Below are 288358 nucleotides of genomic sequence, written 5' to 3' on the forward strand. Positions count from 1 at the left end.
TGGGATTATTCTCTTTTTTTGGGGGGGGGGGAATGCTTCACAAGGCTCTCGTTTTAGTTAAATTGTAAAGCCCTCTGGCTTTTGTCTGCATTGGCTACATTTTAGCCCTCTGTGTTGGTACATGCAGCCTTGGCCTGTTCCAACAGTTGGTAGAGCTGAGCACCCTGAACCAGGGCAGATCTTTTTTCTCACGACGTACAAGCCCTTTGATGGCGACTGACCAGGAATGAGACCTTGAGGTCACAGTGGCTTGCTCAGTGCATGGCAGCTGCGAAAAAGGCAAATTATATGCCGAGGATCATTAGAGAACGAAATAAAACTGGCAGTGTGCCACTGAGCAGGAATTGCAATCGGAGACAGTTGTGCTCAGGTCTTTGCAGGTTTCACGACCGGAAGAGTCACTGCCCTGCTCCAGCACAGCTCTTCTTACATTCTTATGGAAAACGTTCATTGCGCCTACAATCCTGGCTCCAATTCAATGTTTTCCTAGACCCCATGAAAGCACGCTTCCCACTGAATTAGAAAAAGGAGTATATTTACACACCCAGCAAACGTTGTGTAAGAATGCACCCATTTTCTGAATGGGTGGCACCTCTAGCTTTATTTATTTATCTATACCACTTTTAAGGTGGGCCTCACCTGCTATTGATCTCCCTGCCTTCTTCCAGTGCCAACTATCACTGGTTCATTGCAATCCCACCTTGAAAAGTCATCTCTGGTTTGGCCCTCTGTTGGTGAAACGGCTGAATGCTTGAATTGTACCCAATGCATGGCAGAGACAGTGACCTGGTCCCAGTGTAGGCTGAAAGGAAGAAGAGTAATAAATCACACAGAGGCGCAGATGAGATAGGCAGCCCCTTCTGTGAGCTGTTAGTTTGAACTAGAACTTATCAAACCTATTTGACAACTTATGCCAACTTATTTGTGCTGAGTGCCAATAAGTCATCAGAAGTTACTAGCATAGCTGCCAAGTTCTCCCCTTTTTTAAGGGAAATTCCCTTATGCTGAATAGGCTTCCTCGCGAGAAAAGTGAAAACTTGGCAGCTATGGTTACTAGCCCTCAAATATGTACAAGCCCACGCATACCAATATAAGGACCCAGCTCATAATATAATGAACCTTCTAGATTTCAGGAGTGCATATTCTGGACTTGTCCAATTTCCAATACCTGCTGCTCTGTCGTGTGAAAAGGAGTTCCTGTTTTCATAGCAGGTGAAGCGTTGTGGAATCAGACATTTGACTATTTTCCTGTATCAAAATCTCCTTGCCAATAGAAAACTAGCATGTCAAGGAGAGGTGGTTTCTTCACATGCTAGGGATTTTTTTGTAACACATGCAGGGGGAGTTTTGTCGTTTTGCATTTCAGCAAGTCCCACCCCCACTCCCTGCAGTCTGAAATGGCACAGGTCCATAAAAATGATCTGCACATGTAAAGCACTTCCGAGAGGCAGTTCTAAACTGGGAAAAGCTGGGGGTTAGGGAGAAAGAATTGCGGGATGGGGCTTTATAACCCAGTGCCAGAAGAATCTCACAAGGGAACAGCCGGGAGATGGAAATTGTTGCTGTTTTGCCACACACAAACGCGGGGAGGTCTGTCAACTGTGCATTGAGTGCAATTTATTTACAGACACTTTGGGAGTAAATGGTACTCCTGGGGGTCTCCTCAGAGGTGTAGTTACCAGGCTACCTCAATTTCAACCCATCAATCTCTGAGCTCCATCATAGATCCAAATGCAGAAATCGAAGGCTTTTAGTACATCATGTGGCTGTGTGAAATTGCCTACAGTACGGTCCTTGAGGAACCCCAAATCCCCAGAATGGATTAGGCACACTCTCCTACTGTAAACAGTTCCTTCATCGGCAGCAGCTTCTGAATTCTAAAAAGGGTTTTTTTTCTTGGAGCCAGTATTAATTGCGAGCCCCGGGAAAGGAGATGGCGGGCAGGCGGATGGCGGAAGTGTGTTTTATTTGCAACCGCTAAACTGAGCCTACATTTCAGGGGGAGGCCTTTGAATACCAGTTGTGGGGGGAGGGATCGCAGGTGGGGAGAGGGCTCTCGTGCTCAGGTATGGCTTGTGGGCTTCACGTCATGGGCATCTGGTTGTCCACTGTGAGAACAGGATGCTGGACTGGATGGCCTGATCCAGCAGCAGCTTAATGTTTCAAAAGTTCTTAATGTTAATTTCTGTCCCTTTGCGTGTGGCAGAAAGTGTACTTTTTGCTCTCCACCTTCTAATGCCAGAGGTTGGGTAATCTACCAAAAGACAGCACACACACCCCTCTCTCTTTCCCACTGCCACCCTTCCATCATTTCCCTTTCTCCTTGCAGGACTTCAGGATCCGCATCCCTGCCCTACATTACATTTTCATTTCTTTCATATTTATTTGTTCACTTTCTGTGACCCATCCATTTCGTTCCTGCTCATTTGGCAACCCTGTCTTTCATGAACCAAGTGGACCCTGGACAATTATTTTACATGGATTGCTCCTATTTTTTTTTAATGTTTCAAAGATTCCTGTATGGCAAATAATCAGGGCTGACGGGCGTTGCAGTCCAGCAACTGCCAGAGGGCCACGGGTTTCCCTTCCCTCCCGAAATAAATGCCACGGGTGACGATTTAGAGGCTTAAAAAAGCACTGTTGAGGACGTGTCAGTATTTCCATTTTCTTTTTGGCTTTCCTTTATGCCTTACAGATTACAGTTATTAAATTATAGCTGCTTCGCTGCCTTTTAATTAATAATTTTGTTTCCACTTTTTAATTTTCAACTGGAAGGGATTAGACAATGGGATTAGCTCCAGTTCGTGATTGTAGGCATAATACACTAAGCAGGTGTACCAAGCTGGCAGGGGCTCTCACTTTCCGTTCTCAGGAAGTGTACAGTCATCCTCAGGTCCTGCATTCGGAATCAGCATCTGTATCTGGGAAGAAAGGCAAACATGGCATTTCTGGACATGTTAGAGGAGGGGGGGGATGCTGATTATATATAGCCCGACCCCAGGGCCGTCTCTAGGCCCGAGTCCGGTGGCGCGGGGCGGCAGGCCACCAGGGGCGCCGCTGCACCTGCTGCGCCCGCTGAGAGGCATGGCGGAGGCCGCCCCAGGCGTGCCTCTCAGCTGTTCAGTGGCTTCAGGCCGCTCTCCGGAGGTGCGTGGCCCTGGGGCTGCCTCCACCATGTGCAGGAGCATCGCAGGGCAGCGGCAGTGCCCCCTGGCCCAGGGCCGGCCCTACGGCCAGGCTGGGTTGCGCAGGGCTCTGGCCCTTCAGGCGGCAGCCGCGCTGCGCCCTGTGCCTGCCTGCCGCGCTGCGCCCTGCGCCCGCCTGCCGCGCTGGGAAACGGGGCGGGGGCGCCGGAGGGATCCGTCACGCCAGGGCACCAGGTATGCTTAATAAAAAAATTCCTTCAGTAGCACCTTAAAGACCAACTAAGTTTATATTTTGGTATGAGCTTTCGTGTGCATGCACACTTCTTCAGATACATGCACACGAAAGCTCATACCAAAATATAAACTTAGTTGGTCTTTAAGGTGCTACTGAAGGAATTTTTTTATTTTGCTTCGACTCAGACCAACACGGCTACCTACCTGTAACTAGGTATGCTTAAGACGGCCCTGCCCGACCCTATACCGAGATACATTTCTAACTCGGAAGTAAGCACCACTTAGTTCAATACATTGACTCTCAGCAAAGTGGTTAGATCAAGTTTCTTGCAGAATGATAGAATGCAAGTTTCTCGCAGAATGTTGGAAGTGACACTAGGGTCACCTAGTCCAACTCTTGGCAATGCAGGAATCACAGCTGAAGAATCATTGACAGATGGCCATACAACCTCAGCTGTTTCCTTCTGCTTTGCTGCTTGCTGGGACATTTCTCCCAGCTCTTTTGAACAGTTGCTGCAACTTAACAGTGTTGTTTTAAGCATTTTTTTAAAAAGCGCTATGGATTTCTCTCCATGCTCAGGCTCAGTTCAAAAATAAAAAAATTGCAAACCAAGATTTAGAAGATTGACAAAAAGAGGTTAACTGCCACCATAGTTGCAGGCAGTTTGCTTCTTAAATGCCAGCTTCTGGAAGCTACAGGAGTGGGGGGATGGCTCTTGTGCTCATGTTCTGCTTGTGGCATCTGGGTGGGCATTGTGGGAACAGGATTGTGGACTTGATGGGTCACTGGCCTGATCCAGCAGGCTCTTCTTACGTTCTTAACAAAATTCAGGAGTTTTCCCTGGTCACATTTCTGAATTAATTTGCTCCTCGCCCTCCTTGGGGACTTTTGTCAGGCTGGCAGGTATCAATGAACTGTGATGATACCAGCTGCCTGGGTGGGGGAACAGGTGGGGGAATGGGTGCAGATACTTGTCTTTGCAGGGCTGCAGTGCAGAGATCAGAGTCACATCTAAACTGGATCCATCCAGTTTTGCCTGTGACCCCACCCACATTTGCTTCTAACCCCGCCTACCACTGTCATATGGCCCCCGGAAGGTTCCCCAGATGAGAATGTGGCCCTGAGGCTGAGAAATACTTTCCTTGTCTTCCCTACAGAAAGAGACAGAGAGGCCTGGAGGGCCATATCTGCCCCCCTGGGTCTGAGGTTTCAGGCATCCATGTGGTAGACAACCCTTTTTTTTCTTCTTGTGCACTTGCAATATGGCATTGCAGCTGGGACTTCGACAAGAGCAGCAGTTTGTCACAGCTTAGAGGGGAAAATGCACCATCTGTAAATCCTTAAGGTCTTGTCGTATTAGAAAGAATTTCAGTTGTATGATACGGTCAGAAAATATGCAGAATCAATGATGAAAAAATATAAATAAATAAGAACCAGCGGGTGGCCAGAATTGATATTGACAGCCTGACAATCCCATCTCGCTCTCCCCTGCAGGGACCTTGATGCATACCAATGTTTGAGCCTGTATTTTGATTGTTTTGATGCTTATAGTTTCTGAATATCTCATGGATCAAGTTTCTTTTCAGCAGGAGAGATGTGCAGGTCTCCAAAGCTACAAGTCATGTTTTAGCTACAGGCCCCTTTAAAACAAACACACACACACACACTTGAGTTACTCCATTGTTTTGAAAAATAAATGCCAATAACAGAAACCCAAATAATAATAGAATCATAGAATGGTAGAGTTGAAAGGAACCCTAAGGTTCATCTAGTCCAACCCCCTGCAATGCAGGAATCACAGCAAAAGAATTCCTGACAGATGTCCATCCAACCTTTGTTTAGATTCTCCAATGAAGGAGAGCTCACCACCTTCCAAGGGAGTGCATCACTGTTGAACAACTCTTAGCATCAGAAAGTTCTTTCCAAGGTTTAGTCAGAATCTCTTTTCTTATAATTTGAATCTATTGGTTGGGATCCTACTGATGGAGAAAATAATAATTTCATGAACTGAATCGTTTTGATGATTACATTTTCTTTTGAGCCTATGGTTCCGCTGAAAGGCTTGTGCCTGTCTACCTTTTACAGTACAGAACTAGTTGCTTTTAGGTACTGTTTTCAGTGAATATTCATTCCAGAACATTGAAAAGAATAAATAGTTAGAATCTAGGGTGGCTGTTGTATGCATGAAAAGACAATCATCTAAGCATGGCAATTGTGATTAACCTGGAATTGTTTTGTAGATAGATGGAAGAGGATATTGGGAAGCATTTAATGAACAGGAAAATTTGTCAGAGTCTTAATAAAGAAAGACATCGATAAAAGATGATTATATGTAATCACGTGAAATTATTATAAGGGCTGAAGAGCTAAATGATTTTGATTGGTTCAGGGTGATGGCATTGGGGTGCAACTGCTAAGGCTTCAGTAATCCTTTGAGTGGGTAAATAGAAATCACACGTGTAAACTGAAAGTGTAGAAGAATCATTGCTTTGGATGCGGCTCTTTGCAGCCTTCTTATTTTTGAGGCTGTCCCTATGCACCTTTGCATTTCTCACTTGGAGCCTGCATCCTTTTCTCTGGGGTTTCTCGATGGGATACCTCCAGTCTAAGAGTCCCTTTCAAATTTCTCTAACACTTCCCTCTGGACCAGCAGAAAACAAGCTTGCTCTACCTTCCATGTGACGGCCCTTCAGATATTTGAAGATGGCTCTCATGTCACCTCTCTTCTCCAGGCTAAACATGTCCAACTTCCTCAGCCTTTCTACATAAGATTGAGTTTCCAGACCTTCAAGGACTGTGGTTGTACGAAGAGATGGTGAAGTGCTGGAGTGGCAAAAGGTGGCTGGCTAGAGGATGAAACGGTTAAGGTGACATACATTTCCTAGATATCAGAAGTGCTCTCAAAGACTCTTTTGGACTCTGTACTGAAATGCATTACTGACTAAAACTGGGAATTTGTCGCGAGCCTCTGTGTTGAAATCCCAGAGGGAATCCTCTCCCATAGATGTCAGAGGATCCAAAACCAATACAACGAGCCCATTCCTAAGAAACCAGACAGTCATCACCACCTGTAACTGTGTTTACAATAAGGCGTCAGTGCCTTGAACTTCTCAAAGCACTTGTGAAAATCTGCCAGTGCAGTTCCATCAAGCCCAATTATTGTCGGTATAACTTTCTGATCCTTACTTTGTCTCTGCACTGGTACGAACAAGATTAATCCAACGGGGACAGGATTTTGCTAATAAGCAGGTTCTCGAGCTTTGCATGTTTAATTGGGAACTCACCTGCAAGAGAAGCCAAGGGGAGATGCATTATTCATGGGCAACTCTAGGAAGTGTGTTGAGATGATGATTGCCTCCCTCCCTGCCCCACTTTGATTATTTGATTCTAATTGACAAAATTGCTTCTCTTTGGCCTTACCTATCACCACAGCTGATAGCTAAAGGGAGCCTTTGCCAACCTGACATCCAGCAGATATTTTGGGACTACAGCTCCCATCAGCCCCAGCTACCACATGCTGTTTGAGGACCAATGGGCCTTGTTGTCCAAAACATTTGGAGGGTACCAAGATTTGTGAAGGTTAAAGCACACAATGCAAAGGAATAGAAGTGGCTCAAAGATTGAGGGGTGTGTCCCTGGGTGATGTGTCCTAAGTCACCTCCTGTGCAGGGGCGTAGCGAGGTGCCGCAACACCCGGGGCAGCAAATTGCCATGCACCAGGGGGGGCGCGGCATCGCTATGTAACGACACATGCGTGTTACGCATGTATTGCTGCCCCCCGTGCCTCCAGCTACAGACTCCAGGTAAAAAGCCCACTCAGCGTGGCGGGCTTTCTACCCGGAGTTTGTAGCTGGAGACGTGCGGCTTTGGAGGCGTGGGGACGGCGGCGATACCCTGCCATGTAACGATGCATGCGCAGCATCCCGCTGCGCATGCATGTTATGTAGCAGGGAATCGCTGCCCCCGGCGACTCCAATCCATGCGGTGTGGCGGTGTGTGTGTGTGTGCCACTTGGTGCCCCCACCCCCGCGACTCCCAAGCCGAGCTTCCAGCCTCCCGGTAAAAAGTCCGCACCAAGCGGTGTGCACCGTGTCAGGTGATCAATTATGTCGGGTGGGGCTTACCTGACCCTCAATATTTTATTCAAGTTGGCACCCCTGACTATAGCCAAGAACCAAGTGTTGGAACCAAGTGGGGTGGGGTGGGGGTGACCCTAATATTGAGTGGCACCCAGGAACTGGTGTGAAATGTAAGTGTTGCTGAGCCAACCAGGAGCAGTGGACCATAGTGCTATTAAATTAAATTTATATGTAAATTAAATATACCCCCAATTAATAAGGGGGTGATGGCCAAAAGAAATTGTTCCCCAAATGTGTGTATAGGGCAGGGGGATTTTTGGCCTGCCTTGAATCCTAACATGCTGCCAAAATAGATTTTGACAGTAGCCTGCAGCCATTGTGGTGTAGTGGTTACGAGCGGTAGACTTGTAATCTGGGGAACCGGGTTCCTGTCTCTGCTCCTCCACATGCAGCTGCTGGGTGACCTTGGACTAGTCACACTTCTTTGAAGTCTCTCAGCCCCACTCACCTCACAGAGTGTTTGTTGTGGGGGAGGAAGGGAAAGGAGAATGTTAGCCACTTTGAGACTCCTTCGGGTAGTGATAAAGCGGGATATCAAATCCAAACTCTTCTTCTTTCTCCACCTTGTCATCTGGGAAGCCTAAGGAGAAAATGGAGGCTGACTGGCGGGAAACACACCAAGACAATGCAAAATATGTTTGCCTTTTGCTTTATTCAAGTCCTTGCCCACTCTGTAAGGGAGATAGCATTTTATTCATTTTAAGATCCCCCGCCCCCTTGCTGTGATCAGGAGACATTCATCAAAGCAAGACGTTCTTAATTACCTCCAGACAGATGGCAACAACCGTTTGTAGTTCCGTATGCAACCATGAAATACCTGTGTGTGTGTGTGTGTGTGTGTGTTTTCCCCTAGGGCTTGGAAAACTGATTGCTGCAACAATAACATGACAATGTCTGGGGTGCGAGAGCTGCTAGTCCTCAACATTTGGCCTGGGGTACCTGGAAAGACTTTCCTTTCTTGAAAAGGGCGGTCATTTTCTTCCCAACTAATTAATTAGTGTTTAATGATGTGCGTGGTTCTCCCCTTCCTTCAATTTCAATGAGCATAGATGTATAGACCCAAAAGTTAGGGCGTGTGTGTAGGGAGAGTTTAAGCTCCTGGGTAAAAATGCAAAGTAAGAAGTGATGGCTGGCTCAAGGAAAGAAGCAAAGCTGTATTGAAAAGGGTAGCATGTCCTAACCAAAAAGAGGAAAAGTTGACACACAGACCCCCCCAAAAGAACACAAGTTTGCATAACATTTGCATATTTTTTCATGCTTGAAATGTAAATCAACTCACCTAGTTGGGAGAACCATGCCTCTTCTGTGTGCTGCCTAAGGCCACATCCACAAAATGCACTTAAAGGAGGAGGAGGAGTTTGGATTTGATATCCCGTTTTATCACTACCCTAAGGAGTCTCAAAGCGGCTAACATTCTCCTTTCCCTTCCTCCCCCACAACAAACACTCTGTGAGGTGAGTGAGGCTGAGAGACTTCAGAAGAAGTGTGACTAGCCCAAGGTCACCCAGCAGCTGCATGTGGAGGAGCGGAGACGCGAACCTGGTCCCCCAGATTACAAGTCTATCGCTCTTAACCACTACACCACACTGGCTCTATGATACCATTTTAAACAATCATGGCTTCCTCTAAAGAACCCTGAGAACTGTAGTTTATTAACGGTTCTGAGAGTTGTTAGGAGATTCTTTGGAGCTCCACTTTCCTTCAGCAGCATTTTTTTTCTTTTATCCTCATGCAAACTCAGCAGCATTTTGCTGAGAATTTCTCCTAATGAAGACATTTTGGTACAGTGTTCTGACTAATATACACAACTTTTCAAGCAATTTCTGCATATTTTATGCATTTAGGTGTACAATTCCATGTAAGATATGCATTTTTGGGACACTTTGGTTGGAGAACTGCATCAGAAAACCTGGAGAAGTGTGCTTTCCAAAGAATAGTTGTGGGTTTGTTTGTTTTTTGCCAAATGTTTTTTAAAAAATGATTTTCAATATTTCAGTGACCAGTTGGTAAGAACAGCTGTGTTTTGATTTGTGCATTGGCTTTTGGAAAGTGTGAACGATGCGGTCTTCAATTTTTGTGTGCAACCGGTTTGTAAGAATAGCTGTGCTTTGATTTGTGCGTTGGTTTTGGAGACGTGTGAATGAAGCAGTTTCTCATTAAAATGCAAACACATTTGTCCCTGTACCCCTCTCCTCCCCATTCGTAGCCGAGGGTGGCATTGCAGTAATGATCATAGGTCAAGGGCAATGGATATGATAGGGAAGCATAGGGAAGAGGCTAGGTTGGAAACTGCCCTAGAGAGTTTCGAAGACATTGCTACCATCGCTCCATACTTCTTTCGGTAAACAAATGATCAAATATTTATAGGCTTCATGTTGTGTGTGCGAAATAGGAGGGCTCTCCCTCCCTCCCTCTCTCCCTCCGCCCTGCTGCATGATATAATTGCAATTTGCAGATTCCAAAGCTTGAGAATTGGAATAAACATTGACCTGATTGCTTGTAAACAGCCAAAACAATTTTGTTGCCAGAGAAAGCTGCAATTTAAAATGCAGACAATAGGTTGGCGGTGGGGTGGGGTTGTTGGATTGGTGCAGGAAATCTATACTTGTTACGCACATCACACAGCCCCGGTAACATGCCTCTTCCTTTTAAATTCAGCCTCACTTTACAGGTCTCTAGAAGATTAATAGCTGTTGCATCTGGATTCAGGCTGCGCTAGGTGGCAGGGGCTGGCTCGCCCAGCAACAGATGGAATGAATCACAGAGGCTAGTCAAATTCACTTCATAAGCCTAATAATGGAGTGGGCTTTATAAAGATCTCCAGCGGCAGAGAGAACCTGTACTTCCACAGAGTCAATATCTGTCCCACATCTGCTTCACATGGGTCTCTATGCTCTGTTTATGCATTGCTATTAATTTACAGATTTGCACTGCCATTCATTATAATTATTCATCCCTTTTTGCATAAAAGTGTCTCAAAGCAACTTGCAATCTCTGGGTAGAAATAGCAGGAGCCAGTGTGGCGTGGTGCTTAGAGTGTCAGGCTATGAACTGGGAGGCACCAGGGTTCAAATCTCCACTCAGCCATGTAGGTCACTGGGAGATCTTGGGCTAGTTGCCACCTCTCAGGCACCTCACAGGGGATTAAATGAAGGGGGGGTGGTGGAGAACCATGTACACCACCTTGAGCTCATTGGAGAAAAAGGTGGAATATGGATGCAATGAATAAATAAATAAATATGAAACATGAAAATGTAAGACCAAGAATAAAGCAAGAGCCAGTGTGGTGTAGTGGTTAGGAGCGGTGGACTCGTAATCTGGGGAACCGGGTTCGCATCTCCGCTCCTCCACATGCAGCTGCTGGGTAATCTTGGGCTAGTCACACTTCTTTGAAGTCTCTCAGCCCCACTCACCTCACAGAGTGTTTGTTGTGGGGGAGGAAGGGAAAGGAGAATGTTAGCCACTTTGAGACTCCTTCGGGTAGTGATAAACTGGGATATCAAATCCAAACTCTTCTTCTTGAAAGTCTGATCCATAAATATTTATAAAAAGACAGATCCACCCCAAATCGCTAAAAGGATGAGCACAAAAAGAGGCCACAGACACCTTTGAGCTCACACTCAAAATTAAGAGCCAAAGGCCAAATCAAATAAAAAATGATTGGTCCGGTGCCTGAAAATATACAAATATGATGGTCCCAGGCATGCCTCCCTAGGGAAAGCATTCCCAAAGCTACAGTTCCCCTTAGAAAACTGCAGTTCCTTGTATTCTTATGAAGAAGAAGCTGTGAGTGTTTAAAGTTGTATCAGAGCGCTTTAAATAGGGTGTGGATGTGGCTTAAGTGATGTGTTTACAAATTAGGAGGGAATGCAGTGCTCACCCTACCATGTGGGGGTGGGAATGATATGGTTGCTTCGGGCAGCAGACTTGGGAGGCAGGCAGTGGCAGTAAAGTGTTGGGAGGACAGAGGGGCCCTTAACCCTTAAGCTACAGAGCTGCTCTCAAGAGCTATGGAGGCCACTGTCCAGTACTGAACTAAATTCCATTGCCAACCTGCCCACCATGTGGAGTGAGAGTCAGGTGGGGCACCATCTCAGGCAGCAGAACATCTTAGGTTGGCCACTCCATCAGGTCTGCATGAGGACTTCTTCGTTCTGGTTGGCCCACATACACGCAAGCCAGCTCCATGGAGCCATGTGCTTTGCAATCACGCTCCTTTATTCCACGTTTACGTACAAGAGAACGACTCTCTAAAAATATCTCCAAACCAGGCTTCTGCTTTCTCCTTTCTCTCACCGCGCTAGTTAGACTCTTCTCTACCTCTGATGCCCTCTTACTGGCCTCTTTGTGTGAACTGAAATCTGGACTGTAATTATTCTATAACTCTTTCCATCTCTTTTCATAGTGAGCTAAATCCCCCCCAGGTCTAAAGCTGCTTGGCTATTAGGATAGAAAGTCTCTCTCTCTCTCTCTCTCTCTCTCTCTCTCACACACACACACACACACACAGAATCCAAAACACATTTTGCACTGAGCACCGCAAGCAACCCCCAAAGCAGATTAACATTGATGTCTACGTGCGCAGGCGCGCCAATGGTCTAGACAGCTATTACTTCAATGCATGGAATCTTAAGAGACCGGCCTCAGTAAGGACTCCATCAAGTTGAAGAATTATTTTTCCCAGCCAGGGTTTTGCTTTTGCTTAATGGCATGCACCATACCGATGGAAGATGAGTTCTGTATTCTAATAGGAAGGAGCACAACAGGGAAGGGATTTCCTGAAAATGCTGGCATCGAACTTATCCACACAGAATTCTGGCCCCCTCCCAATTCCTATCTTGTGCCTTGAACTTGAATAGAAGTGAGCTTTTTTAAAAAACAACAACAACAACACGCTTTTCCGAAAAATAAGAACAATTATTGAATATTATTTGTGTCATTATACACATGATCTGGTATGCCTGTTGTGAGCATACATTCTTATTTTATTTATTTATCAAATTTATACCCCACCTCAGAATGGCTTACATACCTCTCCTCCACCCTACTTTGTCCTCACAACAACCCTGTGAGGTAGGTTTGGCTGAGAGAATTTGACTGATTCATTGGTGACCCAATGAATTCCATGGCTGAGTGGGGAAGTGATCTCTGGCCTCCCAGATGTCCTAGTCTGACACTATAACCACTGCACAGCACTGCCATATACATACAGCATGCACACTATGTTTCCTAAAGCAACAATGCACATAGCTATATAAAAATATTTGCATATTATTGCTTTCAAAATGCAAAGGACTTGATTCTTTTATATGTATTGTTTTATACTGCTTCTGAAACCCACAGTGAACCCACAATGTCTGATCCTGGCAATGTAGAGTTGGGCCACCTTCATACCATACATTCAAATCACTCTGATACCACTTTAAACATGGCTTCTCCCAAAGAATTCTGGGAGCTGTAGTTGCTGGGAGTTGTTAGGAGGCCACATATCCCTCAGCAACAATTCTCAGAGTGGATTAACAACCAATTCTTCGCTCTGGGAGGGGAAGAGGAGTCTCCTAACAACTTTCAACACCCTTAACAAACTACAGCTCCCAGGATTCTTTCAGAGGAAGCCATGCCTGTTTAAAGCGGTATTGTACCGCTTTAGATGTCTCGTATGAATGTGGCCCCAGTCATGCCCTTGTGGATTCAGAAATCTCTTTTTGCTTTAATGCTGCCAAGGTCATTGCCCTTTGCCTGAGAGGGAAAGGAAGACCTGGACTCTGAGAATTGTTGCTGTACTCTTTGCCTCCTGCTTCTGGGGTGGGATGTAACCAAAAACAAAAGTGGGGGATCAAATATTGATGTGTTGTGCCTTTTCTCCCACTTTGCACCAAGGTAGCTCTGTGTGGCGTAGCCTCTTTTCTCTTCACAACAACCCTGCGAAGTAGGTTTTAGGCAGAAGAAGAGAGGGGGTGGGAAGAGAGGGGTGGGTGCGTCTCAAATCCCTGCTTGACCATGAATCTTTTGTCTCTCCAGCCCTCATCCAGCGTGCTGACTGCTACAGGACACTGCCTCTCATGAACACACACTTGCAAATGATAATGATAATACCATGAGCTCGTACTATTAAGGAGCAGCAATTTAGGCCCCTGGAGTGGGCAATTGCTCCTTCTCTTGACATGGGCATTTTCAAAATCTGCCTAGTAGATTCTCAGTTGTGATCGGAGATAATCCAGCTATAGGCCATAAACCATGGCCAGCACTTCTGTGCAATTATTTTCCATCTATAGTGCCGTGACGGCGGGGAGAAAAGGCTATAGAGACACTCTGAATGGACTTTTAATTGCAAGAATCCTTTACAGCTATTTCTCTTCTCTGATATACATCTGACATTTAAACAGTGACTTATTTCTCGCGGGTGACCATGCAGAAAGGTCATTGTCAATATCCGTAGGAGACGTGGTATCGGTAGGTATGCTAATATTAGTGCGGTGGGAAACAGACTCTGCTGAAAGATGGCCAGGCTTGGCAACAGGACCCGACATGACTGGGCAATTGCTGGGGCACTTAGGCTCCGGGGGGGGGGGGGGCGGGGCGCACTGGAGCAAATTCCTTTGGGGTTCTCATGATTTAAAAACATTTACTGGCTGCCTTTAAAAGGGATGCAGGTGGCACTGTGGGTTAAACCACAGAGCCTAGGGCTTGCCGATCAGAAGGTCGGCGGTTCGAATCGCCACGATGGGGTGAGCTCCCGTTCCTCGGTCCCTGCTCCTGCCATCCTAGCAGTTCGAAAGCACGTCAAAGTGCAAGTAGATAAATAGGTACCGCTCCAAGCGGGAAGGTAAACAGCGTTTCCGTGCGCTGCTCTGGTTCGCCACATGACCTGGAAGCTGTACGCTGGCTCCCTCTGCCAGTAACGCGAAATGAGTGCCGCAACCCCAGAGTCAGTCACATCTGGACTTAATGGTCAGGGGTCCCTTTACCTTTTATCTTTACTGGCTGCCTTCATGACTCAAGTTCACTTGGTGTGGCTTGCAGAGCAATACATGCAGTACAAACGTAAGAACAATGCAACAACGCACCATAAAAACAGACAATATGCCACAGCATTAATAAAATCAGTCATAAAATATATATCCAGCCCCAAAGAGTGTTTTCAGGTCCACCAGCCACAAAGGGGCTTATGCTAAGAGCATACAATATCAATAATGGGCAAGTTACTGAAAAAAGTGGATCTTCAGAAGAACTAGAGCTGTGGGGGAGGGGGAGGAGCCTGTGGTATTCCATATGTTGCTTGGCTGTTTGTTTGACCCAAAACAGTGTTGGCCACCAAGAGGATTTTGCCAACATACCAAAAGAAGGCACGGAATTACAGAGAGAAAAAGGTTATGTGTATTAAACAGAAGAAGAAGAAGAGTTTGGATTTGATATCCCGCTTTATCACTACCCAAAGGAGTCTCAAAGCGGCTAACATTCTCCTTTCCCTTCCTACCCCACAACAAACACTCTGTGAGGTGGGTAGGGAATGGTAGAATTTTAACCATTTGCAGTTCTGAAAAATGATAGGTTTTGACTGGGTTGTTTGGTTTTTTGTGATTTGTAATGTAGTTGCTATTAACTACAAACAAAATCTGACTGACTTTACAAAATAAATAAGCTGGAATCTGATACAGAACTATGTCATGCTGAATTTCTGCCTTCAAAGAAAAGAGGATATGAGAAAACCCAAAAATGACAGTCAACCATCACAATGAGGACAATGAGGAAATGTCACTCAAGGGGGGAAAAGAAGCGTTCGACGAACGTAAAGGGCACCAAACTACCTTGCAACAATGCAGAGAGCAGGCAAGGTAATCATCTTTTGTTAGCAATTCCTTCAGCTGCACAGAGGCCACACTCTTATTCCCTGTTATCTGGTATACATGAACCCGCTGAAGCTTTCTTCTGAAAAGACACATCTGCAATCTATATCTATATTTTGCAATGGGTTTTGTCTGTGTGCCTGTCTGTTACTGAAGCCGTTTTGCAGGTGCCTTAAGAATTATTGAGAAGTACACTGGCGCCTTTGGGCACTCTGTTGGTAACCCAGGCTTCCGGCTCTTTGCCTCGGGGTTGCAGAGACTGTGCTTCTTGCTGAGGTTGGATTTTGCCAAGCCTCTCTGCGCTGAAAGTCAAACTCAACAGGAGGACTGGCATAAGAACATAAGAGGGACCTGCTGGGTGAGGCCAATGGCCCATCTAGTTCAGCATCCTGTTCTCACAGTGGCCAACCAGATGCCTGTGGCAAACTTGCAAGCTGGATCTGAGCACACCAGTAACCTTCCCTCCATTGGCTTCCATCAACTGGTATTCAGGAGCATTGCCGAGCACAGCCATCATGGCAGGTAACCGCCGAAAGCCTTCTCCTCCATGAATTTGACCAATCCACCAGTCAAGGAGGTATCAGGTGAGGAATAGGATGGATGCCTTTCCATCTAGCCCGTTTTTGTGTGAAAAGGCAGAGAGAGAGAGAGAGAAAGATGACTCCCAATGCCGACATTTATTAAATGCTGTTCACGTCAAAGCCTGCCCAGAATGAGCACGACTCAAGAGCCATTGGCATCCAAAGACAGAGAAAGAGAGAGAGAAAAGAGGAGCAGAGAGAAAGAAATATTGATTGAAATAAAGTGCACTGTGAGTTCCAGCATCCGTGTTCAATACTTATTATATGGCTCCGTAGTCTGCAGCTAAGCCTCAGAGGCTTGGCGAATTCGGCAAAGCAGTTACAGAAATGTCAAAGCACGATCTTTCCTTGATGAACACTTGTCTGTCTGATTCCCCCATTTAGAGTTTGACTAAAGGGAAATAATAGCTGCAAATGGAAATGATATTGAAATCTCGCTTGCCTCATGTGTACACTTGAAGGCACGGGAGTGGATTTTCTCGATGCGTTTCCAAATGACGTTGACAGTTAATCTTTATAATTATTATAATGATGATTCCAACACACACACACACACACACACACACACACACACACACACACAACCTGCATAGCAGCAGCAGCAGCACATGGATGCTTTGCTGAATAGCGTAAGCAAAAAGCAAAACAAAACTGCAGAACAAAAAAAGGAACAGGTCTCTGCTCCAAGGAACTTACAATCAAAGGTTCAACACCGGGAGAAGCAAGAAGGGACAAGAAGGAAACAGAAGTGTAACAGGGAAGGGACAGTAGCTCAGCTGTAGAGCACATGCTGTGTTGGCAGGAGGTCCTAAGGTCGATTCCTGTTAAAAGGATCCAGTTGCCAGTGTTGCCAAAGATCCATCTTGGCTTAAGGCCCAGAAAACTGCTGCCTGCCAAAGCACACAACACTGGGATATATGCAGGCAAGCAAACTATATTTATTTGAAAGGTTTATATCCCACCCTCCCAGTGTATTTGCATTGTTCAATCACCCAGTGAGCTTCATGGCTGAGTGAGAATTTGAACCTAGACCTGGGGGGGGGGAAGTGTCTTTAGCTTATTTCTAAGGCATTTGCTTTAAAAACAACAGGGTGTGTGTGTGTGTGTGTGTGTGTGTGTGTGTGTGTGTGTGTGTGTGTAGTAATTTGACCTGCATCAATATTATTGTTATGGAGATCATCCATGGTAGGTCTGGCGCCCACTGGGACTGGTGGGTGGAAGTCAGGGAGACCAGAACCGGAACCAATGGCAGCCACAGCCACCGGTTGCAACTTGGTATGCTGGCTAAGGATGAACTGAGGTGCCCCATTTCATGGTTGCAATGAAGTGCAGTCATGCTTGAACTGTGAGGAGGATGTTGTAATTGACCATGAGTCTATGCAAGTGCACAGAACCCTATGGAAGGCTTTTTGCTTCGGAGGCCCTGGTGAAATCCAAAATCGCTCCCTCGTAACCGCCTCTGAATAAAAAAGCACTTTGCTTGGTTTTGTTTTCCCTCCCTTTGCAGACATTCTCTCTGAAACAAAAGGCTTCTTAAAGGCAAAATGGCAAAATATTCAAATGAGTTCTAAATTTGTCTTTGTTAATATGTATGACATACCGGGTAGGTGATGAATTTCAAGTTGTTATTCCTAGGAAAACGTTCAAATAATTAATATCCCCACTGGTGTACATAAATACATATTCATAACTATCAAGTCCTGTTGGACTGATTTTGTTGTTGTTGCCCTCGCTATTGAATACTTATTATTATTTTATTCTTCTTCTTTTTCACAGCTTGCTTCTCGGTGTCTTCCTCTTTGCAGCCTCCGGTTTCTGAAGTGCTGGTCGGAAGACAGCTAGGTCATTCCCAAGGTCAAATGGTAAACGCACCCGGGCTAAAAATATTTCCTAAATGGCATCTAAATGCAAATAGGTTCTGAAACAAAAATATCATCCTAGTCACCTTCGGCTGGGTTATAGCAAGATATATCACATGGGGTTACCATCTGCGGGAAGAGAACAGAACGGGTGACGTGGAGGCCGAGGGCAAGCCTGACCTCTGAGCCCTGTGACTCAGACAATGGCACACAAATCCTCTCTGTTTCAAAGGAATTCAGGGACTGGAAATAACTTCAGTGCTTTTGACTTTGAGAATAAGCGTCTGCGTTCCCGGAAAAAAATCAAGTCAGACCGGCGTGAAGACAAAACTCATCTTCTAATTCTCGGGTTAAGTTGCCACCTGCTTATCACTTGTACAGTGGTACCTCTGGTTAAGAACTTAATTCGTTCTGGAGATCCGTTCTTAACCTGAAACTGTTCTTAATCTGAAGCACCACTTTAGCTAATGGGGCCTTCTGCTGCCACCGCGCCACCACAGCACGGTTTCTGTTCTCATCCTGAAGCAAAGTTATTAACCCCAGGTACTATTTCTGGGTTAGCGGAGTCTGTAACCAGAAGCGTTTGTAACCTGAAGCATTTGTAACCCGAGGTACCACTGTATGGGGTTTTAGGGATGCTTCTGCAACTGGTCACAGGTCGCTGTGGGCTCTTGGGCAGAGGACAAGACCAAGGGAACAATTTTTTCCAGCACAAGGGATGCATTTTCTTCTGGGCAGCTTCCGGGAGGTCTGTATGTCAGTGGTGGACAGGTCACAAGGCATCCTTGCTGAAGATGTGCTGCTTTGGCAGAGTTCTTTCAGTGTAACTTTGTCATCTTCTATAAGGCCAGTGTGAGGCTCTGGGTGTTCTGCAGCAACACAACCCATGGCATTGCACTGGAACTGATGTCAGTATGTTTCATTAAAGGTAAAGGTAAAGGGACCCCTGACCGCTAGGTCCAGTCGCAGACGACTCCTGGGTTGCGGCGCTCATCTTGCATTATTGGCCAAGGGAGCCGGCGTACAGCTTCCGGGTCATGTGGCCAGGATGACTAAGCCGCTTCTGGTGAACCAGAGCAGCACACGGAAACGCCATTTACCTTCCCGCTGGAGCGGTACCTATTTATCTACTTGCACTTTGACGTGCTTTTGAACTGCTAGGTGGGCAGGAGCTGGGACCGAGCAACAGGAGCTCACGCCGTCCTGGGGATTCGAACCGCCGACCTTCCGATCGGCAAGCCCGAGGCTCAATGGTTTAACCCACAGCGCCACCCGCGTCCCTGTTTCATTAAGAGACTTTTATTTTAAATTCCAGATTCACTGAAGGATTGGGGGTGGGGGGCATGCACACAACCCAATGATTAAGTAGCTGGATCATTTGTCTCCCTTGCATTTTTTGCTTTAAAATCTGTGACTTCATCTATGCCTAGACTAGAGAGATATTGCTGAGCCTTTTTTCCGTTATTCTTGGGAGACCAGCAGTTGAAAACCATTTCGTCAGGTAACACAGTACAAACACACACGGATTGTTTTGATAGTGTTGCAGATAATATGAGAGGAGGGGGGGGAATTAAGAAGAGATGAAGCCATAACATTTAAAAGACTGGATGAAGTTTGAGTGATTGCCTACAGAAATACTCTTCAGATGTGCATCTCCCAATTTATTAAAACTGGAGGAAAGTTCTTCTTCTTTTTTCCGCCTAAACAGCCTGACAAAACAGTTTGAAATGGGAAGAAAATAAAAGCTTGAGTTATCTTCAGACAGGTGGGAAACTTCATTATGCACAGACTCTTACATTTGCATACATTTGTATACGGCATACCTACCACTGAGCTCCTTATAACGTTTGCCATTACCTTAAGGAAGGGAAGCAAAAGGGAGATGAACGGGGGAGGCGCGCGCGGGGGGGGGAGGCGATTAGTTTTACATGCTGCAACATATTTTGCCTGTCGCGCCAATACTTACATTCCCGTCTCTTCTTGACACTTTGTCTTATTAACGGATCCATTTCTCTTGTTAATTCCCCCTTGGATTGGCAGATGATCGGCAGATGGATATGTTCTGCAGAAAGGTTGCCTTTGTCCCACTTTGGTATTCTCTGCAATATCTGGATGTTAAGAACACTTCCCAAGGGAGGAAAAAAAATGTCTTACTTTATGGTCTTTGTACACTGAGACTCTTGCGTAGATCTTGCTTCTCAGGGAGTAGGCCCTTGGGATGCTTTCATCTTCCCAGTGGAGGCTGGTTCATTGGGGGGCAAACAGGGCAAAAACAACCTCAGGCTGCCCTCGAACAGCTCCCAAGCATCTGCCTGCCTTTCGTGTGCAGGCACTTGAGGGCACAGCTCTGTAGAGCGTTGACTCTAGCGCCACCTACTGTTGGTCTCCCTGCCTCCCACCTTATCACTCCTAACGGGGACCAGCCACCACTGCATGTTTTGTGGGAAGTGACTTAGCAAATGAACTCTCTGGGCTGATTTTATGCAACCTACCTGATGTTGGTGGACTCCAACTCCCAACACCCATTACCATTGGCTATGCTGAATGGGGTGGATGGGAGTTGCAGTCCAACATCTGAGGGTTCTTAAGAGCTGTTTAGATGATGGCGTTTATGGCCATCCATGGTGTGTTTGTGTGTGTATGAAAAGCAATCACCCCTCAAAAAAGAGAGCCAGTGTGGTGTAGTGGTTAAGAGCGGTAGACTTGTAATCTGGGGAACTGGGTTCGCGTCTCCACTCCTCCACTTGCAGCTGCTGGGTGACCTTGGGCTAGTCACACTTCTTTGAAGTCTCTCAGCCCCACTCACCTCACAGAGTGTTTGTTGTGGGGGAGGAAGGGAAAGGAGAATGTTAGCCGCTTTGAGACTCCTTTCCGGTAGTAATAAAGTGGGATATCAAATCCAAACTCTTCTTCTTCTCCTCAAAGAATGAGCAGAACAGGGTGGATTTGGGTGAAATTTTTGAGGTCAGGATGGGGCTGCGGCTTAGATTTTAGAAACTAGAAAAAGAAAAAGTCAACATAGGCCAGATGTCCTGTGCAGCTTACTAATTTAATGCTGTGAAGTGCCTGAGGGGTGTAGGTATTCTTCCTTTTATCTCCCTACCCCAGATATATAAAGCTTCATCCTACTCTCTAGTACTTTGCAGAGTCTCAAAATGCTGCATTTCCTGAAATGTGATTTTCTGGGTTAACAGAGTTGCAAACAGGTTTTTTTTCTTTTTGCCCCCTAGAAGCAATTAACATGGAAATAAGTGCTAGATTTCCAGCCGTGTGAAAGAGCGAACATAATGCAGACGTTATCAGGTACATCAGGGAAACAGAATGAACAGCTGTGGAAATGCTGCCTTAATTCAACGTGTGTTAAGTCAACCCCGCTGCATTTGGGGACCCTCCTGTTCTCCCGGTTGAGTCTGGCCCTTGACTTCTGCCCAAAAGTCTGCCTGACATTGTTGCTTGGCCTTAGGCTAACCGAGACCATTCTGCTTCTGCACCACTTGATTTTCTTTCTTTCTATTGATTTATCCCGAAGAAGCTTTATAACTTTTAAAGGGTTTAGAAAAAAAAAGAATTTGTGGAAATAAGAGATGTTTAAATTATATGCATTTGAAAGTTTCAGTCTATCAGCAAGGCAGTAAGAAGCGATAGCGAAAGCAATAGCCAGCGAATCTGACAGCTCCCGAAACGGTGGGGTAATGACATATAACTAGGGGAGGGAATCAGTTTTTAAGAGTGCAGTAAAGCAGCAAATTTGAAAACCACTGAATTGCAATGAGTCTAATCCACGCTGTGCAATCTTAAATATATCTGTAACACTCAGTTCTGACACCCCCTGCTCCAAGTTCTATATTAGGGACTCTATCCTGGCTCAGAAATATTGGAACTCAAAACTCACAGTTTGAGGTATAACATCCCCCAACACACACACACACACACACACACACACACGGGGAAACACAGCAGAACAATGGATTGTTGAGCAAAGTATTCATTCCTGGGCCTGTCGCTCTGATTTTGGTTCAGCAGTACCAAGGCATGTGGCAACGCTCTCAGTAGCTAAAGGAATAGAATAATCATGGCCGCTTAGCAATTTTTGAAGGAAATGGAAGTTCATATATTTGGACTGAATGTGTCGCTGGAAGCTAATTTGAAAGGGAAGTGTTTCGGGAGAAAGGGTATGAACTTAACTGTGGTTAGAAATAATAACGAGAAAGTTCATGTTTCACAGCAAATTGATGTAGCAGTAATATAAGGGCGTATGTGCAACCTAATTCAGACAGGAAAGCAACAACAAAACTTTCAGTTAAAACAGTCAAAGACAGGCATCTCCAAACTTTGGCCCTCCAGATGTTTTGGACTACAATTCCCATCATCCCTGACCACTGGTCCTGTTAGCTAGGGATCATGGGAGTTGTAGGCCAAAACATCTGGAGGGCCGTAGTTTGGGGATGCCTGGTCAAAGAGATCTGCTGGTGACTGCCCCCTTAGTCATTGTGCCAGGGTGGCAGAACCCCTTATATTCAAAGATGAACTGGCTGTGGGTCTGTGAGGGGAACCACTGGACTTTGCTAAAGGAGTGGCGGATCTCTGTAAGCCATTTGTCATCGGAAACACTGGATCAGCAGATCCCTTTGAAATATTATTTTGTTTGTAAATGTTTATGACTCAGGGTGGACAGGTCCTCCCTCCCTGCTTTGTATTTTCACATTACAGTGGTACCTCTGATTACGAACGCTTCTGGTTATGAACTACGCTAAGCCGGAAGTAGGTGCTCCTGGTTGCGAACTTTGCCCCAGAATGTGAACGGAAATCGTGTGCCAGAGGCCCTATTAGTGAAAGTGCACCTCAGGATAAGAACCGTTTCAGCTTAAGAACGGACCTCTGGAATGAATGAAGTTCGTAACGTGAGGTACCACTGTATTCATATTGTATCTTAAGTTGTTGATCTTTGTATTTTACGTTATTGATTTATGTGCGACTCTCTCTCAGTGGTTAAAGCTCATTAACCCCTTAGGGAATAATGAGTGTTGCGGAAGGGCCTAGCAGAAAAAGCCTGTGTGTGTGTTAAAGGGTGGGTCTAAAAGTAAGGGAGATAAGGTAATTGGAGGGCTGAGTGTTGCTGGGGTAAAATGCATGTATCAGTTCTTTGATTGACAGGGTGAGTGCTTAAGACTCAGCGTTTTAGCTTCCAGTTTCACTTTTGCTAGCTGATTGAATCTCCCTCCTGCCCACCTCCTTTCCTTGGCAGGTTTAGAGTGACCTTGCTTTGCCTTTGGGGCCGCCTGTATTCAGGGGCCAGTAGGAATTTTGCCATTTGGCTGATTGGCTGTGGCCATTTGGTTTTTGCCTACTGCTCAGCAAATAGTCACAACTTGTTAGGTTGGCGGTTAGGCTTTGGTTGATAAATTTGGGAGGGGTATCGCATGGAGGTGCATGCCCCTCAGTGATGCTCTTATAGAAGTATTCCGTTAAAGGAATCCTGGGGCTCCGGGGCTCTCGTCCTTACACCCCCGCAATGGTGCGGGGCTGGGGCCAATACAGAGCATGAGCCTTGGGGTACATTTCTGGTGGAGGGGAGATGGCCTGGACTCAGCTGTCTCCTCCCCCATGGGGTGTTTACTTGACTTTCCTATCGTAGGAAAGCCAGAGCTGGTCCTGTCCCACCGTGGGGCAGAAGATTAACCAAAGCCTATGGCCAACACTCAATTTAAAATTTAAAATTATGTCAAAAACAAAACCTAAAATGATGTGTCTGTCTGAGTTATTGGGGAGAATTTTCTGGGGGGCCTCGGCACGCAACACCAACGTTTATTTATTTATTTTCTTGCTCATCTTAATTCTTAGGTTTATATGATGACCATAAGATTCGTCATTTTTTAAATTCGGGGTGGGTTGGGGAAACAGTTAAAGACGACGATTTTAAAACATGCGGAAAAGAATTGAGATCAGCAATAAACTAAAAACACGTTTAAAACTCACACCAGCATTCTACATATCTGGGTGTTGAAACAGGAGACTCAGGCCAAGAGACCACGAAAATGCCTAGCTCCTCCCCTCATACCTAGAAGAATGACTCTGAGAGCTTTATCACCAGCGAAATGCGGGTTTCCTGGCCGTTTAGTACAGCAGCCGTCTCTGCTGTTGGGGGTGGGGGTGGGGGAGAAAAAAAGAAAACCACTGACAAGCTTGCGAAAGGACAGTTTCCCCATTGTGCCAGTTTTACTTGAAACCTTTTGGGATTTATATTCCGTCTTTGAGACTGTCGATCAAAAGCAGTCTTCTTTGTGGAGGCATCGTCCCATCCAATCATTAACAAGCACTTTGACTGACAGAAGAAGTTTGTTGGGTATGGATTAGGCATCATATCTGCACATGACAAAGTTTGCCCATTGGCAGGTCATAAATGAAAGAATTCATCCATCAATAGACAACACAGGTTTGGTTTTTTTTATAAAAAAAGGATCACTTGGCATTTTCATGTGGAGTTTGGAATTGATTTCCTCCTTCTGTGTTTGATTTACTCATCCAAAGGAGCAGGGAGGGAACCCTGGGGAAACATAACATTGTAAAGATAAGAAAGATCTGAAGGTCATTTAGTCCAATCCCTATGAATGAGCCGGGGCTGTTGATCACTAGCTTGCCATTTTGACAGGTGGAGTGTGAATGGGAGGGGGAAGTTCTGTATATAACAGAGATGATGATGATGATGATGATGATGATGATGATGATGATGATGATGAATTACCTGCCTTTCATCCTAAGGTCCCAGTTTGGGTTACAGCATTAAAACACAATATTAAAATCAGTTACAACTTGCAATCTCAGAATTAGGTGTCAAAAGCCATGATAATTGTGTCTTCAGCATCCTCTGGAAACTGTGTAATGAAGGTGCCAGGCACACCTTTGTGAGAAGGAAGTTCCATAGCTTAGGGGCTACCACAGAGAAGACCCTCTCCTGGGCTGCCACTCCCTGAGTCTCTGAGGGTAGAGGGACCACCAACCTTAGCATTCAACTGGGTCTTTAGGGTATTTGGTATTTGGGACCCGAGTCATTTAGGGCTTTAAATACCTTGAATTGGGCTTGGAAATGAACTGGCAACCAGTGCAGCTGTTTCAAAACAGTGGTTATCTAAAAAGAATCTCAGCCAGTAATTTGGCTGCTGCGTTTTGGCACCAACTGAAGTTTCCTAGTTGTCTTCAAGGGCAGCCCTATGCGGAGCACATTGCAATAATCCAGTCTGGAAGAGTTCACGGAGATGCAGTGAGGTCCCAGTCAATGGGGAGTGGGATTGTTGCATCACCCACTGTTAGGTTCTTGGTGAGTCTTGCACCCATTATAAACTGCAGTGAATGGGAGAAAGGTATGGAGAAAGTAAAAGTGTGTGTGCTTAATGGAGACACTTGGTAATGGTTGACAAGTTCAGCCTTCTCTGGAATGAACTTCTCCTTTCCTCTGTAGTGTGGAGAAGGCTTTGCATTCTCATCCTGGCTGTGTCTGCCACAGCAGCCTATAGTGTTGACCCAGGGGTAGGACTCCCCCTATTTATGCAAATATATTTATATTACTATTTGTTTTTTTTTAAAATCAGAATGCTTTACAACCGTTAAACATAATACAGTAGAAACTACATGAAAAATTTAAAATCAGAAATCAGCTAGCTATTATGGACAGATGTATTCTTAATTGCCTGCATAAGTCTGACGGAAGAGAAGAGGTTTGAAAAAGCATTTAAAAGTTGAAGCAGAAGGTGCCTGCAGAACCTGTTTTGGCAGAGTATCCTACAAGACTGGGCCTATGCTATCCATAATGCGCAGCTTAGGCTCGGGCAGTGAAACAGAGAGCTAAAAATGCATCACCATCAAAATTTTATTGGTCAGCCAAATGCAAGTCAGAGCCCAAAACAAAACAAAAACCCTACAAACATTTTTTTTAAAGCAGCCAAACCAAGATAATAAACACAGCATGACGAGGCACATATTATACCTAAAACATACATAGAAATGTGGCACATATCTCAGATTGTAAGGCTAGTCTCATAAACCTTCTGGGTTGGGGACATTTTTACAGCAAGCCTAGCTGTGTTGAACGTAATAGATTTAGCCGTGCTAGACTTTAGGTGCTTAATTTTGTTGCTGTCACCAAGAGTGGCAATCGGCTCTAAGAACGTCTTCAAATATTTTGCCCTTGGAATTTCATATAGCTTGCAAGACAGCATGTAGTGTGTAATGCCCTCTGTCTGGCATCCACAGATGTAAAAGTGCTGTTCCCCGGGAGTTCGCTTTGTTCAAAATGCATAGAGAGACTATGGGTTGTGAGCAAGAGAAATCAGAACCAGGTACCATGAACCTTAATCATTTTTATTTATTTTTTTGTAGTTGGCTGTGCTGTCGGTGGTGGCTTCCCTTCCATGCTTTCTCCCTCCACTTGGCTGTAAAATACCTTCTTATAGACAAATATCAACAGTTTATCTCCCCACTCCCACTGTTTGATGAAAACCACGATCAGACAAGTAGAGACACCCTCCACTGTGCACGCTGCTGGTGGTTGCCATATAGAGAAGGCTTAGGGGATTTTTATTGGAATGAAAGCCTGCTCCGGGGAGCTGAATTGCATAATATTTTGTTTCTACTTAATTCAGTTGTATTTTAGAATCTAAGCCTCAGTCCTCACAGATCAAGCCTGCACTATGTTATTTCCCCAACAAATCCTTCCAGCAAATTGCAACAGCCCCACCTGCCTCTCAGTTTACATATTTCATATATGAAGTCAGTTAATACAATCTCACACAGAGCCCAAACCTTGCTATTGTCACCTTCCGATGCAGCTCATTAACCACTTTTGAAATTTGGCCCTTGTTACCTAATGTGTCCACTCGCTCAGCTTGTTAAAGGGAATTCTCCTTTGTCTATGCAGGCAACTCCCAATTTACATGGGGGTTGCATTCCGTGCCTCCGTGCATGTAACTGAAATCACGTATATTGGGAGCACCCTGCAGAGTCCCTCCCCAGAGAACAAAGAGGATGACCTCTGGAGGCTCTGGGGAGGGTTTCCTTGAGCTGGAGGCACAGCTGGACTTTGCCGGCTGGGGCCACCCTGGCCAACAGCTGACAGGTGGAGTAGTGCAGCAGCAGCAGCGGCCATTTCCTCACAGGTCGGTGGTGCAAGCCCCCCCTGCTCCACCAGCTCATGCAAACCGAAGGGACAGCACCATTCTATTGGCTGCTCAGCTGACAAGCTGGAGGGGCAGCGGGGCCAGCACAGCTGATGCATGGAGAAGCTTCTTCCCTGCATGCCAGCTGTTAGGCAGGAAGGCCTCGCCTGTGAGGAGACTCTCCACATCCTCTTTGGGCTCTGGGGAGGGTCAATTCAAGACTCTCCAGGGTTCTCCCCAATTCCGTGTTCCACTGTGTGTGTGTGCATGATCATGAGCACATGTAAATGAGGATTTGCCTATTTTCACTTGAGGAAGGTGGTAGTTCCATAGTAAAGTATCTACTTTGCATGTAGAAAGTCCCAGGTTCACTCATCGGTATTTCCAGGTAGGACTGAGAGAGAACCCTGCCTGAAAACATGGAAAACAATACTGAGCTAGGTAGTCTGATTCAGTATTAGGCAGCTTCCTATGTACTTTTATTATATTGCTTTATTTATTCATTACATTTTTATCCTGTTCTCCGTCCAAGGAGATCAGGTAGCAAAACTGGCTCTCCATTAGTTCTTCTATCCAGTATTCTCCACTCAGGCTGTCAGGGGATCAGGAGGAAATCCCCCTCTCCATCATTTACCTCCTGATCTTTTTAATTTAAATTATCCAGGATTGAAGCTGGGACCTTCGGGTTGCCATTTTTTAGGAAGATCCCAAAATTATTGACTTTTTTAAAAAAGCAAAGCCCAACTGTTATTGAGGCTTTTTTTCTTTTTACAAAAACTCCAAAAAAGCGATTTTTTTGATTAAGATCCAGGACAAAGCACCACCTTTCGGAAATTTTCCTTGGGTGTGAATTCCACCTTTGAAATCCCAGTCATGTCCGGGAAAATCTGGACGTATGGCAGCCCTAGGCATTCAAAACATGTCCTTTGACACTGAGTTGTTCCTTCCCTTTTTAGAGGCTTCCTCACCACAATTTTTCTCCGAAACACTTTAAGTAATGAGATTCCAACAGCGGTGACTGGACTGGACAGAGGGACCAGTGGGGCAGAGTGCATGGAGCTCAAAAATAGGTGGTGTGGGAGCCAATGGTAGGTGGAACCTAGGAATTCTTTCATTGTCTCCATTCTCCTCCATCCTGAGTTCTATCAAGGGGAAACATTGAGACTAGAGAGGAAGCTGACAGGTAGTGGTTGCAAGTAAAAAGGCATGCTGAGGTTGGTGGGGCAGAGCTCCATTCACTCTGATGGACCAGACTCCTGGGGGGGGGTCAGGTACATGGAAAGGCTCTGCCAGTTTCAGCCGGGCCTTCCTTGTAAGTTTCTGCTGGGCCCTTGAGTGGCCCAGGAGACCATCTCAGATGCCAAAACAGCACACTCGCGAAAGCAGGGATGTGATGTGCTCAGACTCACCGCATTGTTAAGCAGGCCGGCATTTAGTGGCCAGAGGATAGATGTCAGCCATATTAAATGGATGTCAAGGAAGAAAGGGGGGATTTCTGACAGGTGCATTTTCCATTGCAAGACTGATTTCTTGATCCTTTATAACTTGAGAGATTGGAATCCAAATAGCGGCTTGGCTGTCTCTACTCAACCGTGGCTATTGCAGTGCTTTTGTTTCGTTGCAAAGAAATGGGTAAATAGATTTCTTATGGTCTTCCTCTGTACTGTCGTACATCTGCAGGTGGAGCAGTGGGTCTGCTGGACCATCGTCTTGCCTTGGTAAGGAACTGGAGGAGAGCCGGTAAACGAAAGCTCAGTCCAGATGAGATTGAGGCACTGTTAGTTCCATAGGCCATATGGATGAGAGGTGGCCTGCTCTTGATGGGATTATACTGTTCTGAAGGAGCAGATACAAAGCTTGGGAGTACTCCTGGATCCATTGCTGTCACTTGAGGCTCAGGTGGCCTTAGAGGTGCAGAGTGCCTTCCATCAGCTTGGGCTGGTGGCCCAGCTGTGCCCTTATATGGTCAGGGAAAGTGTCTCTGCTCTGGTAACCTTCTAGTTTCTTCTCCTGTTCAGCTGAACATGCTTAGAATGCTCCCCATGATTAGAAACCTGGACTGTGCAGGGTCCTAAGTGCATTCAAATGAATGCATGAATAATTCCCCTTTAAGCTTAATGTGGGAAGGTCAGGAGAGGGCCAGCAATGGCAGGAGTGTAGGGGTGCGCACTCTTGTCCCCCCATGACCCATTTAACGTGTCTCCATCCTCTCTGCTGATAGCAGAGGGCTCACTTAGACAGGAGCAATAAATCAGATGGGTGCTGGGGAGGATCTGATGGGACCCAAACCAGTATGAATTATTTGAATGGTACCCTTGCTAGCCCTGCTCAGAATCATTTGATCTGCAAGTCTGCTGGGGTGGTGGTGGCGGAATCAATGCGGAGTACAGTCTGAAATTCTCGGCAAACAAATAAGGAAAATCTGGTCTGTGGAGTAAGGGGAATAGCATAAATAGATTATTCATCAATACTTGCAATGCCAGAAGCTTTATTTAGCGGCTAAATATGTGTCTCTTTGCTCTGGCAGCCCAAGGAAATCTCTAGGGAACCCAGCTGGGAGCTGACACTTAGAAGCAGCTTTTATAGCTTGCAAAATTTAAGTTGCTAAGAATTAAATACGTCCATCGGTTGGGATAATAGGAAGAAAACTTGAAAACTTTATTAAGGGATCTCAAAGGCTGACAAAAGAATTGCTTTGGAATATATTTTTTTAAAAAAGGTAATGGAAAGTTGGAAGGTGACTATTGCAACTGAGTAAGGGATGCTTGTGAGAGAGAAGGATGTGGCACAGGTCTCTATGCATATGTGAACAAAGGGGGAGTATTAACAGTGCTAAGAATGTACCATTTAAAACCAAAGTAGGTTTATAAGCAACTTACAAATATCAAACCAATTATACAAGCATTGCATTACAAATATTCATAATTAAAATACAAAAATACATAGTAAAACAATCCCATTAAAATATAAACATCCATACTTAAAACATGCAATAGAGCAATTCCATTAAAGCAACCCAGGAATTAAAAGAAGACAGTCTGGTCTAGAGAGCAAGAGAATGGCTGGGTAAATGGGGGGGGATACCAAGAGATGGGGCCTCTCGCATTTCAGCAGACATGGGCACCATCCCATAGCCTCGCTCTGTGTCACCATAAGCCAATAATCCTCATGCTGTGGTTCCATTTGTTGATTTTCATGCCCCTCCTAGGCAATGGAGGGGAGGCTGACTGTTCCAGAGCTGTTTAGACCTTTATATACAGGTAGCAAGGTCTTATAGGCATCCGTATGCCCACCAACACATCGCAACAAAAAACCAGGATGCCATCTTCTGGGGCTGCACTCCTGTGTGAGTCACTTGACCCACATGAGATCACAGCCCCAAAGAAGTGCTTTATAGGGTGCAGCAAGGGCGTAGCCAGGATCAAAACTAGGGGGGGGGCAAGCCATGATCATTCAGGGGCGGGGCCACAAAGTGGGAACGTGGGCGGGGCTACAGGGCCAGCTGGCCTGACGACATCATGGTGGCGGCAGCGGCCACCTTGTGCTTCTGGGGCTGGCAACGGCGGCGGCTACCCTGCTTGGCTGGAGAGGACGGGAGGGTCGGGCAGGCAAGAGGGGGTGACAGGGTGGGCGAGGGCAAGGCAAGGCACGGCCGCAGTCACGACGGCTCCGAGGCGTTGCTGCATATCAGCATAATATTTCAACCACTACAATTCTATGATTCCATTGATATATTACCATAGCATATGCATCATTCTGCTTTCTTGAATTGTCCTACTCCTAGGCATAGCAGCCAAATCCTAGAGGCCTAGGTGCCTCTCCCCCCCCAATTACTGGTAAATACCGTATTTGAAAGAGTCACACCCCCCCCCCCATTTTGATGGGCTTTCTATGTGGGGCTTATCTGCCCCCCCCAGTATTTTATTAAGGATGGAGGAGGGAGGGAAGGAAGGAATAATAGAGAGAGGGATACCTCATATTTGTGGGTGCCTCTGGGTGATGCTGTGAAGCTGGAACTCTGCAGCAAGAGGACGGGAGGGTCGGGCAGGGGAGAGGGGGTGGCAGGGCGGGCGAGGGCGAGGCAAGACAGGGCCGCAGTCTCAATGGCTCCGAGGCGTTGCTGCATATCAGCATAATATTTCAACCATGTTGTGGGTTCAAGCCCCACATTGGGGAAAAATTCCTGCATTGCAGGGGGTTAGACTAGATGACCCTTGTGGTCCCTTCCGACTACAATTCCATGATTCTATTGATATATTACCATAGCATATGCATGATTCTGCTTTCTTGAATTGTCCTAGGCATAGCAGCCAACTCCTAGAGGCCTAGGTGCCCCCCCCAAAAAAAATTACTGGTAAATACTGTATTTTAAAGAGTCATTCCCCCCCCCATGTTGATGGGCTTTCTATGTGGGGCTTATCTGCCCCCCCCAGTATTTTATTGAGGATGGAAGAGGGAGGAAAGGAAGGAAGAAATAGAGAGAGGGATAACTCACATTTGTGGGTGCCTCTGGGTGACGCTGTGATGCTAGAACTCTGCAGCAAGAGGAAGATACCGGTACACCTGTACAGGAGCCTTGTAAGCAGCTTTCTCTCTGCTTGATTTACAGCAGGCACGTCCAACAGGTAGATTGTGATCTACCAGTAGATCACTGGATGTCTGTGGTAGATCACTGCTAGATCACTGGCACCCCTAAAAAAGCTCACCCAAAATTTTCCTCCTCCCTAAAATAGCTGAACTATGACCTGAAGCCCTAAACAAAAATGGGCCTCCCTCCCTCCTAAAAGAAGCTCAACAAGTTTGACCTAAACCCCCCAAAACAGGGCTTCCCTTCCTTAAAAAAACTCAACAGCTTTGACCTGAACCCCCCAAAAGGGGGTAGATCACTCCCAGTTTTTAACTCTGTGAGTAGATCAGAGTCTCTTGGGAGGTGGCCACCCCTGATTTACAGTATACAGATGCAGGAGGAGGGGCAGACTGGAACACCACTGCTTTTTATAAACATCACTGTGTCTATCAAAGCTACAGCCCCCCCCTTCTTATTCACTTCCTTTTAGCCTTGCAGGGCCACCTTAGTCAAATTGAATCCTCTGCACCCTCATTAAATCGCCAATAGAACTGTTAATGCGATCCCTGAATGCCCATTAACAACTCCCACTGAATAACAATAGGGTGAATAGGGTGAACCTTGCCTGAAGGGATATTCTGCTCCATTGTCTTAACTGCTTAAGTACCGGTAGCCACTTTGCTTTATTTATTTGATGTGTTTTTGTTACAGCTGTGTTCCCGCCCCCAGCAAGTGGAGAGCTGCTCTTGCTAAAGCAAAGCCCTTTCCACTTCAGTTTTTGGAGGGGCAAAGTATTGGTTATGGTCTGTAAAATACAATAATTTTTTGCTTCTAGGGGGGGCAGCTGCCCCCTCCTGCCCCCCCTGTCTACACCCATGGGGTGCAGTGCAAGATCACAGCCCTGAAAAAGTGCTTTTTCAGGGTAAGACAGCAGTGCAAAATTGTGGTGCCCGAAATGGCTGCCATGCTCTCATGGGAAAATAGAGACATTTCACAAACTACGAGTGCATTTTCTTTTCGGCTTCAGGAACGATGTGCTGGCTTCTCTTTTGACCTGAAGTACACCCCACTCTTTCTGTTTTGCCAGATTAAAATCCTTCAAGCAGATCTCTCTCCCCCCACCCTGCTCTGAGCCCCCTCCATCTTGGTGGCAATCTACTTTAGTTAATGAAGTGTTGCTCTGAGTTTAATGAAGCCTTTCTGACAGCTGCTTCTCAGTCTTTCAGTCCTCAAGTTCTACCACTGATCTCTTTAACAAGCTGAATTAATAGAAGGGGATTATGCCTGTAGGGATAGTTCAAGGAGGAGTCGGGGCAGGGAGGGAATGCCCACTCCTTCCTTCGATATTCTTGGCAGGTATCTCTGGTAGATGCTTGACACCACCTTGTTAGGTGTTCCAGGTAATCCTGTCTCTGTTTATATTCGATTTGCCTAAAGCAAAAGCCTGCCACTTCAAAGGCTGCTTGCATAGGGTTGTTCTAGAGGATGACTGGCAATCATCAGATCATTAGAATTGGAGGCCTAAATGTGAAATTCTTGATAGCCTGATTCTAACTTAGGGATTAAAAAAAAAAGTTTTTATAAATTATGTGTCTTTGTTTCTCAATTTGATCCTTTTACGTGGTTTTGTATGTACTGTGGTATTTTATTGAGTGTGACTTGCAGTTATTTTTATTGATCATAGTTTAGCAATTATTTATTGTAATTGCTAAGAGTGAATTTCTGTTTATAATTATTATTTGCTGAGGTTTTGAGATTTAATTTTATTGTGTACTATTCTATTCCAATAGGTTATTGAATATTACTTTACTTGAAATGCTCCAATTTAAAGTTATGTTTCATTATGACTTTTTATATTGGATCAGGTTATTATAAGGTGTGCATTCTTTGTTGTATATTTTGTTGCTGTAAACCGTCTTGTGAATAGTAATATAGAAAGACGGTATACAAATTAAAAGTGAAATGAAATGAAAACTTAGAGCGTTGGACTAGGACCCGGGAGACCAGGGTTCAAACTCCCCTCTCAACCACTAGGTCACTTTGGGGGCCAGGCACTGGCCTTTCAACCTGACCTACCTCCCGGGGTTGCTGTGGGGATTAAAAGAGGAGAGGGAGAGCACATTTGCCACATTGAGCTCCTTGGGCGATCCCAACCAGTCAGGTATCAAGCTGTGAACAAAAGGGTGTCACGCTGGCAGATGGTGGAACAGTTTTGACTGTGATGACACTGTTGCTACTGTGATGAGGTGAAATAAATCGAGAGTAATGTGCATCAGAGTAATGTAAATGAATGCACGAACGCTGCTCAGGGAGAGTTGGGAAAGTATCAGAAGAAGAGAGAGGATGCTGTCAAAAGTATCTGCAGTACATACACACCCACACCCACACCTCTGCAGGTGATTCTAGGCTGGCACTAGTAAATTCTGATACATAGGCCTTCATGTTTCCTTTCCCTCCTTCATTCTTGGTTGGGTGACTTCAGCTCAAGCATTTGATTGCTTTGTCCCCAGTCAGTGCTATATTTCAGTATTAAAAACGTTAACTGAAGCCGTTGGTCCACGCTTTGCTCTACATTGTTCAGCGCGATGAGATGAATATTTCCAGCACAAGAAACAGCCTGAACTATGATCCGCTACAGCAATCTGGCTGTCAGATCAAAAGTTCAGCTGTTCCCCCCCCCAAAAAAACCCCACACTTCTGTTTGAAATCCATAAGCAGCAGTTTCCCCTGCAATTCCATTCTGGGAATAATAATGGGGCTCTTTTGTTGGGGGTGGGGTGGGGAAGTTTGCCATAGGCAAGAGAAGTATCAAAATTTGAACACAGAGCTGTAAGTGGAGCATGATCATGGAGGGCTTTGAAACATGGGCATCTATAGAAATGGGTTTCCTTTTCTTTTGGCAGGGAGATAAAATACTGAAATGAGGGAGGGGTAGGCTAGTTCCTCAGATAAAAGAAGAGAAGAATTGTGCCAGAACATTTTATCTCATATCCCATGTTCTACAAATGCTAGAAGCTTGCTGTCCTTTGGAAGAGAGGGATATAAATATAGGGTGACATTCAACGCTAGTGCTACTCACTATTAGACCCACTGAGGTTAATTAACATTGGCCTGCTCCGCCTTGCCCAGTCCATGGAGAGGTGGCCGGCTGCTGGTCCAGGAAATATTCTTATGCCACAGTACTTTTGTATGGGAGTGACATCTCAGAAGACCATGAAGTTGTTCCATCAGGAACCAATGGCCACACAGAAGGACTAATGGCAGTCGGTAACAGTCGTCAACAGGTTTACCATACCCATTGAGTCAATCACCCATCTCCTTCTACCCTTCTGAGAAATACCCCACCTCCCACTATATATAAGGGTCTGGTGACTTCTGTTTCCGTGTATCTGAAGAAGTGTGCATGCACACGAAAGCTTATACCCAGAACAAACTTAGTTGGTCTCTAAGGTGCTACTGGACAATTTTTTTATTTATTTCGACTGCATCAGACCAACATGGCTACCTACCTGAATCTAGAATGGTTGACTTCAGTTTGTTAATTTCAGTGGCTGTGCTCTGAGTAGGGTGTAGTTGGAACCGAACATAATTGAACTGATGGGCTGGAACCTCACAACCCTTCATGAATAATAGGCTGCATTAAGCCAAGTCCTAAACAGAGTAGACCCAGTGAAATTAACACACCTAAGGGTACCATGTGCTTTAACTTCAGCAGGTTTACTTTGAGTAAGACTAGCATTGAATACCACTGCATTGCAGTCACCACAAGAGACCCTGTGTGGTGCAGCAGTTAGAGTGTTGGACTAAGACCTGGAAGAAGAGGCTTCCAACCTACACTTGCCCATGAAGCTCACTGGGTGACCCTAACCTACCTCACACAGTTGTTGGGAGGATAAAATGGGAAGAACTATGTGCTGCCACATTGAACTTATTGGAATATAAATAAAATAAAGCATTAGCATCCTCTAAGCTACCGTGTTTCTCATATTATAAGACACATCTTATATTTATTTTTTCCTCAAAAAAACACACTATGGCTTATTTTCAGGGGGTGTCTTATTTTTTCCCTCCTCCTCCTGCCGCGGCCGGCATTGCTGCTGCGCCTATCACTATGTCTTATTTTCGGGGTATGGCTTATATTCCTTGAATGCTTAAAAATCCTGCTATGGCTTATTTTATGGGTATGTCTTAAAATATGAGAAACAGGGTAGCTCATTTGGGGATGGAGTACCTCTGCATCACGGCTAAGCAACTATTTAATCATCAACAGGATCATAGGATGCTTGACTGTCCTCCATTGCCTGTTCTCTGATACAGTGAATTTAGCCATTTCCCCCTCTCCCAAAACCTTTCTCTGCATTGATTCCTACCACTCACCTCCTCCTTGGATTCTTTGGCATTACAGTTCTTGGGATCTACAGGCAAGGCCACCATGCCTTTGTAGCAGAGGCTTTAGTTTTGCACCCCTAACAACTGGTTAAAAATACAGGAAGGCAGAAAACCAGCCAAGTGGTGAGCTCCAAGCCCTTGTTGAGATTCATTGTCGCAACTCCTCTTTGGCAGAGCTTCTGCGGTGCGTTTGTTGAAGGCAGAGTGCCCGATATTTTCAGATCTTGCTGAGCGAAAATGTCACTTCGAGAATTTCAGCTTTAATCCCATCTTTGCTCTGACGGTTCAGTGCCATATCTGTATGCCCCAGATGTTTCGGGAAGCCACTTGAGTAGATCAATAGGTCATCAAAGCAAAACTGCAAGATAGGAAAAAAACCCACCAAATTACTCTTCCTACATTGTAAAAGTCAGAGGGACTCGCGGAACATTTTTTTTTTAAAGGATCAAAAGATGTGTTCAATTGATAAATCCATAGGTATCACAAGTGTAGCTTCTCTCTCTCTTTTTCTCCCTCTTGGGGTCCTTCTGTAATAGGCTTTTGATGACCGCCCTTCTAGTCAGATTACTCAGAACTTGAAAGTAATGTTTCCTATGGGGGTGGGAAAAAATGGGATTAAAAACACAAAACAAAGCCACTTTGCTGTTTCCTGCAAAGCAACTTTTGAACTGCATTAATCAATATTCTGCTTCAACTCTCTGTCCTCATCGGAGTCCTGGGCCTTCTTGAAATCAATGGGCTTCATCAAGTGTGCTTGGCCTGCCCTTCTCACCACCACAGCCTCAGAAATTCCTAAACAAGGAGGGGGGAAAGAAACATATTAAAACTCCAACCCCACCTATGAATGGTTTTCTACTTTTTTCAACTGTGTGACTTATAATGTTTGCGTCTCTCTGTGCCTATTATAAGAAAAATGACACTTTTAAATCTTTCCTTCTCTCTACGCTTTGAGAACCGAAGTCAAGCAAATTAGCCAGAAAGAAAGATATTGAAAGCATTCTTAGCCTTAATCAGCAAAACATGCATAATCCAGTTAAGACCCTACCTGCCTGGGCACTGTCTGGCTGGAGTGGTGTATGCCCTGATTATCTCCTGCTTGGACTACTGCAATGTGCTCTATGTGGGGCTACCTTTGAAGGTGACTTGGAAACTACAACAAATCCAGAATGCGGCAGCTAGACTGGTGACTGAGAGTGCCCGCCAGAACCATATAACACCAGTCCTGAAAGACCTGCATTGGCTCCCAGTATGTTTCCAAGCACAATTCATATGCTGGTGCTGACCTTTAAAGCCCCAAACGGCCTTGGACCAGTATACCTGAAGTAGTGTCTCCAGTCTCTCCACTCCCATCGTTCAGCCCGGACACTGAGATCCAGCACCGAGGGCCTTCTGGTGGTTCCCCCACTGCAAGAAGTGAAGGAAACAGGCAGAGGGCCTTCTCGGTGGTGGCACCCACCCTGTGGAACGCCCTCCCATCAGGTGTCAAGGAAATAAACTACTATTTGACTTTTCGAAGACATCTGAAGACAGTCCTGTATAAGGATGCTTTTTAACTCTTGGTGTTTTATTATGTTTTTATATATGTTGGAAGCCACCCAAAGTGGCTGGGGCAACTCAGTCAGATGGGCGGGGTGCAAATAATGAAATGATGGTGATAATGACAATGATGGATACAAGATTCTCTCCTATGCTTGAAATGCTTTCTTACTTTTCACATAACCAAACACTCATAAATAATTTGCTATGGGGTGGGCAGGGGGTCAGGCTCACAGGAGGCCAAATATCCCTCACTGCCTTTGTGGGTTGGGAGGGGAATTTGGTATGCTGCTTTTCTGGTTTAGATTTAATTCCAAGTGATCATGTAGGCAGGAATACAAATGATGACTTCTGAGAAAAATATTATTTCTATCCAGACAAATGATGCATGTACACTCACCGCCATGTACTGATTAAAAGGCAACAGAAAACTGGGTATTAAATGGTCTTGTTTTCACAACAACAACAACAACAACAACAACAACAACACACACACACACACACACACACACACACACACACACACACACACATTCCTCCTGATCAAGGATAGGATCACTCAAAACAATTTTACCCGAGAGCCTGGCAATACTTGAAAACAAGACCATACTCATCAATAAATAAGCCATAATGCAGTACATATATGACAAGGAGGAAAAGTAAAATAAATTAAAAAATAAGTGAAGATTTATTGTAGACTTCAGTGAAATGCCGAAAGGATTTGAGTGCAAGATGTAATTGCCTTTTAGTAGGAGTTATTAAACACCCCCGAGATTTTCTCACCTTCTTCAAATGTGTGAATTGCATTTTGATCAATTTTCAGAATGACAAGAAATTCACAGCCTTGAAGCAAAAGGTGCTTAAGGTGGCTCAAAGAGAAAAGCTTTGCAATGCAGCACAGCCATCTCTAAATTAAGGATGGAGGGTCCAATCCTATGCTTGGGATCCAGTAGCTGAGAGGCCATGGGATTTGGCTGGATCCCTGCTATACTGGCAGAGAGCAAAGCATAGTGCTGCCATAAATGAATGAATGAGTGTGTGTGTGTGTGTGTGTGTGTGTGTGTGTTTACTGTATATCTCTATATGTATGTGCATTTCCCCGGGGGTACGCGGGGGCACACATACCCCTAAACATTTTGTGAATCTTTGTACTTCTGTTCATTGACTGTATTCATTTCACCAATTTGATTTTCTTGAGTTGAAAGGAGAGTACCCCTAAACATTTTTTCATAGAAAATGGCACTGAATGTACTGTATGTATATGTACACACACACACAACCCCAGATACAGATCTGAAACCCTGGGAGCATCTGCTGAGCTTTTGAGTGTCTGTCTGCTGCTGTATCCCATCCCATAGGTACTTAACTCTGCAATTTGGTTAAAGACATGAACTTCTGGTATGAGCTGAAAGCTGAAGGACTCTCATCCCCAGGCTTTCAACCATGGCCAGTGAACTGCTGGGTAAGACATTCATCAACTTGGGAGACTGGGTGTTTATGATGTGCTGCTGTTCACAGGTAGGGCTGTTAGGGGCACCCCAGACTCAGATTTCAGGGCCCAAACCTGAGACTTTGGGTTGAGCCTTGCTGATGTCTTGGAGATTGACCCTGGCGGTTCTGCCTCTGCGTTCCCTCCCACCCCTCAGCTCTGGAGATGGTGGTTAATTGGTGATTAACTGAGAGAGGGGAGAAGGAAGCAGAGGAGGGAAGCCGCCCACCCCTGAGAACATAGGCAATAATTTGCACCCAGCTCCTGCCAGGCTGAAGCTTATATGTTGCACACATAGTCTGCTTGATTGTTTTCAAGGCTCTCTCACCTACCTGGAGAGGGCCAGGCAATCCTGGAGACTTCTGGTCAGCCCTGGAGGTCTGGCAAGAACAGAGAGGAATGGCTGTCTACCACTAAGGTGGGGAAAACAGTGAAACACCCCAGTCGTAGAGCTGTTCTGTCAGTGAAGGTATCCCGGTGGAATGACTAAAAGAGGGTATGCTTGAGAACATAAGATGAGCCTTCTGGATCAGGTCAATGGCCCATCTAGTCCAGCATCCTGTTCTCACAGTGGCTAGCCACATGCCTGTGGGAGCACAAGAGCTGAGATTTTCAGCAACTGGTATTCAGTAGCATTGCTGCCTCCAACTTTGGAAGGCAGAACACTGCCATCATGGCAAATAGCCATTGAGAGAGCCCTCTCCTCCATGAATCTGCCCAGCTCTATTTTAAATGCCTTCACTGTGGGGGGTGAAGTCTGAATATGCTTGGCGAACATGAAATGCTGCCTGATTGCTGGAGGGAACGGAGTATCTTGGAAATGGGCTTGGCTGGCCAGCATCCTGATCAGAAGTGCTCCAACATTATTGCAACATTTTGCCGTGGGTCCCATGGCGGCTTCTCAATGAAAAGCAAGTCTAAGGCAAATCTGGAAAAAAGAGATGTAAGCTGGGCTGACATCATAGCACTCAATGGCATTGTTGATGGATCTCTTTCACATTATGAGGGACCTGGGGGTGGGGCTGTGGTCACCAGGACCCAATACACTCCTACGAGTACACTTGCAGCCAAATATTCTTCTATCTACACCCATGATTCAGTCTGACAAGAGGGATTGTCTGATAATATGGTTTTACCCCCCCCCCCCACATATCCTCCCCTTGAAATATTATTATACAGTCACTCTGCACCTAATTTCGTCTTTGACTCTTTCTTTCGAGAGTTTACAAAGCACTCCCAGCAATGATACAGAATCATCTCTACCAGAACAGAAAGTAATTTGGAGAAGGCACCGGAATGCTCGCTGGGGTCACCATCCATCAAGCATCCCTCATCCTCTGTCACTATATCACGCTAGGTAAATACCTGTCAGAAAGTACAGGGCTGCAGAGTGAGCTTACAGCAGCTCTTGGAAAAGTTCAGGGCAACATTGTTTGTGATCTTTCCCCTCCTCCCCCAGTCTCTCTCTTTCTCACCCCCCCTTCATCTTCTCCCCAACACGTTTGTCTTGGCAGAGAGCTGTCAAGGCCTGTATTGCAAAGCAGAGATTAACACTAATAGACTATTCCCTTGGCCATTTCAGATTTTTCTCCCTCCTTTTATTTTGTTCCCCCCCCCTTCCTTGGTAGTGAACAAGGTGAAAATGCTTGCCTTGGCTGGCTTCAGGGGTGGGTGATTGGTCTGGGGCCAGAGGCAGCAGAAGAGGTCCATCCTTAGTCCCTGTTGCCATGTCCCCCACTTGGGGTGCCTGTGTGGGCTACGATTTCCCATGCGCCCCAGTAGCAAATATGTGCCATGCAAACTTAATAAATGAGAGGCTCTGTCTGGAGAGCTGGTGTGTTGTAGAGTTAAGGATGGGTAAGCTGTCCAAAACTGGACTTGGATCGATCCATTAATTATCACTTTTCTGAGCTGAAAGGGCTGGAAAGGCCTGCCTACCCAATGATGAGATTCATCATTATAACTCTTAAGAGCTTGGGAGCTCAGTATTGTCTACATTGACTGGTGTTGGCTCTCTAGGGTTTCAGAGATTGATGCAGGGGATCAAACATGGGACCTTCTGCATGCCAAGCAGTTGCTCTGCCACTAAGCCATGCTCACCCTTTGGCAGAGGGTATTCTGGCAGATATTCTGATCCTGCTGAGAGAAATGTATTTGGAAAACCTTAAATCTCCAAAGATCCACTAATCACATCTTCTGAAACAGGAGGATGGAAGTGGGAAAATCCTTGCACCTCTGTATATATCAGCTGTTAAATGATAGGGAGAAGGGCTTGAGTATTTTGGGAGCTAGTGGATCGGAATAGCTCAGTTGGTTAGAGCATGATGCTGATAACACCAAGGTCACAGGTTTGATCCCCATATTGGACAGCTCCATATTCCTGCATTACAGGGGGCTGGACTAGATGATCCTCAGGGTCCCTTCCAACTCTACAATTCTATGATTCTACAACTCCCATCACCCCTAGTTAGCAGGACCAGTGGGTCAGTGATGATGTGAGTTGTAGTCCAACAACACCTGGGAACCCAAACTTGAAAAAGGTTAGCGTTTCAAGATAGGATCTGGGAGAGTCCAGGGTTCCAATCCCCACTTGGCCATAAAGCTCCCTATGTGACCTTGTGGGGCCTCTCATCCTAACCTACCTCACAGGGTTGATGTGCTGATTAAATGAGGAGGGGGAGAACCATACAGGTGACCTTGAGCTCCTTTGGGGAAATGGGGGGAATGTAAATATAATCAATCAATCAATCAATCAATCAATTTCATCTCTCATAGACATCTTATTCATATTTCTAATGATCATACACTTCCATAAATCTACAATGTAGTCCTGGGCATGTGTGCTTCTTATTCCAGTTGTTTTATTGTTTGTATTGGATTTGAAATTTTTTTATATGTAGGTTTTTTAATGTCACACACACACACACACACACACACACACACATGGACAAGGACACGGGTAGTGCTGTGGTCTAAACCACAGAGCCTAGGGTTTGCCGATCAGAAGGTTGGCAGTTCAAATTCCTGCAACGGAGTGAGTTCCCGTTGTTCGGTCCCAGTTCCTGCCCACCTAGCACTTCGAAAGCACGTCAAAGTGCAAGTAGATAAATAGGTACCGCTCTGGCAGGAAGGTAAATGCCGTTTCCATGCACTGCTCTGGTTTCACCAGAAGCTGCTTAGTCATGCTGACCACATGACCCGGCAGCTGTCTGCGCGCAACCCCAGAGTCGTCTGTGACTGGACCTAACGGTCAGGGGTACCTTTACATACGTACATACATACATACATAAATACATTTCTATAGATGCAATTGCTTTAACTGTTCTCTCTCTCTCTCTCTCTCTCTCTCTCTCTCTCTCTCTCTCTCTCTCTCTCTCACACACACACACACACACACACACACACACACACAGAGCATTGTAAATAGCTTTGAGATGCCATAGGATGCATAATAATAATAATGATAATAATAATAATAATAATGGGAACCAAGTCCTCTTCCACCTAGCAATCAAAACTTCTAAACTCTGTTTTCCATAAAATGCAAATGATATGTAAATTTATTTTATTTTCACCATTTCCCACATATTATCAAGTCAATTATCCCCCTGTCAGTGTATCTCTTTGAAATTGATGTTCTGCCATTAATATTTTGACAGAGGCCAATAAATAAAAGATTACTTCTAATTGATTCCAGGATCCTGACCCTTCAGACGTGCCAATGGATTTTATAACTGGACCCACAGGAATACTAATACCTGCAGTTTGGTCGGTGAGGCCCAGCATCTTTTGCAGAAGCAAAAACAATCCCAAAACCTTATGCTTTGGGACCCACTGATGACAATAAAGGGTGATGGCCATCGTAATTAATTTAGAGTGAAAGCCTATCTATTGTCTGCTCAGAAGTAAGCCCAGTTCCTTTCAACTGGACTTTCTGCCAGGTTGGCATGTACAGGATTGCAGCCTAAAAATAGATGTTTACAGTGCAATCCTATGCCTGTCTTCTCAGAAGTAAGCCATATTGAGTTAGGTAACAGCATATATATCCCCAGGTTGGTGCTGTGGCTAATGGTAGTTATAGTCTGAAACATCTGAAGGACATGAGGTTGAGGAAGGCTGGTGCATATGATTGTATTTGTAATTTTGACTTCTCTCCAAGCTAAGACAGCCCTCCTGAAGCTGTCACTCTTGAGCCAAGACTGCCCCCTCCTCCAGCATCAAACATCCTCTAAGTCTACCATGTGCCCTACTTGCCCATGATACTGTTATAAGACATGGAAGACGGGCATACGTGACATGCTCTGCAGTGCAATTCTGATGTCTTCCCTTGCCTATGTCTCTTCCTCTCCTCTTCCTTAGACATTCTGCCACTCTCTCTCTCTGATGAATTTGATTTTGCCTTTTCCACTTCACCGATATTTCCTGTCTACATCAAGGCTGAAGTCTCTCTGGGTATCCACAACCCTTCCCGTGTCTGACACTTGCTTGGCACAGAATATAACAACTTAGAAGTTATTCTAAGGTCAGTGTGCAGAAAAAGAATCTGGTTTACTGCTAGGTGGATTTTGTGGGTTTTGTATCCTTCTTGAGCAATGGATTTGACAATGATAGAATATGATATTTTGCCCATGGTGTTTCTATCTCAAATCTCTCCAAAGCAGGGGCAGGGAAATAAAATTGTGCTTCGCTTTAAATTCCACCTTTTCCAGTAATTTGAGAGGCAGTGTAGTGCAGTGGTTAGAGTGTCAGACTAGGACCTGAGAGACCACGGTTCAAATCCATGAAGGCTTCAGCCACGAAGCTCACTGGGTGACCTTGGGCCGGTCACAGTCTCTTAGCCTAACCTACCTCACAGGGTTGTTGTGAGGATAATACATAACACTGAAAACCTTGGAGGCAAAGGTAGGATATAAATGCAATGCAATCAAATAAATCAATTCTAGAAAATCAGCAGAATAGGTTGGAAGTTTGGTCTTGCATTTCCAGATTTCCGCCCCTTTGGTCTGAACTTTTGAAGGTTTTTAGACTCTCCTATCTTGGCTCCTCCCGTGTCTTTTAGAGATATGTGTGAAGTCTTCCACCCATACAGTGTCCCCCCCCCCCCCCCGAGCAGCATTAGTCATATCATGCCAGTAACACGCCACAGGGGCTGATTCCAAAGGGGATGACCATTGAACTACGGTAGTTTAGATAAAGCAGGTTCTCACCATAGGAGAGAGCATGGGTTGCGGAAGGGTTAAGAAGATGACCCAGGGCTGTTTGGGGGCGGGTCAGTTTGGATGACCTCTGGTATCTGATTGGTGGGAATGGTTGTTGCTGGGGAATTTAGCTTGTTGCAATTGCTTGATTGACAGCCGAGGCAATATATAAGGTTATGGAGCAGTTTGTGCTACCTCTTTGCTCCTCGCATTGAATCTCGAGAGGGACGCCTCTGGTTCCAGCTCAGCAAAGGACTTTTGCTTTCACAAACAGATAAACATTCCTTGTTTTACCAACCCCCTTTTTATTATATTATTTCTGCTTAATTTCTGTCTGTGTTACTTCCTTTTTCCTTTCCCTTATTTACCCTCCTTCCCCTCCCTCCTTCCCGCACCCCCCACCCCCACGCTGTACCTCTCACTGCTTGCTTCCCTGCAGGGGGGTACGGCCTGGGGTTCTTCTTTTGGGGGTGGATAAAACCCTCCCCTTATTGGTTCCCTGCTCCTCAATCACTTTGAATAGTGCTGAGGCCCCGGCCGGCAGCCTTTGCTGCATGTCCGACCTGGTCAGCTTCATTCCAGGCTGCTGTTGGTGGTGAAGATGGGCCTGTGGCCTGTGCATGCCTGGAATGCAGCCTATTCTACAAGAGAGTAAGAGTAGCATGCATTTTTTTTCCACCCACATTTGCCTTGGACACCACTTATCAGTAGTCTGTGGCCCCTGGAAGGTTCCCATTGAGGGAATGTGGCCCTCAGCCTGAAAAGTACTCCACCCCACTAATACAGCAGAAGGTGATTGGCTTCTTCTTCTGACCACCTGACTCTCTTGCTCAGTGGGTGCTGCACACCTTAAGGTCTGCAGTTGGCCCTCTGCCCAGCTGGTAAGGGGATCAGTGCCCTAATTCTGATTCACACCCTCTCTTGCCTTTTATTACCCGTTTGTTTCTGTTAAAAAGCAATTTAGCTTCTTCTTCTTCTTTTCAGGAAAAGGAATTAAAACACTTACAAATTATTATTGGCTTAAAAACACTTTCTTCATCATAAAAGAAGCATCTGTTTACTTCTAGTCGAGGCCTGGCACCCTAAAAGATGCTTTGGTATCTGCAGTATAAAAGAAGAAGAAAAAGAAGAAGGGAAAACTTGAATGTAATGAAGCATAAACAACAACATTTATAAAAGGCAATAAAGAGAGCTGAAACAAGCCTTTGCAGCTTTTTATTGCAGAACCATGTCCCTGCTTCCCTCTTTCTTGTGAATACAATGAAACAAACATTGATTTGAATAAAGTTGTGGATGAATAAGGGATGATGACCGAGATCCCTTCCGAGGATTTAGGAGGTGAGTTTGGCGCAGAAGGGATATTTGCCAAGCTGTGGCATAGATAGGTAATTTCAGTCTCTGGACTTACTGTTCTTACATGGTTAGCAGTCTTTTGTCACCACCATCACCCTTTAGATCTGTGGTTTCTAAGCTGGTTTCCTGCTTGGGAGGGGGGGATTTCAGTGGGATTATCTAGCCAAAGGGGCAGCAGGGGGGGGGCAGGAGGTGCAAATGACAATACAGATAAGTAACAAAGCATTCCACCCTGTCCCAGAAGATGGTTTAGACAATACATGCAAAATTACAACCAGATAACATAAGTTCTTATCTCAGACTACCATTTGTTGCAGAATGCGATAAACAATTTATGTTAACCAAAAGGTTTTATAATGTGTGGGGACGCCTCTCTTTGCATTTTAAGCCATGTGCACGATAAATCTGTGCCAAGCAGTTACAAAAGAGTTTGTGCTGCAAAACCTTGTGCCAATTTTATTTCATTAGTCAATTATTTCCACAAGTGCTCTTTGGTTGGGCACATCGGTCACCCCCATAGAAGGAGATATTATAACTGCTTAGATTCAACACATGCAATCACAGTTACAGGTTTGCTGCCCTCGACCCAGAAAAGCAAGAGTGTTGGTTGTGCTACCAGGAGCAAATGCTTTGAATGTGCTGTTGCTAGTCTGGGGCATATGGGAAGCAGTGTGCTAAAAATGTAAATAAATACATTTCGGGGGGCTTTCTGCAGTTTCTGAAAATGGAGGCAAAACTTGTCCCAATTTGTTAAATTTCAAAAGGTCGTGAAACAAGCTTGTCTTTAGGGCGAAAGCAAATATGACATTTTTAGGCCGGTCAGGCTAGCACTGAAGCACAATGACTGTGGTTTCTTCAAGCATGATTATTGCTTTCCAGGGTCAACTTCTGAAAATAGCGGTTTTGCAAACTGGCAGAAAACCCCCATTGCAAAATCATTGATTGGCCAGCACCAGTGATGTCTCCAATATACCTCTTTATTTTGTTCCACCAGAGCTTGTAGCTTCAAGGGAATTTGAAGCAGACAAACCTAAGTTAGACTTGCATCAGGTGCAATCTCTTTTGATATGGCCACATATCAAAGGTGGGTTCCAGAAAATGTAACTTGTGTGGGCTAGAGATACAGGAAGTTCTGTCAGGACCATGGAGAGCTCCCAGTGAGTTCTCTTGTCTGTTTGGCTCTTCCTACTGCAGCAAAGGAGAAATGTCTCAGAAAAGGACTGAAGGCTTAGGTAAGGCATGTTCTTTACTAGCTCTGACATGCCTTGAAGAACTGCCTTCCCCTGTTTTAACATGCTTTTTTTTAAAGGGCCTTTGTCTGGTTTATAACATCTGGATTTTGTGAGATGGAGGAGATGGAAATCCTACTGGGAACTCATTTTGGGGTCTTGCGAAAGGGGGAAGCGCCATGTACTCAGACATGGATGGAGGAGGTGCTGAAAGTCCCTCCTGAGTCTTCCTTGGGGAACTGCAGGAGGCCAGGTCCAAAGGTCATACAAACTTGTAAATGAAGTAATATGAATAGGAAAAAAAAACTGAAACATTAAACGCCAGAAAGTTCAAAAGCAGGCCTAACATGATGAACTACCAACGTTCATATAACAAAGCCCAAAGGAAGCCAGGTTTACACTGCAAGTGAAGAATTTCATTTCTTTCTTTCTTTTTGTATGCACATTCCAACTTTCTTTCAAGGAGTTACCTTCATTTTATTTGCAGATTAGGCTGAGAATAAGTATCTGAACCAAAATAACCCAGCAAGCTTTGTGGTGACGTGCAGGTTTGAACCTGGGTGTCCCCATTCCTGGTCCAATTTCTAGCTGCAACATGACACCAACCCTCTGTGATTTCTTTAAATAAGAAATCTGCAATCTAGCCACATCCTTTGATTTCCTGCAAATTACCAAAACCATTAATTAAGCCTGGGATTGCTCTTGACACTGTGTAGCTGTGTAGTCTTCTCCCCAGCCAGAACATCTTAAAAGTCTTTGAGTTATTTTTCTTAATACTGTTACTATTTAATGGCTAGAGAGAAAATTAGCACATGTTCCAGTTGTGTTAATTAAGACTTTCTTCTACATGATTACACATGAGATGTTCATTCTCCCACCCTTGAGTTCAATGGGCACCAAATCAAGCTCTGGTTTTGTACTCTTGCTATTTAGCCCATGGTATTTGGCTTTCAGGGACAATTGTAAATCAGCAAGATCAAAGAACTATAGCTCAAGGTGGAAAGCATGCCTGAAGAATTTGAAAACACGATTGATCTCCTGGGCAGACCTCCATATTTTTCAGGAATTCATAGAGTAGCATTACCCCTCTTTAATTTAGAAGCCCAGTTAAACAAAAATATTTTAATTACTTCCTTCCTCGCACCAAGGACCTCCAATCTTGTTCTCTCTCCCCACCCCCAGCTCTGAAATTAGATCATGCCACGAGAGCACAGTTGTATAATAACAAATAATTATAATGTTAGATCTCCTTTCAGGATAGCAATAAATATAGAAGTGATTCTGTTTAGATTTTTAAAAAGAAGAAAACTCCAAATAACCAGGGAAAGAAATTGTACCTGTGATAGACAAGCTAGTACCCTGGAGTGCATATTTAGACACCCAGAAAATAAGATTTTCAATAAAGGTTTGATTACTTTGTCAAATTCTTAGGGACTCCATATGGAATGGATAATATTATGATGGTGGTGCAGTGAGTGTATGTGTCATGTTCCTCACTTTACTAGGCAAGAGATAGTAAAGCATAAAGAAGGCCTGCAATCCTGCAACTACTCATTCAACAGCTGATTCTACTGACATCACGGGGAATATAGGAAGAGACTCTGAGATAGATTTGTAAATGAATATTTGGAATGCAAAATTCACAGGGCAATTAATTTTCTGTTAGTGTTGACCTGAAGGATTCAAGTTCACACAAGCACAGTCCTTGGGTTAGCACTGGGAACTTTTGAAAAAAATCAAGTTCTGTTGTCCAAGGTGTTTTCTAAAGGCATTGCAAATATCTTTGGTAGGCAATACCTTTTCCGTCCACAGATTTTATGGATTTCCAGTTATGAAGGCTGCAATGAATAGCATCCAGTTTTGATTTTCATTTCAACCAGAGCAATTTCCCTGGAGTGGAAATATTTCCAAAACACACACACACCACTTTTTGGTGTGTGTTTTTTGGCCACCTTTTCTCAATCCCTGTTTTGCCATTACTCCCCTCCTGTATTTTTGCCTTAAAAATAAATAAATCCTAGGAGCTGCTTCCTTCTCCCTTTTGGCTTAGAAACATAGGTGACAGTAATCAAATATGGATAATGTAGCCGACTGGATGACATTATGACACTTCATAGGCAATCATTTTTGTCTATGTGATAACTGAGTGAATGCATTCTGAATTAGCCAAGTGTGTGAACTCAGTAAAGGGATAATACAGTGGTAATCATGATGATCCAGCTCTCACTTGGAAGTGAGAGCTGGACCATAAAGAAGGCTGATCGCTGAAGAATTGATGCTTTTGAATTATGGTGCTGGAGGAGACTCTTGAGAGTCCCATGGACTGCAAGAAGATCAAACCTATCCATTCTTAAGGAAATCAGTCCTAAGTGCTCACTGGAACGACAGATCCTGAAGCTGAGGCTCCAATACTTTGGCCACCTCATGAGAAGAGAAGACTCCCTGGAAAAGACCCTGATGTTGGGAAAGATTGAGGGCACTAGGAGAAGGGGACGACAGAGGACGAGATGGTTGGACAGTGTTCTCGAAGATACGAACATGAGTTTGACCAAACTGCGGGAGGCAGTGCAAGACAGGAGTGCCTGGCGTGCTATGGTCCATGGGGTCATGAAGAGTCGGACACGACTAAACGACTAAATAACAACAACAACAACAACAATCATGATGATAATCAGAGTTAGCTATGTGATGCCATCACTGAAAGAAGTCACTTAAGAGTGAGAGCAAGGCAGGGCAATGAGAAGGAGCGCTGATCATTCCTAGAAAAGGCACAGCATTTTTCTCCACTGATAAAAAAATGTTCATTAAAAGAAACCCTGGCATACTCTCAGGCAAAGTTCACTCTATTCCCATTATTAGATTATGTTCGGCAGTACAGATCAAACTTAGACATTCTTTTGAAACTGAAATCAAAGGGCTCTAAAACCCCCTCTCAAAATCAGACACAGTTATGTTAATTTTGACGTTCTTGGTGCCATCTACCAAACCAACTTCTTTTGGTAGGAAGAGTTTCGATACACGAAACTCCTCAACCAGGGAAGAAGGAAGGCAGAAATGGAGACAGATATGCTTCTGGGTGACAGTCGCTGGAAACCACAGCAGGGGACTATGCTCTTGTACTCATGATCTGCTTGCAGGGTTCCCATTGGAGCAGCTGGTTGGCACTGGTGAGAATAGGAATGCTGGAATAGATGGGCCATTGGCCTCATTCAACAGGCTCTTCTTATGTCCTTGTGGTTAATAAAGAACTAATAAGACCCTTTCCCTTTTCATTACAGGGAATGTGGGAGTTGTACCTTCTCTTAAAGTGCCGTATTTTTCCATCTATAAGACGCTCCCATGTATAAGACGCCCCTATTTTTGGGGACTCCAATTTAAGAAAACGGGGGGAGATGCTATCCATGTATAAGACGAGCCCAGATTTTGAACATTATTTTAGAGTAAAAACAAACAAACCATAGTCTTATACACGGAAAAGTACGGTAAGTCAAAACACCTATATCATGCATAACCATTTAAAGTTTCTCAAAGGACCAAGCCAAGTTTCTGACTTGGCTGAGAGATCAGGAGCCCAGAGGTTGCCATTTTGAAAATAGAGCATAGTGAGAGGAGGTGGGCGAGAATGACATAAAAATGGCAACCACTGGGCTGCCAGCCAGAGATGCTCTTTTAAATGTTTTAAAGACATAAAATAAAATAAAAATCCTTGCCAACTTGTAAGTATTATTCCCCGCTGCCTCAAATGTCTGTGCTATTCTGTGGGAGGTTGTTTGCCCCCCACCTCAAACCTATGGGTATTCAGTTGGGCTAAATGGATGGAACTGCCCTAGTTAAAAGCCCTCTCCACATTATTTGAGTTTTGCAATGCCTGTCATTATGCCTTTGCAGAGATGAGCAAAATATGTTCCCGTTACAGCTTTCTCTGCCCATGTTATGAGGAAGAATCTGTGCTCTGCTCCCAACCTTATGTAAAAAGTACTTGAAAAGCACTCCAGAGATGAATAACTTTGATTCTACTACACCTGTCAAGACATTTAGGAAATGTGACTTCAGAATGATGCTCATCCATTTAAAAGATGCTCTTCAAAGGTTTTCCTGAAATCACCACCAGCACCGCGGATAATTCGACAATAATGTGTCCTCTGTTGTTAATCAGTAAGTCATTAACCTTAACTGGATTAGAATATAAGGACTTGTAAGGGAAAAATTAAAGCCCCTTCAAACCGTAAGTCCTGATTCCATGTGCAGTACTTTACTCCACCAAGCGCTGATTTAGTTGTCCAAGGCAGGGCAAGTTACAATGACGGCTTGGCTGTGGACAGGTGAAGGCTTTTTTCACTGCTCTGTGATAGAGCATTGGCTTTGCATCCTTGGCACCTCCAGTTCAGACAGGGTCAGAGGCCACATTCCATCTTGGGAAAGTGTTTGGGGGGCTGCACATACCAGCAGCACACAGGGACAAAGCCAAAAGTGTGTGGCAGAGGAGGTGCACTTTCTTTCTGTTGGGTATAAAGAACCTTGCATGCCTCCAGTCGGCAGGGGGCAGGGTTGAGACTAACAGATAAGGAAAAATGCACTTTGTGCTTTCTTGCAAAACTCCCAAACTCCCCTCTCTCTTTCTGTCCCCTGTATGATGCAGCCATGAAACTAGCTTTTTCTGTGTAGGCTTAGAATCCAAAGCCGCCCTTATAAATATGAATAGAGTGCTTTCTTTCTTTCTTTACAATTTGTGTTTTTATTTACTCTTGTAAACAATGTTATGGTGTGTGAATAAGAGTGGGGGGGGACGGCTGGGTAACCCATGCATTTGACCCTGCAATATAAGTCATTTTAAAAGGCACCCAAGACTTTCTTGATTTTACTTCTTTTCCTGCCGTGCAGCCACAAAGTACATGAACCTAGAGAGGAAGGGCACTCTGGTTGGGACAGGATTTCCTGGTGACTCTTACGTTTCTCCTGCCAGCTCTTCTGCTTCTCATTGTGGTACTGATAGCAGCTTCACAGGGAGCTCCAGAGAGGAAGGTTGAGGGCTGCACTCAGCCCATGGGCTATGGGTTGCCCTACTGGGAGTTAGGCAAGGATCCTGAATATTAGGGCTGGTAAAGACATCTTCCTGCAACCTTGAAGCACCAGTGTGCCAGAGAATATAGTAGGGGTGGATGGTGCCCACTGGGACTCAAAGGGGGAAGGCAGGGAGACTAACTTTAGATGGAGCCAGAGAGTCAACTAATTCTACCTTCCTCCCTGGTATGTCCTACAAGGGGCATCACTGAGAGGACATTGACAGGTAAGGCAACCCTCTCTAGACCAACCTTTCTCAGCCTTGGGTTCTCAGATGTTGGTGGACAACAAGTCCCATCATTCATAGACAGCAGGAGCAGCAGTCAGGGATGATCAGAGCCATAGTCCAACAACATATGAGGACCCAAGATTGAGAATGGCTGCTCTAGACTGACTGTAAGGCAGGCAGGAAGGCAGGTCGGCAGGGCTGGGTAAGAACAGGTTGAAGTTGTCCCCAGTCAGTGTCCCCTATTGTCCTAATAGACCTGCTTCTGCTTGGTAGTCCTGAGCTAGCAGGTGCATAGCTGCCAAGTTATCCCTTTTTTAAAGGGATTTTCCCTTATGCTGAATAGGCTTCCTCGCGAGAAAAGGGAAAACTTGGCAGCTATGAGCAGATGGCAAATCCCCATGTCCATCATAAGGAGAGTGACTTACATATGCATACTGAGACACCACCTGTGAACCATCAGTGGCAGCTTGAAAACCGTACACATGCAAAGGGCAAGAGTGGAAGTTTAGTTGCTGGAGGAGGAGCCTGCTTTCTAATACATACAGAGAAAGGAGCAGTGCTAGACCTGCTCTTGATGTTGGATGTGCCACTGATCTTGAATGCCCAGCAATTGCATAGAAACCTTGACACTAGCAGCTGCTCTTGCAAAGGCTTTTCTTCCTTTCACCAGTTAGGGTCTCTTGAGTCTCCTTTAAGGGTGTTCTGGCAAATTTTCCTCAAGGACAGCTTTCAAATTGCTGGCTCATAGTCTAGTATAAGTGCGCAACATTCCCTGCTCAATGTGCTTTGATTGTCTGTCTCTTTCATCAAGGGGTTGGGCTAGATGACCCTTGGTAACCCTGCCAACCCCATAATCCTATGATTCTTTACTACTGTACGCTGTTGCTTACAATAATTCTTCATCTGTGAGCTGACTAGCTTGCTATTCTTTATTCTTGTTCTCTGACAAAAGGTTGGTCAAAACCTGTTTGTTCACTGTGCATGAGGATGCACCGTTGTGTGAAAAATCAGGCTATTTCACATCTTACCACTTTCTGTGTGATTAATAATTACATAGCAAAGTGCATTTTTTTTCTTTCTTTCTGTGGATCCATGATAACTGTTCTAAAAAAACCCCCCATGTATCTTTATTCAACATGCTTATCCTTTAACGGTGCATAGGCAATTTTCACTCCTGAAAATGAAAACCCCAAATATTTTATGCCACTTCATTGATAATCCCTTTACTAGCCTTTTCTCCTGATCTTATCAGTCACTCTGCTTGCATATAGAGAGAGAAGGTTATGAGTATGGGGAGCTACAGCACTGCAACGTTATGGCAATCAATGTCTAATCCTTTCCACCAGCTTTAAACATATTTAGAATATTGCAGTAGGCCAACTCAACTGCATTACTTAAGCCATTTTCAATTCTCTCCATATTTACTAGGTGCATGTATGTGGATGTGTGTGAACACACCCTCATACATAGATATATGATTTAATTCTCTCCAGTCTGTTTGCAATAGACTTTTAATGTTTGCAGTCTCACACAGTAGTGATCCTCCATCAGATGGCACTGTTTGGATTTAGGATTTATATGCACAGAAGCCTGTTAATGTTTCTGTAGATCTCAGACTTTCTCTTCATATGTTATTATTTCCAACTTTAAAAAGAGTAAGCATCGATTTAAAGGGACGTTTTTTTCTACTACCTAGACAAAAGGGAGTTGACGTCAACTTCTGAAAAAGTTGCTTGCATTCACCTTTCTTTCAAACCAAAATATTGAATCCCAGGGTTTCCAAGGGCATTGGAAACCTCACTTGGAACTGCATTTATCGTGGCATCTAGCTTGCTACAGAGACTTTGTCCTCAAAGTGGCCAGCAAGCAAATCACAGAGGCTCTAAGAGGTGTCCTGGGCTCCACCCACAAATCCTAGATGTCAACAACCCACCAACCACCCTGAAGTGCTCTGCTGGACAATTACTCAAGGGCACGATGGAAACAGCCAAGTAGACTCTCTTCACTGCTTTCACTTCCACACAGTAGACATGATTATGGGCTCTGGCATGTGTTTGGTTATCTTCCACCTGCACTCTAGCCATTGTTAAGCCTGTTTCAACTCATGTAGCCCCCACAGAGCCATAGACCTTCACATTTTTATTGGTTTTGCATTGTTGCTTTTTTTGGATGCTATTGTTTTTTATATTGCACAGCATTTAGATATTTTTAAAAATATTAAGCTGTTCAGAAATGCTTTAAATAAAATAAATAAGTGACTGTGGTAGCTGTTGAAACTGCTAGCTGCTACAGTCACCTAGAAGCTTCTTACAACATAAAGTCATATTCACTGGTTCCTGTCCGAACTATGGCTTAATTAGGGATTAACTTCTCCCCTGATTTTTTAAATAAAAAAATCATTAATGAGAAGCTCCGCCCCGTCATATTGAACTTTTGCACCCCTTGATTCACACTCGTCTCCCAGCTGATGCTATGTACAGCATATCTTCATGAATATCTAATTAATTTGCTTTGGATAAATAAAGATACTCTAATTCTGTAGAATTTCTTGGAAGGAGATTCTAAGTCGCTGAGCGCCGATCTGTGTTGGATAATTTCAAGTGTGTGTGTGTGTGTGTGTATTTCAAGTGTTTCATTACTCCGACTTGGAGATAAAAGGTCAAATCTAAGTGCCGAATACTTGCAAACACAAAAGCTGCACTTCAGTGACTTGCTTTCATCAAAGCTTTTCTTTTTCTTTTTTAAAAGAAGTGGAGTGGTTTGCATTGTAACTACTAGAAAAAGAAACCTTTCCTTTTCCATTCCTTCCTTTCTTTTTGGCTGCATCCTCTTTTTCTCATTGAATTGTTCAGCCATTTGTAAGCTCTGTCTAATGCCAGCTCTTTCCACTTCAAGAACAAATCGACCAATTTCGTTTCTTCCTGTAATAAAGAAAAATGCATACAGTGTCCTACTGGGTAGCAATGTGGAGGGAATTTTAAATATATATCCCTTGTTAAGATAATGGGAAGAGATGTGCCAGGAGGGGATCCTCTCTTGCTTCCATTCCACGCAGCAGGGCTGGTGGGTAGCTCTGCGGCTGTCTCTGGAAACTCGGGGTTGCTCGGCTCAGAATACAAATTTTCTGTTCTCATAATGCTTGGGTGTATTCTGAGTTGGGTGCCAGCCCCAAATTATTCCTCTCTGGCTCAGTGGTGGTTGGCACCCATTGGGAATGATAAGACGGCAGGGAGACCAATGTCTGGTGGAGCCAGAGTCAAGGACCGGGAGCACTAATTTATTCCACTGAGGATGTGGCTCAGTGGTAGAGCATCTGCCTTGCATGCAGAAGCTCTCAAGTTCAATCCCTAATGGCATCTCCAGGTAGGGCTGGGAGAGGCCACTGCTTCAAACCCTGGAGAGCCACTGCCAGTCAGTGTAGACAGTACTGAGCTAGATGGAGCAACGGCCTGACCCAGTAGCTTCCTATTGGTGAAAAGCTATAGTTCAATGGTAGGGTGATCTGCTTTGCATGCAGAAGGTCCCAGATTCGATCCCCGGCATCTTCAGGCAGGGCTGAGAAAGACTGCTGCTTGAAACTCTGCAGAGTTTCTGCCAGTTACTGATCTAGATGGACCAGTGGTCTAACTCAGTATGTGGCATTCCTATGTTTCTATGTTAGTTTTACCCCATCTGTCTCCTGCTTCCTGGGTTCTCTAATGCTGAGACTAAGGAGGAGGAAGTTGATCGGCAGTGCCACCACCGCTGGACTGATTTGAAGTATGAGTGCAGAGGTGTCATGACCCCCAGAGACCAGAAGCAATCAAGACTCAGAAGCAGCTGTTGGCATCCTGGAGTTCACAGTGATTCCTGACAGCAAGCGCCAGCATTTGCTTCCCACCCTCCTCTGAAACATCATCTAGATGTGCATAGAATCATAGAATTGTAGAGTTGAAAGGGAGCCCCAAGGGCCATCTAGTTCAACCCCCTGTACTGGGAGAAAGGTGGAATATTTGAATTCCAATAAACAAAACCTGCCCTTATTCCCTTATGGGGTACACAAGAGCCCTTATAGAGTCCTTCGTAGGTTCTCCATCGGTAGGAGAGAATAACAGAGGCCAACCAGAGAATATTGAGAAGCAAAGCAGCTAGTAAGCCTGATCTTTATTGAACTGTTGCAACAGGGTGCTCCCATCTCACACAGGAGAAAGGAGGAGGACCCAGAACCAAAGCGTGCCTGCCCTTATATAGACATTTAAATTGCCCACCCTGGAGTCCAAGACCACCCCCAGAAGCATCATACATACATCACAAAAGGGGTATAGCCCAAGACCACCCCCCAGATACCGGTACATCATACCTACATCACAGAAAAGGGCGGTCTACAACAAAAATCTGAGTTTATCCCCTGTCTGCCAGGCTATCTGATAATGCCTTCTCTGAATGCCCTTCCTGGTAGTCTGGCCATTCCTTTGAGATGGTAATCACTTCAAGTCCTGAGACAATGCACCCCCTCCTTCCTTGCAGAGAAACATTTTGTCAGTTTGGGAGTCAAAAATGGTTCAGGGCTGTCTTCCTGTGCTGCTTCACACATGTGTTTTATACATTTGTGTACGTGTCTGCTTGGTACATTGATGAACATTCAATATATATATATATAAGACCTTAATTTTTTTTATTGCAGTATGAATGAATAAATTTAGCATAACTGTAGGGTTTGTTTGTTTTTCAAAGGAAAGCCTTCCCAAAAGCACGGAAATGGGTGTTTATTTGAGTTTGTACCACCTGCCTGTCAACAGCCTGTCATGGATTGAAATGTCTGCCATGTGTCAGGGACAGCACTTCTCCGGATTCCTCCCCACTCCTGGTTTCTCCGCACAGCCCCCATATCCAGCCTGCCGGCATCCTCTCCAGAGTAATAATTAAATCCTTCCCTGTCCTATCATTTGGCGCCAGGTTCTGCTGGAAACATTTACAGCTTCTGCTGTTATCCTTGCTGGGAAAATTATAATGGCCACATCGGGCTCAAGGGGTGTAGCTAGAGACGGATATCTAACAGGAGGAGGAACCGATTATCCCTTTCCACAGTCTGATGCCTTTATCTGAGCAAGCAGTTCAGAAATGCTGTGAACTACCTGATTCAAACGACCTTTCCCAGTGATATTCACAGCAAGGCACGCTAATAACAAGCCTTCACACAGAAATACTTTCTGGAAACTTCCTCTCTCTCTCTCTCTCTCTCTCTCTCTCTCTCTCTCTCTCTCTCTCTCTCCCCCCCCCCCCATCATTACTTCATTATATTTAAACAGCTTTTACAATAGTTGTCTGCAACTGATTATCAGGTGCTGATAGCAGCAACCAGCAGAGTTTGGGGTCTACCGGTAACTGTTTTCATTCTGATTAGAACAGGCACCAGCAACCTCCGGCCTATGGGCCGGATGAGGCCCACGGAGGCTGTTTATCTGGCCCATGAGCCGCCCAGTCTCCGAGCCGCCCGCTCGGCAAGTCCCCGCACTGCACCGCGCTAAACCAGCGGAACGCGGTGCGGGGACTCGCAGAGTGGTGCCAAAAACAGCGTCTGGGCATGCCCAGACACCGGAAATCGCTTCTGCGCATGTCCAAGCATGCACAGAAGCAATTTCCAGTGCTGTGCTGCCCATACCCAGAAGCTGGAAATTGCTTATGCGCAAGTCCAGAGCGTGTCCAGCCCATGGTCAGTGGCAATGATCCGGCCCATGGCTGGAAAATGTTGCTTGGATTAGAAAAACAAGGGGGGGGATAGTTAAATGAGATGTTGGCTCTGTAATTTCCCAGGTCAGAAGTCCTCCCCACCCCCCACTTCTCCCCACAACACAGACACACTTCATTAGGACTTTTCAAAATCATTCTCCAGGATGGGAATATGTTGAAGGAGCCCCTGTCTCATTCCTGCCTGGTTGTATAGGCCAGGTGATCTGAACACAATGGCATCTATTTTGTGTCAGCTGCATTGCTTGAGAATTTGTTTCTGGGCCCCATTTCAAAGTGCTGGAACACACATCAGAACACACAGTACCTAAGAACTGGATCAGGCTAATGGGCTGTCTAGTCCATCATCCTGTTCTCACTGTGGCCAACCAGTTGCCTATATGGGAAGCATGCAAGCAAGACCCCAGCACAAGAGCATCCTCTCCCCCTGTGGTTTCCAGCAGCTGAAATTCAGAAGCACTTCTCACTCTGACTGTGGAGGCAGAGCACAGATGTCATGGATTCATCTCCTAAGAATTTATCTAATCTTATTTGTCTAATTCTAGTGCTTAATATGTCACGCTTAATGACATAACCTAGACTCGCCCCAAGGTCTCAGTTATGCCCCCCCCCTCTCTCTCTCTCTCTCTCCCTCCCTCCCTCCCTCCCTCCCTCTCTCCCTCTGTGTGTTTGTGTTTGTGTGTGTGTGTGTTTGCTTTGTCCCCAACCGCTGAACAAATCGTCCAAAAAATAAAGGTATGAAATCTAATTTTTAGACCAGATATAGGCATCTCTTCAAATATGACCTTTTCTTTTTGTCCTGCTATCTGGACAAAAACAGACCTCGGCGACTGCAGGATTTACTGAGGCAAACATGGGATCATTTCCTCAGCTGCCCACCAGGCCAGCTGCACTCACAATTACCCAAACCTGCCATTTCCATGGGTAATAATACGAGGAGCTGGAAATGGCACCTCAGCTTGATCTGGAGGGGTCATGTGTGTTATCTCCTGACAACACAGCAAATAACGTGTAAAATAAGCTCCAAAGTTAAGTCTCCCTGCTGCTGCCTACAGAACAACACTTCCCCCTCCCCTTTCAAAGCACCTTGTAGGCTTGATATAATTCTCTCTGCAACTCGTGTGAGATAAAAATGTGTAATCCTCATTTTCTGCTGGGGAAATGGAGAGATGGGGGTCAAATGCTGTCCTGTGTGTTTTGATGAGCAGAGTGCAGACAGTAGGCTCTTTGGAAATATATATGACTTTTTCATCTCATGCTCCTTATGTATCCAGATTACAAAAGGATCTTGCTTCAGAAAATGAGGGTATGTGTTGCGGAAGAGCAAATAAAATCAGACCCAGCAAAGTAGCTTATGTTGTGCTAATATGCATTCGTGAAAGATGTGTTCAGCTAAACTAGGGGTGAACAGCTTGCGGCCCTGTGAACAAATTTGGCCCTTAGCTCAGTAACCTAATTTGAAAAGCAAGTAATCAGTTCACAACTCTAGCAAGAGTTATCTGAACATTCCCTGGCAGCCCACTGGGCAAGGAGGAAAGGAAAGGAAACAGGAGAGAGAATGGGAGAGATAAGAGGGCTGTGTGTGTGTGTGTGTGTGTGTGTGTGAGAGAGAGAGAGAGAGAGAGAGAGAGAGAGAGAGAGAGAGAGAGAGAGAGAGAGAGAGAGCAAGAAGGGCTGGAGTACACTTGAAATCCCAAAATTTCACACACTTTCTGGAATACTCATCTAATCCCCCCATTATTCATATAATTGTAGAGTTGGAAGGGCCCTCAAGGATAATCTAATCTAAAAGGTAAAGGTAAAGGGACCCCTGACCATTAGGTCCAGTCGTGACCAACTCCGGGGTTTCGGTGCTCATCTCACATTATTGGCTAAGGGAGCCATCATACAGCTTCCAGGTCATGTGGCCAGCATGACAAAGCCGCTTCTGGCGAACCAGAATGGAAACATGGAAACACTGTTTACCTTCCCGCTGGAGTGGTACCTATTTATCTACTTGCACTTTGACATGCTTTCGAACTGCTAGGTTGGCAGGAGCTGGGACTGAGCAACAGGAGCTCACCCTGTCGCAGGGATTCGAACCGCCGACCTTCTGATCGGCAAGCCCTAGGCTCTGTGGTTTAACCCACAGCGCCACCCGCGTTTTAAAGGTAAAAGGTAAATGACCCCTGGATGGTTAAGTCCAGTCAAAGGTGACTATGGGGTGTGGCGCTCATCTCGTTTCAGGCCAAGGGAGCCAGCATTTGTCCACAGACAGCTTTCGATGTCATGTGGCTAGCATAATTAAATCGCTTCTGGTGCAACTCTCTGCAATGCAGGAATCGCAGCTAAAGAATCCCAAAACGGAGGCCATCCAGACTCCATTTAAAAACCTCCAATAAAGGTGGCTTCACCACCTTCCAAGACAGTCCATTCCACTGTCAAACAACTCTTACCATTATGAAGTTCTTCCTAAGATTCAGTTGGAGTCTCCTCTCCTTTCTTGTCATTCGAATCCACTGGTTCAAATCTTGCTTTCTCCAACTTCCCATAGCTGCCAAGTTTTCCCTTTTCTCGCGAGGAAGCCTATTCAGCATAAGGGAAAATCCCTTTAAAAAAGGGATAACTTGGCAGCTATGCAACTTCCATGCAACAGTCCTTTAGATATTCAAAGATGGCAATCACATCACCTCTCAGTCTTCTCTTCTCCAAGTTAAACATCCCCAACTCCCTCAACTGTTCCTCACTAGGCTTGATTTCCAGACCCTTGATCATCTTGGCTGCCCTCCTTTGCATGTGTTTCTGACTGTTGCAAACATATTCCATCCGTTCCTTTCATCTCTGTCCATTAAGATATTCTGAATAAACAGTTTTCTATGTAAATGACAGAGCTGGAGGATGGCAAATTCGAAAAGCTATTCTGTGGCAATTGAGGAGGAGGGAAAGTGGATTCTGGAGTTGTATTTTCTCTAATATAATTGGACGATGCACAGCAAATTGAACATATTGTGATAGAAATCCAACTCTGAATCAATCTACTTACTTTGCAGATTTTATAAGTCTACTAGAATGCCCAAACAATTTAGGCTCATTGTTTGGAAGCATTTTTTGATTGATTTTTCTTTTCAAACATGAGTACCCAAATAGACCTCAACCTCCAAATAGTCTTTAAGCTAGGATCTATAGAAGTATAGCCAGAGAAGCCTCTGCAAAAACCCTTTCTGTACTGGCCCCCAGCCTATGTTGAAACAGTCATGGTTGGCACCGTGATGCCACCCCCCCCCAAAAAAAAACCCCCACAAAGTTTGCAGGTGTAATTTTTTAAAATAAAAAATGGTGAAGATTCCAAACAGGGGCAACGAGGGGCAGAGAAGGAAGGCCATATATGCAGATATGAAATAAAAGAGAAATTGATTCTCAAAAGTGCTTGAGTTTATTGAAGCCAAATGCACTGTGGAAATACAATTTCCTTCTTCAGGGACAATCTGAAGTGTGCTTCTTGACAGTGGTTTGATTGAAGCAGAAGCAGAAGCAGAAGAAGAGTTTGGACTTGACATCCCGCCTTTCAATCCCCTTAAGGAGTCTCAAAGTGGCTAGCAATCTCCTTTCCCTTCCTCCCCCACAACAAACACTCTGTGAGGCGAGTGAGACTGAGAGACTTCAGAGAAGTGTGACTAGCCCAAGGTCACCTAGCAGCTACATGTAGAGGAGTGGGGAAGTGAACCCGGTTCACCAGATTACGAGTCCACCACTCTTAACCACTACACCATGCTGGCTTCCTTGAGAAGTCAAGAGCACTTCCAGGGAGGGCCAGAGAGACAGGATCACCACCAATACTGGCAGCAGAGCAGCGAAGCTCCATCTCACCCTGCTTCTATCAAGGATTCTATCAAGGTCACATCCACATCATGCATTGAAAGCACTCTCCCTCTCCCTCTTTCTCCCTCTCCCTCTTTCTGGCTTCCGCCAAAGACTCTTAGGCACTGTAGCTTGCTATGGGTGTTGGCAGTCTATTGCACAAATGGAAAAACCCACCATCTCAGATATCTGTGGAGTGCTGCAAAACCAGCGGATTACTCAGCTGTCTGGTGGACATGCATGACATGCATCAACAATTGCCCACACCTTAATATGGTCTCTGCTAAGTACGGATTTATCTGGAAATACCTCTCTGACTTCTACACTGGCTGTGGAGGTAGCCACCATGACCAGTAGCTAGTTTGTACACAGGGTAGTTTGCACGCAAGGCAGTCACATCCAGAACTCAAGGTCCCCATTTCTAGCCTTGCTGGCTCCTGAAGCACCTCTCAGAGGCCTTTCCTACTCCTTCCACCTCAGATCCTAGAAGCATCAGGCATTGAGCATGCACCCCCTTTGCACATGTGCTCTGCCACTGAGCTGTGGGCCATTTCAAGTTGCTTTTCATATGCAGAGAAGAGCTTGAGTGTAATAAGGAAATAAATCCTGCATGTGACAGAGGATGCCCATGACTGTGAGAAAAGATGCACAGGCCTTCCCCCATAGCGCGCGCGCGCACACACACACACACACACACACACAATGGCCCACCTGATGACTATTATTCACACACTTTCTTGGGTCTGAATGCAAGCAAACAACTGTGTGGAATTGCCCTGGAGCAGAAAAGCCAATGATTGACTACATTGTTATAGCAGACATTGTTATTTATGGAAATTCCCTGATAGGAACACTGGTTAAATGCTCAGGGGGCAGGAAAACACCAGTATATTGCAGGGATCCCTCTAGATGAATCCATGCAGAGCTAGCCCCCCCATACACATATAACAAAGCTTTATTTTCCCCCACAGAAGTGAATGGCAGCCATTTATTTATATGTGAGGAAGCAAAGATGCACATTCAAAGATAGCACTAGATTCAGGGCTAGAATAACTCTAGAACTTGAGGACATCCAATGGAGCTGAATGTAGGAAGATTCAGGGCAGATAAAATAAAGTCCCTTTTCATGCAGTACATACTTACATTATAGAACTCATTCGCACAGGGGGGCATTGATGGCCACCAACCCAGATAGCTTTAAAAGAGAATTGAATAAATTAATGTAGCATAATGATTAGTGGCTACTAACCATGATGGCTATCTCCTGCTTCCATTGTCAGAAGCAGTATGCATCTGACTACTCCTTGCTGGGAATCACAATTGTCTCGGGTCCTGAAGCTTGCAGAGTTCCCACGAGGATCTAGTTGGCCATTGGCAGAACAGGATGCTGGAGTAGGTGGGTCTTTGGCCTGATCCAGCAGGGCTGCTCTTGGGTTCCTAAGAAGAGAGAGCAGGAACCTTGAAGTTGCTCCTCAAGGGTCAGCACCTGGGCAGCATCCTGAGCAGGCACACTGGTTGACCTGGGTCACCTTGAACCAAATGAGGCAGCCTCCGAGGGAGGCTGAGGAGTGAGGACTAAGATGGAACTGTGAGTGTAATCCTACATTACCCTCCTGCCTTCCAAGGCAGTGGAGGATACTGTCCCATTACCAGTGATGAAGTGTCAGTCCTCTTGGCTTCTGTACACAGAATGGGAAGATTGACATCTTGCCCTTTGCCTCAGGCAGCAACATTTCTATGGTTGGTCCTATTGCTTAGCCAGAGTCTTATATCCTATGGTAAGATGTATATCTATTTAAATTATAGCATCCCCCCCTCCCAATGTGCATCCATACACACATACATTATCATGTGCCACTTCAATGCAAATCTGTTGCCTTTTCTTTTAGTTGGTGTGCAAGTGATAATTTCAAGGTCTAATATTTGCCTCCTGTAACCAACGTGTGCTGTTTGGCCATAGCGCCAAAACAACAGCATTCTGTTTTCGGATTTACAAGAGAGCAAATAATTCCTAGACTATGATTAATTTAAGAGAAACATCCACCAACACTTTGCTGACAGACTCCTTGACTTATAGAAGTATCCTGCCAAAAGTGACCTACAAGTGCAAGAACTGGTCATATTTATATTTTGCTGCGTTTCCCCAAGGACACTGCTTGAGGCAGTTTGAGGCAGGCCCCTTAAGAAATAGTATGTCTGGAATGACCCCCCACCCACCCACCCACCAGTCCCCCATTTGACAGATGTAATACTGAATTTTCTTCTCTCTCTGGTTAAAATATTGTCAGAGCACTGAAAATCTAAGGATTCACCCTTTCAGATTGATCCAAAGATCCTTTGAGACTCTCCATGAGCTGGAGAACCCTCCAAGGTCATAGAGAGGAACACATTCTGTAGGCCTTCCCGTCTTCTTCATTAGGGCTGCATGTCCAGCAAGAAAAGGGGGGGGGGAAGTGTTGCAGAGAAAAGTTGGAATGGAAGAAGGTCCATTAATCAGGCCAGAGATGGCGATATCAGCAGACACATCACTTTTTAATAAAATGTTCCATCACTAGCCTGCTTAAAAAGATAACAATATATAAGACAGGTAGGAGATTATTCCTGGGTTTAGTGCCTTTGCAAGCACAAACTTTTTGATGTATTTTGACCCCAGAGAGGCAGGGACCCCATTTTCTGAGGTGTTATTGCCATGGAAATATTTTTTTTGAAATATGTAATATAAGGTACTTTCCTCTTTATCCTTTATTTAACTTCTGAATGCTGGAGATACTTTTGTATCTGCAATCTATCTATCTATCTACTTTTTGAACAGGACCAGTCCATATATATATATTTATTACCTTTGTATCCCATCTCTCTGCCAAAATAGATAGAGATAGATCACCACAACAACCTTGTAAGGTTGGTTATATTATTATATCCCTATAATATTATACTGCTGCAATTTATAGAAATATGATAGACCTCTCCACAGCAGGGAAGATTGCAAACAGAGGGGCTTCCAGTTCATTGGCATTTCCAAGTGGGATTTAATCGCATGCTGTCCCAACAAGGTTGTATAATTAAAGTGGATTTGGAGCTCTTGCACAACAAACCCAACTCTTCCCCGCAAAAAATCTGGACTTTTTGCAATGAGCAAAGTGATGAGGAAATGCACTGAAAAGTGTGGGATAACATTTGCTTGGTGCAACATTGTTTGAACTCCCTGCAAACAAATCAGAATGGATGTTCAATGAATAGAAGACATTGTCTAACCTCCCCGCAGACATTGTGCAAATGAATCAGAATGAATGCACAGTAAACAGGTAAACTGGAAGCAACCCATTTGACCTCTGCTTGCTGTCCAGGAGTCAACATCTAAATGACAGTTTCAATGGCCCCATGGATCTAACTTCTAAATTTCTTTATTTTAAAAGCAGTTTTAAACCAGACAGCCCTCCAGACAGAAGACTTATAAGAACACAAGTGTCTGGTGGATCAGGCCAGTGAGTCATCTAGTCCAGCATCCCAACAATGGCCTATGGTAAGCCTGAAAGCTGGACAACAGCACTCTCCTCGCCCATGGTTTCCAGCAACTAGTATTCAGAAGTATACTGTCTCTACAAATGGAGGTAGGACATAGCCATAAGGGTTAGTAGCCATTGCTAGCCAAACAGGAGACTGTCCTTTGACAGGCCTTCACAGACAGAGCTGTCTTCTGTACTGTACAGAAAGTCATATAACTAGCCTGGAGCGAGGTCTAAAATCATTACACCGCATTGGCACTCCAGGAGTGCCCCCCTCTCTTCCAAATGCTGAATAACTCTCCAACTGAAAAGGGAATTAACAAATTTACAAGCAGAAGTTGTAAATTCTTTTTTATAGCTAGAGAGTCAAAGAAGGTTCTCTCTGCTACTTCCATTTCAGTGATTACTTTGGGCTGTGTGTTTCTATTCAAGAATTGTGATTGAAAGGATAGGTTGGGATATTTTCTTCATTCAATGTCTTTTTATATTTATTTTGGACTGGCTATTCACAGCTGTTCCTTGTGTGCTTCCATGAAGAAAGTGGAAGGGGATAACTCCTATTGCAACAAGCTATGGGAAGAGCAGCTCCCTGGACACTTAGGAGTCATCTTAGCTCTATGAATCCATGGTTCACTAAATGCCCATCCATTCTTGCCACCCAGATCTATGGTGGGCTTCATTCTGTTGGTTTTGTGGCTATACATTTCAAGTGGTTGTCATCTATACAGTTGCAAATATTCTATATGCAACATAGTTGCATATAGCCCTGGGGAGCAGGGCTTTCTTCTGAAATACACTGCATTCCATCTGGAGCATGACATTTGCTTCAGTTCAGACAGGTCTAAGCCTACATTCAACTGGATGTCATAAAAATCACAATGCATCAGCAATACTTGATAGGCTTCATTATGGGCAGTTTGATTACCAGATTCCAATATGCAGGCTTTTGGCATTATTTGAACACGGATTTCCTTAATAAATTCTAGGATACCTAATTTAACTTTGGATCACGTATCAGAAGAGATTGAGGTTTCAACACTAAGTGGTGCACTGATCCCTTTTGTATAAGTGCAATCCTTTGAATGTTTACTCAGAAGCAAATCACACTGGACTCATTTAGTATGCATAGGATAGTGCACATAGGGTAGGAGCTTAAGGCTGCAAATCTATATACACTTACCTAAGTATAAGACCCATTGAACTCAAAGATGATTATTTCTGAATGGATGTGTTCAGGTTCGCACCGTAAGGCTCTAATCATTTGCACACTTACAATGGAGTAGGTATCACTGAAATCAATGGAACTTATTTCAGAGTAAACATATTTAGGACTGGGCTTTATGAACTCTGTTACTGGATCACGGGTGTCATCTGCCTCCCTACTGTTCTTCCTTTGATTCTCATTTGTTGCACAGATTGTGTGAGCAGGTTAGCTGAAGGCACCCAGATTCTCTTTGCTTTGTTCCCTTATCTGCAGGGGTCTGTGGGGTGTTAGGGGCATATTAGAACCTATGGTGGCAGACAGGTTGTGTTCCTTCTGGAGCAGTTTGTCCACCTTTGGTTCCCACCCTGCACTCAGTTCTCAGCTGTGGCTCCTAGAAGCTATCAGCATATGACACCAGCTGCACCCCAGGAAATGGCCTGCCCAGCTAAACCAAGAGAGGGTAGCTGATGGGCCATAAAGCCTCAAGGATTTAGGGACTTCCCTTGCACGTGAACACAGGCTCCAGTGGATTGAGAGGATGAGACCAATAGAGGGTCCAGAACTCAAGAAGGAGGTTTCTGCATGTGCTTGTAGAATATTTCTAATTTAAGCAAACCTAAAGCAAACAGTCCCCCTGAGCTGCATTAATGTAAATCTGCAAAACTGGCAAGATCAGTCCTAGTTACTCATAGCCAGATTCCCCACCCCCTACCCCATGGCTCCCAAACATTGCTGAGATTCTTGGTTAGCAATAAATCTGCCATGTTCAGCAAACACTGAAAGGATCAGACTTTTAAAAAATGAAAAGAAAAGGGAAAGACATCTACTTTCTTATTCACAGCATGAACAGCCTAATTGAATTGAAATCTGCTTCCAGAAGTCTGAGCTTTCTGCCGACGCTGGACAGCTTAAGAGTTCAAGCTTAAGAGTTCAGGCTAATTATTAACATCATTACCATACCAGAGTACTAGGTGATGGTTAGATCCTTGTCAGTTCATTCACACATGTAAGCCATCTCCCTGATTCTTCCCCTCTGCAGGGAGGTGGGGCTGATTCAGATGGTCCGCCCCACCACTTAATGGATCCAGTTCAAGGGCGTACCCACCACGGGGCAAGTTAGGGCAGCTGCCCTACTCTAGAAGCAGGGCTGGTGGGCAGAGGCGGAGCACAGCCCGGCGGAGCGCGAGTTCGCCATTCCCGCCGCGCCGCACCGCACCCTCCCTCCAGCTCCCCGGCGCGCCCTCAGGCAAGGCCAAGCACGGCGGGGAACCAGGGAGCGTGGCGCGGTGGGCGGGAACGGCGAACTCGCGCTCCGCTGGGCTGGGCTCCGCCTCCGCCCACCAGCCCTGCTTCTAGGGAGGGGCACAGCCCGGCGGAGCGCGAGTTCACCGTTCCCGCCCACTTTGTGGCCCCTCCCCTTCCGTGCCTTGGCCCCTCCCCTTGCCCCCCCCTAGTTTTGATCCTGGGTACGCCCATGATCCAGTTGGCTGCCAGAGAGTGGTAGGGGATGTTTTATCCCATGTTGATGACCTTTCAGCTGATTCCCTGGTGGCATGCTGGAATGCAGAGTTAACCAGGGCTATTGACTGTCTGGATAGGGATGCGAGTGGCGCTGTGGTCTAAACTACTGAGTCTAGGGCTTGCCGATCAGAAGGTCGGTGATTCGAATCCCTGTGACGGGGTGAGCTCCCGTTGTTCGGTCCCTGCTCCTGCCAACCTAGCAGTTCGAAACCACGTCAAAAAGTGCAAGTAGATAAATAGGTACCGCTCCGGCAGGAAGGTAAACGGCATTTCCGTGCGCTGCTCTGGTTCGCCAGAAGTGGCTTTGTCATGCTGGCCACATGACCCGGAAGCTGTACGCTGGCTCCCTCGGCTAATAAAGCGATATGAGCGCCGCAACCCCAGAGTCGTCTGTGACTGGACCTAATGGTCAGGGGTCCCTTTACCTTTACTTTTAACTATTGAATGTCTGGCTCCAAAGCACCCTCTCCAATTGCATGGAGCCCAGACAGCCCCATGGTTTTCCCCGGAGCTGAGGGCAATGAAACAATCGTTGAGACGGCTAGAGCACCAGCAGCTGAAAATTCATTCAAAATCAGCCCAGACACGGGCTAGAGCTCAACGTCGAGCCTATCAAGTGGCAATGGTGACGGTGAAGAGGACCTTCTTCACCGCCTCTATTGCATCTGCAGAAAACAGCAGCAGGAGACTCTTTCAGGTGGTTCACAATCTATCAGAACCACCTTCATCACCGGGGCCTGGTAGGGACCCCAAAATCTCCTGCAATGCTTTTGCAAAGTTTTTTCTTGCAGATAAAGTCGCTCAGATTCAGAAGGAGGTAGACTCCACCATGGGAGCAGGGCCAGGGCGGGAGAGTGCTAGAGTCCTGTCTAGTCATGTTACATGGGATCAATTCCAATCTGAAAATGGAGACAGAATGGGTGGTGATGGGATTTGATGACTCCAAGTAGCTACAAGTAGCTACAGGTTCCAAGCTTTTTATGTATGAGCCAAGTTATTTTATTTTTTAAAAGCCTGTCATGTGGTGGCTGAGGTGGCAGGTGGAGTTTCCACTTGACAACAATGGAGGTAAGGAGATAGACTGGGAAAATACAACTTAAGGCACAGGGCTTGGAAAGTGGTGAGCAGAAGAACCCCGGGCATGCCCACACAGCACTTCACTTTTAGGCAGTTATTGGACCACAGCTCCCATCATCATCTGTGGCTCTGTTGGCTGGGGCTGATGGGAATTGGAGTCCAACAGCATCTGGAGGGCCACTGGCTCCCAATTCCTGTGCTATGCTACCCACCATCATAAACTAAAGAACTTTTATTGAGCATAAAAAGCACTTCATTTTGTTAATGCCATAATGCAATAAAGGCACGGCAAGCTCAATTTCTGCATTGAGCCTCAAACCATTATTTCCAGCATAAAAGTGGACCATGTGGAAATAAAGTGAAAACTAATGTGACATCATATTTCATGTTCAGACTCGTTATTCAGTTAATGACCTAATTCATGCTAAGGGTCATTTCTGGTATAGTAAGCGAAGAAGGGCAAAACAATCTCAGGCTGGGATTTTTGTTGTTTACAAGCTTGGTGGTAGTAAAAATAGCATGAAATCATTAGCTGTTAGAAGGCAGAGGTCTCAGTCCCGGGAAGCCCTTAATTCACATGGATATCATGCTTAACCTGGCACCTCTATTATATTGTTCCAAGAAGAAGAAAAAAGCTGGGTTCTGTGAGAATCAAAGCAAAGCTCCCCCCCCCCACTCCAAAAGCCAAATTGGGGATTTTATGTTTGAAAACAGAGCTAATCAGTGCTTGCATTTAAAAATTAAACTGTCGCTCATCTTCAGGTTCTGGGACTGATTAGCTGAAGGGTTGGAAGAAGGCGATTTAAAAATTGAGGCTTCTTAAAAATGGCAGCTGCAAAGTCAACCCAATTTTGACATTCTTGTAAAATGCGACTGAAATCTGAAAAGCCAAGGCATTGGAAAACAAACAAACAAACAAACATGTGAATGTACATGGATATATTTTATCTCAAGCCAGGCCATTGGTACAGTAAGGTCAGTTGATCTATGCTGACTGGCAGTGGCTCTTCAAGTCTTTCCAGTCCCACCTGAAGATGCTAGTGAATGGGCATGACACCATCTGCACAGAAGGGAGATGCTCTAACACTGACTTGCACCTCATCCCTCAAAGCAAAATGTTAAATGTGCTGCCTCCTTTGCATCACCCTTCATCTCTCTGGCAGCAGTTCTGTGGGGATATGAATCGGCCACACCTTCAAAGGAGGAAGGAACTGCCCAGATGTTACAGAGGGTGCTACCTGTTGGCCTACACCAGGGGTGGCCAACTCCCAAGAGACTGCGATCTACTCACAGTTAAAAACTGGCAGTGATCTACCCCCTTTTGTGGGGTTCAGGTCAAAGATGTTGAGCTTTTTTTAGGAAGGAGGAAGGTCCATTTTGGGGAGGTTCAGGTCAAAGTTGTTGAGTTTTTTCAGGTAGGAGGTAAAATGTTGAGCTTTTTTTTAGGGGGGCCACAGTTGTTAAGCTTCTTTGAGCGGAGCCAATGATCTACCAGAGATCTACCGCAGACATCCAGTGATCTACCAGTAGATCACGATCTACCTGTTGGACATGCCTGGCCTACACCATGGGATTCGGGAGGGCAGCTGGCTGTCCCCAGCTGGCTCAGGCCCTCCCAGCCAACCTACCAGGTGATCTCCAACCTCCGGTGCAGCGTGAGATAACGACCCAGGCTTTAGAAGCCAGGGCACGCTTGTAGTAGCAGAACCCACTGTGCAGCAGAAAAGACCAGCGAGAGATGGTAGTGGCATATTTACAAGCAGTTTATTCAGCATATCTCAGAAGAGAGAAAAACATGTCTGCTCTCCCTCGTGTCCAAAGCGAAGAAGCAAAAGCAAAAGCTACATGCAACGGAAGTTCACAGACATGTGGCACACAACAGCTACATGTCTATAACTTAAGGTGGAATGGAATTCCCAACACTACCTACCTATTCATATGATTCCTCTCCTCAATATTTGATTTGGCTTGTCTTAGAATTGGGGGCTCATAGGGTGTGATGGGCACTAGGCAGCAGTTGGGGGTTAAACTGGGTTTTCAGTACCTTGGTCAGCACCAAGCAGTAAACCTGAAGTTCAACAGAGGCCTTTTGAAATCCCTCTTGAGTCAGGTTGCCCCTCCTATGCTCTGCACCCTTTCCAAAGAGCAGAGAGTCTTAAAGGGAAGGTCTTCTGGCTTGGACCCATCTTCTTCATCACCTTGTAGTCAGCTCCTTCCTTGTGCATTGTTCACCCTGGTGAGTTGGGACTGGGAAGAATGATGCCCCTATTATAAAGGGGACTTAGTAGCTTGGTGGAATCTGGCTGTGGGGATGCTGCCTCTGGGGATCTCAGATCAAAGGCCTCTGACCAGCTCACTTTTGAGATCTGGCCTGGTTCTGAATTAAGAACCATCACAGCTTGAATTATTGGTTTTCCCAACCCATCCTTTTCTTCTTGGTATGTTTCATTATTGACTCAGTAAATTGAGTGGCTGCATCCTATATGTCTTTGTTGGAAATTGTGAGAACATATCCATTAAAAAAGCTATTTATACTTTCACATTTTTTTCTGCAGTTTTGTCTGTAGTTATTTAAAATCCAAGGGGGGTGGGGAGAAAAAGTTGGTTAAATTCATATGCTACCTAATTGCCAAGGTTACTTCTTAAGCTGTTTACAAGTGTGCAACCAATTACAAAATATATCCCCACAATTAAAATGCACAATAAAAGAATTTCATCAAAACATTAAAGAAATCTCTGCAATTAAAATGTACAGTAAAATGAGCCCATTAAAACAGCACAGTGAATTGCAGAGGAAGCAGAAGGGATGTCAAATAATCCCATCAGAAACAGAGAATGGAGCTAAAATATCCACAATTTGCATGTTCCCCTGAGGTGAGAAACAGAAATCACACACACACACACACACACACACACACACACACACACAATGAACTGTATTCACTGTTGGGTTATTGTTGTTTTGGTCTGCGAGTGTTACATAAATGTGTTATTTTCTGAATGGTTTTTGACATTTCCCTTCCCTCAAAGTTAATTATGTGATTAATAACATAATTAGTTACGTTAGTTTCAGCTGTAGCAGATAGCAAGATGAACAACATAGGTTTTAGTAGAAGCCAGACTGTGGAGGAATGGAAACAGCCCTGATCATGACAAACACAGGACAGGATGGAAATCACTTCCTCCTTACATCCCTCGTGAAGAATGTCCAAACTCTGGAAAAATCCCCCTTCTGGGTCACTGCCCTACAGCAATATGTAGTTTCGTGACTTTTTCTCATCACGAAGTTGCACTGATGGGAGAATATGCCGCCTGCTCTTTTCCCTTCTGTTTAATTCTGCAAATTTAGAGAAGTATTTCCCTTGCATTCCATTAATCATGCTGAGTACAAAAAACAGAGGGAATTCTACTTGTTTTATTCAATATTTGCAATGCAATATTTCCTCTCCAACCCATTTTTTTTAAAAAAATTAACTCTCATGTTAGGTTCTCTTACCCAATAGGCTTAGAAAAGATGATCTATTTACTCTGCAGAGAGGCACATAAACATTTCTCCCAGGTAAATTAGATTTAAAGTGTAGGTCTGCAAAAGAGCTTTGATCCATTAACAAATAAATCACCTGGTTTATGAATCCTTTACAGAGCTGACACAAGTTATTTACTGAATTATCATGATATACAGATGGTATTTCACTGGTAGTCATAGTTACCTGGACAGGTCAAATATATTTCAATACAGAAGTACAGTGCAAATCGCAAAATTTATTTTAGCGGAGACTCTAGGAGTCCTAGAGTATTTGTAGGTTTATAGCGTTTTTTTACTGAAAAAAATAACAAAACTCATAAAACAACGTGTTGCAATCTTAAACATATTTACTAGGGTGCAAGAGCCATTTAACCCAGTAAGATTTACAGACTGGGTTGTATCTAAATAAGATACATGGAACAGACACCTTGAAATTAATGGTCCTAGTTAATAATGATGATTCTTTTAAGTGGGTATACTCTGAACTGGTCTAGCGTTGACTACAACCCATTGGTTGCACTGACAGAGATGGTTGAGATGCAACAGAAAACCATGGTTTAGCACCACAACTATCAATTGCCCCAAATTGGAAAAATCTTACAAGACTTGGACTTTCAGCGTAATTGAAGGAAAGCTACTCTACTAGACAGACATCACACAACAGTGTGGAGTAGGCAAAAAGAAGACTCAGAGCCAATAAGGGTCTCCCATCCAAAATTCTTTTGTAGCCCCTAGAAAATGGACGATTAGCATGTAGGCCCACACTGCAAAAGGGGCAGGAGGGTGGATGCTGAATAATAAAGGGGAAAGAGTATGGGGCAGAGTAGGCTTAAATTGCTCTCCCCATTGGGTGGAATTGCCTTCAGGTAATAACATTTCCCCCTAGGGAGATACCATCTCTCCTCTTCTTCCAGGGAAAAATGGGTGTAGAAATTTTGCACCCCTCAATGTGTGTGTGTGAATGTCATTAGCATCAGCTGAAAAGAACTCATTCATTATCTGTTACCAAGGCTGAAGAGGTGTGTCTTCAGCATCCTCCTGCTGCATCTCTGTGGGGAGAGGGAGTTCCACAATTTAGGGGCTGCCACAGATAATGTCCTCTCCTGGGCTCCCACCCTACTGAGCTTCTGAGAGTGGAGGAACTGCTAAGAGGCCACCATCTGCTGATTTTAGCACCTGAGAAGGTCTGTGAGGAATGAGGCTGTCTTTCAGATACCGTGTTTCTCCCAAAATAAGACACAGTCTTATATTTATTTTTCCTCAAAAAAAACCCACGGTGGCTTATTTTCAGGGGATGTCTTATTTTTTTTAATTAAGTATGGTACAGTTTAACCTACAAGGCTAAACTGCCTATCACTATGGCTTATTTTCGGGGTATGGCTTATTTTCGGAGAAACACGGTAATTTGGGGTGTGAGTCATATAGGGCTTTAAACAGTAATAATGCGAGCACATATTTTAGTCATCCACTGTGCCTTATTTTAATTTGGAAGCCTGAATGAATCCATAGCTGCCAAGTTTTCCCTTTTCTCGCGAGGAAGCCTATTCAGCATAAGGGAAAATCCCTTAAAAAAAGGGATAACTTGGCAGCTATGTGAATCTGATGTGCAGTGTGTGTGTGTGTGTATGTGTGTGTGTGTTTAAGAACACGTTAATACAGTGCATCCCTGACCTTGTTAACACTGTGTTGTTCGCTCAAGACTTTCGTGTCACAGTAGCTTATTTCAACCAGTGTGGAATATCTGGTGAATTTCCACCTAGCACGATGCTTCAGAAAGTGGGAAAGGAAGAGACAGATACTTTGGATTAAAAATGCTGGCGTCGAGATTAGTTCTGCATTGACTTAATGATTATCATCTGTGCATTGAGCTCTGGGCCATAGACAGAATGGATGCCTTTTAATATTCAGTGCAACCGAAGTGGTGCCGGCTTCTGAGGGAGTGAAGTGGGTCAGCTTTCTCAAAAGCTGGAAATTGGATCAACTCAGTATTAATAATGCTATTAAAAGGCTTCATGATCCATGCCAGATTCTAGCAGCTACTGAACCCTTTGCCATTTTTGCACTTCTTCTTCTTCTTCTTCTTCTTCTTCTTCTTCTTCTTCTTCTTCTTCTTCTTCTTCTTCTTCTTCTTCTTCTTCTTCTTCTTCTTCTTCTTCTAGAGAATCCCATCCTGTGAAGTTCTGGTGTTCATGAGATTTATCCATATACTTGGCCCTTCCACTTGAAAATAGTTTTTAACTTCCATTAATTGATTAATTCAATTTGTATAACACCTTTCATCTGAAGATCTCAGGGCAGTTCATGTTTAAAAGCACGTGGATTTTTTAAAAAAATCTAACCAATGTAACCAAACCAAGTTAAGTCTAGGCAGGTGTTTGTTAATCCAAAAGAAAAAGAATAAATATAGTATAAAAGCTGCATAGTAAAGGCACTTTACTAACATAAAGGTAAAGGTAAAGGGACCCCTGACCATTAGGTCCAGTCGTGACCGACTCTGGGGTCATGTGGCCAGCATGACAAAGCCGCTTCTGGCAAACCAGAGCAGCACATGGAAACGCCGTTTACCTTCCCGCTGTAGCGGTTCCTATTTATCTACTTGCATTTTGACATGCTTTCGAACTGCTAGGTTGGCAGGAGCTGGGACCGAGCAACGGGAGCTCACCCCGTCACAGGGATTCGAACTGCCGACCTTCTGATCAGCAAGCCCTAGGCCACAGCGCCACCTGGGTCCTTTTACTAACATAGGGCAGGGAATTAATGTGACAGCTCTCAACTGCTGCCAGAATTAGTATTGTGTTACTCAGACCAGCTATCATATTTTATTTTGGTTTGGAAATTTGTTCCTCTATGTCAGGCATCCCCAAACTTCGGCCCTCCAGATGTTTTGGACTACAATTCCCATCTTCCCCGACTACTGGTCCTGTTAGCTAGGGATCATGGGAGTTGTAGGCCAAAACACCTGGAGGGCCACAGTTTGGGGATGCCTGCTCTATGTTATCCCTTTTTCCTTTTATATTATTTGATATAATTTGGCATTTGCTATTTTATGAAGGTGATAGAGGAGAGCGCAAAATATGGTCTAAAGCTCAACATCAAAAAAACCAAGATCATGGCCACTGGTCCCATCACCTCCCAGCAAATAGAAGGGGAAGAAATGGAGGCAGTGAGATTTTACTTTCTTGGGTTCCATGATCACTGCAGATGTGACAGCAGTCACAAAATTAAAAGACGCCTGCTTCTTGGGAGAAAAGCAATGACAAACCTAGACAGCATCTTAAAAAGCAGAGACATCACCTTGCCGACAAAGGTCCGTATAGTTAAAGCTATGGTTTTCCCAGTAGTGATGTATGGAAGTGAGAGCTGGACCATAAAGAAGGCTGATCGCCGAAGAATTGATGCTTTTGAATTATGGTGCTGGAGGAGACTCTTGAGAGTCCCATGAACTGCAAGAAGATCAAACCTATCCATTCTGAAGGAAATCAGCATTGAGTGCTGATTTAACAAATATATATTTGTTAAAACCTGTATTGTATTATAGGTGACAATATTGTATTTACTCCAGAGTTATATTTGCTTCTTTTGCTTAAAGGTAAAGGTAAAGGGACCCCTGACCATTAGGTCCAGTCGTGACCGACTCTGGGGTTGCGCGCTCATCTCGCATTATTGGCCGAGGGAGCCGGCATATAGCTTCCAGGTCATGTGGCCAGCATGACAAAGCCGCTTCTGGCAAACCCGAGCAGCACATGGAAACGCCGTTTACCTTCCCGCTGTAGCGGTTCCTATTTATCTACTTGCATTTTGACGTGCTTTCGAACTGCTAGGTTGGCAGGAGCTGGGACCAAGCAACGGGAGCTCACCCCGTCACAGGGATTCGAACCGCCGACCTTCTGATCAGCAAGCCCTAGGCTCAGTGGTTTAACCACAGCGCCACCTGGGTCCCTTCTTTTGCTTAGAGGGGACATAATAAGCACCATCAAATATAAGGATTTGCTAATTGCAGCTAGAGAAACCATCATTCATTCTTGGGAAAATGTGGATAACCTAAACTTACCAGCATGGCACAAAATGATTTGGACTTTAGCAAGAGCAAAAAAAAATTACACATAAAATCCAGGTTATTCAAGGAAAACACAATGGCAGAGCTTGGTGACATACACATCTAGCTAAGTCTTTTAAAAAGCACATCACAATGGCAGTTACGGACATTTGGCAACATTGATGTATGTAAGACAAACTCTGGAACTTTTACTCCCTTCAGATCATGATGTGCCTTGCATATTGCACTAGTCATTTTGTTGCATTCTCCCCTCTCCCCCATTTCTTAGCCTTGTGCATTTGCTACAGAAGCAGAAACCCCATTTGGGTGATTTCTCAGGGGAGGGGTGTGTGTGAGCATTCTCAGTAACTTTCAGAAGGGTGGGGTGTTACTTGGAGAACTGCCTTGAACGTTTTTCTTTTCTTTTCCAAACTGTATATATTTATTATTACCTTTGTATCCACACCACCCGGGGAACTCAAGGTGGTGTACATAGGTCTCCAACTCTCCATTTCCCCCTCACAGCAACCCTGTGAGGTGGGCTAGGCTAATACGCATTGACTCCCCTGAGGGTGCCTAGTGAGCTTCATGGCTGAGTGGGAATTTGAACCCTGGTCTCCCCCAGGTTCTATTCCAACACTCTAACCACTAAGCCACACTTCCGATAATGGTGGTTCTATTTTTTCTGCCTGTGACCAGCAAAGTGTCCCTTCTGGATTCCAAGCAAGCTCTTGAGATGCAGCTGAATGAAAAGTCGTATGAAAATGATGACAGAAGAGTCTCTGTCTCTCTTTCTTTTCTCCCTCAAGAAAAAGGAAAAAGCTGGAAAAAGATCATTCGGTTTGTTCTGTGTTGATTATCCCAAACACCATTTCAGTCATGAACGAGCTTAGTTAAGGCAGAACGACAATAGCGCCAAACCCGCAGCGGCCCAAGATGAGATGTGAACGGGGTAATGGTGATTCAACCATTTGTGACACGGCAGAATTGAAAATGAAAATTACTTCAACTGCCTATGAAAGGAAAGGCATTTTTTTTAATGGGTGCATAGATATGTATGTGTGGGAAGGAAGCAGCCCCAGCAGGAGAAAGGGGAATAATAGATATTTCAGGTCTGTCACATTACAAGGAGAAGTGTGTGTGTGTGTGTGTGTGTGTGTGTGTGTGTGTGTATTTGTGTTTGTCAGAATAGCAAGTGTGTCATTGACTTGGATGTATGAAATAGGCTCCCTTGCTCAATTCAGAGATAGAAAAAGGTAGGCAAAATGGCAAATGGGTCCTTTATATATCTACTTGGGAAAGCTGGCCATTGTATGAATAAACTCATTTCTAAATGTGGCTATTTTCACTTATGTTTGAAAGCAGTGAACTTTAGGTTTGTTCGTTTGGTACAAAAAGCAGCTTACTGGGAAGACAATTCTGCTCCAGGGATGGGCACTCTGTGGCTGGACTACAACTCCCATCATCCTGGGCCACTGGTCATTCTAGAGGTCAAAGAGAACAACAATTACCAGACCTTTAGAAGGCATCTTAAGGCAGCCCTGTTTAGGGAAGCTTTTAATGTTTAATAGATTTCTGTATTTTAATGTTTGGTTGGAAGCCGCCCAGAGTGGCTGGGGGAACCCAGCCAGATGGGCGGAGTATAAATATATTATTATTATTATTATTATTATTATTATTATTAATTATTATTATTGCTGGCATCTCCCCAGGCTCTAGATCTCCCAGGCTGGTTCTTGTGAGTTTGTGTCTTTCCAGGGGTGCAGCCATGTCGGTCTACTGCAGCAAAAGCTATTGAAGGGCTGAAGAGGGCATCAAGGTACTAACCATTTGATTGTGGCACAAGCTTCCCATGGCTCTGGGTGCAGCAACTGTGAAATAAGTGAATTCCGTGTTAGGGATTATTAGGAAAAGGGATGGAAAATAAAACTGCCAATAGTGCAGCTGTGCCAATTTGTGACGTGACTACACTTGGAATACTCTGTACAGTTCTCGTTGCCAACCCACCTCCCCCCCCAAAAAAAATTGGACAACCAGAAAATGTTCAGGAACAGGCAACCAAAATAACGAAGAGGCTGGAGCAACTCCACTACGAGGAAACATTATTACATTTGGGGTTGTTTTTTAAAAAAAATAGTTTGGAAAAAGTGAGCAAAGAGAGAAACACGATAAGATTATGCGTGGTGTAGAAAATTGGATAGAGAGATGTTTTCTCTCTTGTTCTTGATATTACAGCTGAAGGTCATTCAGTGGAGCTGAATGCTAGAAGACTCATGTCAGACAGAAGGATGAACTGCTTTGGACAGCAGATAGTCAATCTATGGAATTCACTCCCACAGGAGGTAATGATGGACACCAACCTGGATAGCTCTGAAACAGGATTAGACAAACTCATGGAGGATAAAGCTAGCGAGGGCTTCCAGTCATGAGTGTGTACTACCTCTGGCATCAGAGATTCTATGCCTCTGAACACCAATTGATGGGGGGGGGGTGCAGAGTGCTGTTGTGCTAATGTACGGCTTGCAGGCTTCCCACTGATGGCCACTTGGCTACTATGGGAACAAGTGCTGGACTAGATGGGCCTTTAGCCTGATTCAACAGGACTCTTCTTACATCCTCACGTGTCCACAAAACTTTACATCTTAATAAAGGCCTTGGTCTTTAAGATGCCCCAGGATTCTGTTGTATTCATTATGTTATGTTTATAGACCAGCCTCCAGCTGTGATGGCTCCTAAGAAGGTCAACAAGGAATGTGAATCAAAGCCATTAACAACAAAATTTTGCAGTGATGAAATAAATCACTTTGCAGCAGTGGAAGGTCACCTTGGGTGTGTGCTGCACCCTTCTTCTCCAACCCCCAACAATACTCCGACTCCTCCCTCAGCCAATACCAGTGCTAGTCACCGAGGGAGTGAGCTAGTAGAGAGCCTCCAAGGTCAAAGGGTAATGTAGTCATATTCTGGTTCTCCTAAAAGCTGCCTAAAAAGTAGTGGGGATCAGAACAGCAGAGAGAGCAATTATGTCGTCCTAGGGCATTCTTCTTCATCAGTTGATATCAAGGCCAGTGGGGAGTTGATGGTATGTGATGGGGAAAGCTTCATTTTCAGGCATTGATATTATGATTGCCTCTTTCCAAAAGCCACTGTAGGAGTAAAATGTGTTCACTGCTTCATATAAGTGTCTTGAACAAACTTCTGCTTTGATAAGGGGTGGCCAGCTTTGCAAGAAAAATCAAATGGAATGAAACATATTGAAACACATAGAGTGAAGCAAAGGTAGGTAGGTAGACATCCAGTTTTGTGCTTCGGATGAGAAACTCATAAGCAACAGCTCAATTGTAAACTAGATAGCCAGCACTTTTAAATGAGAACAATATGCAATAACATCGGATATCTGTGAGAAGTGCTCCACAAATGTCTTCTGCTATGAAAGGTGGATCTACTCAAGCGATGTTTATACATGTATTGTGAAAATTGCCAACCCACGCGCTGATCTCCCCATACCCAAGTTTCAGTTCCGACTTTGGAACCAAGCCTTCCTTTGCCTCATTGCCATGCTGCCTGACGCAGTAATAGATGGTCCCTAGTTCAATGTGTTCATAGTCACCTGCAGATGTGCTTGTCTCTGCATACTGCCTTGCAATTACTGAATGAAGGCAACTGGAAAAGGCAATAGTTTCCATATAACAAGTTTCTTCTTCCACATGAAGAGCACAAGTTCAAAGGAATGAGGCTCTCGGTCTGCGGCTTCCACCTGTCCAGCAAAAGCAGAGGAGAGGTAATTCTAGATATGGTGTGTCGAGAGGGACCCTGTACACACTGTATTCACCAGAATATGAACCCATATGCTCTGACTAGCTTGGATAATTCCAAAGATACGTAGGAACCTATCTCGCACCAGGGCTAATTATGGGACTGTAAGAACATAAGAAGTGCACTTAGAAGAGCACTTTGAGCCCTTAGAAAAGGATGCTGTGATTACTAAGATCCAGCATGCCTTTCTCTTTCATTCTATAAATCAAGATAGTGTTGAGCCATGTATCTGGCCTGTCCGCATACTTCCTGCATCAAGGTGCTACTGGAGAGGTGTGGGAAGGTGCTACAGGGAACGACCTCCACCCCACCCCCTTAACTGGCACAGTAGCACATGAATTGGTCCAATACCTGTAGCTTGCTTGCTTAGCATAAAGGTTAATCATAGATTACAACTTCCCACTTGGGGGGGGAAATGGAAACAATTTCAATGTTGCAAGCACCTCAAATGCTAGTACAAATCTTTCTCCTAGTGTCTTTTCATTAAACTGCAGAGCCTAAGGAGACTAACTCTGGAATATTAAAAGGAGTAGTGTTACAATGTTCTATTAAATATGAATTTTTATTTGATAAGAGCACTATATTTGAGAGGTGGAAAGTGAATCACACTTTTACTTTAGGGGGAGAAAAAAACCCAGATTCCCGAAGGTTATGATGGAGTTGCAGTCTCCAAACACTAAAGTAAGCTTGCTGTAATCAATTCGAAGAGCACTCATTGTGAAGGGGAATGGGGTTTCAAGCTGCACATTTTAGTTTTATGATAACTTTTTTGTGTCTGGCACAGTTTTAATGTTGACTATGCATAGTCAGATTTAAAGGGGATGCCTCTTGGGCAATGTTCAATTTTCTCTCAAAGCATCAGGGCTTAATAAGAGCCAGAAATTACTGTATCATTGGGCTTGTTCTAGAAATCTACAAATGTGCCCTGGAAAATGGTGACATTTAGTGGCAAGCGATGGAAATGAGGATGCAATTTGATTCTTCAGGTTTACCGTTAAATTAAGAAACAATTTTGGACATTTACCAATGGGCCTTGATCGCTTTGGAAAAGTATCACTAAATCATGGAAATGAATATGAAACCTGCTCATTCACTGACTTCCTTACGATTCAGAGTAACATATAGTAAATAGTAATGGCATGCAAGTATGGGCAACGTTGCTATAAGCCAGGGCTTCTTACATTTTCTACCCCGGGGCCCCACTTGAGACAGCTAAACATTACAGATGCCCTCCAGTGACAAAATGGTGTCGGGACAGAACCAGCCACAAAATATTGACATAGTGAAATAGTTACACAATAGTGACAGAACCATGTGGTCCTCCGCTCTACCCCATCCCTTCAGGCCTCATTGGGGAAGGGGCACAGAGCAAAACACACTGTAAGACCAGGAATGCTACTCTCAACAGAGAGGAATTGGTTTAGAATTTATTTAATGATTAGATAAACATGCCTTTGGGAACGCAGTGACTCTAGGCATACAGAATTAACATTTCTCTAAGAGCCAATTAATTTTTAGCGGTTTATTGTTGACATTGGAAAATGAACCTTGAAACAGTTTAGCTTTTCAAAGATACATTTTCCAGAGCAAAGGACAGTTGTTGAAAGGTTAAAGAAGGGACTGTATATATCCTTACAGGTTATTTCAAATTAGAGAAAGGGAGATCCTTTTCGAGACAGGCAGAATTTGCTGTGAGCAAAAAGGCCTCTCCTACAACCATACATTCTTACTCCCACCTATTCCTTCCCAGTCTATGTTAGTGGACTTATCAAAGGGTTGCAAACTGGGCACCAAACACCTCATTTGCCTGGATGCACTGGCCTCCACTGCCTCAGGGGCAGTTTGACTCTCCACATCCACCATTATTCACTAGCATCCTTTCCTGCGAGGCTACACCGGTGCAGGGAGAGACCCAATGCTTCCCACCTTAGGGAACTTCCCTGCCTGGACTATATTTTGATTTGGTTAGTTATATTTGCTTGGCTGTTTGCAGAACCTCAGTGTTGTTACATTTGAAATAATAATAATAATAATAATAATAATAATAATAATAATGTATTTTGCTTGAGATTGGCACCATCTTAACCATTGCATAACAATTTTATAAATACATTTTAATATAATTTATTTATATTATAATATATAATATAATATATAAATTATTTTATAAATAATTTTATTATTTATACCCCATCTATCTGGCTGTGTTTTCCCAGCCACTCTGATAGGCTTCCAACACATTAATATAACATCAAGCATTAATAATAACCATTTGATCCAATACACAAAAGTCACAATAACTCTAAAATAAACAACTTCTATCAAATAAAGCAATATTCAATAATCCATTAGAATATAATAGTAAACAGAAACATTAGAGATCAGCAAATAATAATTAAACAGTTTACACTCATCAGTTAAAGTAAATAATTTACGAAACTGTAACCAATAAAGATAATGGCAAGCCACAGTGCATAAAATACCACAAAGCATACAAAACAATGTAAAATGATCCAACTGAGAAACAAGGACACACAATGTATATACTGTAACCTTTCCTACTGCAGTTATGGTTTCTTGAGTCTTCTTTAAGTGTGTGCTGACAAATGGTTTATACTGTTGCTATGTTTTTGCGACCAGTAAAGCCTGCTTTACTTATCGGATGTGGTTCAGATCAATGGTGAGTACAGAGACTCTGCTTGTAGTATCTGACTTTCAAATCCCTTTCTAACTTGCAGTTCTCTGATCTTCTACAAGTTATTTGCTATTTTTGGCTGAAAAGCATGATTTAACCAACTAGTCCCCCTCCCCTCCCCCTCCCCTCCTCCTTTCAATTCTAATTATAATGGACTAGTCTCCTCTCTTCCATTTATTTGCCCAGATGACCTCTCTCCCCCCAATCTCTTTCACTCTCCATCCTCTCCCACCTTCATTTCCAGTAAGATTAAAACCTCAAGACATATACAGATTATGGGTAATTCCACTGCAAGCATCTCATTGTAGAATTAAGCAACATTATGCATGATTGTTGTGGCAGTTTTCATGCTGAAGATTCCATTAGCAGTGTATAAATATAAAACGATAATCAAGGTCAGGTACAAACTGTCGGGACTTTGGCGGTAATAAATGCAAAAGATGGGGAAATTGCATCCAAAGAGGGGAGGGGGTGAAATATAAAAAGCCTGTCTCCTTTCTCCAAAACAAAATTTAAGCCACAGAAGCAAATTAAAAGAGGGTATTTCAAGAACACTTCAAACAGGTTGTAGTAATAGGACATAAATGACACACAGCCCACATTTATCACACTAACAGAGATGTTCTGGCTCGCTGCCAGATACAGAAGCAATTTTTCCTTTCTTCCTCTTCCCCAAATGTGTATTTCAAAAATTCAGGATTTTTGTAAGGTAGGCAGCATTGAGATCATAAAATATTGGTTAGAAACAAGGGTAGCAAAGAACTTGACGAGGTGATGGGCAAAGGCCTCTAAACTCCCATTCTGCAAAGTGGTGACCCTCTGGCAAACTGGATCAGCACAGTGGCTATTTAGTGGTTGGCCTATACAGGGAGTATAATGTGCTGACAGCATGGAGCGCACATTTCATAGAATCATAGAAATGGAGAGTTGGAAGGGACGCTAAAGATTAGCAGGAATATGCAGCTGTCCCAAAGAGGGATTGAACTTGCAACCTTGGCATTCTCAGCACCATGATCTAACTAGCTGAGCTACCTAGTGTGGCTGTGTGTGGCTGTGTATGCACTAACCCATTTGTGGCACCCACAAAAAATTGAAGCTCTTCTCTATATGGTGTCGTACATGTTCATCCTTAGTTTGCTGTTTTCAATCTAGATTGATTCTCGGTCCTGCCATCCACAAAGGTTGGTGTGGTTACTTGAAACGCATCTGAAAACTTTCCCCTTGATTGGGTTATCCATGCCACGTCCCAGGTGAATGAAGAAAGAAGTGGTGATTGCAGTATTGCCATATAACCACCGACAATGTCATTGGGCAGGTGTGGATGCACCCACCCCATTGCAAGGATAACTTTTCATAGAATCATAGAATTATAGAGCCGGAAGGGACCACAAAGGTCATTTAGTCCAACCTCATGCAATACATGAATATTTTCCCCAACGTGGGTCTCAAACTCATGACCCTGAGATTAAGAGTCTCGTGCTCTGCCAGCTGAGCTATCCAGTAGATACACTGTGGGATGATCGACCAGGACCAGGGCCTTCTCAGTACTGGCCCCGACCTGGTGGAACGCTCTGTCTCAGGAGACTAGGGCCCTGCGGGATTTGTCATCTTTTCGTAGGGCCTGCAAGACAGAGCTGTTTCGTTTGGCCTTCGGACTGACGCAGTCTGACCCCACGGTTACCCTCCCCTAAGGTTTTATTTATAATGGTTTTATCTTATTTGTAGATTTTTAATTTTAAAATTGAATTTTAACATTGTATTATTCCGTTGTTTTAACTGAATTGTTTCTTTTATATTTGTGTTGATATTATTTGTTGTTAGCCGCCCTGAGCCCGGTCTTGACTGGAAAGGGCGGGGTATAAATAAAAATTATTATTATTATTATTATTATTATTATTATTATTATTATTATTATACAGAATCCTAAGCTTTTGCTATTGGAATGGATCTAGTTCCATCTAGTTTTTAAAGGCAAAAAAAAAGCAGCAATACATTTAGGACAGGCACCCCCAAACTTCGGCCCTCCAGATGTTTTGGACTACAATTCCCATCTTCCCCGACCACTGGTCCTGTTAGCTAGGGATCATGGGAGTTGTAGGCCAAAACATCTGGAGGGCCGCATCTAGGATATGTGGACTACTACTACTACTAAATTTTACTTATACCCCACCCTTCTCGGCCAAAACAGGGCTCAGGGCGGCTAACACCAAATACATAATACATTATAAACACAAAATCAAATGACTGATTAAAATAAAGTTCAAAATCACATTTAAAATAAAAATAAAAATTAGGTGGGAATATTAAATGTTCACCAGGCCCGGTCACCTGTGCTGGTCCCATATGGGCTGATAGAAGGAGCCAAGAGGCTGCTAATATACAGTGTCCCATAGAAAGAAAGAAGAAGGAAGAAGGAAGGGGGTCAGACTGGGCCCGGACCAAAGGCCTGGCAGAACAGCTCTGTCTTGCAGGCCCTGCGGAAAAATTTCAGATCCCGCAGGGCCCTGGTCTCTTGCGACAGAGCGCTCCACCAGGCACTACATGCTCCCATGCTGTTGTAACAAGGGAGCATGCAGCTCGCTTGTTACAACAGCTCCATTGGCTTCCAGTCTGTTTGCGGGCACAATTCAAAGGGCTGTGAAATATACTCGGAGTCGAGAGTGAATTTCATGCTCTTTATTCAGCTCATATTCATCAAGGAGAAGAAGAGAAGACGAATGGCTCTTTTCCCAAAACCATCTGCTTATATACATTATTTACACAATGGGCCTTGCGTGATTGGCTACTTCAGGGCTACACCTGTGGGCCAATTATATTGTGGATTGACTTCTGCCTGCAGCCTGATTGGCTGCTCCTACAGGCCAATCAGGTAGCAGATTCACTTCTGCCAGCCGCCTGATTGGCTGCTCCCGCAGGCCAATCAGGTTGCGGATTCACTTCCACCTGGAGTTGGATTGGGTAGCTCCCGCTGATTCTGAATCCTATTGTTCTAGGATTCAGCTCAGTACATAACACCCCTCCCCTCTAAGTTCCAGTCCTGCCCGGGAAGTTGCATTCGTAGTCCCCAAGGTCTGCTGGCCGCCTCCGTGTGCGTTGTGGCCTGGGGTGTTCCTTGGTCAGGGGTTCTGGTTCTGGCTCGTGTTCCGAGGCTGCTGGCTGTGCCGGGGCTGTCTGGTCTGGCGCCACTGAACCACTAGGTTGTGACTCTGGTTCCGGTGTCCTTCCAGCCTCGGGGCGCCCCTCTGTGCCTACTGCTTCTGCTTCCCCTGCCCACCCCTCTCGCTCTACAGGCCTCACTGCCCTGCTATCCCCTTGGGACCCCTCTGTCCCGCTCTCCTCCCGGGTTCCTCCTGGGAATCGTCGCCGTAGCTGGTCGCAGTGGCGGCGCCAACATTGCCCCCCTTCCGTTAGTACCTCGTACGACACGGGACCGGTCACCTTGGTGACTGTGGCGGGTACCCATGCTGGGCCTGCCCCAAAATTCTTTGCATACACTGGGTCCTGGGCCACAAATGTCCGGGGGTTCCTGCCTTTCCCCACCACTACCTCATCCTGAGCTCTGTCGGGGTGAAGTCGGTCCAGTCTAGTTGCAAGGCGCCGGCCCATGAGTAGTTCAGCTGGGCTCCGGCCCGTCGTTGTGCTTGGGGTGCTGTGCTGTGCTAGAAGAAATGCGGCAAGGCGGTATTCCCAGTCCCCTTGTGTTATGCGGCGGAGGCTGTCCTTGGTGGTCCGCACCATGCGCTCCGCTTGGCCATTGGTGGCAGGGTGGAATGGTGCTGAGCGGATGTGGCGGATGGCGTTCTGCGCTGTGAAGGTCTGGAACTCCTCTGACGTGAATGCGGTTCCATTGTCCGAGACGAGGGTGTCAGGGAGCCCGTGGGTTGCAAACAGCTTACGTAGTACCCGGATGGCTGCCGCCGTAGAAGTGGACGGTACCAGTGCGACCTCCAGCCATTTGGTGTAGGAATCCACCACTATGAAGAATGTTTTTCCCTGGAAGGGGCCAGCGAAGTCCACGTGCAAGCGTGACCATGGATGTCGGGCGGACTCCCAGGGCTGGACTGGGGCCCTTGGGGGATCCGGGCGGGATTCTTGGCAGGTCTGGCAGTGTTGGACCCAGGCCTCTATCTCTCTGTCAATCCCCGGCCACCACACATAACTCCTGGCAAGGGCCTTCATCCTCACTACCCCTGGGTGTGTCTCGTGTAGGGCTGTGAGGACCCTTTTGCGGAGGGGCTGGGGAACAACAACCCTGCTTCCCCATAACAGGCACCCCTTGTGGGCCGACAGTTCATGTTTGCGGTTTGTGTAGCCAGCGAATTCTGGCCCGGGGCTGCTGCTGGGCCATCCTCGCCACACCCAGTCCAGGACCCGGGAGATGACCCTATCTTTTGTGGAATGGTGCGCAACTTCTTGTGCCTGAATGGGTCGGTCGGGAAGCAGCTCCAGGGTCATAACCTCTTGCGCAGGCGCTGGGTCGGGGCCTGTTTCTGGTAGTGGTAGCCTGCTGAGTGCGTCTGCGTGGCCCATCGCCTTCCCAGGGCGGTGGATTAGTGCATACTGGTAGCCGGCAAGGAAAATTGACCACCTGAGGACACGTGGAGACAACACTTGGGGGGTCTGCTTCTCGGGGGCAAACAGGCCAAGCAACGGCTTGTGGTCAGTCACTATGGTAAAGGGCCGCCCGTACAAGAAATCATGGAATTTTTTTACGCCCTTCACGATTGCCAGACCCTCCTTGTCAATCTGTGAGTAGTTTCGTTCGGCTGCAGCAAGCGTCTGGGAGAAGTATGCCACCGGCACCTCTCTTCCATCCGGGAGTTGGTGTCCCAGGACAGCGCCGATGCCATAGGGAGAGGCGTCGCATGCCAGCACCACTGGCAGCCTCTCGTCGAAGTGTGCCAAGACCGAGTTCGAGACGAGCAAGTCCTTGACTGCCTGGAATGCGGCCCTTTGTCGCTGGCCCCACACCCAAGGGGCCCTTTTATCTAGGAGTCTGTGTAGGGGCTCCGCTACCGCTGCCTTATGGGGAAGGAAGGCATGGTAAAAGTTCAATAGTCCCAAGAATGACTGAAGTTCGGGCTTGCTCTTGGGCGCTGGGGCCTCACAAATGGCCCGTACCTTGTCACCGGTTGGATGGACCCCTTCTGCGTCCACCTTAAATCCCAGAAAGTCCACCTGCGGCACTCCCAGTAAACACTTTTCCCGCTTCACCTTGAGGCCCGCCGTCTGGAAACGGTGCAGGACGGAGCGGAGGCGGTCCTCAAATTCCTCTGGTGTGGGCCCGGCGATCAGTACATCATCGAAGAAGGGGGTGACGCCAGGAATCCCTTTAAGGAGAGAGTCCATTAGATTCTGGAATATGCCTGGTGCCACGCTAACGCCAAATTGCAGCCGCTTTACTCTGAATGCCCCTCTGTGCGTCACAATCGTCTGAGCCTCTGCTGTGGCTTCGTCCACAGGCAACTGTTGATACGCTTGGGCCAAGTCCAGTTTGCCAAAGATTTTTGACCCAGCCAGGGTGGCGAGGACATGGCTGACCACTGGCACTGGGTATGCATGGGCCGTGAGAGCCTTGTTTATGGTGCATTTGTAGTCTGCACAGATGCGGACCGAACCGTTAGGCTTGACGGGTGTGACAATTGGAGTTTCCCAGGGGGCGTTGGGCACCGGCTCCAGCACTCCTTGCTCCACGAGCCGGTCCAATTCCTCGTCTATGCGGGGTTTCAGGGCGAACGGGACCCGGCGGGCCTTGTGCCTGATGGGTCGTACAGCGGGGTCTAGCTGTAGGGCAATGGGGGGTCCTGTATATCGTCCCAATGCCCCATCGAAAACCCCTGGAAACTCTTTGCATATGGCGTCCACGTCCACTTGTAAGCTAGTGCGGTTCACCCCGGTAACGGCTAGCCCCAGAGGTCCAAACCATGCCAGTCCCAGTAAGCTAACGTAGGGGCCCTTAACTACCAGCAAGTCCAATTGTTGCTTTCGCCCTCGATATTGCACCCTGAAGGTCCCCACCCCCATAGTAGGGACCTTACGTTTCTGGAAGTCCCGGAGGGTGAATGGGGCCGGCCTTAGTTTGGGACCCCCATTAGGGCACAGTTCCCTTAATGTTCGGGCCGAGATTATGGATAGAGTTGAACCCGTGTCCAGCTCCATGCGGCATGGGGCTCCCTCTATCTGTACCTCTATATAAATTTTCTCTGTGCTGGGATGGGGCAACTGGAATACCTGGTAGTCCGTGATCTCCGTCGAGTTGCCTTGGTGCATGGTGCCGTGTGACCTGGGGCTCCTGGGTCGGTCATCTGATGCTTGTCGACGGGTGAGTCGAGCCCGACACACCCGGGCGATGTGTCCCAATTTTCTGCACTGCCTGCACTCTGCGTTGCGGAAACGACAGGTCCTCCTCTCGTGGTTCTCCCCGCAGCTTGCACAGTTCCCTCCTTCTCGTCGAGGCTGCTGTGGTGTGTGTGCTGCTTGAGTGCGCCGCTGTACTCGGTGTACTTCCTCCCTGTCAGATTCGGATTCGTCGGTGAGGTCTTCGTGGTAGACCCTCGGTTGGGATGGCTGGGCCGGTCGTGCCTCTTGCGTTGACCTCTCGGCGGCTTCGGTTGCCAGGGCTTCCTCCAGAGCAATCTGGAACGTGAGGTCTTTTTTGGCGTAGAGGCGTCGTTGCAACATCTCGTCCCTCAGGCCACCGACGAGGCGGTCACGAAGCATGTTCTCCAACTCTGAGAAGTTGCATAACCGGGCGGCTTGGCGGAGGGAGGTCACAAACCCAGTTATGGTTTCCCCCGGGGCTTGCCGCTTTGCATAGAAGGCATTTCGGCAAGCTACCACCGAGGGCTGTGGTGAAAAGTGCTCCTTCAGCCGTTCCATTATTGTTTTGTAAGAGACGGTAGCGACATCTCTAGGTGCAAGGAGAGCCCGGGCGATTTCAAACGTCTCCTCTCCACAGACGCTGAAGAATGTCGCCCTCTTCATGGCATCGTTGGTGACTTCTTTCGCTTGCAGGAGGAAGTTGAAACGGGCGGCGTACCCTTCCCAGTCTCCTGATGCTGGTTTGAATGGCAAGAAGCTGCTGTCGGTTGCCATTCTGGGTTCCTTGGGTCCTGGAGCTGAAGCCTGGATGCACGGTGCGATGCAGCGGTGCAGCAGGTGGCGGTGCTGCGGTGCAGTGCGTGGTGGCAGTCAGCTCAGCAGGATCCCACCTTCGTCGCCAGTGAAATATACTCGGAGTCGAGAGTGAATTTCATGCTCTTTATTCAGCTCATATTCATCAAGGAGAAGAAGAGAAGACGAATGGCTCTTTTCCCAAAACCATCTGCTTATATACATTATTTACACAATGGGCCTTGCGTGATTGGCTACTTCAGGGCTACACCTGTGGGCCAATTATATTGTGGATTGACTTCTGCCTGCAGCCTGATTGGCTGCTCCTACAGGCCAATCAGGTAGCAGATTCACTTCTGCCAGCCGCCTGATTGGCTGCTCCCGCAGGCCAATCAGGTTGCGGATTCACTTCCACCTGGAGTTGGATTGGGTAGCTCCCGCTGATTCTGAATCCTATTGTTCTAGGATTCAGCTCAGTACATAACAGGCTGGTTATGGCCTATAAAAAAGTCCAAACTTTCTGAAACACATAGCAGAGATCTCTATTCCTGTTTATAGGGGTGGTGGGCATTTTCTTTCTTTAATAACATCTATATACCATTTGATCGTCAGGAGGAGGAAGAAGAGAAAGTCTCCAAGCAGTTTCCAAAAAAATAAAGCAGCAAAATTATCAATAAAAAGAATTAATAACAATTAATTAAAACACTGACAAAATAAAACATAAACTAAAAACAGATGAAATGATGCTTCAGCATTCTAAATATCTGGGTAATCTTGTCTAAAGAAAAAAAGTGTTTTAGCAGGCACTGAAAAGATTACAATGAAAGTGCCTGCCTGGTATCGAGAGGCAGGGAGCTCTGAAGTGTAGGTGCCGCTGCACTAAAATATTGATTTATTACAGATGCAGAACAGGTATCCTGTAGCACCTGTAAGAGTGCCAGTTCTGCAGATCAAAGCAGTCACATGGACATATCTGGGGTAAGGAGATCTTGTTGGTAAACTGGTCCCAAGTTGTTAAGGATTTCATATACTTGACTTGGTCCAAGCTCCCCCATTTTTTGCAGAGAAATGGCACATTTTATCATTGCCTTCAGCTTGTCTTTAGAGCCAGCCAGAAAAGAAGAGGCAGAGGCAGCAACTGTCAAGAGGTGCATGTAGCTCAAACTTTGCAATTTGCAAACAATTTTAAAGATAATTCAAGTGACATCACTTTGTCTTTCAAACGTATTATTGCCTTCTGTTCAAGGTCATTCCAGGAGGTTAGCGATAAATGAAGATGTATACACATGAAAGCAGCAGTATAGAAACAAATGGGGGAATGATTGCCAGCGATGAAGGTTTCAAACATCAGAAGAGATCCAATTATTTTCTAAAGGAAGGGAGAGCGGGTCTTGATTAAAACAGGTAAATCAAATGTTTTAACAGCACACCAAAATGGATATCTCCCTCTCTAACCCCAACCACCTAGGCAAATATAGATTGAACATCCCTAAAACATCCCAGTGATGAATCTTTTGACTGCAGGCATAATCAGGACCTAGAAGCATAGCTACTGTCCCATCGCACTCTGTATTTGCCTGCACTGACTGGCAGCAGTTCTATAGGGTTTCAGAATGGAGTCCTTCTCAGCCCTAGGTGACAATCTTCAAGACTGAATACAAGGAAGAAATGTGTCAATGAGCTATGGCTTGTCAACATTTTCCTCCTAGAAAAACTGCCTGCCTCTTACGTTTTGCAAATAATAATAATAACAACAACAGCAACAACAATCCTGTTGCACCTCCATATTTTGCATTATTATATACACTGTTCACTATATGTCATTTGCCCATGGTCAGTCATCTTTCAATTATTTGTTCATGGGACTCCATAGACAATTATGTCTTGCTGTTCAAAGCCTTTGGTTTGCAGCTGAGTATTTCCGGGGATGGGAGTTGGCACTGAACATTGCACAGCTACAATGTAGCACTTTCTATTTTCCTTTTAAGAATATTCACACCTTGATGTCTAAGCTTGATGCTGTAAATAGAAATCCGGAGCCACCGATTGAGATCTCTGAAGTTACCGCATAGCTGTTATGGAAATGAAACGTACATGCCTTGGGGGAAATCGCTTCCACCGATGCTGTGATTTTTTAGTCCGTGGAGTGGTTTAAAGTGAAGAAAAATAGGCCAGTGAAAGATTGCAAATAAATGCGGACTTGGATACTAAAGATGCAATTTCATGAGTGGGATATTTTGTGTGTGTGTGTGTGTGTGTGTGTGTGTGTGTGTGTGTGAGAGAGAGAGAGAGAGAGAGAGAGAGAGAGAGAGAGAGAGAGAGCTAAAGGTTTTGGCATTTCCTTCCAACCAGATGCATTTGGTCAGCCTAAAATAAATAATTAAAACCCAAAATCTTATTTTAAATTGTAAAAATCCAGTGCTGCGATTTCTTTCAGCCTAGATTAACTGTCACGAGCCTCATAGGACTGTCAAGATTGGCTTTGGAGTGGCAGACTCAAAGGAAGAAATGGGAGAAGAGTTGACGGATGGGAAACTTGGGTTGCAGAAGGGGAGATCTAACTTTTCCACCTGACTTCAGCCACTTTGGAAGGGGGCGGGGGAAGCAGGGATATTGACCCTCCCCCCTCCTTCCTGTAGAGCAGGGGTGGCTAACTCCTAAAAGACTGCAACCTACTCACAGAGTTAAAAACTGACAGTGATTTAGCCCCCTTTTTTGGGGGGGGGGGTTCCAGGTCAAAGTTGTTGAGTTTTTTCAGGGAGGGGGGTAAAATGTTGAGCTTTTTTAAGGGGAGCCACAGTTGTTCAGCTTCTTTGGGGGGGGGAGCCAGTGATCTACCAGAGATCTACCGCAGATGTCCAGTGATCTACCAGTAGATCTGGCTGTTGATCTACCTGTTGGACATGCCTGCTGTAGAGCAAAGAGTGATGCAAAATCCAGAGGTTTCTCTTTACACGTGCCTCTCCATCCAGGCAAGCTAGAGGCATTATCGCAGGTCAGTGACATACTCCAGTCAGGCAGAAGCACTCACAGAGGGGATAGAGGAGTGCCAGTGGAGGGCATGGCATGGGGAGAAGACAGCACCTGGGTCCAAAGGGTCTGAAGGGCTGCCTTTGCTTCCAGAGTCTGAGGTTCTCTATCCCCGGGATAGATGAAGGAACATCAAGAGCAGGGGGGCTCCTGCATGGATGTGGACCTTGTCAGCTGCCCGATGAAGCTGGCCACTGAGAATGGCTCCAATGATGTAACTGTTTCCTGCTAGATGAAGCAGTACAGTCCATCTTTACTGTTTATGTGAACTGGCCCTTGGTGAGAGGCTGCTATTAAAGATACAAGAACAGAAGCAGCGTGACAACCCCATGCAACAGTAAAGGAACACTCAGTTTTTAAGTTTGCAGAGGGTACAGTGGTGAGTTTCTTGACCAGAGGAAGTGTAGAAAGTCAATGTTTCAAGGTTACTGGGCCAAATGACAGGAGCAAAAATAAAATAAAATTGATGGGTAAATCTTTGAATACAGGTAAGTATGCAATGTGGCAGTATACCTGTTTTAAAGCAACTCTATAATGAGTAGTTTTACAAACACTTCATCAGTCACTTTTTAATCTCTTTCCCTGTGCTTAAAAACAGCCATTTTCACTCTCCTGTTTTGCAATACATATATTTTTGTAATCAGTTTACAATGACTCGGTTGGCGAAATTTACTTACCAAAATGAACGGTAATGAATTTCATTCTGCCGAATGAGGCTTGTGCCTCTGGAACGTGTGTCTGATTTTTAAGCTCGGAAATTGGATTTTGAAATGTCTTCCCACCTGTCTGCGCAAACTAATCCCTTTATACAAATAGAAAGAGCAACGATTTCCATGGAACAAGGGCCTGAAGTGGTTCCGAGAGAACAGAGGAGGAAGAGAGATGGAGGGGAAAAACAATGAAATTTTGAGAACTTTGAATTACTCCCTTGCCTCTATAGGAGGGATTATTGCTCAGTTGCAGAGCAGACACTGGCAACAGGCCATCAAGTCGGTGCAGTTCACATTTAAAGTTGAACCTATCTAATTTGCGGGGTGTATGGACTAGAGCCCCGGAGCCCCAGGATTCCTTTAACGGAATACTTCTTATGTGGAGTGACAATTTTAATGAGGGGTAGGCACCTCCATGCCAAACCCCTCCACCAACCAGAATTATTAACCAATGCCTAACCGCCAACCTAACAAGTGGTGGTGATTTGCTAAGCAGTAGGCAAAAACCAATGGCAACAGCCAATCAGCCAAATGGCAAAATTCCTACTGGGCCCTTGCAAAGCAAGCAACCCCATGAAAGGCAAAGCAATGTCAGGCTAAACCATTAGAAAAAAGGCGGTGGGCGGGAGGGAGATCCGAAGCACTTTGCAAAAGTGAAACTAACTGCTGGATGCTGAGGTTTTAAGGGTCACTTCCTGTCAACCAAAAATCGCTACATGCTTCCCCCCCAGCAACCCAGAAGGGTCCTATCACACACACTCCCTCTCAACCAACACCACCCCCAACCTAGGAAATTCCTACTGGGCCCTTGCAAAGCAAGCACCCCCATGAAAGGCAAAGCAATGTCAGGCTAAACCATTAGAAAAAAGGCGGTGGGTGGGAGGGAGATCCGAAGCCCCTGATTGGAGAATGCGCTTTCTCCAGCCAAGTAATGGACACAATAATGCATATACTAGGGGACAGTGTCAGATTCACATATGTATGAAAATAACCACACAAAAATCGCTTGTGACCGTGCGCACATTTGGCCTATTTTTTTGCATGCAATTTTCCCTATCAGGAGAAATTTGCACTAAAATGTCGATAAATTCTCATAAGTGTTTTAAAAAATCACAAAGTGATGCAGAATCATAGAGCTCTGAATTTAAGATTGCGAATATTGAGAAAACAAGGGGTTGGGAAGAAATTTAAGATTTTGACTGTCCCTAGTGGATGCTTTCCAGTATTGGGTGAAAACAAAAGCAGCTTTCACCCATCCCAATATCCCATGTATGGGTAGTAAAAATTCAGGTGATTTTTCTGGTTTCTCTCTCCCTCTCTCGGATGATGATAGTTATAGTCCAACAACAGTTCAGTTCACATTTATAGACCAATCTACCTAATTCACACTTTTTGAAACAAATTGAAATGCAGCCACCCTTTGAACCTTTGCAGCGTGGTTCTCCTGTCATGCAGTGTGTACAAAAAATGCATATACATTGGTGCCTCGCTTAACGAATGCCCTGCTTAACGAAATTTCCGCTTAACGCAAGGTTTTTTTCTAGTGGAGGTTGCCTCGCTAGACTAATCCATTTTACGAAAAATTCGTCTAGCGAATCACGGTTTCCCATAGGAATGCATTGAAATTCAATTAATGCATTTCTATGGGCAAAAAAAAAATTCAAAAAAATTTCAATGCATTCCTATGGGATTCGCTAGACGAATTTTTCATTATAAGAAAAGACCCATGGAACAAATTAAATTCGTCTAGTGAGGCACCACTGTACTAGGATAAAGTGTGCATAAAAATGCATATATTAGCGAAAATAACTTGCATAAATAAAAGCAAAAGACGAGCCTACTGGATCAGGCCAAGGCTCCTTCCTGTTCTCATAGTAACTGACCAGATGCCCCAATGGGAAAACCATGAACAGCACCTGAGGACAGCAAGACTCCTCTGACCTACGATTCCAATCAACTGGTATTCTGTGGAGGAAGAACATTATATTAAGGAATACTGTATATTATATCACACTATGCATTATATACAGTATATGCATTATATTAGGGAACATTGATTTTCAAAAAAATGTCTATATTAGGCAAAACTGTATACAAACATTTACGTTAGGAGAAATTTGCATCAAATGATGGTGAATTTTCAATGGGGCTTTTCTTTAAAAAGCAATTGTTCTCATGCTGATGTGGAAATGTGGTGAACCGAAGGTTTAAAAAAATGAGAAAATGTAAGAAATCTAAATTGACATATTCACCCATCCCTTCCTGTTTGGACTTTAATATCAGCTTTGGGGGGGCCTTTCTTTCTTTTCAAATGCTCTGAAAAACCCTTGAGGTTTTTCTTTGGGGTGTGTGTGTGTTTACATTTGACATCCAAACATCCAAGTGGCTTTCTAAGCAACCCAGTGGGGCTTCATCCGCCACTAGTAGAATATGCCAATAAGATCCTTCAGAGATTCCTGAGTGGTCAAGGCATGTGTTTGGTTCCAGAATCTAATTTGAGCATCTTTGAGAAAAGCATTGCTGATGTCTGACATGTTGGTTCTCTGATCCTACAAATTTCATAAAGCTACATGGAGAGAGAGGGTGGGGGGTGGGAAGGAGAGAAAGAGAGAGAGAGGCGAATAAATTAATGGAAGAACATGCATGATTTAGATTTGCCAGTTACCAAAATAAGCCAGCATGCATAATGAAAATGTTATTTTCATAATCAAGAAGTTGTGATTTATGATTTATAAATCATACTTAGGATAGTAACTCTATGTCACATGCTCCTCAGCTGATCGTTTTTAAGCTGCCTTTCCTTGCAAGGGGTTTATACCATCAACTTTATGGAGGACAGATTTTCTACGTTCCATTATTGTTCTGTGGATTTACTATCCACTCCTTCTGAATCATGGATTAGAAAATGGAATATAATTCGCTTGATTCCAGTGTTCAGGCACTGAGCGCCATTTCTTCAGAAGCAGCCAGCATGGGGCGGTGGTGAGTTTGGGGCTGAGTGGGCACACCAGTGGATCCAATCAAAATTATTCAAGATCCCACCTTATCCCTTATATACCCAGTGGGTCATTGTGGTCTGGAGGAAAGCTTCTCTGGCAATAATGTCAGAAGCCCACTCCATAATAGTTCAGAGTAGGGCCATCAGTGTGGTTGCCCCTGATCTGCGGAACAGCATTCCTATTGAGACAGGCACCTACCGTGTTTCCCCCTTTTTAAGCCATAGTCATAAAGTAAGCCATGGCAGGATTTTTAAGATTTTAAAAATATAAGACATACCCCGAAAATAAGACATGCAGGCGCCCAGCAGGGAAGGTGGGAACGGGGCCCGAGGACGCCTCTGGCCAAAAGTTATGGGGGGGGGGGTGTCGGGAAGTTCCATTTGGTGGGGGGGGAGTTGGAGGGAGGGAGAGACACCGCTGACTGGGCTCGTTGCCTCTTTTTTCTTTTCACATTGTTTGTTCCTATAAAATGCCCGCAAGCCGGCTAAACAGGAAAGAAAGGGGAGAGGACTCACGCGTTTTCCCTCCCCGCCGGCACCTTTTTCCTCTTCCTCCCCCCACCCCCAAAGCTTCCTCGATCCGGTGCTGGGCGCCGACCCGGCAGGCCGCTTCCTTGATCCGGCGGCCTGCCGGGTCGGCGCTGATCAGTGCTGCGCGGAGCACTGGATTGAGGAGCCGGTCTGCAGAGTCAGCGCCCAGCAACGCCGTGCTGGATTGAGGAGGCGATGCTCTGTGCAGCGCTGCTGGCCGCTGACTCTGCAGACCGGCTCCTCGATAAGCGCCGACCCGATCTGAGGAAGCCCCGCTGCTGCCGCCAGTCCCCGAGCTGCGCTTCGGCTCGGGGGACTGGCGGGGAAGGCAGGCAGGCGGCAAGCAGCGCCCGCTGAGTTTCGGCTCCGGGACTGTTGTTGCCTGCCTGCCTGCCTGCCTTCCCCAAGGAAGCCCCGCTGCTGCCGCCAGTACCCCGAGCTGCGCTTCGGCTCAGGGGACTGGCGCGCGCCTGACATCACCGAGGTCGGAATCCGCTCCCCGCGTGCCTTCTCCCGGGGAGCCTCGGTGCGGCGCTTCGCAGGCGGCCCCCGCGGTAAGTCTGCAGCTACGGCGGGGACCTGACCTGGCAGCAGAGGTAGCGGAGGCGACCCTCCCGGGCGGAGCACCTGAGCCAGCAGCCGGGCCTCTGCCTGGCCCGGCTGAGGAGGCCTGCCACCCCGCAGCCCAGAACTGGCGGCTGCTGCAGCGCAGAGCGCTCGGAGAGCCCAGCAGCACCACGGAAGCAGAGAGCCTGCGAGGAGGGAGGAGGAGGAGTAAGAGGAGGAGGAGGACTCCTCTGTGCTGCTTGGCGGTGGCACTTTAGCAGCATGGTCATGGACACCCTTCCTGGCAGGGTGGCTGCGGCCCCTCAGCACAAGCCGAGACCCAGCGCCGACGGGGTGCCCCCTCCTTAGCCCAGCCTGCTCCATCTGAACGCGGGGAGGGAAGGAAGGCATGGGCGTATGTGTATGTGCGCGCACACGGTCTAGCCCGCCACAGATTCTGAGGGACAGTGAACCGGCCCCCCACATTAAAAGTTTGCTGACCCCTGTCCTGGACAGTGTTGCATGCTCTCCACCTGCTCTGGCTTCCCATATATTACCAAGCTAAGTTCAAGTTCTTTTGTAGATACACAAAGACCAGAACAGCTGTAAGGTACTGTAATAAAAACAGTAAGATTAATTAAAAAAAGACATCCCCTGAATATAAGACACCGTGTGTGTTTTTGAGGAAAAAAAGTTATAAGACGGTGTCTTAAAAAAGGGGAAACACGGTACTACATGTATTTTCTGGAAACAATGGAATTTTTTTTGTTGTTGTTCTGATCAGACTTTTCCAGGTGGTTGGATGTCTTTCTGCTACAGGAGTCTAGTTTGTATAATTGTAGTTTACTTTTGTTTTTAAATATATTTGATGTATTTGTGTGTGTGTGTTTTAAACATTTTAAAAAAATAATTCAGGACTCCACAATCCAGGGAGAGATTCACAGGAGAATTTTGTAACCTTCCATACGACCCACAACCACTGTCCTGATCAAGCAGGTTCTTCTTATTTTCTTATAGCAGCAGAGATAGAAGATAGTCATTGCGATTAGTAGTCACTAACAGTCTAATCCTATTTCAAAGCCATCCAACTTGGGGATGGCTATTTCAAAGCCACCCAACTCCCCATCCTCTTTGTGGAGTGAATTCCTTTGGAAACCCCCATTTGGAAACCCCCAAGCAGGGCATGAGTTTCATAGATCTCTTCCATTCTTGTTCCCTATGCTGCCTCTCATCTTGGAGGTAAAATACAGCTATAATGACTAACAGCCATTGGTAGAATCATTCTCCATGGATTTGTCCAACCTTTCACCGTTCCTCTTTAATATTATCCATCCTTTGCACACTTCCTCCACTGCAGGATTTAGCCTGTTCTTGGGCCAAATTCTTTTTCTATTTTTTCTCCCTTTTAAAATAATGCTCAATTTGCTCTCCAAATGTATTTGGGGGACAGCCACTCTGTGAACAGCTGACATTGAACTTCCAAGCTTTTGCTTGACCTGTGTTCCCATCAGTCACATTGAAAGTACCCTTCATGTCTGGAGTGTTCAGAAATAAGGAGTTCTCGGAATACACCCTCTTGGGTTTACAGTAAATCTTTGGCAAGGGTGGGGACTACAGAAAGAAATGTCTGTGCTCTGTTGCACATGCATTAGAAATGAGCTGTACCATTATTTGCCTAAGCATGAATATGATGTACACATTTGTCTTTTTCAGTGTGGATTAATGCCAGTGTGTGTGTGTGTGTGTGTGTGTGTGTGTGTGTGTGGTGTGTTTTCCAGGCTTAATGGAAAGAGCCAAAAAGGTGCTAAGGGGACGACACAGTGTTCAAAAATCAATAGCACTTTGAATCGGTTTGTGCTTACCTGGAACGATGCTTTTGGCTTTCAGTGGTCTGTGTTCCATGTCATTAATTACTCTCCGAAAAGCCAAAAGCTTTCTTGGTCAATTTTAAATTGTCAGTTCAAGGAAGGAAGGTCGTCCTCCTTCCTCCACATCTTACCAGATGTGGAGAAAAATCTGAAGAGAGATTTTGCTATGCCGAGTTTCAATTCAATGGGATCCTCACAAGACATCTTGTGGAACAACAAGAAATGTCCTCAGACCCAGGGAAATGGAAGATGTTGAGGGGTGTGTGTGTGTGTGTGTGTGTGTGGAACCTAGCCTACTAAACTGAAATTTATGTTAATTGCTCTGCCAACCTTTGCCTCTTTCCCTACCCACCCCATCTGGCCCTTGAAAGGTTGCACAGAAGAAAACAAGGCCCTCAGCTTGAAAAAGTGTTCTCCACCCTGTCAAAACACATACTTTCAGCTACTACATCAACCGGAACAAAAGACGAACTCTTTTCTCCTGTGGTTTCCATCAACTGGTGTTCAGGAGCATTACTTTCTCAAGCCTAGAAAAGAGGATGCTGAGAAGAGATATGAAAGCCATCTTTAAATATCTGATGGACTGTCAACATGGAAGATGGAGCAAGTTTGCCTTCTCCTGCTCCAGTGGGTAGGACCCAAACCAATGGGTTCAAGTTATAAGAAAGGATATTTAGACTACACATTAGGAAGGACATTCTGAGGGTAAAAGCTGTTTGACAGTGGAATGGACTGCCCCGGAAGGTGGCCCCTTGTCATGTGACAAAGGTATTTGAGAACAGAAGCAGTTAAGGAAGCAGTAAAGCAGTCTAGAAATATTGTGAAATACTGGAAAGCTGCAGAATCATTCAGCATGCTGAATCACTGTGACTCATCTTGAGGATGTATTGTATCTGCTTGCAGGCAGACTCAGTCAGTGTGTGTGTGTGTGTGTGTGTGTGTGTGTGTGTGTGTGTGTGTGTGTGTGTGTGTTGGAGCCTGTGCTCTGTGAACCCCATGCCCAATGGAAACTCTGTGTATACTCTGAAGCTAGTTTAATCTTCTGTTCACTATGCTGTTATTTGCAAACAAGTTTACTTTAACTCAGTAAAGCTTTTATCCTTTTACTGAAGAGGACTCTGTGTTATTAATTTACGCTGCACGTCAGATTCTCCTTCATTGGAGGTTTCTAAACAGACTTTGGACAGTCATCTGTCAGGGATGAATCATAGAATCATAGAGGGGAAGAGACCACAAGGGTCATCCAGTCCAACCCCCTGCCAAGCAGGAAACACCATCAAAGCATTCTTGACATATGCTTGTCAAGCCTCTGCTTAAAGACCTCCAAAGAAGGAGACTCCACCACACTCCTTGGTAGCAAATTCCACTGCCGAACAGCTCTTACTGTCAGGAAGTTCTTCCTAATGTTTAGGTGGAATCTTCTTTCTTGTAGTTTGAATCCATTGTTCCGTGTCCGCTTCTCTGGAGCAGCAGAAAACAATCTTTCTCCCTCCTCCATATGACATTCTTTCATATATTTGAACTTGGAACTTTGATTAGAATGGCAGCAATTATCGATATTCAGAACCCTCAGAATTTGAAGCATGGGGAAGTAAAATTTTTATAATTTGGCATAATATTAGGTTTAATAGATATATATTTGTATAATTTGGTTTGATATGTTTGATTTGTAAGTGAAAATCTAATAAAAATTGATTAAAAAAAGAGTCCTTTGCAATTCTGCAATTCTATTATTCTCTGTGGAGACACAGCATAGCTGTCATTGCCAGGAACCACTGATAGCCTTCTCCTCCATGAATTTGTCTAAGTCAGATTCCTCAGCTCCAGTGTTATAAATATGTGGTAGAGAGCCCCAATGAGCAACCTAGCTGTGGCATTCTGCACTAGCTACAGCTTACAAGCCAACCTGAAGCGTAACCTCGCATAGAGAGCTTGACAGTAATCCAGTCATGAGGTTACCGACACACAAAGCACGGTCGCTAGGCTATCCCCATTATAACTCTGCACTTTTAATCATCACTTCTCCAGCCCGTCTTTCTTGCCTTTCAGTTCAAGTACCACTGTGGCCAAGCAAAGCAAGTTCAACTGGGATCAGCGGGTTAATCACAAGCTGGTTCCCTTCGACAGACCAGAGGGAAACGCTTAACATCCATTCTAATGTGCTCATTTGCCCAAACAATCCTTTTATTACGAGGCACAATTAATCTGCAGAAAGGTGATAATTTATAGGTGGAAAATAAACAGAAGTGTGTTGTAATGGTTTATAAATTACAACAGTTCATTCAAAACTCAGAGGTGGAAAATTAAAATGGCGTTGCCCTCCTTTCCCCCAAGTGAACTTGAGTTTTATATGACTGATGGCAGATGCGCAGTCTTCGGCTCTCAGGGATCAGCTCTGGGAGAAGCTGATTTTGCTTCAAGCAAATTTTAAGGTAAATTCCCATGGGTCCTTGGGAAGTGGGAACCACTCTTAGAATTGTTGCACCATGGGGTGGGGGGTAGGGGATATCTTAACAGCTCTCAGTATCCTTAACAAACTACAGCTCCCAGGGTTCTTGGGGGGGGGAACCATTACTGTTAAACGTGGTAGAGTACTGCTTTAAATGTATAGTGCAGATGTGGTCTCACATTGGACACAACCATAGCTCATCTCTTGTTTTTGCCCAACACAACAATGCCTCTGTCATTTTCACTGTAGCAGGCTAACATGAATATCTCCACTAATTTGTCTTAAAACAGGCATCCCCAAACTGCGGCCCTCCAGATGTTTTGGCCTACAACTCCCATGATCCCTAGCTAACAGGACCAGTGGTCAGGGATGATGGGAATTGTAGTCCAAAACATCTGGAGGGCCAAAGTTTGGGGATGCCTGTTTTAAGGCAAATTAGTGGAGATATTCATGTTAGCCTGCTACAGTGAAAATGACAGAGTGCCCCCGTGACACCTTGAAAGCTAACAGATTGAGGGTAACATTCGCTTTCATGGGCCAGAACAAATATTTGTAAAAAACACCCCCCCCCAAATAAAGGAGTCGTTCAAAAAAACCAAACATCAAAATATCCATCATGAATTGCCAGACTACCAGTAGCATCAAAGAGCCAAAACTACCAACCAACCAACCAACTGATTAAATAAAGCAGGAACAGAATCAAAATGTTGTTTAAAGAGAACTCTCTTCCATCACTGCTGGGACACAAATAGAGAGGAAGATAGCCTAACCTCCCAAGGCAGGGAGTTCCACAGGTGTGGTGCCTGCCACAGAGAAAGCCCTGTTTGCATTGATGCCAATCTTGCCTTAGAAGGCAATGGAACGCATGAGAGGGGCAAAACAGCTGGTCTTAAAAGACGGGCAATTTCCATAAGGAGATATGGTCCTACAAGGGCTTTAGAGGTAATGTTTTGTTATTAGGGCTACATATTTCTCATGTATAAATCTTCCATAAACGTATTTGGTCCCTTCCTTCCTTCCTTCTTTCTTTCCTTCCTTCCTTCTTTCTCTTTTTCTCTTTTATCTGAATGGACAAACAATGGTTTGCAGCTGATAATTAAACAATGTTTTGAAATCATGGTTTGTCCCACTGTGGTTTACCATGATGAATTTTTGATTTTGTGATGCAGAAGTGCTCATTTTGTGATGCTTTATGGTTCTCGATGTTGTAAGATACTTTGAGCATTTTTTTGTTTGTGGAAGGTCAGCATATAAATAAATTGATGAGTTGGCAAGCCACAGTTATGTCTGGTTCTTTGTCTCTGGAGCCTGGTGTGCGGTATATAGATGGGAACTGAAAGCAGACAAGCAGCTCTGAAATAAAAGCTTGTTTCTAAATTATAGTTAACACAAACCGTGATTTGGCATGGTTTCTGAATAGGGACATTAATAAGTACTGTAGACTTAACTCCTCCCACAACAATGAGACTAATAAAAATACTCAGAGTTATGTCATTTGTAAATAACAAATAAATGAATTTTCCATCCATCTCTTAGGAAGCATATTTCACACTGTTGTTATGTCTGGCAATTTGCTATGCAAGGTACATCGTGTATTGATTTTTCAATTTACAGGTTTGATAAGACTTGAGAAATGTTTTAGTTCTTAATCCTCCATACTTATTGCAAGCGGGGCAGAGAAGGGGATACGCTTGAAAATGAAGAGATTTTTGATGCTTCTTTCATGTCAGCAGAATTTTTCCCAGCTAATTGAATTTTTCATATACTGCAGTAGACACTTACTCTCTGCGACTTCAACTTTCCTCATTACAGTGTTGTTTTTGCAGAACACAGAGAAATTCGTCCATAGGGAAGAATGTGATTTCAAAGGTCAATTTCCATTTAACTGGGTTTGGGAACTGGCTGGCTTCTCTGCCTCTGAGACTACCCTTCTGTTTTCACATCCTATATAAAATGCCAGCATTTGTATAATAATAATAATAATAATAATAATAATAATAATAATAATAATTTATTATAAATAAAAATACAGTATAGGGTTGTAGCCAACTAATTTCTATTCAGAGTAGACTGCTCAATATTAATAAAAGTTACTCATGTCCATTATTTTCAATAGGTCTACTCTGAGTAGGGCTAGCATTGCACTCTCTGTTTTCTAGCCAAACAATGCCAGATTTCCTTATCTTAATGGCTCCTTTGGGACTTTGCAGAACTTCAAAGGCTGTGAAGTGTCTTCAGTCCTGAGAGAATTTTATTTTTTTAAGGGAGAGGGGTGATGTTTATTCTTGTAGGGATAGAGCACAGTTTACTTTCTTATTATTGCAGTGTAATATATCATCAAAGAAGAGATAAACAAATCTCTTCTGGATTAGTTTCTACCTCATTTATCTACTTTGTGCAAATTAACTATTGTCCTTGACAGTCTGAGGTGAAACCCTTCAAAATCCTCAGCTGTTCCAGACACATCATCGTAATCCTTCCCAGCTCTACGGAAACCCATCCATCTATTTGCTGCATTCGATTTATAGCCCACCCTACCCTAGTGGCTCAGGGTAGCCAGGGGCACTTCAGCTGCTCCCAATTTAAAGAAGAACCTCTGCAAACACAAACCCCAAACCATAAGTTGAAAAGAAAGTAATTCTTACAAAATGGTCCAATTCTGCAAATCTCCCTCTTCTTATCTTAAAACAGCTCCCTTTGTTTTAGACTGTTGTTTTGCTTATTTTAAGCAGGCTTTGTTTTTAAATTCATCAGTGCTGCAGCTATGATACATATATATGATATACATACTGTGTAAGCTGACTTCAGTAGTGCTTGATCCAAAGAGACAGGCTGGACTGTAGCTAAGTAAATTCTGCTCAGAGTAGTTCTTATGTCCTCAGGGTTACAGATAACAGTAGGGACAGGGTCGGTGTGCCTGGTTTTTGCAAGCACTGGATCCACATCACATCTTCTTTTTTGAGAAGGCAAGAATGATGGTATTTGTGTACTGGATGAAACGCCTTTGCCAAACAAAGATTCTGAGGGGTGAAGATCTACTGAGTTTATGGACCAGATCTCTGACCCTGAAAGGTAGAAGATGAGAAAGCTTTTGTCAGATGATGAATATTGCTGTTCCTTTCCAAGTCAACTTATGTGATTTCTTAGCTATTAAATGATGCCATTGTTGATGGTGATATTAGTTGCAGAAAGACATGCACATACCCTCCAACATTTCTCTGACCAAAATAGAGATGTTCTATTCAATAATAATAAAAATCATAGTATTTATACCCTGCCCATCTGACTGGGTTGCCCCAGCCACTCTGGGCTGCTTCCAAAATATATAAAAATAATAATAAAACATTAAACATTTAAAAACTTCTATACAGGGTTGCCTTCAGATTTCTTCTAGAGGTTGTATAGTTACTTATCTCCTTGGCTCTGGGGTCGCATAAATCCACACCCTCCAATTTTTCTCTGATGAAAGTAGGGACATCGTAAGGAAAAGCGGGACATTCCGGGATCAAATCAGAAACCAGGATGGCTTCTGTAAATCCAGTACTATCTCTGGAAAATTGGGACACTTGGAGGGTCTGCATGGAGCACTTCCAGTACAAGTGTCAAAACGCCTAATTTTTCATGTGCCTTTTCAAGTGTGCACATTCTCTTCTCCCCTTTCAGCGGAGCCTAAATCAACACCAGCCTCCAAATGCTGTGTCTCTAAGTGCCAGCTGGGAACCAAAATGAAGCTGTCACTCTTGCCCTAAAGGGAGAACGACAGCTCTGGCTTTCAATTAAAGGTTGGCAGTGCTGATCCAAGGCAGTCAAAACTGATCCGTGCTCCAAGGTGGCGCACAGAACTCATGCCACAGATGAGAGATGGGTGTGTGTGTGTGTGTGCGCACATGTTTGTGGTGTGATCAGATACGATGACTAGTACACTTCTGACTATGAGGACAGCCACCTTAACTGGTCTGGGAAGTCAGAAGTCTGAGGAAATTTATGGACTGTCCTTCTGCTCTCCAAATTTCATGGTTGTGTCAGCTAACATTTGGCAATAAAACTTAATGAGGGGATAAGGAGAGCACAGATTCCATGTGTTACTTCAAAGTTCTACATTTGGTCTGAGATATAATTTCATTTTGAAGTAAGAGGACAGCAGAATATATATTTGCATTAAAAAAATATGATTCCCTCCTCACTGCATCTGAGGGTGTGTGTGATGCATCAAGGCCGATTTCCACTGGCTTTTCTAGGAGATCCAGTGGTGGCATAGTGGTTAGAGTGTCAGACTAGGACTTAGGAGACCAGGGTTCAAATCCCCACTTGGCCATGAAGCCCACTGGAAGCCTACCATCTCTCAACCAAACCTACATCACAGAGCTATTGTGGGGATTAAATGAGGACGAGGAGAACCATATACACCACCTTGGGCTCCTTCAAGAAAAATGTGGGGTGTAAATGCCACAAACTAACAGATAAATAAATAATTGTCTGGTGGTTCTTCCTTCTTGGAACTATCTGGTTTAGTGGCCATGCTGCCTGGTCATGAGAAATTGATGGAGCATCCTGCAAGAAGCTATGTCCAGTTTTGCCCTCTTTTCCTCTTTCCCACTCACCTGTTTTCCTTTCCACAGCATGCCTGTGAACTAGTGTGATGCAGTGCTTCGAGAGTAAGACTTGAACTGGGAGCACCCAACTTCCAATCATCACTTACCAATGTCCCATTTGGATTCATGCCTTAGAATGGCAACACTCTGCAGTGACTTTGGCCCAGCCACTATCTCTCAACCCAACCTACCTTATGTTCTTTGCACATCATCTTTTAAAACGGCAAACATCAGAAATGATTATTTTCCAGGAAACATTTCTCTTAGAACCTTGGTCCTCATCCTGAACTGAACATAAGCCTATGTATGTGCAACTTTACCAAGCATACCCTCTTATACTGTTTTTATTGCCTCAATTTTCCTCCCTATCCCTCTGTATCACCCCCCTCCCCGTCCCTAAATTGCATTTTAGATGGTAAGCTTATCAGGGCAGAGACCTTCCGCTTTGTTCATTATCTTATAAAGCACCATACACATTGATGATGTTCTATAAATATTAATTAGTGAAGTTAATGAATGAACTAATTAGAGAGAACAGCAAACAGATGAGTATGGAAACCAAGGCCTATGGGGCCCTGGGTAATGCATTTCATACTACTACTACTACTACTAACAGGTTTGTTTGGGTGTATGTTGTGATATCATGGCTGTCTTTACCCAGGGGTACAAGGGGTGTGGGGCACCCGGGCACCAAATTCTAGCTGATGCCACCTAAGCTCTTAACTATCTACCTGATATGAAATAATAAACAATTTTGATCAAGCTAGAAAAACAAAATACATATATACCTAGGTATTATTGAAATGTATACCTACTGTTTCACTAAAGGCCTTTCGACTTTGTGCGCTCATTTACCAAAGATGCGCCACGCTAGCGGCGGTGCTTGTCATTCACAACGGCGGTGCTTGTCATTCACAACGGCGGTGCTTGTCATTCACAACGGTGCCGTGCACACAAAATTAACTCTTACATCAAAATATTATGTTACGCGTTGTATTGAGCTGCTATGTGGCAGCGGGGTCAGCGGCACCTTTGACATGACTGATGTTTCTCCTAAGTAGGTGCCTAAACAATACTTATAAGATTAAGTGTGGTGGTGTTGTATACTTAAGTATAAGTGTATTGTAAATAAATGAGCAAATAAAAAAGTTTGTTTCTTTTTCCTCCCTTATTTCTTCCCTTTCCCCTCCCTTATCAAGAGATCCATCGCATTCTGGTCACCGCTTCTTCGAGCTCCTGCCATTGGGACAGATATACAGAATAATGAAGGCGAGAACGAGCTGTCTCAATAACAATTTCTTCCCTAGAGCAATTTCGGCCTTAAATGGAAAGTCTGGACTTTAAAGTCATCTTATTTTCACTTGCCATTTCGTTTTGTATTGTTTAATTAATGTTTTGTAGTTATTTTAAATTTATGTGGAGTGCCTTATCTGAGTGAATGGAGCAGCCGAGTAATTTCGTTGTTCCCGCAGGAGGGCAAAGACAATAAAGATTATTTTATCTTATCTGATCTGATCTATCTTATCTTATCTCATAAACAAGAGATAAGGCATAAGCATGGTGTCTGACATAAGCATAATAAAAGTTAATTTGGGGGCTAAACTAAATTTTGGGGTGCTGGGCGGATCTTTGCACCCCGGCAGCACATATGCTAAAGACAGCGCTGGTGATGTCCCAGTTGACCCCAGAACATTTCCCCCAGGTATCAGCTTAAATCCATTTTCGTATAAGAGTGCTATAGAGCAAACAATCAAATCACAGCACCTCCTGTTCTCACATAGGGAATTGTCATTTGTGCTAGCACCGATTTCTGAAAAAACAGAAACAAAAACAAAAGACATTGCCGCTGCCTATTGTGTATTAACTCTTTTTTGTTGTTGTTTCCAGCCCTCTTTGCTTTGTGCCTCTCCCCACAGAGGAATTGTAGGTGTGTGGGTGGAGGAGACATCACAGATGAACAAGACGAGAGTGACAAAGGAGAACATGCTCTTTCATGCTCAGAAGGTGCGTTCCCCCCCTCCCCTACTTGCTGGAACACCAATCCCATAAAATAAAGGCTGCAGATGGTGATAGCTGAGTTCACCGATGCTACTCGAACAATCATCAAAGTGTCTGAAAAGAGCCATTAAACTCTTAGAACGTCAAGCTCAGACATTTTCTCCCACTGATATCAAGGTGGAATCGCTGTCAGGCCCACAATTAGTGAGCCCAATGTCATGTATCTGAGATTGTGACCTGATCACAAGGCTGGAAAGACCTAGTTCAAGGAGAAACTAACAGCTCCATTTAAGGTACAAGGGGGGTTCTGAAACTGATAGTGAGGAGTGGGTTGAGTAAGTAGTATTTCATGTCTGGGGAGGAGGTGGTTGGTAGAGGAAGAACAGTTAAGATGACATATATTTGCTTATAGAGTGTGTCTCCCAATAGAAAAGATCTCACAGACTCTTTGGTCTCTGTCCAGTAATGTATCACTGAATGAAGTCTGGCCAGCTGGGAATTTGGTGTGAGCCTCCATATCTGAACCCCCAAGAGAAATTTCCCTCAACCATATTCCACAGACTTGTTTCTTTCTGTCCTTAGCAAGGTAGCTAGTTCAGTCTCCTTTTTAAAAAATAAAATATATTTATTATTTTTACAATATAAAACATACGCCACAAAAACACACACATAAAATATACACAAAAACAAATTACAAACACTACAATAAAAAAATCAAAACATTCTTCTATCAAAAAATTCTATCTTTGTCGACTTCCTACAATCCCTCCCCACTGCATTTCATTATATTACTTCCTTAGTACTTCCATATCTTGATTCCAATCTTCTTAATAATTATCTAAACATATTCTATCACTAACTTATCAATCTCATAATCTCTTATAATTATCTCAACATACAATTCTATTCTTATTACATCTTAAAACTCAATACAATAACAACACTTAACTAAATCTTAATATATAATAATAACTCAACTAACTCTTCCACAACCTCTTTATACTTCCAAATCTTTTAATAAAAACTACTAATCTTACAATTCTTTTCTAAATAAACTTTAAATTTCTTCCAATCTTCTTCCACCAATTCTTCCCCTTGGTCCCGGAGTTTCCCAGTCAGCTCGGACAGTTCCATAAATTCTATCAGCTTCATCTGCCAGTCGTCCACCGTAGGTACATCTTCAGTTTTCCAAAAAAGAAAGAAAGAATTTCTAGTTCAGTCTCCTGCTGTTGATGGGGTGGCGGGTAGCAGTGGTGAGTGAAAAGTTTGGCAACAGTAAGCAGAGAACTGTAGCTGAGTGGCCAAGGACACGATACGCATGCCAAAGACCCAGGTTCAATCCTCAGCATCTCCAGAGAGGGTTACAGAAAAGGAAACCCACAACCAATGCAGTGCTCCTCCTGGTGTGCTGGCGACACCCCAACTTCATCACCAGCCCACCTTGTCTCCCCACAGTAAGTGACAGCTGTGCAGTGAATCAAGTGGCTATTACTTTTATGAAATCAATAAAACATACCGCCTTGATATGTTTTTATGGAAGTGTGGATTATAGATATGTAAATAAATAAAATGAATAGATGCCATTCAAAATTCACCCTCCTCTGAATTTTGTGATGCAGTTCTCCAATGAAGTAATGTGAAACAAAAAATAAAATACTGTAAAAAAATGAATAGATTAGGGAAAAGTGTACATCAGATGCATATATTAGTGGAAACAAGATGCAAAAATGCAGCCTATTTAATTGCTCATAAAAAAAGAATGCTTATGTTAGGGAAAAAATGTGCAATGAAATGTTGTCATACTTTTGTGAGGCCTTTAAAAAACACACCACAGGAACTATTGCAAAAATGTGGAGAGTTGAATTTAAGATTTCAGAAATGAGAAACTGATATCCACAGTTCTCAGCGCAGGTTTGCTATCCCTTGTCCTTGATAAAATGGAATTTATGAGGAGGGTACTGCTGTGTGGGTCAGATCCCCTGGAACAACAAGGGAAGGGAGCTGGAGGCAGAATCCTACCATCCCTTAGAACTCAAATGGCAATGGTAGGAATTAAAGAAAAAAGGCACAACCTTGTAGCTGACTTCTCTCCACCCCCCCCTCCACCCAGAGAAGCTCCTTGTGTAGGGTTTCACATGAAAAATGTAGCGCTCCTACGTAAATATTTCAGGGGTAATGATCCCTTTTTGCAATTTAAGGGAAGTGGAGCAAATGTAAATTCAGCTAATGGGAGTTCGTGTAGCCATCGTTATAAACTAACAGCTTCTCACTGTATTCTGAAGGGAATGGTCAATAATAGGAGATTAATGATTCGGGTGCCATAAAGTAAAATCAATAGAAAGATAAGCAGAAGAAGGCTTCTGCCTGCAACAAGGCCTAGGCTTGTTTGTGTTAAGTTCTCGTTTTTCCCCATGCAAATTCTCCAGTTGTTGTTGTTGTTTTTCAAATTATTATTCAGAACTCTGTCTTAAAAACAAAACAAAACAAAATACAGAACTCTTTCAGCCAGCAGAGGTCTGCTAGATGTATCAGTGAAGAAGCAAATGGGAAGGGAGAGCCAGTTTTGTGGATTATTTTGTCTCCACAACATTTGGGATGCTTGCCAAATGTGAGGGTTGTATAAGAACCCAAGAAGAGACTGCTAGGACAGTCCAGTGGCCCATCTAGTACAGATTCCCACAATGGCCAACCAGATGCCATCAAGCCGGATTCAAGCTCAAGAGCACTCTTCCCACTGGAGATTCTCAGCAAGTGGCACTGAGAAGCATACTGTGGGAATGTTCAGGGTGGCAGGAGAGGCTATATTGTATATTAATATCCTTCTTAACTTGCGCTAGCAAGTTCCTTTACTTACCAGAGTTTACATTCCCCTTTTACATGCACAGCAGATAGCTGGTTGCAGGCTCATGTGAGCCTCTCACTATTATACAATTCAGTCCGTCTCAGATTGAATTGTATGTTCTTGGCAAGTTCCCTTGAATCCCTCTTAAAAGAATAAGACGCCACAATTTTATTCTAAGTCAATAAAAGAAGTTTACAGTCAAACCTCTTCTTACGTCCGCCTCCGCTCACGTCCATTTCGCCCAATGTCCGCGGAAAACTTGGAAGTAACTGGCGGGTTTGCTGCCGTTCGCACATGCGCAGAAGTGGGCAGTCATTGCTCTCATCTGCGCACAATGCGTCTCTCCCAGCAACCTGTTTCGACTTCCACACGGGCCTCTGGAACATTGTGGTCGTGAATAGAGGTTCCACTGTACTTACATCAGTTGCCCAATTGGTTTCCTAAAGGCAGACTTAGTTACAAATATGTACATGTGGATCTACCCCATATGGGGGAATAATCCCAGTGCTTCTGCTAGTTGGAAGCTAGCAGAGCAGTCCTAGCTAGAAGCTGGTCAAACGAAGAAGGAAGTCAAAAAGAGAGAGGGTGTTGCGTGACTCGTCCTTTTGTTACCTGGACAGGTTAGGTCACGCCCACCTTCAATCACATGCAAAAGGAAGGATGCTCCAGCCAGGAGGAACAGGAATTTTCGACTGGCTGGACCAAACATTCCCTCGCATGTCTTCTCTAGCATTACAAGGAATGTTGTACTTGACTGCCTCTCATGGATCACATCCCACACAACTGCCTCTGACAGTGGAATTACAACATAGCTGTTATGGGTGAATAGCCATAGATTGCCTGCAGCACATCCTGTAGCAGTGAGTTCCAAAAGTTAGTAACATTTTGCGTGAAGGGCTATCCATCATGTTAGAATGTTTGGAATCAAGAGCCGGCAACGCTTTGAAGAAACCTCAGATCATCTTCAAGCCATGGACCTCAGCAAGTGTGTTTCTTGGTCAGGCCAGAGTATGATAGAATGTTAGGAATCAGCTTCTTTAGATAAGATCATAATTAAACTGAATTCAGCGCAGGGGGTGAGGTAAAAAAATACATTGCTTCTGATTTATATGCAGCCGTCTGGAGCAGAGCTCTGAATGCCAAGAACAGTAGACGGTTTGACTCTGTCCAGTTGTCGGTTTCTGTGGTGAAAAATGACTTCCTTACCCCTCAGATCACAGAGATTGTACAATTGTGACTTCAATCAATCCAGCACAAGATTTGTCTGATCTCACTGCAGAGAGAGAGGGAGAGAGAGAGAATCTATATATCCACACAGACCAATAATCTTATCTCCGCTGCATGCATCTAGACAGGGAGAACCCCCTAGAGACCCTAGATTAAGGATGAGCATGGCTGCATTGCCTGTGTGCTTTAATTTATTTATTTATTGGGCACGGACTCTGACATACAGGCAGGGAGACGTTGCCCTCGCTCAGAATTACCAGCAAAGCCTCTTGTGGCTTGACGTGAGCGGAGAGGAATCTGCGACAAGAGACAAGAGGAAGAACAGCCGCCAAAGCCACATCCTTTGTCTTTCATAAAATAGGAGGGGAGAGAGAGTGATGGTCGCAAGGCTGGATGCCTTTTGTTTTGAAGATGCTCACAAGCTCTCGTCAATTACTTGCTGGCCGACATGTTGTTCTTGATCCATAGCCTGCTCTGAGCTCAAGGATTTGTGGCTGGGTGACGCTTCCAGAAACATTCAAATACTGGATTTGTTTCTGGGGTGGGTAAGGGGAAACCATGCGGCTCTCCAACCATGTTGGACTACAAGTCCCATTATACCTAATCGCGGGCCATGCTGGCTGAGGCTGATGGGAGTTGGTGTCCAAAAGAGTTGGAGGGCCACTAGGATGTCAAAGGCTGGAACAGAGGAAGGACATGAGGTTCACTGGTTCTCCCTTCTTCCTACAGCTTCCTGTGCCTTGGAAAGTCAGGGGAACCTTCTGAAAAAGCTGCTCCAGAAAGTAGGGGGGCCTGCAGAGCAGCAAGGGAGGTGGTGCTGGCTGGTGATGCAAGGGGAATCTGGAAAATCACATCCCACCATCTTCCAGTGGAAGCCTGTGCTGGAAACCTTCTCTGCCTTTGCAGTGGCAGAGAAATGCTGCCCCTGTCAGGTAGGTTTACCTGGCCACCATCATTACATACTTTAAGCACCTGGTGAAAACATATACCTGAAGGAGCAGCTCCACCCCCATCGTTCTGCCCGGACACTGAGGTCCAGCTCCGAGGGCCTTCTGGCGGTTCCCTCACTGCGAGAAGTGAAACTACAGGCAACCAAGCAGAGGGCCTTCTTGGTAGTGGCGCCCGCCCTCCCATCAGATGTCAAAGAAATAAACAACTATCTGACTTTTAGAAGACATCAGAAGGCAACCCGGTTTAGGGAAGTTTTTAACGTTTGATGTTTTGTCACTTATTATTATTAATATTAAGATTCTGTTGGGAGCCACCCAGAGTAGCTGGGGAAACCCAGCCAGATGGGCAGGGTATAAATAAATTATTATTATTATTATTATTATTATTATTATTATTATTATTATTATTTATCCATTTTAACCAGGTCTTTTCACTATCTATGGTATTTTTGAACAAGTGGGACGGCTGAATATAGGTGTGTGGTTTTTTTTTTTGGTTTTGATGTACGTGTTTGTTTTTGCTTAAAATATGGCAGATCACTGTCACTTGTCATGGCAAAAAAAGAGGAGACCAGTGAATTTCATTAATCAGTGTCAGGAGTGGGGAGCCTCAGATCCAGGGGCTGCATGTGTCTCCCCAGGGCTTTCAGTCAGGCCCTCACTGGTCCTGCCTTGCACCCTCCTTGAGTGTTTTCACCTGGATGGAGGATGGAGAGGGTATGTGCAAGTGTGTGTAGCAGCCAGCCTGGTGCAGAAAGGAAAACTTTTTAGCAGAGGAAGACAGCTCAGTTGGTTAGAGCATGGTGCTGATAATGTCAAGGTTGCAAGTTCAATCGCGTATGGGAGAGCTGCATATTGGTTGGGCAAGATGATCCTCAGGGTCCCTTCCAACTCTACAATTCTAGGATTCATTGCTCTGCCTGCTTTTGCCTCCCGCCTCACACCTGTGCCATGTGACTATCAGTGTCGGGTCAGCCGGGGACAAGAACGATCCCCAGGCATAATGCAGGAACAAATCCAGCTCGACTCTCCCATCAGTGTTCAGTGTGCAGCTCTAGAGAGTTCCGACAGCCCTTTCCGACGATTTATTACGACCCATGTCTTGGAGACCCTGAGTACATATTCAGAGTCCAACAGAGATAAAATGCATATGGAGCCAGGCTGAGGTTGTGTACTAAAAGCTACTTTATTAATTGTAAGGCAGAACAAAAGGAAAACATGTCTCCTCTCGCTGAGAGAAGTCCGAAGAATAGAAACCTAACAATCAGAAGGTTGCCCCAAAGGGAATGTTCCTCTTGGGACTGAAAAAATGGTTCTCGCCTCTCTGCTTTAAGTTTTCAGCCCATACCTTTGCTGGGGTGGAAGGACTGGGTGCGTGAGCCATGGCATTCCCCTCTATCCACAACTCCTTTTTTCCAGCTTCCTCTCTAACACACACACACACACACACACACACACACACACACACACACACACACACACACACCTTCTCCTTCTCACTGCTGCAAGTGCATTAAAATAGCAGATATGATCAGGGAAAGATCCTCCCCTTAACCTACACTTCTTTCTCTCTCTTCCCCTGCCCAGCAGATAATGGCTTGTCGGCTTCACTTGCCGGCAATGGCATGCTCGATCCCCGCTTGCTTAACACAGGACAAGTGCATCTATTTTCATCTGTCAGCTTTTAAAGCTACGCCGGAGCATGGAAATGCCATTTTGAGGAGCCGACCCAGCATTTCATGAACGAAAGCAATAATGGATGAGATTTGAGTTAAGTCAGTGTAAATAATGCAAATAGCATTCGGTGTTGGGAGGGTGCATAAAATGGCAGCATTTCGCTGCCACGTTGCCACATTCCTCTTTGGCCTCTCAAAACAAACGCTCGGCCCCTGTTGAAGAGGAGATACGTACATGCCATAAATCACATGCTATCATGCCCTATTGGTGAGCTGGGGAGGGGGACGAGGGCTACCCGAAACTCTTGCCTGATAGAACTTGTGGAATAGGAAAGGGGGGGGGGAGATAATTGCAAAAAGCTGCAGCTCTCCAGCTCAAAATTTGGCTCTCCTGCTCAAAACTCCTTTCTTTCTTCTCTCCCACCCCCCACATTTGCTCAAAAGGTGCTACAGAATAAATTTGGCTGCATGTAATAAGATGACCTATTTGTAAAATAATGAAACATGAACAGGGAAAGGAAAAGACACAGGGACAGCTATGGGTATAAGAAGGAGTAATTTTCCTTTCCTCTCTGGATTCATGTAGCAACTGTTGCAGTTTCATTTAATTATCTTGTTTATATCCCACCTTCCCACCAAGGAACTTGAGGTGGCAGACATCCCTCTCCCCAGGCCAGTCTCGAGCAGGTTGGCCGCCCTGGCGCTGAGGGGTGGAGATCGCTCCGGCGCCCCCGCCCTCGCAGGGAGCAGCATTGTTTCCGCGCAACTTTGCCGCGCGGCGCCCTGCCTACTGGCCTGCCGCCCTGGCGCACCCACCGCACCACCGGGGGTCTACCTAGAGCCGGCCCTGCCTCTCCCCCTTTTTTTGTCCTCACAACAACCATGTGAGGCAGGTGATACTGAGAGTGAGCGACTGGCCTAAAGTCACCTAGTGAGCTTCACAGCCAAAGTGGGGATTTGAACCCTGGTCTCCCTGGTGCTATAGTCTGACAGACTACAGCTTCCATAAGCCCCTGGCAGAATGGCCTGCATACCCTCCAACATCCTGCTGATCAAGATCAGGATGCTAAGTATTTTTTACTCCAAGCTCTCGCTGGAGCCAACTGACTCACGCGAGAGTGTGAGACCCAAAAAGGAGCACCTTTTGGTTCGGCGCTCTGGAACGAGCCAGTTAATTTGTGCAAACGTGTGGGACAAAAAAATGAGGATCTTTTGGTCTGGTGCTCTGGTGTGAGCCATCTGCCTCATGCCAGAGTGCTGGATCAAGAAAATGGGCCCTTCTGGGATCCAATCAGAAGCTGGGATGGCTTCTCTAATTCTGGGATGTCCCACTCAGTTTGGGACGGTTGAGAGGTATGGGCCAGTGATCAGGAATGATATAAATTGTATTTGTGTGTAAAATGTTAGCCTACTGTGAAAAGGCAAAATTTTATGTTTTCCTCCACCTACTTTTGCCTCTGGCCCCACCCACCCACCACTGACATGTGGCCCCTGGAAGTTTGCCCAAAGGGAAATGTGGTGCTCAGGCTGAAACAAGTTTCCTAGTCCAATTTAGTGGAACTGGAAAAGGGGTGAGGGGAACTCACTTCTCATCGAGATTAAAGAGCAAGACCGGTACCAGGAAAAGAATCTGGGAGGATAAAGCTCAGCGCTGAATTTTTCTGGAATCCCTAGCAACAGCTGAAGAGGTCTGTCATTTTCATGCCTTGCTGGTGGTCTTCCAAGAGACATCTGGCCAGGCACTGTGGGAAACTGGATGCAGGAGAGAAGACAAGACTGGCTAAATATTGGCAAGAACTTCCTAATGGTGTTGGGCTGTGAACTGGACTGCCTTTGAGGGTGGCGGGCTCTCCTCCTCGGAGGTTTTCAAACAGAGGTTGGATGGTCCTTCCTCTGCCAGGGATTCTTTAGCTGGGGGGTCTGGACCTCAGGGCCCCTTCCAGCTCTGCAATTCTATGGTTCTACGACCTTCCATCTGACCCAGCTGGGCTTGTTTTTGTCTTCTCTCCCAGTCTTTGTCACTTCCAGACAAAAATAGTGCCAAGTGTGTGGACTCAGCTTATCCTTTTCAAAGTGTGTGTGTGTGTGTGTGTGTGTGTGTGTGTGTGTGTTGTTTGCTCAGAGTCTTTTTCAAGCCCACCGAGGTAATCCTGGGCCTGGCCGAGTTGTCACATGATTTATTTTTTTTATATAAGAACGTAAGTGGCACAGGAGACTCACATTGTTTTCTGACAGATTGTCAAGCCCCCGGCAAATATTGCTAGCCTGGGCACATCACATTCAAGCTGTGGTAGATTTCAGTGGAAGGATGGTTGACTGCACACGCATCAGGCTGCTTTCCCCATTTGTGTGTGTGTCTGTGTCTCCTCCCGCCCCCTCCGTCTCCTCTTTTTAGCTTTCATATGCTGTGACTCAGGCTGCTGCCTTTCGCTTCTGAACAGGCACTGACAACTCCTTGGGGGTAGCCTTTAGATACAATTTCAGGAGAGTTCACGGAGGTACTGCAAGTATGTGGTGTTTTTTTTAAATAAAAAAAGAGCATGGAACAAGGAGGGAGAGAGAGGCCTTGATATCTTTAGCATTTCTCGGTGGTTCATTGCACTGCATATTCCTTGCTCCCCTCCCCTCAATTGAAACAACAGGCCCCCTTTGAAATACCCCCGAATCAAACTCCTTCCGCTTTGTTATACAGTGGTACCTTGGTTTACAAACACAATTGGTTCCCTGAAGCGTACTTAACCTGAAGCGAACTTTCCCATTGAAAGTAATGGAAAGTGGATTAATCCGTTCCAGACAGGTCCATGGAGTACTTAAACTGAAAATGCTCAAACCGAGGCGTACTTAAACCGAGGTATGACTGTACTTATTCTCTCAATGCATTTCTAGCCCACCTTTTTAGCCCTCCAAGGAGCTGAATGTATCTCTCCCCCCCTCCTCATGTAATCCCCACAAGAACCCTGTAAAGTGGGTTAAGCTGGGATGCTGAATGCCTGGCCCAAGGTCACCTAGTGAGCTTCATTGCTTCTAGGGGAATTAAACCCTGCTCTCCTAGGTCCCTATAGGGAACCAGGTGGCGCTGTGGGTTAAACCACTGAGCCTAGGACTTGCTGATCAGAAGGTTGGCGGTTCAAATCCCTGTGATGGGATGAGCTCCTGTTGCTTGGTCCCAGCTCCTGCCAACCTAGCAGTTCGAAAGCACATCAAAATGCAAGTAGATAAATAGGAACCACTATGGCGGGAAGGTAAACGACGTTTCCATGTGCTGCTCTGGTTTGCCAGAAGTGGCTTTGTCATGCTGGCCACATGACCTGGAAGCTATACACCGGCTCCCTCGGCCAATAACGCGAGATGAGCGCGCAACCCCAGAGTCGGTCGCGACTGGACTTAATGGTCAGGGGTCCCTTTACTCCTAGGTCCTAGTCCAAAACTTCCAACCACTACACCACACTGGCTCAGATCATGTCTTCAGCCCATACCTCCCACCTCAGTGTCAGCTGATGGAGTTATAGCCCAACAATTCACTGGACAACAACAAGAATCTGAGCCTTTTAGTGCCATTGCCCATTCCTGTGGAAGGCTCTGCGAGTACCTTCTGTGCCAACTTTTAAAGGCCTGCTGAAAAGATTTCTATGCAGGCAATTAAGGACACATCCTTCCACAATAGTTATCTGTTTTTAACTTTTTTACATAAGGCTTTTATTGTACAGTTTTATGCTTTATTGCTGTAAATTGCACATATGAGAGACATAGTGGAATATCAACATTTGTTAAAATAAATAAGTTGTGGCTTGTGCAGAATGCAAAGGCTCAACTGCTAACTGGGACAGAGGATTGCCACACTATCATGCCAGTTCTGAAATAATTACACTGGTTGTCCATTACCAACCATGCTAAGTTCAAGGTGTTGGTACTGGTCTATATATTCACATACAGGATGGAACCAGGACGCCAACAATATAGCCTTTCATCTTCTGTAGCTCTGACAGATACCATCTCATCCACTTCATGTAAAGCAGGATTCTAATTTTAGTGATTCAGACTCCTTGAAACTGCCTCCCATTGCATACAAGACTGGCACAAGCTCTATTTCAGCAGCCACCCTCTTTTTCTTATTCTTATTTAAGTACAGTACAATCAATGTTATTTTAAAAAATATATATATTTATTTTTTCAGATTTTAAAAATTTACAAACAATTATCAAACAACCAACACAGCAAAAGAGTTCCGAGGAATCTCCTGAACTTCCCTCCTCACCTTTCTGGGTCCTTATATTAACCCTTTCCTCCTGCATCTTGTCTATTCATCCAAATCATTTAAATCTCCATTGTACCCCAAATTCAACATAAAACTACAAGTGTTATTCCAGTCCTGCTAACAGTTTTAACTGTTTACAATGGTTTTCAGGGTAAATTATATATTCTCCCCATTCCTTATTAAAATTTTGGTCTTCCTGATTTCTTATTCTTCCGGTCATTTTTGGAAATTCGGCGTAGTCTATCCATTTAATCTGCTAATCTTCTCTGGCAGGTACTCTGTCTTCTATCCATCTCTGGGCTAGTAACAGAAAAACGTCCATTCTCAACAAGTCTTTGAAGTGGATATTTTAATCCTAGCCTGTATCTGCATTGGTTTTTTTAAAAATTGCTTTTTATATGAAATTGCCTTAATTGCTTTTATATATTTTTTTATTGTTTTTTTTAATTATTTAAAAATTAAAATCGTTTTGAGATGTTTTGTAGGAAGCGACTCATAAATGGAGTGATAGAGAAAGAAAGAAAGAAAGAAAGAAAGAAAGAAAGAAAGAAAGAAAGAAAGCATTTCTGCTTTCTCCCAGAAGAAAGATCTGCTGAAACATAGCTTAACATGATATAGTTATTTGTTCTTGTTTTCTGGAGTTTTTGTTCACCCCTAAAGTTTTTATTCAGTCCCATTATTTTGGTGGATATATATATATATATACACACACACACAACACCTTCCTTTATCTGAAACCCCATAAAAGGTAAGTCAATAACTACACCACCTCATTAATGAGAACTTCAAAAGATATATGTTACACTTTCATCCCATCTGGCTTCCATGGCCTCTCCGAGGCATGCATCAGTAATAATGAATCGTCTGCCCAAAATATATCTTTTTACAGTACAGCAAGTAGCTCTTTCTGCTGATGCAAATCAAAGACCTTTCTGCCTCTAATATTTAAATGGGAAATGGTATTATTGCTATTTAGTTTTATGCCTGATAATCACGGTGGCTTTTTCACTTCATTAAACCTTCGCCATTCTCCCTTGTCTCATAGAGACTCTGGTGGCAAACAGCGGCAGCCTTTTCTGTCTGTATTTCCCCCCTCGAGGGCTTTTGATAAAATAAAAAACAGACCCGATGGAAGCCAGATTTGTCAACCCACAGAAATGATGCAAACACGCATAATGCTTTTGTCTTGCAGAACTTCTTTTATTACCATTGGCTCAGGGAAAAATAGGTATAAATGGAGAATTCTTGGGTTACTAAGATCCAAGTTTGGGGCAAGGGTTCTTTGGCATAGCTGCCAAGTTATCCCTTTTTTAAAGGGATTTTCCATTATGCTGAATAGGCTTCCTCACGAGAAAAGGGAAAACTTGGCAGCTATGCTCTTTGGTGAGAGAGCCCCAGCAGAGATTTAAAATCACAAATTATGCAGCAATGTAAATCATGGAAATACGGTATAGCATCTTAGACCTTTAAAGTATGCTCTTTCAAGTTCCTTCCAAAATTTCCCTCTTCCCTCACCGCAGAAAGACATTTGATAACATTGGCGGGACAGCTTACTCTATGGCCTTAACCCCTCCATGCATTAATTAGACCAGGGGTCAGCAAGGTTTATCTTCGCCTGGGCCGGTTCACTCCAGTGGAGATCCCTCTGTGGGCTGGATTATCGCACCTGCGATTTCCAGCGTCTGTGCAGATGTGATTTCTGACATTGATGTACACGCAGACGCAATTTATGGCATTGGTGTCTGCACAGATGTGATTTTCGGCATCTGCGCATGCGCAGATGAGATTTCTGGTGCTGCGGAAATGAGTCCCCATGCTGCGCTGTGCTGGTTTAGAGCAGCGCATGGGGACTCACCGTGCGGGCAGCTCAGTTCATGGGTGGCTTGTGGGCCAGTTAAATGACACCCGTGGGCTACTTGTGGCCCATGGGCCTTAGGTTGCCTACCCCTGAATTAGACTTAAGCATGTTGATTATATGAGGATATGCTGAATCATGCCAAACACAGAGGCTATCCACAGTCATGCTTCTAATAGCACTTCCTGGAAACCACAGGTAGGAAAGGTGTTCTTGTGCTTGGGCCCTGCTTTGTGGGGCATGTGGCTGGCCATTTCACAAACAGGATACTGGACTGGTTGGCCTGATCCAGCTGGCTCTTATAAGGTTTGTATGAGTCTTACTGCTGGGCTTGCTTTTTCCTCTCTGTGTGGGCAAAGACGGGATACCAATAATGTTCCACAGTTATATATTTAACCTTCTCCTAAATGTAGGAAGGTTGTCCGCAGGCCTATTTTCCACAGGCAAATGGAAGAATTGTGTCCTCTCTCCCTTTCTCCTCCATTTTATCATTTCTGGAATCAATAGGCAGCAGAGCACTGCAGTCAGCCTGCAGGTCACTTAAGGCTGGGGGGAAGCTTGACATTTACCAATGAGAGAAAAGGGCCTTTCCTTCAGATTGGCTTTTCCTGTTAGCACTGCTACTCAAATGTTATTTCCAATCTACACAGGACCAGCACGTCACATTTCAGTGCTTGAGGAGAAATGGGAAGTGCAGCCTTGCCCTGCTTGCCAATGGAAGAGGAATGACACCAATATTGGCTGAATTCTGGTGAGATCTCACTGCTTCATGGGTGCACCAGGCCTCTATGTACACCTGTACAGGGAAGCAGGAAAAGTACTTTTTTGGTTAAATGGATGGTCCCAGGGCATGTACATCAGGGATAGGGAACCTGTGCACACACATACTCAAATGTTGCTCAACTACAAGAACCCATCTCCCCGGACAGTTGGCCTTGCTGACTGGGGCAGATGAGAGTTGGAGCCTAGAAACATCTGGAGGGCCACAGGTTCCTGATCCCTGTTCTGCAAAGATAGAAATTAAATGGTGTTTCTTTGTTCTGAAAATGACGTAAGAGAATGCCAAGGAAAACAGAACAGGAACAGAAGTTATTGCTGAACATTTATTCATTCCAGATCTGAAAGGCCGTCTCCTTCCCTACAGACCCTCTAGGGTTCTGAGATGGGCAGAGGGAGCCCACTGTCCTCAAGGGCTCAAGGGGGGTTGGTCTGAGAGAAGGCATTCCCTGTGGTGGCCCCCTAAGCTGTGGAACTCCCTCCCCACAGAGGCATGCACACCTCAAAATTCATCCTGCCACTAAAAGGTGAAACAGGGGTGGCATTTTTGCCCCCTCATTTTTATTTGAAATCCTTATACTTATGCAGGAAGTTGGGTGGACCTGTCCATAATAATTACAATTTTGAGCTGCTCTGGATTCTGTTGCTATCAAGTGATGGTGAACATATCCATCAGCCAAGTCAAGGGAAAGGTGATTAATTGCAGTGAAATCCAGTGATATATATAGAACATGTGTAAACTAGCTCTATGCTAAAGATGTAAGATATCACTGTTCTCTGTTTGCCACATGCAGCACTGTTTCCATTATGCCGCAGTTCAACTACTGCCCCAACTACATTATTCACTGTGAAGAAATTACATAATTTATGTAAATTACATAAATAGCATATGTCACTTCGTTACTACCTTTCATTTCTATGCAAAGCAAACACAATGCAAAGGACGTGTGTGTATAATCAATTATGTATCTTTGTGGACTAAAAGCCACAACAACATCAAATGCCAATCACATCCTCTAGACTGATTTCTGTTCCAGATGTAGGATGAATAAGTGAACACCTGGGATTTCTGCTCCTGTTTTCATCAGAATTGTCCAGCACGCCAACTCTGAGCTGTGAGCCAGCAGTCTGGGTAGGAAATAGTTACACCCAGAGACAATCATCCATCCCCTCTCCAGCCAATCCATTACTCCCTGGCCCACCCAGCAGTGGCTAATTTATAGATTCCCAATCCAGTAGAAATCAATCATGGCAGAGGGAAGACAGCCTAGGAAATTCTGCTACATGAAAGTTCTGGCCTGGGGACTTGCTCATCTATCTGGAAGACCACTAGGGAGACAGGCCAGCTCTGAAACTGATTTTGGCTATCAGAGGTTTTCTGGCTATGCAAGCATTTTGGATCCAGCTGAAATCCATGCCTAATGTATTCTCAATTAGCTATGAAATGTGGGTGATATGGTTTTCTTTGCCGGGGGGTGGGGGGAGTTAAATAACACTCTGACTGTTTGTTTACAGTCATCTTTCTCAAAAGCTCTCCCTCACTTGAAGTGCCGGTGACACGCTGCATTATTTGTCCCGCGTTTGAAAATCTTGCAATGCCAAAGAACATGACAGCACATGTTTTTGACCTTCTGCTGCTGACCTTGTAACTAATATGCTCCAATATCTTCTGCTGCAGACGATAAGGTTGACTAAACCAGATCTGTTTCGAGCCATTGGGCATTCGTCCACAATGCTAAAACCAATTGCAATGAGGTCATTTTTTTCACACAGTGAATCTATAATAGTTTTTGTCTCATGCTGTCTGATTTATATTTTTGGCAAGAAGTGCTGGTTTCCCTGAAACTGAAAAGGGATTTTCTTTTTTTACAAGAAATAGATTCCCCCCAACTCTCCCTCTCCCTAGGCACTTAATATTTCATACATGCAACCATTCATATTGTTTCACCATTTCCTCTTTAATCTGCCCTATATTGGTCTCTTTTATTATTTACAACATGAACCAGATTTATGTTGATAGTGGTATTAAAGAAAATACATAAAGAAGAATCATTCCCTACATAATGTAAGCAAGGCCATTAATTTGACCTTCAGGTCTCATTCTCCTGTCAGTGTGGATGTCAAATGGACTATGTTAGATGGAACATACCACTTCCCCTAAGACAATGGTGATGCCTGCTTTCACAATGTTGTGGTCCCATGAACCCTGTCCGCTCCCTTCCACTTTCCTTCTTTCTACACACTCAGTGTAAATTGTTCCAGAACATTCATCACCTGAGGCCCTTCTTTGTGTGCCCCATCGGAGGGAGGCACAGCTGGTGGTGACACAAGGATGGGCCTTTTCAGTGGTGGCTCCTCATTCGTGGAATGCTCTCCCCAAGGAAGCATGTCTGGTGCCATTGCTGTCTGTTCCTAAAATCCAGGCAAAAGCATCCTTATTTACCCAGGTTTATGGACTTGGGTGGCACTGTGGTCTAAACCACAGAGCCTAGGGCTTGCCAATCAGAAGGTCGGTGGTTTGAATCCCCATGACAGGGTGAGCTCCTGTTGCTTGGTCCGAGCTCCTGCCCACCTAGCAGTTCGAAAGCACGTCAAGTTTGTGGGGGACAGGAGGCGGGCGGGTGTGGAGGACTCCCTGGTCCTGAATGGGGTAACTGTGCCCCTGAAAGACCAGGTGCGCAGCCTGGGAGTCATCTTAGACTCACAGCTGTCCATGGAGGCACAGGTCAACTCTGTGTCCAAGACAGCTGTTTATCAGCTCCATCTGGTACGCAGGCTGAGTCCCTACCTGCCCACTGACTGTCTCTCCAGAGTGGTGCATGCTCTAGTTATCTCTCGCTTGGACTACTGCAATGCGCTCTACGTGGGGCTACCTTTGAAGGTGACCCGGAAACTACAACTAATCCAGAATGCGGCAGCTAGACTGGTGACTGGGAGCGGCCGCCGAGACCACATAACACCGGTCCTGAAAGACCTACATTGGCTCCCAGTACGTTTCCGAGCACAATTCAAAGTGTTGGTGTTGACCTTTAAAGCCCTAAACGGCCTCGGTCCGGTATACCTGAAGGAGCGTCTCCACCCCCATCGTTCTGCCCGGACACTGAGGTCCAGCTCCGAGGGCCTTCTGGCGGTTCCCTCACTACGAGAAGCCAAGTTACAGGGAACCAGGCAGAGGGCCTTCTCGGTAGTGGCACCCACCCTGTGGAATGCCCTCCCACTAGAGGTCAAAGAGAACAACAATTACCAGACCTTTAGAAGGCATCTCAAGGCAGCCCTGTTTAGGGAAGCTTTTAATGTTTGATGGATTTCTGAATTTTAATGTTTGATGGATCTCTGTATTTTAGAATTTCTGTTTTGTTGGAAGCCGCCCAGAGTGGCTGGGGGAACCCGGCCAGATGGGCGGGGTATAAATAATAAATTATTATTATTATTATTATAAGTGCAAGTAGATAAATAGGTACCGCTCTATCGGGAAGGTAAACGGTGTTTCCGTACACTGCTCTGGTTTGCCAGAAGCGGCTTAGTCATGCTGGCCACATGACCTGGAAGCCGTACGCCGGCTCCCTCGGCCAGTAAAGCGAGATGAGCGCCGCAACCCCAGAGTACTGCGCGACTGGACCTAACGGCTAAGGGTCCCTTTACCTTTATGGTTTTTAGTTGGGAGGGTGCTGCTATGTCAGCAGTCTTTGTTACCGGTATGTTCAGGTTGAAAGTGGGGTGGATAGGACTTGTTCCTTTTAAATATTTGGCTGTTTGAACATTTAAAATTTTGTGTATTGATGTTTTTATCTGATTTTAATGTATTCGTGATTTTATTTTACTATGTATGCCACTTTGAGGCACTTGAGTGCAGAAATGCTAATGCTCACAGGTGTTTAGAGTTGTGTTGTGTTGAAATAGGATTGTGTCAAATATTAAAGTGATTGAAGACTAGGGATTTTGGTGAGAACATTTTCCCCAAACCACATAAAAAGGTAAAGGGGACCCTGACCATCAGGTCCAGTCGTGTCCGACTCTGGGGTTGCGGCGCTCATCTCGCTCTATAGGCCAAGGGAGCCAGCGTTTGTCCGTAGACAGCTTCCGGGTCATGTGGCCAGCATGACAAAGCTGCTTCTGGTGAACCAGAGCAGCGCATGCAAATGCGGTTTACCTTCCCTATTTATCTACTTGCACTTTGATGTGCATTCGAACTGCTAGGTGGGCAGGAGCTGGGACCGAGCAACGGGAGCTCACCCCGTTGCAGGGATTCGAACAGCCGACCTTCTGATCAGCAAGCCCTAGACTCTGTGGTTTAACCCACAGTGTCACCTGGGTCCCTGTAAAAGGTAAAGGGGCCCCTGACCATCAGGTCCCGTCGTGTCCGACTCTGGGGTTGTGGTGCTCATCTCGCAAATTCCAGAGGGGTAGGTGTGTTAGGGTAGAATCCTAATATTTGCTGCTTCCCAGCAGGACTTAATGGAGCACCAGGCTCAATGTCACATCTTCAACCCTTCTAAGCATGCCAACCATGAAGGAAATTTGGGGAGGGGGGGCAGATAGTTTGCTGCACCATTTGAGAGCTGCTGCAACAATTGGACTCAAATTGCATCCAATGCAGTCACGTGACAGCAGTGAGGCCACTTTGGAACTCAATGGACCTAAGAATGGCTCAGCTACTCCCACTCCTCGGAGTACACTGGCAGGGCTGAGTAGAGGGATGTTGTAATCCAGACCTCCTCCAGCCTGGTGCAAATAAGATTAAGATTGCTCTGTTAAATCTGTTGCAGCCAAACCAGCAGAGAGAGGTTGGTGGCACCTTAAAAACTAAAACAAATTTATCAAGGCATAAGCTTTCATTGACTAGAGCCCACTTCCTCAGATATAATCCTCAACACACACGCACACGCACACATGCACAAACACACACACTTCTGCTTGAGTGTAAACGCAGGGGAATTGTAAAAGTTGGGAGTTAAATGGCAATGAAATGCAAAGCATGTTGTCTGTGACAATTCAATTAGAGCTTACGTGTTTGCAAAACAAACACTGTGACAGTCATAGCAGTAATTTAACACAACCATCATAGCACGGCTGAGTGAATTAGCACCTGTAGTGAGGCATGAAACCCTTGTCTGTATTCAAACCCAAATGAACAGAGTTGGGAGGAGGATATTGTTCAGCGGCAGGGGATAAAGAGGGCAGGAGAGACCCTGTTGTGAAAGTTAGCAGCAGCTCTGCCACTCGGTGTAGATAACTCTTACCGAGATGGACCAATGGTATAAGGCAGGTTCCTATACATAATATATATATATCATGCTGCATTGATGATCCTGCTGCATAGATATACCATGCTAACCATCAGATAACATGCTGCAAGTTCTCATGAGATGTGGCTGTCTAGTGTTTGCTTATGATTTTTCGCTTTACAACGTAAGCTTTCTGGAGAGCACTGCCCCACCAACCTCAGTCTGCCCTCAGCCAGCCTCTTTTTGGACTGCCTTCCTACTAACAACCAGTTGGAGGGTTGGCACTGGTGGTTGGCCTCCTCCTCTTCCATCACAGTGTTAACCTGTGTGGAATTCAGCACAGAGGAGGATGGAGTCAATCTTAGAATCGGGTAGCTCTGCCTGTCATTGGCTCTGGCTCCATCTACTGTTGGGCTCCTTGCCTTCTGCCCTATCAGTCCCAATGGGCACAAGCCACCAGTGATCACAACTGAGCTCTTCTTCCATTATATCTCCCCACTCTGGTGTTTGCCCTCCCTTCCCCAATCATCCCATCCCAGTGTCATGGCAAGCTTACAAACATGACTTCTGTTTTCAGCAGATGCTTGTCTACAGTGGTTTTTTTTTTAATGTCTGGATTTCCAGTGGTGCTTCAGGTGCTTCAGACTTATGTCACCTCATAAGGATTCCACCTCACCTCTGACAAGCCCAAAATCACTCTCGGGAATCCTGCTTCACTTAAAGGGTTGGCATGCATTGGAATCTGGTGTACAGTACTATCTAGAGGAATCCTTTTCTGCAGAAGAGTTTTTTAGGAATATGTAGATTTTCAATTCAATTTTCAGAATGATCCAGACCCATTGTAGGCAACGATGATACATGGTGCTTTATAGCATTACATAATGATGCCGTTGTCCCAAAGGGCTTCCATAATCCATGAATGCACTTAAAGCGCTTTGCTAGATCAAAATTCTGCTTATTCAAGTCACAATATTACGCCCTTCTAGAATTTCAGTTTTCTGTAGGATAGTTAAACTAAGCTTCTTTCGAGGCAAGATTGCATGTGGGGTGACTTTGCATGGAAAGCAGTGGGAAGGTGGAGTCACATCTCTGTGTTGCGCAAGATTTTGCAGGGTGGTGATTGTCATGTGAGATCTTGTGAGAGCGAGGAAGGATTGGGGCCTTTAAAAGGCCACATCCATGGGCCATTTGGCCCCACAAGCTTCTTACCCACCTACCCTCAGGTTAGAGCCTTACTGAGCTACTTGGGGTGCAGGACCAGAATTTTTCTCTCTCAATTGGCACCTTGATTGGGTTTTATCCTGACCTTTCCCTCTGTGACGTAAGGCTTTCTTTTGTTCAGTGTGGGCAGAAATGGCATAAGGCAGGGTCAGCATAGTAAAGAGGCTCCCCCATAAGGGGCCAGTGGGTGGGGGGGGGAGGATTAGCTCTGACATGACCTAAACTTAGGTTGGGAAACCCAACCAGATGGGGTATAAATAATAAGATTATCATCATCATTATTAGCCTGGCTCATATCTCTCACCCTGATCACCCAGTGGGACCTTGGATACATAGCTTGCACCACAACAGGATTAAACTTGGGGTAGCTCCCAAGGAAAGTGTTGGGGCACTTCCCAACCCCAACAGAATGCTATTCTATCAGCAAGGGCTGAGTGGAATGAGGAATTGATCCTCACCATGCAGCTATGTCAACCCCACTTACCTCTGATAATCAATAAATATTTGGCCCCATTTTCACTCAACACTTGGTATCTTGTTTCAGTTATGTCAGCCCTCTCATGGGCCACAGAATGCACCTGCCTGGGCAAATGAAATATTGGTTTTATCTATCTGATAGGAATTTTCTGCGTTTGTTAAATTGCTGACAGGAGAGAGGTGAGGAAAGGCAGAGAGAAGCTTTTTTTATCTTCATTTATCCTTTTATTTTATGGACACATATGTGATTACTTAAATTTTTGCAGTGTAAAAAAGTGATAGATATAGATACGAACACATACAAACACACTACACACACTGGATGTCTGGATATATATCCATTAGCAGGGGTGGGTGGGGTATTTTTCAAATGGTTTCACGGAAATAACACATCTCCCCCTTTTATTTCATTTCAGCAAATAGAACTTGGCTGTTGCCAGAGCACGTTCGGTGGGAGAAATGAATAATAGACACAAACATTACTTCCATGCAATTAACTTGTCACAAAACTGTAAGGACAACGGCAGAAGCTTTCAAAGTAATATTTTGTAATGTTATGCAAGACACTGAGGAGGTTTTCTGAATGGCAATATAGAGGTGTGAGTTCATAATACAGAATGCAGAATGCATTTCAAGGAAGCAGCAGAAAGCACCTTTACAGGATTAGGCAGTTAAGATATGGATGGATGGGTAGCTAGCTCACTAGCTAGATAATAGATAGTTAAACTATGGTTAGTTAACTAGCCAGCAATTCTACCAACCTAGCTGGGTTTAAAAGACAATTAGACAAATTCATGGAGGAGAGGGCTATTAATGGCTACTAGCCAGGATGACTATGCTTCAACTCCACAATCGGAAGCAGTATCACTTCTGAATGCCAGTTGCTGGAAACCACAGAAGGGGAGAAGGCTTTTGTGCTCAAGTCTTGCTTGCAGGCTTCCCATTCAGGCATAGGAGCCAACTCCTAGGGGCCGTGGGGGCAATAAAATATTTTAGGGGGTCAGGCCCCCACAAAGTTGATGGGCATTCCCATTCAAATGGTGTGTGTGCACTGCATCACATGATCAATTATGTGGGGTGGGGCTTACCTGGGCCCCCACAATATTTTATTCAAGTTGGCACCCCTGCATTCAGCCATCTGGCTAGCCACTGTGAGAACAGGTTGCTGGATTAGATGGGCCACTGGGCTGATCCAGCAGGCTCTTCTTATGCTTTTATGTCCTCAGAATTAAAACATGGTCCCTGCTTACCTGCATCTCTAAGCTGCAACTTTCTGTTATGTCAGATAAAGTATGGTGCATGGCATGATGTGATTGTACTCAATGGGCTGTATTTTGCTAAGTACTACTTGTGGTAGACCCTCTGAAATTAATGACCCTAAGACTGCACTCCTAAACATGTCTACTCAGAAGTAAACCCTATTGAATTAAATGGATGTTCTCTGCGAGGAGCTGGCTTCAGGCACCAGGCCCATTGGCAGACCAACTCAGTGTTACAAATATGCATGCAAATGAGACAGGAAGGCTAGCAACACCAACCCTGCCATGTGGGAATCCCTTGCAGAAGACTGCAGTGCCTGAAGACAGACAATCCACACCAGTGACCAGAGAAGAAGTGACCACTTGGAAGAGTGCAGAGAGAATAAATGCCATGATGCATCTGCAGCAGCACAACAGGATCCCTTCATCTGCCCCAGCTGCAACAAAACATGTATCTCCTGTATTGGTCTCTACAGCCACAGCAGGCGCTGTAACTCTCCAATGGTTTGACTTCACCCAAAAATGTGCACTCCTCCTGAGACAGATGGATGCCAACAGCAATTCCTAGGTAAGTGGGGTTAGGATTGCAGACTCTGTCATATCCATTACCTCCAGCAGGTCTACTCTAAGTAGGACTAGCACTGGATACAATCCAGTGCTTTTCTGACCCTGCTATTGATGTTGGGTACTGAAGTTGTCCTAAGGAAACTTGCCAGTCACATTGTGCAAACTCAAGTAATGTTCATTGCATATCCTTCTTAGTTTCCTAGGCTTTGTTAAGAGGTTATCTGCTCCCAAACCCATACTGCAATCTCTTAACTCTGACAAGCTTAGTGATAGTAGATAAGGAAGATCACCAAAGTGATGTGGTGTGGGAGGAGGGCAGAATGATGAAGATCCACCTTGCAGTCAAACCTTCCTGGTGATACTATCTCAATTTCAGGAATGAATGATGCCATTAATTCCAGTTGCAAGGTAGCTTCCACAACTGACTCTCTGTGTAAATCATCCTGACCTGAGAATCCATCAACACCAGCTACCAGCCGCCCACCCTCTCACAGCTGGTGATATAGCTAGGCACAAAGGAAAGGAAGATAGGAAGCATTTTATATTTCCTCTTAGAACAAGCATTTTCGTAACATCATTTTGCATATGTAAAAGGTAACGTGATTAAGTGAGATGGCACACCAGCTTGTTTAGGGCTACAAGAGAGGGCATATGTAAAAGGTAATATCAAATGACACACAAGCCTGTTTAGGGCTACAAGGAAGATTTCTCCCTAAGGCACTTTGATAAAAAGATATATCAGTGGTATATGAATGATTGGTGAATGTAGTTAGCTTTTCCTGAGCCCCAAACAGCCGACTGCAAACTCCTTGTATTCATACCCTCTTCATTTTCCTGTGTAATGAGATTCAGTTCTGTGAAAGTGTTATGAAGATTTCCCAGAATTGTCCTCAACTTTATTTCCAAGAAGGGAAATTGTTCTTTTCAGTTTATTTTGAATCCATTAAGTAAGCTACCAGGTGGTGGTGATCAAGAGCAAATAATATATTTGTTGTCTGATTTTGACAAACTGGGGCCAGGCTAAGTTGCAAGATTTGCAGTGGCTGCCGAAAGGCTGAGGAGACACTGCAGTGTTCTCGAAGCTACCAACATGAGTCTGACTCAAACTGCGGGAGGCAGTGGAAGACAGGAGTGCCCGGTGTGCTCTGGTCCATGGGGTCACGAAGAGTCGGACACGACAAAACGACTAAACAAACACAATGGTGCATTGCAAAGATTTAACTGGATGGTTTAATTTAAAGATTTAACAGGATGATTTCAAAGATTCAGTTTCTTTAACATTTTGTATTTTAATATTTTAAAACCTGATTATTATTATTATTATTATTATTATGACATGCTATTTGTGGGTGACAAAATTGGAAGTGTGGGGCACATTGTGCTAAATCTTCTGCAGGAGAGGACAGGAATTCTCCAACACTTTCAGACATTTTGGCTCACTGCATATTGAGTTAAACTCAACTGCTAGTTCATATTGGTTGATGAAGGAAGCGATGGGCTATGAGAAGACAACTGGGAGTCAAACCTGCTGCTTCCGCCAAGCAGTTTACAACAACGTTAAACATTGGGGAGGCCATTTTGCAAAACATTCTCCAGGGTGGAGGACTGAAATTATTCAATAGCTCAGTAACAGCTCCAAATTATTATTATTATTATTATTTGGGGGGGAGAACATAAGCCACTTTCTTTTCTTATTCCCTCTCAGCACTGGACCACCTTCAGGTCAAGTAAGGAAAGCAAGAGAGAGTAGGGGAGGCTGGGCAGTTGTTTAAGGGCCTCTGCATACCCACCCACCCCCAGTTAAACATGCAGGTTGTTTCGTCTCAATTGGAGGGTGTGTGTGTTCTGTCTTCCATTTCTATAATCCAGTTCCCAGGATTCTTTGGTGGAAGCAGAGGCGGAGCTAGCTGCTCCTGCACCCGGAGCTGTGCACCCAGGGGTGCGCCACACCCCCCCTCACCCCCTTCCTCTGCTAGTGGGTGGAAGCCATAGCTGACAAGATTCTGTGATTGCACTTGGAATGTCTAATAGAGATGGTGGCAGATGAGGACTTTCCAGCCTGACCTTGAGGAACAAGATATCCTTCTGAGTTCTCTCAATCCTCAGTCCTAGCTTGGTCTTTAGTCCTCCTTGCCCTCCAGTCTTGAATTCACCACTCATTCCTGATTCGCCACTCAGTCCTTTTTCACACATCAGTTCTGACCACAAAACTGTTAACATGGCTCATGATTTCTGGCTCGTGACTCACCTCAGGTTGAAGCCCACAGCCTTGGCCCTGACACTTGTGCTCAGGGATTTCTTGGTTTGTTTATTTTGCAACTACAAAAGTGGGATATTTCATTTTATCACTTTGGTGTTACCTACTCTAGGGCAGAATTTCTTGAATTATATTTTCCCCCACCTCCAACTTTAGCTCTCACTTGGTACAGAATACCCCCAGGGAGAAATTCTCATTACTTGAAGTACAAAGCTATGCCTCCAAGGAAACATTTCTAGGCTTGGACCATACATCTCTCTGCCTTTTTTATCTGCTCCCCTTCTTACAAAGCACACATTATTTGGACCAATATAGCCAATAGTCACCCCCACTACCTCAAAGCCCCCAGTATAAGCCTCCCAAAGGTGCTATATGGCCACAACTACTTATATCAAAACAGCAGTATGCTACACAAAATAGCCCAATGCAATATGCTATCAATATCTAGAAAACACATTCATTGGTCATCTCCATTATTTATTTCCTTTACGTAAACCTGATTATTAAAACAAGTTGGTGGCTCAAATGATCTCGCTCCACTTGGGACAGTGTTGCATCCTGAATATGGCTGTTTAGTTCCTTGTTTGTGTTTAAAAGTTTCTCCCCTTAGAATTTCTGTTGTCTCTGGCCTTCAGGAGTATAGTTCCCATAATGGCTCAGGGAGAAAGTGGTTGGGGGGGGGAGATGCTAGGGAAAGGATGCATGGGGAGAAGTGGCAAGACTTTAGAATCATAGAATCATAGAGTTGGAAGAGACCACAAGGCTATCCAGCCCAACCCCCTGCCCAGCAGGAAACACCATCAAAGCATTCCTGACATATGGCCATCAAGCCTCCGCTTAAAGACCTCCAAAGAAGGAGACTCTGCCACACTCCTTGGCAGCAGGTTACATTGCCGAACAACTCTTACTGTCAGGAAGTTCTTCCTAATGTTTAGGTGGAATCTTCTTTCTTGTAGTTTGAATCCATTGCTCCGTGTCCGCTTCTCTGGAGCAGCAGAAAACAACCTTTCACCCTCTTCTGTATGACATCATTTTATATATTTGAACATGGTTATCATATCACCCCTTAACCTTCTCTTCTCCAGGCTAAACATACCCGGCTCCCTAAGCCGTTCCTCATAAGGCATTGTTTCCAGGCCTTTGACCATTTTGGTTGCCCTCCTCTGGACACGTTCCAGCTTGTTAGTATCCTTCTTGAACTGTGGTGCCCAGAACTGGACACAGTATTCCAGGTGAGGTCTGACCAGAGTGGAATACAGTGGTACTATTACTTCCCTTGATCTAGATGCTATACTCCTATTGATGCAGCCCAGAATTGCATTGGCTTTTTTTTAGCTGCTGCATCACACTGTTGACTCATGTCAAGTTTGTGGTCTACCAAGACTCCTAGATCCTTTAGAAAAGGAGCTTAATATAATGGAAGTTATTTTTGCACGTTATTTTTCAGGTCATGCCTAGTGCTCCTTCCAACTACATCAGAAAGCGTGAGAAATATGATTGGTTCTCCCACTGTTCATAACAAAAGGAAATGCAATTACCGGTATGTGTGCTTGTGGGGGGCAGATATTCTGATTGGGCTGTGGGGCTGGGGCAAACTAGATCAGAAAAACAGCAATCAGGAAAACCACATCCAGTGCCACATCCAAGGCATTTTCAGGCCTGAGAGGACCCACTTCTGATGCTTGCATGGGTCTCATTTTTAAAGTAGAAAAAAAATACCATGGGCATTTGTTTTCTGGAACTTCAGCACCATTTATTTTCCACCCTCATTTTGGATTTGCAATGAATGCCTCCAAGTCCAAGTATGGAAAGCAATAACACCACCATTAAAACCCTTCACTCCCTGCCCCCAGATGAGATTTATTTTTTGGAGCACTGGAGGTGGGGTACAAAATAGTAGTTGGAAGGACCCAGCACAGAAGGGGCCCCACTCCCACAGGTGTGGCAGTCTTACCCTCTGATGGTTTCTTTGATGGGCAACCACTGGGCTTTGTCCTCTGTCTTGGCTTATTAGCATTACTAAATTCAGAGGGGTTCCGTTTTTTGCAAAGTTCAACCAAACCTAGATTAATTATTAACTTTTACTAAACCATAGCACATTTAGGGGGAATCTAGCCCCCATCACCAACTCATAACATTATAAGATTTGGATCCTAGCTCTGTTTCTCTTTACACAAGTCTATTAACAGTAATTGCATCACAATCAAGCAAACTGGAGTCATTTTAATTTTCATGAAATTGATGCAAAGTTAATATAGTGCTTTATAGATGGGGAAGCAAGTTGAATGGAGGGTGAACAAAATGGTAATGAAATACACACAAGAATTGTATGCAAAATAAACTACAGAAGCCGGGAGATGATCGTGACCTAAATGACATTTCCAGTGTATATGGAAACAGTCTAGAATATACTAGCTCCTCCTAATTATACAGAAATGCTGCAAGTGGACTGCATTGCTCTTCTGAACAGAATCCTCCCTCTGTCTCTAAAGAGCCATGTGTGATGCCAGAACCAATTACAGAATGCTCAGAATCTGAACTCAGTGCAAGGTGATCCAGTGTTAAAAATTCATCTGACAAACTTATTTTCCTATTGCCCCTGTTCTCTCCGCATCCATCTCCCAATGTTCAGTAGCCTCATTTGATTGATCAGAGAAGGAAGCTTTGTAAGAGCAGAATTGTGCTGTGAAATGTTTCTTAGCGGCCTTGCTGTTTCGTCTTCGTACTTTGTATGAATGGCATTTGACAGGCTTCTCTGTGTCTGCTGAGGGGTGGAGGTGGGAAGAGAGAGACGGGTTTTCATCCTCAATAGATGCCGCTCAACACCTCCAGCAAACGGGGAGGGGGGGGGAAATCCAGACAATAGCAAATGTGTCACAGAGACTCTCTTGCTTGTAACAAAATTTTCTCCTTTGGAACCCTCCCTCCAATCCTTTTGTGGATGAAACCGTTCACTCTGTAGGCTCATCTGCTTGGACTTTGACTGTTTATGCCTTCAAAAAATCAGAGGACTGTGAGGTGATGGGGGGGAGGGCAAAGGAGGACAGAGTGTGGGGGGGGGGAATGAGATGAGAACCAGCTTCAACAAAGGAAATGAAAAAAAGAGAGAGACATTTAGTTTTCTTGGGCTGCCATAGAAGGAGGAGTTGGGCAGCATGTAAGACTTAAAGCTTGCTCTAAACCAGTGTCCTGTTTTGGTCTGGAGGAGTTGCTCACAAGGCAAGGCAGGTTGGTTGCTTCAGGACCATGGAGAGCTCACAGTGACCAGCTTCCTCAAACCAAAGATTGGAAGTGAACTGAGCCCTTTTGAGTCTCTCTGCATCAAACCCACCTCTTCTATGCTCTGCACCGATGCTCTCTGGGAAAACTAGGTTATCACCAAGGGCCAACCCAGTCAAGATGAGCACTTCTTGCCTCCACCCCTTGTCGAGGTTTCTCTATGCACCATGGGATTGGTGTGTGGGAGGCAGTTGGCCCCAGAGGCAAGGCACCTAAATGATTAAGGAACTAGAACAACTTCCCTATGAAGAATGGCTGCAGCATTGGGGACTTTTCAGTTCAGAGGAAAGGCAGCTAAGTGGTGGTATGCTGGAAGTTTATAAAATGTTGCATGACATGGAGAAAGTGGAGAGACATTAAGCATCCAATGAAGCTGAATGTTGGAAGGTTCAGGACAGATAAAAGAAAGGACTTCTTCACACAGCACATAGTCAAAGTATGGAACTCACTCCCGCAGGAGGCAGGGGTGGCCAGCAACTGAGGTGGCTTTCAAATAATTTGCAGAAATTCACAGAGGACAGGACTACCAGGGACTGATAGCCACTATGCTCCACTTCTGTGCCCACAGGCAGTGATGTTCTGAATACCAGTTGCTGGAAACCATAGGAGGAGAGAGTGCTCTTGTGCTTAGGTTCTGTTTGTGGGTTCCTACAGGCATCTGACTCACCACTTTGAACAGGAGGCTGCCTAGGTATGCCCCCTTTGGCCTGAACCAGTAGGCTCTTCTTATAGTCTTGTCTAAAATAACTGCCTGTCTTCATGTTTGTGCTAGTTCTAGTTTCCCAGTCTAGCAGAACTGTCTATCTTAAATTTTTATAATAGCTCTCCTGACTCTTTTCAAATATATACTTTAATATCCCCCCTCCAGTCTCTGTGTGACACACTTTCCCCTACAGCTGACATTCTCTGACCAAGACTCTCTGCTAGTCACTCTTTTTAACCTCCGTCCTGCATTCCATTCTGCTCCTCTGCTGTCAATCACTCTTCCACCAGCTCTTCTGTCACAGCTGCCAAGTAGAGTTTGTTGAGTGCTTGTTTCATAAATTCCACCAATAAATAAAACAAGAGGATGGGTCCCTGCCTCAAGACACTTGCAATCTAAAATTCAATATGTGAAAACAACAGAAGAAGGAGAGGTGTGTGTGGAGAGATGGGGAAAATGTGCAATCATTTTGGCTACACATGCTTAGATTTAGTCACAGAAGGATATGGGGACATGAGGGGTCAGTGGTAAAACCTTAATAGAAAACTGGGTTTTTGAGGAATTATTTGAAAGGAGCAAGAGTGGCAACATTGCCCAGGGAGAGCCTGAGGTAGAATTGACATCACAGAAAAGCGTAGGAGCTGTTCAAGATTACTGGGCTCTTGCTTAGTGGGAGAGCATCTGCTTTGCATACAGAAAGCCACAGGTTCAATCCCAAATGGCATCTTCACGCAGGGCTGGGAGAGAACCTGGCCTGAAACCCCAGAGAGCCACTGTTAGTCAGAGCAGACAGTACTGAGCTAGATGAACTAGGGGTCTGGCGCTTTATAAGGTAACTTCCTATGTTCCATAGAGCATTTGTGTTCTGTGTTGTAAACCACCCTGTGGTCTTTTGATGAAAGGCAGTATATGCAATTTAATAAGTAATTCACCACTAGAACAGAATTCAACCTGCATTTGTGCACACACAGTGCAGCAAAAAGCATTAATGTGCTTAATGTGGTGACCTGAGCTGACTAAGAATCCCGTTAGTCCTAGAAATCCTGAGTTCAAATTCTGGCTCGGCCATTCAAGGCCAGTGGGCTTAAATCACTTTCTTTTAGCCTCAGGTTGCAGCACAGATTTGTAACTCTATATCACATCCCCCTGCTTGGGTCCTAGAGGGTACTTCCATACCTGGTGAGATGTGGGTTCTTTTCTTATTGTTGAAGCTTCACACTCTTGAGTAGGAACTGAGGAAGCTGCCTTATAACAATGTATTCTTTGGGTCCATGTGGTTCAGTCCTTTTCAACGACTGGCAGCAGCTTCCTAGCTTTTCAGTCAGGGTCTGAACTTGGGACCTTCTGCATGCAGTGCATCTGCTTTAGTTCTGCACAATGCTTTACTCTTCCCACCCCCTTATGAGGCACACTCCCATCCACTGTAGTCCTCCTTTCATCTACTCCATCTATTTAAAGTGGTCTTCTATCATTTGGAATGCTCATGGCTTCCCCCAAAGAAGTGTAGTTCATTAAAGGTGCTGAGAGACCCCTGTTCCCCTCACAGAGCTACTTTCCCCACAGTGGATTAAACACCCCTCTCCTAGGAACTCTCAGCACCCTTAACAAACTACACTTCCCAGGACTACTAGGGGAAAACCATGTCTGTTTAAAGTGGTATGACAGCACTTTAAATGTAAAGCACAGATATGGCCTGGTAAACTGAGGGAGCTAAAATAACAAACGGGTTGGGTAAGCTTGCCCTCCTGTTAATTATGAACCTCACGAACATTTGTACTTGCCATAAGACTTTCTTATCTTTTACTATGTATAAAATGCCTGGGAAATGTTAGGAGCGTTATAAGAGGACCGCATAGCTGCCAAGTCTCCCGTTTTCCTCGGGAAATCCCCGTTTTTCCAGCTGTTCCTAGCTGAAAAAACGGATTTTTTTGTTTTTCCCCGGTTTATTCTGGCGCAATGGCCATTTTGTAAGTGGGCGGAGCATGCTCAGAAGCGACTTTTGATGCTGCTCTGCCCAGTTCCAAAATGGCTGCAGTGCGACTTCCGGTCTGCTATTTCCGGCCTGGTCCCTTATTTCTCTGACCACAACTTGGCAGGTATGGGACCGTGGTAGTACTGATGATGAGGTGGATCCAGAAATATGATCGCTCAATTTACACATGCCAAGTTCAGGAATTTGATGCACACTTCTACATGTGTAGAGTTTCCTCCATGAAGACACACACACACACACACACACACACACACACACACACACACACACCTATACACATTGAAAACCTATTCACATTGAAAATGCCACCTTCTGTTGGAGGCAGTTGGAGGCAGCAACGCTACTGAATATGAGTTGCTGGAAACTGAAAGAAGGGAAAGTTCTCTTGCACTCGGGTCCTGCTTGCAGGCTTCCCATTCAGGTATCTCATTGGCCACTGTGAGGACAGGATGCTGGACTAGATGGGCCATTGGCCTGATCCAGCAAAGCTCTTCCAATGTTCTTATGATGGTTATGTGCACGTGCGGGGAGCATGGCCAGTGTGCCCAGCGGTGATAAGAGGCTTTCTCATGGGAGCGCAGGGAGAAAACAGAAGCAAAGCAATTGCCACAGAAGTTATCACAAAAATAGAACAGATAAGTTTTTGAATAGCACAGCACCCAGAAAGGAAAAGACAGTATGAAAATGCACAGTGAGGTTCAGACTTTCGAACGAGACGGCAAGGTTTTCATTAAGCGGCAAACGAATAAAGTCTACAGAGCTGTTAGCACAGTGGAGAAGAACCGGGTCGATCTTAAATTAAATCTGATAGAGCCTGCACTTTAGCAACTGCAGTTAAATGCGGGTGTCTAATGTTCTGTTAGACCGAGTGTCAAAGATAAGGGCCATTTGCAATGACAATAAAAAGGGGGATGTTTGGTTAGCGGCAAAACAGATATATTTTTTCTCCTTTTTGTCCTTGGACATAAATGCAACTGGACTGGTACAATGGAGAGAATGTGGCGAGGAGAAAAAAACCCAGCGATGGTCATTGTACAATGGTGCTATTATGGGTTAATTGGTGTTAACTTGTAGGCAGAAAGCGTGGCCAGATGTTAATCACTGAAAGATAACTTGCTGGGAACCATCTTTTCTGAAGAGGTGGCAACTTTCCCTAAAAACTCTGCCTGTAACCTCCCATATGTCATAAAGCCACTCTGTGATGAGAATAGTGACACTCTGCACATGCTCAGTGTTGTGTTTTCTTTACTACTTATGATCATAGCAGAATGTTAGCAAACACAGCGGAATGTTAGCAAATGCTCTCTGAACTCCCAACTTATGGGCTCACAATAAATAAATAAATTCCTACTCAGCCTTCAGATGGGCAACTAGCAAAGCCCATACTGCATAGGGAGGGAGGGAAGGCACTTCAAGGAACAGAAGGAAGCGTTTGGGGAGGTGTAGGCTTAAAGGGATGTGGGTGGGGCTGTGGGTAAAACCACAGAGCCTAAGGCTTGCCGATCAGAAGGTCGGCGGTTCGAATCCCCACGACAGGGTGAGCTCCCGTTGCTCGGTCCCAGCTCCTGCCAACCTAGCAGTTCGAAAGCACGTCAAAGTGCAAGTAGATAAATAGGTACCGCTACAGCCGGAAGGTAAACGGCATTTCCGTGTGCTGCTCTGGTTCGCCAGAAACGGCTTTGTCATGCTGGCCACATTACCCGGAAGCTGTCTGCGGACAAACGCCGGCTCCCTCGGCCTATAGAGCGAGATGAGCGCCGCAACCCCAGAGTTGGACATGACTGGACCTGATGGTCAGGGGACCCTTTACCTTTACCTTTTAGGCTTAAAGGGACACGGGTGGGGCTGTGGGTTAAACCACAGAGCCTAGGGTTTGCCGATCAGAAGGTCGGCAGTTCGAATCCCCGTGACAGGGTGAGCTCCCGTTGCTCAGTCCCAGCTCCTGCCAACCTAGCAGTTCGAAAGCACATCAAAGTGCAAGTAGATAAATAGGTACCGCTACAGCGGGAAGGTAAACATCATTTCCGTGTGCTGCTCTGGTTTGCCAGAAGCGGATTAGTCATGCTGGCCACATGACCTGGAAGCTGTACGCCGGCTCCCTCAGCCAATAACGCGAGAGGAGTGCCGCAACCCCAGAGTCAGTCACGACTGGACCTAATGGTCAGCGGTCCCTTTACCTTTAGGCTTAAATAGCCATGGTCTCCTCTTCTTCCCAATTGGCTCTAACAATCCACCTGACTGCTCCCAACTCCTCCCCTGGACATAACCACCTGAATCTCCCTGGGAGGGGTGTGGCAAATTCACTCCCACACCAGTGGGTGGGAGTGACATTTATCTGCAGACTTCTCTGGATTCAACATCATTCTGTCAGAGAGATGAGGCAAGAAGAAAGCCTCTCTTTGGGCTACTGCAACAATCCTAAGAGCTACAGCCACTGCAGATTTCCTGTCAGTGTTGTGTGATGGATGGTAAAAGATAGTTTCAAGCACTGGGAGTGATTTTTCTAGATGCTCAAGGAGAAACTGCCCCAAAGGAACTGGAAGGTGAGCTGGACCAAATGCACTTAAAAATCCGCAAATGTGGAAATAGCAAAGGCTGTAATTGGATGCAAAGATGCAAAAGGAGGTCACACCGTGAAAGCCAAATCCTTAGGAGAAGGATGGAAAGAAATGGGATTGCAAAGCACAAAGAGGGCTGTGGATGAGCCCAAGTGCGTAGCCAAAAATCTACAAGAATAATTAAAAGAAATGGAGATGAAGGCGCCTCTTAATTCACTGGTGCAAGGACTTCAGTTCGGGGGAGTTTTTAATAGACTCAGTGGTGGCTTAAGAAGATCAAGAATATCTGAGCAGGCTAAGGATTCTGATAGCAACAATGGGCGAGAGTTTCTTGGCTGTGGCATCCTATAGGGGGAAAGGAAATGGAACTGGACGGCCTGCTACTTCAACCATTAGCATGATTCAAAAAAGCCTTTGAACCGGGCTATGAAAAGAGAGTGGAGGAGCTATTCATGGCAAATGGTTTCCTATCAAGCAGTATTTTAATTATAAAAATTGCCCCTCCAGCCTGAACACCCTCACACAATGCAGTTGAATTACCTTTCAGGAGAGATGGCTTTGGCCATCAACCATTGAGCCTCTACGTCATTTTTCTCCCCTATCTTTCTTTACACTCTCTAATCCCTGCTTATTGCTTAATCAATATAAAAATCCATGTTTTTTATTATTTAAAATGCTCTCTGTGCTATGGATATATTGTCTCTTTGTGTTTGGTAGAGAAACTGAAAATGCTGCAGTCCTTGCTCATGTACAGCCCATACAGATTTTATTGCTACGGGGAAGGGGGGGAAAAAAGGAATATTTATTTTTGATGCTGATGATTCTGAAATTCCCTTCATCCAGGGCTGGCCAGTCTGAGGCAAAGGAAAAGTTTTGTTTGGTTTATATGATTCTATGATTAGTTTATTTATTCATTGCATGTACACTCCACCTTTTTCTCCCAGGAACCCAAAGAGGCACACATAGGCTTGCTTGGGAGTGGTTGGTCCGAGGTCACCCATTGAGCTTTATGGCTGAGGAGGGATTTGAACCCTGGTCCTAGCCTGACATTCTAACCACTACACCAGACTGGCTGTCACCACAGATGGAACCCTTCCTCCCTACTATGTATAAAAATCAACCAGATCGCACATTGAATCTTACTTCAATACTGGTGATGGGATGGAGCCCTCCACCATTGTGACATAAGAACATAGGGAGCTGCCTTAGAGTAACTGGCAGAAACTCTCCAGGGTTTCATAAAGCTCTACCTGCAGATGCTGGGGATCGAAACTGGGACGTTCTGCATTCAATGCAGATGAAGATACAGCCGTTCCCCAAGCTAGCTTAGGTAGCAAAAGACAGGCTGTTATGGCACACACAGCTCTGACCATTTCCCCCCACCCACCGCTCCCCAGTGATTCCCACCCTCCACCAGCACCTGGCACCTAAGAACATAAGAAGCTTATGCTGGATCTAATCCATCTAGTCCTGTTCTCATGAACCCAAGCATAAGAGCAAGTGTCATCCAGAAGCATTTACTGACGCCAAACATGGAGACGGAGGATAGCCATCAGGGGTAGTAGCCACCAGTAGCCATCTCCTTCGTGATTTTGTCCAATCCTCTTTTAAAGTCGCCCATGTTGGTGGCCCTTGTGGGAGTGAGTTCCGCAGCTGAACTGTGCATTGCTCTTTCAGCTGCATTAGTTCATAAGTGCCTTGATCAAACGTTGCAAAGGAGGGAATTTTTTTAAAAATGTGATTGTACCCATAGCTGTATCAAGATCCGTTTGATACAAAGCTTTATCAATGTGCAAGAAGTCCTGTGCACAGCAGGAAAATGCCCTACAAAAAGATCCTGGATGCAATTATGCCTAGGATCACACCAAGATGTATTTTGCTTGCCCACCAGAGACCCAGAAGGTGTGAAGATATAAATGAACCGAAAGCAAATTCTGCGTGCTTTAATCCCATTAAGAGAGGAACAGATGAACCTGTAGCCCAAGTCCAAACTGGAATCTCCTGGCTACTTCCAAGGCTACAAGATCATACCCTCCAACATTTCTCCAATGAAAATAGGGACATCCTAAGCCAGGAAAAGTGGAACATTCCAGGATCAAATCAGAAACTGGGATGGCTTCTCTAAATCAGGAATGTCCCAGGAAAATAGGGGCACTTGGAGAGTCTGCAAGATGATATTGCAAGAGTGATCATTGATGCCTTTTATCACATGTAATTTGGACATCAGTAGGTCACTAGTTAGAAGACCCTGTGTGCTATTTTCCTGCTACAAGACAGAACAGGATAACCAGAAGTCTCCTGGGCACCTGATCACCATCCTTTATGTCTGATCGGAGGCTTGCCTGCAGCGCTTTCAATTCTGTAATGGTTTTTGTGTAGCAACCTCTGAGCTCATTACTTTGGTCAAATTGCTTTATATACTATAATGTGGTGGGTTGGAGCCTAGAGAGACGTGGACCCCAAACAGTGTTTTAATACCAGATCATAAAATATTTAGACCATGATGCATGACTTTAAAAATGCTTAGGGATGTAAAACTTTTCCCCACCCCCTTTGCACTCGCGTTTGCGCACACACACGCACACACACACAGAGAGAGAAGAGGTGAAAAAAAAATTACTCTCCCATTAAGGCACTGATTTAATAGAGTTTTCATTACAGCGTATTTACTCTGTGATAATCAATTACCTCCTGCGAATTAAAATATAAATTAGGTTGTCTAGGAAGGGAAAAGGAAGCCTTAAATCAATTGGTTCTAGCTGAGCATTAATACAAATTTTACACTAGCGGTTCCCTTAATGCCCAAACGAAAGTGTGGTGGTAGAACTTAAATAGCGTTTGCCTTCCTCTTTCTCCACCTCTCCACTGCTTTCATTTGATTTCCACCCTCTCTGCCCACCCCAGCCCTGCTTTGCCAGAACAAATGTAACCTTTCTTTAAAAGTTCTTTATGGCGTGACATTACACATGGGCAGATGCTCCTATGAGATCATGAAATATCTGGGCAGTGAGCATGCAGGAAGGCTTATTCTTCAGAGTCAGGCCAGGCGGCAGCTGCTTTGCTGCTCATATTTCAAACTGGCAGCCCTGAGTTAGGTTAGAAAATGCATTTGCAGATGGGGGAGGATATAGATTATCATCATTTAGAAAAATGTCGTGAGACAAAGAAATGGGCTGGTAACGTAAAAAGATAAAGAGCATAGGAAGAGCCCTGCAAGATCAGGCAATGGCCTATCTAGGCCTCCACCCTGTTCTCACAGTGGCTGACCAGAAGCCCTTATAAAAACTAGCAAGCAGAGCCCAAGCACGAGCTCTTTCCCCTCCTGTAGTTCAGAAGCATTACTGCCTCCAACCATGGCAGCAGAGCGATCACAAATGATAGCTTTCTCCACCATGAATCTGTCTTTTAAGCCATCTAAGTTGGTGGCCATCATAGTTTCCTGTGGGAGAGAGTTCCACAGTTTAACTGTTTGCCATGTTAAGTTGGGTAAGAGTTGCTGAAAAGGCAGCTCCCCCGTTAGGGATATTTTATATGAGACTGCTTTATCAGGCCTTTGGTTCAATACAAGGTATTGGGAAGAGGCCTTTCTAAGCCCTTTTACCCACAGTCCTTTGCAATACAGACAAGGGAACACAGGATGGGCGAATCTGTCAATTTCAGTTTCTCCTTTTTCCAGTCTTCAACTCAGTTCTCCACATTTCCACATCAGCTTATGAGGATGAGTTTATGGAACCAAAGGAGCGGTGGCCTGAAAAGGTTTGGGAACCAGTGATTTAAATAAATGAATAAGGCGAAAGGGGAAGCCCCATCTGAACCTCGTCCAAGATTATAGGGACCACTCAAGAGCTTATAACCCACCAACTCTGGAGAATCCTGTCAGGAGTGAACATGGACCACTGGTACCAAATCGTATGGGAAACAGCCTTACTAGAAAAGCTAACTAACAGGCTGAAACTGACATGGGGACAAATAGAAGAGGATGCCTTCACCCCAGTATGGCTCCCCCTTTAGCCCAACAAGACAACAACAAGAACCCAATGACAGCATACGAATCAATCTGGCTAACTTGACCCAACGACACACACACACACACACACACACACACACACACACACACACCCCTCACTGCAGTCAACTAAACACAACCAACCACGCTCTGGACCCCACACCCAACCTCTCTCATTACCAAGGAAATATAAAAAACAAACAAACAAATAGAAAGAGAACCTTTCCAAATGACGCTGACACAAAAACCCCACATACACACTAATTATAAGAATATAAGTTTACCATTTCTTCCCCCCTCCCCTCTTTTCTTCTTCGCCAACCTTATTCTGTATACAAGACTAATGTCTCACATCACATGCAACTGGTATACAGAAAAGGCTTTACAACCTAAGAAAAGAGACAATGCACATACTTTTGTAAACCAAGAAAATCTTTAATAAAAACAAGATTTTAACAAAGAAATGAACAAGCAGAGAGGTCCCTTTAATGTACGTCCTTCAAAATATCGACCGTTCAAACAGTTATAGGCACATGCCTATAAAAAGGTAGGCGCTTCAACACATACATGGTGTCTGAGCCACCCACCCATCCACATAATTAAAACAAGACAATGCTTAATGGAAAAGCTATTAGTGAACATTTCACCAAGTATCTCCTGCAGAGCTTTTCCTCTACATATAAACAGTCATCAAAGAGTAAACGATAAAATAAAGTGCCCGCTGGCTGCTATAAATCAAAACTACAGTCTTCACCTACAGTAACACTACGCCAGGCCAATACGGTAGAGGCAAAAATCTATAACTGCAGCAATGATAAAGTATCAAGTGCTTCTGCCCTTTGCTCTGAGGCCCGAGTACATGATCTATTATTTAAATGTACAGTAAGCACTAAAAGTAATCAATACTTCACAAGTCTCCAGTTTTCATCATGTTTGATCAACACCAGAGGTTTAAGGAGGACAGCTCGTGATGCATGCCGCTGTGATCATTCCCCCCTGATTTTACATGTAGTGTTTATAACATTCTGGGCATGATCTCCAGCTGAACTGGGTTATTGAACTGGGTTATATTTGCAAACATGACGCCAGGAAGCAGAGAATTCAATTCTTTGCAAAGACGAGGAAGCATATCTTAAAAGGCACCAACAAGGAATCCCTCTGCTGTTCAAATGGGTAGCTGACCTGACTGTAGGAATAGAGGAGCATAGTTTGGTCTGCATTTTGAAGCAAACTAACCTACTTCAAACTAATCTCAAAAAGAAGAGCCTGCTGGTTCAGGCCAAAGATCCATCTAGCCTAGCACCCTGTCCTCACAGTGGCCAAGCGAGATGCCCCTGGGAAACCCACAAGCAAGACCTGACTGCAACAGCACTCCTCCCCTGTGGTTTCCAGAGACTGGTTTTCAAAAGCATGCTGCCTCCAGCAGCTGAGATAGAACATAGCAATTGTTGTCTAATTCTCTTTTAAAGCCATCTAGCCTGGTGGCCATCACTGCCTTCTGTGGGAGCGAGTTCCAAAGAAGTGTTTTCTCAGGTTCGGTCCATGACCAGATGCCTCTGGGGAACCCACACTAAGTATATACTAAGTATACACTAAGTACACTAAATTTTAGATAGTACACTAAGATAGTATAGAGTAGACCAGGGTTCCCCCTAAACTAAGGCCTGGGGGCTGAATGCGGCCCAATTGCCTTCTAAATCCAGCCCATGGACGGTCCGGGAATCAGCATGTCTTTACATGAGTAGAATGTGTTCTTTTATTTAAAATGCATCTCTGGGTTATTTGTGGGGCATAGGAATTCATTCATATATTTTTTTTTCAAAATATAGTCCGCCCCCCCCCCAAGGTCTGAGGGACAGTGGACCGACCCCCTGCTGAAAAAGTTTGCTGACCCCTGGAGTAGACCCACAAGCAGGACCAGAGCAAAACACCAGCCTCTCCTGTTGCAGTTTCCAACAACTGGTATTTAGAGATGAACCAATCTGGGGAAGGGTCATGGCTAAGTGGTAAAGCATCTGTCCTGCATGCAGAAGGACCCAGGTTCAGTCTCCAGCATCTCAAGGTTGGACCTGGAAATAACCCTGCCTGAAACCTTGGAGAGCTGCTGCCAGTTAGTGTAAACCAGGCATAGGCGAACTCTGCCTTCCGGATGTTTTGGGACTACAACTCCCATCATCCCTAGCTAAAAGGACCAATGGTCAGGGATGATGGGAATTGTAGTCCCAAAACATCTGGAGGGCAGAGCTTGCCTATGCCTGGTGTAAACAATGTCAACTCTAGATGGACCCATGGTCTGACTTAGTATAAAGTTGCATCTTATGTTTCTATGTTAGTTTTGGTTTTACTTTCCCATTTCCCACCCCAAGCATTAAGTTCAGTTTGCAACATTTGTTCGTACGTACATCAGTTTGCCTTTTTTTTTTTTAAAAAAAAAAGTCATCTGAAAAATTCATTGGAGTTTTAGTGCATCTTTATCCTAATGTATGCATTTGTAAGCTATTTTGTCTAAGATACACATTTTTGTAACCAATAAACCCCAATTTATTTAGCAAGATTTATACACCGCACCATCAAAAGAATAATAATCTCTAAGCAGTTTACATAACAGCATTAAATATCCACTAAAAATGATAAAACAGGCTTTAAAACGACAGGCAATAAAATGATCAAAATAGAGATATTAATGCAATGCATTTTGCATGAAATTTTCACCAATATATGCAGTTTATGCGTGTTCCCCCTGCTATAAGCATTCATACGAAAAAATAAAATTCTTATTGGACATTGTGAAATTAGGAAGAGTGCGAATTTTGAAGGATAGCTGTGTTTGGGTTCACATATTGTTTGGGGGAGGTAAATTAGGCAAGCCCACTTTAAAATGCAACCTGAATATTGCCCCCATCACCACCTGAACCTCATCCATCATCACTTTGGGGTGTGTGAGTGTTTCTCCTTGCCATAAAGCGCTACAGCGTGACAGTGAAGATGTTCATGGCCTCAGAATGATAGGGAATTATTGGAAGACTCTACATTTTTTAAGAGTGTTTAAATCTTTCAGTACCTACTTCAGAATCGGACGGCCGCAGCTCTTCCAAAGTTGTGATTCACTTCAGTAATTTTTAAATCACTATATACATTACAGGCCGAAGACTCCCGATTGCTTTCTGACTAAATTGCTTATAAAATATGAAGCTGCGGTCATAAGTCTTACTATAGGGAAGGCATGCACGAAATGGGTGCATGGGAAAAGCAGGCTGCCTGCTTGGATGATACCGTGGGTGCTTGTCAGGGGAGAGGCAGTGAGCTTGCCGTGCCATACCCTCCTCTTGTCTGAGATGCTCTGGTACTCCTCACACTTATAAGAACTGAACTGAACTGAACGGAATTTATTCTTACGGTCACAGACCAGCTTACCACTTATAAGATCTTGCGTTGCCAATGTCTAGAAAAAACAGCCTTGCTGGATCAGGCCAATGGCACATTGAATCATAGAATCATAGAGTTGGAAGAGACCACAAGGGCCATCCAGTCCAACCCCCTGCCAAGCAGGAAACACCATCAAAGCATTCTTGACATATGGCTGTCAAGCCTCTGCTTAAAGACCTCCAAAGAAGGAGACTCCACCACACTCCTTGGTAGCAAATTCCACTGCCGAACAGCTCTTACTGTCAGGAAGTTCTTCCTAATATTTAGGTGGAATCTTCTTTCTTGAAGTTTGAATCCATTGCTCCGTGTCCGCTTCTCTGGAGCAGCAGAAAACAACCTTTCTCCCTCCTCTATATGACATCCTTTTATATATTTGAAAATGGCTATCATATCACCCCTTAACCTTCTCTTCTCTAGGCTAAACATACCCAGCTCCCTAAGCCGTTCCTCATAAGGCATCGTTTCCAGGCCTTTGACCATTTTGGTTGCCCTCTTCTGGACACGTTCCAGCTTGTCAGTATCCTTCTTGAACTGTGGTGCCCAGAACTGGACACAGTATCCCAGGTGAGGTCTGACCAGAGCAGAATACAGTGGTACTATTACTTCTCTAGATCTAGATGCTATACTCATTGTTCTCACAGTGGCCAACCAGGGGCCTGTGAGAAACTTGCCACCATTACCCAAGCGCCAGAGCACTCTACCCTCCTGCGAGCTTCCAGAATATATGAATGTATATATTATTTGATTCATACACCTTTACCACCCAAATTGGCTGCTGAGCAGTTTTACAGACCATAAAAAACCAGTTAGCCAAATTGCAATAGGAGGAGTGCTTCATTGGTCCACCCACTTTGGGTTCTGGTCCCACCCACCACTGGTATGTGGCCCTGAGAAAGTTGCCCAGAAGTGAATGCGGCCCTGCATAATACTTCTATGTTTTCCTCCGTAGCAAAGGTGTTCGGACTCCTTGGTTATTCTTATGTAGACTTTCTAGAGTTTATCAGCTTGAATTGTCCTGCCGGATGTTTGTTCTTTTGCAGAGTATGAACAAAAGAATTAAATTTTCAGAAATGAAATTCAGCAAAATGAAATCATGCTCAGTTGCACTTTCATATTTTCCATAAGTTATACTTCACCCCTTCACCCCCCCCTTACTTCCTTCTCCTTCTTTAGATTAGGAAAGCTCTCCGCATCTGACAACCACAAACACTGGGAATATATCTATCTATCCTGGGGACACCTTTAATTAAGTTCAAATCCTGAAGAGCTTAGTTGTCGCTCAAGCAAAACTTTTGATTGAAAGCAGGGGAATTTTTTCTTTGCCAGGGAATGAACAGCTAAGACATTCAGGATGTGGTCCAATAATTTTTTTATTTTAAAAAATATTCAGGGTGAAGTGTTTGGGGCCCAGCTTTCCTCAGTGCTGAAGAAGTTTCTGAGGCAGACTTATAGAATATGAATCCTCACGTGTTCCTTTAAGTATTTTAAGATACCCAGTGCCAGAGCAAGAGTTGCATCAGTTCCCCTGAGCAGATGCAGAATACGTCTCCTTCATCCCTGAGTAGCTGCAGCTCACTTCTAGGGTTAGGACGTAGGTCTTCAGATCAAGCAGTGAATGTTTCAAGCAAATGAAGAAATCAGGATCTGAGATCCTGTGCCAGGCTCACACCAGCTGTGTGTGGTATGGGCCGGCCTAGCCCATGAGGGAAGGCAGAGTAAAAGAAAGTTGGGATGACTTGTAGGCATTTTAGCCTGGCCTCTTTCTAATGAACAGCCAGACTTAGGACATCTGTTTATCTCCTGGCCTGTTCCAGACCAACTTGAGACTCCAGCAATGCGACTCTCAAGGGTGGCCCAAGATGTTTCAGTGCCTAAGGTGAAATGTCCCTGCCACCCTCATGATGGGGTGGGGGGTGGGCATTCGGCTCTGCAAGGAGAAGCCCTTGTTAAGCCCCACTGGCCTACTGGAAAGGAGGGGGGCTTCCAAAAGCACTTCTTAAGATGAAGCCCTTTCCGAGCTCCCTTCCCACCTGGTGGCAAAGCTGGGAGGCAGAACGCAGAGCGCTCTGCTGGTGCCAAAGCCTCCCTCACATGAGTTGCTTCTGCAGTGGCTGTGGGGCAGATGGGGTGCTCGTGGGTCCTAGCCCAACACGCTAGCCACTACTCCACACTGGCTCTCACGCGTCTAACCACTCACGCTTCTAACCACCACTCTGGCACTGGAATGCTGGGAGGAGGTTGGGATATTGGAACAGTGGAACAGAGTGCTTGGAACTAGGCTTCATAAATATAGGAGCACAAGACGGAGGCTGAGCATCCCTCATTCACCTTCAGGTGCAAAATGAAAGCATGCATGATGCTTACCATTCTGCATACCACAGAACCGCAGTAAATGGAAGTAATTTATTATTGAAAGACCCGGTGTGTTGCAAGTTCACTGGGTGATCGTTTGACATTTGGGTACAGCGTGGGATATAATGAGCTGAAACAAGGGGTAGTAATTCCAGCGGTATCATAAACAACTTTGCTCATTTGGCAGAATGCGTACAGATTGGCCCGGCTGTATATACTGAGGCACAAAGGGAACAGAAGGCAGCGACAATTGATTCTGATATTTCATTCCCTTTTTTTATATATATAAAAAACCCACCCGAAGTTTTAAAGATGCATTCATAAGCAAGGAGTCTTTGCAATAGGACTATTTTTTCCACCACATGAATATCTGAAGTGCTGCTTCTTCTTTTTGGACAAAAAAGGAGAGACTGAGCTGTTTTCAGCTTTCCTAAGAAATAAAAGCAGCATGTGTCAATTGGGGTGTTGCAATCACTATGAATATTTATTGATTGAACTGCTTGGGCTTGATATTGACAAGCCAATCAATGCATGTATAAAAACTCCCTTTGTCTGCATTCATCCAACAGTTGGAAGGCAGCGACTGGAAATGAGGAAAGCACCTGGGTTTTATTCATGACCTCATCATGGAATTATTGTGTGGTAGGAGGAAAATTACAAACTCTGATCCTGGGTTTGCCAGAATGAAATGGAGGCCTTCTGAATGGATCCTTTGGAGGGAAGATGTTTCCAAGTGTTTTTTTTTTTGCTCCTGAGCTGACAGATAAAATGGTGAAAAGGGTTGGCTGTGGTGGTGGAGGAGAAAGCTCTTCATCTGCTTTTATAACTTGCAAAGTCATGTGCCTCTTTCTGTAGGAGCCCCTCACCTATTCAGCTATTCAGCAATGACAACTTCAGCATCATATTCGATCACTAGGAATGCAGACCACTGAAACAGCCACATCCATTGCTCTGCCCAATTCTTGTTGTTGCTGTTTTTGTTGCTTCAGGCTAGCTGCACACACAACTGGTGTGCGGCCACTGAAAGCTTGCTTGTGAGGGAATGTGACCTTCAAGCTGAAACATATTCCCTGCCCTTGGTCTAAAAGAATGGAGAGTGCTAAAGCAGGTACGAGGGCTTGGGAGAGTAGAATGGTAAAATGTGGCACCCAAATTACATTAAAAAACATTGCTAGGCAAATCTCCCTGGGGAAAGCATTGCAAAGCTGGGGTGCAAAAATAGGGAATTGCCTTTTCCTGGTCATGTCAGAAGACGAGTGGCCTTGGGAATGGGATTTGAACAGAGATGAGCAAATTGTCAATTCCCAGTTCATTTTCTTCATTTTGCCAATCTTAAATTCAGTCCTCTACCTTTCCACATGAGTTTTTGCATCAGTACTGCTGAAAAATCACCAGCATTTTCACTGCAAATTCCACATGATTGCAAAACCATTTCCCCCAATATACTGCATTTTGTATATTAGTTTCAAGAACAGAGGCATTCATATGCAGACTTCAGACCAGGCATCCCCAAACTGCGGCCCTCCAGATGTTTTGACCTACAACTCCCATTATCCCTAGCTAACAGGACCAGTGGTCAGGGATGATGGGAATTGTAGTCCAAAACATCTGGAGGGCTGAAGTTTGGGCTGAAGTGTGCCTGCTTTAGACACACACAGAGAGACACTTGGTCTGGAAAACTGGATTGCAAAATTCACATAAGGGCACATTTCAAAGGATGGTTGTGTTTCAGTTTGCAATTTGTTTCAGAAAGTGTAAATTGGCTAAGTTCACTTTTAAATGTGGACTGCATTGAATTTCTACCCCATCCCTACTTCTCAGGATGCACTTCAGACTTAGCATTGTGTTATAGGTAAGAATGGGTGAATCTGTCAATTTCAGTTTTTGCTCATTCTCCAAATCTTCAGTTCACAACATCAGTCTGCAATTTATCTATGTATGTATAGATTATTATTATTTTTTAAGAAAAGTTCTCATGAATATTCACCTGCCCTTTAGCATGAATTTCTCCTAATACACACAATTTTGTTTGCAATTTTATCAAATATGCACATTTTTGCAAAGCCATTTCCATTTATATATTACATATCTTTGTGTTGATTTTACCAATCTATGCATTTTAATCTGTGCTTCATCCTAGTACAGTGGTATCTTGGGTTGCAGACCCAATCCATTTCGGGGTGCCGTTCGCACCCCGAAAAGTCTGCAACCCGAGCGGCGATAGAGCACATGCGCGAAAGTGCAATAGAGTGCTTCTGCACATGCGTGAAGTGCACAGAATGCTTCTGCACATGTGCGCACTGCGAACCTGGAAGTAAGCACTTCCGGGTCCTCCGCATTCGCAACCCAGAAAAACGCAACCCGCAGCAGACGCAACATGAGGTATGGCTGTATATACATTTTTGTAAACATTGCTTGGGTGAGGGTCAGGATTGTGAAATCTGAAGGGCGGCTGTGTTTCAATTTGCATATTGTTTAATAAAGTGCAAATTAGGTGAGTTCACTTCTGAATCTGAACTGAATCACATTTCTCTCCTAGTCCCTACTGACGTGTACCTGTTGTCGTTGATGATGAAAATAATGTAGAAGTAGTAACAGGATCAAATTTAGAGAGACAGTGGTGGTGCAGTGGTTAGAGAGCCAAACTAGAACATGGAAAACACCAGGATTCAATTCACCGCATGGTCTTGAAGCTCAACGGCCGCTCACCATCTCTCAGCCTAACCTACCTCACAGGGCTGTTGTGAGGGAGTAAATGAGACGGGCAGAATCATGTACACCTCCTTGAGCTCCTTGGAGAAAAAGAGATGGAATATGAATGCAATAAAAGAAAATAAATATTGCAACAATGCTGCTCAGAACCAGACTTCACAAACGATGAAAAGGGAAAATGAATAGAAAATTATATCAGCAAGTGTAGTTGAAAAAATACACACTCCCCCCCCCCCCACTCCCATATAATATCAAAACTGTGATGGGAGTCCAGGTGTACTTGCCGAAGAATTTTCCTAACACTGCAATCAAGACAGGACATTTGATTTACATACTTCTATGATTATATTCATTTTCAGCATGAGGGCAAAAGGAAGGGGGGGGGGAGTTATCAGAAGAACTGAAACCATCTCCAAGCACATCCTTTCCCTCTAAGTGTATTGAAGGGCTTGTAATAAAATTTCTAAGCAGATGTTCCATTTTCTTTATAATTTTTTCCCGTCCTGGAAATGCCCCCTTGGAGCCAACCTAGAATGCAGCACAGTGGCATGTAAATACATAAACCGGTTGAATTAACTGTTTTGGGTTGTTAAGACCAAGTAAAAGAGATCAAGGAAACTCACCGACTGCAGCTCATTTCTGGTTTGACCTCCAAGACCAATCCTCCCCGGAAAAGGTGTTACCGCTCAAAGGGAGCTGCATGTAAAGAGCTCATATTTTCTTTCTGCATGACCTGCCTTTGGCCTCCATGGCTTTGATCTGCTAACATTATATTTAATACCAGCTCAGGTGTTTTTATAAAGGTGCTGGCAAGGTTGCTTGTGGTGATCAAGGGTAAAATAGAAAAACATATTTGTCAAACAGCGGAAAATAGTGGGATGCATCAATTTTTTTTAGAACAGAATAGTAACTTTGGCAGTAGAAAAACAGGGCGACAAAAAACTCACACATCTTTCAGTCTGTGCTTCAAAGACAACCTTCTTTTTCTATGGGGTAGCAGAGCATGAAGGACATTTCTTAAGTCAAAGGAAAACCACAGTACATCTTGATATGTGGTTCTGTGCAAAATGCATTTGACTGAGATACAGATTTGCATTTACATATGGATACCAGCCAGCCATGGTATTCCTGGGTATCTTCATAGCTCAGCCTCAATTTCTCATGTGATTCAAATCATTGTGATCTGCCTCAGAGACTCATTGTTGAGATGGCATAAAGCACTTCTCAAAGTACCAAGATTCCTTTATTTATACAAATAATATATGGAGTTCTTTTGTGTTTGGATTGGAACGTGCAGGTGCTTGCTTTCACACTGCAACTATGTTGTAATACTGGTAATTTGACACTAGGTGTCACTACAGGACTGGGGGGAGAATAGGGAGCATGCCTTCATTAACTTAAAAATGGAAAGCGTAATGCTGGTGGTCAACAAAAGAGGTTTAAAGACTGTCTCAATGAAAATCTAAAAAAAAAAGTAGTATAAACACTGACAACTGGGAAACACTGGCCTGCGAGCACTCCAGTTGGAGAACAGCCTTCACCAAAGGTGTCGTAGACTTTGAAGACGCTCGAACACAGAACGCAAGGGAGAAATGTGCTAAGAGGAAGGCCCGCTTGGCAAATCCACACCGTGATCAACTCCCGCCCGGAAATCAATGTCCCCACTGTGGAAGGACATGTGGATCCAGAATTGGCCTCCACAGTCACCTACGGACTCATTGTTAAAACCATGTTTATGGAAGACAATCTTACTCGGCTATGAATGATTGCCAAAGAAGAAGAAGAAGAAGAAAAATGCATCATGGCTATTCTTATTTTGCCCCAAATAAGTGCGAGCAGCATGCCTCAGTACTAGTTGCTGAGGATAATAAATAGACTCAGGTCCTGCTGGGGCCTTGCCATAGGCATCTAGTTGGTCACTGTGAGAAGAGGACTAGACTGGCCTTTGTCGTTATCCAGAAGGGCTTTTATTATGTTCATATGACTGAGATCAATTGAATGGGTCTTTCCTGCCCAAACACTTCCTTCCTGTTGTAACCTGATCATTCACTTATCACACTTTTTAATGTATTATATTTCTGTTTCAGAATCTGAAGAGGTGACATACATGTCCTCTTCAATTATTCCCACACTAACCTTGTGAGGCAGGTTTGATTCAGAGTTCAGGAGCAGGCCCAATATCACCTAGGGAGCTCCATGGCTCAGTGGATAATTGAATCTTTGAGTCCAACATTCAAACCACACTGGCATATGATGTGATTGTACTGTCCACATAATAAGGGTTTTACCTTTCTGGGCAAATTTTCCTAGGCTGCAACAGTTTTTAAAAAGTTGCTTTCATATACCACTCCACTAGTTTTAGCACTGTGGTAGCCTTGGCAAACCATGTGCCCAGAAAAGCAAAAGCCTTAATTTGCCAATCAGAATCCTCAAAATACATGAAACATGGCTGCAAATAAAGGTCACAAAGTTAAAATGCTACCCAACTTGCATTTGCAAAATACAGCAGGCTGAACTTTACCATGTTTGACAGCGAGGCTGCAGCCAGAGCATTCCCCTTGCAAAGACTCCAGAGTTCTCTCTTAGCCATTAGCAATTACCAAGTAAGCTGCAGGAACATTGACGGCCGTCCCTCCAAGCGCTTCTATGGGCAAGAAGCTTCACTTAATGCTTGGTATAGTACATTAGGCACTTTCATGATTTATCCCACTAACTTGATTTTAATCATCATTGTCCTTAAAAGACTAGTGAGTGCTTTCTAATGCACTAGACAATGACTTACCATGACACCTGTATTTTTATAAATTAAATTTATTGGTAGCTTAAAAGCCAACAGCAATGGACTTCAAACAATAAAAGTCTTCAGCCAGCCCACTCTTTATTGCCACCTCCCTATTCATTACAATGGTAAATCTCAGAAGAGGGAGCTAGTAGAGTGACATGTGTGTATCAAGGTGAGATATTTTTGGAAGGACATAATGGTGCTGGATTAATTGGAGGCTGGTCCATTAGCGCAAATGGGGCACCTCTCCACCAGCACCTACCTCTCTGCTTTCATACATCCTACAACCAATTGGGGGGGGGTGGTGGAGGGGAGAATCTGCCTGTCATTGGCTTCCACTTCAGCTACTGTTGATCTCCCTGCCTTCCCACCCTATCAGTGGGCACCAGCCACAACAGACTAGTCCAATTTGGAGGAGTTCTTCTCAATATTGTATCATGGTGTTGATGAGATTACAGGATGGAGCTTGCCGCATAGTGAAACAGCAAGGCACATGCATACAGAAGGTCCCAAGTTTAATCCATAATAGCTTGCTGGATCAGTCCAATGGCCCATGTAGTCCAGAATCTTGTTCTTACAGTGGCTACACAGATGCCTGTGTCAAACCCACAGGCAGGACACAAGCCATAGGTGCCAACTCCCATATTGAAAAATCCGGGATCGGCACCGGAAGTCGCGCTGTGGCCATTTTGGAACAGGGCAGAGCAGCACGGGAAGTCGCTTCTACGCATGCTCTGCCCATTTCCAAAATGGCCGCAGCACCAGAAATCGCTTCTGCGCATGTCCAGAGACTCCAGACATGCGCAGAAGGAGCCTCCCCGGGCCGGTAAGAATCCGGGGGATTTACGGGTTTTTTTAAAAATCCGGGCTGCCAGCGGGAAACGACTGGAAAAACGGGGTTTCCCGGGGAATACGGGAGACTTGGCAGCTATGCCCAAGCACAAGAGCCCTCCCCCCCCAGTGTTTTCCAACAACTGGTATTCAGAAGCATTGCTGCCTCCAACTGTAGAGGCAGAGCATAGTCATCTCGATAGCCCTCTCCTCCATGAATTTGCCCAATCCTCCGCCGTCGATAGCCCTCTCCTCCATGAATTTGCCCAATCCTCTTTTAAAGCCATCCAAGTTGGTGGCCATCACTGGCTCCCATGTGAACGGCTTCCATAGTTTGTGCTGTGTGAAGAAGTACTTTTGCCTTTCCTGAATTTTCCAACATTCAACTGCCTTGGATGTCCACGGGTTTTAGTGTTGTGTGGCAATGTCCCTCCTTCCCCGTGAAAATGAGACACAAGACACAAATGAATAGATTTTAAGTGGGTGAAAAAGGCCAGAACTTTATTGATTACGGATGTTGAGCAGTATTGGCTTAGGCATTGGAACCTAACCGACTATATCCGACTCCAACCCGTGTTTTCCTTATTTCAAGGTGACAGTTGAATCTCCTGTGATGCAGACCTCCGTTCAGAAACTGCAGGTGAGTTCACTCCTGGGGATGACACTTTCATACCTTCTTCTGAATGAGCTGTCCATTGTCCCATGTTTCCTTTATTCAGCATGCAAACACACATGCCTGAAGCAACCTATTCAGTTCAAGGCAAATGCTAACTCTATTTTTACTTTCCCCCCCAAAATGAGAACCACTAGACCTTATGAACACAACTGGAAATAGACTTGGCCCTGAAAGCCCGCCTTTTGTGTGTGTCCTTTTATAACTCACCCTGACTCAAACACACAATTGAAAACAAGCTGGGTGCTCTCCAAGAGTCACCCTGCATAGAAAATTGCAGGATCTAATCTAGTGGTGAGGGAACCTCATTAAAACCAGAGAAGAAAGCAAGGAGAGTTGCTTTGCCCAGTGATTAATGCTCAACTTATTATACCGTCATGGTGCATAGGAGTGAAAGGCAGTAGCAGAGAAATGTTCCAGTCTGACGGTTGTATGTGTTGGTGGGGTGGAGGGCAGGATATGGCAGAAGGAAAATAGACAGGTCATTAAATTTCAGGGCTGAATTCACTGGTTCAAAAAAGGAAGGGAGTGGCAATCCACTTGCTATTTCTTATGCTGTGATGGTTATCACAATTGGGTCCTCTGGTCCTTATCTGGAAGCCTTTAGGTTAGGATGGGGCAAGTAGGCACATATTCTTTAACTGTGGTTCCTGCATTGCAAGGGGTTGTACTAGATGTCCCTTTTGATCCCTTCCAACTCAATGATCCTATGATAAAAGTAAAAATGGACATCTTTTATTTCAGCCCACTGATGCTGTGGTATAGTGTTTAGCTTTTGAGAGTCTGACAAGGGATTCATGGGTTCAAATCCCCACTTGGCCATAAAGTTTGCTTGGTGACATTGGGCCAATCATTGTCACTTAGCCTAACTTACCTCATGGGAGTTTTGAGGTAGGAGTTACACGTTTTTAGCTCATTGCTGATTCAAATTCATTTTTGAATGTTCTAACATCTTTATTGATGATTTTAATGTTTCATTTTTTGTTTTGTAAACTGCTTTCCTGTTTTGTTACAACCAAACGGTATACAGTGGTACCTCAAGTTTCAGACCCGATCTGTTCCGGGGTGCTGTTTGCACCCCGAAAAGTCCGCATCCCGAGCAGTGCTTTCGCATGCGCAAAAGCGCAATAGAGCACTTCTGCGCATGCACAGAACGCTTTTGCGCATGTGCGTGGCGAAACCCGGAAGTAAACACCTCCGGGTCTGCTGTGTTCATATCTTGAAAAAAACGCAAAAAGAAAACAAAGAAAACTCTAAAAGACAACCTTGCTTTTAAAAGGCAGGATTAGAACAACCCACTCACTTGAGGGTGCCACAGTTAATCTAAAGCCAAAGGCCTGGTGAAAAAGGAATATATTTGCCTTGGGCCTAAAGTCATGATTGCAACAGGTGACCCTTCTGTAAGTGGGGAGCCTCCACTGAAAAGTTCAATTCTCATGTTGCCAGTCTCCAGACTTCCCCTGGAAAGGGCCTCAGATTATGGTTTCAGGGTCCAAATTGGCTCATATGGGGAGAAGTGGTCCCTGGGGTATTGGTGTCCTTAGCTGTCTAAGGCTTTATAGGTCAAAGCCAGCCTAATACCACATCAATCTAGTTGGCCATCTAGCCTCATATTGTCTATTCTGACTGGCAGCAGCTCTCCTTGGTCTCAGTAGTAGCTCTGCACTACCTGACCCTTTTAACTGGCAATTTCAGTCATTGAACTTGTGATAAATATGTCATTCATCACTGGGCAATGGCCTTTCCCTGAAGGAGTGAACTGGGTCTCCAGACATGCCTAAATGGGGCATCCATACATTTCATACCTGGCTAAAATGGGGCTGCAGTATTGGAGGGAGTGGACAACAGGCATTCTCTAGACTAGACTGGTGCCCTCCTAACATTTTGAATCACAACTACCATCAGCCCCAGCCAGTGTGGGCAATGGTCAAGGGTGATGGATATTGTAGTCCAACCACATCTGGGGAGCACCAGGTTAGAGAAGATGGGGACAGGCTGCCATCGTTGCCTAGGATAATTTAGAACCAGGCCTCAATTGAAAGATCAAGTGCACAGAAAGTAAAACCAAGGAGCTAAAAACAGGTCCAAAAAGTCTCTTTCTTTCATTCTTCAATTCCCTACCTCTCAAGAGTCAATTTTGCTAATTCCTTCCTAGCCTAACGAAGGGAAATTCAAAGCTGCCAGATTACCACTCTTGCATTTTGAGAGAAGTGTAGCCGCTTTGAGTCAAATCAGTTACAGTACTTCAGTTTTAATTTTCTTGATCTTTAGCCAAGTAGTCCTGGACAGAGCACAAGTCTGCCATGGAATCTATTAATGGACTGCCTCGGTGAGCAATATTTAACAGGGAAAGAATGAAGCTGCCGTCCTCCTATTCATTAATACTTGACTTTTCCCTCTAGAGGAAGGAGCCCTGGTGCCCATCTGCATAGAAATATTGCGATTAGGAGCTAGGAAGGATCCTTAAAGATGGGGGAGAAAATGATAAGTTTGGCCTTAAAGAAATGTATGTCACTTTGGCTTCTCTCTAATTCACACCTTCCCTCCATCTTCAAGTCTTATAACTTTCTTTCAGATACTTATTAGCACTGAACTAGATTTTTATGTGAATTTGACTTTTGGTGCAAACCTTGCGCTTTCGGAAGGGCTTCTGCAAAAGGTGTTAGAGCCTGATAACTTTTAGACAATCAGTAAAAAGTGTCTTCATTCCAATGGTGCCGTGCCAACACACCCGTAAAGAAGACTCAAGAAACCATAACTGTGGTGGGAAAGATTATATGTATTCAAGTAAAACAACACAGAGGATTTGAATACAACCAAATAAGTATAATTAGCTGAATCAAAATATAGTCTGGGCAGGGAAGTTGCCTAATGTGGGAAGGATCAGGTCCCTCCTCACTTCTTGGCCTGTTTACAAGCTCCACCTGTGGCCCAGCAGCAAAGGATTAGGAGGAATTCTTCTTCCATTCTCTGAAAACCTTGGGGATGTGAACCTGACAAGCACACCATGGCCCTGCCAAGTCAGTATTCACCTTGGGTCCAACACCAAGCCAGTGTAGGCCAACCAAAGAGCCTCCTTAACCCAATAATGCCTTAAATATTTACCCCACCCGATCCGAACTTGTATTTTCTGCCCAAACTGAAAGCCATTCAAAACAGGAAAAAAATGCCACTCTAAGAACAGGACTCCCAGCAGCATGGAGTAGGTGAAAAGGGGGCACCCCAAGGCCAATCCGGGGGCTCCTCCAGGAATTCCTGCTCAGCCTCCAAACAGGCAAGTAGCAAATACCATAAGGCACAGGGAGGGAGGGCACTGCAAAGAAAAGTGTGAAATCTTTGGGGAACAGCTAACTTCCTCCCCATCCTGATTGGCTTGTTGACCCACCTGACTGTGAGGAGTAACAAGTAACCAAAGAGTTAACTGTGTTCTGTATAGCACCTGACCACTGAGGAAGATATCATGTTACAGAATGTACCAGAAGTGTTTCTGTATGTATCAGTTGGTTTCGTTTCTGCCTGGGAGACGGTCGCAAGATGTCTGCGCTCTCACCAGGTTGTTTGTTATTTTCCCTCTAGAATAAACTTAAGTAGTTATTAGAACACCTTGGACTCTGTGTGTTCTTAAGAGGCTTTTTATCCAACGGCTATACAAGCTTTCGCTGTGTGAGAAGAAGAAGAACTCTGCTGTGTGTGTTTTACTGCCAGCCCGGATCTACGGGAGCAGAGAAGCGCTAGAGAAAGCGCGCCGGGCGATAATTAGTGGCTCCTAATTGAGTCATAAACAACTCAACGGAGCCCTATACCCGTCACAGGTTATGGGACATAGAACCTAATTCTCCAATTCCTGCCCAGGACAAAACCATTCTGACTCTTCTTCCCAGGGGAGTTAGTGTGTGTCAAATTCACCCTCACTCGAGGGTGGGAGTGGCATACAGTGGTACCTCGGTCTGCAAATGCAATCCGTTCCGCGGAGGAGTTCGCTCGCCGAAGGCACGTTTCTGCATGTGTGCGAAGCACCGATAGAGCACTTCTGTGCAAGCACATGCTGCACAGATCGCGTCTGCGCATCCGATGCCATGGAACCCAGATGTAAACACTTCTGGGTCCGTGGCGTTCGTAAACGGAGATAGTCATAAACCGAGGTTCTACTGTAATAAGAATGTTGAAGTTTTAATTTCTCCGCTGTTCTTGCATTAACTCCTTACTCTTGCTCCTTTCTTAAATGTTGTTTATAATGCTTCCTGCCCCCCCCAGTCAGTTATTCTCTCCCTGGGCTACTGTTGCTGCTGCACTGCCATTTGGACTTACAATTGATTGACCCACCTACAGTCTATACTGACTGGCAATAGCTCTCTAGGATTTCTGTCAAGGGTCCCTCCCATTTCTGGTCCTGTCTGAGCATGCCGGGACATGCCTTGGCCCCCTCACACTGCAGCCAAACTCTTTTGTCTGTTTAACTTTCCTTGATGTGTTACCAACTGGGGCAGAGATGTTTTGCCAGCTGAGGCTCTATATAGCTCAGACAAAGCTCCTATAGAATAAGGTGCCCTTTATATATTGTCTTGTGCAGAAGGACCAGCATGGATGGGAGGAATCAGTCAATGGCCTGGACGTACTTCACTGATAAGGCTGGTTCACCACATGGGGCAGCAACACACCTGCTGCCGGCAGCAACACACCTGCTGCCGGCAGCTCCTGACGGGTCCACTGTACTCCAATGGGATGTGAACCTGCCCCTACCAGTATAGCTCATTCCTTCATCTGCAAAGCACACACTTGGATTGGGCTAATCGGTAGTGCCAAAGCATGACAAAGAGACAAAATGCAGCAGCCAACCTTTATGTTTACTGCTGCCAAGGGGAAATGCTTTTAGCACTTTGCAAAGCAGGACTTAACATTGTGGCGATGCTTAGGCAAGCGGACTGCTCTGAGATACTGGATTAATAAGGACAGGGTGTGTATGTGATGCGCACACCATGCTAATTCGCTTCACTTGAACTTTCATGAGCTTTTTAAACATGCAGATGCAGTACACTTTGGTGACAGCAGAATAACTCACATATTTATCAGTCCTACATATTTAACTCCGCTTTTCTTTAAGGGCACGTTGCTGTCTCCCCCCTGCCCCCCACCCAGCCAGCTGGAATCATATTGTCCCTGCAAGCGGGATAAAAATTGATCTCATTTGTTTGTGCGCATGCAGCTGAATCAAAGTCCATTTTGTGAATCTGTTCTAATAAAGGCTAGATATTCAATTCCATTACAGATAAGCACAGTGGCAATCTTCTTCATTTCATTACCAGGGATGTGAACAGAGAGAGGCTCGGCAAGGCTGTTGTTTCATCAAACCGATGGAAGGTTTGTTACGGCACGCAGCATCCTCCAAAGGGCTTCCGAAACCAGTCTAGGGAAATCACAGTGATTTCTGGGAAATTTTTTTGTTTCTTTCTCTACACTGATACAATTAATTACCACATAAACAAAAAGAGGAGAGTCAAATTTGGAATCCCTAGACTGATAAAATCTCATGTACTCAAAGTGAAATATTTCCTGGAGTTTAATTCTTTGGTGATTTCTGTAGTTCAGACTTGATTCATACATGCATATCCTCCACTTGATTTTCACTGAATTAAATTGCACCTAGGATTGTAGCTTAGTGGTTTGGACGACTGCTTTGTATGTAGAACAGAAATGCAGGGAAACTTTGGACCTCCAGAAGTTGCTGGACTTCAACTCCCATCAGACCCAGCAAGCATGACCAATGACATACCCAGCTAAAAAGGATAAGGTAAGGATGGTGGGCCTGGGGCCCTCCAGATGGTACTGGACTAGGACACCTCTCATCCCTAGTCATGGACAAGATGGAAATGGGAGTCCAATAACAGCAGGAGGGCCATAAATTCCTCATCCTTGTAACAGATGATGGGGAAGACCTTTGTCTGAGCTGTTGTTTTTGAACACCTTCTTAGCTGCCCTGGAGATATTTGGTTAAAAGATGAGTTGTTTTTAATTCATCAATAATAATAAAATTACCATATAGAATCTTGGTTGTATGGCAATGTTTTCTCTGTGTTAGGCATCACTGATATATTTTCCCCTGTCAAGACAATATGCTGTCATGGCAGCAAATTGTCCTTGGACATAGCTGCCAAGTCTCCCACTGAAAAATGTGGGATCAGCAGTGGCGCGGCACCAGAAGTCGCTTCTACGCATGTCTGGACATGTGTAGAAGCAACTTCCGGTGCCAGCGCCGCCCGATTTCCGGTGCCCAGACATGGGTAGCGCGGCACAGGAAGTTGCTTCTATGCATGTCCGGACATGCATGATTTCCAGTGCCCAGGGATGGGCGGAGCGGCACCGGAAGTCACTTCTATGCGACACCGGACATGCGTAGAAGCGACTTCCGGTGCCGCTCCGCCCATGCCTGGGCACCGGAAATCGGGTGGCGCCGGCCCCCCAAATGGAGCCTCCCTGGCAGGTAGGAAATCCGGGGGATTTACGGGATTTTTTCCAATCCGGGCTGCCAGCGGGAAACAGTTTAAAATACGGGGGTTTCCCACAAACAACGGGAGACTTGGCAGCTATGTCCTTGGACAACCTTGTTGACTGATTACCAAAATGGCCCTTAACATTAGGGCAATAAATGCCATGTTCAGTCTGAATGAGAGTTGTCATGTGATGGTTAATGTGTGGTTGACCTATCATCCCTTCACTTGTCTAGCAGTCGTGGCTGCACAGTACCCAGCACCAGGACTCACTTGGTTTGAGACTGCTCAAATTAAACAGATATTGATGGGCCCCTTTATATTTACCTGCAACCGGCAGCAGGAGCATATTGTGCTATGAGCAGCACCATGTGGTTGCCTCCAGCTGCATTTTAATTTCCCCAAGTGCCCTGTAGTGATGTTATGCCAGGGGCATGGTGGAAAATTAATAGGGCAGATAGATTTAGCCCCACCATGCTGCTTAGAGCACTAGGACATTATTTAAAAAACTAATACGGTAGGGGCCTAGGTCAGGCATCAGCAATGGACCCTGTTTGGGTTCTGGGACCCTGGCAGCTGCCCTAAATTGCTATGTCCTGGTGCCAGCTCTTTTGACCAGAAAAATAGCATGTATTCAGTGCTGACTTTGAGGAAAGTTGCACGATCAAAGACATGATAAAATTCAGCTGCTCAGGTCAGATGAGGAAACAGGTCAGCTGGTGAAGTCTGCCCTTTGGGCACATGGAGTGTCTGTTGTCTGCAGTGTAAAAGACTTCCCTTACAACCCTTGCCGTGTCAACAGCAGCTCGTTTTAGGAGGAAAGAGATGCTAATAATGAGGGACAGCCTTTCACAACAATGTTTAATGCATTTGCCAAGGACCTCCAATAAATTATTTGGGTGTCTATTTTCGAGAGGCATTGATCTCATTTTGGAGTGGAAAGGAACGTATGTCCCCCAGGACTGGTGTTGTAATCCAACCAAACTGATTTGATTTCATTATTGTTTAATCCAGCTGCACTTCCAGGAAATCATTTCCCCATTGACTTGCCTGCCAGACACCCTCCCCCAATGTACCTGTTATAGACCCCCATGCATTTTGCAGACGGCAGCTTAGTTGTTCACGTTGACTCTGGATGCATAGTTGCTAGAAGGCATGGCTAGGGAACAAGCCGTCATGCAGGGGGCACAATTAACGGCCACGATCCTGCTACCCCTTCACACATTTTGCACCCATGTGTACCAAATGTTTGGATAAAGCTTCTGCCTACCTGACTTCCAGATTCTTGAGACCCTTCCCCTCCCTGGTCTCCCAATTGCCTGGAACTTGTCAGGCATTTTGAGAGAAATTTAAAAAATAAATAAATGCAATTTTCTTTTAATTCACAAACATATGGACATCTGAATGCCAAGAGTATGTAGAAGAAGCCTCTATGTCCTTTTTAGTGTCCGCATTCAATAATACACATAACCACATCAGTTTGCAGTTAAAGGGCATAGCTGAAAACATGATCTTTATTTTAATATATCCATTTATTTAATAAAAAAAGTATAAGTCAATAATATATAATAAATAAGGCACAAAAGAGAAAAATACAATTGCATGGAAATTAAAATTATTCATATACAAACTGGGTTGCTGCGTTCACAATACCTGGAAAGAATAACAGCTATTGATATTAGAGAGTACAGTGGAACCTCGGTTTACGAACACCCCGGTTTACGAATTTTCGGTTTACGAACACCGCAGACCCATCTGGAACGGATTAATTCACTTTCCATTGCTTTCAATGGGAAAGTTCGCTTCAGTTTATGAACAGACTTCTGGAACCAATTACACCCATGCTTCGGGTTAAGTACGCTTCAGGTTGAGTACTCCGCGGACCCGCCTGGAACGGATTAATCCACTTTCCATTTCTTTCAATGGGAAAGTTCGCTTCAGTTTATGAACGCTTCAGTTTAAGTACTCTGCGGACCGCCTGGAACAGATTAATCCACTTTCCATTACTTTCAATGGGAAAGTTCGTTTCAGTTTATGAACGCTTCAGTTTATGAACAGACTTCCAGAACCAATTGTGTTCATAAACCGAGGTACCACTGTAGTAATATTCCCTGAAAAAACAATTGCTTCATTTGTAAGCATCTGGATGTTGTCTTCAGGGTCTCATGATAGCCTCACTTGAAGCTGAAGAGTTAGGGCTATATTTCACTGGAGCCATTTGAACACATTTATTCCCCACTGCCAAGGTCAATTGGACCTCACCATAGCCTTGCATGGTACAACCTAAAATGGACTCAGAATGCTCTCTCTCTCTTACGGTACTTTATTTTTCAGGGCAAGATTGGTAGTGATTGGCATCTCAGAGATCCTTGCTTGCTAGTTGCAGCAACTTTCCAAGGAACTGCAGCATTCCCTTTAACAGAATCTGAAAACTGCTAGTATAGTCTATCATTTTTTTTGTGGGGGCTCAAAGTGTAAAATGCAACTTTTTTGAGTCATAAAACACCAGTTATAATGTGATATGGTCCAGGCAATTAGCCATTTATTGAGTGCTACAGCTTAGACCTTTGCCCTGGAAGCTGTTTCATTAGTGGCTTACTGGGTTTCCCTTGTTCTCATAATAAATTACATACCTGCAAAAAGAAAAGTGAACAGGAGGGAAAATGCAGAGTCTAGACAGCACTATGAAATGTGAGACCCCCCCCCAGGTCCAGATGATATCCAGCAGAGCCCACTGTTGATGGCTGCCCTGGGTCCTCTGCCTAGCACTGGGTGAGGAACCAGGGCTATGATTTGCTGCAATGATTCCCCCATGTAACATTGTTCTGAGGCATTTGTGGGAACTGAAATGGAGTATTCAGGGGCATACTGCCTTTGACAGTGGAGGCAGAACACGGCTATCACAGCATTTAGTCATCAATGGACTTGTCCTCCACAAATTTTTCTAATCCTCTCTTAAAATGATCCAAATTAGTGGCCCTCACTACTTCAGGGGGGAGCACATTCCAGAGTTTAACAACACATTGCCGGTTTCCTTTCATTTCTCTGTCTTGAATCTTCCAATATTCCGCTTCGTTCGATGTCTCTGAGTTCTAGTGTTAGGGAAAAAAAAGTTTTTTCTGTCCACTTTTTCCATGCTGTGCACAATCTTATACACCTCGATCACATCTATTTTTCTTGCCCTTTCTAAATTACAAGGCCCAAAATGTTGAGATCTTTCTTCATAAAGGGTACAACTCTATCCCCTCCACCATGTTGGCTTCCCTTTGCTGAATCTTGTTCAGCTCCACAATATCCTTTTTGAGGCCATGAACCTCATCTATAAACAATATCAAGATACCAAACCTCATCTGCTCCTGCTCACAGAGCTTTACTCAGAAAGAAAAGCATGCCTGCCTTTGGTACTCCTAGCCCCCTGCGTGAGAAAGTGATGCCTAGTGCAGTGATGGGCAACCATTTGAGCTTGGTGTGTCAAAATTTGCCAAAAAAAAAACCCCAAGCATAACTCGGGTGGTGTGTAACTTCGAGAGAAAAAACCATAATTTTGCGATATTTATAGTTTAAATAACAATAATTGTATAATTGTAATACATAACTGTGTTTATTAAACCAAAAACTAATTATTTAACTTACCTGGTTAGTGACTTCTTTGTTCATCTCATTATTCGGTCTTCTATGATATTTCTACTGAGTGGTAACTCAGATATTCTCTTAATAGTTGCATCTTTATTCTGCATATCGTGAAATAGAACTGGTGCACATCTTAGGAGAGTTTCTTTAATAAATTCTCCCTCACTGAGTGCTTTTCCATGCTGAGCTATGGAGTGAGCAATGCTTTTTTGGGGGAGCTGCTGACCAAAGTTTTGGAGCTTTTTTGGGGGGGGCGCAAAAGTTGCTTTGCTTTTTTTGGGGGGGTGGGTGCCCCAAAGCGGCTGAGCTTTTTTGGGGGGGGGGAGGAGAGAACAGAAATAAATGACGAATAATACCTTCGCTGGAACTAACACGCAGCACCGGCATCATCGTCTGTCAAAGCACCCAAAAAAAAGCACAGAAAGGGTTAAAAACGAACACTGTTACACCCAACAGCCACTAAGGTAGCAAATTGAAAAACAGACCAATCGCTGAACACAATCTCTGGCTACAGGCAACAATAAAAAAAAGGATCCGGGTTTTAACAGCGGAGACAAGCTGTAGCAGGAGAACAAATGAAAAACAGCAACAACAACAGCACAAATGGGCCAATGGGCCGATGGGGCAATGGTGCGCATGCCAGCAGTGAGGGCTCTGCGTGTCACATCTGACACGCATGTCACAGGTTCGCTATCACTGGCCTAGTGGCCCATCTAGACCAGCTTCCTGTTCTCACAGTGGCCAGGCTGATGCCTTTGGGAAAGCTACAAGCAGGATTTGAACACAAGAGCCCTCTCCCCTCCTGCCGTTTCCAGCAACTGGTATTCAGAAGCATTACTGCCTCCAACTGCGGAGAGCAAGCACTGCCAGCATTGCTAGTAGTCATCGCTAGCTTTTACCACCATGAATTTGTCGGATCCTCTTTCAAAGCTATCTAAGCTGGTGGGCATCAGTAGTTTCTTACACAGTCAAAACAGGGACCTTTCCTGCTGTTATGTTTACCTCTTTTGGAGTGCCTTTAAAATGCTTTAATATATATATATATATATATATATATATATATATATATATATATATATATTCTTATTTAAAAGCAATCATGTAATTATGACTGGCCAGGTGTTTCAGAGGCGGCTGTTCAATACAGTGTGTGGGGGGAAATACATGGCTTATAATTTGCTATTTGATGAGGAGCAAGGATGGAATTGAGGCACCACTTAATAGAAATGCAAACAAAAATGGCAGAGAATTACCAAGCAATGCGTGGGAGGGAATGAATGAATGAATGAATGAATGGCACAGAAAGTGAATTAAGGTTCACTGCTGTAAGGGACAAACAGCCGCATTGTGTATATATATCCATATCTAGGCACCTGCCAAAATGTATTTTCATTTATGTTTACCAGTCACAGCATTACAGATGCAGGCTGTATAAGTCTGCTGGGCTATGAAAATGTCACAGATCACAGTGGCTGGCTCTCAGGCACAGACTCTTGGTGATCTCTGGTTTCATTTGAGCAAACAAGCAAGCAAAACGCCCTTGCTATGCAAGGCTCCACAGTCCTAGACCATACTGGCTCTTGCAACCAAGCATAGGAAAGGATGGTAGCTCAGTGGTAGAACATCTGAAGGTCCCAGGTTTGATCCAAAACATCTCAAGGCAGGACATGAAAACTATCCAGTGTGAAACCCTGGAGAGCCACTGCCTTTTAGAGTAAGGTTACCAGATTTTTAAAAAAATGAATTGGGGACACTTTTCAGCTTCAATGGATTTTGTACGGGGACTGGTTTGTAAATCCGGGGACTGTCCCCAGAAACGGAGACGTCCGGTAACCTTATTTTAGAGGAGACCCTACTAAGCAGCTTCTCATGTTCCTAAAAGACTGGGATTTTGCATATATGAAATTGTGCATGGAGACTAGCCATCTGAATGGGTTCAGCACAGCTCAGTGGAGAACATTTCTAGTGGTGGTGCTGGTACCCAAAGTGGCACAATTTGGGCTGCTTTGGGAATTATCCCATCCTACTCTGCATCCTGATCCCATGTTCAGGTTCAATTACTGCTTCCCTCTTAGCCCATCATCCCACAGTGTCCATAACCTGATTCAAACCACATGATCCACAGGTGTGTTTTCGAGGGATGTAAGAAGGCATTGCTTTCCCTTTGTCACATGCAGCACCACTTCTTTTCTGCTGCAGTTTGTCCTTCACCAAAAACTACTGGTTTTTCCTGCTGTGGAGAAATCACATAACCTATGTAATTAATTGCATAAATTACATTGTCATTACAATATCCTGCCCCATTCATTTCAGTGCAAAGGAAGCAGAATGCAGATGAGGGGAGGGAAATGTAATCAATTGTTTGTAGACTGAAGGCAACAACATCAGCAAAAAAACTAAAAATATTCTCAATTTTAGACAAGAAACAAGTGAACACTGGCAAATTCTACTTCCATTTCTGTTTCCGCCAGAATTTCCCAACTTCCTTTGTTCTGCACAGCTTTGGAAAACATTTACTGAATCCCCTTGTCTGCCAGTCAAAGGGCCTATTGCTGCTGGAGTTCCCCTGTTGCCCAAAGGTAACCAGTAGTTGCATGTACAGTAGTTCCATGGTGACTTGATTTCTCCAGGAGAAAGTTTTGAATGACAACCTACATTTGGGTTTCTGCATCACTTTGCATCCCCTTCTGCTGTTCAGTTGTGAATACAAGCAATAAAGATTTGACACACCTTGGGGTTTCATTTCTTGGTTTCACCCTCAATCACTGGATTTCAAACTGTATTCTGAGAAGCTTTGCTTTTCTGCCTCTAATTGTATTCCAGCTCCGAATCCAAATCAGGGAACTGGAAAGAATGTGCAATGCTCAGTCACTGGAACACTTGCGGGACCCATCTGTGCAGTGTGCGCAGTACGTTTCTGGCACGGTAATGCTACTTTTCAAACTACCAAGAGCTGCTTACCCCCTCACTTTCGTGGAATGAGTGGGAAAGAACTGATAAATCCAGTTCAAGGCAGTAGATTTGTTATTCTGCAGACCAAAGCCACATCAGAAACAGGGCCTTGTGCTAGGCCACCTAGGAAGCTTCCTTTCTGTCTGAAGGGAATCCAAACCTGTTTCCATTGCCTAGAAACTGTACAAACTTTTAAGCTCAAAGACAGATAACCTCAGATCCAGAGGCTAAGTAAAGCTTGTGGGGAGAAATTCCCCTTAAGGGTTCAATGCGGAGGCTCACACTAAAATCCCAATTAGTCTTTATTCAGTAATACATCAGTGGGCAGAAACCAGAGAGTATGTGAAAGCATTTCCACTCTTAACCCCCCCCCCCAAAAATAATAATCAAAAAGCCCAAACTGTAATATTTCTTGGGGGAGTTGCTTTGGCCCCATGCTAATTTTGTTTGTTCTTTTCTGAACCTTTTTACAGCTCCATTTGCCTTTTTTCAAATTTTGCCCAAGCCCCTTGCTTATGTGTACAAGAGTCAACATGATAATTAATTGATCAAGGATAGACAAACAAAATGAGCATCATAGAAGTGACTAATCTAGATGACCAATGACCTTGTTGTAGTCTAAAATAGGGCACCATTTCCTATGGGCATCTATAATTAATAAGTATCAAAGCATCTACGTTTACTCTGGTTTCATGCTTTCAAGTTGACATCAGATCTCAAGTCTGTTTATTTTCCACACCGCTAAGATTTGCTGAAAAAAATATATGAAAGCACTCATGTAAGCTGCAGAGTTCATGTTGGGTTTGCAAATATTTCATAATGTTATTGACTCAAGTCATCTTTTGGAGTACCTTCCCTAACTTGTTTAAATAAATGAACATGATAGGTCAAGAGCTTTCAGGCATAAATGAGGTACTGTAATGCTTACAGGATATATTCTCATCTCAAATGGGGTGAGTTTCTCACATCATTTTTGCATGAACCTTATTGCTGAGGCTGAGAAAGGGACCAACAGTGACCATTCCAGGCATGAACTCAGCCTGGTGTGGAACCTCTTGAGCCAAGGACACAGACACTCAAGGGTTGAAAATGGGAGAACTAGCCAAAACTAGGAATTGAATGGAGCCTGGAGATGGAGGGCAGAACTTGCATCTAAAGGACAGCACATGAAAGTCCTGTTTCTCTGCAAGGTTTCCTAGAATTTGTACTAGGCCTGGATAATTCAGAGAGTTAATTTTACTTGTTAATTGCAGGGGTCAATGTTGCTACTATTCTCCTTTGGGGTGGAAAAGAACTTGGGGGTCTGAGCACTCACAATCTTGAGTAGATTAAGTCCAAGTCTTCCAACTGACCTTTTGGCATCAACAGCAATCTAGCTTTGTTGTTTTTTCATTTGTCCTTATCTACCTACCTATTCTGTTTAGTGGAACATCTTCCCTGATGAAATTTCTCAAAAACAAGTCATGTCAGACAAATCTCATTTCTTTTTTTCTTTTTTGATAGAGATACAACCTTGGTGGATCAAGGGAATGCTGTGAGTGTTATGTATCTTGATTTCAGTGAGGCTTTTAATAAAGTTCCCCATTATATCCTTGCAGAGAGGCTGGTAAATTGTGGACTGGACAAAGTGGATTTGTAGCTGGTTGACTGACCAAACCCAAAGTGTGCTCACTAATGGTTCCTTGTCACCATGGAAAAAAGTGACAAGAGGGGTGCTTGCAAAGCCCATTGGTCCTGAGCCCATTGTTGTTCAACATTTTTATAAATGACTTTTTAAAGGCAAAAAGGTAAAGGACCCCTGGACAGTTAAGTCCAGTCAAAGGCGACTATGGAGTGTGGCACTCATCTCGCTTCAGGCCAAGGAAGCTGGCGTTTGTCCACAGACAGCTTTCCAAGTCATGTGGCCAGCATGACTAAACCACTACTGGTGCATGGAGGACCGTAACGAGTATCAGAGTGCATGGAAACAGCATTTACCTTCCCACCACAGCAGTACCTATTTATCTACTTGCACTGGTAGGCTTTCAAACTGCTAGGTTGACAGAAGCTGGGACAGAGCAATGGGAACTCACCCCATTGCGCAGATTCTAACTGGCAACCTTTGATCAGCAAGCCCAAGAGGCTCAGTGGTTTATACCACTGTGCCACCTGCATCCCTGTCATTCGATGAAGGTATTGAGAGGATGCTCATCAAACTTACAGATGACACTAATAGCTAATAATAGCTAATGCTATTGTAGGCTGTATCAGCAGAAGTCTAGTGTTCCGATAAAGGGAAGTAATAGTGCTGATCCATTCTGCCTTGGTCAGGCCATACATTGGACTACTGTGTTCAGTTCTGGGTGCCACAATTTAAGTAAGATATTGACAAGCTGGAGCGTGTCTGAGGGGAACAACCAAGATGATCAAGGATCTGGAAACAAAGCTTTATGAGGAACAGTTGAAGGAATTGGGTATGATTAGCCTGGTAAAGAGGGACCCAGGTGGCACTGTGGTTAAACCACTGAGCCTAGGGCTTGCTGATCAGAAGGTCGGCGGTTCGAATCCCTGTGACGGGGTGAGCTCCCGTTGCTTGGTCCCAGCTCCTGCCAACCTAGCAGTTCGAAAGCACGTCAAAATGCAAGTAGATAAATAGGAACCACTATAGCGGGAAGGTAAACGGCGTTTCCATGTGCTGCTCTGGTTTGCCAGAAGCGGCTTTGTCATGCTGGCCACATGTCCTGGAAGCTATACGCCGGCTCCCTTGGCCAATAATGCGAGATGAGCGCGCAACCCCAGAGTCGGTCACGACTGGACCTAATGGTCAGGGGTCCCTTTACCTTTTTTAGCCTGGTAAAGAGGAGACTGAGAGGAGGCATGGCTCCGTCTCTCCCAGCAGTCCAGCCTGCAGCCTGCAGCCTGCCACTTATCACTTCTAGCTCTCATACACAACTCCCAAATCTGCCCTCTGTTTTTCTAACCTCTAGCAAGTTAAGGGAGCGACACCCACCAATTTGCTATATGACACAGAGCAACTTCCTTTATTTCCTTAAACACCCATACTTAGAGTGCCATTTCCTCACCAGGAAGTCAGTCTGGCTGTTCCAGGAATTGAATCCCCCCACCAACTCATGGGACGTGGGTGGCGCTGTGGGTTAAACCACACAGCCTAGGGCTTGCTGATCAGAAGGTCGGCGGTTCGAATCCCCACGACGGGGTGAGCTCCTGTTGCTCGGTCCCAGCTCCTGCCAATCTAGCAGTTCGAAAGCACGTCAAAGTGCAAGTAGATAAATAGGTACCGCTCCAAGCGGGAAGGTAAACGGCGTTTCCGTGTGCTGCTCTGGTTTGCCAGAAGTGGCTTTGTCATGCTGGCCACATGACCTGGAAGCTGTACGCCGGCTCCCTCGGCCAGTAACGTGAGATCAGTGCCGCAACCCCAGAGTCGGTCACGACTGGACCTAATGGTCAGGGGTCCCTTTACCTTTACCAACTCACAACAATATACTTTGAAAGCAGAGGGTTCAGTCCCTCATATCTCCAGATAAAGAGACTTAGGGCTAGTTGTGAAGATCCTTCAGAGCCTCTGGTAGGCAAGGAACCCCTGGTCAGATGTGGTACAGAGCAGCTTTGTATGTTAAAAAATAAATACCTAGATTGTAAGGCTTGGTGGGCAGAGACCTGTCTCTTTGGCATATTCTATAAACCACTGTATACTTTATGGCATAATAATCATGAGTCTATTGCCCCTGAGAAGATTAATCTTGACTAAATATAGCTGGTAGGTGCCTTTACATTTTAATGCTTTTAAATTACCAACCCGGGGGCAGCTAGTGACATTTCAAAAAAAACTGTAATGAAGTGAGATATTTGCAACATGTGCACTTAGAAAGACAGAGAGAGAGAGAGAGTTAATTTTCATTAATTAATCATAATTTAATTTTATTGTTTGTGTTTCCAGTGCATGCAAAATATAATATGATGTTATGCATGGATGTGTACATGTTACATCTAGCGAGCTATCAACACATCTGCATAGGCACACACATAAAATACAGTTGTACCTCGGGTTACGAACACCTCGGTTTGCGAACAGTTTGGGTTACAAACTGCGCAAACCCGGAAGTGTTTCCGCTGCACGCGTGTGCGCAGAAGCGGCGCGCGCATGCGTGCGCGGTCTGCGCATGCGCAAAATGGTGCTTCGGGTCGCGTTCGGTTTACGAACTATTCGGGTTACGAACTGCGATCCAGAACAGATCGCGTTCGTAACCCGAGGTATTACTGTAAATGCATCCTACAGCATATTTTTCCATCTCTACTTAAGTTAGATTTCTTTAAAGTAACAATTTCAAGTGTGAAGTCAAGTTTGCCCAAACTGTATAACTTAATACCAGTCTCCATGCATCTTCCAAGAGGCATTTAAAGGCAGGCTATTATAAATCACTTATTATGGTCTGCCATTCCATAACAGAGACGATCACTAGAGGAGGAGGAGGAGGAGGAGGAAGGGGGCTTCTTAATGAAGAATTTCATCTCAATATCTTTCAATTTGTCTTGGTAGTGGTGGTGCCTGCCTGACCAGAATACCCAAGAAGCTAATTGCTGCAAAAATGCTGCATTGTAAGAACTTTAATATTTCTGAGGACTATGGTGAGGGCAAGTGTCAGACACTTTCATCATCAGCTAAAGTGGCCAAAGTCACTACAGCTTGTCTTTCTTATATGTTCTCAGCCGACCTTTGACTCTTCTGCATCATTAGTAGGTGTTTTGCATTTCCTTGTCAGCATGAATCTAGTGCGGATATCTGCAACGAAGGAGCTAAAAACCCATCATTTCCAAACACCGACCTTAGTTGCGAAGATTCAAAGCAATGAACATTCAAACACAATTTGAACTCTGACTTGTAAGGACTATGAGTTAATTAATACGATTCCCTTCCCAAAGGTCATGGGCTCTGGTAGGCGCTGTAGTTAAATAAAAGCATTTTTAAAAAGTTAACTGTCCTAATCATACCTTGACACCTCCAGCCTGACATGTGTCAGATTTGTTTCTAAGAATGCTAGATCTTTAAAAGGTCTGGGTCATGATAACTCGCTCCTTATAATGCAAGCCTACCTAATTTTCACTTTTATTTATTAAAAGACTTGTACGGACTTCTTAATTATTTGCATTTCTAAGAGGTGTATAGAAAAAGCAACCCACAGAAAATAGGACAATAAGCAAACTATCGTAAAACCGAATGTTACCTTAAAATGCCTGCTGGAACAAGAATGTCATGTGCTTGAAGTTCAGCAAGCAGGGCACCTGTCTGATCTCATTTGGGAGGAAATTCCTCTGGCTTGGACCCACTACACTGAATTTATGGCTTTTAGTAGTTTGAAGCTGTAAGGCCGTAGCTCAGTGGCAGAGCATCAGCTTTGCATGCAGAAGGTTCCAGGTTTGATCCCTGGCATCTCCAGGTGGAGCTGGGAGAGATAATTGCCTGAAAAACCCTGGAGAGATGCTTCCAGTCAGTATAGACAATACTGTACTAGATGGACCAATGAACAATACTGTTCTAGATGGACTGGTTTATAAAAACTCAAAAGCTTCAGGCAAGTAATTCAGAAGTGTCCTGTTATCCTGTACTTAGCTCGAAACCAGTGTTGGTCTAGCACAGACATGGCCAAAGTTGGCCCTCCAGATGTTTTGGGACTACAATACCCACCATCCCTGACCACTGGTCCTGTTAGCTAGGGATGATGGGAGTTGTAGTCCCAAAACATCTGGAGGGCCAACATTGGCCATGCCTGTGCTAGCAGATATTTCCAGAAGCCAACACACTACTTTTCTCCACTAACTTGGATTTGGAGAAACCCTGCTTCCAAAACAGATGGACCTATGACTTGCTTCCGCAGTGTGCTCTTTTAAACATGCAAACACTATTCCGCTCTGCATGCTTATTTTATTTAACTCCTGAAATAATTTCTGAAACATACGCTATCAGTCCATAAAGTGTTAAAACTTGAAAATCAGTGTCAATAATGTCCGCAGTGTGCATACACTAAGTAATTTCATTCTTTCAAGCTGCATTGTTTAGATAGAATGATGGCAACCAGATATCTTCCCCCTTGCCTTCAGCAGGCCCTGGATTTGCTTGTACAAAGGAGTGTGGCTGAGCTGCCTGCTAAGCAGACATCTTACAGATTCTAAGCAGAGCTGGAAGTAAGAGCATCTCTCTGTGTGTACATGGATACAATGGGCATGTTTCTTTGTGATCTTTCGGCTCAATACAGAATCTGCTTAGTTTAATCTTTGACCACGTATAGAACAGAAGAAGCATAAAAAAGTGCCGGATGGAGAGTTTTCTTCCTGACACCTATTAAATTTAGTCTTCATTTTTAAAAGGAAAAAGAAAATGAAAGAAAGGCTGCTTTCTTTCACTTTGTCGTCCCCCCTGTTGTAGGAAGCATCGAAAAAGCAGCAGCGTCTCTTTATGTTTAGGAAATAAAGAAGTGGAGAAATTGTTAATTCTCTCGACTCCATCAGGAGTGGTCCCATTGTAGCTCTTTTAACGCAACAACCCAAACTCAGATTGTTCAGCAAAAGAGTAAGCTAAAGAGGAGATGTTATCTTATGGCTTATTTAAGGAGGGAAAGTCATAGCTTAGTAGTAGGGCAACTCAGAAGGTCACAGGTTCGACCCCCAAAAGCATCTCCAGGCAGGGCTTGGAATGTCCCCCGCCTGAAAACCCTGGAGAGCCACTACCAGTCTGTGTGGACAATGCTGGGCTACATGGGCCATTTAGTGGGGAAAGTATGCATAAAATGCATACATTAGTGATAACGTGGTATAGAAATGCATTCTGTTAGGGGAAATTGCTTGCAAAAATGTGTACATGAGTCAAAACTGCATACAAAAATATGTTTGCTAAGATAAATTCACTCTAAAAAGGTGATGAATTTTCACGAGGATTTTTTTTTAATAAAAAAAATGCATATTGCTTTGGAAATGTGGAAATCTGAATATAGGACTGGAGAAAACAAGTGATGGAGAGAAGCCCATATTGACAGATTCATCCATCCCTAGTGCAGAGGGAAGCTTATTTTTTAAAAAATGCAATCCAAGGTGAAAATTCCTATCAATTGCAAAGGAAAAAGATGTAAAATAGAATCCAAAGGAAGCAATCAGATTTTAAAAAATAAATTTTAAGACTCTTACGTAACCACCTTTGAAAAAAAAAAAGTACCATAAGTGTTGGGTTTTTGTGTAAAAGATACAAAAAGTGGAAGCCTGACAGATCTCCAATGGAAGGGTATTCCAGAACTTATGGAACTGGCCAATGCAAGGTGACTGAGATGGCTTGGAAAATGGGATCACATAACTTCATGAAAAATAGGCCTGGATATAGCTTTTAGCCTTGATGGCTACATTAAAATTACATATGCCGTGCCCCTCTGAATATCAGTTGCTAAGAAACAACAGTACAGGAGGGAATATAACCAGGGGCGTAGCCAGGATCAAAACTAGGGGGGGGGGGGCAAGCCATGGTCGTTCAGGGGCGGGGCCCCAAAGTGGGAACGTGGGCGGGGCTACAGGGCCAGCTGGCCTGATGACATCGTGGCGGCGGCGGCGGCAGCAGCCACCTTGTGCTTCTGGGGCTGGCAGCATCGGCGGCTACCCTGCTTGGCTGGAGAGGACGGGAGGGTCGGGCAGGCGAGAGGGGGTGACAGGGCGGGCGAGGGCGAGGCAAGGCACGGCCGCAGACACAATGGCTCCAAGGCGTTGCTGCATATCAGCATAATATTTCAACCATGTTGTGGGTTCAAGCCCCACCTTAGGAAAAAATTTCTGCATTGCAGGGGGTTGGACTAGATGACCCTTGTGGTCCCTTCCGACTACAATTCTATGATTCTATTGATATATAGCCATAGCATATGCATCATTCTGCTTTCTTGAATTGTCCTACTCCTAGGCATAGCAGCCAACTCCTAGAGGCCTAGGTGCATCCCCCCCCCCCAATTACTGGTAAATACAGTGGTACCTCGGGTTACGAACGTGATCCATTTCGGGTCGCAGTTCGTAACCCGAAAAGTTCGTAACCTTTTCGAAAAGGTTCGTAACCCGAAAAGTTCGTAACCCGAAAAGTTCGGCCCGAACTGCCGCTTTGCGCATGCGCAAAGCGCTGTTTTCGCTATTTTTGCGCTTTGCTTTGATTCTATTGATATATTACCATAGCATATGCATCAATCTGCTTTCTTGAATTGTCCTAGGCATAGCAGCCAACTCCTAGAGGCCTAGGTGCCGCCCCCCCCAATTACTGGTAAATACTGTATTTAAAAGAGTCATCCCCCCCATGGCTAAGTGATGGCTAAGTAATCAAAGATGCCTTGGAGTGTCACATCTAATCAGCTGCTTGTGGCTTTTATGTGCAACTAGCTGCAGTTGTGGTTAGATCACTGTCACATCTGATCAGGATCCATGGGCCACTGCCAAAACAAAAAGAGAACATTTATTTACTTATTTCAGCAGTGACAGCTGTTCCTGATTAGGCCTGGTGGGGTAGAGGGCAGGGAAGGGTAGGTGGAGCCAGAACTCATGGTAGGTGGGGCCAACCGTAGGGGAAGCCACTTTTCTTCCATTATGTCCACTCACTCCTGTAACAGCAAACTGGTGTGCAGAAATTAGACTGGTGAAGCTATTCATCCCATGGCTTAATCAATGGTAGAGGGAGGGGGAAGTACTGTTATGAGTTTGTGAGTGCCAGACACTTAATCTCTGGACCCATTGAATGTTTAAAGCTAAATAAGCCAGGCTAGTTTCTTCATGAGATAATTGCCTGGGAGATGGGCCATTAAGAAGGCAAAGGCTCTGGGCCAGATGGCAAATGGGTGGGACCCTCAACTCAGAGTTAGTTGGAAGAACCAAAAGCCCGAGTTTAGAGTGAAGAGTTGGCTGTGATGTAACCTTTAAAAACTTGCAGGCCAGTAAAGGCAGCAAGCTAGAGAGAGGGTCAGAGCATGGTGGTTGATTTCTAATTGAATCTAAGGCTTAAGCTGTTGAAGAAATGAGACCCTTTCTTTTGGGTGTTAATGCAGTGAACCCCTCCATCGTAGACTCAGGTTGTACATATGTGTGAATAAACTATAAAGACACCTTTAAATGCATTTTGGTACACTTTGCTTGGCTGGAGAGCTGCATTGCAGCATTCAGGGAAGTGAATGCTGAAGGGTATCAGTGTTTTGGTTGGAAAATGTGGATTAGGCAGGTTTGCCTTTAAATGCAAACTGAACGTAATTTCTCCCCTATCCACGCTAAAACATATGTATTTATGGATTGCTTTTATATATCCCACCTCTCCTCCAGGGAGATCAAGGTGGAGCAGATAGTTATCCTCATCCCCATTTTTTCCTTACAACAACCCTGTGAGGTAGGTTAGGCTGACAGTCAATAACTGGCCCAAGGTCACCCAGTGAGTTTCATGGCTGGGTGGGTCTCGCAGGTCCTAATCCAGCACTCTAACAACTGCACCACGCTACCTCTCTCACAACAGGTAAGCCTGTTAAATTTATGTCTGTATGTAGTGCAACTGCAAGTAAAACAGGCAAATACAATGATTTACATCACACATCAGTTTGGGATGTTTGTTTATTTTTATTTTTAATGAAATGACATATAAATTTTATGGATTATACGTATTAGGAGAAATTTGTACTCGACTGCATACACTAATTCATTGCTTTTATATCACATCTTTTTCTCCAAGGAGTTCAAGGTGGCATCCATGGTTGTCTCCCTCCTCATTTAATCCCCCCTCCCCCACTATGCTGTGAGGTTGTTTAGGCTAAGAGGCAATGGCTGCTCCAAGGTTACTCAATGAGCTGCATGCATGAGTGGGGATTTGAACCCTGGTCTCTCCCGGGTCCAGCATTCTAACCACTGCACCACACTGACACTGGCTTCCATTTTCATGCAGTCCCCTGCCATGTGAATTGACGCAGAAATGGACAGACTGAACTTCAGATTGGGGTGGTGGTGAGGAGCTGAGAGAACTCAAAAATTTACAAAGTCCTTCATTCCCGGCTCTTGTCAGTGACTGATGAACTGAAATAATCACAGCTGATAGTTGCATGGAAATGGCCCTTTCTGGATCAGCAAATAGAACTGAGTAAACAGAAGGACCCTCCAGCTGCTTCCACATGTGCCTTGCCTCAACCTGACCATATCAAAATGGACCAAAGTGTTTCTGTCAACTGCTGCCCTTGAGCCATACTGAAAGAAAATAATGGAGATGTTTGCTTGCACAGAGGTATTTTGTTTTGGGTTTTTTTTAAAAAAACACATCCTGTACTCTACGGAAATAGGAGTCCTTTAATAGCTAACATAATTGTACTGGGGGGGAAACCCCAGCTCCTAACTTGCTCATGCAGTGATACATCAAAATGAAGGGATATGTTAGTTCATGCATTGTAGGCAGGCCAGGGGTGGGAGGGAACTCTACTTGGGTTCTGGGGAAAATGGCAGGACTTAAAAATGTCAAGAGATGAATCTGATGGGAAAGCAGCAACAGAAGAAGGTTGAGGGAAGGGATAAAGGAATAACACAAAATAGCCACATGAAAATTTCCATGCAAACATGTTTGCAAATATGCATTTCTAAATGTATTTTGCCAACACGCCAGAAAGAAGACTCAAACAAACATTAGTGTAGGTAAACAAGTTATATTTATTAAAATAAAACAATGAGATGCTCTGTAAAAGCAATCCAACTGAACCAGCTTAAACAAATCGAATATGCCTGGGCAGGCGAGTTGTAATAAATTGGAAGGATTCTGCCCCCACATTTCCTGGGCATATTTACAGCCACACGCTGCAGCCACACAGTGAGGTTTGGCTAAAAACCCTCCCTCCCTGCTGTGTGCACCTTGGGTGTGTGAACCTGACAGGCACACAGTGGCCCCACCAGACAGAGTTCACCCTGGTGTGCTTGCCGACCCCAGGTATTCATGCAAACATTTCTTAAATCCTTTCACCTGCCCAGAAAAAATGCCAATGAATCCAAATTAAAAACACCACTCCAGGGACACAGACAAGACCCAACCATGTGGAGTAGGTGAAAAAAAAGAGTTCTAAAGGCCAATCAGGGGCTCCCCCCAAAATTCCTACTCAGTCCTCCCACAAAAAGTGACTAGCAGAGCCCACACTGTAAAAGGCTGGAGGGTAGGCACCAAAAGAGGGAAGAGTGTGGGGGCACAGCTGAGTTTTCGTAGCCTAGTTTCTGCCTCTTTCCTATTGGGCAAACGCCCCCCCCCCCATTTTCTTCAAGCCAACTCTCATTTTCTTTTCAGGGGAAGAGGGTGTGGCTAATAGTAAAATTTACATCAATTGCTCCACCCATTTTCTTCCTCTGGGCTCTGAAAGGTTGCTCAGAAGGGAATGCAGCCCTCAGACCAAAAGACGTTCTACATTCCTGAATTAACATATTCCTTCAAAGTCAAATGTTGGGTTTGGGGGGGGGGACTAACACTGATTTAGGGTTAATAAAAGTTTTTCTCTCTCTCTTTCTCTGAAATATTGTACTTGATTTGCTTTTCCAAAGATAATTATGGCACTCTGCTTGATTTGTTTTACTGGCTGGAGACAGACTGAATACATAATAATGATATTTGAGCCTTCCTAGCTAATGAACAGAAAGAGGGAAATATATTGGCAGAAGGATAAAAAGTATTGTATGGGAGCCGCATAAATAGCTAACTGCATGCCCACACTCTCAAGGGAAGCCTTAAGTAATCCTATGATGAAGAGGAGGTTGCAACCACTTATTAAAAGAAAAGAAGGGCCTCCTTGTTTGGACTATAAACCTTCCCACCAGCAGAACTGGAGATTCATTATTTTCAAGTCTGCAGTAAGCGATTTCTTGGCTATCATAGAAATTTGGGTGCAGAGAGATTGGCGACCACTGGAGAAGCTTTGTTGGGAAGGATGCAACGGGAAGAGAATGCCATTCTAACCTTTTTAAGTCTTCAGGTGTCTCGAGTCCTGGGATGAGAGGACAATATCTCATTGCTCTCTACCAGCAAGGCCCACAGGGAGCTGTTCAAGGTCCAGACTACCCTGGACTTTTCTTCAAACCCAGCTTCCCCAGTCATACCCAAACTGCTACTTCTCAGATTTCTTGGCACAAACTATGCGAGGATACGGGATTTTTATTTTTATTTAATGGAAGGTAATACATCTCATTTTACAAATGCCTTTGGAAAAGCCAGAATGCTTCCCTTGCAATCTGGGTCATATTAGAGGACACACTACTTTGCATAGTAGAATCATAGAATTGTAGAGATGGAAGGGTTCCAAGGGCTATCTAGTCCAACCCCCTGCAATGCAGGAATCAGAGCTAATGAATCCCTGATAGATAGCCATCCAACCTCTGTTTAAGAACTTCCAAGGAAGAAGAATCCACCACCTTGCATTGTCTTACAGTTCTTACCAGCAGAAAGTTCTTCCTAATGTTTCATTCGATTCACCTTTCTTATCTTGCGAACCCATTAGTTCAGGTTCTACCCTCTGGAGCAACAGCAAACAAGTTTGTCCCATCTTCCATGTGACAGCCCTTCACTTATTTGAAGATGGCTATCCTATCCCCTCTCCGTATTTTTTTCTGAATATACCCAACTCCCTCAACAGTTTCCAGACCCTTTATAATCCGAATGCCCCCCTCTGCACATGTTTCAACTTGTCAATATCCTACTTAAACCTAAAACTGGACACAGGACAGCATGCTTCGTGACATTGCGACCAAATGAGCCAATCATCCATCCAGAATTTTCTACATCCAGCAAAGCTTCATCAAGTTCTTCCATAAAAACAGAAAAGATGCCACACCCTCTCCAGGCATTTTCCAACCACTGCCTACCTAAATGTTTGCTTTCTGGATACATTCACTGAGCCCTTCCACCCCTCCCCCCGTACCTGGAAAACAGGTCCCCGTCTTCCTAATGGCAGCCTCTACCCTATTTTAGAACATTGTTTGTTTCCCATCTTACAACCATTGGTTGTTGCAAAGTGATGCATTCCCCCTGCCTCCCTTCCTGCCTCCTTGCCTCTTTCTTTCTCATCTTCCTGGCCACATTACTCAGTAGCCAGGAGGCAGGCCATTTGTCACTGGCTCAATAGCCATGCCGTCAAGAGCTTCTCCTCGGAGATGTTTTGTACATATGTACCAACCACTCAGAGCCGTTCCCTTCCTTTGTTATGGCTATAAATAGGGTAGAATGGGATCGGCCAATGAATCAAATTACAGGACACTGGAAAGGTCAAAGTAGCGCACTTTACTATCTCTCTCTGGAATATATGAGGCATTAAAATTCTGACACCTCATTCTCTCGAAATAGCCTTTAACGGGCATGGGAAATGGCTCACAAGCAACAGACTCTTCAAACAATCTTTAAAAACAGCCATCTCCCTGTAGCCAGGGGCCTGGCCTAAAGAGAAGGTAATAAGGGGTGGCTGGTGAGCTATTGAAGGAGTTCAATCAGAAAAGGGGGGGGTCTGAAGTATTCTCCTAGCAGTGATTCCCAAAGTGGGTGGTCTTCTGGGGGATAACACAATTACCTAGCAGGGATCTAAGAGGCAAGGGGGCAACAGGGGGCACTGGAGGTATAAAGGACTATCAGACTTTCAAAAGCTAGTATCACTGGATAAAGTTCATCAATTTGGTTGAATTAATCAAGCAAAATAGTTTCAACTGGATTTTGAATAATTGTGCAATTCTTTTTTACTGTTCTGAATTTTATTGTGTTAATATCTTCACTAGTGGCCTGTGCAAACCACTATTCTGAACAATCCTTTCTATAGGGAAGGGTAGGGGGCACAGAGGGTGAGTTTATGGAACCAAGAGTGCAGGGCCTGAGAACGTTTGGGGACCAATCAATGTCTTACGGTGTAATTTGGTGCTCTCACTTTAATTGCTTGGAAGAGGGTTCAGCATGGCTTCATGAAAGATGCTGATGAAACTCACCCTTACCTCATCCAGAATAATAGATTTGTCTTGTTTTTAAACCATGGAAGCAAATTGGATGTCATTTCCAGTGATATGCAAACTTCCTGTAGTTCAGCTTGGAAATGAGCTCTTAAAAAAAGAAAGAAAAACTGATCAGTTCCCTCAAATTAACCCTTAAGTTACAAACTGAATGAGCCCTGCTGCTGCACATTCAACAGTGTGAAGCACCACTTTTCAGGTAGCAGTTGTGTACTCATTCCTAATCTCATTGTATCTATGAATAAGGCTATTCCTAAGACATTAAGGAAGTATCAGGTGTTTGTGATAGCAAAGTATTTATAAGGCTCCTCCACAAACATTCCCTAATTTGTTGTGAATGCTGTTTGCCAACAAGCAGCAGATGTGAAATTCTTGTTCTAATATTGCATAATGTGAAAAATGAAATGAACACTTCATTTTAATATTTGTTATGAGCTAAACTGAAAGCAACAACGCACGCACAAACACCATTCTCGCTTTTGGTGAGAAGAAGCACAATGGCAGTTCAATTCATTATCAACATAATATTCCTCTTTGCTCAATCCCTGTCCATACTGCCATACAGAATTATGGATTGCGTACTAATGATATAATACAAGGTTCTAAAGATGGAAGCATCCTTTGGAGCCATTGCTCTCCAGGAAAGGTTCAAATTAGCTAAGATGAAGAATGAGAACATTTCTTTTATTGGATTTAATTGTACAGATTCTAATTAATATAGGCATTGCCTCTCCTCTGAGGAAGATCCATCATATTATACACTCATAATTAAAGGGGATCGTATATGGTGACTCCAAACACCAAAGTGCAATTTTCTTAAAGAATTGTTTTAATGCTCAATTGTTCTTTGATGACAGCAGCCTTGAGCGCTGCCAGAATGCAAACAGAATCAAATGGAAAAGGTTGGAAATATGCACAATTACTTCTCCCTTTCTGCTGGCCTACTTTGGCTCTGCAATTCAGTACTTTGTCAGACTGAGACTCCGTGGACTGAAAAATATTGCAGCATTCCTGCTATGGTACATTTGTGGGGAATACTCAATGGTGGGAGTGGATTTGCCACATGCCAACTTTCCCAGGAAGACTAAGGCTATTGTCTCCCAAGGGTAGATGTGAGGGTGCCCCATGAGGGTGCTGTGGCCAATAATTTATAAGCCACGAAGCTCCTGGGACCAGTTCAAGTGGTTGGTGCTGGCATAAAAGGTAAAGGTACCCCTGACCGTTAGGTCCAGTCGCAGACAACTCTGGGGTTTCTGGCATACAGAGCACTAAATGGCTTGTCGTTGAGTCATTTAGTCGTGTCCGACTCTTTGTGACCCCATGAACCAGAGCACGCCAGGCACTCCTGTCTTGCACTGCCTCCTGCAGTTTGGTCAGACTCATGTTGGTAGCTTCGAGAACACTGTCCAACCATCTTGTCCTCTGTCGTCCACTTCTCCTTGTGCCCTCCTTTCACGGATCACTGCCTTGTCGTGGCGAAGGGGCTTGAATAACTCAGAGAAGCTATGAGCTATGCCGTGCAGGGCCACCCAAGATGGACAGGTCATAGTGGAGAGTTTTGACTAAACGTGATCCACCTGGAGCAGGAACTGGCAAGCCACTCCAGTATTCCTGCCAAGAAAACTCCATGGACAAAGACAACTAAATGGCTTAGGACACAAGTATTTGAAGGATCACCTGCCCAAGGAACAGCCAACCCAGGTTTTGACATCCACAAAAGAGGTCCCATTTGTGGTACCCCTGGTGGGGATTACTTTTGGGGTGGGGGTACTATACAAAGCAGGACTTTCTCTGTGTGAGAGAGGGGGGAGGAAAGAGGGAGGGAGAGATTGTACCCAGAGAAGGTTTCCTTTTGCCGCTGTTAGAAATATCTGGAATGGCATTCAGAAAAATAGCCTTAACTGAAACAGATAAAGGAAAAGGCTGCTCCTTAGTGATGTAAATGAGTATTGGAAGAATTACCCAAGCTAAGGAAAAGAACTAAAAATAGAGCATTAATCAGGGAGGCCTCTTACCCTGTATCGAGGGGAACATGGATTTCACGCCTTTCATCACTTTCACCCTGCAGCAAATGGTGTACGCATGGCAGGCTCAGAATGCTCCATTGTTCACAGGATGTTAATGTTACGAAACCAACAAAAGCTATACCTTCATCAGGGTTAAGGACAAAACTTCATTCCTTTTTTTAAAAAAATGCAATTGACAGAGGAGGGCCCCAGCCCCAGTTTGCTGATTTTGAAAGCAACCAGGTGACAGCAGACGTACAGTATCTCTGCTTAAACATTTATCCATATCACGTTGGAAACAAACCAAAATTCACTTCTCCCGGAACAGTATCACTGCAGTATTTCAACTCAAAGTTGTCATTTTTGACAATAGAGACACAATTTGGCAAATTTCTGAAATCTGTTATCTATGAATTGAGGGACATTTTGGCTCAGCGACAAAGAACAACCCTATTTCAGTTGACTATCTAGGGTGGCCAAGTGCCCTACATTACAGCAGACAGGCCTTTATTTGGTGGGCTGTCAAAAGCACCCTCTATTTGAAGGGTTGTTCAGTCCAGGTCAGATTTAAAAATCAATAGTCCAGGAAGGGAGAACAGGAGAGGCCTTGAAGTTGCCCATCAACAGTTAACACCTGGCAAGCACACTGAGGAATACTATTGTGAGGTGTATTCTATTTCCACTTAAATTATAGCAATTATTTCTAAATGTGCACCTGTGCATATTAATTAGCATGTGCATTTTTATGTAGAGTGGAGTCTTTATTTTTGAGTGATGCATATCCATTTCTTAATCCATTTGACTGTTTCAAGGAATAAAATGGAGGAACCTGAATGAAGACTTCCCCGTTGTACAGGGATGGGGAAGCTGTCAGTCTCCAGGTGTTGTTGGACTACAACTCTCATTTGTCACCATTGGTTAAGTGGGCTGTAGTTGATAGGGGTTGTGGTCCACCAACATCTAGAGGGCCATAGATTTGTGTAGGTTGTTGTCTGGATGACCCTTGGGGTCATTTGCAACCCTAAAAAAATTCTATTATTCTGCCACTGTTAAGCTTATACTCTGCTCTTGACCCACTTCATATTCCCTCTTATCATTTCATTGACAACCAGTAGATGTAACACTCAAATTTCAGGGCAGTGATGAAAGAATCCCAGATTCAACCCAACATTCTCATTGCAGAACTTCTGGGCCAGGCTATATTAAGCTTACCAGATTGTTTTTTCAAAGAATCCAGGGACAATTATTGAAAAAAGAGAGAGAGAGATAAAAGTTTTTTTAAAAAAAGTTGTTGTTGTCGTTTGGTTGTTGTTGTTGTTAGAAGTAATATCTTCTCTTCTGTGGCTTCTCTGTCGCGTGGCCTTCCTCTGGGCCCCGGCCAGCTCTCTTGGTGCGCTAGCTGCTGTGGAATAGGCTTGGGTTGGGCCTGGGCTTGGCCACGAGTCCTTGCCCTCCCGGTGCTCTCCTACCTCTCCTCCTTAGCAGCAGCAGTGGCAGCACAGCAAGGTCAGGGCTTCCCTCTTTTTTTCTCCTTCCTCTTTCTCTCCCTTCCTTCTCCTTCTCTTCTCCTCCTTCTCCCTGCATCAGTTCCAGGGTTTTCCTGGCCCTGGAGCGTTGCTGGGCAGTCGGCCGGGTGGCTGGGCGCTCTTGTTCCCAGCTTGATTTGGGTTGTGGGGTGTGTGTGTCAGATATTCCCCCAGTTGATACACCGGGTGTCCCTGGTTTCCCCATGGCAATGGCGGCAGCAGCAGTGGCAGTCTTAGCTGCCCAGAGCCAGCCTGGTAGCGCAGTTGGTTCTGGCTGGCTTCAGGAGCTGCTCACTGCTGTGGCGCCCGCCATTTTGCCTCGCTGGAAGTCCCCATATGATGTGTCTTGTGCCGTTGAACCAACCACACAACGTTCATTCCCTACTAATAAATCTACAACACTTAAAATATAAATCCGGGGACATTAAATGAAACCCGGGGACAGATTTTTAAATCTGGGGACTATCCCCGGGAAATGGGGACGTCTGGTAACCATAGTCTATATTGTGATAGCCAGAGTCAAAACCAAGCTTACAGATGGCTAATCTAAACACAACTCCACAGAGCCTTTGGATTCTAGGTCTAGGTTCAATACCCTCACAATGAGGCTCCCACAAAAGGAGATTTCATTTTAGGGAAGATCAAACCGCAAAACACCATTCAGGGTCACAGTTCTTGAAACCATTTCAGATCGCTGGTGAATGAACTCATTGGATAACGGAACACAGCCTACTACAAATGGCTTTAATTAACATTGTTTGGGGAAAGGCTAATACTTTAATACATCCCTCCATTTGTATCTTGCCATTTCAAGAGACCCGAGGCCAGGAGCTCAACCGTGAATCCTCTAGCAGCCCACAAATTTCCTGTGGTATATATTAAGCCACTCTACATTCAGTGCAGGACCTTATTTATTTTGGGAAACATTACCATAAATTTAGTTCTAATGAAAAAGTGGACTGGACAATGCCACTGACCTTTGAGACTTTGTTCCTTGTAGCTAAATGTTCATTTGTTCTTCTTGACAACAGCACAGCCTTTCTCATAGGAGGAAGCAAGCCTTTCTCAAAGGAAAGCAATATTCTGGGTAGTTTCTCTCTCCCCCCCCCCCTTTCCAAAGAGGACACTCTGTGCTGTTGGTTTGCTAAGTAGAAAATTACATAATTAGAGCAGTTTTAAATTCCTTTCCAAGACCAAGATGTAATCAGCATCTGGATATAAGCAAAAGGTTTGTGGCTGAAGTGCTGAGGGTATGCATAGCATTTAGTCTTTGTATTTTCACCCTTGCAAGTTCACAGTTCCAAGCACGCAACCTCCAAATCAAGGGATCAAGGACTGGAAGTTTCTGTAGACCTTTAGTGGTCTTCTACCCCCAAGAAACAATTTTTGGTGGTTTCGAACATTTTGCACAACTCTTAATTGCCAGGCAGGACTATAATATTAGGGCATGATTAGAAAATGCAATGAAAAAAACCAAAGACTATTCATTTGCAGCCCACGCAACTGTAGCCTATCCCAATCAGCTGTTGACAACCTACAACTCCCATCATTCCTGACCGTTAGGCCCCACTGGCTGGGTCTGCTGGGAGTCCGGAGTCCAAACCCATCTGGAGGGTACCAGGTTAAGGAAGGCGATGTAGCTAGAGATGGGAGATAGACCTGGTTCAAGTTCACAGTTTAATGGGTGGTATGGTTTATTAAGATGCTTATTTTTAGCCCATGAATCAATATTAATACTGTTGCTCTCATTTTTTTTAAACCCCCTCCAAACTCTGAACTCTCTAATTAGTTATCCTGTCACTAGCATTCCATGTTTACTCTAAAACAACCTAATTTAGTGCCACTTGGATGCTATTTTGTGCAAATCTAATTACGCTAGGATACATTGTCGTGGTAAATAATTAGATACTAATTTGAGGAGACATCATTTGGTGTGATAGTTTCCAATTTGGGACGAGACCATTTCAAAAGCAAGGCGCTTGAGGGGGGCATTTGAGTTTGGGTATCATCAGCATTTTCACTCTTCAACACCTTTAACTCGAAGGCTTTTTGATGCAACCGTGCATGTCTTTGAGTTTCCTCCCCCTCCTCTCACAAGCCACTGTGTGGTGCATTTATAATTATGTTCTAGTAATTAGGTGATGCATGCACAGCCACTTGTAGGTCTTAAAAGGATGTGTCTGCAATTATGAAAAACCAGAAGACTGCACTAACCATGCTTCAGTTGCTCCCATGGGACCAAGGGTTCAAGCTATACCTCTCCTGTGCTCAGAGCCTCTTTGCCATGAAAAAAAAGATCTGTGATCCAGTTTGGTGCTGTTGCCCACTGTGTAAGACCAATCATGAGTTGCAGTACAATGGAGAGTTATGTGGGGTTCTGGCATTTATACATACCATATAATATTGTTTGCATTAGTAGTGTAATTAAAGTAAATGTACAAGTAGGTATATTGGGAGGGGGAGAGAAATGTTGGGGGGAGGGAGGGTTGGAATGTTGGTGGTGGGTGGCGATTGGATCAGAGTTTGAAAGGGAGTCTGAATGCTGGTGGTGAGAAAAACCAGAGTCACTTTAGTTGAGAGTTGGGTTGGAGTAGAGTTTGGGAGTGGGTGGTAGTTGGTGTAACAGTTGGTAATGGATGTGGAACTGGGTTGGTTAGTTAATCTTGGATCAATGTATCTGGATAAAAGGAATTACTTATGAATGCCATTCTTCAAATCTATGGTGTGACCACATTTGGAGTACTGTGTAGAGGTGAGCCATCTCACCTCAAAAAGGATATTGTAGAGTTAGAAACGGTCCAGAAAAGGGCAGCCAAAATGATCAAGGGGGTGGAGTGACATCTCTGTGAAGAAAGGTTGTAGCGTTTGGGACATTTTAGTTTAGAGAAAATGTGAGTAAGAGGCAATATGATAGCGTATAAAAGTATGGATAGCGTGGAGAAAGGGGAATTGAGAGAAGCTTTTCGCTCTTTCTCATAACACTGGAACTTGTGGACATCTAATGAAGCTGCATGTTGGAAGATTCAAGAGGGATAACAGAAATTAATGTAGCATGTAGTTCAACTATGAAACTTGCTCCAACAGGAGGCAGTGATGGCCACCAGCTTGGATGGCTTTAAAAGAAGAATAGACAAATTCATGGAGAAGGCTATCATTGGCTACTAGTCATGATGACTATTCTCTGCCTCCACAATTGGAAGCAATAAATGCTTCTGAATACCAGTTGCTGAAAACTGTTTGAGGGGAGAGGGCTCTTGTACTTGCGTCCTGCTTGCAGATTTCCCACAGGCATCTAGTTGGATGTTGGACTAGATGGGCCATTGGTCTGATCCAGTTGACACTTCTTATATTATTATTATTATGATCAGTGGCCTCCTGATCTCCAGCAGCATCAGCTCAGGGCCCTGAACCTGGTCTGTCTCTTTAGCCAGAGATTCTGTTACCTTGCAACTCTGCATCATGATCGCTGCACTCTGGGGTCCTGACAACATGTATCTTAGTGTGGATTCTTTTGAAATTCATTGCCTTTTGGATTCAGAACCCTTTTTCAGTTACTTCCCTCCTGCTTTTCAGGTTGACTTAGATGCTAAACTTTTGTGCAAGAGAAAGATGCAGAATAGCATGCCTATATTTCAAATGATTTAAATGCATGCAAAAGAGAGAGAGAGAGCATGTGGCTCAAGAGCAGATTTCATGTTTTGCATGAATAAGACCTCCGGGTTCAATCCTCAGCATTTTCCACTTAAAAGGATCTTGGATGAAAGGGGAATGGAAGATTTCTGTCTGTCTGAGACTGTGGAAATTCCTTGACAGTCAGGATAAATAGCCATGAGCTAGATCAGCCTTGCAAATAAGCCCATGAAAGTTATGAGGTAATAATAATAATAATAATAATAATAATAATAATAATAATAATAATAGCACCCTGACTGTGATCATAACAGAATTGCAATTAATTTCACTTCATTCATCAGGACTAATCCCTGGGGTAGAGGTATCCTAATCTCACTGTGACCAGGAATGACAGGAAATGGAAGGACAAGGTGCCCAGCTTTCGTTGTGGTAGCCTACAATCTCTTTGTCACCTGTGAATGCTTAAATCAGAGCTGAGGAACTTTGGTCCCTCCAGAAGTTGCTGGACTACAACCCCCATCATCCCTGGCCATTGGCCCTTCTGGCTGAGGCAGTGCAAATAAAAATAAAAATGATAAGTTGTATTCTGCCACCTTCAATGGGATGAGCCGCCAACATGGCAAGGCTAATGGTTAGAGGCACTCTAACCATTGGTTTAATTGGCTTTCAGTCCGGACAGGAAAGACAAGTACTGTAAAGATCTCATGGAGTAACTACCCAAGGCATTACAAAACATTAAAATCAAGAAAAAAATCACAACCATACTTTAAAACATATGAAAGATAAGATACTAAAACAGATTAAAATTACTTCAGCTTTCTTTTGGATGCAACCTTTCCTGTCTGGTCTATATTTTGATTCTGTTAGTTATGATTATGTTGTTATGTTTCATGAAATATAACCTTTCTCTCCACAGTTAATGTTTCTTGAGTCTTCTTTAAGGGTGCACGGACAAAGACTCTCAGACCAGCGGCAGAGCTAGCCGTTCAGGCACCCAGAGCGGCACACATGCCATGCACATGGGGGGTCAGGGCGAGCCTCCCAGGGGGTTGGGGCAAGCCACCCAGAGGGCCAATCAGCACAGCGATCAGCATCCATTGGGGGAGATCGGTGTCAAGCGAGGAGATTGGTGCGGTGATTGGCGCCCAGGGGGGGGGCAGCGCAGCAATCCGCCCAGGGGGGATTTTGTTCCCCCCCCCAGGGATGACACCCCCACCCCCTTCCTATGCCCCTGTCTCAGACTGGCTTCAATTAAAAGAGAGGTATTCATAGAAGTGGGTGGATGCTGATTTCAAACTCACTCAGAACACAAAATCAAAAGGTTGAAAAAAATCAAATAATTGCACTGTAACGGGGGAGTGAGGAGGCTATTTCAACTGAGTTCAATCTGCATTCTATTTTTGCACTCCGATGACTGTAATTTGAATCCTCAGCATCGTGTCCCGTGAACTAAAAAGACATATGTCACATTGATTGTGGTAGATGATCTTAATGAAATTGTGCATTACATACTTCACACTCAGATTATTGGATTCATGAGGTTTTTGAGGGGGGCTGTTTTGTTTGGCTTTCCTGGCCAATCTCTTGGTGCTGCCTATTTATTGTTACCTGGTGCTTCGTTCTACCTTGGAGAATATTTCTATTACCACTTTTCTGGATCAAATAAACTCCAGTGGAAACCAATCCCTCTGTACCTCATCTTCAGACTCTATGAGTGTCGTTGGTTATGTTGGCAAAGAAGGTGCCTGGTGTATTCAATGCTAGGCCTACTCAGAGTAGACCCGTTGAAGTTAATAGCTTTAGTTCATTAATTTCAAGGAGTTTGCCCTGAGTAGAACTAATTCATACACAACATTTAAAAATAATAATAATAATTTTTTTAAAAATGCCACTGAGGTCCACTGGTGGCCACTGCCATATTGTGTGGGAACTGTCACCCCCACCCTTAGAATGTCCCAGAATAATCCAGAGCATTCTGGGTAATAAAAAAAAAGGTGGCCAGCAGATACTTTGGAAGAGTTCTCACACCATCTTGGTGTTGCTTAAAAATGAGTTTAAAGATAGAGAGTGGTATTCATCGAAGCCTTACCGACAGTAGGCCTGCTGTAATCAATGGGCCTAATTTAGCCACATTCATTAATTTTAGTGGGTGTCCTCTGAGTAAAATGTAGTTGAATATGACAAAGCAAGGTGGGCCAACTCACCCATGAGGCAACTACTTTAAGCTCCATGGAGGCCACATCTGCTGTCTCCTTGACAGCTCTACCCCCATGACACTCCTACAGTGAATAGGAGGCACTGCTTGTCTCCTCCCATCCTTGAAATTTCTCCATCTACCCCTATTTGTCCCGTTGAATGCTCTCTGATCCCCCAAATTCTTGGGAAAGATAGGTTCAGCTCAGCACTTAAGTATACCCATTTTTATTCTGCTATCTAATCATCTTTTTGGCCACCCTATGGGCGAAACTGGCTGATATTCTTCTACTGACTGAGACAGATATTCCTTAGATTTTGAAAAGTGCCGATGCAACTGAAAATGGGGGGGGGGGTGTTTGAGGATAAATTATCTCCCAGATATTAATGGCTAGTGTTGCTGCTTCTTAGCCCATGAGAAATGATGCATCAGCCCGAAAAGAGACAGACACACACAGAGAGAGAGAGTCTGTGGAAAAGAAATCGCTAGTATGTAAAGCTACTGAAGAGAAAAGTTTAATGAATGGAATGGCTGCAATCCTAGAGAGTGGGGGGACGGACTGCTTAATACATGAAATAATTCACTGTGATAAAAAAAAGGAACCTACACTTGCATAAAATATGCTCCAGAGAAATATGCTTCCCCCTAATTTTAAAGGGAGTTATTTAACTACCGGTAGAAGAGGTAGGATGGATCAAAGGACTTGCATGAAGGGCCATGCCTTGCAGAACCATAAAAGGGGCCATAGCTCAGTTTTAGAGTGTCTGCCTTGCAAGAGAAGCGCCCAAGTTCAATCCCTGGCATCTCCAGGTAGGGCTGGGAGAGAGGCCTGCCTGAAGCTCTGGAGAGAAAGACAATATGCAGTACAAAGCTAGATGGACCAACAGGTCTGACTCTGTATAAGGCAACTTTCTAGGTTCCCATGTTCCACTGATGCCTCTAAGTCAGGCATAGGCAAACTCCGGCCTTCCAGATGTTTGGGACTACAATTCCCATCATCCCTGACCACTGGGGTCCTGTTTGCTAGGGATGATGGGAATTGTAGTCCCAAACATCTGGAGGGCTGGAGTTTGCCTATGCCTGCTCTAAGTCATCAATCTCAATTTATTTATTTATTATTTTATTATTTTATTTATTATTTAATTTCTATACCACTTTATATTTTTAATAAAAAAAATCTCAAAGCGGTTTACAACATATTAAATCAACAAATCAATACAACATTAGCTGGGCGATGTTCCTCCGGCCTCATGAGGAGCCTCTTCAGTAGAGCTGGTGAGACTGGGCCCCATCCCCTAGGCCAGGTGAAAAGGTCCTTGCTTGGCATGCCACATGTAAGTACATTGAGACTATGGCACTGTAATGACCTCTACAGCAGCAGGTGGGCAATCCTCCAGGACTCTCTTTTTGCCCCTTGAGACTCTCCCAAGACGATATCCCTCACTTACCCCCCTCAAGTGCTTTTGCTTGGTTGGTACATGCCTTTGAGCTGTGATAATGCCTCTCGGTTTCCTGGATAGAAAAAATATGGTTCTTTCCAAGGCTAGTCCTGCTCACAGTTGGCCCGTTGGAAGTGACTGGCATGTTCATTCATCTCAGTGGGTCTATTCTGTAAAGAAGGAAGTGGCTAGAGAAAAGTTTTTCTCCTTCTTTCAAGACCCTAGAATTTGTGGACCATCCAATGAAGCTAAAAGTTGGAAGATTCAGGACAGATAAAAGAAAGTAGTTATTCATGCAGTGCATAGTTAAACTGTGGAACTTGCTCCCACGGGAAGCAGTGATGGCCGCCAACCTAGATGACTTTAAAAGAGAGTTGGACAAATTGAAGGAGGACAAAGCTCTCAATGGCTACATTGCTATGATGGCTATGTTCATGCCCCTGAATATTAGTTGCTGGGAATTCCACAGGCATCTGCTTGGCTACTGCAAGAACAGATGCTGGGTAAGATGGTCCAATGACCTGATCCAGAATGCAATATATCAAGGAAAGAGTTACATCCATTGCTCCACCAGCTTTTTCTTCTGGTGATGCCCATCCCTGGTATATGCTTCCTGCAAAGGTTGTCTATGTGGGGATGTATCTCTCAAGTTGAATAAGGTTCCTCTTCCCAGCTGCTGAGCAGGTGAACATTGGTAATTTTGTATTTATAAAATCATTTCATACCCATCTTGAGTTTACATTGTCCTTAAATTTAATAATAGAAAAAAGAACCATGGAGGGATTGCAGGAAAAGTAATTTTGTTCTCCATTGATGCAATATAGAACATTTTAGGTTGTTGGTTTTTTTTAAATATATAAACCCACTTTACTAGGGCTGTTAATTGAAAAACCAGAATCCAGTGGCACACCCTTTACAATAAGTGGCAGGGGAGCAGGGGAAGGATGCCTCATCCCATTTATGAATCTCTAGGGTCCAGGTAACAGAATTAGTGGTCCTTATTGATATTGAACAAGTGTAATGTTTTGAAGTTAATCTGCTGCTTTCTTTAGTGTCACTTCTATGTTGTAATACTCTGTAGTACTTGGTTGTACCTCTGAAGAAGTCAACACAATTCAAAGTGTTGGTGCTCATCTTAAAGCCCTAAACGGCCTCGGTCCTGTATACCTGAAGGAGCGTCTCCACTCCCATCGTTCAGCCCGGGCACTGAGGTCCAGCGCTGAGGGCCTTCTGGTGGTTCCCCCACTGTAAGAAGTGAGGTTACAGGGAACCAGGCAGAGGGCCTTCTTGGTAGTGGCGCCTGCCCTGTGGAACGCCCTCCCACCAGATGTCAAAGAGATAAACAACTATCCAACTTTTAGAAGACATCTGAAGGCAGCCCTGTTTAGGGAAGTTTTAATGTTTGATGTTTTATTCTGTTTTTAATGTTCTGTTGAAAGCCGTCCAGAGTGGCTGGGGAAACCCAGCCAGATGGGCAGGGTAGAAACAGATAGATAGATAGATAGATAGATAGATGATAGATAGATAGATAGATAGATAGATAGATAGATAGATAGATAGATGATAGATAGATATAGATAGATAAGATAGATAGATAGGATTCTCTCTGTATTGAAGGAAGCTAGCTTTTCTAGCAATGAATCTGACAAAATGCAAATACAGTGGTACCTCTGGTTAAGAACTTAATTCGTTCCGGAGGTCCGTTCTTAACCTGAAACTGTTCTTAACCTGAGGTACCACTTTAGCTAATGGGGCCTCCCACTGCTGCCGCGCCACCACCCCACGATTTCTGTTCTCATCCTGAAGCAAAGTTCTTAACCTGAGGTACTATTTCTGGGTTAGCGGAGTCTGTAACCTGAAGCGTCTGTAACCTAAGGTACCACTGTATATTTCAATTACCTTAGGTTTGTTTCAGTGAGTTACCTTAGGTAAAGCATGCATTTGGAACATGAATAATCAAATGAGTTGAATAAGATGTGCAACACCATAGCTCACCACAGCCCCTCTGTGATCATCTAAACCAAGTTCTGATGATCCCCAGACCCAAGGCTAGTCTGCTGCCCCCACCTCCCACTTTGTTTCTCTCTGCCACAGGAAGTATAATAAAAAAATTCCTTCAGTAGCACCTTAAAGACCAACTAAGTTTTTATTTTGGTATGAGCTTTCGTGTGCAGGCACACTTCTTCAGATACACTAGAAACAGAAGTCAGTCCCTTATATCTATACAGAGGGTGGTGTGGGTGGGTGGGAATGGGTGATGGGCTGATGGGAGTGGTAAACCTGTAGATGGCTGTTAATGACTGCTGATGACTGCAATTATCTGAAGAAGTGTGCATGCACACGAAAGCTCATACCAAAATAAAAACTTAGTTGGTCTTTAAGGTGCTACTGAAGGAATTTTTTTATTTTGCTTCGACTCAGACCAACACGGCTACCTACCTGTAACTAGAGCCACAGGAAGTATGTTTGCCAACCAAGCAAACCCCTAATGGTAGCCAGATAAACTACTGAACCTGCTTAAATTCCCAATATTTATACTGAAGAAGAGAGCAACCTCAAAAAACATGTACTTTGAATGACCTCGTATACTTTTAAAGATGGTACTCTCTAATGAAATGTGGGTTTGGTAATGGGAATTGTGTTTTAGCATTTAAACAAGCATTTTCTTTGGGAGCTGAGAACAGAGCAATAGCTTTGGGAAATTGTAAAAGAAGGGGGAGCAGGGAGTCCAAGATTGATAGGATCTCTTTGTGTAAACTGTTGCTAAAACTTTTCTTCTCCTAAGAAAGAAATCTCTGTTTTGGTTTACGGCGCTATATACCTTTTGTGACATTGTGAAAACCTCATTATGTGTGCCAACCATAATCTCACCAGCAAAGCTGAGATAAAGCACGCCACAAATTAAACAATATTCTCCGTGTTCCATAGCAACAATATCTGAAGAATTTATTCACAGGTGCAGCCCCTAAACTCTAAAAACATTTTAGGGGTCCCTGATAAGAAGGGTTTTATTAATTATGCAGCAAAATGCTGGGACATTTTTTAAAAAACAACAACAAAGGGTATTTAAAAAAATCTTGTCTACAATAATGCCAAATTCCTCTGAGTGACATGTGCAAGTGAATTTGTATTAGATGTGGTTGAGCAAACTGCTTGAGGGACTGGATTAAGACAATTAATTAAATTTTTTGGCACTAAGGTAGCTGAGATGCCATGATTGCTTAGTAATGTCACCAAAGTGCTGTCCATCAGGCAGTCCAAAACTATAGGGCAGAACCATATTTTTCTTTTTATTCATCATGCATACTAAAGCAGAACAGAAAGTGTTTTATTTCCCCCATATAGTCTAGGGCAGGCACCCCCAAACTGCAGCCCTCCAGATGTTTTGGCCTACAACTCCCATGATCCCTAGCTAACATGACCAGTGGTCGGGGAAGATGGGAATTGTAGTCCAAAACATCTGGAGGGGCGAAGTTTGGGGATGCCTGGTCTAGGGCTAGGCTATACCTTTTAGCTCAGGTTTTTTTGTTTTCTCATCTTTGAGGGTGTGCGCATGTGAAAAGAAATGTCCCTAGAGACTGAAGTTGGGAGAAATAAGTCAGAAATTTGGGGTGGAGATAGTGTGAAAATTCACCAGAAATGTCTCAACACCCCCCCCCCAAATCCAGCCAATGTGCTCACCTGCTTTTTGAGGGAGGAATTCTATTTGGCTATGGAGTCAGTGGTGATCTTACAATGGGGAAGCCCATTTTATGGGCAATGTGAATCCTGAGTAGGAATTGAGTATGTTTAACCTTCAAACATCTTAAGGGCTGTCACATGAAAGATGAAGCAAAGTTGCTTGCTGCTGCCAGTGGCGTAGCATTGGGAGGGCACGGGGTGGTTGCCCTGGGTGCAAAATTGTTAGGGGCACAAAACTTCTGATGGTAAGAGATATTTGACAGTGGAGCAGACTCTCTTTCATTGAAGGTTTATAAACAGAGGTTGGATGGCCATCTGTAGCTGGGATTTCTGCATTTCAGGGGCTTGGACTAGACAGCCCTGGGGTGCCCTTCCAATGCTACAATTTTATGATTCTACAATATCAAGGCTGAGAAGGGAGGGAATTTCCAGAGAAACAAGTGTGGGTGCAAGGCCCCCTTCTGAACCAAGGTTAGATGCTTTTAGATGCTAAGCAATTGCAGAACTGCACTGTTTAAGTGTCTCTTATTTATTTCCAAGGCAAGAAGATGGAGACGTCAAAAGGACTCCTTGCTTCCACCTAGGTGTCCCACCAGGTCTAGGTGCCACCCGCCTCCACTGGTGGGATTGGAGTGCGACACCTATTGGATGAACCGGCATTTCCATGCAGAGGTGGAAGTCATTGCATATCAATCCTGCAAATTTGCAAGCAAATAACATAAGAAAATACTTGCTGAATCAAGACAGAGACTCATATGGTCCAGCATCCTGGCCAACTAGGTGCATATGGGAAGCCTGCAAGCAGGGCCTGAGTGCAACAGTGCTCTCCCCACTTGTGATTGCCAGCAACTGGTATTCACTGTCTGCAACAGTGGAAGAGCTGTTTGGCAGTGGAATTTGCTACCAAGGAGTGTGGTGGAGTCTCCTTCTTTGGAGGTCTTTCAGCAGAGGCTTGACAGGCATATGTCAAGAATGCTTTGAGGGTGTTTCCTGCTTGGCAGGGGGTTGGACTGGATGGCCCTGGTGGTCTCTTCCAACTCTATGATTCTATGATTCTAAGAGGAACATAGCCATCGGGGTTAGCAGCCATTTTTAGCTTTATCCTCCTATTGTAAGAGTTGCATAAGAACATAATAAGAGCCTGCTGGATCAGGCCAATTGCTCATTTAGTCCAGCATCCTGTTCTCACAGTGGTCAATTGGATGCCTGTAGGAAACCCTCAGGCAGGACCTGAACACATGAGCACTGATCCCTCCTATGGTTTTCAGTAACTGTTATTCAGAAGCATTACTGCCTCCAACATGGTGTCAGAGCACAGCCATCAGAGCATACCAGTAGTTCAAGCAAATTTCCTGCACTGAATAACCTCAGCTCCTGTGTGTATCATGTATGAGGTTTAGAACAGCAAATACATCAGTAGCGGTGCTACAGACCACTGATAGGACCCCAGTCATCCCGAGAAGGCCCCTTAGGTTTAGCAACACCAATGCACCCCAATCTCTGTCTCCAGCAGCAGTTATGTCCACCAGGCTTTTCTGCATGGACATTTTTCTAAGCCCCTAACCTTTCAGTATTGCTTCCCTGCGCTCTCTGCATTCTCATTAAGACCTGCTGCTTCCCGAGTCTCAACTCCAGATGTTGTCAAACCAAACATTAATGTGGCTGCTGTTCTCTGCCGTGCCTAATTGCTCATCTTCCCAGAGTTCTCCCCAGCAAAATTAATCTTCCATTGCATCATTTGTATCTTAAAAGCATCCTAAAATATTTACTCTAGCATTTGTCATTTTATCACTCTTAATTCTGTCGCCTTCTTCTTCTTTTTCAGGAGATGGCATGGTGCGCTTATCATTTATAATCTGCCCAGGCCTATCTGAGATTATTTACAACCCAAGGCGCCTAAGTAGGAGATATTCCCAGTACTGTAGTGCAGATATCATACCAATTAGAATAATGAGAAATATCACACAATGCAAAGCAATGGGAGCTTTTCGATCAAAACAGCAGCGAATGGATTTTGTCGTTTGGAGCCTGGTTGTGCAGTGGGGTGCCCTGCTGTTATTGAGTGCTGGGTGGTCATGTGACTTTGCAGGAAACAATCCTCTATTTGAAGAGGCCTCCTGCCGGGAGGGGTTGTGTCTGGTCCATGCCCATTTTTTTTAAAAAAAGAACCTTAAGAAGAGAGAGCCATGGGGGCCTTGAATTTGCCCATCAACATATGGGTGCACAGGGTGCAAAGCAAGCTACCTTCTACCGAGTCAGGCCATTGGTCCATCTGGCTCAATATTGTCTATACTGCTGGTCAGTGGATCTTGAGGGTTTCAGGCAGGGCAGTGGCAGAGCTTCATGCTCCAGCACCGGGGGGCGGAGAGCAGGCAGGGGCAGAGCTGGCGCGCAACCTGGGGGTGTGATGCGCCACCCGCAGGGGCCTGGCACACCGCCTGGGGGCATGGCACGCCGTCTGCAGGGGTGTGGCACCCAGCATGGGTGGGGGAACAGCCGTGAAGGCACCCCACCGGGATCGCGCTGCTGGGGGCGGTGCACTGCCCCCCCCCCCGCACTCCTCTTCCTCTGCCACTGAGGCAGGGCTCTCTCCCAACAATACTTGGAGGTGCTCTGCCATTCAGCTGCAGCCTTTCACCATAGCACTGGAGAGCAGACAGGGCAGGCATTCAGGTCCCCTGGTCACCCTCCATCTAAATGCTGTCTAAATTACCAACCATACATCTAAATCAGGGTTGCCATATTTCAAAAAGTGAAAATCTGGACACAAAAGTTGTTGAGCCAAAGTTCTTGAACTTGAACTGTTTTCTTTTTTCTTTTTAGCAAAAACCTATTTTTAAAAAATGAAGGTTTTGAGCTACATTTAAGGAGATTCACCAAAATTTAGACTTCCAACATGGGTTGCCATACATCCAGATTTTCCTGGACATGAAAGAGATTTTCGCCCGGGCACAGCTCCCAACGGCTGTATTACGGCTATGTCCTGGAAATTCCGGACATATGACAGTCCTAAAAATTAGCACATAGATATTTAATCCAAATCTGTGTCCTCTTCCGGTTTTTTTTTTAAAATGCATTTCCTCTTTCTGTTGATGCATGAGGGACCACCCTCCTGACTTCCAATTCTAAACAGCAGCAGCCACTGGTAGCCAGCAAATTCAATTTTCTGAGTGCCAATCCTTACATAGCCAAATTACCACTATCCACACCCAAGAGAAACATTTCAGAAGACACATGGGAGGGAACCTCTCAAAGTTTGCAAATTTACAAAAAAGAAAAATATCTAATGGGGCAGAGAACCACAAAGCCATTCAAATAAGGAATGAACACACACTGGCAGAGGAAGAGGAGTGAGGGGGGAGCGCACCGCCCCCAGCAGCACAATCCCGGTGGGGTGCCATGGCGGCTGACCCCCCCGCCTGCACTGGGCGCCACGCCCCCGCAGGTGGCACGCTACGCTCCAGAACATGCACCACACCCCTGCGTCACAGCTCTGCCACTGTGAACACACACACTGTGGCCACAGAATGCAAGCTGATAATTTGAGAGGAGAGTGAAAAATGGGTTTACCGTATGTGGAATGCAGTATTACAGGAGACGGTGCATTTGATTGGCTGCCTGGCCAGACCCCTGAACAGGAGCACTCAGCAGTGCAATATTTTGAGTAGCAAATTGAGTTACAAACAATACTGGATTAGTAGAGCATACCAAGCAGAATCTATAATCCAGTTGCACTCTTGAGAGACCTCCCCCTGCGCTTTTGAAATTGGCTGGGAGGACCGGCTCTTGGAAACTTGTGTACAAAAATGAAGAGCATTGATTGATACTTTTGGCCATGAGTCATCTGAAGTCTCTGACTCTTGGGGGAGCTACAATGCCAGCTCGCATATAGATTTTTCTAAACACAGATAACGGACATCAAAAGCATCTGGGTGTTCCCCCCCCTTTCCCCTCTCAAAAAACTGCCAGGACACACTTTAATCTTCCTTTATATCTTGAATTTTAATACCTTCAAAGAACACAGACTTGAACTCTTCATCCATTTAAGCAATTTCATCACATTTTGAAGGCACTCCACAGGTAGTACTGATGATCTGTTCTTTTTCTCTTGGCTTAAAGGAGTGAATCCCCCCCCCCAAATCATGATATGCCTTTCTTCATGGGGTTTTTCTCCCCCCCCCCATGAAAGGGGCTTCTGTTTTTCTGTCTTGTTCAGAGAATACTTTTGAATTTTTGAAAATATTTCTTTACAGTTTTGGCCACTATAGGGTGACTTAACACAACTGTGGCCATTATACATTCATCCAGCATTCTACAGCCCCCCCACCTGCAGTGTCCAACCCTTCCTGATCTGAAAAGGGACGCTGTTGGAGCTGTGGTCTAAACCGCTGAGCCTCTTGGACTTGCTGATCAGAAGGTCGGCAGTTCGAATATGTGTGATGCGATGAGCTCCCGTTGCTCTGTCCTAGCTCCTGCCAATCTAGCAGTTCAAAAGCACGCCAGTGCAAGTAGATAAATAGGTACTGCTGCAGCGGGATAGTAAACGGCATTTCCGTGTGCTCTGGCTTCCATCACAGTGTCCTGTTGTGCCAGAAGCGGTTTAGTCATGCTGGCCACATGGCCTGGAAAGCTGTCTGTGGACAACCGCCGGCTCCCTCAGCCTGAAAGCGAGATGAGTGCCGCAACCCTATAGTCGCCTTTGACTGTACTTAACCATCCAGGGATCCTTTACCTTTACCTTACTGATCTGAAAAAGGCTCATGGGAAGACTCATGTCATTTTATTATGTATATTTGTTTTAAATCTGCTGGTTTTATTTATATTTTGTGCAAATTTGTTTTTAATGATTGGTTTCTCTTGCATTTTTGTAATGAATATTCTGTTTTATGTGAAGTTTGTTGTTGATTAAATAGTATTTAAAGTTTGTAAAATAAAGTGATAAATATGATATCGTTTTAGTGCTTTTGTCGGCTGGAATGTGTTGATTCCTTTTACTTGCCCGCATTGAGGATGGAGAGATGTGGGTATAGAACATTTTGACTTCTGCATTAGCTGCAATGCAGCCCGTTGTACAGAGGTCAGAATCCCATCCCTTGCTCCACCCCTTTTCCCTCTGGCCCTGCCCACCGCTGGCCTGCAGCCACTGGCAGCTTCCCCCATGAAGGAATGCAGCTCTCAGGCTGGAACAGATAGTGAAAGGATAGCAAAAAGGGGCCAGGGCACAGCTCATTAAACTTGAGAAAACAGGAGCCAGGAGTGCACAGTGATGAAAGGAAAGCCAATAAATGAAAGAATAATAGGACATTGATCAACCCTTTATCTCAGCAGGGTAACTAAGTCAGCTGTCGCCAAACATGTCATTGCTGAGCCATTTGATTAAATACAAGAAATAGGCTGGGATGGATGGAAGTGTTTAGCTCCTGTCAGCAAGTATGGACAAAAGGAGATAAGGAAACCTATTGAAATGGTAAGAAGAGTTCACAGCTCTGGGCAAAAAGCAGAAAATACAAAGTTTGTTATCTGCTACATTCCTTTTGTTGTTGTGCAGATTTTGCATGCAGTTTCCCACTCCTGCTGTTGCCTTACATATTAGTGGGGCAAATAGTTCTTTTCTTTCTCCCCCCCCCCTTTTGCATGGAGAATAATTTAACAGCTTAAAACTTAACAGGAGACAATAATATCCAGCAGGAAAATATAATGGTTTCATACAAAAACTGCAGATGGTCTGAGTGGATTGGGATAGATCTCTTTGTTATGCACAATTCATTGCTGCTCTGCCAAGACACAGTGTACTGTATTTACTGAAAGCTCCACTATCACCACTAAAACTTCCTTAGTTACTCTTCCACCATCTTTGATTGCACCAACTGTTCTGCCCTCTGTAGCAATGTCTAAATGCTTTTTTATGCTTGACCCATGCTTTCTAGGAACTGGTCTGAGCAGTTTTCCCCTTGCCTAGCTCCTTTTACCAGGGGAAACTTGTTCTTATATCAGAGCAAACATTAATCCAGAAAAAAACCCAAATTGCTGTTTGCTCCAGTTGAGTGCTAAAGAGCATTTTCCCCCAGGGGAAAGCGATGGGACAAGAGGAAGTGGGGGGCAGAAAGAGGATGAAAAGGTGCAAAGATATAAAGTGATGGGATTACAGAAGAGGGGGGCAAGAGTTCGGCAAAAGTTGGAATGGGACAGACTAGGGGTGGGTTGAGGGGTTTTGGATTATTTGGTATTGTTTGATATAACATGGTCTGATCTCGGAATGTATTAAGGATTGTATGAAGAACCTGGCTGATACATCTGGAGACTTCGACTTCAGGGAAGGGGGGGGTGGGAACTTTGTTGTGTGGGTGGAAGTAAATGGGTAAAAGATTTGGATGCGAATTTTATATATTTTTGGGTAAGGGAAAGAGATTAGGGGTTAGATAATAGTAATTTTGGAGAGAGGATGTTAGTAAAAAAGAGGTCAAAGTATAAGGAGAATGGATAATAGCAATGAAAAAGTTGAAACTTAGAAAAAAGAATGTGAAGTTAGAATGGGAAAATGCGAGAACTATTTTTAACAATAAGAACTCGAAGGGGAAATGAGGAAGCCTGAATCCTTTTTCTTTTTGTCTTTTTTTTCTTTTGATTGATGTATTTTTTTGTTTTTTTTGTTTTTTTGTTTTTTTCTGTACTTCTTGTTAAAATCTAATAAAAATTATATTAAAAAAATAAATAAATTGGCTCTGGAAGACAAAAAAAAAAGAGGAAGTGGGGATGAGCCCTAAGTTATGTTGTCCTTACATTATTCTTTTCCATTCATTTGAATGCAAAGGGAGCGCAATGGAAAGATTATCAATTGTGTATCATTTGCAGACTGAAAGCAACAGCAACAACAACAATGAATTATGATGGATTTCTTCTCCATACATGGGATGAATAAGTGAACACTGGCAATTTCCATTCCTGTTATCATCAGAACATTAGAAGAGAATGCAAGCAGGATTCAAGCACAAGACTGCTCTTCCGCCTCCCCCTGTGGTTCCAGCAATGGGTATTCAGAAGCATTGCTGCTTCCGACCATGGAGACAGAACATAGTCATCATGGCAAGTAGCCATTGATAGTCCTGTCCTCCATAAATCTGTCCCCTCCTCTTTGAAAGGTATCTAGGTTGGTGGCCATCACTGCCACCTGAGGGAACAAGTTCCATAAAGTATAAGCTGCATGAAGAAGTACTTTCTTATCTGTCTCGAGTTTTTCAACATTCAGCTTCATTGGATATCCATGAGATCTAGCATTAGGTTTCCCACCCCCCCCCTCTCTTCTCTATTTCATTGGACTTCTCAGACACCTGTAGCCTCCAGTGCCATTGCCAAAACAAAAGCTCACTCTCACCTTACCTTGTCTATGGATCCTGCCCAAGTGGAGATATTTAGACATCATTTCAGTTTCAGCTGAGGGTGAACACTAAGGTGCTTAGCCAAGAACTTAACTGAAGATGTGGGTTTATAGGAGGATGGAAAAGAGAACATAATATAGTTTTTGCGGCAAGGTATTTCAGGCATAAGGGCATTGCTCTTATTATCATTGTCTTGAAGCTTGCATTTTGCCTAATGTGCAATTGAACAGAAACACTGGCCCTAAATCAGGCATAGGCAAACTTGGCCCTCCAGATGTTTTGGGACTACAATTCCCATCATCCCTGACCACTGGTCCTGTTAGCTAGGTATCATGGGAGTTGTAGTCCCAAAACATCTGGAGGGCCGAGTTTGCCTGTCCCTGCCCTAGATCATCTACCATTTATGGCTTCAGCTTGGAGCTACCGTGTTTCTCATATTATAAGTCATGTCTTATATTCATTTTTACTCAAGAAAATAAGCCTGTGGCTTATTTTCAGGGGTGTCTTATTTTTTAAAAAAAATTACAGTACCTCCTCTTTCTGCTGTGGCTCGGCGCCTGGAACTGACTGCTGTGCACTTTGTTGGCGCTTCAGCAGGGCACACTGCTGGGTCCTGCCGGGTTGGGGCTCCAAGCTGTGCGCGCTGCAGCTCTTGCTGCGTCCCGCCGCCGGCTTGGAGCTTGGCAAAGTGCGCGCTGCTGCCTTTGCCGGCTCCCGCTCCGTTGGGGCTTGGCAAAGTGCGCGCTTTGCCGAGCCCCGACTGAGCGGGAACCAGCAAAGGCAGCAGCCCGCCGCCGGCTTGGAGCTCGAGCCGGCAAAGGGTGGGCTCCCCGCCGTGTAGTGCTGCTCCCATCCAGAGGAGGCTGCCATGGGTGCCGAGGCCCCGCCTCCTCTTCCTCCTCCTTCCCCGTGTCCTTGTCTCAGCTCTGGCTGAGCCGGAAGAGACGGCGGGAGAGCAGCACAGCGCGAGCACAGCGCACGCCAGGGAAGGAGGAGCCAGGCCGGGCGGAGCTGCCGCGCTGCAGTACACGAGGAGCCGGAACATGCATCACTTCCTCCTCCTTCCCAGCTCCCACCGGCGGATCCTCTGCCCCGCCACAGCCGCCCGGCCTGCCTGCCTGCCCGCCCTCCGGCTTCCCCACGCCAGAGGCTCCTCCTCGCCCTCCAGCTCCGGCTGCGCTCCCTCTTGCGCTCCCGGCTGCCTCCTTGTCTGGGTCCCTGCTTGCAGCTGCTGCCGCCGCTGCCCTCTTCCTCCTCCTGTCTCTCGCCTGGGCATGTCGTCCCGTTTTCCCTCGTGGAAGGTTCTTGCTGTCGGCCGCTGCCTGCTCCTTCCTCGCTTCCCGGAGCCGCCCTCTCAGACCTTTGCCGGGTCCCGCTGGGTTGGGACTTGGCATGGCGTGCCCTGCCATACCAGCATGTCTTATTTTCGGGGTACGCCTTATATTTTGCTAGGTCTTGAAAATCCTGCCATGCCTTATTTTTTAGGGATGCCTTAAAATATGAGAAACACGGTAACTTGCCGACGACGCACTGAAGTAGAGTTTACCTTTGGTATAGCCTCTTCCATGACCTTGCTGTAAGTTATCACCACAGTTCCGCTCACATTGCTGCTGTCTTCTGAAAAAGACCAGGGACTGTTCATCAAGTAGCTATTAAGGCAAATTTGTTTTCCTTTATTTGAACAGCTGCTATGTAATAAAATTCATTACACTTGGTTGAGTCTCTCTCCATATAGCTAAGTGCTGTGTTTAGAGACTTGCAATGCACACATGGGGCGGTGCGGGGGGAGTGTTAATACGCCTGCTTCTGCACGCCAGGGACACACTCTGTCAGGAGCTGGTTGCAGGGCATCAGAAATACAGAGGCAATTAAATGGAGCGTTGATTTGCTATCTGCAAGGATCCTGTTTGGATTCCTGTTGCTGGTACTAAATGCATTGTAAACACACACATGTTGCATCACATAGCGGGATTGAATAGCTGCCCTGGGTGTCTGTAGGGCTAAATAAGCCCAGCTCCAGAGTCAGTATGATCATTAATATGCCCTTCTTGATGTTCTTTGGGTGCTTATAGAAAGTTTGCTCTTTTTGGTCAGCACTGCAGGATAATTGAAGGGGGATGCAAATCCCTGATCTCTTGAACAAGCCTGCACCCACTGGAGGTCTTCAGTCAACACTAAATAAGAAAGTGCCTGAGGTACTTTGCTCACTGGCTAGCCCGCAAAGAAATTGTGTTGGAGTGGATATACAGTCAACAACCATGCTGTTACTCATGGTTGACTAATAAAGTGTCTGCTTCCACTGCTGCCTCCCACTGGATACTACCAAAGCAAAGCATTCACCTCCTCTCTTGATCATCCCAACTGTGGTGACTGGCAGTTTCTACTACCAAACAGTTACCTGGATTTAACGCTCCAACTGATGAACACTCACTTAGCTAACTTTGATTCCAACAAAGAGGAAGAAGAAGAAGAAGAAGAAGAAGAAGAAGAAGAAGAAGAAGAAGAAGAAGAAGAAGAAGAGAGAGGAGGAGGAGGAGGAGGAGGAGGAGGAGGAGGAGGAGGAGGAGGAGGAGGAGGAAGAGGAAGAAGAAACAGCTTCTTGCTTATGTTCTATTCAATCTATTGCCTAGTAGATAGACATGAAATCCTTCTTTTGCTTGGGATGGAGAGAAGAAAATGTGTATTTCCTACTATATTCTGCTCCATGGAACAGACGAGAATGCTCAGGAAGAAGACAGGCTGTTTTTTAAAAGTGCCTTTGCTTAAACACACAGGAAAAGTCACATAACTTCAATGGGAAGATGCAAAGCCACAGAGGATATGAAAAAGCCAGGGACACCACAAATGAAAGGTGGTGCCTTAATGATATCCCAAAACTTCATTATCATCTGGACAGGACACACCTAAATGTCAATACTAGCTAAATACTAGACCTTGGGCCAACCACACCTCTGTTCTTTATTTGCCCATCTCTCAACACTGCATAAACATTTGGACTGACATTGCTGAAGAGAGAGAAAAGCATTTTCTCTTTTAGAGTGCTTGGGAGCAATATTTAATTTCTTGCCACTGGTAACGGAGTTGCAGTGTGAACAGATGATAGTTGTCTGAGATTGATCAGCTGGCTTGAACAGCATGTTGCTTTTGTTCCGCATTCATCTAAACTGTAAGGAAATCAATTGAAGGGACCCGTCCCAGATTCTGGATCAAGATATGAACCTCTCTCTAGAATCCTTTTCATTTCAAAAGAATGTCAGCAAGAGAGGTTTTATTGTTGACTTATAAAGCCCTAAACAACTCGGGATGAGCTTATCTGAAAGAATGCCATAGAGACCTGACTGTTCGTTGAGCTCTCCAGATGGGGGCCTCCTGCTTGGGCCACAGCCTGCTGAGAGCTATTGTCCGACAACTTAAAGGAGGGGCATCTCCATGGTGGCACCCGGTTTGCATCTTCTCCTCTCTGAAACAAGGGAAGTGCCAATTCTGATAAGTTTTTGGCAATTGCTAAATATTGACTCAGGCAACTGCTAGCCATTAATACCAAGCTTTCAATAGTAATTGCATTGTTTACTGCGGAGATTGATGGATTTATTGTATGGGTTTTACCGAGAATGTATCTGCTAACAGCAGAACAAAATCTGCTCAGTCCATCAAGAGCCATGGGGTAAAGGTAAGTCCTTACCTGGCACAGGAATGTCATCAGATGCCCTAGGTGGGCTCACAAGGAAGAGCATTCCATAGATGGGGAACCACAGCTGAAAATACCCTGTCCCTTTTACTCCTGCGAGCCTCCATCAGAAGAAGGACTTGGCCTCAGATGAAGATCTATGGGTCCAGGTAGGTTCATACATCAGTAGAGATGTTCCAGAAGATATTGAGGGCCTGTGCCATGAAGCGCTTCAGGGGTCAAAGTTAGCACTTTGAATTGGGCTCCAAAGTGTACAGTAAGTTAAATAGCACAGGTTACCATCTAGAACAGGGGTTCCCAACAAAATTTTCTCGAGGACCCCTCATCGAGCCGCTATTGTGACAAGGACCCCCATTAATTCCTAATCCTAAAATTAAAAAGTGAGCGCCAAATTAAGTCTTTTTATATTTTATATTTATACGTTTTTTACAGTTACAACAGAGTACTCCATCAGTATACAGTTAGTTTTAATTTTCAGTTCTTAATGAGATGAGTTAAATCTGTCCTTTGAGTCCATTATTTCTGAAATATTAGGTTCCAAACTTGAAACTTTCACTCTGAAATCCGACCGCATGTCGAGCCGATTCCTATATTTGTTTTTCATGAAACACATGGAAGAAAATGCTTGCTCACACCGATATGTGGTTGCAAATGGAAGGATCTTTTTCATTGCCTTATCTCCAAGTTTCTTGTAGTCCTTGCGGCATACAGCAGAACTAATGCCTCTATCTAATTCTAGTTTTGCGCTAGACTCTGCTCATGCAGGAAGCGGCCAAAACAAAAAATCTGTTATCATACGCAATATATTTAATATTTTTTTTTATTCTAATAGCATCTTGCGGACCCCTCTGGCATAGCTCGCGGACCCCTGGGGGTCCCCGGACCACCTGTTGGGAACCACTGATCTAGAAATGCCATCCTCCATAAGCCTATGAAGTCCAGGGTCTGAAATGACCTAACGGCACCTCTGATTGTGTTGCTGAAAGAAGCACAGAGCCATCCTTGTGGACTTCCAAGCTGATATTCTGAGGCCTGATTGTTGCACCCCTCCCCCATATCTTCCCCACTTCCCCAGCCATTGTGGGAAGGGCTTTTGCCAGTACATGGACCAGAATTGCCTGGCAAGTTTGCCCAGGGTGCCAATATCCCCAAAGGTAGCCTTGCAGCAGACAAATACAATAGAGTTAAAACCTGACCTCTTCCCTCTTTCCTTGTTAGCAAGTGCTTATATTCCAAAATGAGATGCAATGTGAGAAGGAGAATGTATAATTTAACTACTTTTGCTATACTCCATCGCAAAGCAATTACATAAAGATTAATTAGCAAGCTCCCCAAACAGTAGTAAGCTGCAAAGTAGTTTAATTAAATACCATTATCTCTGGAATCAGCAAGTTAATAACACAGTTGCCAGTATAGTAAGAAACCACACGGCAACCAAACATGAAATAAGGCAACAGAGAAAGGACTTTGTCATGCAATTATTTTGTTTTGTTAAGCCGTTGCATCTACGAGGACTGGTTAATTAACTTCTAGCGCTCTTCATCCAAAGGCAGAGTGGGGAGGTGGGAGATCCCCTGAATTCCAGCTCAATGTCTTGCAATGTGGGAAAGCCCTCCCTGTAATTTTATTTTTTATAACATATATATTAAAGTGAATGGCTTCATTTTGGAGAAATGTTAGGTTAACTTGTTTTTAACAATTGGTTTTGTCTGTAATTCTGCATTTACAGAAATCACTTAAAGGTTTTGATGATTAAGCGGTATATTTAACAAATCCCAGTGGTTGTGGCAGCAGCTGCTACTATCCTCACTGGTAGAGAAATGACAAGCAAAATACAGGGGTCTCCCCACCACCACCACCACCACCACTTCAATGAGTGGAGCTAATAACAGTTTAATCAAGAAAACAGCATGGGTGGGAAGGAGTTAAAAATCCCCCTGCTGTTCTTCTGCCCAAGCCAACCCCCCCCCCTTCCGGCTGTTTTTAAAACTATAAATGCTATGAGATCCCATCTCAGATCTCCTGGATCACGTATATTCTGGCCTCAGGTCCCAATCAAACCAATAACACAAGTTGGTCATGAGTAATTGAGCCAGGTTCAAGGTCCTCGTATTAATTCACAAACCCTGAACAACTTAGGTACCTCACAGATCTCAACCCTTATATCTCAGTTTGACCACTGAGATCATCTCCAGGAGCACCATTGGCCATCCCAAAAGTTGTTGAGGCTCAGCTAGAAACAGAGCCTTTAGTGTCATCTGGAATGAGCTGCCAAAAGAGATTCAGCGGGCACTTCCCTTTTCAACTTTGAAACACCAGCTGAAAACTTTTCTATTCCATCAGGCTTACCCAGGCAATTAAGGGCACATCCTTCCTCAACAATTAGCTGGTTTCTGATTTTACCTTTTAAATGTGCTTTTTATTGTATTGTTTTATGTATAGAAATTTAATAAATTATAATACCTGGAGGGTTTGTTTTTTTGTTATTATGGTATGTCTTTTCGTGTTACTATATTGTAAACCTCCCTGTGATCTTCAGATGAAGGGCAGCATAGAAATTTAACTAAGAACAACAATAATACCATTGCTGTAAACGGCTTTGATACTTTTCAAAAATGAAATAGTGGTATTTAATTCCCCCCCCAACTAAATAGTACCCTGAACCTCATCACTGCCAATGGGGTATAATTACAGTATTCTTGGTTTGGGATCTGGACCCAAATGCCTAGAGCAAAGTGATATCTTGGAGCATTGCAACCTCCCACTGCGACCTGGAAATGACTAAACTGGTAGTCAGAATTATAAATATCAGTACTATGAGAATTATAAATATCAGTCGTATGATATACTCATAATTTCACTCACTCAATAACAGATTCATGTGGCAATTTAATAACATACCCTCCCACATTTCACAGTAGCTCTTTGAACACTGCTTTTGCTGTCTTTTTTTCTGAAAAAAAAGCCTGTCCCGCCCTGATTTCAAAAGCAAAGATTTCTTTCTTCCTTACGGTTAGGAAACAAAGCATATTGGTCTTCTAATATGTTACGCTGCTCCCATGTTCAAAGTGAGTCTCAGCAGCCACGGTTTGGGAAATGATAAGCATGCTACTCAGGGTGTATGGAGCAATTGGCTACTCAGTGGCTAAAAGTGCCTTTTGCCAGCTGTGACTGGTGCAACAGCCAGTGCTTTTTTTCTGGGGGTACACAGGGGTATGCATACCCCTAAACATTTTGTGAATCTAAGTTTGGCCTCATTGAGGGGCAGTATTTCAATATGAGTTGGAAAATGAGAATACCCCTAAACATTATTATTATTTTTAAACAGCACTGGCAAGTGGCAACAGCTATGACCATTTCTGGACTGGGAGAGAGCTGGCTGAGCCACAGTAGTTTATACATTGCTTGCTTCAAGATTGGATTACTGCAATGTGGGGCTTGCTTTGCACTTAATCCGGAAGTTGAAGTTAGTGCAGAATGCTCAGCATGATTACTGAAGTGGGAGAAATTTCCCTTAAGGGTTCAAGTACAGAGGCTCACACACTGAATTCCCAAGGAGTCAGGAATGCATTACCAGCCAGAGTCCAAAGAATCTAAAAGAGCATTTCCAGTAGGGCACATACTGTATAGAGTAAATATACATCATCTTAGCTGTTCATCTTTTGTGTGGCGATACTCCGATCCCTCCCAGAGTAAATAAAGACACAGGACAAATTGCATAAGGTTAATGGGTGTAAAAGGCCACAACTTTATTGATTACTGATGTAGAGAGGTATTGGCTTAGGCATTGGATCTAACAGACTATATCCGACTGCAGCCCGCTCTGCTGGCAGTCTGTGAAGGGTTAACCACCGTTGGGTGAGCCTTGCGATGCAGATCAACTAGGAACTCACCCTGGGGCCACGCCTTAGGCCCTCACCTACCACGAGCGCCTTGATTGGATGCGCCAAGGGAGCGCCGCATCCGGGAGCCAGCCAATGGGCTGGGAGGATGGCAGCCATCCCCCCAGCACATGCTCAGGCTCGTGGTGCCCACAATCTCCCCTCCTCCTACGGCGGAAGAGACTTTACCCAACCACCTCCAGCACTTCATTATCTCTCAGCCAACCACAATCCTTGAAGTACAACTTAAAGGTAAAGGAACCCCTGACCATTAGGTCCAGTCGTGTCCGACTCTGGGGTTGCGCGCTCATCTCGCATTATTGGCCGAGGAAGCCGGCGTATAGCTTCCAGGTCATGTGGCCAGCATGACAAAGCCGCTTCCGGCAAACCAGAGCAGCACATGGAAACGCCGTTTACCTTCCCGCTGTAGCGGTTCCTATTTATCTACTTGCATTTTGACGTGCTTTCGAACTGCTAGGTTGGCAGGAGCTGGGACCAAGCAACGGGAGCTCACCCAGTCACAGGGATTCGAACCGCCGACCTTCTGATCAGCAAGCCCTAGGCTCAGTGGTTTAACCACAGCGCCACCTGGGTCCCACAAGTACAACTTACTCATCCCATATTTTATTTAGCTATACACATCAAACCCCTCCTTGTACCTTAACTCAAGTTGTATTCCTCTTCAACATTTAGCCATTAAGTTCCTCTTTAACTGGTTCTTGCCAGTTTTGTGGTCAGGTCACCTATTTCCACATCACTGACCCTGTCAACATATAGCACCTGTGCTCAAAGATCTGCACTGCTTTCTACTGGGCCAATAGATAGAGGGCAATAAAAATAAACTACACCAGGGCTGATTTCAATTCTGTTTTCTTCCAAAGTTCTGATTGTATATGTCATAAAAACTCTTGTCTGAGTGGTGTGAGAGAGAGCTGCCAGCCATTGTTTATAAAGTTGGTTGCTAGGGAGAGAAAATAGGTCTGTTGCTAATTTGTTAGACTGTTGACTGACTTTCAAACACCCTGGCCAAGAACTCTAATCTTCAGTCTCTGTGAAGGTATAATCCCACTGTGTGGGCAAAAGTTTCCTCTTCCCCCTGAGGAAATGAATATATAAATTTAATCAGAATAACTCAGGGAGGCAAAACAGGTGGAAAGACCGATCAAGGTGCTGTTCTTCTTCATATATGACAGATATTAGGGCAAATATTCTGACAATCGAGAGCACAACATTTGCTAGCTAGGAAGGTAAAGACCTAAGCTATTCATTTGATCCCAAACTTGTCACAAGAATGATTTACAGGGGCATTGCACTGGGATACTTTAAATAAAGGTTGATGGGAGCCAACTTATCGATTGCTGGAAGGAGCAGCACCATACTTTATATGAAAGGGTTTCTGCCATTAAAACTCCGGAAATATCTGCTATTAATAATCCCTGAATAACCTCATTCATTGTTAGATTCCCACAATCCATTCAAAACCCTATGAACTGTAATATCTTCGTAGTCTCAGATGGATCCATTAAAAATTATTGCCCAGGATTGTGGTGACTGAGCACATAGTTTCCCCCTTACCAGCAGTGTCCTTTAGGGTGAATAAGCATAGGTGGTCTTGGGGTGGAAGACACTTACCTGTTTGCCTGGGGGTAAAAAACACACACACACACATTCAGGGGATTGTGTGCACATTCTTGCATGTGCTAGCATCAGAGCTGTGCTTTGCAGAGGGGGGTAGCTCAGTGGAAGGATGCTCCATTCCTTCCAAATATTATGTAAGGACCACATTGCAAATAAAGTGCTTGCAGATTACTTCAGTTCAATTTAGAGTTTCTGGTTAGAGAATGGCTAGCCACTTAGGCATTGAATTCAAAAACGTTACACAGAGAGTATTTCAAAGTGTTGCATATGGTGACTTGCTTAAAACAACCTAGTCAGTGGGCCAAATTCTGATCTCACCACAAGTCTGACAGATGGGCAGGGCATACAGAGCGGCAATCACTGAGCTATGCAAGCTTTGATAACCAGCCGATTGTTGGCACTGGCAAATTGCAATCAACTGGTCGGTGGTATTTGCAAACATGCTTTGGCCCAGCCACATCATCACCTGTCCAACACCTGATGTCATACATAACACCAGGTGGTCCTAAATAGGCCTTAATGAGTATGTTCAGGTGTAGCAATGCTATCTGGCATCTGTAGGAAGCTGTCTGAGTTCCAGCATCCAAGAGGGGGCAATCAATGCACCGTCTACATCATGTAGCTTGGTCTGGAAAGCTGTATTTCCTATTTTCCCATAATGCCCTGGAATGCTTGACGTAGCACTCTATGAAGCACCATGGGGAACTTCTGAGCAAGGTGAGTCCCACATCAGGGGGACACTGATGGGAGCCCAACTATAGAGAGCCCTCATAGTCCTGGAACCAGCCCTGAGTATGTTTAACCATGGACTGTGCCAAACTTAGCGTTCATTCTTTGGCAACAATGCTACAACAGCCAGTATACTTAAAGGTTTAATGGAAGGTTACCATAACTGGGAGACTTGTTTTGGATTGTTTCCAGGTCCCGTCTGCACTATACATTTTAAAGCAGTATCATACCACTTTAAACAGCCATGGCTTCTTCCTCCAGAGTTCTGAGCACTATAGTTTGTTAAGGGCACTGATTTCCACAGCTCCCCAAGAAGAGGGATTGAAATTTTAGCTGCTTTGACCTAAGTAAATGATCTCCATTAATTGCAATGGGTCTACTCTGCATATGTCTAATGCTGGATGCAACCCTTTATAAATAGCCTTATGATATCCTTTCGAATAAGTTACATTGACATTTGGATCGTTATTAGCGGAAGCAAAGCTGCCTCGCAGTAATTTCAGCAAGGTTTCTCCACAAAGAGAAGCAAGCTCATAGATTCTTCATATATTTGGAGGTGATTAATCAACACACTTGCCTTTTTGCCTCTTTCGCGGAGGAGATAATAATGGCAGGAAGTGGAGTCTGGTTTTAGTAAACCACTCTTGGCAATCATTTTAAGCAAAGGCTCTCACAGGCCTAACAGTCAATTTAAGCCTAATGAAAATATATTATTTCTTTCTAACGAAGTCAGAGAAGTACCCTAAAAGGAGGGGGGGGAGAAGAGTGAAGCGGAAGGCAGCGGCGGTGGTGGTGGGGACTGGGGGGGGGGAACCAGTCTATCTGGCGTATTTCCTAGCACCTTAAATACCACTAACTTTTGAAATGTTTCAGTTTGACACATTGATTTCCACATTTCTTAAAGATGATATGTTGTTGTTGTTGTTTATTTATTATTATTATTATTATTATTATTATTATTATTATTATTATTATACCCCGGGCATCTGGCTGGGTTTCCCCAGCCACTCTGGGCAGCTTCCAACAGAAGAATAAAATAATCAATTACAGATTAAAAGCCTCTCTAAAAAGGGCTGCCTGGATACTAGTCACGATAGCTATGTTCTACCTCCACTGTTGGAGGCAATAGCAGATGTTGAAAATCAAGGCACTTACACCCTGCTTGCAAGCATCCCAGAGGCATCTGATTGGCCACTGTGAGAAGCGGAGAACTTGATGGGCTATTGGGCAGATTCAGCAGGGTTTTGTTATGGAAAGGACACGGCTCATGGAAATGAGATACATCTGTCAGGGGAACTCGTGGTTTTTGTAGGTTCTCTGTCTCTGTCTCCACCCTTCACAGCTCTGCCATGTGCTAAGAAATAGCATATGATACAGTTGATGCAATAGTTCTTTTTCATGGAGCATGTAAACTGGAGGGGTCCTTTCACATGCCTCCTGCTTCTGTGCCAAAGAAAGGAGACTCCTTCGAATCAGGCAGATCCACTGCTAATGTAGTGGCTATGCTTCTCTAACCCACAAGCCTTTGTTGCATATGTTTAGGCACCAGACAAAAACATTCCCCAGACCTTTGACTAATTAAACAATCTAAGGCCTTTTAAACAGTGTATGTGTGTGAGAGAGGGTTGCTGTTTTTGTTTGTTACTATATTGTGCATTTTTGTGACTTTACATTGTAGGGTTGCCATATTTCAAAAGGTAAAAACCAGGACAACCCCAAAATTGTTGAGCCTTTCTTTTCCACAAAAACATCAGAAAAACACAATTTTGTCTGAGATCCAGGACAAAGTGCCGCCTTTTGACACACAAACACCCCCTCCCCCGGGACATCAATTTTGCCTTTGAAATCCTGGATGTATGGCATCCCTATTATATTGCAAACTGCCCTGTGATTATCAGGTGAAGGGCAGTAAAGAAATATATATATTTCAGTGTGTATATGTATATGTATGTGTATATATATATATATATATATGTGTGTGTGTGTGTGTGTGTGTGTGTGTGTGTGTGTATATATATATATATATATATATATATATATATATATATATATATATATATTTTCTTGTGCTCTTGCAATATGATATATTAGCATCATACTCAGGCCAACCCGAATACGTAGACCAAAAATAAGTAGGCGTTCAGGTAATTTTAGCACCACTGTCCTTCCTTGTATTCTATGCTTTTGTTAGAATGTCAGGACTAGTGGTGTACAGTGGTACCTCGACATCCGAATGCCTCAACTTCTGTAGGTTTCGACTTATGAAGTCTGCAAACCCAGAAGTCTTTTCGTTGCGCGCAAGTTCTTGTGCATGCGCAAAACGGACGCTTCAACAACCGAAGGTTTCGACTTACGAAGAGCACCACGGAACGGATCGCCTTCGTAAGTCGAGATACCACTGTAGTGGTAAATTGAGACAGCTCCCTCCTCCATGAATTCATCTAATCCTCTTTTAAAGCCATCCATGTGGCAACCATCATTGTCTCTTGTGAGAGCAAGTTCTATAGTATAACTATGCACTGTGTGAAGAAGGACTTTCTTTTATCTGTCCTGAGTCTTCCAAAATTCAGCTTCAATGAGTTCTAGTGTTAGGAGAAAGGGAGAGAAATTTTCCTCTGCTGCCAGTCGCTGTAGACAACACTGAGTTAGACAGACTAATTCCCTGGCTATGTGTATGTTCCTATGCCATTGTTAGCTTACTCTATGCTAATCTGTCACAAACACAGAAGCCCAAATATCATCTCATTCACTTGTTAGTGCAAAGGGAACCCACCAGTTGCCCTGACGCTCCAGGAAATGAAATCATTGCTCTTGCATTGGAAAAGGTCCTGGAGCTCTGCTCTCCACCATTCCCCTTCCATCACACCATGAACACCAGTCTGGTCTTTGGCTCAGACTAAGAGGTGCCAACCAGAACTGTCAGATCATGGAGGATGGAAACAGAGGTTCTGGAAACTGACCCAGCTCCTGCAATATGACGAGGCCTCAGCCAGAGAGCCCAGGCCCATCAGATTGTGGTCGCTGGAGACGTAAACCATGAACCACTGTGGAACCAGACAGGAAAGAGTTCTTTCATAGATGCTCTCAGTACAGGTTGGAAAAGTTTAAATATAAGAGCAAATTTAACATATGACAAGGCTTCTCCTCATGCAAGGCGAGAGGATCAAAAGGATCTGAAGATGAGTTTTCTATTTCATTCCAAGAGGCTCCCATGCTCTCATTATATTTTTAAGTTCCAGAGAGAAGCCCTTGGCTGCTACAGTTTTGAATAAATTGAATCCACAAAAGCAACTTCCCTCCCCAGGAATGTGGAAATAAAGATTTATAATAATCAGCACGGTCAGTAATCAGGGCATATTTTAATGTCTTTCTGAGATATGATGGCCCACCAAAGAGTAATATTCCACACATGGCAAAGTGATTTGCTAATGGTCATCAGATCATTTGGAGAGAGATTGAGGGGGGTGGAATGCAACTCTGGATGAATACATAAGTGAAAATTTGGGGCTGGAGTAAGACGTTTTGACACCAATATGAAACCTCTACAAATGACCTCCCTTTTGACTTTTGCTAGGGATCTCATCTAAATTAATTAACATCAACCTCAGTGCTGTGTGAAGAAAATTGGAGTGAATGATTCAAATCCTCTACCATGGAAGCAAATATGCTCTCCATTTTATTTCAGGTGTGTTTTCACCTACCCACCCAGCTTGGGGAGACTGCCCCTAAACCTGCCCTTGTCTACATTCAAATATTAATATGTCACTTTGGTGTTAATGCATCTGAATACCAGTTACTGGAAACCATGGGGGGAGGAGTGCTCTTGTGCTCAAATCCTGCTTTCCTGGCTGGTCGTTATGGGAATAGGATGCTGGACTAGATGCCCCCTTTGGCCTAACCCAACTGGCATTGCTTAAGCCTGTTCTTAAGCCTGCTAGCCAGAGGGAGGAACTCCATGCAATTTCAGACCAACCAGAACTCCATCTGTAGATCAGAAAGTGCATGATCCGCTGAGCCAGAAAGCCAGGTGGCCCAAGGACATGAGGTTTTCTCTCTTTCTCCAGTAGGAGCAACTTGTGAATAACCAAGCAATCTTCTAGAAGCTCTGGCTACATTCTCCTTAGTTACCAGATGACTTCCCCACCTTCTGATAACCTTCATCCTTGAACATGGGACTCAATAGAAGTTTGAGGGTGGTTCAGGCAGGTAGGCATCAATTGGGATGGAGCTAGCATTTCAGGACCTTGGATAGTTCCAAGCAGAACACTTGCTCCAACAATAGCCTACTTGGGGACATTTTGGGGGGCAGGATCTTAATCAACTGAAGGAGCACGGAGCCTTGCCTGACCAACCCTGCAATTCTATGATTCTGTGAACACAAATTTCATTGCATGCACACAACCTTCTCTTCACACCTCATCTTCTGTGCATGGTGGAAGGGTGTGTGGATTCCTATACCCTTAGAGCAATTGGGTCATGAAGTGCCATTTACTCAGTCCCTGACAAATTAAAGAAAAGAGACAAGAAGAAATCAAGGAAGCAAAATGCCTGCTTTCTCAGCTGCTGAAGGAGTTAAACAGGCTGCAATGTGAACAATAGGCTGCTCTGTGACTTTCTCTTAAGAAGCGCAAAGGTAATGCCATCTGACAGGTGCTGTATAACGCCAGACCTTTAAAAGGCAGATCACTCTTTTCTCATTCACTTTGGCCTCTGCTAGGAGCCAGCCATCCAATCACACATCACTGTCAGCCATCTAGATGGGGAAAGGGGAGGAGGGGGTTCTTATAGCCCAGATAGCGCAATTGTTAGTGAGGTGTGTAGGGATGTGGGAGGGGTGATTGCGCGATTTGGTGGTTTGTTTGCTTATTCATATAACAGCACCAACAATGTACATACATGTACATAGATCTATCTATCCAGTGTTACACAGGGGAAAGCAACAGTTCCTGGATCAGAAGAACCTGCAGATTTAATGCTGACAATATGGTGAGTCAGCAGCTTAAAGGGAAATAATAGAGGGGAAAGGCTAACAAGCAACACAGAGAGGGGGGGTATGGAAGAGTCAGTGGTAGGGACGAAGGATAAATGGGAACAACCCCTGTTTTATATGCTTTCACTTTGTTTCAGTTAGTGATAATGGAGAATGAGTTTGCATGATTCAAAAAGGCCACAGGGTGGTTGATAGCTTAGAACACATCCACACGATACATTTAAAGCACTACGATACCACTTTGAGCAGTCATGGCTTCTCTGAAAGAATCATGGGAAGTGTAGTTTGTTGAGGGTTTTTAGGAGGTCCCTGTTCCTCTCACCGAGCGACAATTCCCAGATTGTTAAACCACTCTGGCAAAAGAGCAGATTTATTCAAATTAAAATAACTGTTTGTAAGCACAATAACTCCCTCTGGGGAAAACAAATAATGACTTCATGATTGCATTTAGCACAAGAGGAAGGAAATGCCAAAAATGAGCACAGCAGCTGTGTGCTGGTCTAATTTTTTTTTACTAGCATTTTCTCTCCCTCTCCAATGCAGGCACTGTAAAAACTAGAAGGCTATATGCACATTGACCATAGTATGTGCCATAATTTACAAGGTTCGGATCTAATTCTCAAACTATGCCTGGATATTATATATGTCAGGGGTTGTCCACCTGGTCCCTACTGCCCACTAGTGGGAATTTCAGAATTCTAGCTGGGTGGTAGGGGGTTCTACGGCACAAGCTGAATCCTTCCATCGAGCACTGGTGGGCAGTGAGGAAATTTTACCATCAAGAAAGATGCTTTTAGTGGGCGGTAGGTATAAAAAGGTTGACTACCCCTGATATATGTGATGGTGCGCTTATAGATTTGGAGACTCTGGGTGCAAATCCACTACTCGGCCATAAAACATACTGTTCCCATAAGCTCAACCTAAGCTCACAAGTTTTGAAGGTAAATGAAATGAGACATGAATATTGTCCGCTCTTATGACCCCCAATGCACTAAAAGGTACTTCACAGAAATGGTACATAACTGTGATGTTTCTGCATCTGCTATAGTTTCCATAAGATAATTCTCAAAAGAGTCACTGAATTACAGCTCCCAAGATGTCTTGTGGGAAAGCCATAGGGTGGCTAACTTCCCCAACTTTTGCTTTCTAAATGTTGTTGTGCTGCATTTCCCATCGCCCACCCTGATTGTAGTCCAAAGACGTTACTGATGGCCCAGTGTTGGAGAAGGTTAGGGTAGGCAGACAAAGTGTTTAACTGGAAGACGAAGGAAACACACACGTGAACTCAGTCATTCTATCCCTCCTCTTTATCCAAGAAGCCTAAGGAGGTGATTGGCCCAAGGACACCCAGGGAGCTTTATTGCCAAGAAGATATTTGTACCCTGGTCTCCCCGGTCCTAGTATCACACTTTAACCACTACACCATAGTACACTGCTCCATATATACACACATTTTTCACGGAAAGGTTTCAAAAGAGCTTAAATGTCATCCAGACAATTTCCCACTGTGTGGGGTAAGGCAGCGCTGTTATTTTCAAGAGAGATAAAACTGCTATCTCTTGCTTTATGATGTCATCTCGATAGCTTCGTGATTATGATGTCATACTGAAAGCAATCCCAGATGAAATTAAAGAGAAGACCTCTCACGTTAGGTCAGGACTATGAAAACGACAGACACTGAGAGCAAAGAATAATGCTAGGAGGTCCTTTTAGCTGTCTGCACTTCCCAGCACATCTCAGCACAGAATGGTTATTGCTGCCGTTCTCATTCACATGTATATCTCTGCAAGCTATTTACTTAATCAATGGGTTACTCCCCCCACTCCCTGCTCCCTTGAGGTCTGCTTTCTGTTGAATAAAGATAAAGCCTTCTCTAAATTACCAAACTGTCAAGAAATGCACTCGTTTGGAGAGAGGGAGAGAGATGAAGAGCAAAGCTAAGCATCAGGTACCATGGGAATTATAAAATGGTTAGCAGCATCTCAGGTTGCAATCCTACCACAGTTGTTATTATCTTTCTAGGTGCATTCAGTTGATTGAAAGTGTTTTAATTTTGAAAAATACATTTAGGGGGCGATTCACCCGGCAGCATGAAGGACTCTAGTGTAAACTGAGTATCAGTTGCTGGAAGCCACATGACGGGGGGAAGGGGGGGAGTGCTCTTGTGCTCAGATCCTGCTTGCCACTGTAGAACAGGATATTGGGCTAGATGGGCCTGATCCAGTAGGCTATTCTTATGTTCTTATGAGAGTTGTCTACAGCTGCATCCTCCTCAGAGCAGACACATCAAAATTGATAGATCTAAGTTATTCCTATCTGGGCCCTTTAACTATCTTTGGCCTTTTTGCATGGGTGGAATGTTTTGATGTAGCTTTTGTTTTCTGCTTAAATTGTTGTTTGAGTTTCCATGGCAAAAAGGCAACTAATAAATGTATTTTGTTTATTTATTTAGCTGTGATTCCTGAATTGCAGAGGGTTGGACTAGATGACCCTTGGGAACCCTTCCAACTCTACAATTCTAAGATTCTGTGAAGAAATAATAATAATAATAATAATAATAATAGGTGCTATCAACAATGAGCAATGTTTGTACCTTGGAGCATTTGCATTGTGGAATCTGGCCTTTCCTGTTCTCTACCAGCAGCTATGAATAGTGTTCCATTTAACATTGGGATAGCAGAGATCGGTATTATTTCCATCAATTTTGTGGGGAGGAGGGAAATCTCACTGCTGTCGAAAAAGTTAACAGTATGAGGCATATAGGAATCCTCTGCAGCAATTGACAGCATTTTTACAAAAGTCATCAAAGCCCCTACAAATTGAGTCTGAACAGGATCTCATCAGGTGCAGCTAACCAGGTAAGTAGCTGCTCTTGCAATGAGAAGGAAAGGTAGGTAGGTAGGTAGAAAAAGAAAAAAAAGGAAGGAAGCTACTCTTGCTGAAAGCGAAGGGGACATTTGGTGCCAGATTTACCCATCTCACCCTTCCTTCCAATTTGTATCTAGCTTCATCCTGAGGATGTGAGTCGCTTATGCAAATACGTAAGATATTTCTTTTATTTTTTGAAAAAAAAGGAAGGGTGGGAGAAGCCCCCAAAGAATTAATTTATCCCCTTAATATCTCACTGACCTCTCCAAAACTGACATTGCCATGAGGTGGTGACTCTAAGAAAATGTTTTGCAGTGGCTCAGAGTGCTGTTTTGCATGCTTGTGAACATGCATGTCCAGCAGCCTTTATTCCCCAGGTCAGTGGTTTTTTGTGTGTGTGTGAGATTGCCCTTCTCCACACTTTTGCTGCTGCACAGCAACTGGCCACGTGATGGTTATGTTCTGCCGCCACAGTTGGAGGCTGCAATGCTTCTGAATACCAGTTGCTGGAAACCCCAGAAGGGGAATGTGCTCTTGGGCTCGGGTTCTGCTTGCTTATTTTCCCATTCCCAGTAGCCTTAACAAACTACAATTCCAAGGATTATTGCGGGGTGAGGAGTTGTGTGCTTGAAATGTATAGCATGGATCTGCCCTAAATCAGAATATTTGTGGTCTGGGATGTCATGGGATATCTGCGGAAAGCTACAGGATATGTGCCAGCTGAAAATGAAGCCAACACTTGCTGTTTTGGATTTGGGGTCGTGCATGATGTTTATGATAGCCTCATGAATGCAAATACTCATGTATTTGGGGGGGGGCGGAGAGAGAGAACATATAGAGGACCTATCAGACACTCTTCCCCTCTTCATGCTCCTGAGGGTAGTTGAGAGATACATTGCAGAATTGTACAAGTTCCTAGTTGGCTGCAGGGAATTGAACCTGCAATGTTTTCTGGTTCTTCTGAGTAGCCACGAAAATCAGTTTGCACAACTACTTCAAGCAAAGTAAAGTCAACAACAACAATGAAACAAATGTCACCTGGGTGCTCTTTTGGACACACTTGGAGATTCAGCGAGTGCCAAATAGCCTTTAAATTCTTTCCAAATGGTGTTTAATTCCATAACTATACACTTCACTTCAGGACCAGCTACTGTAGTTTTCAATCATCCTGGCATCATCCTAGCAGACAAATGACTGTGAATGCTATGCTAATGATCCTCTGGAGTGAAGCTTAAATGAAGCCTCTGGTTAGGTTGATGCTTAAATAAAAGCTTTCAGTGCTGATAGTTGTCCCAACAGGGATGCTATTTTTAGCCTGACTTCTGAGTAAACCCGAGGAAAGCATGTTCAGTGCATAATGTTTAATTCCTCCAATGCTTCAGGGTGGAATTTGCGGTGACAGAACAGGGGAGCGAGGGCCAGAAGTAAATGGGACACCATTCGCGCAATTAGCAATGCTATGAATGGTTGTTTTTTTAAGGTTTAAGTAGCAGCTGGTGTTGGAAGGATCCAGGTCAGGACCACAGCAGGGTGGCAAAGGATCAAAGCCCCCTCCCATCAGGGCCCAAATCTGTATGGTGAGCCCTTGCCTGGCATTTCAATTTTTTTATAACTGCATGCAACACTTTGTTTGGACCTGAGAAATGAATAATGATTTGATGCCTGCTACAGTCTCCGACAGCAGAGACACAACCCACCAGTATGTTAAATTCTCACCCATAACCATGTAAGCACACAATTTAGCAAAAAGCTTCACCATAATCTGAGGAAAGCAAGAAGTCCTATTAAAAATAAGCACTTCATGATCTTGGAAAATAAAGTTCGGTTCATCCTTTCAAAAAGCACATATGGCTTATTTGCTGCTGGAAATGTGCATTGTATTTTTTGCTGTTTCGCTAACAAAGCTAAACATTGTTATCATCATCTCTAGGTGTGAACACTAACAGATTTTCTTTTTTTAAAAAAATAGCAGCAGGTAATTATTTTTATAGAGAGGGAGAGAGGGAGAAGGAGGGAGGGAAGGAGGAAGAGAGATGCCACAAGTGGGGAAATATAGAAATGTTCAAGATGTCTTTTATGGTGGAAAGTCAGAACATGAAGGTCAGTTGGTCATTTGGAAAGAATATCGCATTGATTTTTTTATGGATGCAGGAAAAAAGAATTTAGTGCTGTAGATGACTTGGAAGCTTATATACCACTGTCTGTAAAAGGATTTGTGGCATCAGTGATGGATTAGCCTTAAAACAGGATAGACAAATCCATGGAGGGAAAACCCGTGGCTCCAAGTCCTGGAGGCTGCATGCTGCAGCTCAGCACCAGTTAAGGGAAAGAAGCAGGAGGAGGATACTTAATGCAAGCTTTTCAGAAGCATTTGGCTGCCCATTGTGGGTAGTACAGTGCTTAGGCCTAATCCAGCAGGGCACACACATATTTAAAACAATGCTTATTTTGTGTGCAAGGATGTTTGTGCAGTTTTCCTTAACCTGGTGCCCTCTAAATGTCCTTGAACTCCTGCTCCAATTAACTCCAGTCATCATGGCCAATAGCCCTCCTTGTGCTTTTCAGTCCCATTTATTTCTACTGCTAAGGATTTGGCTTTCACAACACGACCTCCTTTTACATATTTGCATCTAATTACAACCTTTTATGGCTTTTTGTTTTTCAGTGTATATATGTATATATATATGTGTATGTGTGTGTGTGTGTGTGTGTGTGTGTGTGTGTGTGTGTGTGTGTAAAAAGGTAAAGGGACCCCTGACCATTAGGTCCAGTCGTGACCGACTCTGGGGTTGCGTGCTCATCTCGCATTATTGGCCGAGGGAGCCGGCGTATAGCTTCCAGGTCATGTGGCCAGCATGACAAAGCCGCTTCTGGCAAACCAGAGCAGCACATGGAAACGCCGTTTACCTTCCCGCTGTAGCGGTTCCTATTTATCTACTTGCATTTTGACGTGCTTTCGAACTGCTAGGTTGGCAGGAGCTGGGACCAAGCTCCCATATATATCCACAAATCTGTTGTACTTTTAGTGAATGGGTGCTTACAAGGCTGAGTTTCTGAGGTGTGCAACAAATTTCACTGTCTTGCAATATGGCATTCCAAGGATATCATTCAGTTGCCTTACATTTTTCAATAATCACATTTGCCTTTTTGGCCTCCAATATAATATTCAGCCCTCTATATTATGTGCATTCTCAATGTTGCCAACACTATTGATATGCCTGACATCTGTAAACACTATTGCTGCTTAACAGAAACAAATCCCTTGCTTGGTTTCCTCCATCTTCCAAATCATAATGTATGAGCCAACTGAACATTCATGGCTTTTTAAGTGCATTTGGTACAGCTTGCCTTTCTTTTCCTTTTGGGGTACTTCCTCCCCAGAGTTTTACACACCACTGGTAGTACCAGTAAGGAGCCAATCAGCACTGAGGACCATGTTTTCTGCCCTCACTGCAGGACAGGGGTAGGCAACTGTTGTTTTGTTGAGCATCACATTCCTTCAGGGATGATCTGTTGGGTAAGGCGTACATGTCAGCCCAAGGCTGGATTTAGGTTTGTTGAGGTCCTAACCTACTGAAGGTAATGGGGCCCTTTATATATCCAGCTGTCCTTTGTCAACAACAAATTGTCACTGTTTTTTGTGTTGCATATATGCTACATGGTAATTTATGGACGTAATAGGTATCTAGAGCCATTTGCACATCACAAAATATGTATTTTATCAAAGTAATTGATATAGAAATGAGCAAACCAATGATATTTAGGGAGCAGGCTAGCAGGTGGGGCCCATTACTTGCATCATAGGAGCCTTTGTTGTTGTTTAGTCAATTAATTGTGTCCAACTCTTCGTGACCCCATGGACCAGAGCATGCCAGGCACTCCTGTCTTCCGCTGCCTTCCAGAGTTTCGTCAAATTCATGTTGGTCGCTTCCATAACACTGTCCAACCATCTCACCCTCTGTCATCCCCTTCTCCTTGTGCCCTCAATCTTACCCAACATCAGAGTTTTTCTCCAGAGAGTCTTCTCTTCTCATGAGGTGGCCAAAGTATTTGAGCCTCAGCTTCAGGATCTGTCCTTCCAGTGAGCGCTCAGAGCTGATTTCCTTCAGAATGGATAGGTTTGATCTTTTTGCAGTCCATGGGACTCTCAAGAGTCTCCTCCAGCACCACAATTCAAAAGCATCTATTCTCCAGCGATCAGCCTTCTTTGTGGTCCAGCTCTCACTTCCATACATCACTACTGGAAAAACCATCGCTTTAACTATACAGATCTTTGTCAACATAGGAGCCTACACAACATAAAACACCGTTGCTGTATGTAGGTTTTATTTTATTTGTTTTTTATCTTATATTTTGTAAATGTACATCCAGGGGTTTTTTCCCCTTTAATTTTTTTGGGGGGGACCCCCAAGAGATTGGGGCCCTAAGCTATAGCTTGTTTAGCTTATACTTAAATCCGGCACTCTGTCAGCCATAAGAGGGCCCAGAGCCAAAGGTGGGTGGGGCCAGAGTCAAAGTTGGGCAGAGTCACCCCAGTTTCTATCATTTTGCTAACCCCCCCCCCCATTTTTCCATACTTGCCACTCAGATCAAATTAGGCCTGGGACCACATGTGGTCTTAGAGCCACTGCTTAATCTAGGAAGAAATTGCTGTGTGTTGCATTCTGAAACCTATCAGTAGACTCGTGGTATGCTCAGCTGTGGTCCATTGCTCTGGCTGAGAAATTGACCTGCCAGGTCAGGGGAGTCAGAGGCAAGATGTGTCCTTTACCATTTGGAACACCTGGAATCCATTCATCTCATCCTAGATGAGATGTGATGATCAATCAAGACAACCTTCCCAGATCCATGTAAACTTCTGGACACTTTAATATACAACTTAAACTAGTTCTAAGTTGTGGCTCCAACTCTATGTTGTTGTTGTGCCTTTTTCCAATAAATAACAGACTAGCTGTTGTTGATGATGCCTATTGTATTTTAAATTACTGTATGTGAAAAATGTATTTTTAAAAAAGAATGGAGGGAGAGAAAATCACACCAGGACACTGGTACCTTGGACAGCAACAGTGAAGAAGAAGTGCAGAATATTGGGGTTGTATTGAGTAGTTCCAATTTGGATACAAATATAACCCTCAATCAGGACCCACTTTTGAGTCACCATCTGATCGATGGTAGGCTGTAACAGCAGTATTGCCATGTATGAATTGATGGTTAAATATTAAGAAATGGATCCGCACATGCTTGTTTGGGTTGATGGTGGGTTCCAGGTCTGAAAATGTAGAAGACTACTGTAGTAGACTACTGTACTGAAGTCCTGTTGAAGACTGTTTTAAGGGAACTTTTAGATAGATAGATAGATAGATAGATAGATAGATAGATAGATAGATATAGATAGAGATAGATAGATAGATAGATAGATAGATAGATAGATAGATGATAGATAGATAGATACAGTGGTACCTCTACTTACGAATGTTTCTACTTACAAACGGAGCTCCATCCGCCATCTTGGATGCGGTTTAGCTAGGATTTTTCTACTTATGAATTTTTAGATAGGGTTGCTTCGACTTACGAATTTATTCGACTTACGAATGTGCGGTCGAAACTCATTAAATTCGTAAGTAGAGCTACCACTGTAGATAGATTAGATTAGATAGATAGATAGATAGATAGATAGAGTTAGTTTAGCATTAATCCTAACACAATGCTGCATGTTGCTTGTGTGTGGTCTACTACCCCACTGAAATTATTGTATGCCTTATTACAAACCTTTTCTGCTTGTGGTTTCCCTCCTCTGAAATGCTAATTTGTTTCACCATGCACAAGAACCAGATAATTTAAACATCTCACTTGTGTAAACACAGGGGGGAGAGAGTCACAGATCCGCTGCTGGTGCCATGTCTGATGGCATAATTGCACCCTTGAGACACACTAATACATTAATAGGCATTTTTAAAAGCTTTCCTATTTACCTGCGGAGAGATGGGGAGGGGGGAACTGCCACTTAAGTTATTGACATTTCAACACCTTTCTCCAGCTAAAGCAGACATTAGCAGGCTGAGATGCCCTGTTTGCTTTGGTAAAAAGGCAATTATTCCATATTAAAGATAATGTGATTGTTAAGGACACTAATTGAGCTTAAGTAAGTATGTAAGTGATTTAATTGTCAAGGAAGCGACTAAGGGTAAAGCGAAATAAATGTTTGAGGAAGGATTAAAAAGATTGTCTGGGTGCTCTACTTCACTATCAAGTCTAGCTAGCTCTTATTGTGCTATTCCAAAAGAGAGAGAGAATATAATGCACATCTGGGGGACAAGAAAACGTATTATCGCAGATGCAACTCCAAGTAGATGTATCTTAAGGGGTTGAAATTGAGAATAACAGGAAACAAGATTCAGCAGTTGTGCTGTTGTTGTCTTAGTTTAGTTTTAGCCAAACAAACTCCCATCTGTGTGTGTAGAGGGCGGGGATCACAAATGTGTTTATGTGAAGCAAATTTTCTTATGGATTCTATTAGAACATTTCCTAGTAATGTTCAAGCAATTTTAGCACCTCATGCAGACTGGGATGGCAATGGCAAACTAAGGATTCCAAGTTCTGTGATTGCTACCTGCCTTGACTGCAGGGATGAGAGGTGCTCACCTAGGAAAAGATGTAAAAGATGGGGAGTGCTTAACTCTTGCCTCAACTGGGCCGATTTCCCCTGAAGGAGCATCTCCAACCCCATTGTTCTGCCTGGACACTGAGGTCCAGGACCAAGGGCCTTCCGGAGGTTCCCTCGTTGCAAGAAGCCAAGTTGCAGGGAACCAGGCAGAGGGCCTTCTTGGTAGTGGCGCCCGCCCTGTGGAATGCCCATCTGATGTCAAAGAGAACAACAACTATCAGATTTTTAGAAGACATCTGAAGGCAGCCCTGTTTAGGGAGGCTTTTTAATGTTTAATAGATTGTTTTATTTTATTGTTCTGTTGGAAGCCGCCCAGAGTGGCTGGGGAAACCCAGCCAGATGGGCAGGGTATAAATAATAAATTATTATTATTATTATTATTATTATTATTATTATTATTATTATTATTATTATTGCAAAATATGGTGCAGGTTATAACCATCACTTCAGAGAATTGACCCACATTCTTCCACCCTTTCTATCAAAGAGAGGGCATTGCTAGACCTGCCTAACATTACATCATTTCCTGCACGAGGCACTTATCCAGCATTCTACAAAATGTACCATTCGATTTCACAGAAATGTTGGTAAATTGCTAGTGACTTGTGCAAACCATTTCTCACTTAATTGTGGCTTGATTCCTGACAGCTCATGCTACAATGATCCTTCTGGGGCCATCTTGGATTAAGTCTATGGTGATTAATTGTTTGTGCATGATTTTCCCTCCCCCTCAAACACAGCAACAGATACCAGAGCCACTGCCGTGAATTATCACTTCGCCAGTTACACACTTGCTGTAATGCAACCCTAGGAATGTAGAGGGCTGTGTCTGCTTTGCTGTCCTTGGCTAAACGATTCACCAGATGCAATGCAAAATCATGGTTCTGATGTCCCTATCTCACAATTTCAATATTTTAGTGTGATGCTATGCCATTTGCTGTACAGTGTCAACAGTCAAAAGATGCAGAAGGGATGAAGGGAAGCATTGGTCCTACACATTAAAAGGAGGCCCTAGAAATCATAACTGTGCTAAAGAAAGGTTAAATTGATCAAGGCGGCCTCCTCTGGTGATATCAACAACTGAGAGGGTGTTATGGCTTGGTCTCTCCCATAAACATGAGATGACTCTGGCTGTTAATTATTTCAGATTTATTGCTAAAACAACAAACTAGGACGGAGCTCCTCTACTCATCGTCCTCCCCAGAAGATGGAGTTGCCCAGATTGAGCGCCTACCCCTTCCCCAGCATGGAAGCTTCACCTTCTCTTCCAGTATCTTTCACGTGTCTTGGCCACTTTTGAGATCCTATGAGATTTGGGAGAGAATGCTTCCTGTATTCCGATGTCTGACTCACTATTGGAGCTCTCACACAGCTGCCTGTCACTCTGGCCCTGTTCTTCTTCTCCCTTTTGTTCAGAGCTCAGATTACAGCTGCTCTCCTCTTCCTCTCTGCCTTCCGCTGCTAACTGTCTTCTCCCTATGCCTGCTTCTTCTCCTCCTGTCAGCATCTGAGCTTCGCTGACAGAGGGTCTGTAGGAAAGGATGTGGTCATTCAGGTATATGGGGCCTGAGCTGCTTAGAGCTTTAAACACCAACTGGAGCACCTTGAATTGGGCCCAGAAATGAACTGGCAACCAGGGCAGCTAATTTGAAACAGAGATTGAAAGGGAACCCCAGCCATCGATCTGGCTGCTATGTTTTGGACCAACTGAAGTTTGTGAGTCATTTTCAAGGACCAGCCTCCACTGGTACAATCCTTAGCAGGGCATAAGGATACATGAGCTGGATACAAGATTCCAGCCTGAAGTTTCTCCCCTTATCTCCCTAGGATCACTATCCCTATTTCACTACTGTTTCCATTGCATTGTCATTCCTCCTGCAGAACCACTCCTGTTGCCCTCTGCTTCTGGCGCCGGAGCTCCTCTTTGCAAAACAGAAGCCTAAAATAAATGATGTAGATCCACTGCAGACAAGCCTTCTCTAACAGCCCATTCTTCATAAAGTCATTTATTGCTTGATTGGCCAGATATTATCACGGGGCACATTCTAATTATGCTCTCCTAGATTCATTTCTTCTCTGGACGGCTGACAAAATGTAAGATGAGCTACAGACTGCGGAGTCATTTTCTTTCATTTGCGTTGGCGGTTAGCTAGGACCCAGGGGAGCCCGCACTGTCTCCTGACCTCCTGGCCAGGGAGGAAAGAGGACTCAGATTAAAGGCCCAGGAAGCCAGAATTGCTACTTTCTTTTGCATGGCATTGAAAAAGTGGAGAAGAGATAACATTTTCTCCCCTCACCCATCCTCTGCTAACACAGAGACAGTGTGCCTCTCCTTCAATGCCCCCTCCTGCCTGCCTTGCTCATTCCTCAGAACAAGGCATCCTGAAGGGGTGGCCTGGGAGAGTGTTTGGGCCACCACCATTTTTCTGGGGCAGATAGACACTCTCTTTTGAAATCATTTAAATGATTACAATGAGCCTGCCCTGAGTAAGACTTAGTTAGATGCATACAGGGTGAGAATACAACCTAAAATCCAAAGAGCATGATCAGTTGTCTCCAGGAACTATGAAATGTTGAGTGTGTTGAAAACAGAAAGTCAAGGTGGGGAGGGGGAAGTGAGTAAGCCTGCTTGAGCCCTTTGAACTTCATAGTATCCTGCAGGTAGGTACTATACTTGAAGCAGAAGTAGTTGTGGAAAGCATTAACACAGTGAAATTTGCTTGCAGGTCACACTTGCAAGACTAAAATTCAGACTCACTCAATGAGATCGATTGTCAGACAATTCAGTGGAGAGAACAGGAGATTGCTCTTCATGCACAGTCCATAGCTAACTGGAATTCACAGAAGAAATTCACTCTAAGAAGATGTGATGATGGCCACTTGCTTAAGCCGGTGTAGAATGAATACCTGTGGGTGGGTGGGGCATATCACGGCAGCAGGTGCCAACCTCTAACCTGTACCATGTTCACTTGGATGTCTATAGAGGGTGCTAATGAATGTTGGTCACATTTGGGACTTCACCCTTTTGCCATTCATTGAGAATGTATTAATGCTCAAATATGGCTTTAAAAAACAATGGAGTACAAAAATGAATTATTGCATATTATGAAGCATTTGCAAATTTCGGTCAATATCAGAATATACCCATTGAAATTAATGGGCCTAAGTTAGTCCCGTCCGTTAATTTCCGTGGGTCTATTCCGAGTTAGGTTAACACTGGATGCAGCCCAGTATTTTAAGAGTTGTCCAAATGCATAGCAAACAAACAAAGGACTTACCAAAATATTTAGTAGACTAAACAAAAGGTAGTTTAAAAAGAAAAGTTTATTCTCTACAAACCATTTGCTTAATTAGCTGCACTAAACAACATGAGCTTTGGCAATATCAACAAAAGCAGTTAATTATGAGAAACAATGAGGAATATAATTAAAGTGATGACCTTTGTCTCCAGAAAAGATGTTAAACTGGGCCAAAGTTTGTTCCTGCTTAAATCAGTGCCGATCAATGAATGAACGGGGGTGTACGGAACAAATTTGGATTCCTTCCCAATCTCTGGAGAAAACACAACCAGCTTTGTAAATTCCTTGCTGGGTATGGAGACCCAAGATGAACTTGATCAGCTTCCAGAAAACAAGGGGAGCATATTGGCACAGAGTGTAGAGAAGCTAAAACGAGCAGTGAGTAAGTTCATGGTAGTTTGCAAAACTAAGGCCAGCAGAAACAGTTCCACAAGTTCCCTCCATGTGTAAATGTTAGGGGGGAGTAGGGAAGAAATTTGATTCACTTCACATTTAAGGGTGAATCTATCACATTAGCATTTTCTGAAACAATATGAGAAGTGAAATGCAGCCATCCTTTGAAATTTGTACATCTCCAAATGCTGGACCACATGGGCCTTTGGTCTGATTCAGCAAGGCTCTTATTATTATCTTAAAACACTATGATTTACTACAGCACCTAGGTCTGCCCATGTCTGCAAGATTGCTTTGTGGCGGCACATATTTTGACAGGTCTGTTCACCTGCCTTTGCAGCTTGTAGTTTCCTTGCTGAGCTGTTGTGCTTGCCTGCCTCTTTTCCTCACCTTCTCCAGATGTTCTGATGGACATCCTGTTCTGGAAACACCTGAAATTTAGAAACGGGGCAGTGTCTCAGCCTTAAGACAAAAATGCTTGTTTCCTGTTTGCAAGGGACACCAAATGCCAAATAATTCCTGCCTACTTATTCACAAGGAAATGATGTGTGTGTGTGTGTGTGTGTGTGTTAAAACCTTCCTCATTCAGGAGTATGGGTGAAAATCATCACTTTCCTGATCTCTGCATCTGCCAAGGTGACTCTCTGGCCCCTTTGACTTAACAAGCTTTATTTGTTTTCCATAGGCTGCAAGAGGCCTTCTGCAAAGCCCTCCGATTTGTTAGCCCAGCCTATGCCTGCTTCTTGGATCAAGCAAGCCTTCTGGCTGCAAATTGGCTTCCTTGGGATCAAAATTCTTTGGCTCCCTTATCACCGCCTTCTTTTCTACCCCTCTTTCATCCATGTTCCTTCCCTGGCCGGACTTCCTCCTTGCTTGCTTCTTAGAACTGATTATAAAGTTCCTGGAACTGACAGTGTATTGGATGAGGACTAACAAGCAGAAACTCACTCCACAGAAGATGGAGATTTTGGTGGTAGGCTGTTCAGTGGTTACAGAGGGGGTATTTAGCCTATCCTGGATGGAGCAAGTTTGCAGATTATTATTATTATTATTCTTTACATGTCCTTCACCCTAAGATCCCAGAGTGGCTTGCAACATTAAAATATAATATTAGAAACAGTTTAGAACAACTTAGAACCACAAAAGTAGACAAAGGATTATACAGGTTTTAGAAGAGATCTGAAGGCAGCTCTGCATGGTTTTTTTTTAATGCTTGAGGTTTTTATTATGTTTTTAGATATGCTGTAAGCCACCCAGAGTGGCTGGAGAAACCCAGCCAGAAGGGTGGGATATTATTATTACGATAATGATGATGATGATGATGATGATGATGATGATGATGATGATGATGATGATGGGCCGTAACAATATACACCTCAAGTGTTAAAAACCAGGGCAAAGTGGTTTTATAGACTTTGGTATTTTCCTTTTAGTGGCCATCATTTAATTGCAGGGAGTATGTGTGGTTTTCCTCCTCAAGTCAAGTTTTTTAGATGTCAGCAAAGGCCTTAAAAACTGGGTGTTTGCCATTACCTGTGACAACTCTGAACCGCTTTCGTTTAAATCTGACCGAGAAAGTGCAATATGCCCGTTGGCTAATGTACGACATGAAATGCAACACTTGGCGCCCCTTTGGATTCTGTTCCAAACAGGAGAACTGGGGGGGAATTTATAGTGTCTATAAACAATTAGAATAAATCAAATAGATTCTCCTCTTGCATTGGTTTAGATTACTTTATAATTAACAAATGTGCTGCACTGAAACTAGTTTTATGCTTATCCTAATGGCTACATAATGAGATCCCCAACTTAATGACTGCATAACCGCGGGGAATGTTAATGAACTTTGAGAAAGGCCGGCTTTGCCTCTAGCTGAAAAATGGCGGCGATTCAAACATCACAAGTTGCTGAAGTGTTAATTAATAAAGGTTCTACATAAATATTGAACAAGCATGCAGAAGAAGTGGAACATGTAAATAGCTTAAGATACCCGCAAATAAACATTTTTTACGTTGTGATATAAATGTCAGGCAGGCATGAAGTATTGCTCTGGAGTCATTTCCCCCTCCCTTGGATTTTCCCCTCTCCCTATGTCATAAAGCTCTGCAATTCATCTCCATCCAACAGAGCACTTCAGACCAGCTTCAGGCAGGCTGTGATTCCTCAACCATCACTTCCAGAGAAGTTGGTGCTAGCAATGGATGAGGCCATTCTCCAGCAGATTCCGTACAATAAAACACCCTTCCAAACATGGTTCATCTCTAGATGCTGTTTGACTACAGCTCCCATCAGACCCATGTGTCATGGTCAGTGGTCAGGGATGATGGGATTTGTAGTCCAGCTGTTTGCAAAGGTGTTCCAGTTCCTTTAGGTCAGGATGGGGAAGAGGAAGGAGTCTTCATAAGGGAGCTGTGCTTAGAGGGAGAACTGTAAGGGGAAAGACTTCCATCCGTCCATCAGGCAAGGCCTTTTTCGCCTGCCTTGCCCTACCCTCCAGTCTCTGCTTCTCGATTTGTATTGTATTGTTTTATGCACCATGACTTTCCGTTGTTTTTTTATTGATTATACGTTAGAAATTATTTATTGTAATTGTTAAGAGTGGATTTCTGTTTAATTTTGATATGCTGATATTCAATATTCTATACTATTCTGAAGGATTGTTGAATATTACTTTAACTGACATTAGTTGCTTATTTTAAAGTCATGTTTTATTATCACATTTTTGTATTGGATTAGATTGTTATAAGGTGTACATTCTTTGTTTCTTCAGCTTGTAAACCGCCTTGGGTATAGTAAAATAGAAAGGCAGTATACAAATTAAATGTGAAATGAAATGGAAACGAAAGGACCGTGGCAGCTTCCTTGCATGTCAATGGTTGAACCTGAAGGCACCTCCAGGTAGAGGTGGGAGAGACCCCTACATGAAACCTTGGAGAGCCACTGGTAGTCAGTGTAGACAACACTCAACTACATGGACCAAGGGAGGGAGGAGAAAAGCCAACAGCAACAGCTCTTTCACACAATTATGCAATGGTGTCATATAGAGAGTAGCTGGAATGGTCACTGCTTTGGGAGAAGAAGACCCAGAAGGCACCAACCCTATGCAGGGTGGGGTGGGGGGTTCACTGTGCCATTTGTCTTTCAGATACACATGGGTCTCAATGGCTGCCGATGGAGACAGCTCTGGGATGTGAGGAGCCAAAGAGCAATTGCCCCGGCTCAGCTGGTGGAATGGGCCTAGCTGACTCACCTCTTCTGCTGATGCAACCAAATACATCTCTCACGCTTGCAATCACCCACTCAAGGTCAACTAGGCAGCCAGCACTGGCAGGGCATTTATCTGCAGAGTAAAAACTGTTCCACTCTATTGTTTCTGACTTGTAGAATCATAGATTTCTGGAGGGATCTCATGGGTCATCTAGTCCAACCCCCTGCAATGCTAAATAATCCCTGATAAATGGCCGTCTGACCTCCAATGAAGAAGAGCCCACTGATTTCCAACGTAATCCATCCCACAGCTGATAATAGCTCTTACCATCAGAAAATTATTCTGAATGCTTAAATTGTTTTTTTAAATATATATATATATTTAATATATATTTTATTGATTTTATATTATAAAAAGAACAAACATAAAAATACATAGCATATTTTCCACTGACTTCTGTCCACCAGAGGGTCCCCCGAAAGGCAGGCAGTCGGCAGTGTTTCATTTTATGATTGAATTTCTCCCCACCCCTCCCCTCCATCCCGAGCCCCCCCCCCTGCCACCAAGAGACTCCAAGGGAGGAAACAAGGGGGGGGGTGTCCATCCAACCATTTATCCAAACAAAAAGAAAAAAGGAAAAAAACCCAAAAAGGACCCCCCTAAAAAAAGAAGAGAAAAAAGAAAAAAAAGAGAAAAAACGAAGAAGAAAAAAACATCATTATTATTTCTATTTCTATAATCATTGTGTGGGCCTCCCCAACCTCCCCCCTGCCCCGATTTCCATTTTCAATTCTTATTTAACAGTATTCTTATTCTCATTCGCATTCTAATTGCCAAAAAAAATTTTCACCTTATATTATAAAAACTAACCCAATTTTTAAATCCTCTTTACACATTCTAAATTTAATATTTCCGAATCCTTTCATAATTAACTATAATCAATCTTACTTTTCTTGACCTGCCTATTTTTTATCCTCCAAAAAACCAACCTTCATATTTTTATAACCTCTTTTTTTTTTTTTACATTAACAAATTTTAAATATCATGATTTTTCCCCTCCCTCCCCCGATCTCGGCCTTTCCCTTCCAGTCCAGTAAGTTCCAAAGTCATCAGTCCAGTTTTCAGTCCTTTTTGTCTATCCTGAATAATTAAATATTCAATCCTCCTTCATCCCACCCCCTTCCTCCGAATGCTTAAATTGGCACCTTTCAATTCTGCCAACAGGCCAAAATGGAATGCCTCTGGTTGATTCTATGATTCCAGGGAACCTAACAGGTGAGCCCTGGGCAACGTCTACCTGTGCTACCAGCAGACTCCAAGGGAACAAGTTGGGGAGAAAAGTCTGGGTCTCTGTCTCTGTCTCTGTCTCTGTCTCTGTCTCTCTCTCTCTCCCCCTCCCCCTCCCTCCCTCCCCCCCTCCCCCCCCTACACACACACACACACACACACACAATCTTGTGAGCATTGGTGCTATCTGCATCTAGTTTCAACCACTCACAAATTGTAAACTTAAAGATTTTCTTTGCTTTAGGGTAACAAATGTCCTTCAATAATTAACTTTCGCTAATGATCTGAAATGTCTCCTGTGATATATCTTTTCCTCTTACTTTACAGAATAATTTATTTATACACAAGTAATTGCATTTTTTCTCAACCATCCGTCCAGTGAGCAAACCATAGTATGGTGTTGTTCCTTCATCCTGTAATTTTAATTAATCATGGGAGATTTTTACGGCTTGTTGTTGTTTATGGCAATGCATCAAGCAGAGGTCACCAAAAGCTTTAGATCTCTCTCTTTGCAATATGATTGTTCTAAATATTCTGTACGCGGGCGGATCCTCTCCTCTCCCTCCTCCCTGCTAAAATGCGAAGCTGGCAGCCACACATTTAAGACTGTCTCCTCTGGAGATAGATGATTTTGTTGTGGCAGATGGTAACAGTGAAACTGTTTTAGGAACAGCTTTGGCATTGTTCAACATTTCCAACAATATTTACTGCAACAAAATGCTTCCTTTTTCAAGCTGACTACAATTGCAATTTGTTCCTCTTGGCAAGCCCAGTGTTTTGGATTATAATATTAAAAGGCATTGTAATTAACTACTGATTAGGGAAATGTTCATTGCTGTGTATGAAAGGAAGGGTGTCATGGATCCCTGTAGGGTTCAATGTATATCTATTTCTTTTGAAAAGAGGAACATAGCACCTCACTAGGATTGGGGGGGAAAGTTCCGTTTGGGACAGATGTTAATACAAAACCAAGAATTTATGCAGATCTTAATGCAAAACCTTTTGCCCTGCTCTTTCCAGACAGAAGTCTGTGCTTTAATGCTCCATGCCCAAGCATTTCCCCTACCCTAGCTTTCCCTGTGAAAACCCGCTCTTTAAATCTGAATTGGAGCAAACCTCAACTTGGGTTTTCTGTGGGTTGACATCTTCTCTGGTTTTGCTTTAAAAAGCAGGTTTTTATGGAGAAAGCTCTGGAGGGACAGGGGAGGCACTGGGCATAGAGCTTTAAATCACAGACCTGCCGGGAAAGAACAGAGGAAATGAATGGGTAAGCCCCAACTAAATACCGGTAGCACCTTCAAAAAAACAAGGAAACACAGCAAACCTAAACACAGCTATTCAAACCTGGAGAGCCACTACCAGTCAAAGTAGGCAATACTGGACTCAATAAGCCAATGGTTTGACCCAATATGTTCTTATCCTTATTTCTAAAAATGGACAAAACCTTTCTAGGTGCCAAACCTTCATTATTATTCCCTCTATTTCCAAAGTTCAGGCTGTGGGTGCCATTGCTCACATAGCCATGCACAAGAGGGAAGTATCAGCAGCAGGCTGGTGGGAATGTTTAAAATTTGCATGAATTTCAAACACATTTTTGGGGAGGGGGGGTAATGGCAAGGGAGGGGGAAAGAGCAACCTAATGGGGACAGCGCATGCTCAGTGGCCATGGAATGTGGACCAATTCCAGGAGGAAAATCTGGCAGGCAGGTGGAAATGGAATGGAGTGGCTAGACACCCGAGCGGAAGCACTCTGCAACATTTTGTTGCAGGTCCCACCGCTTACAGTGGAACCTCGGTTTATGAACACCTCAGTTTATGAATTTTCAGTTTATGAATGCCGTGGACCCATCTGGAACGGATTAATTCACTTTCCATTACTTTCAATGGGAAAGTTTGCTTCAGTTTATGAACGCTTCAGTTTATGAACAGACTTCCGGAACCAATTACACCCATGTTTCAGTTTATGAACGCTTCAGTTTAAGTACTCCGCGGACCCGTCTGGAACGGATTAATCCACCTTCCATTACTTTCAATGGGAAAGTTCGCTTCAGTTTATGAACGGTTACTCCGCGGACCGTCTGGAACGGATTAATCCACTTTCCATTACTTTCAATGGGAAAGTTCGCTTCAGTTTATGAACGCTTCAGTTTATGAACAGACTTCCGGAACCAATTGTGTTCATAAACCGAGGTACCACTGTATTAACGATAGGCAAACCATTGTGTGCAGAAACAGGCGTTACATCTGCACCAGTTGACAACAACCTTGGAAACTCTACAAAGCCGTTTGAAAAGGTCAGCGCTGGATAACGTAAAGGGGATACATTTCTCTCTTCATTTCGTAGGTTCTGCAATCTTCACTCCCTTCTCCTGCTATTAACGTGCTCATGCATGGGAGTTCAGAGACTGTACTTGCCAATAATGGGCCGGCACAGGAAGCAAGCAACTTGAGTTGTAAAGATAAAATAGTGCATGTCAGGCTTGCCATTAAATCTCTCTTTCCATCCCCACCCTTAAATGTTTCACTTGACATCAAATCTCAGAGAACCTTTAAATGATGTGTTAGGGTTTTTTTTTGTTTTTTTTTAAAAAGCTCGTATCATGTTAAGTGTTTCAAAGAGTGTATCATAATCTCTTTATTAGCCTAGTGGGGGAAGCGCTGATACAGGCTCCATACTGAAACTCTCTGCCACAAGATGAATTGTTGTCTCTCTTAAAAACAGGCACTAAACCCTTAGAGAGAGCAGTGGGAGCAAACTCAAACCACGGAAGGAAGTGCCAGCAGGAGCAATCCTGTTTTATGACTGCATAAAACTCTGCAGAGTCGGACCTCCACTCCAACTTACTGATGGACTTGCTGGGGGGGAAGCTAACCCATCTCTTTAATGTTCTTCTTTCTTGTTCATAGAGCAAAGAGCATAGTTCACAGAGCATAGCTGAACACAAATCTGTGGTGTGAGCACATTTGGAATCCTGTGTACAGTTCTGGCTGCCTCACCTCAAAAGGGATGTTGTAGAGTTGGAAAAGGTTCAGAAAAGGGCAAGCAAAATGATCAAGAGGATGGAGCGACACCCATGCGGAAAAAAGGTCACAGCATTGGGGACATTTTGGCTCGGAGCAAAGGTGAGTAACTGGAGACATGATAGAAGTTCATAAAATTGTGTGTGGCATGGAGAAAGTGGATAGAGAAAACTTTTTCTCCCTTTCTCATAAACTAGAACTCAGGGACATCCAATGAAGCTGGATGTTGAAAGATTCAAGAAAGACAAAAAAATTATTCATGCCATGCATAGTTAAACTAGGGCATAGGTTTTCAACCTTTTTGGGTCCCCGGCTTCCTTGACCAACAACATTCTTTCTGCAGCACCCCTGTGGGGCTCAGGAGCCCAGTTATGTCACCCGTTGCCTGCAGAGCTGGCAGCCCCTCACCCTTTTTTTGAACACCCTCCCTTGTGGAGTGTCCCTCAGCCTCCTCTCTTCTCCCCTCTTCTTGGGAGTCCTCTGGGCAGTTTCAGCTGCTGCCCCTGGTCTCTGAGCTGTCCCCCCCTACCCCAAAGAGAGTTTCTTTTTCACACTGCCCCACAGGTGCCTGGGAAGCACCCCCTGGCCAGCCCCAGAGGCACCATTTGCCTGGGGAGCTTGTAGCCAGGGATGCTGCAACAACTGCACAAGTCTTTGAGAGACAGAGACACGAGAGGACATCAGAGGAGGGAAGGAAAGAGGGACAGAGGGCAGTGTTGCCCGTGGCATCCCTGACCATCATTCACGACCCCCCAGGGTGCCACGGCACACTGGTTGAAAACCACTGAACTAGGGGATTCACAAGAGGCAGTGATGGCCACTAACTTGGGTAGTTCTAAAAGATGATTGGACAAATTCATGGAGGATAAAACTACCAATGGCTACTAGCCATTATGGCCATGTTCTGCCTCCAACAGTCAGAAGGAATATGTTTGTGCTTATATCCTCTTTGTGGGCTTCTCATGGGCATCTGATTGGCCACTGTGACAGCAGAACCTTTTGGATTTGCTACTATGGAATGGTGGTCAACAATTTCAACCACTTTAAGAAGGGATCAAGGAGGTGGAGCAATCACCCTAGGAGAAAACATTGCAACATTGGGGCAGGAGTAGTTTGGGGTGTATGTGAAAGGTGAGTGGGAGGGTGCACAGGCCTATTTTGGAGAAAATATGTAGAGAGGCTTTCTCTCTCATAACAGTAGAGTCAAGAGTCAGTCACTGAAGCTGAATGTTCAGGACCGACAAAACTATGCACTTCACTCGATGCATAGTTACGCTATGGGCTTCACTACCACAAGGTGCAATGTTGGCCACCAATTTAGATGGCTTTGAAAGGGGATTAGACAAATTCATGGAAGAGAAGGTTGTAAATGTGTACTAGCCCTGATGGTTGGGCACTACAAGGATTGGTGTCAACGTGCCTCTGAATGCCAGATGCTGGGAAACATGAGCAGGAAATAGTGACTGCGCTCAGACCTTCTTTGCGGGCTTCCGATAGGCAACTAGTTGGCAACTTTGGGAAACAGAGTGCACGATTAGATGGTCTGATGGGGCCAAGCTCTTCTCACATCCTTTGCGATGCATCTTCCATTACCAATGGATGGTTCGCTGCTTAGCCAAAGTGTGCCCTCCAGTTTGAAACATAGCAATTTTGTAGGGGTGTGTGTGTTAAGAAACAGGCCACTGTTGTGAGATAGATATGCGCGGATTTAATGGGGATGCGGGCATCATTCAGAGCATTTAGCTCATCCGGCATAGAGGCATAATAAAGCACAGTGGAAGACTGGCAGCTTGTATTTTTGGAAGGCGCTTCATGCAGCAAATTGTTAGGCTGTAAGTAATCACGGCCCTCAGGCAGTTTTAAATTACAGGTTTGCACTTTTACTTTAAATATTCGGCTTTTGTTTTATGGTGATTTAAATAAGCACGGACTCCATTTCTGAGGCCTAGCAGACAACACTGAGCAGAGCCAGCAAAGGAGCCCTTCAGGAGGCTGGTTTTGCCAAGACATTAAAGCAGTCAGTATGGTGGAAAGAAGATGGTCCGGAAGCGGATGTTTGGGAGAACTTTCAGGGTTGAGACATTTGCTTACTGAACAGTTGCCATGTGTCACGGCTGAGCCATAAGGAGCAGTCAAAGGAGAGCCAGCTAAGTAGGGTGGGGACAAACAGAAACACCCCATACCCTCCAACATTTCTTCGATGAAAATAGGGACGTCCTGAGAAAATGTGCGACATTCCGGGATCAAATCAGAAACCAGGATGGCTTCTGTAAATCTAGGACCATCCCTGGAAAATTGGGATGTTTGGAGGGTCTGACACCCACCATAGCCAGGATTATTGTTATTGCTCAGGCAAAGTCCCTGCTGAAATAGGAAGCCTTTGAGTCGAGGAGAAACCAACAACCAGTGGGGAGGGTGGTGCTGGGGCCAGACCATCTGTTAAGCAAAAAGCAAGTGATAATTTTAATAAATGAATAGGTAATAAATAAATAAGAGAGACCTTTTTCAAATACAGGGAGTAGGACAAAGAGTCATCATATTACGGTACTACATAGCTGCTGTGTAACTAGATCAGAGCTGGTTCAAAACATCTGCAACAACTGTAAAGCTTGCCTCATTGGACTCAAGGACTATTTAATTTCCCCCCTTTAAGAGTTTCATAATAATAATAATATATTTTCTAAATAATAAACAATAGATTATCAAGTTACATTTTAGCAGGGAACCACCTGACATCTTTCTTTTAAAACTGTTCAGCTACCCAACATTGTTTGCTGGATGGCTTAACTGTTTCTAATAATCTGTATTCTTTGAAATGACATTCAAATCTTTTCCACTTAAGGAAGCGTTCAGATTTAAGAATACAGGAAGAGCCCTGTAGCTGGATCAAGCCAGTAGTCTAGCACCCTGGTCTCGTATGTTCTTGGAAAAGCCGCAAGCAGGACCTGTTGCACAAAGGCAATCTCCCCTACTGGAGTTTCCAGTAACAATTTGACTGACTGTCAGTGTCTGGGTGAAAATGAGTCTTTTATTCCAACAAGTTGATCCATCCCAGATTACAGAGTGTATGGGGAGTCTTAAAAACTAATGGGATGGAGATTAATCATCTATAACTAACTGTTTGAAGAGAGCAAGTTGTTAAATTGTTCTCTCTCTCAGAGTTAAGTCAAGTAAAAGTTACAACATTGGAGCCATAATTGAAGCCAGGGGAAGAAGGGGGAGAAAATTAAAGTTCTGCAAACTTTTAAAATTAGTTTTTGAAAGTTAAAGACTGAGACAGAACAGAAGAGTGGCAGATAATCCCAGAATCAGATCTTGAATATAAAAAAATGGAGTAAAATCAATATGTAGATTGCTATAATTCAGAAGGTACAATTCTTTACCATCTTGAAGCTGCTCACAGACTATGCAAACGTACTTAACTAGACAATTACAGATGTTTAAGGAATTGAAAATATGAGGGGGTTTTTTGGGTGGTGGTGGTAGGCTGAGCTGAATGTCTGGGCCCACTTCTAATTCTTGTAATAGCCAGGCTAGCTTCCTGGTGAGGTGATAGCCTGGATGATAAGCCACTAAGGGGAACAAAGGAAGGAGCTCTGTGCAAGATGGCAAATGTGGGGGGGGGACCCTCCCTCAACTCATGGGTTGTTAGAAGGACAAAGGCAAAGTTGAGAGCAGAGAACTGAGTAATGTGAGCTAGAAGCGGGAAATCTGCAGGCTGGGAAGCCAGAGAAAGTCAGAACGATGTTTGGTTTCTGTTTGAACACTCTTGGGGGTGTTAAGGCTGTTAACCCCTCCATCATAGGCTCAGGTTGTAGGAATGAGCCCTATATCATAAAGACACCACCATCTCTGCTGTCCCTCATTCTGGAGGAAACACAAACCCTGGGTAAGTGCCTGGAATCCTTGGAGATTGCAGTGGCATGTAACAATATAGGTCTTTCAGGGTACTGTATAAATTCAATATTATAGTATTGTTGTAGGTTTAGATGGGGGTCAGTCTGGATGGTGCTGTGAGTCCCTTCCAATTCTTGGGGTCCTGTACCCAGTGAGGGTAGGAATCTAATGAGGAGCTTGCTTTACTGGCTGGACAAGTTTCTTTGTAAGGCAATCCCATCAGCATCCCCAAAGAATATGCTGGGTTTCAAAAGCTATAACTACCATAAGTGATGGTGCCCTTCAAGCTAATGGTTGGGTCTTTTCTCAACCCCTCACCTAGTTGTTAGGTAGGAGAGCAATAGCCAGAGCTTTGTGAGAGCTGGCCTGAAAGCAGGCTGGAAGCTGGAGACAAAGAGCCATGCTTGATCTGTGCTGGATCCAAAGCTGAGACTAACGAGAAGCGAGATCTGTTGGGGTGTCAATACTGTGAGCCCCTCCATCCTATGCTAAGGTTGTGTATATGTGTAAATAAAGCCACACCTGCTAAAGACACCACAGTCTCTCTCAGGGCCGCCTTAAGTATATTTGGCGCCCTGGCGCCGTGGTGCAACGGATCCCTCCGGCGCCCCTGCCCCGTTTCCCAGCGCGACGGGTGGGCGGAGCTGTGTGGCGACGACCTGGCGCCCTGCGCCACCCAGCCTGGCCGGCCCTGGTCTCTCTGGCCTTCTAAGGAAACCCCTCAGAATCTTTCACCGCTTGAAGGCTGGGCAGAGGCGGCATGTAAGAATATATTGTACCACATCTCGTTTGACTTTCCTGGTTATAAATGCTGTGCACCTCTTGAGTTTATCATAGCCTCCTTTCAGGTACTCCTCAGCAAAAACAACTCTGGCTGATAAAACAAAGCCATTTGGCTTATACATTCCCTTCCCTTACGCCTCGGTGCCGTTCACCACACTCTCTTGAATCGGAGCATTAAGCTTATTGACGGAATTCTCCTTTACTGCCTTTGACATGCTTAATGACAGGCGCTGGCTTAGTCTCTTTAGATTAAATAGATTTATAGCCTCTCTCGCCTTTCCCACCCCCCTCCCCAGGCATACGAAAAGGAGCAATAAGTAGGCAACAAATAAATAAATAAAAGCAGGACAGGGAGTGAGGAAATTGAAATGATCTGCCAGGCTATTCAGAACGGCAACCCCTGAGCCCTGTGAGCTTTCGAGAGTGGATAGGAGGCGCTTATTTGTTTCGTTCGCCTCAACTACCTTCTGCATTGTATTAACCTTTCACGGAGCCTTTTCAATTTACAGTCAGGATCAAAGCAAACAGGTTTTATATCAGACTAATGGGGGAAAGAGAAGGAGGCTGATATAGAAGGAGGAGGATGGGAAATATCTGGGGTTAACAAAGGATCATGGGATTGTTTGTGTGTTTGTTTACTTTCTCTTTGTTAGAGATTCTAGTTCAGGGATATCCCTATAGATGTTCCTGACTACAGGTCCCATCCAGTGTGAGCAATGGTCAGGAACGATGGGAGTCGTAACCTACAATATATGGAACATACTACGAGAATGGCCCGTGCTCTCATCTCCCAGAAAAGCATTCTGCTTAGGGGAAATTCCTTAGCAGCACAACATTGCCTGAAATAGGATGACTCGTAGGTGTTGATGGACTGGAACATGGCTGTTGGGGCTATTGGGATCTGGAATTCAACAGCATCAGGAGGGCAACACATTGGCTGCCCCTGGGTCTGGTCTTCATCCACTGGGCCAGAGAGGGCCTTTTTGATATTAGCATGCCATGTGGAACATCTTGCATCGAAGCTTAGGGCACATCCACACGATACATTTAGTCATTTTAAGCATTTAGTCTGACTTACAAATTTGCTCTAGAAAGATCATCCATTATGTTGCGAATGCATAGAATTATGCTGGTGCTAAAACTTGTTTTTATATAATCTGTGAAAAAAAGCTGTAGATGTTTCAGCTAAAGTTGTGGATTTTTTTTAATTGAACATATCACTATGGAATTTCTGGAGTCCTTTCTTTCATTGCTGGGGGGCAGAGATACCATTCAGCAAGCTATCTACAGTTTATTCCTCCCTTTCTCTACGCTAAATCCCCCTCAGCCATGTAAATAAATATAGTGTTCTTAACACTGCAGAATAATGTCACACCTTAATGGAGCAGAGTGTGTTAGTCTGCTGAAGTGATTGCTGTGTATATGTGTGTGGGTACACACACACACAGAGAGAGAGATATAATCAGGCAAGAGATGGGGGAAGGATGTGTTGAGTCTTTGACAGCTGATCTGCACTGAAATGTCTGGAAAGCTCTGGAGACTGGTGAGGGTTTTTTTTTTGTTTTTTTCTCCATTTGGCAGCCAATTGAAGAGCCGAATGAGGAAAAGAGAAAAAGTAATAGATAAAATTGGGTTCTGGCCTTTTCCAAGACCCAGAGGCAGTTGTGTGGTTTGTTGCAGTTCAATAGATACAAATAGAACCAGGCCAAACATTCTCTAATTTGGGTATTTCCTCTGAAAGCAGCAGATTTGATGCAGCCAAATTGATTACTGTTACCAAACATTCAAATTGTTTCATTGCTCTTTGGGGCCTTTTTGTTGCTGTTACTACTAGTAGTAATTCTACTGCTGCTGCACTACCACTACTTTTTAATTTTAATTTTAGAATGCATTCTATTGCTTTCCCACATGAAATAAACATAATTTAAAATACAATCAACAGCAACAGCAGCTAGTCTGCCGTTACTTGGAAAAAGGTGCAACAGCAGCTTAAAGTTGGAACCAGTTTATAATGCTTATTAAAGACTCAGATCCAATAGGTCTTTCCAGATGTTTCCATGGGTTCAATAGATACAATAGAACCAGGCTAGGAGGTTGTCGTGATGGATTGTCACATCTCATGTGGGAGATGAATGGATGACAGTTGTTGTAAAAAGATAATGGACCTGTTTTGCCTCTGGCCACCCTGACCTGGCAGGCCAGTTTAATTAATTTCTATACCACTTAATGCCAAAATAGGCTTCTAAGTCATTTGCAAAGCATAACAACCAATTACACAAACATTAAAATATAAATGCTCGCCATTAAAATATACAATAAAACTCTCATTAAAACAATATTGCCATTAAAATAAGACACACAAGTTGAGAGATAAAGGGAATGCCTCTGTAAGCATGTGCATAAAATTATAGAGCTAGAAGGGGCCACAACGATCATCTAGTCCAACCCCCTGCAATGCAGGAATCTTTCATCCAATGTGGGTCTCAAACCCATAACCCTGGGATCAAGAGTCTCATGCTCTACCAACTGAGCTATCACTGGCAGAATACCCTTACAAATGGGGCTCCCATATTTCAGCAGGGAGTACATTCCATAACACCAGTGCCACCAGTGAGAAAGGTCAGGGTCATATCACCACAAATCACTAATCATCTGGCCACAGCAAGATCAATTAGTTTCTATTTGTGTTTCACCATAATAGGTCCTTGTTCTTGACTCTTACATTCCTTGAGGCCTTCTTTGCCCACTTGTCTGTGATGACCCATATACAACTTTTCGATGATATTCTAATTTTCCGAGTTTCACCTCTATGTCTCTGTATGAACTTCTCTTTGATCCATCTCTTCAAACCTGGAAGCGAGCTCATCAGAACTGGGAAAACAAGAGAATGATACACTCTGCTAAGGGTTTCAGGAAAATGTTGGCCGTGTCTTTTTAAGGGGTGCTATAGATCAGGAGTGTACAACCTGTGGTCTTCCAGACCAGTCCCAGCCAGCATGGCCAATGGCCTAGGATGACGGGAGCTGTACTACAACAAGGGTCACAGTTTCTAGAGATGGAGGCAACCATTCAGCTTGAGAGGTATGCAACTGTGTACGGGCAGCCAAGGCAATGGTTGGGGGATGTGTAGTCCCATTCACATTATATTATGCACTCCCACCCACATTCTAATACATGACTAGAAGGTTTATGAGATGTGCCATATCCAAATGCACATCAGGAAGTTCATCACGAGTGCCATGTGATGGCTGCAATGCAACCTAGAGGATCTGCTTCAATGGATCTGGTGGAATATCTCTAATCTCATTGCCAAGTGATGGACTATAGACAATTGGAGTCACTTATTCTAGGCACCCTTCAAAAGCGGCATCCTTCAATAGAGGACTGGGCAAATTCATGAAGCCTATCAGTGGCTACTAGCCATGATGGCTATGCCCTGCATCCATGGTCAAAGGCAGTAATGTTTATGAATGCCACTTGTTGGTAACCACAGAGGGGAGCTGACTCTTTTGCTTAGATTCTGCTTGGAATCTGGTTGGCCACTGTGAGAAGAAAATGCTGGACTAGATGGGCCATTGGCCTGATTCAGCAGGCTCTTCTTATGGGGGAGTTAAAAATCCTCCCCCAGCTATTTTGGGGGTGATTTGCTTGGCAGGGTGGAGGACTACAGGGCAACCAGAGATCCCCAGTTGGAATGTCAATTGCGAGCTCACATGCTGAACCCCATCCGTGGAACCTACCCCCCAAAGAATTAGACCAGAGACCGAAATATGGGTTCAAATTGGCCACAACTATATTTAACTTCAGAATGTGGGAAATGTGGCATGTAAACCCTCTCAGCCCATCCGGATCTGAGGATGTGCAGGACAATGAGGTGCAGTGGCAGGGGACTGTAAAGCACAAACTTACACAGCGTGCCCTCCCACCTTACCTCAGCTGGGAGTTTGACCTACATGCCACCGCTCTAGGGCCAGGGACTCCCGCAATCCAAGATAGACTATAGGATACCTTGCCAAGGCCTAAAAAAAAACCCCTCAAGTTGTGACGAAATGCTACGGGGAAGGCAAAACCTGCCAATGCAAGGGAAATTCCTTCCCGGTTCTGAATACAGCAACCATCTGACGACCATAGCAGTGCCCGCTGACCTGGAATGCAAAATATTAGGCTGCAAGAAAATATCATTAATTTGGGAGGGATGGGTGGCTGAACCTGGAAGAGAAGTGAGGTTTGGCCAAAGGCATCGGCCTCTTTCCCTTGGCCTTCGCCCCACCCCCAGCCAGCCATCCATTGTCCTCCCAGGCCGGGGGCGGGACAATAGCCACCCTAACCCAGGTGGGAGGCACCATAGCGGTCAAGTTTCCCCTTTTCTCATGAGGAAGACTATTCAGCATAAGGGAATTTCCCTTTAAAAAAGGGAGAACTTGAGAGCTAGGCACCAGACCAGGTAAGCCTGCCCATCTGTTGGGAAGGGAGGGCGGAAATTGCGAGCACACACACTGAACCATGTCTGTGGAGCCTACCCCCGAAAGAATGAGACCAGAGACCGAAGTATGGGTGTCGCAAACCCCACCTACCTGTTGGGAAGGGAGGGCAGAAATTTCTGGAAACCATAGGGTGGGTTTCCCACAGGCATATGGTCAACCACTGTGACCCAGCAGGGCCCTTCTTACATTCTTTTGCATGTACTTGGAGCAAGTCCCAAGTAACTCAGCTCTGAGTTGACACATATAGGGTTGCATTTCCACTCTCTCCCATCTGTCACATTGGCAAGGTGGCTGGATCAGCCTGACAAACAATACATTTTTTCTAATGTGGTCCAGATTTTGATTCTGCACAAAAAATATGTTTCCTATCCATGTCCTTTGCTTTCAGGCAAAATGCTGCTTTGTAGTCTAGCAGCTCAATATACTCCGATAGCAAGTGCTTTTATCTCTCGTGGCTCTATTCTGGCTAGAGGCCCAGATGCAGAACCAAGCCTTGAGGGCAATCCGGCATAGCAGAAGTAGCAGAACCGACGAAAATGTGTTCAGTAGGAAAATTGCAACTGTAACCAATGAAATTGGAATCTATTTAATACTTGCATTATAATTTTTAAGGGTAGTTCAGTGTGTGTGTGTGTGTGTGTGTGTGTGTGTGTGTGTGTGTGTGTAGGGGTGTTGCTACCTAAAAGAGAGAATGAGAGAGATTATCCACTCAGTTGAGCAGGATAACAATTTTGGCAGAAGTTTTAAACAAGGTATATTTTGTTGAAGTTGCAGAATCATTGAATCGTAGAATTGTAGAGTGGGAAGGGACACCAAGTGTCATCTAGTCCAACCCCCTGCAATGCAGTCTTGTGGGTTTGGAGGTGGGGTCAGTCTGGATGATGCCCTGACTCCCTTCCAATTCTTGGGATCCTGCATCTGTGGGGGGTAGAATTATGAAAGCAAGGTTTCCAAACCAGTCTATTTGTCTAGGTAATGGTTTTGGCTCGCTGGTTAAGTACCATAGCTGGCATAACCAAAGAAGTTGCTCTGTGCCATAGAGCAAATGGGTGGGCCTTTCCGCCCCACTGTCCCTTCCCTGTCTCGTTGCAGCAGAAGCAGTTTAGTCATGCTGGCCACATGACCCGGAAAGGTGTCTGTGGATAAACGCCAGCTCCCTTGGCCTGAAAAGCGAGATGAGCGCCGGACCCCATAGTTGCCTCTCACTGGACTCAATCGTCCAGGGGTCCTTTTCCTTTACATTTGAAATAAGAATTTTAAAATGTTGTACAATTGCTTCTGTTCTGTCAGACACTCAGAAAGCTTAAGTTGAAGAGCAGCTGACAGTGCAAATAAGAAAAAGAAATAAAGGAAATACAATTAAAAAGTTCTTTCTCATAGTAAACAACAGCAGCTTTTGCTTCCTGTTTAAAGAGATACCTGGATTGCTCCCTCAATGGATGACCAAAGCTCTGGAATGCCAGAAGACAATTCCCCTCTCGTGCTGACACCTGACACCAATCTTGGTGGTATCATTTAACAGATTAATTGATGTGAATTTCAGATTTGCTAAGGAGTCAAATTAATCAACGTCCAGCTTTGTTTGCAACATCAAACCAACCCAATGTGCTGAAGCCAGAGTTCATGTGAACATGCCATGGTCATTACTTCAAATCCGAAGCATCGTTAATGGAAACCAATCTCTTGAATTTGATTCTTGATCAGGATGGGCCAGATTGGTTTTCAGCTTAGCGGCTCTTAAATGCATGCTCTGAATTAACGAGAAAACATTAAGGTTTAAATTACTTTCCCTCCTCCCTTTAGAAATACAGTTTTGTAGGAGAAGCCAGGGTGGTTTAACAGTTGCAGTGTGGCTATTTTGTTCAATTCATGGTGAATTTGAACATCTTTCTCACAGGGAGCCTGCTGCTGTGAAGTTCCCCTTTGTTTTCGCCATTTGGGTTGTGAAGCCTCTGTTTTTCAAATCTAAATGTACTGTTCTGCCAAGTGTTCTGGGTCGATAATTTTGACAGAGAGACAAGGCTTTTTTTTCTTATTAGTGCTGGGAGAGACCTTTCCCCACCCATTCTTCAACAAGGTGTGGTCCCCCCACCTGTAAAAGTTGGCCTGTGGGGTGGGAGTGATGAAAGGAATATCTCCCCACAGCCAACAACAAAAAAACAAACAAACCCTTCCCTCTGATTGAGGTATCCCAAATAGATTTTTCCAAGGTTGCACATTTTCACAGGAGTCATTGCAATGCTAGACCAACGTTTCAATCTGTCAGATACACTTTGGCCACAGCTGAGCTTCCAGGTGAATTATTCTCCTCTTCCAAAAATGTGTGAGTACAAGAACGTTAGAATGAGGCAAATCTGTTTCAACACTTTCCCTAGCACTTCCTTCTATCGAATCTCCACCTTAAACTTCGCTTCCTGAGCACTGATATCTAAAGAGATGGCAAGCGCTCAGAGCCAAATCCTGAACTGTCTCCAGACCTCTTTGTCTTGTCTGTTAGAGGCATATTTTGCGATCCCACAATTAATCAATAAATTAAGCCCTGTGTGCTCTCGCCTGCCTCTTCTCTTTTTTAGTCATTCACCTTGCCATCTGCGTAGGACACTCGGAGATCACCCCCCCCTTGCTTCTGCAAAATGTTTTTTAATAAGGCCCTGACTATTTGATATTTATATTGTCATCAACATGTTTTGTCTAAGATCTAATATCACATACTCCCCTCTGAAGTTTAAATCTTTCCTTGTCGTCTCTCTGCTCTTTTGAACTGTAAGGCTTATTATCCGGATATGCAGAATCTTTATGTAAATGGCATGCCAAATCTGTCAGTAGGACTCAACCGTTCTTCTATTGAGGAGATACGTTTCCCTTTGTTACTACTGGCTGTAGGATTCATTATTCTTACATCTCTCCTTGTGGTGAATTCTAAATGGGTTCTCCTATTTTTGGGCCTCTTTCTTCTGTTCCAGGAATGCATCTGAAACCATATCGTCCTTGGAGGAGGAGGAAGTAGGGAGCCCTCATTAAAGACCATCCACTTCAATCCTTCTTGAGAACCAGTGTGGTGTAGTGAGTTAAGAGCGGTAGACTTGTAATCTGGGGAACCGGGTTCGCATCTCCGCTCCTCCACATGCAGCTGCTGGGTGACCTTGGGCTAGTCATACTTCTCTGAAGTCTCTCAGCTTCACTCACCTCACAGAGTATTTGCTGTGGGGGAGGAAGGGAAAGGAGAATGTTAGCCGCTTTGAGACTCCTACAGGTAGTGATAAAGCGGGATATCAAATCCAAACTCCTCTTCTTCTTCTTGAGATCTAGCAGCTTTTTTTAAAAAAGCACAGCATCTAAAACTAGGGATGAAGCAGAAATTTGAATCAGTTCACATTTCAAGGAGGCTCCTCCTAATCTGCACTTTCCAGAAAATATATATATGCAGACCAGCATATAGCCATTGTTCAAAGTTCCCCACTTCTCCGAATTCTGCAATGCAGTTCTCCAGCCAAGGAATGTATACAAATAAATACATGAAGCAAAGTGTGCAGAAAATGCACCTGTTGTTAAGGGTTACATAAAAAGGGGCATTGTATGGGGAAAATATAAATATTAGGGAAAATATGCTTTGCAAAAATGTGCATATCAGGCCGAATTGCATACACAAATCAGGAGAAATTCACACACAAATGTTGAATTTTCAGGAGGAGTTTGCTTTGTTGCTTTTGATTTTTCATGGGGATATGTGTGGAACTGAACTGAAGACTGGAAAAATTAGAAACTGAGAGAAAATAAAATCAACTGATTCACATATCTCTCGCTGGAACACATGGGTGAGTCTTAAGGTTCCCTGGAAAGAGAGATGGTTGTTAAACCACTCTGGGCATTGTAGCTCTTTGAGGGGAATAGGGGGTCTCTTATAAACTCTCAGCACCCTTAACAAACAACAGTTCCCAGGATTCTTTGGGGGAATGCAGGAATGCCTAATGTGGTATAATAGTCCTTTACATGTATCATGCAGATAGAGCCATAGTCTGGAATTTGAGTGTATTAGGGATCTTCTTCTTCTTCTTCTTCTTCTTCTTCTTCTTCTTCTTCTTCTTCTTATTATTCTTATTCTTATTATTATTAACAACATGCATCCCCAGTTTGCTGCAACTTCCTTGTCTTCAGGTTGTTTCAGTCTTACATTTCTACTTCATTGTGTTGTTTAAAGATTTGGCCCTCCAGGGAATTTAACTTAAAAAAAAAACTGATTTAATTTAAGAGCTTGTGGTTTCAGGTTAAAATTATGTTCAGTTACATGAACGTGTTCCCCTTTCAACGCTTATTTGCACAGATTTAGTGCCACTTGCTTTTGGGCTAATTGGATTGATAAACAACCCTTGCCGGACAGCCTTGTAAACTGAGGGAAAATAAAGCACACCTTACAGGTAATTCTCAGCAATGTTGAAATTATTTAGTTGTTTCCCCTAGGCACTTTGTTTACAGTAGTTTACTTCTTAATTAAGGTTATTTGCCCTCAAGGATGTTGAGGTTGGCTGGTCTGGATGAAAACAAGTAAATATGTTAATTCGGAGGATGTTGAATATTCATATATGTAGACTGAATTTTATTATTTCTCCGGTTATTTTTCCCAACGGGGACTAAAAGAAAATCCAAGATAAAATTACACCGGGCAGCATTGAATGCAAGAAACTTGAAGTGAGGAGGAAATGGATAGAGTGGGGAAGTTAAAAGTTATTTCTTTGTTCATTCTCCTGAATTTACAAGCCATTTCGAGGGCTCAATGCAATAGGTGACTTATTCAACCCCAGAGGTAAGGAAAACCTTTGGCCCTTCAGATGTTGCTGAACTACAACTCCCATCAGTCTCATCCATCATGGCTTATGGCTAGGGATGATGGGAGTTGTAGTCCAGCAACATCTGGAGGTCCAAAAGTTCCCCCACACTGGTCCTGCACACCATCTGTAGCCACAAAAGGCAGCTTGACTTTATTTGCTATTTATGCCCCACCTTTTTCTTCAAGGAACTCAACGTGGTCTTTTTCTTCAAGGAACTCAACATGGTTCTTTCCCCCCCTCTTCATTTAATCTCCACAACAACCCTGTGAGGCAGGTTAAGCTGAGAGGCAGTGACTGGCCCAAGCACACCCAGTGCGCTGAGTGGGAATTTGAAATCCTGGGAAATGCAGCAATAATTGCATATTGTTGATGCTGTTTTGTGTGATGCCCTGTGCTCCAACTGGGTGAAAGGGTGGGGAGAAGAAGAAGAAGAAGAAGAAGAAGAAGAAGAAGAAGAAGAAGAAGAAGAAGAAGAAGAAGAAGAAGAAGGTTTTTATTATTGGAAAAGTCAATTGGAAAGCCAAGAGGGGAAATGAACCACCTTTCCTGAGCTCCTAACAGTTTCCAGAATGGTAGAAGAATGGATGCATGTACAGCCATACCTCATGATACATCCACACTTCATGTTGCGTCTTTTCAGGTTACGGACGCGCCGAACCGAGAAGTCCCGGAACGGGTTACTTCTGAGTTTGGCGCGTCTGTAACCTGCGCGCATGCGCAGAAGCGCTAAATCGTGCTTTGCTCATGCGCAGAAGCGCCACATTGTGTCACACGCGTGCGCAGATGCGGCGCTTCATGTTGCGGCCTTTTCACGTTGCAAATGGGCCGCCGGAATGGATCCTGGCCGTTTGCAACATGAGGTACCACTGTATGCTGCCCTGAAAAGCAGCACTTTTGCTGCTGGGCAGGAGCTAACACACTGCAACATTTCATTGCTGGTCCTGAATTTATAGAATATATGAAACAATATATAAATGCCAAGGAATATATTGTAGCAGATCTATTTCCCTCAATCATTTACCTAGCTGCCTCAATCAAGCTTTTCCATTCTTGAGGCTGACAAGAGCACTTGTCATGCTCTGGGATCAAGTGGGTGCATGTAACTCCAGAGCAGAAAGTCCTGGGAAGTTTCCACTTGGTCTCTCTCATTGAAGAGGATCTAAGTGAGGCTGGGCAGGTGGGGGAGAGTGAAATGATCCTGCCTTTAAATGAAAGGTGTTGTCAGAGCGGCGAACACTGGGAACAAAGGGACCCAGTCCTGGCCTGGCCATCTGGCAGCTCTGACAAATGCCAGAGGGGTCTCTGCACTCAGGGGCTGGTGGGCCAGTGTTCATTAAAAAGAAATGGAATCAGATGGATCATCAAGGAGTCTGGCTGCCTGGTGGATGTGTGTATGTCAACATGCACATACCTTAGGTTTATATTTTCTTGCATTTCAAAAAGCTCTCATATTTTCATTTGGATGGCTCTTTCAGAAAAAAGCAGCAGGAGGGGAGATTTTTCTCTCCCTTACCCATTGCCATCAGTTTATTTATATGCCACTTTTCCATATTAGAACCATGCTCAAGACAGCTCGCAACTTATAGAATGAAACCTAACAGCATTCCAAGATAACGCATCAACCGTTACAAAGCAGAACACGGCTGAAACAAAAAGTCACACTACTGGTAATATCAACAGGGCAAAATGGACATATTGTGTTAATTAAACACTGAAGCATCCAAATAGCAGCACAAAAAACCAACCCTCTCCCAGGCAGGTGGAAAGCTTGCCCTGCATGATTTCAGCAGACTCTCCCCTGCAGACTCTTCCCCAAAGATTTTAAAAATGGAAATAAGAATATCTGGGGCATATTATCCTAAATTAGTACTCGTAGTATTGCTTAACACAAGGGGGGAATGGAGCCACAGAAGATGCCTTTTCGACTTGTGGGGCGGGTGGGGGGGCATGTTTGCCTCCTTCTCCCAGTGGCCATGATGCCCTGCCCCACAGATTGCTCTGGGCAGGGACGGAGCAAGTGGGGGGTGGGGGGGCGGTATGCCCTGGGCACCACCCTGGAGGGGGTGTCACTCGGGGCCGTGGCCCTGCCCAGCGACCGGCGCCTTCCAAGCTGTGCACCTCGCTCCAGCTACAAACTCCAGTAGCTGGAGCGAGGCGCACAGCTTCGGAGGTGCAGGGGAGCGATGATACCCCGCCACGTAACAACGCATGCGTCGTTACGTAGCGGCGCCACACCCACCCAGGTGCATGGCAATTTGCCGCCCCGGGTGTCACGGCGCCTCACTATGCCCCTGGCTCTGGGCCACCCAAACCAACCTGCAGAGATTGGTGGCTGCCTGTACCCAATTCATCTGATGCCTGAGTCCCTCCAAATATGCCCAATCTGGCTGGGTGCTCTCCCAAATCCAGTGCACATCCCAAATACTTAAGATGCCTCAACATCTTTGGATAGTAAGCTATCTATAAATGGAAATGGGGCACCAAGGGCGGTCTCAAAATAAACCCACAGAAATTAACAGACATGACTATCAGGTCCATCCATTTCAGTGGGCCCCCTTTGAGCAGAACTTTGTAGGATACACCCCCCCAATGTTTGCTTGCTTGGGATCTCCCACAAGTTTGTGTTAATTCACAACCAAAATGCTTACTGCAGACTCCTTCCAGGCTTTCATGGCCTTGTGTAAATTCTTGACATTGTATTTCTCTGTGTTATGTGTGTCCCTTGCCTTTTCCATCACGAAGAGTGATGTGTTATCAGCCAAGGTCCATTTTTCTTTGTTATGATCCAATAATAGCCCAAGCGCAAAAGTGAATAGAGCTTTGTTTTTCTACACACACACACACACACACACACACACACACACACACCACAGTCAAACTCCAGAGGTTGTGATATGGACTTGAAATACTTTCCACGAAGTAAGATTTATTTTGAAGACACGGGCTTGCTGCAGGAGGGCAGCCTTTGCTTTGATACAATAATTGAAGAGCTGCACTTTGAGCAATGAAAAGGCCTTGCACACCCTTTATGAGATGTTGCATTTGAACTGTAAAATAATGCTGACTGGAAATGAATCTCATTGTCTGGGAATAAAGCATGATGGAAGTCTTTGTTTGCCACCCTGTCATGAGAGGGTTTAAGTGACATGGAAAACCAATTGTTCCAATTAAGACAGACTTTAAAATTAACATACCTAGATTAGTCATGTACATTAACTTCAATGGGCCTACTCTGAGTAGAACTAGTTTGTATACCATCTATTGTTTCAGGATCACACAGGATTAAGGGAGAGATTTGGTACCTAATAGCTGTGTAGTAAAAAGAAACAGAATGATGCCATGTCTCAGTGCTCTCCAACCTGAAAAGATGCACCTGCCCAAATCCCCTCATTGGCAAAACAGACTTTCCCAGATCTACTTGGAGACAGAAGGGATTTTACCTGGGACTTTCTGGATGCAAAACATGTACTCCACTTCTGAACTACAGCTGCTTCCCTCTAGCCCAAGGGTGACAATCCAGTTGCTGCTGTTTCTAGCATCAGGCACACAGAAATATTGTTACAAACTCAACCACACCTTTGTTTTCAACAGCACCAAACAGCAAAATTAAACAGCAAAAGTATTGTCTATTTGAAAGAGATAATACGGCATGTTTTCTGAACCTTAGAAAATTGGCCATCGTTGGAGGAAACAAGGAAATTGGTTCTTAACCAGGTGCGCAGCCTGGGAGTCATTTTGGACTCACAGCTGTCCATGGAGGCGTAGGTCAATTCTGTGTCCAGGGCAGCTGTCTGTCAGCTCCATCTGGTAAGCAGGCTGAGACCCTACCTGCCTGCAGACTGTCTCACCAGAGTGGTGCATGCTCTAGTTATCTCCCGCTTGGACTACTGCAATTCGCTCTACGTGGGGCTACCTTTGAAGGTGACCTGGAAACTACAACTAATCCAGAATGCGACAGCTAGACTGGTGACTGGGAGCGGCCACCGAGACCACATAACACCGGTTGAAAGACCTACATTGACTCCAGTATGTTTCCAAGCACAATTAAAAGCAGGGCCGGCTCTATGTAGAGTCCCCGTGGCGCAGGGCGCCAGGGCGCTGGGCCGGTACACAGGGCGCTGCGCGACAAAGCCGCGCAGAAGCCATGCTGCGCCCTGTGAGGGCGGGGGCGCCGGAGCGATCTCCGCCCCTCAGAGCCAGGGCGCGCGACCTGCTCGAGACTGCCCTGAATCGAAGTGTTGTGCTGACCTTTAAAGCCCTAAATGGCCTCGGTCTAGTATACCTGAAGGAGTGTCTCTACCCCCATCATTCTGTCCGGACACTGAGGTCCAGTGCTGAGGGGCTTCTGGCGGTTCCCTCGTTGCGAGAAGCCAAGTTGCAGGGAACCAGGCAGAGGGCCTTCTCGGTAGTGGCACCTGCCCTGTGGAACGCCCTGCCATTGGATGTCAAAGAGAAAAACAGCTACCAGATTTTTAGAAGACATCTGAAGGCAGCCCTGTGTAGAGAGGCTTTTAATCTTTAATCAATTATTTTATTCTTCTGTTGGAAGCTGCCCAGAGTGGCTGGGGAAACCCAGCCAGATGGGTGGGGTATAAATATTATTATTATTATTATTATTATTATTATTATTATTATTATTATTTAAAGCAAAGCTCACACCAGTTAACAAAGTATGTTGAAAATGACACCTGCCAAGGTGTGGCATCCATCACACATTTGCTGAGCCCACAGGAGGCAGTGGTGGTAATTAACCTGGACTGCTAAAGCAGGTTTAGACAAATACATGGAGAGCTATCGATGGCTACTAGTGATGCTGGCTATGGGGGTTATGCTTTACCTCCATAGTTGGAGGCAGGAATGCTTCTTAAAACCAGTTGCTGGAAACCACAGGAGGGAGAGGGCTCTTGTGCTCAAATCCTGCTTGCAGGTTTCCCATAATGGGAATCTGGTTGACCAGTATAAGGAGTGCCAACTTGGCCCCACAACTATGGGTGCCTGGGGCCATGGGTGCCATGCAGCGTACATGGCCCTGGCACCAAAATTTGTGGGTGCCTGGCCCCTTCATGGGGAATTTTTGTGGATGCTCAGGCAACCAGGGAATTGTCACCTGTGGTATAAGAAGAGGTTGCTGGATCAGATGGGCCATTGGCCTGATCCACCAGGCTCTTCTTATGCCGAGTAAGCACCTTGGTTTACCTCTGCAGAATATGCAAAATTGCTTTAGAGTCTGCTAATGTGCATTTTTGTTAGCCATTTTTTAAAAAATTTGCTCCTTTTGCATGCAAAATTCAATTGTTTGTCAACATTTCATCATGCAGGTTTGTTAAGACAGTTGTATTCTCCCATGACTTTCAGGATTTGATTTGATTTAGCTACAATTAGCATTTAGGTACATGCATATTAGCTTCAACTTTTTGACCCCATTTGCTTTTTAAAAATTATGGTGCCTCATTCTCAGTTCCCCAGATGTCTTCTCTCTTAATTAATCCTTGCAACCTCCTCTGCAGTTTTAAAACAAATTCTATTATCACCATTCAAAGTTGAGAGAAGAATTGTAATGGATCCCAATTGCATATTCATATTAATCTTATTATGAGCTGTAATTAACATACCAGACAAACTTAATTTGATGGCCCCACAACTACATTTTTCAACTAAGTAGGTAATTTCATTGCTCTACAAATGTACAGATCAATATTGTTACAAGGTAAAAATGATGACATGATAATGGATTTCTGCTATTGATTTCCTCGCCACCACCAAATCAGTCATCCCCTTTACACACATTTATTAAAAATAAAAATGTCAGATAAAATGTTGCTGGTGAAACTTTTCGCAAATATAATATGGGAGAGAAAATATTCTGAGGAAGAGATCATGACTTCCAGGCAACCTTGATGCACTGCCATTGTAACTGAAAATAAAATGTGGATGGTGGCCGTACAACACACACCACATTGCAATGTTTGACGAAACCTGCCTGAGCTTCTTCCTGATTTTTGTTATTGCTTTGTAGTGGGTATTCAGTGATTTCAGCCCGGTGCAGATAAGAAGCTGGAGGCGAGGATCTGGTACAACATCTCTTTACTTCAAAGAACAGGTGAGAGCCAGAACACAGGAATGGGGAAAACTGGGCCTTATATAATAACAAGAGGACTAGCAGGGAAAAGATACATTTTGGCGGGAACCAATGGCACGGATTCCCTCCTGTGGAAACCAATCTGGCAGAGGATCCAAATCCTGCACCCTGAACCAGCAAATGATAGACGTTCCCGCTGGAACGTGCACATTCAAATTTACTCTGTAATACAATACAATAAACTCTACATTACAATACATACTTGGCTGTGCTATTACTTTAATACACATCAGTTATTACTCTTTGAGGGAGGCCCTTCTCTGAATCCCAGCACCCTCCCAGACCTGACGGAGAGGGCCTTCTCAGTGGCTGCTCCCAGACTTTGGAACTCCCTTCCTAGACTGGATCCCCTCCTTGTTGTCCTTCTGGCAGCAGGTGAAGATCTTCTATCCCAACAGGTCTTTGGAAACAGCCTCTGACTGTTTTTTTGAGGAACTGGCTGGTGGTGTGATGTTTTTATTGTTGTCTGTGTTTTTAAGGGATCTTTTTATATTACCTTGGTTCTTGGGAAAACACTTACTTCCGGGTTTGCGGTGTCCGGGAGCCAATTTGTTCAGGAGCCAAGCCGTTCAAGTACCAAGGTACCACTGTATTTTAATCTTGTTTGTAATATTTAATTACATATTAATATTTTGTTTTTGTTTTTTTAAAAAAGTTTTTAGCTTCTTCTATTTTATCTGGCCTAGCTACCTGGGGAAAAGTTGGGATATAAATAAATATTACAATAAGGATAATAGTACAATGCATTGCTCACCCTTCACACTAAGGTCCGAAGGCAGGTAACAACAACAGAGGCTTAAAAATATTTTAAAACAATAATACAGAAATAAGGTGGGTGTTGAGATCAGCAGAGGGGGGGCGCTCTTGGTAGTTCCTCTGCCCTCTGAGGCTCTGGGGCAGTGGTGGCCTGCGAGATGACCTTCTCTGTGGTGGCCCCTATATTGCGGAATTCCCTCCCTGCATCTGACACCTTCGCCAAACAGCTTCCAGAGCATGCTGAAGACCCACCCACCCCTTTACTCTTGCTTTTGACACTTGGGATGTATGTTTCTGGGGTCCACTTTGTTTTTGTGGTTGTAAGCTGTTGTTGTTTTTAATATTGTGCTTCAATGTAGCAACCCATCCTGGGACCTTAGGGTGAAGAGCAAGTAATGATCAATGAAAATACCCAGAACCACACCCAGAGCTCTGCTCATTGACCATCAGCCTTAAAAGTAGAAGCCCCAGTGTGCAAAGCCCTCTAAACTTCCCACCTTACAAGGAAACTTTAGTCTGTTGCCTCCAAACTGTGGATGGCAATCTCAAGGTGCATCATGCCAGAGGAAGGTGCATGGCACGCTTAGGTACAGCTGTGATGCCGCAGGGCCTATTAAAATATAATTAGGATTTTAAGTAATTTATTGAGCTGGGGTGGCAAACTTACAGAGTTCACTTGAGAAGAGACAGGAGTAATTAAGAGCCCCGATAGGCATCTATGCAAGCTGGCTTCCGTTAATTTAAACCCATGGTAGGTCATTCTCACATCCTCAGCTTCTCTTAAGAGTAAGAGCCCACAGAAAGGGCTAATCTCCATGCGGCAGTGGAAAACATGATTAAGATTGCTCCGCTTGAGAAGTTTGTTTTCAGAATCTCTGTTGCCGCATGTTTATGGGGGATGAAAACATTTCACAATCTGCAGCATGCAAGTTGAGCGGCTACACCACCAATTGGCCTCCTGCCCTCAATTTAAAAGTGTTTCCTGCCAATCCGCAGAGTCCATCGGCTCAAATATATATTAAGGCAACCATTAGATATTGGAACGACTCATATTGGGAGGGGGGGATTGGATTTGTAGGGAAGTGGGCACACGTACTTTCAGCTTACCATTGCTTAAAAAACATGCCATGAAAACTGACAGGGGATTAAGCGCCTGTTTATTATGGAGGGTTTTGCAAATGTGGAATTAGATCGACTTTGGCTCGAGACGAGAGTGGCATCAAGCCTGCATATAGTTGCAGCCCACCAGAAACTTTTTCTGCAGAGCCCCCCCCCCCACCAGAATGATGCAAAGTACTACCTTTATCCAATGAGGTCAAATCAATATGTGAAGCTTTATATTATTATTATTATTATTATTATTATTATTATTATTATTATTATTACCCATCCACTTAATGTTTCAAGACTATATACACCATGTCTTCAGCCAGGCCTTTGGCTGATTAATATTCTACAGCCTTTTAAATTGTTTCTGTTGGGGGGGGGTGTATTGTTTTGTTGCTTTTATTTTAACTATTTATTTGTTTTCTGACTGACAGTCGAATAAAGAATGATGATGTTGATGACTATTTATTTGTGCTTTTATCTTGTATTTTTAACCTGTGCACCACCCTGAGATCATTTGATGAAGGGTGGTATAAAAATCTAATAAGTAAATAAAATAAAAGGTTAAAAACAGCCCAGAGATCAACAGCAAGGTAATCTAGTTCTTTAAAAGCAGAAGGGTCTTTTAGATTTTATTATTTTTTTGAATGCTGGTTTGAATGTATGTATGTATGTGTGTATGGATGTATGTATTTGGGATTTTTGCTTAAAATATTGTAAGTCACTTTGAGGTAGCAACTAAAAAATTAAAATAGCACCACCACCACAAAATGGACACAAAAAGAGACCTGTTCATCTAACTGCGGAAGCCAGTTGGAACAAAAAAAAGTGGAAAGTGCAGATAGTGAGTGCCTGTTGCATTTTTTGACAGGAGTGCTGTCGCACAGTGGAGGGACTGTGACCCTAAAGTCCTCTTCCAAGTTGCTGTGGAGTGGGTTTCTGGCTTTTGGGACCTTTAGGAGAAACTTTGCTGCAGACCGCAATGATCTATACTATAGGATGTATAAGGGTTAAGGTCACCTGGTCCTGAGCTCTATAGTTCACTGCTTGCTATATGTTAACTGTTCCCCCCTAGGTTGCTTTGTGACCCCGTTTACAATCACAGGGTGCCCCTGAAATTTGAGAACCCAAAGTCTGCCACTGCCCTCACATCTATGGCAAGAACTATTAACTTCCCTAATGAAAATGGTCCAAAGGTGATTTATTATTTTATTATTTCACAAAATTTATACACCGCTTTGGCTGTAAAACTCAATGACACCTCAAAACAGGTTTCAAAGAGACTAGAACAATAAACCCAGTAAAAACAACTCTTTAAATCATTCAAAGGATTGCAATTGCATACTTGTGCTGGTGCTGGTGCGTCTTCCTAAAAATAGGTGCTGTGCTTTGGACTGCAAATTCTAAATGTATACCTGAAACTGGTGTGTGTGTGTGTGTGTGTGTTAGTGTTAAAAAGTCAATTTGTTCAGACAGGCAGCTTTCCAATGGCGGTCGTTACGAGCTAAACATGGACTTCCCAGGGTCCCATCTATCTTTGCTTGTCAGTACGGTCACTCAAATGATCCACAGCAGAGAAAACAAGATGTGAAGTACTGCTGTCTGCCTTAAGAAAAATTCATTCACAGATGCCTACTGTTATAAAAGGTGTACTTAAGTTTACCTTCATGCCTGAAAGCTTGCAAGATAAATTTCTGCTCAGAGAACCTAACACACTTTGAGAATACTAACATCCGAGGGAGACATCCTACTGCACGGTCACAATGTATAATGAGAAAGAATAAATTTCAGTGTGGTGAAGAAGCTATACAGACCATTGTCATCTGTGACCCACCGAGCCAAATACGATGTGCTACTCATATGTTTCCCTGAAGATGGTGACTCAGTCCCTGCCTGCATATAAAGTGAATGGTAAGATAAGGACATGAGAAGAGCCTGCTGGTCCAGCATTCTGATCTCACCATGGCCAATGGGAAACCTAGAAGCTGCGACCTGAGCAAAAGAGCACTCTCCCTTTCCTGTGGTTTCCAGAAACCTCACAAATGAAAGGTTTGACCTCACATCTGGTCAGTTAATGGAAGAACAGCATGCTGGACTAGAAGGGCCATTGGCCTGATCCAGTAAGCTCTTCTTATGTTCTCTTTTTTTTTAAACATACTTTTTATTAATTTTACAAAATACAAAAAAACAAAAAAACGGTACATACTTAAACCCCTTTTCCACCTCCTTCCTACCCACCCACATGGGTCCTCCCCTGCCACAGAAGTATCCCATGTTTGTGAACAGTCAGAAATGGTCCATTTTATGCTTGGATTTCTGTCCTCCTCCCCCTCCCCTGACCCCAAAGCCCCCCCCTGCCACCAGGGAGCTCCAGCAAACCAGGGCAGTACGCAGGAGGACATCCATCCAACCATCTATTGTTATACCAAAAAAAGAGAAAAATAGAAATAGGAAAAAAAGGGGAAAAAGAAAGGGCGAAGAAAAAAAAGAAAAAGAAAAAAACAATACAAAACAGAAAAATTTTTCTTGCATTCATAGTTGAAAAACCATATTTTATGGGCTTCCCCTCCCCCCCTTCCCCGGTTTTCATCCCTTTTTTATCATCTGCAACAGTTTCTTACTTTATAAAAATACACCTTTGTATCTTATACAACTTATAAATCAATTGTTAACATTTTCATCTAATATTCAAATCACTGAAAATTCAAACTCCCATTTTCTCTTCCCGTGCCTAATTTTTTTTTCTCCCTCTATAAGCCTCCATATTTTCACATTTTCCAAAATCCATTCACTTTTAAAACTATAACTATTCTCAATTTAACCTTACATCCCCGATTACCGGCTCCACCCCCCCCAATCCAGCAAATTCCAAAATCAGCAGACCAGTTATAAACCTGTTAATCCATCCTTATAATCACAACATCACTTTCCCTTCACCCCACCCCCTGTTTACAGTCTCTTGCCATCCAGGTCACCATACAGGACCCCTGAATTTCTTCTCTTCTCTGCATATTTTTTCCTTCTTCCCTGTGGGCGTTCTGGAGTTCCAATAATACCAATCGTGCCCCCCTCAAAGACAGGGCACTCCATCCAACTTTTTGTAGAGTAGAGTCATCATTTTTTTCATGGTGTGTTTCATTTTGTGTTGAATCATCACAGTCCTCATCTTCATCTTTTCCTTCCCCATCATTGTCATTCTCACATTGCTCTTTTTCAGTGTCAAAAGCTTCATCTCCTAGAAAATCATATTCCGCCATCACCTCCTGAAATTTCTGCTGTAACTCCTGTCGTCGTGTCTCCTCTTGACATAACTCTATTCTTGTTTCCCACATTAAGGTCAAAACAGACCGCTGGAACTCAGGGGAACACTTTTTTGTTGACATATTTCAGTCCTGCCAAGGTCAAAACTTATCACGTGGGGTGGAATATGATCACAGTTTATTTTCTCGACTCCATTTTAACAAGCTGGCTGCATTCTTCAAGTCTTGTTAACAATAAAGTTCGAACTCACATTTCACAAGCACTTAAGCCAAAAAAGAAATTCCACAAAGTCCAGAAATACAAAGTGAAGTAAAAATTGACTATAAATCCTGATCAACTCACTGAATTGCCTAGGCTGCCGGCTCCCGAGGGAAAGAAAGGTTTTTCTTAGGCTTTACCTCATTGCTGCAGGGCAGTCATAAACCACAGTCTCTCTCCCCTTTTCACCCTGCATCAAAGGGGATATTCTCTTTGATGCCTTTGAGGGATCCTTTTGAATTACAAATCTTCTGTTTATGGCTTCGGGTTTCTATTTACTGTCTCTTTGTTGCCGTGGGGGGGGGGGTGGCTTCCTCTTTTCTCCCCTCTCTCCCAGACCAAATTGTTTTATAATCCAAATCGTGAGGTTACTTACAGTCTTTTCCAATCGTTTTATTTTCGGAAGAATCCAGCGCTCTCCGCCTTCGGCTTGAAGCTTCTCCCTGCTAGAATAACGTTGCCGCTCAAAATGGCCCCCGCGACTTCTACCCTCCTCGCTCCGGAGCTCTTATTAGAGCTAACCGAAGAGTTGGGGAGTCCGGATTGGGTCTGTGCCGAGCAAATTGCCCTCGGGACGCCCTTCCCGAGGTTCTAAGGGGCGCAGCGTTGCTCTCGCTGCCCTCCCCACTCCTAGCAGAGACGGGCCGTCTCGGAGACGAGACGAAACCCCGCCGATCGACGCTGGCGCTGAATCCGGAAGCCTCCAGCTCTTCTTATGTTCTCATGTCTTTCAAAGCAGAGCTTTGATTGTGCCTAGCCATGCAGCCTAGATTCTGTCATTGTGCCTTGGGGAAGCTTGTGACCTGGATTCTCATCTGAGGCAGAGATGCAGTGCTGAGTTCTTCAATAAAACTGGCAGTGGACCTTGGGGTCTCAAGTTTCACCGACATCCTGTACGATGCCAAAATTCGGTGCCCCTCACCTCTCGCTTTCCATTCCACAACATAGTTGCAGTGCCCCCTGCAGCACCCTTGAGACTTCAGAACCAGCTGCGCTCACTTAAATCCGCCTATGATCAAACTTCTAGGATTTCTGAAGTTGAGAGTTGAAGTCTTTTGTCCAAGGGTGGAAGACAGCACAACATTAGCCACAATCCATATCTATCCTGTCATTTATTTATTTTTTGGAATTTTGGGCAGGATGTGCTTTCCTGCCCAAAAAACCTACCTTCAATCCTATTTGAAAAACATAAGCTGTGTGAAGACATCTCCACCCACCCCTGGTTTGAGGGAGTGGGCAAAGTGGAAGTACATCCAGCTGCACTGATGTGTACAATGACTTGGAAATGCAATTCGGAAAGAAGCAGTGAAGAAAATGGCATCACTGTGTTTAAGTTGGTGATGTGCATACAGACGATGATGATGATGCATAGAATCATAGCATTGTAAAGTTGGAAGTCCAACCCATGCAATGCTGGAATGGCAGGTAACAGATGGCCATCCCAACCTTGTTTACAAACCCTCAGTGAAAGAGAGCCCACCACCTTCTGAAGGAGTCCGTTCCACTGTGGAACAGCTCCTACCCATCAGAAAGTTCCTTCTAAGGTTTAGCTGGAAGCTCCTTTCTTGCAATTTGAATCCATTAGTTCAGGACCTGACCTCTGGAGCAGCAAGAAACAAGCTTGCTCCATCTTCCACCTGACAGCGCTTCTGATATTTGAAGGTGGCTATTGTTCCTGATGTTTTTATTATTATTATTCAGTTGCTCATTGATGAAACACTCCCTGGGTGGCTTACAACAAAATATTAAAAACACAGTATACTTATCCACATTCACACATTGAAGGTACCACTTGAGCCTAGATGCCTGATTGGCTCTGCAGAGGCTATATAACAACACTTGGCATTTATATGGTTTTTTCACCCCTTGAGTGCACATATTTATTTGTTTTAAAGATGTGTGTGCCACCTCTCTGCCAAATGGCATCCAAGGCAGCTTAGCAATGTTCCATAAAACAACAACAACAACAACAACACCCCCATAAACCACCCTAAAAGAAAACAGCAAATAACAGAGTAAAAACAATTCGTTATAGAGAAAAGCAGCAATTACCTAATTCAACAGCCTGAAAACCATGTACAGAGCAAAGTGGGCAGAGAACCAAAGTAAAGCAATAAATTAAATTAAACTGCCAGAATTAACTACAAAAAACTCAAACAAACAGAACATAACTTTATCTGATGGCTTCAGGATAGCAAGGAAAGTGCCCAGGAGGTTTCCCTTGGAAAGAAGTTCCATCATCTGATTAATCCTTACAAGTGACCATTTAAGATAGGCCAATATTATAATTCCCATATTGTATATGCTTAAGACTGAGATTCAGCATCATGGTGGTTTACCAAAGGCCAGCTGAGAAGTTCACCATGAAGATATTTGAAGCAGGGCATTCCCAACGCAGATTTATTCACTTCAATAGATCGCAAGCTCTGTTAACAATGTGATAAACTATTTTCAAGGATCATTCCCATTTTTAAGCAAGCGGTTATATGCATTTAGTTCAACCATCAGAGCATCTCTCCATCTCTCTCTCTCTCTCTCTCTCTCTCTCTCTCTCTCTCTCCCCCACCCACCCCATTTCATGGCTTATAAAGCAGTTTCGGGTCATGAGACACCCCAGGTGGGTGATGAGCCTAGCTTTTGCTTTTCTAATGAATGCCAGAATTTACATGAATTTGTCTTATTCCTCTCCCTCCCTCCCCCACCCCGAAAGTATATGGAGAAAAGTTCCAGTGCCTCCATATCTGTCTTTTAGCCAGTAATTAAGTCTGCACAGACACCGATGTGTTTTTAGGCAGATATTATCGGAGCCTTGACAAAGAACCCAAATTATTCACATAATTTATCGCCATGGCCATCTTGAATGCTAACGAGAACACTCCTTGATTAAAATTGTCAAAAGGCGTTTCCCCTGCTGTCCTGCAAAGGAACATTCTTTTTCCCGACAGATGCTGCCTTTCATATTAACTACAAAGCGATCTCTCATGCTCCGCTCTTCGGATGTTTTCCTCGGCCCTGAAGTAACGCAACACAACAATCGTATCTTTTACCCTCTCTTTTTCTCCGCTGACTGGAGTTTGATAAAAGAGGGAATCTTATTAATGTCTTAACACTCTTATCTCTGTTGCGGGTCCCCTCCTTAAAATTATACTCAAAACCAAAAGAATAAAGCTACCAGACTCGCCCCCCCCCACCCCCACCCCCCCGCTACCAGCTCGTGGAAAACCCAGAAGCAAAAGAAGTCTGTTTTCGTTTTGTTTTTTAAATCAAACTCTGTTTCTCTTGAGAGGAATCCAGCTGAACCTCAAAGATCTTGCTGAACTGCTGATGTTCAACAGATCATTCACCAATCATCAAAAAGGGAGGGACCAGATCCCTGATAGAGCGCATGCATTGCTGGCAGAAAGTCCCTAGAATTGCTCTGAGAATCGTAGGTCTGTAGGGGAAATTTAAATGTGCACCATATAATGGCAATCATGGGCATGGCATGAAATAAAGACTAATGTCATAACTTGCACAAAAACATGTAGGCACACCAAGAAAGTAACACCCATTTGACCATTTTACTTATTAAGCCAACCTTACGTACCATGAAATGGCATTGCCATACACTGCATAAAAGAGTTGCCATTGGCATTTTACAGAGCTTCTGCAGGAAAAAAAATTATGTAAGATGGCTGATATTCATTTGGACAGAGTTCTGTGGTCTTCAAGATGTTCCTGAATTTCAGTTCCCATTATTCCAGAACTATTCCGGCTGGGTCAGACTGGAATCCGAAAACAATGAAGTTGCTGCAGCTTCCCCACACCTGTGTAAGGGGAATTTCTTACACAAATTTCACCATGGACCAACTTGGGTTGTGTAAATCAGCCCCACTTCTCCACGTTACAGATGCCACTCAGACTATAGTGTCTGCCCCACCACCCATACAGTGAACATGCCCCAGTTACATAGCTCAGGTCTGGAAAACATTGTACCTCAAGGCACATTACATTTCCTTCAAGATCTACCGTATCTTTTGGAAGGAATCTTTTGTTTCAACCCATCCTAATTGTTTCTCCTAAGTGACAGTATTTGCTGTATATTTCAAGACTTCTTGCAGAGCAATCTGCTTGTTTTTCAGTTGCATGCCCATAAATTCCCCACACTCCTTTTAATCAACAATGATAGCTAGGTTTTTTAATATTTTGCTGCTGTATTTGATTTTCATAAATTAGAAGTCATGTTGTTTTTATTGTGTGTGTTTTTTGGGGGTGTGGGTGGGTGGAACCTCCCTTCCAGTATATTGATGAACCAAGGTCTTCAAGAGCATTGTCAGTGGACCACTTAGCATATGATGGGAAGTGGCAGTATACAACACTAAAAACCAGTGATTCCCCTGCCTCTCATTCTCCATTCTACAGCATTGCTGTGGCGCCCCCTGCAGCACACCACCCAGTGTGGCTGAACCAGTCACGCTACCCTAAAGCCACCTCTGCTTAAGAATGATCTATGCTGAGAAATAGATTGAAGCCCAAAGCTCTTTTCTTGTCTATATTCATAAATGGAATAATTCCTCCTCCAACATGAAGGTTTTCCTACACTCCAAACTGGATACACTTAATGCCAATTGAAAGTCTCTGAATCCCAAGTGTGTTCCCCATTTAGATGGGTAAGCATGTGCTGAGTGTTTTGAATTTTGCTGCACATCAAATCGAAGTGTTCAAGTTGTCATATCACACTGTAGTTTTGTGTGAGATCACATGGTTTGCATGCAGAAGCTCAGTTCCAGGCTCAATTCATGGCCTCTCCAGTTAAAAGGACCAGGATTCTTGCTGAGCTATTGAATGTTAAAAGGATTCTCCCTGGACTACTGTAAAAGGTCAGTTTATCCAGAGCAATTGCTTCCAGTGGAGGTTTGAAGAGAACTGCTTTGGCATCCAGGGATGGGTGAATCTGTCAATTTTGGTTTCTTTCAGTTTCTCATTTTTCCAACCTTAATTTTGGTGCTCCACATTTCCACGTTTGGATTTTTTTTAAAAAAAGTCCTGATTAATTTCTATGGCCACTTTACCCCAGAATATGGATTATTGGACCTGTGACATGGCTGGAGAATTGAATTGCACAATTTGTTTGTTTGTTTTTTTGTGAATTTCAAAGGATGGCTATGTTTTGGTCTGCATTTTGTTCCAGGAAATTAGGTAGGTTTGCCTTCAAAAGCATATGTATCCATGCTCACACATATCACACGGGCTCTGGTGCCTGATTGTTTCCCCAAAGGCTATAACAATGCTTGGCATTTATATGTCACCCCTAACAAGGGGAGGAGGAAGAGGAGGAGGAGGGCTGTTTGGAGGATCTCTGGAATCATGGAAAGTTGAGTGTCAATTGGAAAAGTCAACTAGAAAACCAGGAGAGGATAACAACCACCTTTTATCGAGCTCCAAACAGTTTCTGGTATCCCAGAGGAATGGACGGATGAATGCATAGAACCCAGAAAAAGAGCATTCCTGTTGGGGGTGGGAGGTATACGTTGCAACATTTCTTTGACAGTACTAGGTTTATAGAATATATGAAGCAAAATACAAATGCTACATGGTGTATTGCAGCATAGAATAAGTTTTATCAAATACTGTAGTGACTTTACACTAGCGGAAAGCATGTCCGTTCATGCAAGTTTCCCATACCTCCTTCCACCCTCTGTGCCATTCCCATACTATTCAGGAGGGTCCCTTGACCCTTATGAGCAGGGTTTTTTGGTGGGATACAAAAAACACCCAGGGTGTTGCAGTGAAAAAGAAGAACCAGCAAAAATTGTGTTCGCCACCTTGTATCAACAAAAGTGCACATTGCGCAAGTTGATGTGCTTTCTGCTAGTGCAAACCAACCCCCTGGATACAACCTTCTCCTCCTCCCATGATTCCATGAAAATAAATCCTGGTGCAGCAGAGTTTCCATTACATGCAAAGGGTCACATGAGAATTACTATTTTTCCTGCCAGCCTCTTCACAGATCCTATCAACGTTAATTACAGCTCTGCCCACCGCCACATAATAATTACAAATATATAAAGACTTCATTAACAAATCAATGAATCATTAAACAGCCATGAATATATGCAGCCATAATGGGAGCTTATGGCCACATGTTAGTCCCTATACGGTGACGGGAAAATATACTCCGAAGTCTTTAATATGGCAATTAAGAAGCTGGAGCTGAATTCCGTTCGTGTTATAACTACTGAGTACTAATGTAAACATGGTAACTAGGCAGTCTTGAGGGCTTTGCTGTATGCCAAATAATATTTTATTAAGCACATTTTGTTAAAGCAGTATCAGTTTTGTAAGGGGGTATCTCCGTGTGGTACCATGAGAGAAATTAGCAATGAGAGGAAAGCTCTCTCTCTCTCTCTCTCTCTCTCTCTCTCTCTCTCTCTCTCTCTCTCTCTCTCTCTCTCTCTCTCTCTAATGTGGAATACTAAACAATACATATCTGATCTCTTAATCTGCAGGCACATCATGTAAGTAAGAATCCTTTGAGTTACAAGTCAGTTTGTTGCTCCTTGTGCAACTGGAGACATTGGCCATAGAAGGGAACTGGACACATTTGAGCCAGGGAGGAAGGATAATTTCAGTTCAGTTCATATTTAGAAGTGGACCTAGCTTAATCCATACTCCCTGAAATTGTAATATATAACCATGCTTTTGAAATCCGCACCTCTCAGATTTTGCAAGCAATGTGTACAAAAACGGGGTAAAGGGTGCACATATACATGAAAATCGCATATTAAAATGCATTCTATGGGAAGGATGTCTGCAAAACAAAGTGCATATGAGGAGAAAAAGGACATTTAAAAAAGCAAAATAATGTGAAAATGTGGAGAAGTGAAGTGATTTTGGGGGTGGAGGGGGAGGGAAATTGAGAGAAAATGGATTCACCCATCCCTGCCTAGCTGCAAGAGTTTGCTCTATCACTGCTCAAGATACTAGGAAAATCAGACTTGTATGACACAACCTTCAGTAATTATTTATGGGTTGGTTCATTTAAGAAAAATACATATGGCAGCAAATCTATTCAGAATACTCTGTGCATATGTTTTGCAGAACAGAACCCTAAGTTCTAGCGCCATTTCCTCAGCTCATTCAAGTTCGCTGTCTTTGGATGACAATCAGGAGCTTCAGATGTCAAGCTGAGGGAGATGCTTTCCAAGCAAAGGCATCTGGCTGGCTTGCAAATTCCTCCTGTGGTTGTATTGGCAGCTCAGATTTGCCTCCAGGTCATTAATGTGGATGGCTTGCTAATGGGATGCTGGGCCTGTTTTATCTTCCCAATACCATTTTGGACTCATTTTCGACTTAAAAGATTCCATGCATTTTAATCTGTTTGTGAACCAGGTCTAGCATAATGTCCCAAGTGGAACTTCAGTGAAGATTCTTCTGTTGTCTATGTGTATTTTCTCCCCCACTCCTGGGTTGCTGTTTAAAGAACTATTTTCCCTACAGCAGAATTGCTTTTCCCCCAAAGTAGGCTAAAGCTAAAATCAAAGCAAATGTGGAGGTTGCTTTTCAGGCAATGTGAAGGAGTTCAAAGAAAAAGTCAAGAAATAGATATATGCCAGGTAACAATCCCTAGATTGCCACTGATGAGGATGATGGTGATGATTTTGCCTAAAGCAAATGTCAAGATGAGCGTTGAGGGTCACACATGGACAAAACATCTCATGAATCTCAAGGAAAGTGAAGAACATAAGACTATAGACTGAGTCCTGCTGGACTGAGCCAGAGGTCCATCCAGTCCAGCATCCTCTTCTCACAGTGGCCAACCAAATGCCCATGTGAAGCCTGCAAGAAGGACTTGAATTCAACAGCACTCTCCCCACTTGTGATTCCCAATAGCATGCTGCTATTGCGAGGCACATTGCTTCTAACAGCGGAGGTAGAACATGGCCACCACAGCTAGTAACCACTGGCAACTTTATCCTCCTTGAATTTGTCTAAGCCATGCAAAAGTGGTGACCTACATCACCATGTACCATCATTCTCAGCCAGTGGCTGCCATGAGCCTCAAACCCAGTACAGCCTCTCCAAAAATTGTGCACCTCTCCTCACCACCAACCCGATCATTCAGATTTGTCTTATTTTCATAGACTAGAAATGGGGCCATGAAAGTGGTAGTGGGCAGGGGGGAGGCAGAGTCTGAAGACTTTGCTTTCATGTTCATAACCAAGCAACCCTTATGAGCTAAACAGTGGTACCTTGGTTTGCGAATGCAATCCGTTCTGCGGAGGCGTTCGCTTGCCGAGGTATTCACACGCCGAAGGCAAGCTTCTGCGCATGCGCAAAGCGCCAATAGAGCACTTCTGCACGCACACACGCTGCACAGATTGCTTCTGCGCATGCACGAGCTGCGCAGATCACGTTTGCACATCTGACACCACAGAACCCGGATGTAAACACTTCCGGGTCCGCGGCATTTGTAAACGGAGGTTTTCGTAAACGGAGGTAGGCGTAAACTGAGGTTCCACTGTTAGTATCTTCCCACTGCCTTCTCTCTTTTTCATATCCTATTGCAAACAGGGCAGGAATCAACAGATATTGTCCTTCTGCTGAGAATTGTATCCATTGCAGGGGAGCAGAAGTTGGGATAGGATAGGACAGGATTCTCTGCATCCTGAGCCAGACCTGCAACTTTCACAGAACTGCAACAGGGTGTCCTCAAATGATAATATTGTCCTCCTTGGTGTGCCAATTTGGGTAAGGCAGGCCAGATGTTTCAGCACCATGGATAGCTCCAAGTGTGCAACTTACTCCAAGAAGACTCCTAATGACCACTAGCCATGATGACTTTGCTCTGCCTACATGGTCATAGGCAGTAATGCTTCTGAATGCCAGTTGCTGGAAACCACAGGAGGCAAGAGTGTTCTTCTGCTCTACTCCTGCTTGCTAGTTTCCCCTAGGGCCACTGTGAGAACAGGATGCTGGGCTAGATAGGCCATTGGCATGATCCAGCAGGCTCTTCTTATGCCCTGATGTTCTTATGTTCTGATCTGGCGCATGTGGGCAGCAGGGCTATGAAAGTGGCAGTGACTATGCTGCTCCATTAAGTCCTGCTGTTACCACAGAGTAAGTTGTCTTGCCAGGCTTAGCTAAGTCCACTTCCCATCAAGTCTTTTTCCCTCCGTCAGCCTATCTGATGAAATCAGTATGTGAAGAGACTAACTAAACATGTGGTATTTTCCTATGATGGGAGAAGAGGGAACTATTTTGGAACTCACTCACTTGAAAGGACATGTTTTTCATTGCTGCATATTTTGTGTTTTTAAATTTCTGCTGGGGGTTATCTCGCCCTCCAGAGAACTTGCCCTGAACTTGGAACTTGGCATAGAGGAATTTTCCTTTTATACCTTTTATTTCCCCCTTGCACCAATAATATCAACCTAATCCTTAATTTCAGAATTAGGAAAAAAGTCATTGTCCCAATGTCCTTATTCTCATACATAGCTATTTTAGTCAGTGTGGCCAACATACATTACCAACATTCTCCATTATATGCCCACAAAACCTAAGTGCCATAGACTACCGGTGATGTAATTTCCATTATATCATGAGATGCCTTGTGGCCTAAATATTTTAAGTGGTGAATAAATAACAGGTGTGGTCAGCTTGTGTCCTGACACCCTAAAGTCCTCCCACTTTTTCCCCTCCTCCTCCTTCTGCATTTTAGATGGGGCCTGCAAATTTTGGGAAGATTTCTGATATGTACCAGAGGTCTTGAAGATCTACCATGCTGGTGGCTGTCATGTTAGGGTTCCCGGAATGCCCAGCATTAGGAGAAGATAATGGTCTGTCCCTCCTCCCTGCAAAAAAGAAGAGGCAGCAGTTGTGAAGGACCATAGTGGGTGTTCCACCACCTTTGGAACAGGGCATTCTGGGAAATCTAATATCGTGACCAACAGCACAATGAAGCTTCAAGAGATCTGGTAGGTATTGTCCCCAAAGGGAGGTTGCTTCATCTCCCAAAATAGTCAAGACACAAAGAACATGAGAAGATCTCTGCTGGATCGGGCCAGTGGCTCATCTACTCCAGCATCCTGTTCTCACAGTGACTAGCCAGGTGCCTGTTATTACAAGGCATACATCCCTCAACTGAGAAGCCAGAACACTATCCTCATCATGGCTAGTAACAAAAAATAGCCTTATTCTCCATGAATTTGTCCAATCCTCTTTTAACGTCATCCAAGCTGTTGGCCATCACTGCCACCTGTGGGAGCAAGTCCCACAGTTTGACAATGCACTGTGTAAAGAAGTACTGTCTTAATGGGTATACTAGGAAACACGGCCATAGAGAAAGGTGACCAGCACACCTTCAAAGCAATGATACTAGCGGGAAAGGCAACAATAGCTTTTGGTTGGAAAGATAGAGAAAAATGGACAGTAGAGGTCTGGACTAATTATTTGTTTGGATTTATTCAGTCAGACATCGTGGCAGTAACGTCACAGGAAATAACATGGAGGGCCAAGTCTACTATTATAAGGACCAGATGAAACCCATATCTTCAATGGATAACAACTACTGGATCATTCAGTGGACAGTAAAGACACTGTGCCTGTGGCTGAGGACAACTGTTTGAACCCTTCCAATGGATTATGGGTGGGGAAGGGGGTGGGAAGGGAAAGGAAAAAGGGTACGGGAAATTAAAAAATGGAAGGAGAGAATATAATGTATGTAAAAATTCTCGCACTTTAATAAAAATCTTTTTTAAAAAAGAAGGAGTACTGTCTTTTGGTCACTTCTATCAAAAAGCCAGGGTATATGGCTGGCCTGGCCGTCTAACTTTGGCTCATCAGGTGCCAAAGTTGCACATTCCTCCTATACCATCTTAGGAGTCACCATTGGTGTAAAATTCCCTATTGTTCCCTAGGGTTTTATTTCACAAAATGACCCCACATGGGCATGAATTCAATCCTCAATATGCACTTCTGATATGGGAACAATTGATAACAATTGTGAAGGGGTGGGCACCCATCTTGGTTGCTCAGAAATTAACTTTTTTCCCCCACCTGCTTTGCATTGAGTTCATATAGCCAAAGCATTTCCATCTTTGCAACAATGTAGCTATGAGCTATCCTGCCCGCCCGCCCCTCCCCCTCCCCACCCGCATACACTTTTAAACAAGGAACTTTAAATAAATGATAAATGTTCAGCGAACTGGGCCAATAGCCTGCGATAAACATTCCTAAACCCATTATTCTGCATAAAGGGTGCCAAATTCTGCTCTCAATTATGCCGGCATAAATCCAAAGTCAGGATTTGCTGGAGCCAGAACTCATGGCTGTAAATAATGTAAGAATCTGCCTTTTGGTGCCCAGAAGGAAAGGGAGAGAGGCAGGAAATAGATTGTGGGCTGGCAGCTGAAAGGATGCATTATTCCCAAAACCATTTTCCAAAGCGTCTGTGTCTTGGCCTCCAGAATCCACAACAGCATGAATACATTGATGGTATTTTCTTACCATTAATATTGAAGGACATCACCTTCCTGACACTTTCAGGTTGTCTGGATGGGATACAAACTAATTGCTGTCACCTTTCCTTGAGCGCAAGTCTCCGTCATTCAGGCTCCCTTTCACTCACACCTGCAACTTCTTTCCTCCCCAAGTGAAGTCAATTGCTTCGGCTCCTTTCAATTTATTTTATTTTATTTTGCATTAAAAAGAGGGGGGGGAATACCAGACATTATGAATGCTGGTGACCTTGTTTTCAATGTCCTTCCCACCCCACCCAGATAATGCATATATTTCAGGAGTAGGGAGCCTTCAGCACATGGACCTAATTAAGCCTGGCATAGGTCATAATTTGGCCCATGTGGCTGTTTCTCTCAAACCTGCCTTTTTGTTTTTGATTTCTGTTGATGATTTTAAAAAACTCTTATAAGTAAGTACATCACGCTACATACATATTATAGCAGCACAATACAGGAATTAAACTATGAGAGCGATTTCATAATGTTCTTATACCTACATTAAATGTTTTTTGCAAACTGTTCATTAGTAGCTAGATTGATTGTAAATCCCTAACTAGTGCTGGGTATGAATGATCCAGATCTTCCATGTTAAATAAAGTTTATCCAGTTTCTCATAAACCTATATTGCCAGCATTCTCCTTCTTTGCTCTTTAAATAATAAGTCAGCTTTATCATGGTTGTATATTCCCAAACCTTTTCATGACATGTTCCAATAGAAGGTACAGAATATTGCCTCAATGTTTATTTCCTTTCCTAGATTGCTCTAGCTGCTGTGATTTTGTAGGAGGCTAATGCTTTGCATTCTGCGATTGGTTTAAAAAAGAATTCCCTGGATCCCTACATCCAAACACAGGGCAAGCATTCTCTGGTAAGAGAGTCCCAGCAGAGATTTAAAATCACAAAACATGCGGCAAAGCAAAGCATTAAAATATAGGCTGTTATACCTTTAAAACACCCCCTTTTAAAGTCCCTTTTGAATCCTTTTCCCATTTGGCATAGGAAATACCACACAGCTTTGGTTAAAAACTATGGTTTACTTATAGACTTGTCAAAGGTCAGGTTCATGTGCTTTTCCATACAGCAGCAAGAAAACACAGGTAGAAAAAAACATGTAGTTACAAAACTTGGTACAATGTCTCTAAACACACAGTCTGCACTTCGATCAGTTAACCCAGATGTCTTCTCTGGTCAGAATCACATGGTGGATGAGACTGAACAGAGAATTTGCTGACCCTTCATCCCTCAAGGAGAGGGGGAATGATGTAGTCAAGTATGGCAAAACAGCTTACTCTATGGTCTTAACCCATTTTTGCCTTAACTAGAGCTAAGCATGCTGATTATATGATACTGAATTTCCCACAAGTTTATGAGAATTCATTATTTGAAAATCCCCAGCATTTGTAAGCTGGAGGACTCACTGGAAACTTTCAAAGTGTGTCTCATTATATTTTACTAGGTTTGGAAGGAAGACTGAAGGTTGGTTATTTTAATGAGATCTGGTTATGTTTCATACAATATTGCTAAGCATTTGTTGGAGGGCTAGGAGTCAAGAAAGTGCTGTGTTGAGCCCCAATCCAGAGAACCATTGCTAAATTGTTATGAAATAGGTTTTTGGTCACTCACAGCTAATTTCTCCAACTGATTTCAATCAAATTGCATAGTTCAGGGGCTGGATTCCCTTTAGTTTAAGTGTGTGTGTACGTGTGTGCGCACACACACACCTACACCCACACACCACATATATGCATCTATTTATAACATACTGGAAAGGGAAGAAAGATAAAGGTAAAGGGACCCCTGACCATTAGGTTCAGTCGTGACCGACTCTGGGGTTGCGGTGCTCATCTCGCGTTATTGGCCGAGGGAGCCGGCATACAGCTTCCAGGTCATGTGGCCAGCATGACAAAGCCGCTTCTGGCGAACCAGAGCAGCACACGGAAACGCCGTTTACCTTCCCACTGTAGCGGTACCTATTTATCTACTTGCACTTTGACGTGCTTTCGAACTGCTAGGTTGGCAGGAGCTGGGACCGAGCAATGGGAGCTCACCCCGTTGCAGGGATTCGAACTGCCAACCTTCTGATCAGCAAGCCCTAGGCTCTGTGTTTTAACCCACAGTGCCACCTGAGTCCCGTGGGAAGAAAGGTAGAGAGTGATTTAACAACCAACCCATCTCCACACAGAAATCTAGGAATTGTCACTCCGTTTATATGGGCCTCCTAACCACTCTCAGGACCCTTGGTAAACTACACCTCCCAGAATTATTTGGGTGAAGCAATGGCTGGTATCCTGGCACTTTGGATGTATTGTGTGAATGTGGCCTCGGTCAGCCATTGTTTACACAGTTGCAGCATAAGTTACTCCTTTTTTTTGGCCCTGGGTCATGTGTTAGGATGCGCAGGCCCTTTGCAATGGATTTATGGTGACCAGCCACTATCCCCTGCGGCCTGCGATAATGCCATCCTGATGCTTTACAGTACACATTACCAGTGTCCAAAAGGGTTGTTATGACTTCTTGTAAAGCTTTCAAAGACACCAATAAAATATAGATATCAAAATCCCAACGTAGCTTTAAACAGGCAAATCAATGAGAGCAAAGGAAAAGCTGGTCAGAAAGCATGCCAGCTTGACAGAAGTGTGATTTGCTACTGGACCCGCATAAATTACTGCTTCCGGATGATGCCAAACATTAGGTGGCAAGCAGGCATTTGGGAAGGCTGGAGGTGATGCCACAGTGCCAAAGCCAGGGTGACAGATTATGCAGCTTCCCCAGGTCAACTGCAGCTCCCCGTTTCGTCGGAGGATTTTGCACCCGGACAGATACAAGGCCCATGCAGCATGGGTTGCTCGGGAGACTGCAATATGCTTCACCCCTATTCCCCTCCCAGAGCTACAATTCGCAGAGTTTCCTGGGAAGACGGATGGACTGTTAAACCACTGTGGGAATTGTGGCTCTATGGGGGAGAACAGGGGCTCTGTTCCTGATTGCCCAGCATCTCCTACCTTGAAGCCACTACGTCATGTCTCCACAGCAGCCACTTTGTGATACACCCCATCACTGTAGCCATTTTGTGACTTGACCCGTGGTGCTTTCTCAAGATTCCAAATGCACCCACTTGCTGAAAATATTTGGTGGCCCCTGTTGTAGCCATTTTCCAGAGGCCCGAGCGTTTTTCATATCCTCATGAAGAGTACATTGGCAGTCCTTTGTGGCTGCTTCTCAGGATGCATGTCACCCTGAGTGCCCCCAAGGAAGCGCAGGATGTGAGTGTGTTAAATCAATCAATCTGCTCATTGCCAGCTTCTCTGCATGGAGCACGCAGGTCGTGTGCAAAGGCTTTGATACCAAGACTTTCCTGAATAATGGTAACTGCCGAAGGGACATTTGGTGCGTTCTTTTTGCTCCGAGCTCCCCTGGAGCTTATCCTGGTGTCAACCTGCTGTTTGAAATGCCAAATGCTTGTTAGGAAGACACATTCTATCTCCAGTGACTGCAAGAGTCGTATTGTGAAAGGAGCTTGGATAGGCCCAATCAATTCTCTATAATTATGCTTTGCATTTGGTTGTAGGTATGGGGGGGGGGGCAGGGCGTCAGATCTTAAGGAAGTCCCGATGGCAGTTTCTTGTAAACTACTATTTTGGCATGAGCCTGCCCAAGATATTGGCCTCATCCGCATTATACATTTAGGACCATATCATACCACTTCAAACAGTCATGGCTTCACCCAAAGAGTTCCCTGGGAAGAGAAAGGGATGTTAGAAAATGAGAGGGAAGTGCTAGGACATGGGTAAGCAAACTAAGGCCTGGGGGCCGGATCTGGCCCAATCGCCTTCTAAATCTGGCCCACGGGCGGTCTGGGAATCAGTGTATTTTTACATGAGTAGAATGTGTCCTTTTATTTAAAATGCATCTCTGGGTTATCCGTGTGGCGTAGGAGTTCGTTCATTTTTTCCCCCTTCAAAATATAGTCTGGCCCCCCACAAGGTCTGAGGGACAGTGGACCGGCCACCTGCTGAAAAAGTTTGCTGACCCCTGTGCTAGGATTATCACACCATACATTGAAAGCACTGTGATGCCACTCAAATCTGCTACAGGATGGAACTAGGCCCCATCTGCACTACACATTTAAAGCAACACAATTCCACATTAAACAGTCATGGATTCCCCCAAAGAATTCTGGGAGCTACTATTTGTGAAGAATGCTGAGAGCTGTTAAGAAGCCCTATTCCCCTCACAGCCTACAATTGCAAAGTTCCCTGAGAAGAGGGATTTATTGTTTGAAACCACACTGGTAGCTCTGGGATGTAGGAATGGGGCAACTCTCAGCACTCTTAATAAACTACAGTTCCCAGGATTATTTGAGAAAAGCCAAGACTCTTCTGACAGGTCTGATCCTGCTTTAAACGTATAGTGCAGATGGGGTTAAGGGTGGCCAAAGATATCATGAGAATGCATCAGACTGGAGTGGCACAATCGCTACAGGACTGAAGTGTTTTTCAGCAAGCTCCCTCCAGGAAAGGGCCTCAGCTCAGTGGCAGAGTATCTGCCTTACATGCAGAAGGTCCCAGGTTCGATCCCCGGTGTCTCCGGGTAGCACTGGGAGGTACTTCCTGCCTGAAACCCTGGAGAGCTGCTACCAGTCAGTGTAGACAAACCAATAGTCTGGTTTGTTATAAGACAGCTCCCTGTGTTCCTGGGTTCTCATTCCATCCTGCCTGAAAGTACCAACTTCAGAGGGACGGAGAGGTGCCGAACGATTGAGATTCAACTTGCCAGAATAGCAAACGAAACAAATATATATATGAAAAGGGACTCTTTAAAAGAGGGAGGCTTTAAAAGGGGGGGGGAGAAACAGTGATGAGAAATAAGATTGTTAAGCAACATTTTTTAAAAAATTCTTCTCAATTATGAATATTCATTAGTCTGAATGAAGTATGGACTCGGTTAACAGCACAGCGTGGAATGCAAACCAAAAGTAATTTAACACCTGTTTTGCTTCTGTGAGAATATTAAGGCGCTTTATCTTAAATAGCCGAGGCGTCATTTTTCTTTCTTATGCAAATGCTAATGAGTTATTTATTGTCCACCTGTTACAGACATCTCCGCCCTTGTCAGTCATGTTTTACATGCTCTCTGAACAAGCTGCGGTGCATCCTAACGGAAAAGCACCTTGGCATTTTAATGCAAAGCAATATCCAATAACTAACCATTTTCCTCCCCCCCAAAAAAAAGGTTTTATAGAGAGCATGTGCATTTCAAATTGATAATTGTGATATATTTATCACAAGTTTTCTAATAATCCATGAAAAAAGAAGGGCAGGGAGTTAGACAAAGTTTAAATAATCATGATCTATACTTTGTAATCAAAGTCATGAAATGAATTTGTTTCCATTTTATTTATTTAGAATATTTATGTTGCAATTTGTAGCCCAGAGAGGCTCACCAGGTGCATAATTCACCCAATAAAAGTCACATTAAAATCTGGTGTCAAGAACTGAAATAGCAGGACGTCTTGATAGAGTCAGGATTACTCCAATGATATTTCCTCTTCATTCCTTCCTTCCTTCATTCATTTACATACAATTGCATTTTTTCTCCAAGGAGCTCAAGGGTGGCATACATGGTTCTCTTCCCTCTCCATTATCTCCTCACAACAACCCTGTGAGATAGGTTAGACTGGGAGATGGAGAGTGACCCAAGACCACCCAGTGAACTTCGTGGCTGAGTGGGGATTTGAACCTTCATCTCCCAGGTCCTAGTCCAACCCCCTAACCACTACACCTCACCGGATTTCTTGGTCTTCTAAGGTCTTGGTCTCCCCTTTTGTCAACCTTGCTCTTCTTTCGGCAAAGTTTCAGAGCCCACTGGTATCCTCTGATTGTAGGCAGTGGGGGCTAAGCAAGCTGGATCACAGAGCAGCTCAGCCCACAATGGAGTGATATCAGACCCAGGAGATACACACAAAGTCCACACCCTGTCGACTTTTGGTCGAAAGCCCAGCTGGCTAGCCCCCAGCTGGATCATCTCCTTCTAGCCATGTCACTGTGAAGATCCATCGACCTCTGGCTCTGACATAAATCAGTGACCCAAGCCTCCCAGACTTGGGCACACTATACTTAGCAGTGTAACTGCACAACAGATGAGACTGAGGCTTGTGAATACATACTATTTACTACAGGTTTATTGAACATAAATCAACACAAAGAAACATGTTGCCTCTCCTTGCCGTCTCCTTGGAGAGAGAGTCTAAAGCAAAAGCAATACAGTGGAAGTTCTGCTCACGCCAGCAAACTGTGCTGGAATGTAAACAGACAGGTGACACATAATAATCCCATGTCTGCAACTAAAGGTGGAATGGAAAATCCCAACACACACACCTCACCCTGCATTTTAAGTGGATTCTGCCAGAAACAGCAGACCAGGCATTTTGACCACATTACACTATTTCACTTATTGTTTCCAAAGCGTCCTGTTGTTGTTTGTTTTTCTTTAAGTGAGTTTTAGTTATCTAGGTGCCCAACTATTCCACATGTTAGAATCCATCCAAATTCAAGCAGAGATTAAAACCTCAGAGCAGACGAAGGAAGGAAAAACACTAACTCAGCTCTCAGTGATTTGGTGATGAAATATAATTGCACCTTTGGAAGGAAATCGCAAGCTGGGAAGGGGGGTGGGGAATACACAGTTTCCCCTTCTGACAAATTAGCTGTGCGCTAAGATGCACCTCCAGCAGCACCTGGAAGTGCTAAAAGAGCAAGCTACGGTCTGCTTGCACTTCCAAGCTGATCTTAAAAATACGAGGCAAGCTGACACAGGCGTCAGATGATGGGTGAAAATTCGCAAGATTGCACCTACCAAAGGGAGCTCCGGGCGGCTCGGGAAGGGAATGATAAGTGACCTTGATGAGTAGAACTTTTCTGCACATTAGCTTCCACCCCCCACCCCCTGTCAAAAACTTACAGAACTTTGATAATGAAAAAAAGAATATATGCGTAGTTCAAGGAAGGGGCAGAATCTCATTTGCACACCAGATGCAGGTTTGGCTGAGCTCCTTTCTCTCTCCTTAAGAGAAGAAGAGCCCTCATGCATTAGACCTCAAGCCCAGCACCCAGAGGACATGAGAAGAGCCTTCTGGATGTGGACCTGGTTTAGCTCCCTGTCCTCATAGTAGCTGACCAGGTGCCTGTGGAGAAAGGTTAAACAGGACCTCATCACAAGGGCACTCTGCCTCCCCTGCCTTCTTCAATTTAAGGCAGGGCTCAGTCCCGGAAACTATTTTCAAGGTTCAGCCATGCAGCATTATGCTTACATTCTGTTTTCTTATGGCCCAGATCTTTTAATCAGAATTGTTTCAACCAGGGGTCATTCACCTTGCAGGCTGGCTACCTTGCAGGCCTTTAGATCTTCACAGAATTGTAGAGTTGGAAGGGATCCTGAGGATCATCTAGTTCAGGCACGTCCAACAGGTAGATTGTGATCTACCGGTAGATCACTGGACACCTGTGGTAGATCACTGGCAGATCACGGGCTCCCCCCCCAAAGGAGCTCAACAACCTTGGCTCCCCTAAAGAAAAGCTCAACATTTTCACCCTGCACCCCCCCCCAAATGTGGCTTTCCTCCTCCCTAAAAGAAGCTCAACAGCTTTGACCTGAACCCCCCCCCCCAAACAGGGCTTTCCTTCCTAAAAAAAAAGCTTAACAACTTGACCTGAACCCCTCAAAAGGGGTCACTGCCAGTTTTTAACTCTGTGAGTAGATCGCAGTCTTTTGGGAGTTGCCCACCCGTGTTAGTTCATGGGTAGGCAAACTAAGACCTGGGGCCAGACCCCTGATCTAGATCAACCCCCTCAATGCCAAATCTCAACTAGATCATACTGTACAGGTGGCCATCCAACTTCTGCTTAAAAACTTCCAAGGAAGGAGAGTTCACCACATTCCAAGGGAGCCCATTCCACTGTCAAACAGCTCTTACTGTCAGAAAGTTCTTCCTGATGTTTAGTTAGAATCTCCTTTCTTGTAACTTGAATCCATTGGTTTCGGTCCTAGCCTCTGGAGCAGGAGAAAGCAATCTTGTTCCATCCT

This window comes from Zootoca vivipara, chromosome 6 (genome assembly GCF_963506605.1).
Source record: "Zootoca vivipara chromosome 6, rZooViv1.1, whole genome shotgun sequence".
Lineage (NCBI taxonomy): Eukaryota > Metazoa > Chordata > Lepidosauria > Squamata > Lacertidae > Zootoca > Zootoca vivipara.